The 263,280-nt window shown below is 34.6% G+C and overlaps 2 protein-coding genes, 1 long non-coding RNA gene and 1 pseudogene across 5 annotated transcripts; all 4 read left to right on the top strand.

Moving 5' to 3' along the window:
• Positions 1–47,004: 47,004 nt before the first annotated feature.
• On the top strand, positions 47,005–50,976 carry LOC138332794 (uncharacterized). Its single transcript, XR_011209875.1, has 3 exons — positions 47,005–47,175; positions 48,722–48,860; positions 50,520–50,976. It is a non-coding gene; the product is annotated as an uncharacterized lncRNA (long non-coding RNA).
• Positions 50,977–51,377: 401 nt separating this feature from the next.
• On the top strand, positions 51,378–55,629 carry LOC138333585 (uncharacterized). Of its 2 annotated transcripts, none has more exons than XM_069282049.1 (5): positions 51,378–51,581; positions 52,166–52,330; positions 52,635–52,848; positions 53,290–53,393; positions 54,579–55,629. In XM_069282049.1, exons 1-3 carry the CDS (start codon positions 51,474–51,476, stop codon positions 52,806–52,808), a joined length of 447 nt encoding a protein of 148 aa, XP_069138150.1. In that variant the 5' UTR covers positions 51,378–51,473; the 3' UTR covers positions 52,809–52,848; positions 53,290–53,393; positions 54,579–55,629. The 2 variants fall into 2 exon arrangements, with proteins under 2 accessions (XP_069138150.1, XP_069138151.1); XM_069282050.1 differs by having other exon boundaries at positions 53,290–53,397.
• Positions 55,630–58,288: 2,659 nt separating this feature from the next.
• LOC138332645 (uncharacterized) lies at positions 58,289–60,011 on the top strand (annotated as a pseudogene).
• A 78,827-nt stretch (positions 60,012–138,838) lies between these two features.
• LOC138333584 (zwei Ig domain protein zig-8-like) lies at positions 138,839–256,374 on the top strand. Of its 2 annotated transcripts, none has more exons than XM_069282047.1 (7): positions 138,839–140,167; positions 234,638–234,753; positions 240,803–241,016; positions 241,597–241,614; positions 242,700–242,984; positions 246,907–246,930; positions 254,041–256,374. In XM_069282047.1, exons 1-7 carry the CDS (start codon positions 140,038–140,040, stop codon positions 254,184–254,186), a joined length of 933 nt encoding a protein of 310 aa, XP_069138148.1. In that variant the 5' UTR covers positions 138,839–140,037; the 3' UTR covers positions 254,187–256,374. The 2 variants fall into 2 exon arrangements, with proteins under 2 accessions (XP_069138148.1, XP_069138149.1); XM_069282048.1 differs by having other exon boundaries at positions 242,700–243,017.
• The last annotated feature ends 6,906 nt before the right edge of the window (positions 256,375–263,280 follow it).

Below are 263,280 nucleotides of genomic sequence, written 5' to 3'. Positions count from 1 at the left end.
TTCACGGTCCGCCAAGGCTTACTAGGGATGAAAGTCTGATACCGGGATTTTTTTGAAGCAAATGAAACAATATTTATTGCCGAAAATGGTCATTTCAAACATATTTTAATTACAAAATTATATTTGGTATGAATATATAAATTATTATAGCCAAGTGTTTTTAACGCCATTTTTTTTTTCTGTAATGGTTAATCACTTAATTGTCTTTTGCAATAATAGCTTTTGTATAATTTGATGGTTTTAATGTGTTTTTATAATGACTACTTCTATTTAATAATACAAATAATCCATGAAGTAGCAAATATGTACCAGGCAATGATACTTCATCAGATATTGGTTTCAACGTAAGACCGTAATCAAGACGTAACACGACGCCGTAATCACGTCGGCCTTTCAATCGCTAAAAGCCCGTGATGTGCCTTGAGCTAGAACGTTTATCGAAACGGTTATCATCCACCTTGGCTTGCCGTCAAAGACCACTTGACAAACCTAACAAAACGGCAAAAACGTGCAGCCAATCTGCATCAACCGTGATAAATAAAACGTGGAAAAAACGCAACAGAACGTCACAAAACTTGAAATCACCGTTAGATTTTCCCGGTAAAACGTGCTTGCTGCCCGTTCCACCACGGACCGTCTGGAAGTTTTGTTAAAGGCCTCGCACCGCATTGTTACGTTTTGTTTACGTCAATCAATTTTTTTGAGATATTTTTATTTACCATTTTACATTCTTCCTTAAAGGCCCACTACCTTTCCGAAACGGCTTTTGAATGTACAACGAGGTCGATAATCTATAGAGTTGCAAAAGTTGATAACTTACTGTTAATACTACACGTATCATTACCTTTTGAACAATTTGATTAAAATAAATAAAATGTTAATTCTCATAACGCGGGCCGTCTTATGTTTCCCGCCGTCGTCCAAAATATTGCACGGTAGTAAAGTATCACGGCGCCAGACAGAAAAACAGTGAAATGACTCTCCACAGTAATCATATATTGTGCTGGGAGTCTTGCATATTATTTGTATTGTAACTTCATCTTAGGTCATCGATGTATATTTTCGGATGTAGTTAATGTTTTCAGAAACCTTTTTTATTTTGCTCCAGATAGGTGGCGGGTCTTTAAGATCGATTTTCTTTCTCTCACATTCGCTATCTATGCGATTTTTTTTATAATTTATCATGACTTATGTCTATCGTAGTTTTTTTTTAAATAGCAATAAAACTGTTCCTGTTTAGTCCTTTTAGTTACGTGTGGCGATTGGCTGCCTCACTGTTAAATAGTGTTATAGCGTATTCTGCTCGGCGTCTATCGAAGTTGGTTCAAATGAGGCAATATGTATGACTTATCCAAGTTCACTAATACATGTATAAACGCTGGTCTTCTAAAACACAGACGTTCCAACCTCACGTATACACGTCGCTTATGATTTAAAGCTAAAAAGCTAAATCAAACATCCATAAAGATCAATAGTTGTCCCCTTGACGGCCATCTGACAAATATTTCCGAAATCTAGCTAGTTTTTTTAGAAATACATTAAATGTACTTTGTGGAAGATTTGCTCAACCTAGCTTAAGTACACATTCTAAACTGGGAAAATCGACATTTGTCTAATCCGGATCATATTTATTCCGAAGTAAATTGTATGGTAGTTTCCTTTTTAATATATAGTTCTTAAAACCTGTCTCATCCGGAACTCTGGCTATAAAGTCCAAATATTCTGGATCTGATACTATCCGGTTTAAACAAGTTACCCTGTATATGCCAACTATGAGTTGAATAAAATGAATAACACAAATAATGTATATGGCTCACGTAGTAGAACCTAGAAAATAAATGAATATTACGAATCAAAACCGTAGTAATAAACAGGACTATTCACGCCCTAGTTCACCTCATATATTTGTAAACAAGATCATACAAAAATAGTTCTCGCGAAATATTTCTTTAACATGAACAAGATGTGTTGTGTTACGTACTTATACTTACGATTTACAAACATGATTCAATTATCGCTATATACTCCACATCAAAAAACCCATTAGGTTCATCAGGGTAGCCTAGATCTTTTGACCGTTTAATGATGGTTTCAGACAAGGCTGGCTATGTTTAATAAATAAGAAAATGCCTCCCCTCAGTTTTTATATAGTTCATTTACAAAAAAATAGTGGGTTATCCTACAAAGAAGAAGTGTGTCTTACAGAAAAAAATATACCCAAGGTCATACATATCTGCAGTGGCCTCTCGACTCACTTATATCCTCCAGCATTTTGTTTTGTGCTTATCAACTTTTTTTCACTATATTTCTTTAAACTGATAATAGCTAATGATGTCGTTGGAACTATTGATGTCACCCAAAATTTGTTCACGTAAGAGTGATGATTGATGTCATACAATGTCAGATTGTCGTTTTAATATGTATATTTGCTGACAAATATTAGATGTTTTCTTATTTTTCATTACTCTCACTGGCAATAGATATAGCATATCGACTTGTAGAAACACTGAGTAGATATTGCGCTAGTAAACTTCACTGCTCAACTAATTTAATGAGTTCACCAGGGATGTGCCCTTAGGTCATCAGTCTTCCTATAATTATAATTGATATGCATACTAAATAATCCTATTGAAAAAAAACCCTCCATATATAATATAACAAATACATCATTATGTACCTTTGGTTCAATCGGTCAAAAATAGTGTGACACAACCCCGGTAGAATTTTCATATACGAGTCAGTAATTGACAATTCTGCATACTCAATTTCACAAAAGTTAAAAATATATGATATGTAGTTTTAGCTGTGAGGAAGACCTGATATTTGACTGGTGAAATATATTGGCATCGTTCAAAATTGTTTAATAAATGGTTTTTTTCTCCTGATGTTTATTCTATGCGAAAAAGGCCTACCTTACTTAACTTTCTGATTTCCAGGGGATGAGATATTGAAACAAGGTCGATATCTAGGGTACAAACCTCTTAAATATTCACACAAAAGGTTTCTTTACGCGTGTTTTGAGAGCGGCAATGAATCCTTCAAGCGCGTGCTCCTATTTCAGTAATGGAAATACGTTATGAATCCATTATGTCAAAATTTAGGATCAATACTACAATTTCTCTCAGTTCTATACAGATATAAATCCGATATACATATACTCTACCTGTAGCTTTTTAACATTACAGAATACTTAAAAGCTTTTCCTTTATCGAGGCAGGCAAAGCTAAATTAAATCGCGTTTTACCATTTGAAGTGAATGGCATCTCCTTTTTTATCAGACAGAAAACTGGAGTGGTGTTCTGAACATCAACGAGCTGCATTTAGTAGATTTCGATGTCCAAAGTGCATATTATTTAATGAAATGAGAAGCTCTGACGTAAATGTATCTTGTAGAACCATGATTAAAATCGACTATAAACAATATTACAGGAAGTCACGCTTCTTTATCATTCATTCATAAGGGCTTGTTGTTTTTAAATCAATTTTTTATCCTCGATATAGAACATTTTGTATATGAATCAATATAAGAACATGCATTTGCGCTGGATGTCTCACTCGACGTGGAGCTATATACGAACCAACATCCTAGGGTTGTATCGCAATGATTTGTGTGGCATTTTTTTTTAATTATAATATATCGAAAGCAGAAGCAAACATATCTAAACAACCTTATACAAATGCATTATCCACAATTTAAAAATGTATGTCGTCGTGTTTTATAAACAATGTAAAATATCTTTCAGGAAACACCCTTATAAACTCTACTTCGACTAATACTAACAAAACTAAAAAACTTGTGTTGTCGACAAATGCATGCTGTCGACAAATGCAGTTAATTAATGTCAAAATTAAATGTCATATTATTTAGCATCAAAGTTGGGTAGATATCAAATGACTCATTAAATGAGCTTTTCAATCATGTAGAAAATGCAATAATGATATGGTATTTACAACAATAAAAACAAATAGGTAAACAATAATAATGCGAAAACAAGGTTCACATTTCTCTGTTTTGTTTCCCGTGTGTTATCATGACGTAAACTTTAGCTGTTATTGTTAAAGAGGTCGAACAATGTCTACCCTGTGGCAAGCCTAAGTGCATTCAAGTCAGTAACTACATAATCGTATATCAGATAGTTTAAGTATTCTTTTATTTGCCCATGATTATTCACATTGAATTAAATTAGCCGAGAAATACAAATAGATCTAAAGACTAAATACTGCTTTATAAATAATTTAATTTCTGATTTAGGGTTTGTTTTTTATCATGGAGTATTTATCACAAATATAATCCCCCAAAGGAACATCTAAAGCACAATTATAAAGATTTTAACAAAACGAGTTGACTGCTGGGAAATGATTCCACGGTTCATCAAGATAAGTGTCAAATATTAGCTATTAGAACTTTTGGCCTGAAGGTTTTTTTTTCAAACTCTATGCTGCTTTAACTATATCAAAAGATATAACATAAATCATTTTTCATGTTATCCGGATATTTTTTATCTACAAAAAAACCCACTAGCCTATTGAAAACTTAATTTTGAAAGCATGACTACGGGTGACTCTTTTCCCTGAAAATTGATCTTTATGACATAATACGCATTTTATCTTAATGTGGTTGACATGGAAAATGGTGTCTAGGTCAGACAATATTTTATGGTTGAAATCTATTTGTCGACATGTTATGTTGTTTGGTAAGGAAGTATCCATCGCCATCACAGCAACAGCTTGTACAATAGTGTATATAGCTTTGACAAAGTGTTGCAGGAGAGACGATGTGTCTACGACATGTATACATAATATTAACAATGTACCACGTCTTATTATACACTATAATTCCCATTCCATTTATTATTTTCACATGGAAAAAATGGGAATGCTACTTTTTCTATCCGTGACACTTTAAAACATATGAAAAGCAACGAAGTTCACAATATGTGTTTCCGAAAATCGGTGTAGGTGTTTTGTTGTTGGTTATTAAAATATCTGATAAGTAAATCAGTTTGTATTTATGGCGTCAAGAAGGGATGGGCCAAACACAAAAGAAGAAATCATATGGTAATAATAAAGATATCAGGTGTAAAAAGTGTCTTCTGGTAATGTAGATTCGAGATAGTATTCAATTGAATTGGTATTCTTATTTGAATGATTCAAATTGCAAAGATATTTAGGGCATTAGATTCAAAACGCTAACCTTTTGAGGGCATTCTAATAATTTCATAAGAGCTTTTAGAATAAAGTGGATTGGAATTTTAGTTTTCGATTGATCAAAATGTATACTGCAACTTGTACTTTTGATTTGTAATACATTTTCTGTTCAAAACAAATTATATTGTAAAAGTGTCATAGTGTAAAGGACGACTTCGGTTGATTCAGTTTCGATAGTATTCAATTGAATATATATATGAAAGCATATATGAAGGCATTCTCATTGTTTATAAACACAGGTTAAAGTAAGTAGATTGACCTATTAGTTTTTAATGTACAACCAGTATTAATTCCCTTGCACGGGATATATTTTCTTAAAATGATAGACAACAAGTTTGTTGAACAGTCATAGTTTACCCTCACAAAGTTCGTCTGGCTAATATGAACCTCTTGATTGTTCATGGTTCTTAAAAAATCCTTCGTAGTACTTGTATAGAGAGTCAAACCATTTGCATTTGATATGTCCGATATTAGGACGAACATTCATTCAAACATTATTAAGCAAATTTTACACTTTTACTTGAAACTGTAAATAAGAAATACACCTTTTTATACTGTAATGCATCACATAACATTTGTAATAAAAAGGTTGAGCAAGTTTTGCAATTTAACGAGAAACGTTAATTAGGAAATACATATTTCCTTCTATATTGTATCATAAAACATCTGTTAAAAGGTTGCAATTGTGTGAGAAACTGTAAATAAGAAATACACCTTAGAATTGTATTGAATCACAGAACATTTATTAAAATGTTCAGCTATAATTGCCCCCTAACGGGAAACTGTAAATAAGAAATACACCTTATCATACTATATTGTACCTGGCCTTAGTGTACGGTGATTTTAGGATGATGAACGATGCTATCACTCGCTCAGTGCTCCCTCCTGATGTTACGATAATGATGATGAGGGTGGAAAACGAGGCGTTCCTGTGAAGTCTACTATGATAACAAAATTCATTCAGCCACACACAGACGCTGAAGACTCGGTGTTATCTTTGGTGATAGCAAAGTGCATTGTTATAGAGAATTACAGGAAATTAGATGATGTGCACTTTTCATCTCAAAATCTAACGCCTGTAGATCTTAAAGTCTCATTTATTACCGATATATCATCCTAGGTAGAGCTAGCTTTATAGTCGGTGTTTAGTATGGAATAATGGCTTTTAGCAACATAAGCACTTAAATATCTTTCATCAGAATTGTTTTCTATTACAAGAACTGCATAATAGTTAAACATTTAAGTTATCGTATTATAATTTCATCACACGAAAACACAATAACTTTATCCATTAGGAATTTTCTATGATAGAGTAGACAATTTTAATATACAAAATATTGAAAATATCTTAAGTTTTTGAAAATATTTTTCTATCACTATTCAAGATCATAATATATTGGTCTAATTATTACATCACTGAAATTGAATTAATTGCCAGGAACCTTGTATGCATTGGTCAATATAAACTAAACTGAACTGACATAGTAAACATCTCTTACATCTCAACATCTCTTACATCTCAACAATTTGTTGGTCCATAGTCGATGATTAATGCCAGAGAGCAAATTCGGTTAAAGAACAAAAAGGCGTTTCATTAGAAAACATATATCACATGAATGATACAAAGTGACGTAGTTATCAGCAATGGCCTTAGATGGACCGTATTATATGTGTACATTCATTTCTAGAAACTCACACACCATCTAGGAGCCCTGGCTTTGTGGGTTTGGATCTTACACCATGTCAACAACTAGTACCAATGGCTGGTAATAGGGCATTCAACAAATGTTACCAACAGTATTAAATAACAGACACTTTATCAAAGATTCTATTTTGTTTAAGATCCATTGAGTGGGAAATAAATTCGTGGTACATATTAATTTCGAAACTATTATCAATCACTTAAGTAATGTTTTATCATGTATAATACAATACTTATATAGTTGTATCGCAGAATGCCAATCCTTTTAATTAAAATTTGTTGTCGTTCTTAGGCATATCGCATTTTGAAGTTTCTAATAACCGGCTATGTGCGGTAATCAAGTATTAACCAACGGCATTTTTTATATCGCTGTTGATACGAAAACACGATGGAATCGTTAACACTAGTCTCATCAGTTCGTGATCTACACGTAACATAATTACTATCATTTATTGACAACACTTTGAAAAAAAAAATCATCAAAAATGTTTTCCTCTGAAAAAGTATACTTAGATTTTTAATTAATGCATATTTGTATACAAAGTATAATTTCCATTTATTTACTACACTTTAAGAAGAAAATAATCATCAATAATTTTCCCTCTGAAATAGTATACTGTACACCAACTTTTTTTTTTCGCGTGCGATTTATTTTCGGAAATTCGCGATCAAGGTAAATTGAATTTCGCAGAAATATCTGAGAATCGACATTTTCCACATTTTTTTCACAATTAAATTCAAAAGTTTTTTCCATTTAATTTCAAATCCGCGATAGTTATGCTCCACGAAAATGTTTTTAAATGGAAGATTGAATTGCTGTATTTACAGCATTTAATATCTTATTTAATATATTATTGTATACTTTACAAACGATCATTTCCAGTAGAGTGGTCTTATAATTCGCATATATCATCACTTAACAATATCATAAATTTTGGTCAATAACTTTTTATGCTTTTAATTATAATGCCTTTGAAATCATATACTTAGAATTCCTATAAGAAACACGCATCCATCGTTACAGTGAAGATGGTGAAGATAAAGAGTATGTCTGCTAAAGCCTGAATACAAGAGAAGGGAATCATTGCGCTGGTGTATAAGTGTAATAGTGATGAGAGAGAGCCGTTTATAAACCATAAGGCACCAGTGATGTTGGTTTAGGATTATAGAGCAGGTGCCACTGGTTGTGTATTTATTATACCTTCATCTATTAGGGTATGAATCTCATAAAAATCGCCCTCTTTCGTCACTTTTGTATATGAAATTGTATCTTATTATGTCAAAATATCGGTCGATCATAATTAACTTCGTCATTGAAATGTTCTTGTTAGGAAGTGGATGTGGCTCAGCGGTATAAACCATACTGTATATATGTTTGTCTAGGTGTGTGGGTGCCGTAAATCGTTAAGTTAAGGCCTACATAGGGTTCGGGTCGTAACTTTATCTCCCTTCTTCACTCGTGTTTCTAATATATCATCTGGTCATTAAGACAAAATACATCATTTACAATATGCATGGTATGTAATCAAAGATTACATTTGAATTTCATGTCACAATTAATATTGTTCTTAGAAATAATATCCATGCAGTCTAATAAAGGATACATTACGTAACAATATAACACATGATACATGTACAGTGGCCTAGGGTTTTTTTGACAAAAATCGTAATGGTCAAAAATCTGTCAAACTGTCATATCACAACAATGTGGCGATAGAGGATAATGTAGACGTATTAGGAGGTACATATACTGAAAGAGTCTAATATCACATCGCAACTGAAAAAAACAACATTTTTAGTCGCAACTGAAAAAAACAACATTTTTAGTTCAAATTTTATATTGGTTATAGAAATGGTTGCTAATATCACTATTAACTGCCAGCTGTACGCACGGTCTTTGGCGACATTTTGGTTGATAAGATAAGAATTTCATCACATCTAACCGTTCGATAGTGTACAATAATTTAACCAGAAATAAAATACCATAATGAAATTCACATCACAAAGCAGAAAATCTTAATAAACCTTCAGACTGATAAAAAGATATTCATAAAGTATCTAACCGCTTAGATATTTTAAATATAAAAACAATGTCTACATATGTATGCTGGATTCATGAAATGACAGGTCTGATGTGATTTTGATTTAAGTACGTCTGTATATGAAAGATCATGCTTCATGTTTCCTGATCACAGATATGAAATACCCTCATTGGTCGGCGTGTTCGTATGGCGCTCAGACATTTCTGATAGATTGGAGCACATCATCTGCATTAGAAGTAAAAGAGATAGACATTATCATTTATGTGGCAGATAAGCTTACGACCCTGATGAAAGGACAAATGGCAATGATATAAACTGTCGCCTAAGCTTCCTCTCTACTGCCATTCATACCGTTCTTTGATAGTGTCAGTCGGATAACTCATTCGCTTGATTTATTTTTTTTTCTTTTGTCGACCTCTACGCACGTAATTCCCCGCACTACGCATCAAAATAAGTGACCAAAGCTGAGCCGGTCGTACAAAAAAAAACATATTACATAAATACGACTTCCAAACAACAAATCTATGTACACGTATTTATTTAGAGGGCGTTTTGAGTTGAGCTTATGCATTGTTTGCATATTGTTTCTGTTGTGTAATAGTTGACCTATTTACAATTTCGTACAGGAAAAGCACACATGAGATTCAGCAACCTTCTGATTTGAGAGTACATGTATATTCGATGAAGCGAAATAGACCATATTCTATAAAATTTTGCTCCGGCTTAGCGCTAAGCATAAAGAGAGTGGCACGACTGCTTACCCCGTAGTCAGTATAGGTATATTGTGGCCGGGCTGGGTGTGTTGTTTTGTGTCTTTATCAGCATGTTTCAGTGAAATAGCACTATAAAAAGGGGCGAGAGTTCCGCCATCAGTAGGAGAAACAATACGAATGCTCAACTGTACCGATATCCACACATACCGGTATACAGCTCAGAGATCGGCCTTAATGGTATTAGCTCTTTTAAAACAAGACATTTTAAAGATTAATAAACAAAGAACGCTTTCTTTTCTGAAGCCCCTGGTTCAGATCCAATTGAGTTTTTTTTTTATTATCCTTACAATTGAAATGAAATTCATGATTTATATGTAATTGTTGTAATGAATACGTCCTATCAACAGCAGGGGTCATTTAAGGACGACCTCCCATTTATATGGTGTGTTGCGTGTGTGGAATGCGAGGTGTGTGTTTTGGGAGACTGCGGTTTATTCGTATTGTGTCTTCTTGTATAATGATATTCTAGCCCTTTATATAGTTTTATATCACTGAAGCTTGCTGCCGAAAACACCACGCAACACACGCCACCAATCCATTAAGTTTATGACGAGTTTGTTGTATGTTTTCAATATCATTCAACATCATTGCCATTATTTTGACAATTGCCATTATTTTCACAATCGTTAAATTGAATGGAATTTCGTGAACCCTGTCTCTTTTGCTACGGTCAGTGACCTTAAAGTCACGTGCATTGATGTGACCTTTTCTCCGATACAATAATTCTACTAAACTCGCCATATATAGGTAATTAAATCAAATCACCTTTCCGCTTCCTTCGTTGATATTATGGTGTCCAGCGGTAAAGCGATCGGTCTTAATTATATACCAACCAGATTATATAGAATCAAACTTTGCTGAAGCCTTGTACAATTGTAGGTACCCGACTGTCATTTCCAGTGTGGTGTTTAGTTCAATCTGACATATTAAGATAAGTACATAACGCATGTATACTCATGAATCCACATAGTGTAGACGTCAATAAACCCCATCACCTAAGGCGAAACCCTCTGTGGAATGTATACATCAACGGTCAACAAAAACGGATCGAGCAAACTATCTCATCCCAAAACGCAATGTTTTAATCCTGTGAATCCCAACGTCGGCGCCTTAAGCAGGCACTTGTATTTCTTCTGGTAGGAACTGTATGATTGGAAATGACTATACTGACCTATTGACAAAGGTACATTTTGTTTACGCATTAAGCAGAAAGGACAAGTACGTTTGCAAGCTATGACACACATTAGCATAATCCAACGCCAGACACACAAAAAAAAATATTTAAATACATTTTCTACGTTATATAGAATAAACAAAATATATATTCGTTTTTATTGTCTACTTATTGTCACTTCGTCTATAAAATTTCCTTTTTAAGACATGGATATGACGCATTGGTATAAGCCATAGGTATATTGGCTAGGCGTTTGGGTGCCGTAAATGGGCTAGATCGAGTACGAATCATAACAGTGTCTACTTTTGTTTCTTGTTTTCCTAAGATATTACCTTATTACTAAAATAACGCATCATATTCCGTACACATTCTTTTATTCTTCTATCAGAAATGATTTATTGATCTGTGTATCTGTGTACAGCGGGTTTTTGATTTATGGAACCATGCTATGTTACACTATACCACACATGTAATACCTACAATACACAATATACAGAAAAACAATAGGTCCATTCCTATAGTTTCTCCGAAACTTTCGCGCAAAAAAAAAACCCCAAAAAACACCCGTATTTTTATAGATAATTTTCAATATGTCAGTGTGATTTAGGATTAATGCCGAAAAATTCTATGATTTTTAGGGCGTTGTAGTATATTTTACCGGTATTGTCATTTTACAAAACGTTAAATCATTCGTCATCGCTAGTTTTCAAGATTTCTCTTTTAGTATAGCATTAAAACACATTAAACCATTATATCCATAAGTATAATAAATTTTGCAATTCCACCACTCCATTTTACGGAAACTGTATATACGTCTAATATTCATGACATGGTCTTGTGTATTTTTGTTTTAAATTTTGTTTGCTTTTGTCTTTGTTTGTTTGTTGTTTCAATGCTACATGCTGTGCATGCATGTTAAGCTTATTTACGATTCTGCTGATTCATTAATTTTAACGCTTCTTGAACTTGTATTTGGAATTCATGTGTTGATCCAAGTTTATGGTTCCGCCATAATACATGTAACGTGAATAAAAACCACACGACTGTGTAATTTCGTTTATATACCAAGAAAGATAACTCCTATAAAATCCGACTGTTTAACAGATACTACATGCAATTTGTTTTATTATAATTATTACATATAGTCATAAAAGTGTGAAATAGAAAAACTGGCTCAGATTGCTTTTTTATGAATATAATGATTAAAAATCACATTATTTTTATTTAATGAAAGTATTTGTAGCAGGCGTTTACATCAATATCAGAAAGTAAAATTTCCAAAAAATATCTTTTACTAGACTAATAAATCTATATGCACATGTTGAAAACAATTGTATTTTGTTCTCTGAAAGCCCAGGACTTCGAAATAAGAGCAATTGTAAAATGCTGAAATAAAGTTCCTCTTAATTATAAATAAACACACAAGTCTCTGAGTTTCAAATTGTTCATATACTAGTTCGTACAGTTTGACCAAAATAAAAACTATTCTAAGAACAGTTAATACATATTAAGGCATTAGTTAATTATTTGATCTGCGATTCATATTACGTTTAACTTTAATTTTCATACTGTTTCAACGGCAGAACTTCTTTCTACGTATACAATGATTTTGCATGTTCCACATTGAGATGTATTGTATTTAGAAACACAGACGATATTAGATACATTTGAACCTCCGGATCACACCCTGGTTAACTAACACAACAATCCGATACCTTTTCTATTTGTTCATTTCTATCTTTCCATGCCATCACCTTTATTTTGGTAACAGGAAGTATATTATAATTGCGATTAAATGTAGAAACAAATGTCACCGTGGTCTATTTATTTGCTTCTTCTGTGTCCAATATAAATGGTCCCTTTCTATGGCCATATGTATATGCCATTTTACTACTTTTCGTCTGTAAGAATCATTATATTTACCTACACCTATTATTAATGAGTTATTAGTAAACTAGATACGTTTGTCCGGATTGTCCTAGTGCTTAATGTCACGTCATAGTAGATCTAGATCTGTTGTTTCATTGGTTGCTCCCGGTTTGACCCAAGGTACGTACATGTAGCTATATATAGGTTCTTTGTGTCATGGACGGACCCGTTAGAGAGATCGATATCATGTAAGTTGTTTCTTCATTTGTTTTATTATAAGTGATTTTAAAGATATATGTATTGTTAAGATTTATGAAGTGTATGTGCGTTTCTGATTAGTTGTACGGTTGATTGGAATAAGAAGTTAGATTGAATTACATCAAAATGGACCATACCTGTACATTTAATTACATGTCTCTAGCGCTAGTCTATTAATGGTCAGACATACACAACGTACATATGTACATGTATCAAATGTATAACAGAACATCTCTTCCACGGTATTTGATATATACTGTACATCTGTATCAATGTTACTAAAATTTCGAATCACCTGTTACTAAGTACATATATGTATGTACTCGAGTACGATCGCGATGAACTCACGATTGCGTTATGCATGGACGATTTTTGAGCCGAACATCCACTCCTTGAAAATGAATGACCACGGTAAATACCACAGGGGCCTGAGATTTATTTGCAGTTTAGAAATATTTGGTGAGCCCAAAACTGTATCAAATTCTCAGATCCCTATCGTACATTTAACAGTACATGTATATATAAAGGATGTCCATATAAATTATGATGCTCAATCCAAATTTTATATTTTGTTAAAGCTAGAGTTTGGCAAAATGTGGTCCTGACTACGATTTCTGAATCGTCAGAAAACATGTAACTGATTTGGTATCAATTTGCTCTAAAGGACTAAAGGTATCGCTGTATCAATTTCATCCGATGGACTTACGACAAAATATGTAAATGATAATTAGAAATATATCATTTAAACCTAAGTTACATGTAATAGTACATTATTTAATAATACCATTGTATCAGATTCAGTAAAAGATCAATGTAGGCACGGCCTGTTAGCCAGCCCTTTCAATGCTCAATAAAATAGATCCCTTACTCTTTGTACAAATGTACCTCATTGTAATCTAGATTTTGTCAATGTCTGAAAATGAGCTGTGAGCATGTTGGTTCAAATGTATGTAGACCCGATCTCTTTATCAAACATTTGTCTACACATTTTATTTTCAAAACAGAGGATTTTGTACAAAAAATAGAATAAATTATTATTGATATGTTACATATGTATGACAACATAAGATGGGCGTCTAATCAAATGGTATTATTGGCAAAAAAAACCCCATTAAGTTTACAAATCAATTGAGCTATTAATTTTACATACTATCAACGGTTATTCTAGGTAAATGTTTGAAACTAATAAGATAAGTTCTATATATCCAACCTGTACTTCCTGACGTCAACCTATACCGTTGACTCCCATACTCCCGTACAGTCACATACTTGCCCCGTGAATACTGATACTTGCTAAATATCAAAATACTTTTTCTCTCATTACAGAATTGATAATATTCAATATATAGATACCATAGCAATTAAAAATAATATGTAATGTAAATATAAGATATGATACGAACAAATACGTATAAGAATGTGGCAGTGTTACAAATAAAATACATGTACAGTACTTGAAATGCATTTTGACATAATCAATGCAGGGTAAAAGGGATCTGTCTAAAACATGTTCTTTTCATACATGATTTTAAAAAAATCGAATGAACCATTGAAACAACTGTCAGGATATACAACCAATATTTGCCTGTACTTTGTTTAAAACACTTTTCTAACTTCCGTACATTAATAAACATTTTTTCAGGATAAAACATTTTAAGTGGTGAAAATCGATGAGAGTCTATAAAAAGTTTTTTTTTCCCCTGTTTGAGTATTGCAATAAAATAAGACAATGGCATTTGAATAAACATGGCGTTATATAACTCCTACATTCCAGGCTGACCATGGGAAAGTCAAAATGATGACACATTTGTACACATTGACATGTTTTTGTTATCTGATTTGGATTAAAACACAAGGTCAGAACTCTGCACAGTCTTAATTTAATAAATAAGAGAATTTTTATAAGGTTTCTTAGTTTAACCTCCGGTACACAAAATTTACGCACGGACGAATATTCTTATACTTATAAATTCTTGTTATCTATATATGATACATATATATGATATGTGTAATATAACATAACAATTTATCATAAAACATAGTGATACAGAATGAATAACAGACCAATTCATATTTGAAATGGGAATTCTTAAAGAAGTTAAATTTGCTCTTTTAGATATGGAATACTGTCCGGTTTTAAACCAAAATTACGGAAACTGTCGAAAATGGTCAGATAACCACTCACGGCCTTAGGCCTGTTGTTGGAGGATAACAAAATGGATCCGTTAAAGACTCCGGTCCCGTTACCGTATCGATGGACGTTAACACCTATACCCAGTCTAGAGGTTTGTCTCGCTTGATCGGTTCCGAACACTGTCATTGTAGCACTGAGTTACCGAACGGGGGTCGTCGTCATCGGAGTTCCATGCAATATCTGGTAAGTTAAAATCGCCGAATATCAGAACGTCAGAACTTCCATTTACTGTATCAGTAGCTTGTGATATTACCGTTTCGAATTCTTCCTTTTTACACAATGAACAGTCATGTGGTAGATTAATATCATCCTTCATCCCCTTTTGGGTGAGACGGGGGAATCCCAATCCGAGGGGTATGATTTTTTAAAGGTGCCAACCTCGAGGCTTTCCGGAGTGTTTGACAGATTAAGAATATTATCCCAAGGGTTGAGATCTCCTACTTCACCCCTAAGAGGGTGAATGTTTTTTTTTTCTCTTACCATGTGCACCACATTGAGTATTACGTGCACAGATCTCGTGTAACATTCTTTACCCTAGGGTGTTATTATAAGACTCTTTTATATGTGGATATGAAGGATAGGGATATTCTACCCGAGGGTCAACATTTTGTGATCCCGAGGGTAGAATATCCTTATACTTCATATTCACGAATGGAAGATTTTTTTCTCTCTGACACCTCGACGTTTTATTGCAATTCTAATACTATGATTTTCTACCATTTTGGAATAGATTCGAAAAAACTGCAACTGTCAATTCTCCATAATGAAAATTGAGTGATATTTTCAACGCAAATCCTGTTGTTTGTATCTTTTAAAATAAATCCAGCACAGTTTCTGAAAAATATTGTTAAAATTTTACCCAAAACATAATAATTTTGTTAACGCTGTGACGTCACGAGGCTTTATTGCATGGGTAAGCCATGCAAATCAGCCTCAGGCGATAGGAGTGTATTGCCCTAAACAAGCTAGTATTACATGTGTAGGTATGAGAGAAAGAGCAATGTAACAATTGAGGATATACCTCTCCAGAGTAAGAAAACATATCTAACAAGTAACAGAAATTGTATATAGTAGTGCATAAACATTGAGTGACTCAGCATACATCTTAGATTATTTCAATAAATGTATTGTTTAATCAATACAATTATGTGATGGTCAGTTTTCTATGATAAAGAGTAGTTTAAATTTAGAACTTAACTTACAAAAACGAATGTGTTTGTTTTCAATGAGAGGTATAAAGATACACGAAACACCTTAAATTAGAATAATATATTAAATTTCACAGCATTCCTAGAATAAGTGCTCAATAAGTTCTCTTTCAAAATTACAAACATTACAGATATAATTATTGGCAAGTTTTTCTTTGAAAAGAAACGAGTTTGTTGTTAGCATATGATGAGATATTCTAAACTGTAAACACTGAAGTCTGAAATTGTTGGTGCATTAGAAAGGCAATGTATATATGTCCGCCCAGCCAACCTCACTAAAGTTAAAAAAATCGCCCCACCTTTCCTTACCCTTGAGTTGTAAAATATTTTGGATCATTTAGACTTTTATAAAGAATATATCATTATGTACTAGTAAAACGTGGAGGTCAATAAGCTTTCTTCAGTCTCAATAGGATTATTTTGGAAAGATTTTTAAAAGTTAAGATTGAATATACAATACATGTATAAAGTAAACAAATAGTTTCTACATTATATCTATGGACAAATCCACATATTAGAATAATGTTTTTGAATCAAAATTTTTAATAAAATATCAAATCACTTAGATTCCCGTACCACTGTGGATAAAATACTATTTCCACACCTATGTTTATATTGCTGTTGTACCGGACGGATGTTTGCATGAGTGATCTCCCTTTAAGTGAAATAAAATAATATTTATTTTCTAGTCTGTACCAAGCCCCTAATACATATTTCCAAAACTTATAATTATATTTTCCTGGCTTAGTTTTATGTAGTTTCCTTCAGTATTTATCTTTTTACATAAATTCAATATTTTAGTTACAAAAACAAGTTCAACGAAACCATTTCTTTCTCAACATCTCTGTTTCTGTTGGCGATTCAGATTTAAGGAGTTTCATGAAATATCGGATTATGGAATAACAGAAATGTTTAACTCTCTTCATCTGTGTTTCTGATAGCGATTGGGCATAGCCAGTTCAACAAAGTAATCTCACTCTCAGTATCTCTGTTTCTGTTGGCAATATGGTCTTAATATAGTTCCTGAAAATATCGGCTTATCAATTTCCAAGGAAATGTATTATTCACAACATTGTCATTTCTCCTGTGAATGCGGCCTTAACAAGTTAAAAAATCATTTATTTTCAGCATCTTTGTTCCGTTTACGGAAAAATCATTACAACATTTTTTGTATCCATTAGAATAATAGATTTAACATTTTTTCCATTAATCAATTTTTAATTTATGTTAACACTTTTTTAAATGAAGTCAATAAAAAGGACTCATTTTACATAAGTATTTTCAGTAAAGAAAATTTATAAGGATATGTTAAAAAATTTTAAAAAATCTGGGGGGCTTTTCTAGTGAAAAATTTTTCTCATTTTATTCAGAATATGGATGCATTCAGTCAACGAAAATATATCTCCTCGCAACGTTTTTTTTTTGGTGTTTTTTTTCAATGAAACTTTTTTAACTTTGGGATTTTCAAGACTATCTCATTCACCCCCAAATTTTCTTTTTGAGTGATTCGAGTAAAATGTTCATTTTCAGCATTCTGAATTAATTTTCAAAAATCTCACTTCTCATCCTTAATGTTTCTGTTTCTAACCGCTGTTGACGTGCTTTATAATTCGAAAGTTTTTCACAGTTCACATGTTTTGTGTTCTCCTGTACAGTTTTGTTTCAATTTGAATCTTCAATTGTCAAATTACATTGCTGATGATTTTAACTAGCAAAACGCGGTTGAAAATTAATCTTTTTTATTTCAAATTCTAGGAACTTAAAATTTCTGTTGGTTGATGTGGCCTTGATGGATTTTCAAAGATTTCCAAATCGGCCATAGAATTTTTTTCTGTCCAATGTGATTCGTTTTGTTTCAAAACATTTAAATGCCATTTTTACGATTTTCTGTTTAATTATGGTTCATTCACTTACTTTTAAAGCATTCACTGATTACTTACATTTACTTTCGGTTTTAGAGTTCAGAAAATATATGGATTATGGAATTCAGAAATTTCACTTAACTCTCATCATCATGTTTTGTTTGATGCGTTTGGGTTTATAGCTTTTCATTTCAAGCATTATTTTTCCAAATCTTTTTTTGTTTCACTGTTGTAAAAATTGCGGTTTGAATTGACTTAAGGACATTATCTGATCATTCATCTAGCAAATGTCTTCCTACACGGATATGTTACAGATCATTCTAGTTTTAGCCTTTTCCCTAATTCTATTTCGATTTGGACTTATTTGTGCGATTTAAATATCATTTTTCATCATCTTATTTCTTTTAAAGATCAGATTTAAAACTTCAAGAAAAAATGGTTCCCAATATTGATCACTTTTTCATAATTTGTTTTGAAACTTTCTGTCGATGTGGGCATTTTTTACAAATCAACGAAATTCATCTCCCTCGCATCATCACCTCTGTTGTGATCAATGTTTAATGGTGTTAACAGAAAAATTTTGGTTAGGTATCATTGAAGACCTAATATTCACGTTTACATCTGTTCCTGTTGATGCGGATGACGTTTATTTCACAAATTTATCATCTTATTTGTCTCTCTGATTTTGTCTTTTTATTCATTATTTCTTTAGTTTTTTTTTTTCAGTTTTCCTCATTGTTTCCATCAGACCTTCATTCTAGAAGTAAAAATGTTTCGAAGGTATGTTTTCATGTTCCAGGGTTTCTATCGAATTCAAATTATTAATTAGTTAAATGTTTTATGCATTTAAATATTTAAATGTTGCTAAAACTTATATATGTTTGTTACCAAAAATCTTGTTTTTCTAATGTTTTTGACATTTATTAATTCTCTATTAACTCTATTTTTTCTGAGGAAATCAAATCACTTTACTCTCAACGTCTGTTTCTGTTGGCGATGTAGACCTTAAGGATTTCCATGAAAATATCGGTTTATAGTTCAAAGATTTCAGGTTTATTTAAACATGGCAAATGCGAAACAATTTGGTACGAAATTATCTCATTTTCAGCATATCTGTTTTCTTTTGGGCACATTTAACAATTTGGAGCTCTTTTTAAAAATATTGGATTTGTTGAATTTCAGAAATGTTTCACTCAATCATCTTTTTCTTTGGCGATACGGGCCTAAAAATCATTTCACTCTCAGCATCTTTTTTCTTGTTATATGGATTCCTAAGGAACTTCCAGGACAAATCTCATTCACATTAGCGCTGTTTCGTTCTTTAGTGATGCAGGTTGAAATCATCTCAGAAATCTTTTAGCCTCCCTAATTCTTATTTTTTGGACTTATAATAACATTTCATTTTGAAATTTATCTCACTTTTCAGCATCTCTGTTTCTGTTTGAAGATCAGATTTTGCTCACTCAAAAAAATGGTTCCCAAAATGTTTCACTTTCATCATATATGTGTGTCTTTTCTGCTGCTGGCGATGCGGGCATAATCAGTTCAACGAAATCATCTCCCTCGCAGCACCTCTGTTGTGATGATGTCTTCTTAAGGTGTGTTACAGAAAATTTTGGCTTTTGGGGTTTTCAAGACATATCTATTCACAACATCCCAATTTCCTTTTTTGATGGCGGACTTTATTGTCTCACATTTAGCATCTCTACGAATTTTTGTTTTCTCATCCTCTATGTTTCTCTTTCACCGCTGTTTTCCCCTTGGCTCACCGAGTTCAACGAAGGCATCTAAGTTTACAGTTCTTATGTGTTTCTCCTGACGGTTTAAGCACTTCATATGCTATTGTGAAGAGTGCTTGTTGAAATGTGACCTTTTGACAGACGATCATTTTTCTTGTCTGTTATTTCTTATAATACTTCGCTAGGTTGTCTCCTGATGGTAGCATTACCCGACTGTACGTGTCGAAGGAGGTTATAAACATGTGCGGATGTTGCAACCTAGTAGCCTCGTGACCTGATCATTTGGAATGTTTAAGGCCATAAGCTCCTTGCTATGAACTGGATGCGGCCTTTTTATCCACAAAGTTCATGGTTTAGAAGTAGTTAAGCTGCCTCTGCTACTTTTGGGTGGTCACACTCATTCCTTATGGTCAGTAAAGTAAAAAATGTTCAGTAAAAACACATCAATTTAATGGTCACAATTTGATAAATATTCTTCAATCTGTGTTCAAAACATTTATCTGTGTACTTAAAATTATACTAACAAATATCTGTTTCTGTTGGCGAAGCGGTTTAATGGAGTTCAGAAAATTTTAAGGAGTTTTCTGGAAAAAAATCATTCATTTCACATCATCGTTTTTCCCGTCATGCAGGGTCAACGGAGTTTTAAAAAATCTTTTTTTAGCATTTAAAAAGTAATATCAGAATTAGCGGTATCTGATCCAATTGTTTCATTCACATCATCGATTTTTTCCCGTTCAATGCGGTCAACATGGTTTAACGAAAATTATCTTATTTTCAGCATCTGTTTTTTGTTTTGATGCAGGATGTCTTAGAAAATATCGGTTTATGGAGTTCAGAAAATATCGGGTTAGGGAGTTCCAAGAAATGCCTCACTTCATCATCATATGTTTCATCTTGTTTGCAATTCGGTCGGGCGTAGCCAATTCATCGAAAAATCTCTTTCATTCTCATCTCTGTTTCTGTTGGCGATGTGGTCTTTGAAATTTCCAGAAAATATCGGTTTATCGAGTTCCAAAAATATGTCTTATTAAAAACATGTAAATGCGGCCTAAAAAGTTAAACGAAAATCTCATCTCATTTTCAGCATCTTTGTTTGTTTGGCATTGCAGATTTAAGGTTTAAGAGAGTTTCAGAAAATATCGGATTATGGAATTTCAAAATTGTTTCACTCACATATCTGTTTTTCTGTTGGCAAAATTGGCATGGCTAATTCAACAAAATCATCTCACTCTCTCATCATCTCTGTTGCGATCGGGTTTTTACGGTGGTTTTTTCAAAAATTTTTTGACTTTGGGATTTTCAGGAATTATCATTCACGATATCCCCTTTTCCTCTTTCGATGCGGAGTAAACAAATTCAACAAAAAATGTGTCTCACTTTCAGCATCTCTATGAATTTTTTGCTTTCTCGGCCTCTATGTTTCTCTTTCCTAAACCGCTGTTTCCCCGTTGCCAAAATCGAGTTCTAAGAAATCATCAAAGTTCAGTTTATATGTTTCCTGCTGGCGGTTTAAAATATTTCACATCATCGATGTTTTCCATAAGTATTGACAATGTTCACAATAAAATACATGTACTTGAATCACATTTTGACATAATCAATGTCTGAAATGATTCTGTCTAAAACATGTTCTTTTTATATACATGATTTAAAAAAAAAATCTATGTTTCTGCTGCGAATTCGATTCGGACATAGCACAATTCATCGAAATTCTTTCATCTCAACATCTCTGTTTCTGTTGGCGATGTGGCCTTGATGAGTTCCAGAAAATATATCGGTTTATCGATTTCCAAAGATATGTCTTATTTAAAACATGCAAATGCGGCCTTAACAAGTTCAACGAAATTAATCTCATCTTTTCAGCATCTTTGCTTTTTTGCATTGCGGATTGCGGATTTAAAGAGTTTCAGAAAATATTGGATTATTGAATTTACAGAAATGTTTCACTCACATCATCTGTGTTTCTGTTGGCGATACGGGCCTAGCTATCATTTCACTCTAATCATCATCTTTGTTTCTGCTGTTGATGCGGTCCTAAGGACTTCCAGGACAAATCTCATTCACAATAGCGCTGTTTCCCTTGGTGATGCAGGTTGAAATCATCTCAGTTTTAGCCCCCCTAATTCTAATATCGATTTTGACTTAATTTGTGCCATGAATTTATCTCATTTTCAGCATCTCTATTTCTGTTTGAAGATCAGATTTATGGACTCTCAAAAAATGGTTCCCAAATATGTTTCACTTTCATCATATATGTGTTTCTGCTGCTGGCGATGTGGGCATAAATAGTTCAACGAAATCATCTCCCTCGCAGCACCTCTGTTGTGATGTGGTCTTAATGGTGTTACAGAAAAAATTTTGGCTTTGGGGTTTTCAAGACATATCTCATTCACAACATCCCATTTCCTTTTTTGATGGAGACTTTATTGTCTCACATTTCAGCATCTCTACGAATTTTTGTTTTCTCATCCTCTATGTTTCTCTTTCCTTACCGCTGTTTCCCCGCTATTTCACCGATTCTCTCGAATCATCTAAGTTACAGTTCTTATGTGTTTCTCCTGACGGTTTAAGCACTATGCTGTTGCTATGGTGAAGAGTGCTTGTTGAAATGTGACCTTTTGACAGACGATTAATTTCTTGTCTGTTATTTCTTATATAATACTTCGCTAGGTTGTCTTCTGATGGTAGCATTACCCGACTGTACGTGTCGAAGGAGGTTATAAACATGTGCGGATGTTGCAACCTAGTAGCCTCGTGACCTGATCATTTGGAATGTTTAAGGGCCATCCTTGCTATGAACTGGATGCGGCCTTTTATATCCACAAAGTTCATGGTTTAGAAGTAGTTAAGCTGCCTCTGCTACTTTTGGGTGGTCACACTCATTCCTTATGGTCAGTAAAGTTAAAAATGTTGTTCAAAAACAACATCAATTTAATGGTCACAATTTGATAAACATTCTTCAACTGTGTTTCAAAGCATTTTCTGTTACTTAAATTATGTATACAAATATCTGTTTCTGTTGGCGAAGCGGTGTTAATGGAGTTCCAAAAAAATATTGGCTTAAGGAGTTCTAGGAAAACATTTCATTCACATCATCGATGTTTTCCCGGTGCATGCGGGTCAACAGGTTTAAACGAAATCCTCTCTTTTTTTTAAAAGCATTTAAAAATGTATCAAGGAATAGCGGCATTGGAGTTCCAGAAAACATTTCATTCACATCATCGATGTTTTTTTCCCGGTGCATGCGGGTTCAACAGGTTTAACGAAATCAAAATCATCTTATTTTCAGCATCTCTGTTTCTGTTGCTATGAGGATACAAGGGTCTTAGAAAATATCGGTTTTGGAGTTACAAAAATATCGGGTTAGGGAGTTCCAAAAATGCCTCACTTTCATCATCTATTTGTTTTGTTTGCAATTCGGGTTTAACAATTCATCGAAATCCTTTCATTCTCAGCATCTCTGTTTCTGTTGGCGATGTGGCCTTGAGGAGTTTCAGAAAATATTGGCTTAAATTTCCAGAAATTTCATTCCATCGAATGTTTTGGTTATGCGACGGTTCAACAAAATCATTGCATGTTTTTGCGATGCAAGGTCTTAGAAAATTGATTACATCGAGTTCCAAAAATGCCTCACATTTCATGTTTCTGTTTGCAATTCGTATTTTCATCGAAAGCTTTCATGCATCTCTGTTTCTGTTCATGTGGCCTTTGGATTTCAGAAAATATCGGTTTTCAAGTTCCAAAAATTTGTCTTTTTAAAAATTGTTAAATGCGGAGTTCATCTGAAATTATCTCATTTTGAGCATCTCTGTTTCGTTTGGCTGATTGGATTTAAGGTTTAAGGAGTTTCAAAAAATATCGGATTATGGAATTTACAGAAATGTTTCAACTCATTCACATCACCTGTGTTTCTGTTGGCAAAACGGGCATGGCTAATTCAACAAAAATCATTCACTTCTCATCATCTCTGTTCGTTGCGTTTTTTTACGGTGTTTCAGAAAATTTTGACTTTGGGATTTTCAGGACCTATCTCTCATTCACGATATCCCCGTTTCTGTTTTCGATGCGGAGTAAACAAATTCAACAAAATGTCTCATTTTCAGCATCTCTATGAATTTTTTTTGCTTTCTCATCTCTGTTTTCTTTTTAATGCTGAAAAAAATCCCATTTGCCATCGAGTTCTACGAAATCATTATCAAAGTTACAGTTCTATGTGTTGTTCTGCTGGCGGTTTAAACAATTTGTTTCATCGATGTTATTCCATGTATGTGACAATGTCACAATATTTTCATGTACTTGAAATACATTTTGACATTCAATCTGAGTAAAAGGCATCTGTCTAAAACATGTTTTTTTTACATCATGATTTAAAAAAAATCTATCTATGTTTCTGACTCGCAATTCGGACATAGCCAATTTCATCGAAATTCTTTCATTCTCAACATCTCTGTTTTCTGTTGGCGATGTGGCCTTAAATTGGAGTTCCAGAAAATATCGGTTTATCGAGTTCCAAAAAATATCTTATATTACAAAATGCAAATAAATTAAACAAGTTCAACGAAATCATCTCATTTTCAGCATCTTTGCTTCTTTTGGCATTGCGGATTTAAAGAGTTTCAGAAAATATTGGATTATGAATTTCACAAAATGTTTCACTCACATCATCTGTGTTTCTGTTGGCGATACGGGCCTAGCTATCATTTCACTCTAAATCATCTTTGTTTCTGAAATGTTGATGCGGTCCTAAGGACTTTCCAGGACAAATCTCATTCACATTCACAATAGCGATGTTTCCCTTGGTGATGCAGGTTGAAATCATCTCAGTTTTAGCCTCCCTAATTCTAATATCGATTTGGACTTAATTGTGCCATGAAATTATCTCATTTTTCAGCATTCTGTTTCTGTTTGAAGATCAGATTTAAGGACTAGAAAAAAAAAAATGGTTCCCAAATATGTTTCACTTTCATCAATATGTGTTTCTCTGCTGCTGGCGATGCGGGCATAATCAGTTCAAAAATCATCCTTCGCAGCACCTCTGTTTGTGATGTGGTCTTAATGGTGTTCCAGAAAATTTTGGCTTTGGGGTTTTCAAGACATATCTCTCATTCACAATCCCATTTCTTTTTTGATGGAGACTTTATTGTCTCACATTTAGCATCTCTACGAATTTTTTGTTTCTCTCATCCTCTATGTTTCTCTTTCCTTACCGCTGTTTTGGCTCACCGTTTTTCTACGAAGGCATCTAAGTTACAGTTCTTATGTGTTTCTCCTGACGGTTTAAGCACTATGCTATGGTGAAGAGTGCTTGTTAAAATGTGACCTTTTGACAGACGATTCAAATTAATTTTGTCTGTTATTTCTTATAATACTTCGCTAGGTTGTCTTCTGATGGTAGCATTACCCGACTGTACATGTCGAAGGAGGTTATAAACATGTGCGGATGTTGCAACCTAGTAGCCTCGTGACCTGATCATTTGGAATGTTTAGGGCCATAAGCTCCTTGCTATGAACTGGATGCGGCCCTTTTATATCCACAAAGTTCATGGTTTAGAAGTAGTTAAGCTGCCTCTGCTACTTTTGGGTGGTCACACTCATTCCTTATGGTCAGTAAAGTAAAAATGTTCAGTAAAAACAACATCAATTTAATGGTCACAATTTGATAAACATTCTTCAACTGTGTTTCAAAGCATTTTCTGTGTCCTTAAATTATCTATTATACAAAATATCTGTTTCTGTTGGCGAAGCGGTGTTAATGGAGTTCCAAAAAATATTGGCTTAAGGAGTTTCTAGGAAAATTCTCATTCACATCATCGATGTTTTCCCGGTGCATGCGGTTCAACAGGTTCAACGAAATCATCTCTCCTTTTTAGCATCTCATTTTCTGTATCAAGGAATAGCGGCATTGGAGTTCCAGAAAACATTTCATTTCACATCATCGATTTTTTTTCCCGTTGCGAATGCGGTTCAACAGGTTTTAACGAAATCATCTTATTTTCATCATCTGTGTTTCTGTTTCTATGAGGATACAGAAGGGCTTAGAAAATATGTTTAAATGGAGTTACAGAAAATATCGGGTTTAGGAGTTTCCAAGAAATGCCTCTCTTTCATCATCTTTTTTTTTGTTTGCAATTCGGGCATAGCCAATTCATCGAAATCTTTCATTTCAGCATCTCTGTTTCTGTTGGCGATGCATGGCCTTTATGGAGTTCCAGAAAATATCGGTCATATTTATCGTAGTTTCAAAATATATGTCTTATTAAAACATCAATATGTCTAAAGAAGTTTAAAGAAGTTCAAAAAATCATCTCTCAAGCACTCTTTTTTTTTGGCATTGCAGATTTTTTTTGGAGTTTCAGAAAAAATATGACGGATTATGGAATTTACAGAAATGTTTCAATCACATCTCTGTGTTTCTGTTGGCAAATACGGGCATAATGGCTAATTCAACAAAATCATCACCCTTTCATCATTTCTGTTGCGATGCGGTTTTTACGGTGTTTCAGAAAAACTTTGGGATTTTCAGGATCTCATCTCATTCACTCATATCAATTTTGTTTTCTCTTTCGATGCGGAGTAAACAAATTCAACAAAAGTTTCTCACTTTCAGCATCTCTATGAATTTTTTTTTTCTCATCTCTATTTTTGTTTTTTAAAAACTGTTTTCCCGTTAATCGATTATTTTCATCTCAACATTCTGTTTTTCATGTGTTCTGATGCGAACATTTAAAAATTCGATATGCGAAATCGAAGTTTATTCATAATGAGTTTATTTGACAATGTTCACATATAAATTGGACATGTACTATGAATCATCATAATCATAAAAATTGTTTGTTGGCATCTCTAAATTCATGATTTATTTATAATGATTTTAAAAATCTATTTTTCTGCTATGCAATCTCGGACATAGCCAAATTCATCAAAAAATCATTCTCATCTCACATTCTCTGTTTCTGTTGATTGGCCTTGAATGGAGTTCCAGAAAATATCGTTTATCTAGTTTCCAAAGAATGTCTTATTTAAAACATGCGAATGCGGCCTTAACAAGTTCAACGAAATCATCTCATTTTTTCAGCATCTTTTTCTTTTTGGCATTGCGGATTTAAAGAGTTTCAGAAAATATTGGATTATTGAATTTCAGTTAAAATGTTTCACTAACATCATCTGTGTTTCTGTTGGCGATACGGGCCTAGCTATCATTTCATTCTCAGCATCTTTGTTTTCTGCTGTTGATGCGGTCCTAAGGACTTCCAGGACAAATCTCATTCACAATAGCGCTGTTTCCCTTGGTGATGCAGGTTGAAATCATCTCAGTTTTAGCCTCCCTATCTATATGTTCAAATTTCGATTCGGACTTAATTTGTATCCATGAAATCATCTCATTTTCAGCATCTCTGTTTCTGTTTGAAGATCAGATTTTAAGGACTCTCAAAAAATGGATTTGGTTCCCAAATATGTTTCACTTTCATCATATATGTGTTTCTGCTGCTGGCGATGCGGGCATAATCAGTTCAACGAAATCATCTCCCTCAGCATCTCTGTTTGATGTGGTCTCGATTGGTGTTTTCAGAAAATTTTTGGCTTTTGGGGTTTTCAAGAAATCTCATTCACAACAGAACGTATTTTTTTTTGATGGAGACTTTATTGTCTTTCACATTCAAGAAAGCATCTCTACGAAATTTTTCTCTCCTCTATCTTTCTCTTTCCTACCGCTGTTTCCCCGTGGCTCACCGAGTTCTACGAAGGCATCTAAGTTACAGTTCTTATGTGTTTCTCCTGACGGTTTAAGCACTATGCTATGGTGAAGATACTTGTTGAAAATGTGACCTTTTTGACAGACGATTAAATTTCTTGTCTGTGATTTTTTTATAATACTTCGCTAGGTTGTCTCCTGATGGTAGCATTACCCGACTGTACGTGTCGAAGGAGGTTATAAACATGTGCGGATGCTGCAACCTAGTAGCCTCGTGACCTGATCATTTGGAATGTTTAAGGCCATAAGCTCCTTGCTATGAACTGGATGCGGCCTTTTATATCCACAAAGTTCATGGTTTAGAAGTAGTTAAGCTGCCTCTGCTACTTTTGGGTGGTCACACTCATTCCTTATGGTCAGTAAAGTTGAAAAAAATGTTCAGTAAAACAATATCAATTTAATGGTCACAATTTGATGAAACATTCTTCTTCAACTGTGTTTCAAAACATTTTCTGTGTTCTTAAATAAATTATCTATACAAATATCTGTTTCTGTTGGCGAAGCGGTGTTAATGGAGTTCCAAAAATATTGGCTTAAGGAGTTTTCAGGAAACATTTCATTCACATCATCGATGTTTTGATGATGCGGGTCAACAGTTTAACGAAATCTCTCATTTTTTTAGCATTTAAAAAAGTATCTGTTGGAATAGCGGCATAATGGAGTTCCAGAAATCATTTCATTCACATCATCGATTTTTTTTCTGTTGCATGCGGTTCAACAGGTTTAACGAAATCATTTAATTTTTCAGCATCTCTGTTTCTGTTGCTATGAGGATACAAGGCGTAATTAGAAAATATCGGTTTATGGAGTCAGAAAATATCGGGTTTAGGGAGTTCCAAGAAATGCCTCACTTTCATCATCTATGTTTCTGTTTGCAATTCGGGCATAGCCAATTCAACGAAAATCATTTCATTCCCAGCATCTCTGTTTCTGTTGGCGATTTGCCTTGATGATTTCCAGAAAATATCGGTCTTTTATCAAGTTTCAAAATATATCTTATCTAAAACGTCTGAAAATGAAATGCTCTAAAAAGTTCAACGAAATTCATCTCATTTTCAGCATCTTTTTTTCGTTTGGCATTGCAGGTTCAGGTTTAAGGAGTTTCAGAAAATATCGGATTATGGAATTTCAGAAATGTTTCACTCACATCACCTGTGTTTCTGTTGGCAAAACGGGCATGGCTAATTCAACAACGAAATCTCCCATCAAAAATTCTGTTGCGATGCGGTTTTTACGGTGTTTTCAAAATTTTGACTTTGGATATCAGGACCTAGAAATTCATCACGATATCTATGTGTTTTAAAATCGATGCGGAGTAAACAAATTCAACATCAGTGTTCATCATTTTCAGCATCTCTATGAATTTTTTGCTTTTTCAATCATGTTTCTCTTTCTAACCATTTTTTCCCCGTTGCCATCGAGTTCTAACGAAATCATCAAAGTTTCATTTCTATGTGTTCTGCTGCGGTTTTCAATTTGCAAACATCATCGATGTTTATTCCATAAGTATATCAATGTCACAAAAAATCATTTTTTGAAATCATATTTTACATAATCAATGCTGAGTATGCATCTGTCTTCATGTTCAAAAGTTATTTGTTTCATCATGACATTTTAAAAAAAATTATTTTTCTGCTCGCTGAATTCATGGACACAGCCAATTTCAAAAAATTCTTTCATTTCTCTCATCTCTGTTTCTGTTGGCGATGTGGCCTTGATGGAGTTCCAGAAAAAATCGGTTATCGAGTTCCAGAAAATCATCTATCACTATGTTTCTTTAAAACAAAAATTCAACATGTTAACAAGTTTCAACGAAATCATCTCATTTTCAGCATCTTTGCTTCTTTTGGCATTGCGGATTTAAAGAGTTTCAGAAAATATTCATTATTGAATTTCAGAAATTTCTTCATCACATCATCTGTGTTTCTGTTGGCGATAATAGCTATCATTTCACTCTAAGCATCTTTGTTTCTGCTGTTGATGCGGTCCTAAGGACTTCCAGGACAAATCTCATTCACAATATCGCTGTTTCCCTTGTGATGCAGGTTGAAATCATCTCAGTTTTAGCCTCCCTAATTCTAATATCGATTTGGACTTAATTTGTGCCATGAAATTATCTCATTTTCAGCATCTCTATTTCTGTTTGAAGATCAGATTTAAAGGACTCTCAAAAAAAGTTCCCAAATATGTTTCATTCCTTTCATCATATATGTGTTTCTGCTGCTGGCGATGCGGGCATAATCAGTTCAACAAAAATCATCTCCCTTTCAGCACCTCTGTTTTGTTGCAATGTGGTCTTAATGGTGTTTCCAGAAAAATTGGCTTTCAAAAATTTTCAGAAACATATCTCATTGTTCAACGTTCCCATTTCCTTTTTTTTGATGGAACTTTATTGTCTCACATTTCAGATATCTCTAAATTTTTGTTTTCTCATCTCTATGTTTCTCTTTCCTTACCGCTGTTTAACGTGGCTCACCGAGTTCTACGAAATCATCTAATTTACAGTTCTTATGTGTTTTCTCCTGACGGTTTTAAACAATATGCTATGGTGAAGAATACTTGTTAAAATGTGACCTTTTGACAGACGATTAATTTCTTGTCTGTGATTTCTTATAATACTTCGCTAGGTTGTCTCCTGATGGTAGCATTACCCGACTGTACGTGTCGAAGGAGGTTATAAACATGTGCGGATGCTGCAACCTAGTAGCCTCGTGACCTGATCATTTGGAATGTTTAGGGCCATAAGCTCCTTGCTATGAACTGGATGCGGTCCTTTTATATCCACAAAGTTCATGGTTTAGAAGTAGTTAAGCCGCCTCTGCTACTTTTGGGTGGTCACACTCATTCCTTATGGTCAGTAAAGTTGAAAAATGTTCAAAAAACAACATCAATTTAAATGGTCACAATTTGATGAACATTCTTCAACTGTGTTTCAAAACATTATCTGTGTCTTAAATTATCTATACAAATATCTTCTTTTCTGTTGGCGAAGCGGTGTTAATGGAGTTCCAGAAAATATTGGCTTAAGGAGTTCTAGAAAAATATCTCATTCACATCATCGATCGTTGTTTTCCCGGTGCATGCGGGTCAACAGGTTTAACGAAATCATCTCTTTTTTAAGCATCTCTGTTTTATTGCGAATCGGATCATTGGAGTTCCAAAAAATCATTTCATTCACATCATCGATGTTTTTTCCTGTGAATGCGCGTATCGGGTTCAACAGGTTTTAACGAAATCATCTTATTTTCAGCATTTCTGTTTCTGTTTCTATGAGGATACAAGCGTCTTAGAAAATATCGGTTTATGGAGTTACAGAAAATATCGGGTTAGGAGTTCCAAAAAATGCACTCACTCTCATCATCTCTATGTTTCTTCTGTTTGCAATTCGGGCGTAACCAATTCAACGAAATCATCTTTCATTTCAGCATCTCTGTTTCTGTTGGCGATTGGCCTTGATAGAGTTCCAGAAAAATCTTATCGAGTTCAAATATATGTCTTATCTAAACATCATCTCTATATAGCATGCAGCCTAAAGAAGTTCAACGAAATCATCTCTCATTTTCAGCATTCTTTTTTCGTTTTTGGCATTGCAGATTTAAGGTTTAAGGAGTTTCAGAAAAATATCGGATTATGGAATTTACAGAAATGTTTTTCACTCAACATCCTGTGTTTCTGTTGGCGAAACGGGCATTAAGCTAATTCAACAAAATCATCTCCTTTCCTCATCATTCTGTTGCGATGCGGTTTTTTACGGTGTTTCAGAAAAATTTTTGACTTAAGGGTTTTCAGAAATATCTTTTTCAAATCATAATCTCCGTTTTCCTTTTCGATGCGGAGTTTAAACAAATTCAACAAAATGTTCACTTTCAGCATCTCATGATTTTTTTCTTTTTTCATCCTCTATGTTTCTGATTTGCATAAACTCTGTTTTCCCGTTGCCATCGAGTTCTAAACGAAATTCATCAAAGTTACAGTTTCTATGTTTCTGTTGACATTTTTAAAAAATTTTCACATCATCGATTAATTATTCTAATAAGTATTCTTTCTGTTTCACAATAAAATACATGTTTGAAATCTTTTGCATAATCAATGCTAAGTTTCAAAAATGCATTTTCTAAAAAATTTTTTCATCCATTTAAAAAAAAATCTATGTTTCTCTGCGATTCGGACATAGCAAATTCAATCGAAATTCATTCATCTCAACATCTCTGTTTCTGTTGGCGATGGCCTTAAAAGGAGTTCCAGAAAAATCATCTTTATCGAGTTCCAAAGATTATATCTTATTTCAAATCATGCAATGCGGCCTTAACAATAGTTCAACGAAATTATCTCATTTTCAGCATCATTTGCTTCTTTTTGCATTGCGGATTTAAAGAGTTTCAGAAAAAATGGATTATTGAGTTTCAGAAAATATTTCACTCACATCATTGTGTTTTCTCTGATTGGCGATTTACAACGAAATCATCTCACTCTCAGCATCTTTGTTTCTGTTGTTGATGCGGTCCTAAGGACTTCCAGGAAAAATCTCATTCACAATAGCGCTGTTTTCCCTTGTGATTTTAATGGTTGAAATCTCTCAGTTTTAGCCTCCCTAATTCTAAATCGGATTTAACAGAATTTAATTTGTGCCATGAAATTCATCTCATTTTCAGCATCTCTCATTTCTGTTTGAAGATCGGATTTTAAGGACTCTCAAAAAAAAAAAATGAGTTTCCCAAATATGTTTCATTTCTTTCATCATATGTGTGTTTCTCTGCTGGCGATGCGGGCATAAATCAGTTCAACGAAATCATCTCCCTCAGCACCTCTGTTGTGATGTGGTCTTAATGGTGTTCAGAAAATTTTTTTGGGTTTTCAAGACATATCTCATTCACAACATTTTGAGATTTCATTTCCTTTTTTGACCAGACTTTCAACAAATTGTCTCACATTTCAGCATCTCTACGAATTTTTGTTTTCTCAAATCTCTCTATGTTTTCTTTAACCGCTATTTTCCCCGTGGCTCACCGATTTCTACGAAGACATCTAAGTTACAGTTCTTATGTGTTTCTCCTGACGTTTTTAAACAATATGCTATGGTGTGAAGAATACTTGTTAAAATGTGACCTTTTGACAGACGATTAATTTCTTGTCTGTGATTTTTCTTATAATACTTCGCTAGGTTGTCTCCTGATGGTAGCATTACCCGACTGTACGTGTCGAAGGAGGTTATAAACATGTGCGGATGCTGCAACCTAGTAGCCTCGTGACCTGATCATTTGGAATGTTTAAGGCCATAAGCTCCTTGCTATGAACTGGATGCGGCCTTTTATATCCACAAAGTTCATGGTTTAGAAGTAGTTTAAGCTGCCTCTGCTACTTTTGGGTGGTCACACTCATTCCTTATGGTCAGTAAAGTTAAAAAAATGTTCAGTAAAACAACATCAATTTAATGGTCACAATTTGATAAACATTCTTCAAACTGTGTTTCAAAACATTATCTGTGTCCTTAAATTATCTATACAAATATCTATATCTTTTCTGTTGGCGAAGCGGTGTTAATGGAGTTCCAAAAAATATTGGCTTAAGGAGTTCCAGGAAAACATCTCATTCACATCATCATCGATGTTTTCCCGGTGCATGCGGGTCAAAACAGATTTAACAACGAAATCTCTCATTTTTTAGCATTTAAAAAGTATCAAAATAGCGGCATTGGAGTTCCTCATTTCATTCATCATCATCATGTTTTTTTCCGGTGATGCGGTTCAAACAGGTTTAACGAAAATCATTTTTTCAGCATCTGTTTTCTGGCGATTTCTATGAGGATACGAGTCTTTAGAAAATATCGGTTTATGGAGTTCAGAAAAATATCGGGTTAGGAATTTCCAAGAAATGCCTCACTTTCATCATCTATGTTTCTGTTTGCAATTCGGGCGTAACCAATTCATCGAAATCTTTCATTTTCAGCATCTCTGTTTCTGTTGGCGATTTGGCCTTGATGGAGTTTCCAGAAAATATCGGTTATCGAGTTCCAAATATATGTCTTATTCAAAAACATGAAAAGGCCTAAAGAAGTTCGAAAACGAAATCATCTCATTTTCAGCACATTTTTGTTTGGCATTGAGATTTCAGTTAGTTTAAGGAGTTTCAGAAAATTCGGATTATGGAATTTACAGAAAATATTTCATCAGTTCATAATCTGTGTTTCTGTTGGCAAAACATTGCAATGGCTAATTCATCAAAATCATCTTTCATCATTTCTGTTCGATGCTGGTTTTTTAAACGGTTTTTCAGAAAATTTTTGACTTTGGAATTTTCAGGAAATCATCTATTCACATATCTGTTTCTCTCGATGCGGAGTAAACAAAGTTTCAACGAAATATCTAATTCTCATCTCTCTCATTTTTTGTTGGTCATCTCTCTATCGAAATTCATCTGAGTTTTCTTCATCATCTACGAAATCATTTCAGTTCTATGTGCATTCCTTTTTAAACAATTTTTCAACGATCACGATATTTTATTCCAATAATTCATCAATGTCACAATAAATTTCAATGTAAAATTACGTTTTGGCAAATCAATCAACAAATTCATCAAATCTGTTCTAAATTCATTCTTTTCATACATGATTAAAAATCAATCATCTGTGTTTCTGTTCGCGATTAAGGACATAGCCAAATTCATCAAAATTCATTTCATTCTCACATCTCTGTGTTTCTGTTGGCGATTGGCCTTAATGGAGTTCCAGAAAAAATATCTCATTTCTATGAGTTCCAAGATATGTTTTTCCAATTTCATGTAAATGCGGCCTTAACCATTTCAACGAAATCATCTCATTTTCAGCATCTCTGTTTTGTTGGCATGCGGTTTTAAGGAGTTTTCCAGAATTATTGGATTGAATTATATGAATTCAGAAATTATTTCATTTCACAACATCATCTGTGTTTCTGTTGGCGATACGGGCCTAAGTATCATTTCATCATTCTCAGCATCTTTGTTTCTGCTGTTGATGCGGTATTAAGGAAGTTCAGGAAAAATCTTTCACAATCGCTGTTTCCCTGGTCGATGCAGGTTTAATCATCTCAGTTTTAGCCTCCCTAATTCTAATATCTAATTTGGACTTAATTTGTTCAACGAAATTTATCTCATTTTCAGCAAATTCTGTTTCTGTTTGAAGATCAGATTTAAGGACTTCAAAAAATTTCCCAAATATGTTTCACTTTCATTTATATGTGTTTCTTTGGCGATGCGGGCATAATCAGTTCAACGAAAGAATCTCATCTTTCAGCATCTCTCTTTTTCTGTGGTCTTAATGTGTTTCAGAAAATTTTTGGCTTTGGGGTTTTCAGAAATCTCATTCTCTTTTCATCAACCTTTTTCCTTTTGGAGACTTTATTGTCTCACATTTAGAATTTCTAACGAAATTTTTGTCTTTTCTCATCCTCTAAATTTTCTCTTTCCTAACCGCTATTTCCCTTTGCTCAACCGAGTTCTATCGAAGGCATCTAAGTTCAGTTTCTTATGTGTTTCTCCTGACGGTTTAAACAATATGCTATGGTGAAGAATACTTGTTTAAAATGTGACCTTTTGACAGACGATCAATTTCTTGTCTGTGATTTCTTATAAAACTTCGCTAGGTTGTCTCCTGATGGTAGCATTACCCGACTGTACGTGTCGAAGGAGGTTATAAACATGTGCGGATGCTGCAACCTAGTAGCCTCGTGACCTGATCCATTTGGAATGTTTTGAGGCCATAAGCTCCTTGCTATGAACTGGATGCGGTCCTTTTATATCCACAAAGTTCATGGTTTAGAAGTAGTTAAGCCGCCTCTGCTACTTTTGGGTGGTCACACTTCATTCCTTATGGTCAGTAAAGTTGAAAAATGTTCAGTAAAAGCAAAACATCAATTTCAATGTTCACAATTGGATGAATTATTCTTCAACTGTATTTCCAAAACATTGATCTGTTTCCTTAAATTATCTATACAAATATCTGTTTATGTTGGCGAAGTGTTGTTAATGGAGTTCCAAAAAAATATTGGCTTAAGGAGTTTCAGGAAAAATCTCATTCACATCATCATCGATGTTTTCCCGGTGATGGGTCAACATTTTCAACGAAATCTCATTTTTTCAGCATTTAAAATGTATCAAGGAATAGCGGCATTGGATTCAAATCATTTCAGAAACATCATCATGTTTTTTCCGGTGAATGCACTAAACAGGTTTAACGAAATCATCTTATTTTCAGCATCTGTGTTTCTGTTTCATGTTGATACAAGGCGGTCTTAAAAATATCGGTTTATGGAGTTACAGAAAATATCGGTAAAAGGGAGTTCCAGAAAATGCCTCACTTTATCATCATTATGTTTCTGTTTGCGAATTCGGGGTAGCCAATTCATCAAAAATCATTCATTCCAGCATCTCTGTTTCTGTTGGCGATTTGGCCTTAATGGAGTTCCAGAAAATTATGTTCTATCGAAGTTTCCAAAATATGTCCTTTCTAAAACATGGCAAATTGCTTAAGCCTAAAAAGTTCAACGAAATCATCTCATTTTCAGCATCTTTGTTTCGTTTTTGGCATGGCAGATTTAAGGAGTTTCAGAAAATATCGGATTGGAATTTTACAAAAATGTTTTCTCTCAACATCTGTTTTGTTTCTGTTGGCGAAAACGGGCATTAATATTTCAACAAAATCATCTCCCTTTCATCTCTTTTTCTGTTGCGATGCGGTTTTTACTGGAAGTTTCAGAAAATATTGAACAGGTTTTCAGAAATATTTTCACATATCATCTGTTTCCCGTTGGCTTTCGATGTGGAGTTTCAAATTCAAAGAAATCCAATCACTTTCAGCATCTCTATGAAATATTTTTTGCTTTCTCATCTCTATGTTTTTCAACACTGTTGAATCGTTCATCATTTCATCATTTGTGTTTCTGTTCGTTGATTTCATTATAATTTGACTGAATCGAAATTTCATCATATGTTTCATCAGATCAACGATCTTATTTCATGTTGAAAATTTTGCATAATCAATTGGAGTTTAAAAGGCAGGAAAAATTATTTTTTTTTAAAAAATAAATTATTTTTCTGCTTATTTGGCAATATTCATACAGTTCTTTTCATCGAAATCATTCATTTCAACATCATCTCTGTTTCTTTGCGATGTGGCCTTATGGAGTTCCAGAAAATATCGGTTTATTTTCCAAAATAATCTTATTCAGCAAACTTTTCTGTTTGCAAATGCGGCCTATAACAAGTTCAACGAAATCATCTCATTTTCAGCATCTCTGTTTCTTCATTGCGGATGTTTAAAGGAGTTTCAGAAAATTCAATTATGGATTTTCAGAAAAATCTTTCACTCACATCATCTGTGTTTCTGTTGGCGATTACGGGATAGCTATCATTTCACTTCAGCATCTTTGTTTCTGCTGTTGATGCGGTCTTAAGGAGTTCAGGAAATATCTCATTCACAATCATCGCTGTGTTTTCCCTGGTGATGCAGGTTTGAAAAAAATTCATTTTCAGTTTTAGCCTCCCTAATTCTTATCGATTCGGAAATGTGTTCCAAGAAATCATTTTCTCATTTTCAGCAAATTAATTTCTGTTTGCAAAAATCATGGATTTATGGAATTCAAAAAATTTCCCAAATATGTTTCACTTTCATAATTGTGTTTTCTGCTGGCGATCAAGTTCATCAAAAAATCATCTCATTTTCAGCATCTCTGTTTTGATGTCCTCTTAATGGTGTTCTGGTTAGAAAATTTTGGCTTAATGTTTTTCAAAAAATCTCATTTTTCTCATTCAATTTTTCCTTTTTGATGGAACTTTTCAACAACATCTTAACTTTCAGCATCTCTACGAATTTTTGTTTTCATCTCAATCATTTCTATGTTTCTCATGGATTTCTGTTTCCGTATTATGCGAGTTTTCTACGAAATCATCTAAATCAGTTCTTATGTGTTTCTCCTGCGGTTTAAGCACTATGCTATGGTGAAGAATACTTGAAAATGTGACCTTTTGACAGACGATTAATTTCTTGTCTGTGATTTCTTATAATACTTCGCTAGGTTGTCTCCTGATGGTAGCATTACCCGACTGTACGTGTCGAAGGAGGTTATAAACATGTGCGGATGCTGCAACCTAGTAGCCTCGTGACCTGATCATTTGGAATGTTTAAGGCCATAAGCTCCTTGCTATGAACTGGATGCGGTCTTTTATATCCACAAAGTTCACAAAGTTCATGGTTTAGAAGTAGTTAAGCCGCCTCTGCTACTTTTGGGCGGTCACACTCATTCCTTATGGTCAGTAAAGTTAAAAATGTTCAGAAAAAAAACAACATCAATTCAATGGTCACAATTTGATAAAAACATTCTTCAAACTGTGTTTCAAAACATTATCTGTGTCCTTAAATTATGTATACAAATATCTGTTTCTGTTGGCGAAGCGGTGTTAATGGAGTTCCAGAAAAATATTGGCTTAAGGAGTTTCAGGAAAATTCTCATTCACATCATCATTAATTTTTCCCGTTGATGCGGGTCTTAAACAGATTTAACGAAATCATCTCATTTTCAGCATCTCTTTAAAAAGTATCAAAAAATGTTTGGAAATGGAGTTCCAGAAACTCATTTTTCATTCACATCATCGATGTTTTTTGGTCATGCATTTCACACAGGTTTTAACGAAATCATCTTATTTTCATCATCTCTGTTTCTGTGTATAAAAATTCAAGTTTGACATATCGAATCGATTTAATGGAGTTTACAGAAAATATCGTTTAAAAGGGAGTTCCAGAAAAATGCCTCACTTTCCATCATCATCTATGTTTCTGTTCGCAATTCGGGCATAGCTCAATTCATCGAAAATCTTTCATTCTAATTCAGCATCTCTGTTTCTGTTGGCGAATGTGGCCTTAATGGAGTTCCAGAAAAATATCGGTCTATCGAGTTCCAAAAAATGTCTTATTAAAAATTCATCAAACATTACCTCATGTTAACGAAATCAGTTCGAAATCATCTCACTTTTCAGTCATCAGCATCTCTGTTTCTGTTTGGCATTGCGGATTTAAGGTTTAAGGAGTTTCAAAAATATCGGATTATGGAATTTCAGAAATGTTCACTTCATCATCTGTGTTTCTGTTGGCAAATGCGGGCATGGCTAATTCAACAAAAATCATTCACTTTCATCATCATCTGTTGTTTCTGCGGTTTTTGTGTTTCAAAAATTTTGGTCTTTGGAGATTTTCAGGAATACCATCATTCACGATAATCGTTGTTTCCTCTTTCGATGCGGAGTTCAAATTCAAATCAAAAAATGTTTTCAGCATCATCATCATGAAATTTTTTTTTCTGAATTTTTCTTTCCTTAACACATGTTTCCCGAATCTTTCTCATAACATCATCATCATCTGTTTCTGTTGGCGATGTGTTTCTGCTTGGACGGATTTTAAACGGATGAGTTGACATCTCAATTTTCAAAAAAGTCAATTCATCTGTTTTCATGTTGAACGGATGGCATTTCCAGAAATTATGAGTAAATCATCAATTCCAAAAATTTCTTTTTCATGATTTAAAAAAATCTCTGTTTTCGATTTTGCAATCGGTTCAAAGCCAAGTTAATCGAAATTCATCTTCTCATCTCAACATCTCTGTTTCTGTTGGCGATGTGGCCTTAAATGGAGTTTCCAGAAAATATCGGCTTATCGAAGTTTCCAAAATATGTCTTATTTAACACATGCAAATTGTTTGTATCATGTGCTAAACAGTTCAACGAAATCATCTCATTTTCAGCATCTCTCTGTTTTTTTGGCGATTGCGGATTTAAGGGAGTTTTCAGAAAATATTGGATTATGGAATTTTCAGAAATGTCTCAACTTCATTCATCATCTGTGTTTCTGTTGGCGATATGGGATAGTTATATTCAACGAAATCATCTCACTCTCAGCATCTCTGTTTCTCTGTTAATGCGGTTTTAAGGATTCCAGGACAAATCTCATTCACAATATCGCTGTTTCCTTGGTGATGCAGGTTTTGAATTTCATCTCAGTTTTAGCCTCCCTAATTTCTAATATCGATTTCGGACTTAATAGTTCAACGAAAAAAATCATCTCATTTTCAGCATCTCTTTTCTGTTCATGATCAGAGTTTTAAGGACTTTCAGGAAAAAAATTTATGGAGTTCCCAAAAATGTTTCATCTTTCATCATGTATGTTTCTGCTGCGATGCGGGCATAATCAGTTCAACGAAAAATATCTCCCTTTCAGCACCTCTGTTGTGACGATGTGGTCTTAAATGGTTAGAAAATTTTTTTGGCTTTTTTCAGAAATATCTCATTCACAACAACTTTCCCATTTCCTTTTTTGATGGAGACTTTATTTACATAGATTCAACAAAATCTCTAACGAATTTTTGTTTTCGAAATCTTTATTTTGGAAATCTCTTTCCTTACCGTCTTTTTCGGTTGGCTCACCGATTTCTACGAATCATCTAAGTTCCAGTTTTATGTTTTTTCTGACGGTTTAAGCAATATGCTATGGTGAAGAATACTTGTTAAAATGTGACCTTTTGACAGACGATCAACTTCTTGTCTGTGATTTCTTATAATACTTCGCTAGGTTGTCTCCTGATGGTAGCATTACCCGACTGTACGTGTCGAAGGAGGTTATAAACATGTGCGGATGCTGCAACCTAGTAGCCTCGTGACCTGATCATTTGGAATGTTTAAGGCCATAAGCTCCTTGCTATGAACTGGATGCGGTCTTTTATATCCACGAAGTTCATGGTTTAGAAGTACATGTTAAGCCGCCTCTGCTACTTTTGGGTGGTCACACTCATTCCTTATGGTCAGTAAAGTTGAAAATGTTCAAAAAAACAACATCAATTCAATGGTCACAATTTGATGAACATTCTTCAACTGTGTTTCAAAACATTATCTGTGTCTTAAATTATCTATACAAATATCTGTTTCTGTTGGCGAAGCGGTGTTAATGGAGTTTCCAAAAATATTGCTTAAGGAGTTCGAAGAAATCTCACTTCATTCACATCATCGATGTTTTCCCCGATGCATGCGGTCAACAGTTTAACGAAATCATCTCAATTTTCAGCATCTCTGTTTTTGTTGGCGAATGCGGATTGGGAGTTCAAGAAAATTGGAGTTCCAGAAAACATTTCATTCACATCATGGTTTTTCCTGGTGATGTGTTGCGGTCAACAGGTTTAACGAAATCATCTTATTTTCAGCATCTGTGTTTCTGTTTCTATGAGGATGTTGGCAGTTTAGAAAATATATCTGTTTTATATGGAGTTACAGAAAATATCGGTTAGGAAGTTCCAAGAAATGCCTCACTCTCATCATCTATGTGTTTCTGTTTGGCAATTCGGGCATAGCCAGTTTCATCGAAATCATCTCATTTTTCATCAGCATCTCTGTTTCTGTTGGGCGATTGCGCCTAATGGAGTTCCAGAAAATATCGGTCTTTCGAGTTCCAAAATATGTCTTATCTAAAACATGCAAATGTCATGCCTAAGAAGTTCAACGAAAATCATCTCATTTTCAGCACCTCTGTTTCGTTTGGCATTGCAGATTTCAGGTTTAAGGAGTTTCAGAAAATATCGGATTATGGAATTTCAAAATGTTTCAATCTCATCACTCTGTGTTTCTGTTGGCAAAACGGGCATGGCTAATTTTCAATCGAAATCATCTCATTTTCATCATGTTTCTGTTGCAATTGCGGATTTTTACGGTGTTTTCAGAAAATTTTGACTTTGGGATTTTTATCTATTTCACGATATCCGTTTTTCATGCGATATGGAGTAAACAAATTCAACATTTCAAAAAATTCTCACTTTCAGCATCTCAATGAAATTTTTGCTTTTCATCCTCTATGTTTTCTTTCTAAAAAGTTTCCATGTCCATTTGGAGTTTTCCAAGAAATCATCAAATTTACAGTTTTTCTATGTGTTTTGCTGGCGGTTTAAACAATTTCACATCATCGATGTTTCCATTCATGTTTGACAATGTCCATAAAATACATGTACTTGAAATAATTTTGATGCATAAATCAATCTGATTTCAAAAAGGCATCTGTCTAAAATTTCTTTTTATACATTTAAAAAAATCATATTTTCACTCGCGAATCGTAAGACATAATCAATCGAAATTTTTCATTCTCAACATCTCTGTTTCTGTTGGCGATGCGGCCTTGATGGAGTTCCAGAAAAAAGTTATCGGTTTATCGAGTTCCAAAAATCTTATTTAAAAATGCAAAATTCCCTTAACAAATTTCAACGAAATTATCTCATTTTTTCAGCATCTTGTTTTTTGGCATTGCGGATTTAAAGAGTTTCAGAAAATATTGGAATTGGGTTTCAAAATTCTTCACTCACATCATCTGTTTCTGTTGGCCGTTATAATCAGCTATCTCTCATTTCACTCATAAGCATCTTTGTTTCTTTCTGCTGTTTAATGCGGTCCTAAGGATTTCCAGGAAAAATCTCATTCACAATATCGCTGTTTCCCTTGGTGATGCAGGTTTTGAAAATCATCTCAGTTTTAGCCTCCCTAATTCTAATATCGATTCGGACTTAAATTTTCATGAAATTATCTCATTTTCAGCAGGTCTCTGTTTCTGTTTGAATATCAGATTTAATGGACTCTCAAAAAAATTCAAATATGTTTCACTTTCATCATATATGTGTTTCTGCTGCTGGCGATGCGGGCATAATCAGTTCAACGAAATCATCTCCCTCGCAGCATCTCAAATGTGGTCTTAATGGTGTTCCAGAAAATTTTGGCTTTGGAGTTTTCAAGACATATCTCATTTTCACAACAATCCCATTTCCTTTTTTGATAAGCTCGACTTTATTGTCTCACATTCAGCATTTTACGAATTTTTGTTTTCTCTTTCCTCTATGTTTCTCTTTCAAAATGCTATGTTTCACGTGGCTCACCGAGTTCTACGTTTCATCTAATTTTCAGTTCTTATGTGTTTCTCCTGACGGTTTAAGCACTATGCTATGGTGAAGAATACTTGTTAAAATGTGACCTTTTGACAGACGATTAACTTCTTGTCTGTTGATTTTTTATAATACTTCGCTAGGTTGTCTCCTGATGGTAGCATTACCCGACTGTACGTGTCGAAGGAGGTTATAAACATGTGCGGATGCTGCAACCTAGTAGCCTCGTGACCTGATCATTTGGAATGTTTTTAAGGCCATAAGCTCCTTGCTATGAACTGGATGCGGTCTTTTATATCCACAAAGTTCATGGTTTAGAAGTAGTTAAGCTGCCTCTGCTACTTTTGGGTGGTCACACTCATTCCTTATGGTCAGTAAAGTGAAAAAAATGTTCAGAAAAAACAACATCAATTTAATGGTCACAATTTGATAAACATTCTTCAACTGTTTTTCAAAGCATTATCTGTGTCCTTAAATTATGTATACAAATATCTGTTTCTGTTGGCGAAGCGGTGTTAATGGAGTTTCCAGAAAATATTGGCTTAAGGAGTTTCAGGAAACATTTTTCACATCATCGATGTTTCCATTTGCATGCAACGATCAACAGATTTAACGAAATCGAAATCATCTATTTTTAGCATTTTTCTGTTGGCGTATCAAGGAATTAGCGGCATTGGAGTTCCAGAAAAATTTTTCATTCACATCATCGAAATTCATTCCCGGTCATGCGGTTCAACAGTTTAACGAAATCATCTTATTTTCAGCATCTCTGTGTTTCTGTTTGATGAGGATTAAAGGTAGTCTTAGAAAATATCGGTTTATGGAGTTACAGAAAATATTATAGGAGTTCCAAGAAATGCCTCACTTTCATCATCTATGTTTTTTTTGCAATCGGCATCAGTTTCAACGAAATCATCTTTTTTTCAGCATCTCTGTTTCTGTTTTTGGCCTTATGAGTTCCAGAAAATATCGGTTAGAGTTCAGAAATATATGTTCTTATCTAAAACAAATGACAAATGCCACTAAAGAAGTTTCAATCGAAATTATCTCATTTGAAAGCATCTTTGTTTCGTTTGGCATTGCAGATTTCAGGTTTAAGGAGTTTTCAGAAAATATCGGATTATGGAATTTACAGAAACGGTAGAATTCACTCTCACATCACCTGTGTTTCTGTTGGCAAAACGGGCATGGATTCAACAAAAATAATCTTCTCATCATCTGAAAATCATGTTGGTGATGCGGTTTTTAAGGAAAAATTTGTTTCAAAAAATCTTTCTTATGTTATTTTCAGGATCATCTTCATTATATCCCAGGCACAAAACTTCTGTTTTTATGGGGTTTTAAAAGCGAATCATCTCACTATTCCATCTAAATTTTTTCTGGATCAAAACAACTTATGTTTCGATGCGGTTTTATGGTCATCTCTGTTTTAAAGTTGAATATGTTCGTCAAAAAGTTCTGTCATTGGAAATTCATCAATTTTCATCTAAGTCCTTTCTATCTGTTGGCGATGTTTTCATGGCGGTTTAAACAATTTTATCAGAAAAATCATTCATCTATTTCATGACATCAAAAAAAAATTACTTGCCGTTTCATTTTGCGATGCGGTCCTGAGTTTAAAAAATCGGCAATCATTTCAAGAATTTCATTTTAATCATTGCTCATTCATCATCTCTGTTTCTTGCTTTACCATCAAACTCAACGAAATCAAATTCACTCTCAGCATCTCAGTTTCTGTGGCGATATGACCGTAATGGAGTTCCAGAAAATATCAAGTTCCAAAGAAATGTTTTATTCAAAACATGGTTGTTTCTCTTATCTAAATGCGGCATAAACCAGTTCAATGAAATCATCAAATTTTCAGCAGCATCTGTGTTTTCTCTTGACAATGCGGATTTTAGTGAGTTTCAGGAAATATCGGATTATGGAGTTCTGATCAGAAATGTCAAACTTTCATCTTCTGTGTTTTCTGCAGGCGATTCGAGTTTAGCTATTTCAACGAAATCATCTAACTCTCAGCATCTCTGTTTCTGCTGTTAATGCGGTGTTAAGAAGTTCCAGGAGTTATCTCATTCACAATATCGCTGCTTCCCTAGGCGATGCAGGTTTGATAAGTTTGTGATGGAATCATCTCAGTTTACGCCTCCCTAATTCTCATGTCGATTCGCACGAAGGAGTTGAAACGTAATCAATCTCATTTTCATCATTATCTGGTTCCGTTGGCATATGCGTTTTTTTACGAGTTTCGGAAATATCTGATTATGGAGTTCCAAGAAATCTCAAACTCTCATCACCCTGTGTTTCTGATGGACGATACGGATATTATCTCCCTTTCAGCACTCTGTTGGTATGTGGTCTTAAAGGTGGTTCGGAAAATATTGGCTTTAGGATTTTTAGGAAATCTCTCACCCACATATTCCTTGTTTCCTATTTCGATATGGGTGTAACAGATTCAACAAAATCTTCTCCCCTTCTGCATCTCTAGGAAATAATTGTTCTTGGACATGCTTTCTAGAAAAAATCATAGCCTCTTTCTCAATCTTTCTGTTTTAGATTGATATTCTGTTTTAACGAAATCATCTTAATCTATTTGTTTCTCCTGGCGGGTTAATCAATAAACGATATACTTTGACGAAGAATACTTGTTTAAATGTGACCTTTTCACAGACAATCAACTTCTTGTCTGTGATTTCTCATAACACTTCGCTAGGTTGTCTCCTGATGGTAGCATTACCCGACTGCACGTGTCGAAGGAGGTTATAAACATGTGCGGATGCTGCAACCTAGTAGCCTCGTGACCTGATCATTTGGAATGTTTAAGGCCATAAGCTCCTTGCTATGATCTGGATGCGGTCCTTTATATCCACGAAGTTCATGGTTTAGAAAGTAGTTAAGCCACAAACATAAGTTTGTTTTGCAGTAAAATTAATTGACTGCAGTGGTAGACTGACTTTGATAAGAGTGGTACGATTTAAAAGTATTTTAGGCTAACCCCCTTTTTTTATATAGATAAGATATTGACACAACACCCGTCAACACAAAAATAGCCGTGCTATCATGGGATTGATCCGCAATTATTTTTAGAATATTATGTCACAATATATGCGTAACAATTTGAAAGAGCGAAAAAAATAGAGGTTGTTTCAAGGCAACAAGAAATAGGTAATATAAAAGAAGCCTTTGTATTTATTGCACGTTTTTGTATAGAAAATCATAAATTGAAATAAAATTGTGTGGTATAAAAATATCCATATTATAAGTAGACATTTGCTAACATTGGAATGTGTTCAACGTTAAGCCATCTGAGCCAAAATCTCATTTGACATGTTGTTAATGGTGTCGTGCATCATTTATAGGGAGTCGAACGTAATTGACAGTGCTACCATAACAATGAAGTCCAGCTTATGTAAATGTGCTATACACCTGAAAAACCGTGGCGCAGTAAAGCAAGATATTTTATTGGATACATATCTTCAATGTTGAAATAATTAAAACTTTCTTATTGACAGGTCAACGGAATATAAAACGTTTTAACAGATCCAAATACCTGCCGTTTGCCTTGTAACAGACTGCAATAAAGTTCAACATATTTTTGTGCAGGGAATAGCATATTGAGCTTCTTCAAGTTTAAAGGAACAAAACTGGATTTCGATATCAAAAGGTCTTCAAGAAAAACATTATGCTACGAGAAATGATTTGTAGAATGAAAGAAAACATAATCGTTTCAAATGAATGATCTTGACTTCTCGTAAGATCACACAGGAAAAAAGGCTAATGATTTGAAACTACTTCTCATCCGAAGCCAAAAATAATTAACTGAATGTCTGTTAGACGAAAAGGTTTTTTTTAGTTATTTAAACATATTTCGACCTTAATTCAATATCAAAGGGCTGTAATATATGTATTGCGTTTTACTACTAGTTGCATTAGGACAATCATCAGTAAGTAACATCGCGTTTTGCTGAGATAAGGCACGATCAAACATGCAAAGTATAGTTTCAAGGACGTTTTCGCACTTCACACACTCAAGACACCACATACACGGGACGTGGAGGCCATCTTTAAATGACCCTGACTGTTAATAGGACGTTAACACAATCAACCAAACCTAACTGTTTTAAGTAAATTAGCAACAACGGAATGGGCAATATATCATGTCACAAACGGGTACAATGTACATTTTAATTCGATCAATAACTAGTATATCAAATGTACGTCCTGCAGGTAGGGAATTATAAGCGTACTATATGATATTGATCTTTAAGTACACACAAGTTAAATAGATTTGTTTCAGGTTGTTGAATACAAATTCGTCGAAAAGATTACCCCGGTATTTATAGCAATATCTAGCATGACGCGTTATTTATCGCCTCAGATAACGGCTTATGTCACACTTGAAACAGGAAGTAAGTTAGTCAGCATGACCAGTGTGAAAAGTATCCTCAAGTGAAGCATGTACTGTAAGTAATCTTTCTATTCATAAAACACTCAGTACAGTTTTTAGTGTCATAAACTGATGTTTTAAAACGTGGTCAGAAGTGTACATGTATTCGACAAAGTCTAGTTCACGTTAAACGGCTTCATTCTATATAACTTATGTTTTAGGCTAACCCATTATATTTCACGGTCGTCATTGTTAAAAAAAATAAATACTTTTTTATCGAAATTTATTTTCACCACATTTGTTGATATGAGAACATTGTATGGACAGTATTTAAGATAAACGTGTATTTGAACGCAATCTTCAGGGACATCAGGGCTATCAACTAGGTGTGACATGACCTTATTCGAGTGATAATGTTTTGAACGAATTAAATTCCTCGACATTTTGCCTTCCCTGGTCCCCTCTACCTCGTCTGGGGAGGTACTATAATTGACACTATATAATGACAGAATATGCCATCTTTTTTGTACTAAATACGCTATCCAAACATAATCATTTTTAGAAATTGAAATTCACGTAACAATGAGTATGCAAAAAATACTACTGTTTTTTAATGACGCAATATATTGTTCTAGACAGATAGATAAAGGTAATTATAATCAGCATATACAAAGGTATACCGGAGAGAAACAGCTCTACATAAATGTACTACTGTGAAAGTATAATTATCACTACGCCGTATTGAATTTCAGTTGTGATATAGATCGTACAATTGTCAATAGTTAGATCGAACACTGTATTATATGAAAACGACATGTTTATCAAGAATGACGTAAGTGTCAATATAAAAGCTATATTGAAACTAGACTTTTTCGTGATATGACAGGTTCGAATATTCATTCTGTGTTTTTGTGTAATGGACATCCCATCATCAATGTCGGTTTCATATGAAATGGCTTTATTACCATTATATACCAGTTTCTGTCTGCTTTTTGGAAAGTTTTGCGTAAGCTAAATTATACAATTGTATATAGATGACCATGTTTAACATTTTATTAATAGCAGTTGTATAGAGCAATTATCGTAAATTGGAATATTTTGGATGTGATCATATATTGACTTATTTGGCGTTTTGCATGGAAGCACAAAATATGGCAAATATTTATATATATGAATTTTAGTTTTGATATTTATTTGTTTGTATATAACTCGATACATCAACATGTCGTTTATTAGGTATGTGAACCGCTACTCTCGGCTAAATTACTTGATCACGTTACATAAACATACATTTTAGGTATGTGCTGTTAAACGGAGAAAAGGTTACCTGTGCGAGTTTTTCTTTTTTGCAAATATAGTTAGATCTGTCACTATTAATCACTTTTATTGAAAAAACCAATATTTCAGAGCGTTGTGTTTACATTGTTGCGGGATCTATTGTGTATATACAAAGTAAATATTCGGAACTATTTTTCCTTTGATCAAATCAAGTTATGCACCAAACATTTTTATGACATAAGGAAACGCCCTATTTTGATACAAAAAACGCCAACATATGCCAATTTACGGTGAATGTATATAAAGTGCTAAGATGTAAGATTGCGGTTAATATTTTATTGTAGTTAACCATGGAGATTACATCCCTCTTGTTCCAGTCGTTTGACTCCGTGCTGACCTTGCTAATACACGGACGGTAGTACAAACCACCACTATATCAGTGATGTATACCGTGAAACACAAGGATGCCCGCACTGGCACTGGGTAAAAATATGATTTTTACTTAAAACAATTGCAGTCAGTAATTACCGCCAAACGTGTTTAACAGGATATTATCTATATCTTGTTTTATCAAACAAGTTGAATTCCGTCACATTCCATATCATTTCAACTAAATGTTCGTATCAATATTTACAATTGTTGCCTTCGTTAACAAACAAGCGGTAATTACGGTTCCCAGCTGATATCGGTAATCAACTGACTCCGAGTAAATTAAGATGTTGGGAAAATGTATGATCGCATGAGTTTATTCTGTTAAGATGGTAGTTTCTTCATGTAGGCGCTTAAATCAATACAGTCGTAGCTAGATCTTCAAGCATTTAAAAGTCCTTGATTCAAGTAACTGTATTATGTAGAAAAGTGTGTCTAATTTTAAGTTATGTACAAATTGACCATTTTTTGTTCAAATAAAACCCCCATTTTCTGAATAATGTTTTTTTTTTATGTTAGATATATAGCGTTGAAACTTTGTTATTTAATCTAAGATTAATGATATTGACATTTAGGCTATTTAATACGCAGGACACATTTTGACAAACCGACAAAATAAAGGGATCAATCATCCATCATTATACAATTTGATTAATGATAAATAGAGGATTTTTTGGTGCTTAAATTGGTATATCTTGGAAAATTATGGTTCAGTTTTATTTTGAATATTGACTTAATAAAGGAAAACATTATATATTTATTATCTTAGTTTGCTGAAACAATCGATTTTTTTTATTTTGATTGTTTGTTATGATTTTTATGCATTTTAGATCATTGTTTTTACCTTAAGAACAACAAAAAATCACTAAATATATTATTAAGAGAAAGCAATTGTTTTTCTTGAAAAAGCATAAATATACATATCTATTTAGGTATTGCATAAATAATGGAATATTTTCTGATAGATTTTAGTTTACAGAACAAATTAAACTCAGACAAATATTGTTTTTTCATTTACAGGAATTTACAGGAAAGCTTTACAGATGCTCCACCGCCGACAGAGCATAAATGATATTCATCATATAAACAATAAATAGTGTTTAATCGTGTATATATATGTCTAATTAACACAAAAAATAATATAAAATAATTTATTTTGCCTTTGATGCATGCACAGTTAGTACTTCATTCAATATAATATATAGTGCCACGGATTTTTTTCGGGATGCAATTAATTATTTTGCATATTTTTAACTTGAAGTAAAATTAGAATCTCAAACTTTTCAATGGTGGTAATGGTGTAAAGTAAGTAACTTTTGTAACTGAAGAAAAATACTTAATCGTCTGCTCCTGTTTTTGATAATGAAAAAATATCATTTGTCAGCGGTGGAGCATCTTTAAAAATGACACAAAAAAAAAAAAAAAAAAAAAAATATGGAAAAAAATTGCATGTGCAATATCTTCGAAAATCTGACAGAAGATGCATAACGCTATGGTTTCTTGATAAAACCAGTGTAAAGAACATTGAAAGACGGGGACTTTTTGAGCAATTTTGTTTCCCCTGAATATGGATAAAGTCAAACTCTAAAGGTTTTGTTTGACTTTGCTCGAAATGTTATACTTTAATACCTATTTATATATGATTGTAGTATCAGATCAATTTCTGAATGGATAATACATTAGTTAAATCATTTTTTTTTAATTTTATTTCAGCAATCCCCTTTTCTGTGATCTGCATGCTCTTTATAACAGCTATATGTCTGTGGACAACAAGACTTAGCCGACATCTATTAAGAATCGTTCGGAAAAAAGACAAGTATGTAGTCAATCATATATGTCGTGAATCGTTGGCAACAAATAACCAGGGCAAAGATGTGGCAGTTGAATCCTCATTCATAATGACCGATAGGATACAAACAAATAAGTATACACCATTCATATTATCATCAGATATTGGAATACCTGAACGGGAGCAAAGGGAGCTGGACCATATTCAGGTATCACAGCAACCAACTACAAATGCTGATCAGAAGACCTCTGACGAAAAATACATTCAAATATGAAGCGAAAAATGAAGAAACCGAACTGTACCTACATGATGTAGTGGAATATCAGCAAATTTTTACTGAGGAGGATAATATGGAAAACGACAAAATCCCAAAAACAAATTTTCTAAATGGTCTTTGGAAAATGATGATGAACAAATCGGATTGGACAATTTGGAAATCTCTATCGATAGATCAGCTGTCAGGCTTTTTTTTTGTAAGGAGTGTTTCAATGACGCAGCTGAAACATTTGCTTTATATGGTTCTGTTCACACCGACCGAGAGACGTTATCGCAGTGTATAGATATAGACAATAACCGAACACTGGTGTCTCCGGTACCAGAGTTCAATGTTGGACATGTGATGCTCAGCGATTATGCAAGAATTGAAATCCCATTATGTGTTCCAGTCACGACTTGTTCTTTGAAAGTACATTGGATGGAGACATGTGAATCCAATCCAAAGAAAGTGGAAGATGTACCTTTTCTGGAATCCCTGCATCAGACTGATTTAGATATATTTCTATATCCTCCCTGAGGGACGAAATACTTGCGTACATGTATATACTAAACATTTCTCCGTGATATTTTGCACGGTATGTAAGGAAGATGTACGTTTTCAAATGGAAGCTGAAGTGTTTGTTAGAGAAGGAAGCCAGGCGGGTTGTCCAAATCTACACATAAAGATGCCGTTATTGGGACCGTACGAAATGCTAGAAGATTGTCGTGAAGTAAGTACAGTAGTCTATTCAAAATAAAGTCCTTAGGAATCAGGTTCAATGCTTTATTAGTAATTTTGATATATTTAAACACGAAGCCCATGGGCCATAACAGTCACCTGAGTTCGGTTACAGAATGAAACAAAGATAGAAAAATACTATATATTGACTCATCAGGCCCTTAAAGAAGTCGGTGATTTTATAAATTTGACTTTTTAATCCATGGAGAGTATTTGGTTCTATTCAATCTGTGACTTTAGAAGAAGATTTTTAATATTCTAGCCATTTTGACCCCTTTTTGCCCCGTCCCTCTGGCCCCTGGAGGTCTGTCAGGACCAAAATAGATATGCCTTTAAAATGCTATCTCAGACTAATAATTATAATCAAGTCTGACTCATTTCCTATGAAAATTGATCAAATAATGCTCAAAATTCATTTTCCCTATATAAACCATAGTAAACATGACCACCTCCCCAGAGCGAAACGTGTGAACCCAGGGTCATAAAATTCACAATTTTGGTTAAGAACCTTAAGACCTTTCTATCTATGAAGAGTATCGGATTCTACCGTTTCTAATTTAACGTTATCTTCTTCAGGAGCGCTATAGAAGAATGGAGGAAGTCAACTTTAAAAGAATCGACAGAGGGAAAATTAACATTCTGAAATCTGAACAGGAAACAGCAATGGAATTCCAGCTGAAACCCCCATCCAACTGGGGTCACCAGATGGATGATGAGGGACCTATTTTCCAAGAGGAGCAAGTAAGGATATGTAACTCAGGCAGATTCAAAAATGAAATAAATTTTCAAAATTAAAAAATAAAAATTATGTCTACAAATGCATTTCAGATGGTTGCAAGATCGTTTATCATGCAAAAGCTGACATTCATGTTCTTTGGCGCAAATAGTGCTGTTTTAAAAGAAAGTATTTATTCAAGCTGATTTCACAGAATGACCATTGCACTTAACGATGGTAAAGTGAGTAAAAACATTTTCTTATACTTCCAGGTTCAAAGAGCTGTAAACAATAACCCCTGCAGTCTTTTATTGCTTATTATTTTTTCAGTATATGGACGAGTCTCCTACGATTGAATGCATATCTAAAAGACACAATCTTCAAGATGATGGCGACATTCAATGGAAAATTAGATGTGAGAAACCCTTCCGGGGCAAAGTAGCTGTTACAATCAATATCACTAACGTCAGCAGACGTGACCCAACAAGGAGTAAGAAAAAGTAGATTTCATACAGAATGTACCATACAAAATCGTTCTAGTACAGTAAGTATAAGCTAGTCGTACTCGTTATGATTGAAAAGTCACTATTTTAGGGGAAATGGTAATACAGAATATCATTCGAAGACAATTTAATTGCAAATGAAGTGAAAGACTAGATAGAGATGGTTAGGCACGCTACACGCCTCAAACACTAAAGATAAGACCCAACTTAATCACACACATCAGTTTCAAAACTAACAAAGGCATTGCTATAGCGAGTTGATATACATGTGAATAACTAACATCTTAAATTATATGGATAATTCCATTTTCATACATCAGCTACAAGGAGTTGAAGTATTTAAAATGTTGCCCATCAAGTATTAACGATTTATCTACTATTCATTGTTGTTATAACTAATATTTTCAAAACACACTTATATACTCTGTCATTCTTATCTAGTTCCTCATTCAATCAATCATGTTTACTGCCATTTTTTCCAGCCCGGCTCAGGGATAGCGTATGATGAACCATTAAAGCGTCTTATAAAAGGTCTTGGAGGACGAGAGAATAGAATTAACCTTGTGAAAAGGCTAGGTGGCGCACCGTAGGTACAATATATAGACACTATCTAACCTCGACTTTGTCTTAAAAATTACATTTAAGTTACGTTGCATGTTAACTTCATTGTAATAATATGCCAATTAAACATTTGATAGATGAACATTGGCATGAAACTTGATGGTTAAGCTTCCAAAAAGCATATGTCGGCCTATGAAAGAGCCGAAATCTAGGGATCATATATTCCTGGTTTTGAATAAAACGATTTCAATCAATGCCATGTTCAGTGACTTCGGGTTTTATCGGATTTCGAAGCGTATCACGTGACTGACGTTCGACACGGTAACTAGCGTAAGCGCACATGTGTTTGTTTACGTTATCCTTCTGGCCAATATGAGCAAATCATGCTGGTATATGTCCACAGAATGAGTATTTAAAACATCCAATTCACACATTGCCGTGAAATATTGTGTGTATCAAATATTGTATTGTACGATCATTATTTTCGTTGTAGATCCAGTCTGCTGAGGTCGACCACATGTTTTGTTTATGAAAAAAATGTTGACGTTTTTTCTTGGTTTCACAACTCTCGTGTTACTTCGAGAATGTGTTTGGAATGAATCGGCATCTTTCAAGCCTAATTTTCACGTGTACATGTTAAAAAGAGTTTTTACTTTTACAATTAAAAGTACATCCAGTGCTGCAACTTTATTAAAAGTGGTAAACTTAGAAAGAATGTATTAAGTTAAAACTCAGACAGACGGAGAAAAATATGTATAACATTTAAACAGTTTTCACTATGACAAAAAAGAGAAGAGCGAAAATTATTGACCATACAACTTTAAGTTGTAATAGATCTAGTCTATGATAAAGGATCATCACACAACATATTTTGTTACTGTATCAAGGTTTATGATTTTCAACGTACGGTCGAGTATTCTTAATAATTTGGTTAACGTGTAGTTTGAATTAAAAAAATGCAATAAGAGTTTTGTGAATATAGTGTAATACCGTTGATCTTTCATAAATGTAATTTTTCAGTGAAAGTGGTGCGTTAAGATAGTTGACAATTGCAGATATCAAAAAAAAGCATTTATCAAAATTTGACTTCCCGCCATCATCAGAACTTCTGAATTTATTGGCTGACGTGTTTCTGACTGTCTTGAAATTTAGTTGCTTTATCTCGTTCATCTTTTTATGATCAATTGCAATTTATTTTTATTTCTTGTAGAACCAACTCGTCACCTGATAAAGATGAATCCCATGTCGACACTCTATCCGACATCCTACGCCAAGATCCTCAGTCCTTTTTGACGAAAGTCTCTAAGGCTTTATCATATATGAGAATACCATGCAATGAAGATGTCAGTTACTTTTTCTACAATTTTCCCAAGGTAGAACCACCAACTCAGAGATTGACAGCAACCCACACAAACGAACAAAAATCATCTCGTAAAACCCTCGATGAGACTCGTCCGAAATCTATAGATTCAGGACCAAAGTCTGATTGTTATGAAAGCTCTCCAGTCGAACATGATGAAAACGGAGCCGTAGGAGGGGGTTTGCAATGGGTCGACCCGTTAAGTGGCAATTATGATGTACATGAAATAGGCAATGGCTACATTCCAGGGAGCGAGAGTGGAATAGGTATATCTGCAATAAAACAGCATTCGTAAGATAAAATTACCTGTCGAATACAGGATTTTTCCGTCCTATAGTACTTCTTACAATACAGATTTCAGATGACTTCTGATCACAATGATATGTTTAGTAAAATTGTATGACAATACCGTTATTACCTCATCTCTATAATTTAGAATATGGCTATCCATGTTTTAGTAACTATTGAAATAAAACAATATCTCTCTATCGTGATATAATATAAATTATAATGGTGGTGCCGTGCATCATACTAAAACCTCTTTATTTCTTAGTTTGGCAATTACTGCATATATATGTAAAACTTTGATGTGTGACTTCCCCGTCATGTCCATGTAAGTTACAATTATATGAAACACCATTTCGGCAATTGTCCTTTAGTTCTAACCCTGTGACAACGGCGTCACTTCTGAGGTTAACGATTGTTTCTGCTACTTAAAATGCTTAATTTATTATAACATATTGGTTTATCGTTATCAACATCATGTGATCGGTTTGGTTAAGTTTGGTTATTTATTATGTTTAGCTCCTATTAACAGCCAGGTCATGTAAGGACGGTCTCTCATATATTGGGGTGTGTGGCGTGTACGGCGTGCGTGGTGCGTGGTGCGTGTTTTGCGAGACTGCGGTTATGGTCATGCGATCGGTTGAGGTGTGCTAATTGAACACTTTTGCAGGATACTGGAATAAGATAGTACTATACTAAATATCCAAGCGTTCCCGCTATCCAAAGGTGACGCATCAAAACCATGTGTATCACACCACTTGCTTTCATCGAGCTAAAACACAATCGATTCAAGGGCAAAATAAAACAACCATTAACGCGTTTACAGAGTAAAATGTTAACTTAGGCCATTGGAAAATAAAACCAGATCAGTTCATTATATAGTTGCATTTGCCATTGTATTTCATAAAGCCGACAACTGACATTTCAATAAAGGTTGGAGATCCCAAAACGACGTGGTAATGTACAAATTACCGTCGATTAGTCCCACCTTCCGGTGATTGCGACATCACAAAAGAAGGTGGGACTAGTCGACGGTTAATTGTACTTTACCCAAGTCGTTCTGGGATCTCGAAACCGCAGTTTTTCAAAGGTAACTTCTTGGAGCAACGTGATTTGTATCTATTAACATAATTTTGTCGATAAAGCCACAAGCGATAGTTTATATGTATATACTTGTTCCAATAACATATGTTGTACTTGAACTCTGATCATCAATGTACACCTATTGAACCGAAGTTTTCAATTAACATTGTACGCACATGATCGCGATCAAGGGAGATAACCGCTGGAGTTTAACATTTATTAATGGTAGATACTGTTTTGCGTAAAAGATAACGTCATACGGACACACTGATCATGGTCCGCACTGATGGAACCTAGATCTGTACTGAATAAAGGGATCGATTTGTAAGCCCAACTTGCCTCTCTAATTCACTGCATAACGGTAATTGGAATTGTAGTTTACGACCGTAAGAACCCACCAATGAGGCACCCCGTTTATGTTCAAACTAGCGTGTCAATTGTATGTTCCATACCCCTAACGTTCTTATCGGGGCTGCCCTCCAATGTTGTGAGCTATCGCAGTCATCTTAAACACAAGATATTGGAAAATAATAGCCACACTATAATGACAGTGGACAAACCAGTCGCCCAACTTCCTTTATGCTCAGCGTTAGGCAGGAGTAGAAACTACCATTTTTTTTTTTACTTTGTTGTGTCTCGGGCAGAGGACAGAACATACCCCAAAGGGGCGAGCGTCGAACAGAAGGCCAAAAGTGAGGCGGTGTCAAGGGAAACGTTATGAAGAAAAAGTTATTTAAGAAAAAGAAAAAAGAAAGGATCCTAACTTTAGTCGCCTTTTACAATCATACAATAAGAGCAGTAGGTACCTGACTGAAATACTATGACATCTTAGCAGATATACAGAAATAATAACATTATTTTATCTGGACAAACCTTACTGTACCAGATGACCATGGTCAGAATCTCGAGTGAAAACGTATATTTTATTCACCTTGTTTTTACGGCTAAATTAAGCACTTTTCAAAAAGAAGCTTTAATCCAGTAGAATATTGTAGCCAATGTCTTAAGAGGCTAAAAAACGGAAATATGAATGACTAAGTACATACATATTAACTATTCTTTCAAAACATCGCAATGTAATTAATTTTCATATCCTATTAAGGCACGTTTGAAAGCTAGATTGAAAATAAATTATTTTTATAAAGTACACTGAAGCATGTTTTCGTTATATTGGCATAGCTACCTTGAGCCTGGAAAATATAGTGTTTCCATAGTCCCCGTATTATTGTGTCGGCCCATATCCCAGACAGCAAGTTCGTCTCCCCGATGTTCGATTGTCTCCACATTAAAGCCAAGAGTCTGTGTGGTGGTGAAGAAGTTCCGGTGTAGTAGCTGGTACAAAATAGTCGTCTTTCCTGTTAACCAAGCAAAGAGTGATAACTCCCACTACTTGCTGGTTTTGTTTATTATATTTACATCCTTATAACAGTTAGAAATGACAATAATTCATAAAAACAAAAAGAATTTCCTATGGTAGAATTACATATTTGAATACTTTAAAATGAAAAAAAAATCTTTTAAATGAGACAAATTTTATCGATGCTTTCTCAAATTCATCGATATTTTTTAACAATTTAGCTATTTTTGCCTATTTATACTTTTTATAATGTGAGTACACACACATATATATAGTGTGCTTTAACCAATACCAATTTACTAGGGTAATGTGGTTTAAGATGATTGACGGTTGTAGTGGTTTACCTGCGTCGTCCAGGTCCGCCATTATAAGTCTGATGGAGCGATCCCCATGCAGAATGCAGCACTCTTGTTACAACCCATGTCACGTGATTCAAATGGATACTGGTGACGTAATCGCTAATGTCTTAAGCTTTCTTTCCCAGCACCTCCCCTTCAGACCACATTTTTTAAATGGTAAGGTGGCTGTTAAGATAATGTTTTGTTTTCCATAATTGTATTCACTTAATCATTAGTAATGATACTGTTTTGCTACTGTCGTCTTTTGTACGCACATCTTTGACTTGTTTAATAGTTTTGCACAAAACTTTGAAAAATTAAGTTTTGTATTACGTAATTTCACACGTAAAATGAAACATCATAGAGAGGTTAAGAATCTAAACTTGTACTTGTGCGTGTACGTGTAGCTACACGTACACGTACACGTATATTTAAGCGAAGAAAAATGACGTTAAATATATAACAACGTGTACGAGTACGTGTAAAGAAAATCGAAAATGGCGGACATTTGTTCTCTAGCTGCTATCACTGAAGATGACGAGCTACTACTTCTATCAACGATTCGAAAAGCAGAAGATGTGAGCATGCCGAAATTTAGTCTCGAAGACCTCACAGACGAGCAATGTTTGATTTTTTTTAGATTTTCAAAGAACGATCTTTACATCATAACATGCAGTAATGGTACAGTGTGTACCGGTCTTGAAGGCTTTTGCATCCTTCTAAGACGTCTTTCATATCCGTGTCGTCTTGAAGATCTTCGGCCGGCCACTTTTTGGAAAGTCAGCTGCTGAACTATCTTACATATTTAACGAGGTTCTTGACTATGTTCATAACGTCCATGGACATTTATTAGAAAATTTTAACAGACCTTGGCTATCCATTCAGTATCAAGAACAGTTTGCAGCATCAATACAGCGCCGGGATACACCTTTACATAACTGTAGGTGGTTTATTGACGGAACGGTACGGCCAATTTGTAGACCACAGAAGTAACAAAAGCTAGTCTTCAATGGCCATAAGAGAGTTCACTCATTGAAATTTCAAAAGCATCGTTACCCCAAACGGTATGGTAGTTTATATTATTTGTTTGGACCAATGGGCGGGGTCACGATGCTGCGTTATTTAGGGAAAGCAACGTGGAAATGCAAATGCGTCGACACATGACCACCTGTCAAGGTAAACACCTTTGTGGTTTATGGGGACCCAGCTTACCCTCTAATACCACACATAATCACGCCATATAGAAGTGGTGTCTTGTCAGCAAACCAAATGCTTTTCTATAGAAAGCCATAGCTGCCTTGTTTTTATAAATGTCCATTATATGATACGATTTCATAATTATATGATACAAAATCATCATTATATGATACGACTTTATCATAATATGATACGATATTGTCATTATACATGTATGATATGACTTATCGTTATATGATACGATATTGTCATTATATGATATGACTTATCATTATATGATACGATATTGTCATTATATGATATGACTTATCATTATATGATACAAAATCATCATTATATGATACAAAATCATCATTATATGATACGACTTTATCATAATATGATACGATATTGTCAATATATTATATAGCTTATCATTATATGATACGAGTTGTAATTACATGATACGAATTCACCATTACATGATACGAATTACCATTATATAACGCTTCTCATTAGCATAATTTGCTAGCATATAATGGTGAAATGGTATCATATAATGATGAAATCCCGCCATATAATGTCAGTGTATCAGAATGACGAAATCCCGTCATATAATGATGATATCGTATCATATAACGCTAATTTCGCATCATATAATGATGATATCACATCATATAATGGTGAATTCGTATCATATATTGGCAATATCGTATCATATAATGAAGATTTTGTATCATATAATGGACATTTATAATATAAGGCAGGCAATTTTTAGGCAGCTATGACTTTCCATACTTTTCAACAAGAAAATGTCTGCTGTCCGGATCTGTGTGGAATGGAATTTCGGGAAAGTACTCTCGTTGTTTGCAATTCTTGACTATAAGAGAAATAAAAAAAAACTGTATCTCCAGCCTGTCGGAAAGTACTAAAAAGTAGCCACGCTGCTCACAAATTGCCATACAGGTCTGTCTCTATGGAAGCGAGACTAGATCTTTCTTCGGACTTAACCCAACATCTCTTGTATCATATTTGAAAGAATAAGTACATGTACATTTCATCCAAAACATGATCATTCAATTTCGATCTTCTATGTGTATGTCAGAGTATACATATCAGTATGATGCTTCTGATCAGATAAACTAGTGTGCGCTGACAAATTTTAACGAGGTAGTTGAATGATCACCTACATTATAAAGTCTAACATTCTTTTGATGAAGTTCATAGTCTTTGGGGTCTAATAGAACGCATGATAATCTATTTATGGGTGATCTTGAGGTGAAGTGGTTAAAACCACTCGCCTTTCACCTAGTCGGCCGCGGTTCGATCCCTGACACGGACGTGAAAAGGTCAGAGCTTACCTATGTACACGATCAGCTCGGTTTTCTCCGGATACTCCGGTTTCCTCAAACGCTAAGACCTTTTGCTTGAAACTTGCTATAAAGACAATCTCCATGTCAAGATCCCTTGTCTATAAAGGACAGACTCATAAACCCAAACTGGTGTAAATTGCTATTTAATTGGCCTCTGTAGAAAGGGCATCAGTCTATAAAGGACAAGTTGCTGTGCCCCTTTAACCGATTAAAGACAGCTTTGACTGTATCAAAATCAAAACTCATCGTTTGACATTGATACAGACACATACAAAATGTACTTTTTGTCCATACCCAGGTATTATATTGGTTTATTGTTATATTTTCTAAATCACGCCGTCGGAGTAGGCCTAGGCTTTACATTCCTGAGCTGGGACAGTCGTTCATTCTGAGTAAGAACTGTAGTGAAGAATCACAGTATTCAATGAACACCATTACAGAAAAAAATCTAACGTATGAAAAGTAGCATGGTTCTAAAAAAAGTTTTCACTGAACAATAAACATACTGAATATAAACAGTACACAGAACTGTAGTACAATTTATGTATTCGTTACTGTACAGTAGGTCTACGGTATGTTACATTGTAACTGTGGGCGGATAACCTTTTAAACCCCTACGAATCTACTAAAACAACGGTCAATCTCAAAAATTATCTTAAAATGTATCAGCCGCAATATTTAAAAAATCATATTTAATCTTTATTTCATAGAAAAATATCTTTAATATTGCGAGAAACGCTACAAGTTTGTATTTACGTGTAGATCCAGCCGTACAAGTTGATGGCTACGTGTACGTGTAGCAATCAGCAGGAAGTGATGACGTAATTCACGTAAAAAGTAGGGGAATTCCCTATACACGTACACGTACACTTACACGTATGAATATCTTAACCTCTCTATTGTTTTATACATAGTGATATGTATCCGTCGTTTTAATAAAACGGCAATTTTCAATCTAATTAACGTGTCTGTCAATTATATTAAATAAGTCACACGAGCTTGCCATGGAAGAGACATATAAAGTTTCAACTGAAATTCATTTATAAAGCGCCTTATCGGGTTACTGACGTGTAACGTATACTTATCTTCCAACTGTGATTGGGTAGTATCATTATTGAGATGTTATGAGAGAGATTATAACATAGTACATGCGTTACGTTTTTAGATGTTATACATAGAGGAAACATGCCGTAAAGGTGTCGTACGCCAGTTAGCTTAACAAAGTATGACATAATTTCGTAAGTTACTTTACATTTCATTTATAATTCGGCTGAAATATATATATAGAAACACATTACATGTATGCTTGTCCCCTAAATATGATGTATGGGACCTGCGGTAATGTACATTATTGTGGCTAGGGATGGTACTAAATACATTGTACTAAACAGTAACAGTTTCGACTGTCAACGTAATGTGGCATTGTTATTGATATTAACTCCAGTTCCTATTTAATCAAAGCAATTTATTATCATGGTGAATGCAACCTTTATTAGTTATATGCAGCAAAATATTAAAACATAACAAGCACTGATGAACGCTGTACAAAACACTAACGCTAATTAGTCTTACGTATACCATTGATGTGTCATTTAATTGAAATATTTTGTCAAGATCACTGACATGAGGAACAAATTTCGGTGTTTTGTTTGTTTTTTTCCAGAGAAGTCTTTGTCTCGAGTTGTCTTTGTTTTTTTCCAGAGAAGTCTTTGTCACGAGTTGTCTTTCTTCCTTCGTGTAGGTTGTGCTTTACCACTGTACTATGATAAATGATTTATATACAATATGAGATCGATTCTGTTTGCTCATCTAACACTACCTATACACGACATCGTATGAGTTAAAAGTCCATTAGTGTATCAGCGATAGAAAATTTAATGTGTACAGACAGAATCAGGAAATACAACATTATTGATAAAGATATTGATCATGAAAGTTGCTCCATATGTTTCTGTGGGTCGGCGACATCAGTAAAAAATTTTCCATTACACTAGTTCAAATCAGCTACACCTAAGTGGAATTCGTTAAAATCTGAGAGATCCTATTGTGAACACTGTCTTATGTGCATGTCTTACACTGTGTGGCAGCCACGTGGTCAGAAACCATCGTAATGATCGGAAGGCCCATCTAGCGGAAAAAACGCCATTTCAGTAAAACATACATATATTTATAACGTGTAAATTTCCCGGTCGAGTTGCATATTTCAGCAATCGCCAACTAAATGTAATATATAAGGGGTTCGGTTCCAGCCTAGCACTGGTCCACTAGAATAGATACGATCCTAAATTTAGTCGCCTCATGCGATGATGCAATGGATAGCAGGTACAATTATAAAGCCATATCTGCAGGGCCAAATTGTGTGACCCGAGTGTTGAATAGAGAGCAACCAACTAAATGATTTTACATAGACCACAGTGTTAAACTTTGTTAAAGTTTTGTACTGTATTATTAAAACAAAGAAATATTAGTTAGGTATTGTGTTCTATAATTAAAGTCTAGGTTCTCATATAACACTAGATAGAAAAAAAAGTTTGGGTCCTTCTGCTCAAACTCCAACCAGGGTAGCTTTATTGAAATCAGGCGCATTTTGCACTAAAATATCCGGAAATTCTAATGTTTTTACCTATTCATTATCAAAATTGATATTTTGAACCTAAATCTCAATATGAATTTCCAAATTGATATTATGGTTATCTAGGAATAATTACCTGTCAGAAAACATTTTTACTTTTGAAATTCATAATTAGCCAGCCAATCAGCGGCCGGGTTAAAAATTCTATCCTGGGCTCAATCTTGTATACACAGGGGCCATTTCGAAGGTCTTTTTTTTATTTAGTTGGTTGATCCCTATAGCAGAAATTAAAATTCTAATACTCACCTATGATGTAAAGTGTATTTCGGCTGTGTGTCAAATCTGTAATATGAATTTAATCGGTCAAGTGGTTTGTCCAGGACAGGGCTTCACCTTCGGACAGTCACCCGCGGAGTAATTCTGAAAACATGAAATGTTGAACTTACACACTGTGTTGATTAATTGCAAATTATGTATTAAATATTGAAATAGTATTAATGTTGTTTAAGTTAATTATTAGTTACATCATTAAACTTTCTGAATATAATGAAAAAATAGGAAAAGTCCCCAGCCAAGGGGAGATAATCCATTACATAATCAGGTACCCCTATAATATAGAAAATGTCAAGATTTTGGAAGAAAACCAGATATACCAAACCTTTTACATATTCAAATTTACCAGGAACATGGTTCCAGAGCCTTTCTGTTTAAAATAAACAAATTAAACAAAGATCAAACCTGTAATGAGCACAAAAGATGCATGTCTTTGTCCATGACTGGAATCTGTGCAACCAACACATATTTCCGGAAATCTTGAATGACCCTGAAACACCATTAATATGTTTCATTAAAGGAAAAAAATATTCACAAAATGGTATTTTACATCATTATAACATAAAATGCATACTTTTAATAAACTAATTAGCCCTAATATTACTAATTAATCAGTACAAGTTTAGTTAAATATTTTGCTTACCTGAGATGACTCCCCCGCCTACCACCACCACCTATGCACCCCCCCTCCCCACCTATGATACCTGGCAGGTCTAAATACCAACAACCCAAACATTAGACATTATGTATACAATATAATTTCTCCACTTAATGTTTACCAATTTTCAAATGTATAAGCTGTAACTTATGGTTTTATACCTTTATGGCTCTCGGCACTCCTCAATTATGGCAGAGATGACTGACCCCACAATTTCTTGATTTGACCGCTAATTCCCTGGATTCACCTAAACTGGAAACATGCATTACAGTTTTCTGTGAACTAAATTCTGACAACTGTGGAGACCCTGGCACCGAGCACCCATGTCAATCGTCCCATCTGATGTTAACCACATACTGATACTTGCTAAATATCAAAATATTTTTTCTCTCATTACAGAATTGATAATATTCAATATATTTAAAACAAGGTAGATACCATAGCAATTAAAAATAATATGTAATGTAAATATAAGATATGATACGAACAAATACGTATAAGAATGTGGCAGTGTTACAAATAAAATACATGTACAGTACTTGAAATGCATTTTGACATAATCAATGCAGGGTAAAAGGGATCTGTCTAAAACATGTTCTTTTCATACATGATTTTAAAAAAATCGAATGAACCATTGAAACAACTGTCAGGACATACAATCAATATTTGCCTGTACTTTGTTTAAAACACTTTTCTACGAACCGTACATTAATAAGACATTTTTCAGGATGAAATATTTTAGTGGTGAAAATCGATGAGAGTCTAAAAAGTTCCTTTTCCCCCTGTTTGAGTATTGCAATAAAACATGGCGTCCATATAACTCCTACATTCCAGGCTGACCATGGGAAAGTCAAAATGATGACACATTTGTACACATTGACATGTTTTTGTTATCTGATTTGGATTAAAACACAAGTTCAGAACTCTGCACAGTCTCAATTTAATAAATAAGATAATTTTTATAAGGTTTCTTAGTTTAACCTCCGGTACACAAAATTTACGCACGGACGAATATTCTTATACTTATAAATTCTTGTTATCTATATATGATACATATATATGATATGTGTAATATAACATAACAATTTATCATAAAACATAGTGATACAGAATGAATAACAGACCAATTCATATTTGAAATGGGAATTCTTAAAGAAGTTAAATTTGCTCTTTTAGATATGGAATACTGTCCGGTTTTAAACCAAAATTACGGAAACTGTCGAAAATGGTCAGATAACCACTCACGGCCTTAGGCCTGTTGTCGGAGGATAACAAAAGGAATCCGTTAACGACTCCGGTCCCGTTACCGTATCGATGGACGCTAACACCTATACCCAGTCTAGGGGTTTGTCACGCTTGGTCGGTTCTGAACACTGTACATGTCATTGTACGTAGCACTGAGTTACCGAACGGGGGTCGTCGTCATCGGAGTTCCATGCAATATCTGGTAAGTTAAAATCGCCGAATATCAGAACGTCAGAACTTCCGTTTACTGTATCAGTTGCTTGTGATATTGACGTTTCGAATTCTTCCTTTTTACACTATGGACAGTCATGTGGTAGATTAATATCATCCTTCATCCCCTTTTGGGTGAGACGGGGGAATCCCAATCCGAGGGGTATGATTTTTTAAAGGTGCCAACCTCGAGGCTTTCCGGAGTGTTTGACAGATTAAGAATCTTATCCCAAGGGTTGAGATCTCCTACTTCACCCCTAAGAGGGTGAATGCTTTTTTTTCTCTTACTATGTGCACCACATTGTGTATTACGTGCACAGATCTCGTGTAACATTCTTTACCCTAGGGTGTTATTATAAGACTCTTTTATATGTGGATATGAAGGATAGGGATATTCTACCCGAGGGTCAACATTTTGTGATCCCGAGGGTAGAATATCCTTATACTTCATATTCACGAATGGAAGATTTTTTTCTCTCTGATACCTCAACGTTTTATTGCAATTCTAATACTATGATTTTCTACCATTTTGAAATAGATTCGAAAAACTGCATCTGTCAATTCTCCATAATGAAAATTGAGTGATATTTTCAACGCAAATCCTGCTGTTTGTATCTTTTAAAGTAAATCCAGCACATTTTCTGAAAAATGTTGTTAAAATTTTACCCAAAACATAATAATTTTGTTAATGCTGTGACGTCACGAGGCTTTATTGCATGGGTAAGCCATGCAATTCAGCCTCAGGCGATAGGAGTGTATTGCCCTAAACAAGCTAGTATTACATGTGTAGGTATGAGAGAAAGAGCAATGTAACAATTGAGGATATACCTCTCCAGAGTAAGAAAACATATCTAACAAGTAACAGAAATTGTATATAGTAGTGCATAAACATTGAGTGACTCAACATACATCTTAGATTATTTCAATAAATGTATTGTTTAATCAATACAATTATGTGATGGTCAGTTTTCTATGATAAAGAGTAGTTTAAATTTAGAACTTAACTTACAAAAACGAATGTGTTTGTTTTCAATGAGAGGTATAAAGATACACGAAACACCTTAAATTAGAATAATATATTAAATTTCACAGCATTCCTAGAATAAGTGCTCAATAAGTTCTCTTTCAAAATTACAAACGTTACAGATATAATTATTGGCGAGTTTTTCTTTGAAAAGAAACGAGTTCGTTGTTAGCATATGATGAGATATTCTAAACTGTAAACACTGAAGTCTGAAATTGTTGGTGCATTAGAAAGGCAATGTATATATGTCCGCCAGTCATGCTCACTTAAGTTTAAAAAATCAAAGTACTGAAAGTACTGCTGCGGTAAAACTTCTGGATGATAGGAGTTGATTCGAGTGTTTAAAAAGATTGATAAGTCAATGGTTATATTATCAGTATAACTGCAAATTGGAAAACGATCCAAAGGAAACAGGACTCAAACTAAGGCTGAAAAACTAATACAAATAATTGTTTTTTTTATTTGGTCGTAATAATTTATCACATTGATTTATTTTCTCACATTTTGTACAGGTCAAGTTATTCTAAATACACATAATGCATTTCAGTGCAGAACCTTCAATCAAAGAGGAAGTATTTATGTTGTCAAGTTTATATAAAGAAAAGTTTCAGCATTATGGTGACTTGTAATGTCAAATTAAATTGATTTTTTTTGTTAAAAACTAAACAGGCATTCTTCAGATATCAAGAAAAAACTTACTGGTTATATTATATAAAATCTCATATAATGTTTAAGCAATACCATACACGTATTTGACCTTTAATGACTAATATGAATGACATCAAGGATTTCCTGTTTAACAAAAATGTATCTAGCAAGTTTAAGAACACCATACTATCTATAACTACAAAAATTAATGGTTGTCAGACCGTGTAACATATATAACTAACGTATATTGTCATAAAGGATGACTTTCATGCTTCATAACTTCACTAATACTACTTTGGCAACATATCAGGGAGAAAGAGGGGAAAGAGAGGGAAAGAGAAAAAAAAAAATCTCTGTCAGCTATCAGCTGTTTACCGGTATATGCTTTATCAAGTTTCAAGTACATCAATGTATATATATTAACTATAAAACTAAATAACCTGAGTTAACTAAACGACATGTAAATGGCAGGAAGGATGTTTTTTGTCAAAACATGTTAATATTTTTTCTCTATGTCTATCAAGTTTGTAGTACATTACAACATATATTCTAACAAACGGTAACGGCACGAGTTACCTAAATGACAGATATTGTCATCAGTGTCCTTTTCTAACTACAATTTGTAAATATCTTCTTATTAAACATTATGGAAAGTTGTTCAGCAAAATTTGGAGCAAGGATAGGTCCAACATTCGGATCGCAAATTCACTCAGAAATTTTACTTTGACATGATAATTTACTTTGAAATTTGACTATTGGTTCCAAAACTGTTTTCATAAGGCTTGAACATGATAATTTACTTTGAAATATGAATATTGGTAGAAAAACAGTTCTTATAAGGCTTGGTTCAAGAAAAACATAATTGTAGTATATGATTTAATGAAGGATAGTGACACGCTTACTTTTTACTGTTTTGATGAATTGATACAAATCTATCAGATTAGTACTAATTTTGTGGAATATCACGGTTTTATTATCTGCTATCAGAGAATACCTGAATTCGACTGACTCTGAAATATGTCAAATTTGTTTCCTACTTACAATAAATATTTCATATTGATCTGTACAATGTAATGAAAAAATAACATACTCCTACCGGGAGGAGAAGATGGGAAGACTTAATTAGTTCAGTCGAATCATTTGAAATGGGTTGATATTTCTAAAATTTCCTTTACAGTAACGAAAATTATAAGCTTCAGTGGTTTCAATATATATTATAGCAGATTCACTCAGCAATTTTACTTTGACATGATAATCTACTCTGAAAAAAACAACATTGTGTTACAAATTATATTAGTACATTTGCCTAGTACAGAATAGTACGTACATGTATTACAATTTCATTTATATTTTAAACACCTCCGAATTTTTTCATTTAATTTGCATAAACAACCAAACGATAAGATTTCGTTATAAAATGACACTTAACCTTGTGAGTGTGTATATCCAGAGTTAGATGTAGATTTTAGTATCGAGGAAATAGCTGAAGTAATTAAGGCTCTGCCTAAGGGCAAAGCTGCTGGCATCGATATGGTTCTTAACGAATACTTCATTGAATATAAAAATATGTTTTTACCAGTTTTTGTTAAAATTATTTAATACCATGTTACAAATTGGTTATTTTCCAGAGTCATGGGCCCAAGGTGTCATAATTCCTCTGCATAAAAAGGGGGATATTAATAATGTTAACAATTATAGAGGTATAACGTTAATTAGTCATTTAGCTAAATTATTTACGTCCTTGTTAAATAAGCGCTTGTTAAAGTGGAGTGCTCGTGAAGATATTGTCACCGATGCACAATTTGGTTTTAAGCCTGGGTTTGGTACTAGTGATGCTATCTTTGCGTTGCAAAGTTTAATTATTAATTCTATAGAGCAAAACAAACGACTATATTGTGCTTTTATTGATTACAGTAAGGCTTTTGATAGTATTAATCATCGATATTTATGGCATAAACTTTGGAAAAGTGGTAGTAGAGGGCGATTACTTAATGTAATTTCATCAATTTATGATAATGTACGTTCATGCGTGAAACTAAATGGTAAACTATCCGCCATGTTCGATTTGCATGTCGGTTTATTACAAGGGGAATCTTTGTCTCCCATGCTATATTCTTTATTTGTAAATGATATGGAAAGTGAATTTATAAACTCGGATTGTCAAAGTTACCCCTTACAGTTACTTAACCTTTTTATGCTAATGTATGCAGATGATACAGTCTTATTTTCCGAAGACGCTACTGACCTCTAGCATATGCTCAACTGTCTACAGACTTATACGGTTAAATGGAATTTAAAAGTAAACACAGATAAAACAAAAATTGTTATATTTAGGAAAAGGAGAAGAATATTACCTGGTGAAAAATGGACTTTCAATGATAAATCTATAGAAATTGTTGATAAGTTTTGTTACCTGGGTTTGGTTTTTAATTTTAATGGAAGATTTGCTGTAGCACAAGATACATTAGCGTCTCAAGGCAGGAAAGCATACTTTCAATTAAAAAGAAAAATGAAAAACTTTAGCCTTAACACAGAAACAAAATTATCCTTATTTGTTACATATGTTACATGCATATTAAATTATGGTTGTGAAGTGTGGGGGCTAGATGTTTCGCCCCAAGTTGAAAAAATTCACCTCCTTTTCCTTAAAGACATACTTAATGTTAGAAAAACAGTCAATACATCTATGGTGTTTTTCGAAACGGGTAGATATTCATTGTATGTTCAACGTAAGACAGCTGTTATGAAATATTGGTTAAAACTATTGAAAACAAACAATTGCATTCTGAAATCTTGTTATGATGCACTAGTCGAATTGAATAGCAGAAAACCTAATTGTAAAACGAATTGGGTCTATCATATTAAGCACGAACTTTGTAGTTTGGGATTTGGATATGTTTGGAAAAATCAATGTGTTTTAAATGAAAATCATTTTTTTGCAAATATACCACCAACGTATTAATGATGTTCTTGTTCAAGAATTATATAGTGCGTTTGATGTATCTCCTAAATGTTATTTGTATAAACATATTGTTCATAATTTTTGTACACAGTTCTATTTAATTAAGCCTGTAAATCATAAATTCAAGAAGTTTTTAAGCCAATTCCGTATGCAATGTCATAGTCTTAATATCGAATCCGGACGTTATAATAATATTCCTAGAAATCAAAGGACTTGTTCATTATGTGATAAAAATGACGTCGAAGATGAAGTACATTTTGTTCTTCTCTGTCCGGCATATTCTGAATTAAGAGAAAAATACATTAACAGATATTTTTATCATAGACCAAGCGTGCATAAGTTTATAGAATTATTCTCTAGTAAAGATGTTAAAATTTTGAATATGTTGGGTAACTTTTTGTTTCGTGCAACAGAGAAAAGAAAAACTCTGCTCACAATTAATTAAATGATAAAATTGCTTTGTATTTGCCGTCAGCATCAACGTAGGTTCTGTTGTGATCACGTCTTTTATACATATGTAGCTTATTAGTATATTGAAATACTGAAATATTGTCCTCCGCCATCTTATACTTGTATACATTGTATGTCATATTATAATGATAATAATTGTACTGTTCCCTATATGCTTGTTATGCATTTGGATGAAATAAAAACTTGAAACACTTGAATCCTCTAAACAATAGAACAGCCATCTCTAGATCACTGCTTATTGTTTTGATGTGGTCATGATCAATGTATCACACCTTCACGCTTGGCTGCGCACTGCTACAGATACGAAGAGATGTATATATGGGGTGGTTATCTATCCTTTAATCTTTGAAAATATTTTTCTCGAAAACCCAGCTCCCTACCGCTCCGAACCGCTGTAAATGAAAATTAATGTGTATGAGCAAGGGACGTCAGAAACATTATATAACATGTGTTGAGAATATGTATAACAGTATTTACATTAAAACCTATCTTTTAAAACCACCCAGTGGTCTGAGTAAAAGTGGTCTTAATAGCGAGGTGGTCTTAATTCTGAGGTGGACCAGGTTTCTTCTATGATCATGACGATCAAGAACAGAAACTCTGTATCCTAGCTGACCGGTACATTATACATGTACTGTATTTTTGTTTCAAAATTGAAATTTTATGAAAAATGCAATATACATGTATATATAAATGTATAATTATATATATATATATTTTTTTTTAATTTTTTTTTTGTTCATTTTTTTGCATTTAACACATTTACAAATACATGGGACATCAACATAAACTTGACATGACATATACATTACATTTATATAAAAAAAAAACATAAGAAACATAACATAGCATGCTGAGTATGTACATGTACGTGTGGGGAAAAAACAGTTTGATATATTTTGGTTAAGATAAATTTGCAAAATACTATATTTGATCAATTAGTTTTGTCGGCCCATTAGAATCTTAATCATATCATATTTTAATGCATGCGTATCTAATCAAAACCAATAATTTACAAATATTTTTTAAAGTTTGATGAATTATGGACATATAATGACTATACCATTTATTTCTAGAGCATAGACATAATTTTTTCATTAAATAAAGTTAATGGTGTGTGCTTTATTTAAATCTTAAACTGAATTTTCACTGAAGTAATTGTTGACAATCTAAAATGAAAATACTTTTCTAGACATTACTTTCTATTATGTTTTAATTATAATTCAAATACATATCGTTAGTTTAATCAGAGATTTAGATAGTAATTAACTACAAAACTGCTAATAGGATTGATATACAGATCGGAATCGGGAACCATGGACAACAACAAAAAATTACAAGATTTGATTGAAGAAGCCGCTCAGAAAAAACACAACAAACTTTTGATAATGGGAGACTTTAATTATCCAAATATAAACTGGGAAACATGGAATACAAAGAGCGAGAATACAGATTCTCAAGAATACAAGTTCATTCAAAAACTCCAAGACAACTTTCTTTTCCAACATGTCCAAGAACCAACAAGATGGCGAGGTCAAGACAATCCGAATGTCCTAGATCTTATCATAAGCAAAGACGAGCATTCACTATCAGATATTGAATATCAAAGCGCTTTAGGTAAAAGTGATCACTGTGTACTACTGTTTAAGGTCATTTGTAAAGTAAAGATAGCTCTACAAAGCAAGAAGAAAAAGAGTTATAAAAATGCCAATTATGAAAGGATAAACGAGGAGATAAGTGATACCAACTGGGACGAAATAATTATGAACTCTAACAACATCAACGAGAATTGGAACACTTTCAAAAAGGTGGTCAAAGAAATAGAAGAAAGCCATGTCCCTACAAAAATCATTAATAATAGGTCGGAACAACAAGCATAGTTTCCCAGCAGATACAACAACACTTGAAGCCATAAAAAAGAAGCATTCGTTATCAAGGAAGGCTGCAACTACAAAGGATATGAATGTGAGAAAGGAATACAATAGGGTCAGAAATAAAGTAAGGAAATTAACACGCAGATTGAGGAAAGAATATGAGCACAATATAGCGATAAAGGCAAAGTCGGATCCAAAAGCAATTTGGAATTATATAAAATCTAAATCTACGTCGAAATCAGAGATTGGAGAACTATATGCAAAACCAGCGGACAAAACTTCAACTAAAGTTACATCAAATAAGGGAAAAGCTGAAGTGTTATGTCGGTTTTTTTAGCAGTGTATTCATACAGGAATCGGACACGACCCCTCATCTGTACATAAGAGAAGTCGCCGAAGAGATGTCACAAATGAATATAGAACAAGAAGCTGTATCAAAGATCCTAAAAAATCTCAAACCGGATAAATCCCCCGGACTAGACGAACTCCACCGATGTTCCTGAAAAACACCTCTGGTACAATATCATATCCAATAACGAAGTTATTCAACCAATCAATTTCAACAGGAACTCTCCCGGATGATTGGAAAAGGGCTCGAGTGTGTGCCATTTTCAAAAAAGGAGATAAGTGTGAACCGGGAAACTTTAGGCCTGTAAGTCTCACGTCAGTTGTTTGTAAAACACTAGAAAACTCTAATAAGGGATCATTATAGTAACATTTATGAGGAAAAACAAGTACTTCTCCAACAAACAATACGGTTTCTTATCAGGTAGATCAACAACATTACAACTTTTAGAAGTTTTTGGATAAATGGACAACTGCTTTAGATAAAGGTGACGTAGTCGATTGTATATACATGGATTATCAGAAAGCTTTTGATACAGTTCCGCACAACCGTTTACTGAATAAATTAAACTCATATAATTTCAACCAGCAGATGAAAAATTGGATTTCATCTTTTTGAAAGGAAGACATCAAATGGTAAACAGTGAATGGCAAAAATTCCGAATGGTCAAGTGTAACATCAGGAATTCCACAAGGATCGGTTCTTGGACCCTATTATTTGTGATATTTGTTAATGATCTTCCAGATATAGTGCAGTCAGACGTATACTTATTTGCGGATGATACTAAAATATTCAAGGCTATCCGTGGCAAAGATGATGCTTTAGATCTGCAAAGTGATTTAGATACAATGTCGAAATGGAGTGAAACGTGGCTTCTAAAAATGCACCCAGATAAATGCAAACACATGAGGATACACAAACAGAGAACAAGAAACCAACGTGAGGAAATTATACAATACCAGCTCAATGGAAAAACACTGCAACATATAGACCAAGAAAAAGATATAGGAGTAGTTGTAGATTCCACGTTAAGCTTCGACACCCATATATCAGAGAAAGTAAAAAAAAGCCAATTCCATGTTTGGACTTTTGAGAAGAACTTTTCAGTTTTTTAGACATCAAATCATTTATTCCGCTATATAAATGCTTAGTTCGGTCTCATTTGGACTATGCTTGCCCCGTATGGGCGCCTTACCTACAGAAGCATATAGAAATGATAGAAAGTGTCCAAAGAAGAGCGACAAAATGTCTACCAGGAATGTCACATCTAGCATACAGTCAAAGGCTGGAGAAACTGAAATTACCAACATTGGCATATAGAAGAATACGAGGAGACATGATAGAACTCTTCAAAATTTAGATGGAATATATGGACTCCGAATGTTGTAACATTTTATCTTTATGGAAAGATGCAACGGACCGCGAGAGCAGCAGGGGGCATAGGAGGAAGCTATTCCATACAAGATCAAACTATGAGATTAGGAGAGAAACTTTTTTTCACTAAGAGCTACTAAGATATGGAACGATCTACCAGAGAATGTAGTGATGGCGCCAAATATAAACTCCTTCAAAAATGCGTTAGACAAACATTGGAAAGAACAAGAACTCTTATACAACTACAAAGCCTTTATACATCATTAATTTATTATTATTACCGGATAAAATGTATTAACTGTAAACTCTATATTTTGTCTGAGTCTGGTATAGAGGACTTTACATATAAGTCCTGAACCAGAAATAAACTTATCTTATCTTATCTTATCTTATTAAATTATCATATGTCTCTGGTTTAATTATCACATAGTATCACCTGAGGTAAATGAGAATCTATGTGTTTTAAAATTGGTATTGATCTGTGTAAATTATTATTAATATTTACGGAAATCGATTTTAATTATCCCGCATGTGCAATGATTGGTCAAATAATAACTTACGATCACAATCGGTAAAGTGTTTGAAAGACTACTGTGCAATAGTCAAGCGTACTTTTAACTAATGCAAAACACCGATTGTTTACCGCAACAAAATAGATGACACATCTATTGAAATAAGATGATTGACGTACGGTACTTCATAAATATCTGAAATAAGATCAATATATCTCATACATTAAAGAATTTTAATTCCATTGGCGTTACAACGTATGAGAAAGAACTGCCTAAATCGTTACGATCTCGCCACCAGAGGCTATCGAAAGAACGTTGCATTACTTGTGGTTTCGATCACGTCAAAATGCCAGCTCCAGGGTCCACAAGTATGCTAATGATGGCGATTAACACTCTCCTAGTACAGGTAGATAATCTGATAATTAGGTCGACGGAAACAAAAGGGACTTGGACTGATGTACCTGCGGGTAATTGGTCTAGGGTTGCTGCGTGCGGGAAGGTGAGGCACTGCGAGGGGTGGAGTCACATGTGCCTGTTGGTTCATAATCAAAGGGTCAATTAGTGTTAATTTAGTGGTCGTTGGGACTATGAAAATTGGTCGTAAAAACGGAAATAGCGGTGTGATTGTATTTCTGAAGAGAAAAAAAATCGGAACTGAAAATAAGTGGCCGTAATAGTGGGATGTTCGTAATTTTAGTGTATATGCTATACAGTACATGTCTATGTTTGGAATAAACTTTTGGAAAATAAAAATAAAATAAAACAAAAATAAATATAAAAGACAAAATAAAGAATATTTTCAAGCATGGTGAATTAACAACAAATAAAAATATGAAATAAAAAAAATAAAAGTAAGCTGCCGACGACAAGGGTTGAACCCCGGACGTCAGCATAGAAAGCCCAGGACTTACCACGACACCACTTGTATATATTGAATTAACTTGTGAATATTATTAACTTGATAATGAAATGCAGTTCACTAAATTTTCTTATTTTCTTCGCAATCCACTTAAATTGATATTGATGCTGCTGAATAAGTTTACAGAATGATTCTAAACTAGTTTATATTGTATCTGGGTGCAAATTACAACTACATATACCACAAATGTGTGGTTATTCAGTTTATTCTTCACGACACTAGCCGGAGGGTAAAAAGCTAGTTCCGGAATTGCGATCCCAATTACTGGTAAAACCAAGTTTTTACCGTAAAAATCGCCCCACCTTTCCTTACCCTTGAGTTGTAAAATATTTCGGATCATTTAGAATTTTATAAAGAATATATTATTATGTACTAGTAGAACGTGGAGGTCAATACGTTTTCTTCAGTCTCAATAGGATTATTTTTAATTGATTGATCATACCAAGGATTTATAATGTGAGAAGGATTCGTGCTCTGTCTCTTTACATTACTAAACACCACGCGAGACGCCTATGAACCGGGAATAAAAACCGTTTTTCTCAACAAATACTTGTCTTATCGAATCAAACGAAACACCATTGTAAAGTTTTTTAAATTCCACGACGTTTATAACTTGCTTTAAAGACGAATGTTTAGGGGATATGTCTTAAATTTTCGTTAAAAAAAAATCGACAGCTCATGAAATGACAGCACCACTTCAGAAAGTAAGACGGTAACCCTCGCACCCGCAAGCTACATCAAAGGCTGCGCCAGCGGATATCAAAGGAAAATCAGTCGTCGCCCAACGTCACGGTCAGTGCACAAACACAAAAGCGCCTACCTTGGACTTCCCCAAAACCCAGTGTGACTTATCCTTCTCATATAAATCCTTGATGATCATACATAATTAGCCGACCGTACACTGGTAAATCTGTCTATTACAGCGGGTGTCTAAGACAGCGGGAGGCTGAAGAGTGTGTCGTCTGTGAATGAGGCATGCATATATTTAGGTTAAAATAAAGGCCATCTTCATTAGACAATGAGTATGGAACTCATATTGAGAAACCGATAAAGTTCCTTTTTTAAACATGAATTCCTGGAAGTATATTGGTAAAGCTATATAGCGGTCGTTAGCTAAATTAGAGACGATACACTATACGCACACAAGACCACCGGTTTTATGAATACGCAAGTCATAACAAATTAGTTATTGACCACGGACAATTTTATTTAGTCCTGGCTATAGTTTTAGACATGTCACGATGAAAAAGACTAGTGATGGTAAGTTTAGATAAGGTCGTCATAATTCGGACGGTCAATATATATTTAAGACTGGACATGGGTAATCAGTGATGTTTTTCGAAATTGTGTCAAAATTCAAATTAGTAGAGAAAACTTTAAGACGCGGGATAAGGGAATTTGGAGTCCATTGAATCATAGTTGTTCGTCTCGTCGAGATCTAGTATTAGAGTCTACACGTGGTCCTTCAATATTTGACTCTGACTCGGTCGCTTCCATTTGACCGTCTCTATAATATTAGACTGATGTCACCAACATTAGATCCGTTGCTGAAAATTATACCACCACTATAAAATTAACTAAAAGAATCATCTATTGTTTAGCAGCTATATTTCGTACGAGTACATTTGAGGACCCGGATGTAAACATTCTTTGACCTCACGCTATCTTTTCTGAGGAACAGTGCCTGTCCGGGCTGGTGATTGACAGCTCAGCTGAGCAGTAGCAGACGAGGTGTGATGCCCCCCGTGGCTAGGTAGGACATGACCCGGGGTCCCCGCTCTGCGCAAGTTTGATTGACACAAAACTCTGAATTTAACAGAACACGCTGAATATAATCGGGACACTCTGAGTTTAACCGGACAACTCTGAATTTAACAGAACACGCTGAATATAATCGGACACGCTGGAGTTTAACCCGACAACCTCTGAATTTAACGCGAACCCCCCCACACGCTGAATATAAGCGGACACGCCGAGTTTACGATTTTCACACACATGAATATAACCGAACATGCTTAGTTTAATCTGACACGCTGAATTTAATCTTCCACTCTGAGTTTTCGGTCTTCACTCTGAATATAACCGAACATGCTGAGTTTAATCTGACACGCTGAATGTAACCGAACATGCTGAGTTTAAAATGAGACGCTGAATTTAATCTTACAATCTGAGTTTTCGGTCTTTCACTCTGAATATAATGTAACACGCTGAGTTTTCGGTCTTCACTCTGAATATAATATAACACGCTGAGTTTTCGGTCTTCACTCTGAATATAATATAACACGCTGAGTTTTCGGTCTTCACTCTGAATATAATGTAACACGCTGAGTTTTCGGTCTTCACTCTGAATATAATGTAACACACTGAGTTTTCGGTTACAATTCTGAATATAACCTGACCACACTGAATATAACCTGACCACTCTGAATATAATGGTGACACGCTGAAAAACTCAGAGTTGTTGGTTAAAACTACCCAAAAACGAGGAAATTCAGAGTTTTATATCCACCAGTGACAATGCATGTACAAAGTAAACAAATAGTTTTCTACATTATATCTATGGACAAATTCCACATATTAGAATAATGTTTTTGAATCAAATTTTTTAATAAAATATCAAATCACTTCGATTCCCGTACCACTGTGGATAAAATACTATTTCCACACCTATGTTTATATTGCTGTTGTACCGGACGTTTGCATGAGTGATCTCCCTTTAAGTGAAATAAAATAATATTTATTTTCTATTCTGTACCAAGCCCCTAATACATATTTCCAATACTTATAATTATATTTTCCTGGCTTAGTTTTATGTAGTTTCCTTCAGTATTTATCTTTTTACATAAATTCAATATTTAAGTTACAAAAACAAGTTCAACGAAACCATTTCTTTCTCAACATCTCTGTTTCTGTTGACGATTCAAATTTAAGGAGTTTCATGAAATATCGGATTATAGAATAACAGAAATGTTTAACTCTCTTCATCTGTGTTTCTGATAGCGCTTGGGCATAGCCAATTCAACAAAGTAATCTCACTCTCAGTATCTCTGTTTCTGTTGGCAATATGGTCTTAAAAAGTTCCTGAAAATATCGGCTTATCAATTTCCAAGGAAATGTATTATTCACAACATTGTCATTTCTCCTGTGAATACGGCCTTAACAAGTTAAAAAAATCATTTATTTTCAGCATCTTTGTTTCCGTATCTGTTGGTAATGGTTTAACGAAATGATCGTATTTTCAGCATCTCTGTTTCTGTTTGCGATGCGGATTGAAGGAGTCTTAGAAAATTATCGGGTTAGGGAGTTCCAGGAAATTTCTCAACTTCATGTGTTTCTGTTGACGATGTGGCTTTGATGGACTTCCAGAAAATATCGGCTTATCGAGTTCCAAAAATATGTCTTATTCAAAACATGTTAATGCGGCCTAAACACGTTCAACGAATTCATCTCATTTTTAGCATCTTTGCTTCTTTTGGCATTGCGGATTTAAAGAGTTTCAGGAAATATTGGATTATTGAATTTACAGAAATGTTTCACTCACATCATCTGTGTTTCTGTTGGCGATACGGGCCTAGCTATCATTTCACTCTCAGCATCTTTGTTTCTGCTGTTGATGCGGTCCTAAGGACTTCCAGGACAAATCTCATTCACAATAGCGCTGTTTTCCTTGATGATGCAGGTTGAAATCATCTCAGTTTTAGCCTCCCTAATTCTTATATCGATTTGGACTTAATTTGTGCCATGAATTTATCTCATTTTCAGCATCTCTATTTCTGTTTGAAGATCAGATTTATGGACTCTCAAAAAATGGTTCCCAAATATGTTTCACTTTCATCATATATGTGTTTCTGCTGCTGGCGATGTGGGCATAAATAGTTCAACGAAATCATCTCCCTCGCAGCACCTCTGTTGTGATGTGGTCTTAATGGTGTTACAGAAAATTTTGGTTTTGGGGTTTTCAAGACATATCTCATTCACAACATCCCAATTTCCTTTTGATGGAGACTTTATTGTCTCACATTTAGCATCTCTACGAATTTTTGTTTTCTCATCCTCTATGTTTCTCTTTCCTAACCGCTATTTCCCCGTGGCTCACCGAGTTCTACGAAGGCATCTAAGTTACAGTTCTTATGAGTTTCTCCTGACGGTTTAAGCACTATGCTATGGTGAAGAGTGCTTGTTGAAATGTGACCTTTTGTCAGACGATACATTTCTCGTTTGTGATCTTTTAAATACTTCGCTAGGTTGTCTCCTGATGGTAGCATTACCCGACTGTACGTGTCGAAGGAGGTTATAAACATGTGCGGATGTTGCAACCTAGTAGCCTCGTGACCTGATCATTTGGAATGTTTAAGGCCATAAGCTCCTTGCTATGAACTGGATGCGGCCTTTTATATCCACAAAGTTCATGGTTTAGAAGTAGTTAAGCTGCCTCTGCTACTTTTGGGTGGTCACACTCATTCCTTATGGTCAGTAAAGTTAAAAATGTTCAGTAAAACAATAACAATTTAATGGTCACAATTTGATAAACATTCTTCAACTGTGTTTCAAAGCATTTTCTGTGTACTTAAATTATGTATACAAATATCTGTTTCTGCTGGCGAAGCGGTGTTAATGGAGTTCCAAAAAAATATTGGCTTAAGGAGTTCTAGGAAACATTTCATTCACATCATCGATGTTTTCCCGGTGCATGCGGGTCAACAGGTTCAACAAAATCCTCTCTTTTTAGCATTTAAAAAGTATCAAGGAATAGCGGCATTGGAGTTCCAGAAAACATTTCATTCACATCATCGATGTTTTTCCCGGTGCATGCGGTTCAACAGGTTTAACGAAATCATCTTATTTTCAGCATCTGTGTTTCTGTGTTCTATGAGGATACAAGGCGTCTTAGAAAATATCGGTTTATGGAGTTACAGAAAATATCGGGTTAGGGAGTTCCAAGAAATGCCTCACTTTCATCATCTATGTTTTTGTTTGCAATTCGGGCGTAGCCAATTCATCGAAATCCTTTCATTCCCAGCATCTCTGTTTCTGTTGGCGATTTGGCCTTGATAGAGTTCCAGAAAATATCGGTCTATCGAGTTCAAAATATATGTCTTATCTAAAACATGCAAATGCAGCCTAAAGAAGTTCAACGAAATTATCTCATTTGGAGCACCTTTGTTTCATTTGGCATTGCAGATTTCAGGTTTAAGGAGTTTCAGAAAATATCGGATTATGGAATTTACAGAAATGTTTCACTCACATCACCTGTGTTTCTGTTGGCAAAACGGACATGGCTAATTCAACAAAATGTCTTCCCTTTCATCATTTCTGTTGCGATGCGGTTTTTACGGTGTTTCAGAAAATTTTGACTTTGGGATTTTCAGGACCTATCTCATTCACGATATCCCCGTTTCCTCTTTCGATGCGGAGTAAACAAATTCAACAAAATTGTCTCACTTTCAGCATCTCTATGAATTTTTTGCTTTCTCATCCTCTATGTTTCTCTTTCCTAACCGCTGTTTCCCCGTTGCCATCGAGTTCTACGAAATCATCAAAGTTACAGTTCCTATGTGTTCCTGCTGGCGGTTTAAACAATTTGCACATCATCGATGTTATTCCATAAGTATGTGACAATGTCACAATAAAATACATGTACTTGAAATACTTTTGACATAATCAATACTGAGTAAAAGGCAATCTGTCTAAAACATGTTCTTTTTATACATGATTTAAAAAAAATCTATGTTTCTGCTCGCAATTCGGACATAGCCAATTCATCGAAATTCTTTCATTCTCAACATCTCTGTTTCTGTTGGCGATAGTGGCCTTGATGGAGTTCCAGAAAATATCGGTCTATCGAGTTCCAAAGATATGTCTTATTTAAAACATGCAAATGCGGCCTGAACAAGTTCAACGAAATTAACTCATTTTCAGCATATTTGCTTCTTTTGGCATTGCGGATTTAAAGAGTTTCAGGAAATATTGGATTATTGAATTGTCAGAAATGTTTCACTCACATCATCTGTGTTTCTGTTGGCGATACGGGCCTAGCTATCATTTCACTCTAAGCATCTTTGCTTCCGCTGTTGATGCGGTCCTAAGGACTTCAAGGACAAATCTCATTCACAATAGCGCTGTTTCTCTTGGTGATGCAGGTTGAAATCATCTCAGTTTTAGCCTCCCTAATTCTAATATCGATTTGGACTTAATTTGTGCCATGAAATTATCTCATTTTCAGCATCTCCATTTCTGTTTGAAGATCAGATTTAAGGGCTCTCAAAAATGGTTCCCAAATATGTTTCACTTTCATCATATATGTGTTTCTGCTGCTGGCGATGCGGGCATAATCAGTTCAACGAAATCATCTCCCTCGCAGCACCTCTGTTGTGATGTGGTCTTAATGGTGTTCCAGAAAATTTTGGCTTTGGGGTTTTCAAGACATATCTCGTTCACAACGTTCCCATTTCCTTTTTTGATGGAGACTTTATTGTCTCACATTTAGCATCTCTACGAATTTTTGTTTTCTCATCCTCTATGTTTCTCTTTCCTAACCGCTATTTCCCCGTGGCTCACCGAGTTCTACGAAGGCATCTAAGTTACAGTTCTTATGAGTTTCTCCTGACGGTTTAAGCACTATGCTATGGTGAAGAGTGCTTGTTGAAATGTGACCTTTTGACAGACGATTAATTTCTTGTCTGTTATTTCTTATAATACTTCGCTAGGTTGTCTCCTGATGGTAGCATTACCCGACTGTACGTGTCGAAGGAGGTTATAAACATGTGCGGATGTTGCAACCTAGTAGCCTCGTGACCTGATCATTTGGAATGTTTAAGGCCATAAGCTCCTTGCTATGAACTGGATGCGGCCTTTTATATCCACAAAGTTCATGGTTTAGAAGTAGTTAAGCTGCCTCTGCTACTTTTGGGTGGTCACACTCATTCCTTATGGTCAGTAAAGTTAAAAATGTTCAGTAAAACAACATCAATTTAATGGTCACAATTTGATAAACATTCTTCAACTGTGTTTCAAAGCATTTTCTGTGTACTTAAATTATGTATACAAATATCTGTTTCTGCTGGCGAAGCGGTGTTAATGGAGTTCCAAAAAGATATTGGCTTAAGGAGTTCTAGGAAACATTTCATTCACATCATCGATGTTTTCCCGGTGCATGCGGGTCAACAGGTTCAACAAAATCCTCTTTTTTTAGCACTTAAAAAGTATCAAGGAATAGCGGCATTGGAGTTCCAGAAAACATTTCATTCACATCATCGATGTTTTTCCCGGTGCATGCGGTTCAACAGGTTTAACGAAATCATCTTATTTTCAGCATCTGTGTTTCTGTGTTCTATGAGGATACAAGGCGTCTTAGAAAATATCGGTTTATGGAGTTACAGAAAATATCGGGTTAGGGAGTTCCAAGAAATGCCTCACTTTCATCATCTATGTTTTTGTTTGCAATTCGGGCGTAGCCAATTCATCGAAATCCTTTCATTCCCAGCATCTCTGTTTCTGTTGGCGATTTGGCCTTGATAGAGTTCCAGAAAATATCGGTTTATCAAGTTCCAAATATATGTCTTATTAAAAACATGTAAATGCGGCCTAAAGAAGTTCAACGAAATTATCTCATTTGAAGCACCTTTCTTTCGTTTGGCATTGCAGATTTCAGGTTTAAGGAGTTTCAGAAAATATCGGATTATGGAATTTACAGAAATGTTTCAATCACATCACCTGTGTTTCTGTTGGCAAAACGGGCATGGCTAATTCAACAAAATCATCTCCCTTTCATCATTTCTGTTGCGATGCGGTTTTTACGGTGTTTCAGAAAATTTTGACTTTGGGATTTTCAGGACCTATCTTATTCACGATATCCCCGTTTCCTCTTTCGATGCGGAGTAAACAAATTCAACAAAAGTGTGTCACTTTCAGCATCTCTATGAATTTTTTGCTTTCTCATCCTCTATGTTTCTCTTTCCTAACCACTGTTTTCCCGTTGCCATCGAGTTCTACGAAATCATCAAAGTTACAGTTCCTATGTGTTCCTGCTGGCGGTTTAAACAATTTGCACATCATCGATGTTATTCCATAAGTATGTGACAATGTCACAATAAAATACATCTACTTGAAAAACATTTTGACATAATCAATGCTGAGTAAAAGGCATCTGTCTAAAACATGTTCTTTTTATACATGATTTAAAAAAAATCTATGTTTCTGCTCGCAGTTCGGACATAGCCAATTCATCGAAATTCTTTCATTCTCAACATCTCTGTTTCTGTTGGCGATGTGGCCTTGGTAGAAGTCCAGAAAATATCGGTCTATCGAGTTCCAAAGATATGTCTTATTTAAAACATGCAAATGCGGCCTGAACAAGTTCAACGAAATTAACTCATTTTCAGCATATTTGCTTCTTTTGGCATTGCGGATTTAAAGAGTTTCAGGAAATATTGGATTATTGAATTGTCAGAAATGTTTCACTCACATCATCTGTGTTTCTGTTGGCGATACGGGCCTAGCTATCATTTCACTCTAAGCATCTTTGCTTCTGCTGTTGATGCGGTCCTAAGGACTTCCAGGACAAATCTCATTCACAATAGCGCTGTTTCCCTTGGTGATGCAGGTTGAAATCATCTCAGTTTTAGCCCCCCTAATTCTAATATCGATTTTGACTTAATTTGTGCCATGAATTTATCTCATTTTCAGCATCTCTATTTCTGTTTGAAGATCAGATTTATGGACTCTCAAAAAAATGGTTCCCAAATATGTTTCACTTTCATCATATATGTGTTTCTGCTGCTGGCGATGTGGGCATAAATAGTTCAACGAAATCATCTCCCTCGCAGCACCTCTGTTGTGATGTGGTCTTAATGGTGTTACAGAAAATTTTGGCTTTGGGGTTTTCAAGACATATCTCGTTCACAACGTTCCCATTTCCTTTTTTGATGGAGACTTTATTGTCTCACATTTAGCATCTCTACGAATTTTTGTTTTCTCATCCTCTATGTTTCTCTTTCCTTACCGCTGTTTCCCCGTGGCTCACCGAGTTCTACGAAGGCATCTAAGTTACAGTTCTTATGTGTTTCTCCTGACGGTTTAAGCACTATGCTATGGTGAAGAGTGCTTGTTGAAATGTGACCTTTTGACAGACGATTAATTTCTTGTCTGTTATTTCTTATAATACTTCGCTAGGTTGTCTTCTGATGGTAGCATTACCCGACTGTACGTGTCGAAGGAGGTTATAAACATGTGCGGATGTTGCAACCTAGTAGCCTCGTGACCTGATCATTTGGAATGTTTAAGGCCATAAGCTCCTTGCTATGAACTGGATGCGGCCTTTTATATCCACAAAGTTCATGGTTTAGAAGTAGTTAAGCTGCCTCTGCTACTTTTGGGTGGTCACACTCATTCCTTATGGTCAGTAAAGTTAAAAATGTTCAGTAAAACAACATCAATTTAATGGTCACAATTTGATAAACATTCTTCAACTGTGTTTCAAAGCATTTTCTGTGTACTTAAATTATGTATACAAATATCTGTTTCTGTTGGCGAAGCGGTGTTAATGGAGTTCCAAAAAAATATTGGCTTAAGGAGTTCTAGGAAACATTTCATTCACATCATCGATGTTTTCCCGGTGCATGCGGGTCAACAGGTTCAACAAAATCCTCTTTTTTTTAGCACTTAAAAAGTATCAAGGAATAGCGGCATTGGAGTTCCAGAAAACATTTCATTCACATCATCGATGTTTTTCCCGGTGCATGCGGTTCAACAGGTTTAACGAAATCATCTTATTTTCAGCATCTGTGTTTCTGTGTTCTATGAGGATACAAGGGGTCTTAGAAAATATCGGTTTATGGAGTTACAGAAAATATCGGGTTAGGGAGTTCCAAGAAATGCCTCACTTTCATCATCTATGTTTTTGTTTGCAATTCGGGCGTAGCCAATTCATCGAAATCCTTTCATTCCCAGCATCTCTGTTTCTGTTGGCGATTTGGCCTTGATAGAGTTCCAGAAAATATCGGTCTATCGAGTTCCAAATATATGTCTTATCTAAAACATGTAAATGCGGCCTAAAGAAGTTCAACGAAATTATCTCATTTTGAGCACCTTTGTTTCGTTTGGCATTGCGTTTAGGGAGTTTCAGAAAATATGGATTATGGAATTTACAGAAATGTTCACTCACATCACTGTGTTTCTGTTGCAAAACGGAGTTTTTCAGAATGAGGATACAAGGGGTATCGGGTTATTCCAAAAATGCCTCACTCTATCATTTATGTTTCTGTTTGCAGGCTAGCCAATTTATCGAAATTTTCATTCAGCATCTCTGTTTCATTGGCACCTGATGGATTTCGGAAAATGGTTTATCAAGTTCCAAATGTGTAAATGCAGCCTAAATAGTTCAACGAAATTATCTCATTTTGGCATCTTTGTTTCGTTTGGCATTGCGATGGTTTAAGGAGTTTCAGAAAATTCAGAATGTTTCACTCACATCACCTGTGTTTCTGTTGGCAAAATGGCATGGCTAATTCAACAAAATCATCTATCTCATTCTCTGTTGCGATGCGGTTTTTACGGTGTTTCAGAAAATTTTGACTTTTGGATTTTAAGGACCTATATCATTCACGATATCCCCGTTTCCTCTTTCGATGCGGAGTAAACAAATTCAACAAAAGTGTGTCACTTTCAGCATCTCTATGAATTTTTTGCTTTCTCATCCTCTATGTTTCTCTTTCCTAACCACTGTTTTCCCGTTGCCATCGAGTTCTACGAAATCATCAAAGTTACAGTTCCTATGTGTTCCTGCTGGCGGTTTAAACAATTTGCACATCATCGATGTTATTCCATAAGTATATGACAATGTCACAATAAAATACATGTACTTGAAATACGTTTTGGCATAATCAATGCTGAGTAAAAGGCATCTGTCTAAAACATGTTCTTTTTATACATGATTTAAAAAAAATCTATGTTTCTGCTCGCAATTCGGACATAGCCAATTCATCGAAATTCTTTCATTCTCAACATCTCTGTTTCTGTTGGCGATGTGGCCTTGATAGAGTTCCAGAAAATATCGGTCTATCGAGTTCCAAAGATATGTCTTATTTAAAACATGCAAATGCGGCCTGAACAAGTTCAACGAAATTAACTCATTTTCAGCATATTTGCTTCTTTTGGCATTGCGGATTTAAAGAGTTTCAGGAAATATTGGATTATTGAATTGTCAGAAATGTTTCACTCACATCATCTGTGTTTCTGTTGGCGATACGGGCCTAGCTATCATTTCACTCTCAGCATCTTTGTTTCTGCTGTTGATGCGGTCCTAAGGACTTCCAGGACAAATCTCATTCACAATAGCGCTGTTTCCCTTGGTGATGCAGGTTGAAATCATCTCAGTTTTAGCCTCCCTAATTCTAATATCGATTTGGACTTAATTTGTGCCATGAAATTATCTCATTTTCAGCATCTCCATTTCTGTTTGAAGATCAGATTTATGGACTCTCAAAAAATGGTTCCCAAATATGTTTCACTTTCATCATATATGTGTTTCTGCTGCTGGCGATGCGGGCATAATCAGTTCAACGAAATCATCTCCCTCGCAGCACCTCTGTTGTGATGTGGTCTTCATGGTGTTCCAGAAAATTTTGGCTTTGGGTTTTCAAGACATATCTCGTTCACAACGTTCCCATTTCCTTTTTTGATGGAGACTTTATTGTCTCACATTTAGCATCTCTACGAATTTTTGTTTTCTCATCCTCTATGTTTCTCTTTCCTAACCGCTGTTTCCCCGTGGCTCACCGAGTTCTACGAAGGCATCTAAGTTACAGTTCTTATGTGTTTCTCCTGACGGTTTAAGCACTATGCTATGGTGAAGAGTGCTTGTTGAAATGTGACCTTTTGACAGACGATTAATTTCTTGTCTGTTATTTCTTATAATACTTCGCTAGGTTGTCTCCTGATGGTAGCATTACCCGACTGTACGTGTCGAAGGAGGTTATAAACATGTGCGGATGTTGCAACCTAGTAGCCTCGTGACCTGATCATTTGGAATGTTTAAGGCCATAAGCTCCTTGCTATGAACTGGATGCGGCCTTTTATATCCACAAAGTTCATGGTTTAGAAGTAGTTAAGCTGCCTCTGCTACTTTTGGGTGGTCACACTCATTCCTTATGGTCAGTAAAGTTAAAAATGTTCAGTAAAACAACATCAATTTAATGGTCACAATTTGATAAACATTCTTCAACTGTGTTTCAAAGCATTTTCTGTGTACTTAAATTATGTATACAAATATCTGTTTCTGCTGGCGAAGCGGTGTTAATGGAGTTCCAAAAAGATATTGGCTTAAGGAGTTCTAGGAAACATTTCATTCACATCATCGATGTTTTCCCGGTGCATGCGGGTCAACAGGTTCAACAAAATCCTCTCTTTTTAGCATTTAAAAAGTATCAAGGAATAGCGGCATTGGAGTTCCAGAAAACATTTCATTCACATCATCGATGTTTTTCCCGGTGAATGCGGTTCAACAGGTTTAACGAAATCATCTTATTTTCAGCATCTGTGTTTCTGTGTTCTATGAGGATACAAGGCGTCTTAGAAAATATCGGTTTATGGAGTTACAGAAAATATCGGGTTAGGGAGTTCCAAGAAATGCCTCACTTTCATCATCTATGTTTTTGTTTGCAATTCGGGCGTAGCCAATTCATCGAAATCCTTTCATTCCCAGCATCTCTGTTTCTGTTGGCGATTTGGCCTTGATAGAGTTCCAGAAAATATCGGTCTATCGAGTTCAAAATATATGTCTTATCTAAAACATGCAAATGCAGCCTAAAGAAGTTCAACGAAATTATCTCATTTGAAGCACCTTTCTTTCGTTTGGCATTGCAGATTTCAGGTTTAAGGAGTTTCAGAAAATATCGGATTATGGAATTTACAGAAATGTTTCAATCACATCACCTGTGTTTCTGTTGGCAAAACGGACATGGCTAATTCAACAAAATGTCTTCCCTTTCATCATTTCTGTTGCGATGCGGTTTTTACGGTGTTTCAGAAAATTTTGACTTTGGGATTTTCAGGACCTATCTTATTCACGATATCCCCGTTTCCTCTTTCGATGCGGAGTAAACAAATTCAACAAAAGTGTGTCACTTTCAGCATCTCTATGAATTTTTTGCTTTCTCATCCTCTATGTTTCTCTTTCCTAACCACTGTTTTCCCGTTGCCATCGAGTTCTACGAAATCATCAAAGTTACAGTTCCTATGTGTTCCTGCTGGCGGTTTAAACAATTTGCACATCATCGATGTTATTCCATAAGTATATGACAATGTCACAATAAAATACATGTACTTGAAATACGTTTTGGCATAATCAATACTGAGTAAAAGGCATCTGTCTAAAACATGATCTTTTTATACATGATTTTAAAAAAAATCTATGTTTCTGCTCGCAATTCGGACATAGCCAAATCATCGAAATTATTTCATTCTCAACATCTCTGTTTCTGTTGGCGATGTGGCCTTGATGGAGTTCCAGAAAATATCGGTTTATCGAGTTCCAAAGATATGTCTTATTTAAAACATGCAAATGCGGCCTTAACAATTTCAACGAAATTACCTCATTTTCAGCATCTTTGCTTCTTTTGGCATTGCGGATTTAAAGAGTTTCAGAAATGCTTCACTCACATCATCTGTGTTTCTGTTGGCGATACGGGCCTAGCTATCATTTCACTCTCATCATCTTTGTTTCTGCTGTTGATGCGGTCCTAAGGACTTCCAGGACAAATCTCATTCACAATAGCGCTGTTTCCCTTGGTGATGCAGGTTGAAATCATCTCAGTTTTAGCCCCCCTAATTCTAATATCGATTTTGACTTAATTTGTGCCATGAATTTATCTCATTTTCAGCATCTCTATTTCTGTTTGAAGATCAGATTTATGGACTCTCAAAAAATGGTTCCCAAATATGTTTCACTTTCATCATATATGTGTTTCTGCTGCTGGCGATGCGGGCATAATCAGTTCAACGAAATCATCTCCCTCGCAGCACCTATGTTGTGTTTGGTCTTCATGGTGTTCCAGAAAATTTTGGCTTTGGGGTTTTCAAGACATATCTCATTCACAACGTTCCCATTTCCATTTTTGATGGAGACTTTATTGTCTCACATTCAGCATCTCTACGAATTTTTGTTTTCTCATCCTCTATGTTTCTCTTTCCTTACCGCTGTTTCCACGTGGCTCACCGAGTTCTACGAAGACATCTAATTTACAGTTCTTATGTGTTTCTCCTGACGGTTTAAGCACTATGTTATGGTGAAGAGTGCTTGTTGAAATGTGACCTTTTGACAGACTATTAATTTCTTGTCTGTTATTTCTTATAATTCTTCGCTAGGTTGTCTTCTGATGGTAGCATTACCCGACTGTACGTGTCGAAGGAGGTTATAAACATGTGCGGATGTTGCAACCTAGTAGCCTCGTGACCTGATTATTTGGAATGTTTAAGGCCATAAGCTCCTTGCTATGAACTGGATGCGGCCTTTTATATCCACAAAGTTCATGGTTTAGAAGTAGTTAAGCTGCCTCTGCTACTTTTGGGTGGTCACACTCATTCCTTATGGTCAGTAAAGTTAAAAATGTTCAGTAAAACAACATTAATTTAATGGTCACAATTTGATAAACATTCTTCAACTGTGTTTCAAAGCATTTTCTGTGTACTTAAATTATGTATACAAATATCTGTTTCTGTTGGCGAAGCGGTGTTAATGGAGTTCCAGAAAATATTGGCTTAAGGAGTTCTAGGAAACGTTTCATTCACATCATCGATGTTTTCCCGGTGCATGCGGGTCAACAGGTTTAACGAAATCATCTCTTTTTTAGCATTTAAAAAGTATCAAAGAATAGCGGCATTGGAGTTCCAGAAAACATTTCATTCACATCATCGATGTTTTTGCCGGTCCATGCGGGTCAACAGGTTTAACGAAATCATCTTATTTTCAGCATCTGTGTTTCTGTGTGCTATGAGGATACAAGGGGTCTTAGAAAATATCGGTTTATGGAGTTACAGAAAATATCGGGTTAGGGAGTTCCAAGAAATGCCTCACTCTCATCATCTATGTTTTTGTTTGCAATTCGGACATAGCCAATTCATCGAAATCCTTTCATTCCCAGCATCTCTGTTTCTGTTGGCGATGTGGCCTTGATGGAGTTCCAGAAAATATCGGTTTATCAAGTTCCAAATATATGTCTTATTAAAAACATGTAAATGCGGCCTAAAGAAGTTCAACGAAATTTTTCATTTTGAGCATCTTTGTTTCGTTTGGCATTGCAGATTTAAGGTTTAAGGAGTTTCAGAAAATATCGGACTATGGAATTTACAGAAATGTTTCACTCACATCACCTGTGTTTCTGTTGGCAAAACGATTCATCATAACGAAGCATCTGTGTTTCTGTGTGCTATGAGGATACAAGGGGTCTTAGAAAATATCGGTTTATGGAGTTACAGAAAATATCGGGTTAGGGAGTTCCAAAAATGCCTCACCCTCATCATCTTCTGTTTGCAATTCGGGCATAGCCAATTCATCGAAATCCTTTCATTGCCAGCATCTCTGTTTCTGTTGGCGATGTGGCCCTGATGGATTTCCGGAAAATATCGGTTTATCAAGTTCCAAATATATTAAAAACATGTAAATGCAGCCTAAATAAGTTCAACGAAATTATCTCATTTTGAGCATCTTTGTTTCGTTTGGCATTGCGGATATAAGGTTTAAGGAGTTTCAGAAAATGTCGGATTATGGAATTTACAGAATTGTTTCACTCACATCACCTGTGTTTCTGTTGGCAAAATTGGCATGGCTAATTCAACAAAATCATCTACGTCTCATCATCTCTGTTGCGTTGCGGTTTTTACGGTATTTCAGAAAATTTTGACTTTGGGATTTTCAGGACCTATCTCGTTCACGATATCCCCGTTTCCTCTTTCGATGCGGAGTAAACAAATTCAACAAAAGTTTCTCACTTTCAGCATCTCTATGAATTTTTTGCTTTCTCATCCTCTATGTTTTCTCTTTCCTAACCGCTGTATCCCCGTTGCCATCGAGTTCTGCGAAATCATCTAAGTTACAGTTCCTATGTGTTCCTGCTGGCGGTTTAAACAATTTGCACATCATCAATGTTATTCCTATGATTTATCAGACGACGTTAGTATCGAACGGAAACTGTTACCGAACACGTCGTCATGTTTATCTTGTAAGTGAGAGTTTTGTGAAAAATGCAATGAGGTCAGAGGATAATACCTTTTATATGTACATTTGTTATGTATATTAACGTATCGGAATTTCAACAATACTTTTATATAAATTTAGTATTATGTCTAGTGGTATAAATGTTGAAATATTGAGAAATCATAGCGGATTCAAATTTTAACCTGCATTTTGAATAGAAGAGCCAAAACAAAACGGACATGAAATCACAATTATTATCTCGGAATAATTTGTATGTTTGAAGATAAGATTACGTAGATCGATTACAATGTAAAATTCCATCAATCTCGAATGACCATTGCCGTACGCGACAGGATATAGTGTATAAGAGAAATATATTTTTAGTCTAATCATAGCTTTTGTATGTATCGGTAAATTAAAACAGTTAAAGTATGGGATTGAGTGATATATCAAGTTTCCGGTTTCCCTCGAACTTGCCTATTTCCCGAGGGTGAGAAACTTGCTATATCCCTCAACCCCATACTTTAACTGTATAATATCATAGGTATTGATTTGTTTATATAATTTTTACGCTAATGTTAATATTAACATTGATATTAAACCAGGTGCTTGTCGGGTACGTTATATTTCATAAAAAATATGTGTTAAATACGATTTGGCAAAACAACACAACTATCTAGTTGATGTATAGTTAGTATGCTCAATCAAGCTATTAAATAATGCAAATTAAATGTAGATTTGTTTATTATATAAGAGCCTGATTCTAATGTTACGTGTAATATATCCATATTTTATAATAAATATTTCCATAATCAATATATTAGATTTTAATATGCATCATAATAATAAGTTCCAATACATAATACTGTTCCATTTCTAACAAAATATTAATTTAAAAATGTAATTAATCTAAAATACACTCGATGTCAATGACATCTGATGCAAAACATCTGCTCTCTCTCATTTATTACATTATTATTCTCTTGGTCATGAAATGTTCTTGGATTACAATGAAGACCGTACCAAGGCACGACATAATGTAATTTTTAACGCATTTTCAAAATCGATTTTGTATAATTACATATTTAGTCAAAAGCACAGTTCAGATTTATATGACTCGGCCTCTTTGTAATGAGTATTAGTTATGTGGATTTAGTTTACTTTTCTTTTATTATGATGTTTCAAAAATGAAAGTTTCAGAATACGGGCAATGTGAACAATCAGTTCACCTGATGCATCAATGTCATTCAGATGACAGATACTGTGTTACTGGACTACTAATGTCAAAATCCTCTAAAGGGTAAACATCAATGTTAATTTTCTTGCTTGATAACAAAATATAAGTGTATACATTTGCGAGATATCTTTCTACTTGGCCTAAAAGCACAATATGGTCAAAATATATAACACAAGAAAGAAAATAATTCTGTGACCTCTATTGAAAAACAATCCTTGACCGAGCGATATATTATATGTTATATGGTGATAAAACGGATACCAGAATCATCAAATATAATGAAAACTAATATATAGGAGCATAGTTTGTATGTGTTTTTTTTTTTTTTTTTTTGCTCATGTTGTCAAAATTGATAATAAATGGATATTCATCATCCTACGTTTTTAAAAACTTTAAAAACAGTTTCAGTAAACATAAATTGATTAATTCTGCTTTCGTCCCATTAACAGACTCTCCATATAAGCAAGGTGTTGTGTGTGTGGCTATAAAGGTTTTTGAAAGCTGTGGTATATTTGTGTTGTGTCTCTATGTAATACTGGAACGCTTTCCATTGTTATAGCAATGTCCCTGTGAAGCTTGCCGATAAACAACATCCCATATGGTAAGATGGTATTGATAACGGGCAAACCAGTCGTCGCACATGTCTCGACCAGGAGGCAGAACCCATAGCCTTCCCAAAGAGGCGAACGCTGAACTCCAGTAAAATGTTGCGCCAGTGTCAAGGGAGAGATTATGAAAAAATAAGATCCCAAATTATTTTTCTGTTACGATCAAGCAATCTGGACAGTAGGTGCACCTTCACACGTCCTATATACAGTGCAAACATTTATTAATACTATATTTATTAGATTTTGCGATAAAATTTAAGCGCACTTGTAATAAGATATCTGTCATTTTTTTTCCTTTTTGCTTTTGTTTAACTTCTCTCTTTAAAAACGCTAATTATATTGATGAAATTAATATAACAATCTACTCTACATATTGTAGAATTATGTTGTACATATCTTGTGAAGCAGCTTGTTTCTTCCTTCTGTTATTACCATGTAATACTATGTTTACTTATAATCGAAGCTAGTTTACACATTAATTTTCTTCGCTTGGAAATGATTTCATAAGAAAGTTTACACTGCTTTGACGAACTAAAGTTTCCTACCATATGTTCCAACAGGTCGCGATTCCTTCGACAAACAGGACCCATATATAACTATGATGTTCCAGTCCCTCATACTAATCGGGAGAGAGGCCAGTCTTAACTTCGTCATGAAAGGTACTGTCCTGCAGGTAGTGTATTAATACGATACCAATTGCCTTCATCAAATGGTTGTAAAATGCGAATAAATTTTAGATTTTACGCGGTTTTTTCTTCCCAACGTCTGCCTTGACATCGTCTTACTTGGTTCTGAGCTGAGGAAGTGTGGAGGGTCCTTAATTTGGTTTTGTTACACTGGCCGAGACACATTATAGTGTATTAATGTGGTAATTTCTGCTCTTGCTTAACATTTAGCATAAATAAAGCGAAACTGCTGCTTGGCTTTTGTCAGTATGTGTTCGGGTTAGGTATGCTATTCTGTCTTTTGGTTAAATGCTCCAATTTTCCAACGCAAAAAAAAACAAAAAACAAAAGCAGACAAAAAAAGAAGAAAAATACCTCAGTTTCCCAAAACATACAGATGTTCACACACCAGGTTGCATATATTACATACAGTAACTATATATTAAATAAATGCATAGGCACAAAATGTGTATTCTATATCCATTAGTTTTCAAAACTTTACACTTTTAAAATTTCTACGGCGACTATTTTGGACAAAAATTAAAATGGCTGATATTTTTACCAATTATTAAAATTCATATTTGCATTCGTAAACCTTGAAAATATTGCGAAAACAAAAAGCTATTTTTGCCATTTTGAAAACCAAGATGGCCTACAATTGATACTAGTTGCCCTCTGGTAATATATTTTATAAATGATCGTCATAACCTTCAGCAGCAAGATCCGATTGGGGTCCTACTCTCAAATAGCTTACATTAGGTCATATTAACGATCTGTCAATTTTATACTTATGCTTAACTCTCCGGACTATTAGCAATGACATTATCTTGAGACAATAACAACAATCAAAGTCTTTCATTTGAATGAAAACATTTATTACAATACACTGGCTATAGTTTTGAATATGTAGGATCCCTTATCACAGCATTGCACTATTGTTCTAAACAGGCTTTTATTGTATTGCATATTTAAAGGAACAATTCTGTTACATAACCACAAAGCAAATATGACATACAACTATTGTTCTGTAGTTTTTATTAAAAAGAAAACAAACAAATAATGACAAATACAGCGATGTTAATAAACGTAATTTTTCATTTTTTTTGTAATCAGAAACTTTTACAAGAAAACGACTACGTTCTCTCTGCATAAAATATTGACTAAATCCAGCGGAGGTAATTTGTTACTGAGACCATCTGTGAAGTTTTAAAAACAAAATCAAAACAAACAGAAACGATACGAAGAAGTTTCGATTTCCAGAAATTATCACGTGGCCCGATCGACCTCGCACGGAAAAAAACAAGAAACTAATGTTATCGGTCGTAGAGAATGTGTAGGCCTATTTAAGACACGCTTCGGTTATTTCGGTTTTTGCAATGACGACTGTTTCAAGATGGCAGGTATGTTAACAGACGACTTTGACCGTTCGATATCATAGGTTTATCTGCACGGAATATTGTCACAATACATGTTGTTTTCTCCTTTTTTTAAATTTTCATTCTCGGTCATTGGTACCAGGTTCGATCATTTATATATGTTTGTGATAACAAAAAGAGAAAGAAAAGTTGGTCCTTAGACTATTTCAATCGATACCGGTGAAATTAAAATTGTAAAGCTATACGATAAAGCAGGTACAATATGCATGTTATACCCATACCCGAGCCGGTGTCAGGTAAGTGAAACAAACACTATACATAGCCAATAAAAGATTGATAAAACTGTTCTTCAGATAATAACTTGCAGCTAATCACGTATACATTATTACACGCTACTGTACGAGCGATTTGAATTTTTTCTAAATAAAAGTTTTGCTCCACTGGCGCATGCCAGGATTCGGCAAACACGACGTCGAACCACAATGTGTAAATACGTACAGCGAGTGAGTCCGAACATTTCACACAGTGTAACCACAGTGGACCTTGCTGGCCATATCACAGTGATGCCATCTACTCCAACTTCCATTATAACTGATTTCTTTCCGATACGTATGCACATTCTAATGCAATCTTAGACTGAATGGTTCCTTGATAGGGATTAACTTGAATTGTTTTTGGTATGAATATATAACGCCAAAATAGGACTATATTGTGTTATATCTTCATAACATTTTCTTTTTTTTATGAAATCATTGTCTCGTTGGCTCAGCCAATCAGAGACGGCGTTACAAACGACGGCGTCATATTTTATGTTGGGAAGATAAGCCGAAAACTGTACTCTCATACACAAAGTACAGTTTGAGTCTATACTCTAACTTAAAACACAGTTCCTTTTGGCTTCTATACAAAGCATTCATCGCTTATAAACCAGGTAGGTAGCATATGCTGAAAATAACAATGTGCGTTCATCCATATCATTCTATTTATCACGTGTCATGCCAGTAACAGGTACAACATCCAGATTTTCACTCACATATCTATGAGTGCAGTCAACCATAACAATGCATTAATCAGATATAAATATGGTAAAGGTGAAATACCTTAGTGCATCCTTCAATAAAGATTTTTTTTTATTTCTAAAATGTGTACCGAGGATGGACATAACCTTGCTCTACAAGGACAACGTCTTTACTGGTTATTACATGAATAGAGATAAATTGTATCTAGAGACTAAAAAAAAGATTTGTAATATCTGATTTATTTTCTCGCATATATGACAAAACAAAAATGAAAAAAAATATTCAAGAAATTGATAGAGTAAAACAAACATCAGCTCTGCTTCATCTGAAAGAAACTAATTTGTTTAAATGTGCATGTTGTTCAAGATTCATATCTCTTATAAAAATGTTTTGAAACTCTTCTGAAATTGTTTATGCCTTGACACTTCGAACTGTGTTCACTGGTTTATAAGTGACTGTTCAAAAATGATCATATACTCGTATACACCAGAGGCGTGTTTTCAGGATGGCTAGTGCTCACGCGACAAGAAATTGCCTGAACGGCTGCGGGTGCTCGGACACGCATTCGATATGATGGTCTCTCATGCACTTGCTCTGGCACTATTATCAGAATAAATATTTATTTCAAAAATCCATATACAGGGCTCCGTTCATGTCTGTTCAGAAGCGAGCGCCCGCTAACGCTTGCGAGCGCTCGCCATCCTGAAGACGCCTCCTTCAATAAAATACAACATACAAAAGATAAAAAATGATTTATGCTAGCTGTGTTTTAAGTTATGAGATAACATCATTTTAAGCCAGAGTACATTCTAGGTACCAGCAAGATTGAATTATATAGATTAATACAAATGCTTTCATAATATTACAATTGATATACGAAAGTATTCAATTAATATCAGAACGACACTAAATTATCGAACGGTTTCGATTTTAACATAAAAGACACAGTATAGCACAATTGACAAGACTTCTTTAAACCGCTTTGTTTTTTTTCTCGAACCCAAACTAGTCTCTGATATACACTTTATATTTTAAAACAATGACAACCGTGCAACATTAATTACAGCGTATTGATAACTATTATAACGAAGTTCTGAGGACCAATGAAATATTTATAATCAGTATTATGACCCATCGACTCCTTAATTTCTTTTCCAGATACAAAAATGAGTAGATAAGTATGTTGTAGTTCAGCTTTCAGAATTCAGTACTTGTTATCACATCAAGTGAGATACATTTTTTCTCAACCAGATACAACATAAAATGAGAACAAAACAAATGCAACTTTTTGTCAACAGTATGTACCCGAAAAACATATTTTAAACATGTTCCATACAATAACTAAATGAAAAGGGGCGATAAGCGCAGAACATAGACATGACAAAGTCACAATGAAAGATGCAATTCTACTAATTAGTCCTTTAACAATAACACATATTAATATCCACAATACAGAGTGTCTAAAACCAGTCAGGGTACAGCTAATCCACATGCCAGCATGGTGGTTATAAATATCCACGACTAAGAACAACCGCACAAAAACTTCGTTTTTCTTCTACGTTTCTCGTTGTAGACTTGCACAAACCTCAGATCTGAGAGACTCGATTTTTTTAATAAATAGAATATCAATAAAATTACTCACATACTAATTGTCTTATGGATTGGTCAATTCCAGGGTGAAGAAACAAATTCTCAACATTGAACAGTAGAGTTCTCCAATTTGTTTCATATCCAATGAATCGACCACAGCAAGATCAATCCTAAATGATGGGGAGATTTCCTGCTTTTGTCAAATAATCTCAGAAGGTATTATACAACTCCCATGTCGAACTGAGTTTGATGGCCATGATTTTTATGTTAAACTATCGGAACCAAACGTATATATCCAACTTAAGATCAGTCCAACAAAAACTTCTAACTATCTTATTAATTGATTTATGAAAATTAAGAACAGACAGAATCGTCTTAGATGCAACACTCAGATCGATACATAAGTCGATATATAATCTATGAGTAACATAACATTAATTCTTCAATAGTTTCATGTTGTGCTGTACATTTTCTTTCTGATGGATTGCTTGCAATATTCTTAAAAAGATATTTCTTTTTTTTCTTTTACCTGTACACCGATGATACAGTTTCTATTCTCAGAAATTTCAATCTGGCATTAAGACAAGAATATTAGATTCTCTCTCAAAAATTACAGTGCATATCTGGCAACTTTATAAATGTTTATCTCAGAAAATATGGCGGTAGAATTGTGAAATATTGAGAAAAATTTTACAAGTTTGAGGAATTGTTGAAAATGATATTGTTGATAGATTCACATATCGAGGTGTACTACTTTATTTCAATGGTAAGTTTTACAAAAACGCAACATAATAGATGCTGAAACATGGTCGAAAAAGATATGTATAGTATGCATTAAGAATGTGTAATAGTTTGTGCTTCAATATAGATGTTTTAGCTTAATGGGTTTTTTTAAAGTTAATGTATCCTCAGTTCTTAACTATGACTGTGAAACATTGGATTTTCTTCATACTGCTCAGACGGTGGACAAGATACATGTTATCTTTTTTAAAGCGTACTTCGAATGTTTAGAAGAAGACGCCATCCTTTATGGTCTACCCTGACTTAGGGTCGCCTGCTTTCTTCATATCACCGAAAAAAAAAACAGAATCACCAAGTACTGGTTTAAAAGTAATCAAATCCGATAATTGTGTTTTAAGTCCATTTATGACAAAATGTATTATCGTAACTACATGTACGCATTAACTGGGCAATTGGCGTTTGCCAACATAAGAAACCTGTAGTTATCATCAGGGTTTGGGGCAGTTTGGTTTTAGTTTGAAAATGCAAAAAAAAATATTTATTATATTTAGAATAATACAATACAACTCAGTTTCTTTTACGTGACTCAGACACGTGAAAGCCGAGATGACGAGGCAAACAACGAGGGTTTGCCTAAGTCTTCGCACTCAAAATAAACTTTTGTATTGTACGATACTAACGGTGTATACTCTGTTTACATCAATATTTGTTCTTGCATCTCCCATCATAGGACTATATCATAGTGAAACTGAGGGGCATTTCAGGAAAAAAACCCGGGCAAGCGGCGCAAACAACTTCAAAATTTATGCAGCGTGATGTTGTTTGACCCTTTTGATCAAATAATCAAACTACTGTTTTTATATGTTGTTACAAACACAGCAGCTTTCAATTTGTTTTTTTACCTTTATATAGTCCAGTCAACGACACTGTGATGATAACCTGTGTGTTGTGTCAAGCGCACGGGACCGTCAACCGTGACGTCAGGAGGTCTCTATTGCTAAATATGATGGCACATATTCCCGAGCTAGCATTCTTTATACATGGCATGTTGCCAAGTATTCCGCCATTGAGAGAAAACAAGATCGAACGAAAATTTAACTATTCCAGTTGAAAATGCTTTCTGACCTATATGTCGACTGTCAATACAGCTCTAGACACAAAAGACCCATCAATAGTGTTGAAGAATAGCATTTTTAAAAAAATCAATGGTCATCGGACTACAAGTAGTTAAACAATCTCGTTCTGAAGTTAGTATAACTTACTACATTGTACTGTACGGGTAGCTGAGCTCTTCTTGGGCTTTGCCTTAAATATTCATATTATTCAGTTTACAATTACTTTAACTGCAGTGTATATCTCTACCTGGAAACGCGATTCGCTACTCTAATTCAAATACATTCTAATTCACAGTGTCTGTTTAGAATACCTTACCAGGAAAGCAAATAACTGAGAGGGAGACATTACTACTTAGAAGTCACCAGTGCGCATGTTAACTATTTCATACATGTTACAACCGTATAGACCATAATCGTTATTAATGTTATTCTCTCATTTTACTCCCTATCAGTACCAAAACACCAAAATGTTACCGAAAAGAAACCAATATATTTGTAATGCTATAATGCAAAACAAGGAAGTAAAATTAATAATAGTCGAAGGTAACTGCTTACATACAAAATATTTACTACCATCAGTAACATTGTTTTTGATAATACATGTACTTACGTTCAGATCTGACTGCAGAGAATATCAGAATCAACACCATATAAACTACTCTGTAGAATGTACCTCTCCTATTTTCGCCATTTTTACAGTTTAACGTCGACTAGCTGAGATAAGGAAGAATTGAACCCCTAGTTAGGTCTGAGTGTGTTAACGTTATGCATGCGTGATATGTAATGAAAAAACCCCAGACCTGTTCTGGACCAGTTGAAAGTCATTGTACCCAAAATTGTTATTGTGTACCTAAACTTAATACTTGATACCTCCCATAAGAATAAATAGCTTACACATTTGTTTATGATAAAGTTTTTACCTGTATTTTTTCCAGGTGATTACACCACGACTATTGGCATCAACTTTAGTGAGAATTTTGCGCTGTTGTTTTTATGCACATATTTCTGTTATTCACATCTCTGTAAACGCAACGCTTTATCTACATTTAGAATTAACTTTGTATGAAACGTGTTAGAATCCCCTAGCATGGGCCGTGCGACAAATACGGAGGTGTACTTATTTAGTAATTACAAATCGGTATTGTTTTTTTTTCAAAGTTAGAGGAGCGCTCAAGACCTCTTCAAAAGAAAAACTTTCTCATTTGAAAGCGAGTCGCGACTATAAAACACTAAACAGCAAATTGAAAAAATGTAGTTTGCCTCACATTTTATTTTACAATATCAACGTGCAAATTGCTAACTTGTATAGGTGTATTTTTTCCATCTTGAGTTTTACTAAAAATTGTTATTAGTATCTTTGTAATTTTATTGATCCATTATGCTGCTAATTATATTTGTAATAATTTTACATTTGAATTGTTTATTATAGGTATTCAAATAATGTGATAGTGTTCTAATGACATTTATAACATATTGGACACTAATATAGGCTTAGGTGAATAACACAGAAAAAATGAATTCAAATCATTTAAATATGACAAGTCATTACGTGGTCTTCCGGGGCTCCCGAATTACCACAGGTACTTTTGAGAAAACACTTGTACATTTTTACAGTAAAGTATCATATACAGTATAACTCAGTATGATAATCCCAGCTAACATCCCCTTAGATAAGACTTCTTCTTTCATATGTTTACATGGATTCACTAGACATCCTTACAATGGGTCCTAGTCAAATGTGGAAACTGACAGTTCTATCTCAACCCCAGTGAAAGCTTTTGGCGTGGTCACTCACCACATCCGAGGCCTTGACCCGAAGGTTGACGGCCAAAATCTTCCACAAGGTACGTTTTGGAACAACATTCAATGTTTGATTCGTTATCATCCCCATACTAATTAAAAAAATAAGAGATTCACGTTGCTTTCCCAGCTTTTTCTCATTGCGGGCAATTATGAACAACAAGAGCGTCGTTTTGCGTTCAAATGGATGTCATCACGACAATGTATGCCCCGCGATTACGCCGCATGTATTGATGACGTCACACAGATATTGTCTAGGCGGTGTAAGCTGTCGAAGCCATCGCTTCGAGCCAAAGCAAGTTAATGACGGGCAATTTGCTTTCGTTTTGAATATCATAATGGTTGCAGGATAAACAGAATACATGGTTAGTATCTTACAATACAAGGTTTATTTTGGTGCTCGACACGGAAAGCCGGGATAACTCCAAGATAAACCATTTGATTTTTGTTTGTTTTTTAATTTAACAGCCAACGACAGCAAGTGTCGTTTAAGGTTTAAAGCACTGTTTAAACCAGTGATTTTTTGTATGCCTATTGACACTTTTAAGGTGTACTTGAACATAAAAAAAGTTTATATGCAACCGTCCGAACCTTAGATATTACTGTTGACTCGTAGATTGCTGTGTTATTTGTAAATCTACATTTGTAACAACACAACGATTTCACTCAATATGAAATTCAATTACGTTTTGGTAGTCCCTTTAGACCAGATGGGGCGTGCTGTCTGTTTTCTTCGACTGCATACTTCAGTGAGGTAACGCTTTAAAAAAACAAGAGTTCCCATTTTACAAGGCGACAAAACCAAGTTATAACGCAGCCTCCCACAACTTACAGATATTCATACACCCCAAAATATTGTACACATAGGAGATCATACTTAAATCACAATGATGGCTATTAATAAGAGGTCAATATATTCAACCAATCAATTCTTAGTAAATTAAATGTAAACGGCATTTATACATGCAATATGCATTCATCATCCACTTTTTCAAAAATACACAGTAGTCTTAAAAATGCGAAATACATTAGTATTATTCATTTGGTTGCTATTCCACATCACAACGCTTTGTCTGTAATGTTGGGTATCTCTGAGGGTAGTTGATCATATGATGTCAATAGTAGGATAGTATCAGTTTAGTACCTTTCATCACGTTTCCATTATGTTAAAATTTAACTTCATTTTGATAAGCATAGTAAGGTATACGATTTTTTTTTTCAAACAAGATAAAGTGATGTAATTGAGCCTATATTACCTACAAATTGCTCTGTTGAAACAGGATACTGATATAAACCGAATGGGGATTATTTTCACTGGGATAAAATGACTAAAATGGTTTCATTTTTTATCTTAATGGGTTTAATGACTAATTTCTGTGTGGCTCACGCTTTCTCGAACTGGTCTTATCAATGTCGAACTATATCCTCGATTATCATAAGCCTGTCTAATTATTTATCGATCAGCTAGATTAGTCATTTAACCATTATTTTAAAAAAGGCAAAGTTATACATCCATAAATTGGGAATCATGATGATCTTCCGTCTTGCAAATCTTTTACGTGGGGCTTTGTATATAATTCCACACACACACACACAATCAGTAAATATTGGACTCTCGATTATCTACCCCTGAGAAAAAAAAACTCGAAATGATGCCGCTCCGAGATATTAAACTATCTATGAAACATTCTTTCCAAAATGAATTAAGAAACAATTGAGGGGTTTGGTTCTGCTGGGTGTGTTGCTGGGTATTTTTGGTGGCATACGTCTGTGATATCGAAATATAAACAAGACACGAATTCCACTATACAAGAAGGCACAGCACGAATATACCACAGCCTCCCAAAACACGCACCAAAGACTTCGAACACGCAACACATTGGAAAGCCGTTCTGACCCCGACTGTTAATAGGACGTCAATTTAACCAGCCAAACAAACCAAGCTATATCTGTGAAGTATTGTTTCTATCATTTTTGAAAGGTGTTTTACTTCTAGACGTCGGAATATTTAATTTCATAAACATTTAGATTTCTAACTAAAAGTCATCGTAAACAACATATTGAATACACATTATATTAGTATTTATAATGAATGGTTAACCGTTTTCATATGCTTTGTTTATACCTGATTGATCTGGTATTTAGGAAATACAAATGTCTCTATTCTCTTAACGTTGTAAGAGAGATAACTCTCGCAACATTGATATAACTTTACTTTGAATCAATATTGTCACCCTCGATACCCCAAAGTGTGCTATCTCTGTTGCCATACAACTACAGCAATACGTAGTAACCCTGGTGGTATCGAGGACGTATTATTGTTGATTTAGAAGATAGCATAGAAAAATAACATTATTAAAACACATTTTAGAACTTGGCCATATTTCCATATTTCCTTGAATAAATATGGCTTTTGTGGAAACTGCGACAGTGTTGGTCATCGACACAGGGACTTGTAACGTAGATTGTGAGAAAGTCTGTTGTGTATACATGTGTACTATATACTATATAAAAGGACAAGGGAACCAACGACTCGCTTGGAAGAGGTACACCTGTCTCTACAAAAGTCGCCGGTATTCCGTCAAACATGGATAAATATGTATATATTTAATACTAATATATTCTTAAATAAATTTTCGATACGGAAAACACAACTTCAGACACGAAATAATATATTAACATACCTTTATTTCATCATGAACGTGGAAAATGCAGTCAGATATCCTCACTGTCGTTATGCCTGTCCAGTGAAATCTAGGTCAAATGCACTCATATTCCCTTGTAACAAATTTTGTATGCATTCATTTCACTTTCTGGTGATAATTTCCCATTGCAAATACAAATAGGCTATCTCCGATAACGCTTTCATTAATCCAATCCAACAATTAAGCGAGGAATCACACTTTTTTTATCCAGCACTCGACTCTTGTTCGTATAATCCGCCATATTGTAATTGATGATGGGTACCATTTTAGTGTACTCGCCCTTACCCGCTACTGCACTGAAATTCTGTACCCAGACTCTGTATAAATCAAGTTTCATGGTTAAGGTTCTTAGAAGTACCTTTATTTGAAATACACGTATCATTAATTGAAGAATCTAACTTAAGTCGAGACTCTAATCTTTACTTTACCGTTACCACATTAATATTGTAGCTTTTAGTATACAGGCACTGTGTATATGGGGTTTCCAGTTCGGGTCCGGGTATGGGGTACACAATATCCACTCAAACGTGTTTAACCTAGATTTCAAGTGGACAAGCAAAACGACAGCGAGGAAATCTGACTGCATTTTCCACGTTCATAGTGAAATAAAGGTATGTTAATATATTATTTCGTGTCTGAAGTTGTGTTTTCCATGTCGAAAATTTATTTAAGAATATATTGGTATTATATATGTACATATTTATCCATGTTTGACGGAATACGGGCGACTTTTGTAGAGGCAGGTGTACCTCTTCCAAGCGAGTCGTTGGTTCCCTTGTCCTTTTATATAGTAAATAGTACACATGTATACACAACAGATTTTCTCACAACCTACGTTACAAGTCCCTGTGGTCATCGACTGCTATGAAATATGAAAACGTCTACAAGGACATTGCGCATAACTGCATATATACCTAACTGTGTGAAATTTTATGGTATTAATGCATGTTGTCGATCGTAGTACTTAAATACTCTAACTATATTCAATCTGCTTCGATGATTCTGACCGAAGTTTGAAAAATGAAACTCCTGTAAAATAACGCACTTTGAAAAAACCAATCAAAGTGCGTTAAATATGGTGCAAACTCACGCACCTTAAATTTTTTTTTCAGAGTGGGTTGTAACACCGCCATTTTAAAGGAAGTCCGTGATTGTAACTCACAAAATAAATATCTAGATCGGCTTTCTATGGGAACTTTAATGTCAAATGGAATCAATAATGACATATGGCAAGCATTGATTCTATAATAAAATTTTCAATAATATTACTTTACAATAGAGATCGAGAAGGAACAATTATCGTTAATAGGTAATAACTTAACAATAGATTTGGGAGCATGCACACTGCATGTTTTTTGTCACTTACGTCCCTTTTTTTTTGCTACTAGGACGGGTTTTATGTCCCAAAGTCAGCATTTCTACACAATTATATAGAAAATACATGGTTAGTGACTTAAAATGTACACTGTGTTTTTTGGCTCGGGAGAGATAATAAAAGTGGCTCGCCTTTCATATTTTTTTTATCCTGCAACATTACAAAAACGCATAATATGATTTTTGTAATTAGTTGTGTTACATTAATTAACAAATTTCCTATCAGTCCGACATTCAAAACAATTCAACCAAACATGAGGTCCGATGCCGAATCAATCAATAAGAGGTCGATTCCGGATATATATTGTTAGTTCGTTATATAATAGGCTAACTATTTATAATAACCTTACACAAATCAATCGATTTCTTGATCATTAATGCTGTGTGCATCCGTGTATAGGAATATTAGTGATATGTCAAGAAGAGGTTTAAATTCTCTTAACCTTCCAGCAGGACTAATACAGCGTCATGTAGAGGTTTCCTCCCTTCTATCGCATCTTGTGTGTTTGGAATATATAGAAGACAAATCCTCGATCAATACTGGTATGTGCGATAACCTTATATAAATACCCTAAGGATGCCGTCGGTTGACTTAATTGCCATTTAAATGATGTAAAAATATATTTACGTCTGCCAAGCTTCCATTTGGAATTAAGTAGTAATTCTAATGCTGTAATACGTGGAAATAACTGGTATCTTATGGTAAAGTTGTCTGCTATTTACTTCTGAAATTTAAAATTAAATGCCAATGTGAATGTTTCTAATAATTTTGTAGAAAACTGCATCAAGGTTACTTGTTCGTACTATACACTAAAAATGTCAAATCAAGTCGTAGCATTCCTGAAATATTACCCAGTAAATACTAGACACCAACCAAAGTTTAATTAAAATCCATCTCGCATAAGAAATCATAAAAGTTATACATGTAGGCGAAAGGCGAAAAGAAATATCACATACAAGGAAAAAAAGATTTTTTTTTTCAAATTTAGTCGCATTTCACTATCATGCAATGCATACAGTAGGTTTAACAGTCTAAGCCTTACCGGAAGGAACGCCGGTCTATAGGTATGGCTACAAACAAAACATTAGATAAGGTCATGGATATTAATTAAATTCGTGTACATTAACGGTATCTTATATATATGTGAAGCTAGGTAACTAAGTTTGTTTACATAAACGTTTGTCACGGAGCAAATAATAGTCACGTGAAAACCGTGGCACATATGTGACGTCATAACTCAAGGACCACAGTTCGGCATTTAGCCAGACCCACTTCTATTCGGAATGCAATGGATTTGTCGTTGCGCATGATTTGCATGCACTGTCTGTATACAGAGTAAGAAAATATTTGGAACGTTCGTCGCATGAATGTCTAGAAAGCAATTACAATGTAGAGATAATCACAATATTATATAATGTGCGGAAACTGGCTGTTTATACGTAAAAAAAAAATTAGAGATGTTAAATAAAGTATAATTTGTCATCAAAAATAATTAATTTCATTATCAATTATAAGGAAGAGGACAAAATGTAATAAATATGTCATCTTTTTAGAAAAATACCAATAATTTCAACAATAACAACATCCAATTCCCTAAAAATATCTTGAACAAAAACAATGAACAAAAATTGTATACAACATACCAGCGATATGAATACCATGTTCCGTATGAGCAATACATTTTGAATAACTATTTTCAGTTAGTTATTTACACACAGTCACAACAAGTCGATAAATTCTGTGACCTTCTTTACGTTTGATAAGATTATAAATCTAGGACTAGTTATATCCAGCAATGTGAAGATGATCTTAAGATATTTATCATCTACAGCGACATCAATTATTCATCCCCTGATACATCCACACATTCCCATCTAAGGCAATCAGCCCGTCTATGTGATATAGTGCTGCTTCCTAAGGTACGGTCATCAGACACTTTTATAATTTAGGAAAACCAGACCCGGTTACAAAGACATAGATACGTAGCAGAATAATTGAGTAGGACATCTATCTATTTCAAGGGATTCATTTGCCAGTTTCTTTGCCTACTAATGCTCTTTATACTAACCGCAGTCAGTTCTGACACGACGGAAAAAATGTAACCTGAGGCTCAAGTCGAATAACCACTAGTAAAACACAAAGACAATATTTTATGTCTACAGAGATTATTGCAAAAAAAAAAAAAAAAAAAAAAAAAATGAGCGTTAAAATGTATATTAACACCATTACTACTCCGGTATTGCACATTACAGTTATTTGCTCCTGAGTGTAAATATCGATAGTTACAGTGTACGTCAGCAGTTTATGAGCGAAAAATCAAAAATAAAATATCCTAGTCCTTAGACTCTCGCCGCTGAACGAGACCAGCGGTCGAGAGTCTGAGAAATAGAAGAAACTATGTCGTTTTCAATGAACGATGTGACGACACTCTCACAAAAGCATGTATTTCATTTTACTCTCTAACATACCCTAAGGGCAGATAACTCTGTAGTATGCAAACATGAAATACGGATCTAGGTTATCGTTATTATAATATCAAAACTACAGAATGTTTCTTTCACGTTTTTGTGATGGTCGTCGTATGACCAACGTTGATGTGTGAGAAGTTGAGGATATCCAACTACACGGCAGAGACCAGTATCAGACAGCTTTGATGTGTTAGTAGTTAAGGATATCCTCCTACCAGGTAGAGACTAGTATCAGACAACTTTGATGTGTGAGTAGTTGAGGATATCCCACTACCCGGCAGAGACTAGTATCAGACAACTTTGATGTGTGAGTAGTTAAGGATATCCCACCACTATGCAGGACTATATCAGACAACTTTGATGTGTGAGTAGTTAAGGATATCCCACCACTATGCAGGGACCAGTATCAAACAACTTTGATGTGTGAGTAGTTAAGGGTATCCCACTTCTATGCAGAGACTAGTATCAGACAACTTTGATGTGTTAGTAATTGAGAATATCCTACTACCAGGCAGAGACCAGAATCAAACAACTTTGATGTGTTAGTAGTTGAGGATATTCCACTCCCAGACAGAGACCAGTATCAGACAACTTTGATATATTAGTAGTTGAGGATATCCTACTACCAGGGAGAGACCAGTATCAGACAACTTTGATGTGTGAGTAGTTGAATATATCCGACTAGCAGGCAGAGACCAGTGTTAGTAGTTGAGGATTTCCAACTATTCGGAAGAGACCGGTATCAGACAACTTTGATGTGTGAGTAGATGAAGATACAGTATCAGACAATTTTGATGTGTGAGTATTTGAGGATATCTAACTACAAGGCAGAGACCAGTATCAGACAACTTTGAAGTGTTAGTAGTTGAGGATATCCCACAACCAGGCAGAGACCAGAATTAGACAACTTTGATGAGTGAGTCTTTGAGGATATCCAACTATCCGGCAGAGACCAGTATCAAACAACTTTGATGTGTGAGTAGTTGAGGATATCCAACTACCAGACGGATACCAGTATCAGACAACTTTGATGTGTTAGTAGTTGTGGATACTCCACTACAAGGCAGAGACCAGTATCAGACAACTTTGATGTGTTAGTAGTTGAGGATATCCAACTACCGGGCAGAGACCAGTATCAGACAACTTTGATGTGTTAGTAGTTGAGGATATCCCACTACCGGGCAGAGACTAGTATCAGACAACTTTGATGTGTTATAGGTTGAGGATATCCCACTACCAGAAAGAGACCAGTATAAAAAAACTTTGAGGTGTTAGTAGTTAAGGATATCCTCCTACCAGACAGAGACCAGTATCAGACAACTTTAATGTGTGAGTAATTGAGGATATCAAACTACCGGGCAGAGACCAGTATCAGACAACTTTGATGTGTTAGTAGTTGAGGATATCCCACTACCAGACAGAGACTAGTATCAGACAACTTTGATGTGTTAGTAGTTGAGGATATCCCACTACCAGGCTGAGACTAGTATCAGACAACTTTGATGTGTGAGTAGTTGAGGATATCCCACTACCGGGCAGAGACCAGTATCAGACAACTTTGATGTGTAAGTAGTTGAGGATATTCCACTCGCAGACAGAGATCAGTATCAGACAATTTTGATGTGTTAGTAGTTGAGGACATCCAACTATCCGGCAGAGACCAGTATCAGACAACTTTGATGTGTGAGTAAATGAAGATACAGTATCAGACAACTTTAAGTGTGAGTAGTTGAGGATATCCTACCACCCGGCAGAGACCAGTATCAGACAACTTTGATGTGTGAGTAGATGAAGATACAGTATCAGACAACTTTGATGTGTGAGTAGTTGAAGATACAGTATCAGACAACTTTAACTGTGAGTAGTTGAGGATATCCTACCACCCGGCAGAGACCAGTATTAGACAACTTTGATGTGTGAGTAGATGGAGATACAGTATCCGACAACTTTGATTGTGAGTAGTTGAGGATATCCAACTATCCGGAAGAAACCGGTAGCAGACAACTTTGATGTGTGAGTAGATGAAGATACAGTATCAGACAACTTTGATGTGTGAGAAGTTGAGGATATCCCACTTCCAGGCAGAGACCAGTATCAGACAACTTTGATGTGTTAGTAGTTGAGGATATCCAACTATCCGGCAGAGACCAGTATCAGACCACTTTGATGTGTGAGTAGATGAAGATACAGTATCAGACAACTTTGATGTGTGAGTAGTTGAGGATATCCTACTACCTGGCAGAGACCAGTATCAGACAACTTTGTTGTATTAGTAGATGAAGATACAGTATCAGACAACTTTGATGTGTGAGTAGTTGAGTATATCCAACTACCAGACGGATACCAGTATCAGACAACTTTGATGTGTTAGTAGTTGAGGATACTCCACTACCAGGCAGAGACCAGTATCAGACAACTTTGATGTGTTAGTAGTTGAGGATATCCAACTACCGGGCAGAGACCAGTATCAGACAACTTTGATGTGTTAGTAGTTGAGGATATCCCACTACCGGGCAGAGAATAGTATCAGACAATTTTGATGTGTTATAGGTTGATGATATCCCACTACCAGACAGAGACCAGTATAAAAAAACTTTGATGTGTTAGTAGTTGAGGATATCCCAATTCCAGGCAGAGACCAGTATCAGACAACTTTGATGTGTTAGTAGTTGAGGATATCCCACTACCAGGCTGAGATTAGTATCAGACAACTTTGATGTGTGAGTAGTTGAGGATATCAGACTACCGGGCAGAGACCAGTATCAGACAACTTTGATGTGTAAGTAGTTGAGGATATTCCACTCGCAGACAGAGATCAGTATCAGACAACTTTGATGTGTTAGTAGTTGAGGACATCCAACTATCCGGCAGAGACCAGTATCAGACAACTTTGATGTGTGAGTAGATGAAGATACAGTATCAGACAACTTTAAGTGTGAGTAGTTGAGGATATCCTACCACCCGGCAGAGACAGGTATCAGACAACTTTGATGTGTGAATAGTTGAAGATAAAGTATCAGACAACTTTAAGTGTGAGTAGTTGAGGATATCCTACCACCCGGCAGAGACCAGTATTAGACAACTTTGATGTGTGAGTAGATTGAGATAAGTATCAGACAACTTTGATTGTGAGTAGTTGAGGATATTCAACTATCCGGAAGAAACCAGTATCAGACAACTTTGATGTGTGAGTAGATGAAGATACAGTATCAGACAACTTTAAGTGTGAGTAGTTGAGGATATCCCACTTCTAGGCAGAGACCAGTATCAGACAACTTTGATATGTAAGTAGATTAAGATACAGTATCAGACAACTTTGATGTGTGAGTAGTTGAGGATATCCCACTTCCAGGCAGAGACCAGTATCAGACAACTTTGATGTGTTTGTAGTTGAGGATATCCAACTATCCGTCAGAGACCAGTATCAGACAACTTTGATGTGTGAGTAGTTGAAGATACAGTATCAGACAACATTAACTGTGAGTAGTTGAGGATATCCTACCACCCGGCAGAGACCAGTATTAGACAACTTTGATGTGTGAGTAGATGGAGATACAGTATCCGACAACTTTGATTGTGAGTAGTTGAGGATATCCAACTATCCGGAAGAAACCAGTATGAGACAACTTTGATGTGTTAGTAGTTAAATGATACTCCACTACCAGGCAGAGACCAGTATCAGACAACTTTGATGTGTTAGTAGTTGAGGATATCCAACTACCGGGCAGAGACCAGTATCAGACAACTTTGAAATGTTAGTAGTTAAATGATACTCCACTACCAGGCAGAGACCAGTATCAGACAACTTTGATGTGTTAGTAGTTGAGGATATCCAACTACCGGGCAGAGACCAGTATCAGACAACTTTGATGTGTTAGTAGTTGAGGATATCCCACTACCGGGCAGAGACTAGTATCAGACAATTTTGATGTGTTATAGGTTGAGGATATCCCACTACCAGACAGAGACCAGTATAAAAAAACTTTGATGTGTTAGTAGTTAAGGATATCCTCCTACCAGACAGAGACCAGTATCAGACAACTTTGATGTGTGAGTAATTGAGGATATCAAACTACCGGGCAGAGACCAGTATCAGACAACTTTGATGTGTTAGTAGTTGAGGATATCCCACTACCAGACGGAGACTAGTATCAGGTCACTTTGATGTCTTAGTAGTTGAGGATATCCCACTACCAACCTGAGACTAGTATCAGACAACTTTGATGTGTGAGTAGTTGAGGATATCAAACTACCGGGCAGAGACCAGTATCAGACAACTTTGATGTGTAAGTAGTTGAGGATATTCCACTCGCAGACAGAGATCAGTATCAGACAACTTTGATGTGTTAGTAGTTGAGGACATCCAAATATCCGGCAGAGACCAGTATCAGACAACTTTGATGTGTGAGTAGATGAAGATACAGTATCAGACAACTTTAAGTGTGAGTAGTTGAGGATATCCTACCACCCGGCAGAGACCAGTATCAGACAACTTTGATGTGTGAGTAGATGAAGATACAGTATCAGACAACTTTGATGTGTGAGTAGTTGAGGTTATCCTACCACCCGGCAGAGACCAGTATTAGACAACTTTGATGTGTGAGTAGATTGAGATATAGTATCAGACAACTTTGATTGTGAGTAGTTGAGGATATCCTACCACCCGACAGAGACCAGTATCAGACAACTTTGATGTGTGAGTAGTTGAAGATACAGTATCAGACAACATTAACTGTGAGTAGTTGAGGATATCCTACCACCCGGCAGAGACCAGTATTAGACAACTTTGATGTGTGAGTAGATGGAGATACAGTATCAGACAACTTTGATTGTGAGTAGTTGAGGATATCCAACTATCCGGAAGAAACCAGTATGAGACAACTTTGATGTGTGAGTAGATGAAGATACAGTATCAGACAACTTTGATGTGTGAGTAGTTGAGGATATCCCTCTTCCAGGCAGAGACCAGTATCAGACAACTTTGATGTGTTAGTAGTTGAGGATATCCAACTATCCGGCAGAGACCAGTATCAGACAACTTTGATGTGTGAGTAGATGAAGATACAGTATCAGTCAACTTTGATGTGTGAGTAGTTGAGGATATCCTACTACCTGGCAGAGACCAGTATCAGACAATTTTGTTGTATGAGTAGATGAAGATACAGTATCAGACAACTTTGATGAGTGAGTAGTTGAGGATATCCAACTACCAGACAGATACCAGTATCAGACATCTTTGATGTGTTAGTAGTTAAATGATACTCCACTACCAGGCAGAGACCAGTATCAGACAACTTTGATGTGTTAGTAGTTGAGGATATCCAACTACCGGGCAGAGACCAGTATCAGACAACTTTGATGTGTTATAGGTTGAGGATATCCCACTACCAGACAGAGACCAGTATAAAAAAACTTTGATGTGTTAGTAGTTAAGGATATCCTCCTACCAGACAGAGACCAGTATCAGACAACTTTGATGTGTGAGTAATTGAGGATATCAAACTACCGGGCAGAGACCAGTATCAGACAACTTTGATGTGTTAGTAGTTGAGGATATCCCACTACCAGACAGAGACTAGTATCAGGCAACTTTGATGTGTTAGTAGTTGAGGATATCCCACTACCAACCTGAGACTAGTATCAGACAACTTTGATGTGTGAGTAGTTGAGGATATCAAACTACCGGGCAGAGACCAGTATCAGACAACTTTGATGTGTAAGTAGTTGAGGATATTCCACTCGCAGACAGAGATCAGTATCAGACAACTTTGATGTGTTAGTAGTTGAGGACATCCAAATATCCGGCAGAGACCAGTATCAGACAACTTTGATGTGTGAGTAGATGAAGATACAGTATCAGACAACTTTAAGTGTGAGTAGTTGAGGATATCCTACCACCCGGCAGAGACCAGTATCAGACAACTTTGATGTGTGAGTAGATGAAGATACAGTATCAGACAACTTTGATGTGTGAGTAGTTGAGGTTATCCTACCACCCGGCAGAGACCAGTATTAGACAACTTTGATGTGTGAGTAGATTGAGATATAGTATCAGACAACTTTGATTGTGAGTAGTTGAGGATATCCTACCACCCGACAGAGACCAGTATCAGACAACTTTGATGTGTGAGTAGTTGAGGATATCCTACCACCCGGCAGAGACCAGTATTAGACAACTTTGATGTGTGAGCAGATGGAGATACAATATCAGACAACTTTGATTGTGAGTAGTTGAGGATATCCAACTATCCGGAAGAAACCAGTATTAAACAACTTTGATGTGTGAGTAGATGAAGATACAGTATCAGACAACTTTGATATGTGAGTAGTTGAGGATATCCCACTTCCAGGCAGAGACCAGTATCAGACAACTTTGTTGTGTTAGTAGTTGAGGATATCCAACTATCCGGCAGATACCAGTATCAGACAACTTTGATGTGTGAGTAGATGAAGATACAGTCTCAGACAACTTTGATGTGTGAGTAGTTGAGGATATCCTGCTACCTGGCAGAGACCAGTATCAGACAACTTTGTTGTATGAGTAGATGAAGATACAGTATCAGACAACTTTGATGTGTGAGTAGTTGAGGATATCCAACTATCCATCAGAGACCAGTATTAGACAACTTTGATGTGTGAGTAGATGAAGATACAGTATCAGACAACTTTGATGTGTGAGTAGTTGAGGATATCCTACTACCTGGCAGAGACCAGTATCAGACAACATTGATGTGTGAGTAGTTGAGGATATCCCACTACCAGGCAGAGACTATTATCAGACAACTTTGATGTTTGAGTAAATGAGGATATCCAACTACAATACAGAGACTAGTATCAGACAACTTTGATGTGTTAGTAGATGAAGATACAGTATCAGTCAACTTTGATGTGTGAGTAGTTGAGGATATCCCACTACAATGCAGAGACTAGTATCAGACAACTTTGATGTGTGAGTAGTTGAGGATATCCCACTACAATACAGAGACTAGTATCAAACAACTTTGATGTGTTAGTAGTTAAGGATATCCTCCTACCAGGCAGATACCAGTATCAGACATCTTTGATGTGTGAGTAGTTGAGGAAATCCAAATACCAGGCAGAGACCAGAATCAGACAACTTTGATGTGTTAGTAGTTGAGGATATCCAACTATCTGCCAGAGACCAGTATCAGACAACCTTGATGTGTGTGTGTAATTGCAGATACAATATCAGACATCTTTGATGTGCGGGTAGTTGAGGATATCTAACTACCAGGCAGAGACCAGTATCAGACAAATTTGATGTATGAGTAGTTGATGATATCCTACTACCCGGCAGAGACCAGTATCAGACAACTTTGATGTGTGAGTAGTTGAGGATATCCTACCACCCGGCAGAGACCAGTATTAGACAACTTTGATGTGTGAGCAGATGGAGATACAGTATCAGACAACTTTATTTGTGAGTAGTTGAGGATATCCAACTATCCGGAAGAAACCAGTATCAAACAACTTTGATGTGTGAGTAGATGAAGATACAGTATCAGACAACTTTGATATGTGAGTAGTTGAGGATATCCCACTTCCAGGCAGAGACCAGTATCAGACAACTTTGTTGTGTTTGTAGTTGAGGATATCCAACTATCCGGCAGATACCAGTATCAGACAACTTTGATGTGTGAGTAGTTGAGGATATCCCTCTTCCAGGCAGAGACCAGTATCAGACAACTTTGATGTGTTAGTAGTTGAGGATATCCAACTATCCGGCAGAGACCAGTATCAGACAACTTTGATGTGTGAGTAGATGAAGATACAGTATCAGACAACTTTGATGTGTGAGTAGTTGAGGATATCCTACTACCTGGCAGAGACCAGTATCAGACAACTTTGTTGTATGAGTAGATGAAGATACAGTATCAGACAACTTTGATGAGTGAGTAGTTGAGGATATCCAACTACCAGACGGATACCAGTATCAGACAACTTTGATGTGTTAGTAGTTAAATGATACTCCACTACCAGGCAGAGACCAGTATCAGACAACTTTGATGTGTTAGTAGTTGAGGATATCCAACTACCGGGCAGAGACCAGTATCAGACAACTTTGATGTGTTAGTAGTTGAGGATATCCCACTACCGGACAGAGACTAGTATCAGACAACTTTGATGTGTTATAGGTTGAGGATATCCCACTACCAAACAGAGACCAGTATAAAAAAACTTTGATGTGTTAGTAGTTAAGGATATCCTCCTACCAGACAGAGACCAGTATCAGACAACTTTGATGTGTGAGTAATTGAGGATATCAAACTACCGGGCAGAGACCAGTATCAGACAACTTTGATGTGTTAGTAGTTGAGGATATCCCACTACCAGACAGAGACTAGTATCAGGCAACTTTGATGTGTTAGTAGTTGAGGATATCCCACTACCAACCTGAGACTAGTATCAGACAACTTTGATGTGTGAGTAGTTGAGGATATCAAACTACCGGGCAGAGACCAGTATCAGACAACTTTGATGTGTAAGTAGTTGAGGATATTCCACTCGCAGACAGAGATCAGTATCAGACAACTTTGATGTGTTAGTAGTTGAGGACATCCAAATATCCGGCAGAGACCAGTATCAGACAACTTTGATGTGTGAGTAGATGAAGATACAGTATCAGACAACTTTAAGTGTGAGTAGTTGAGGATATCCTACCACCCGGCAGAGACCAGTATCAGACAACTTTGATGTGTGAGTAGATGAAGATACAGTATCAGACAACTTTGATGTGTGAGTAGTTGAGGTTATCCTACCACCCGGCAGAGACCAGTATTAGACAACTTTGATGTGTGAGTAGATTGAGATATAGTATCAGACAACTTTGATTGTGAGTAGTTGAGGATATCCTACCACCCGACAGAGACCAGTATCAGACAACTTTTATGTGTGAGTAGTTGAGGATATCCTACCACCCGGCAGAGACCAGTATTAGACAACTTTGATGTGTGAGCAGATGGAGATACAGTATCAGACAACTTTGATTGTGAGTAGTTGAGGATATCCAACTATCCGGAAGAAACCAGTATCAAACAACTTTGATGTGTGAGTAGATGAAGATACAGTATCAGACAACTTTGATATGTGAGTAGTTGAGGATATCCCACTTCCAGGCAGAGACCAGTATCAGACAACTTTGTTGTGTTAGTAGTTGAGGATATCCAACTATCCGGCAGATACCAGTATCAGACAACTTTGATGTGTGAGTAGATGAAGATACAGTCTCAGACAACTTTGATGTGTGAGTAGTTGAGGATATCCTGCTACCTGGCAGAGACCAGTATCAGACAACTTTGTTGTATGAGTAGATGAAGATACAGTATCAGACAACTTTGATGTGTGAGTAGTTGAGGATATCCAACTATCCATCAGAGACCAGTATTAGACAACTTTGATGTGTGAGTAGATGAAGATACAGTATCAGACAACTTTGATGTGTGAGTAGTTGAGGATATCCTACTACCTGGCAGAGACCAGTATCAGACAACATTGATGTGTGAGTAGTTGAGGATATCCCACTACCAGGCAGAGACTATTATCAGACAACTTTGATGTTTGAGTAAATGAGGATATCCAACTACAATGCAGAGACTAGTATCAGACTACTTTGATGTGTTAGTAGATGAAGATACAGTATCAGTCAATTTTGATGTGTGAGTAGTTGAGGATATCCCACTACAATGCAGAGACTAGTATCAGACAACTTTTATGTGTTAGTAGTTGAAGATATCCCACTACCAGGCAGAGACCAGTTTCAGACAACTTTGATGTGTGAGTAGTTGAGGATATCCCACTACAATACAGAGACTAGTATCAAACAACTTTGATGTGTTAGTAGTTAAGGATATCCTCCTACCAGGCAGATACCAGTATCAGACAACTTTGATGTGTGAGTAGTTGAGGATATCCAAATACCAGGCAGAGACCAGAATCAGACAACTTTGATGTGTTAGTAGTTGAGGATATCCAACTATCTGCCAGAGACCAGTATCAGACAACCTTGATGTGTGTGTAATTGCAGATACAATATCAGACATCTTTGATGTGCGGGTAGTTGAGGATATCTAACTACCAGGCAGAGACCAGTATCAGACAAATTTGATGTATGAGTAGTTGAGGATATCCTACTACCCGGCAGAGACCAGTATCAGACAACTTTGATGTGTGAGTAGTTGAGGATATCCTACCACCCGGCAGAGACCAGTATTAGACAACTTTGATGTGTGAGCAGATGGAGATACAGTATCAGACAACTTTATTTGTGAGTAGTTGAGGATATCCAACTATCCGGAAGAAACCAGTATCAAACAACTTTGATGTGTGAGTAGATGAAGATACAGTATCAGACAACTTTGATATGTGAGTAGTTGAGGATATCCCACTTCCAGGCAGAGACCAGTATCAGACAACTTTGTTGTGTTAGTAGTTGAGGATATCCAACTATCCGGCAGATACCAGTATCAGACAACTTTGATGTGTGAGTAGATGAAGATACAGTCTCAGACAACTTTGATGTGTGAGTAGTTGAGGATATCCTGCTACCTGGCAGAGACCAGTATCAGACAACTTTGTTGTATGAGTAGATGAAGATACAGTATCAGACAACTTTGGTGTGTGAGTAGTTGAGGATATCCAACTATCCATCAGAGACCAGTATTAGACAACTTTGATGTGTGAGTAGATGAAGATACAGTATCAGACAACTTTGATGTGTGAGTAGTTGAGGATATCCTACTACCTGGCAGAGACCAGGATCAGACAACATTGATGTGTGAGTAGTTGAGGATATCCCACTACCAGGCAGAGACTATTATCAGACAACTTTGATGTTTGAGTAAATGAGGATATCCAACTACAATGCAGAGACTAGTATCAGACAACTTTGATGTGTTAGTAGATGAAGATACAGTATCAGTCAACTTTGATGTGTGAGTAGTTGAGGATATCCCACTACAATGCAGAGACTAGTATCAGACAACTTTTATGTGTTAGTAGTTGAAGATATCCCACTACCAGGCAGAGACCAGTTTCAGACAACTTTGATGTGTGAGTAGTTGAGGATATCCCACTACAATACAGAGACTAGTATCAAACAACTTTGATGTGTTAGTAGTTAAGGATATCCTCCTACCAGGCAGATACCAGTATCAGACAACTTTGATGTGTGAGTAGTTGAGGATATCCAAATACCAGGCAGAGACCAGAATCAGACAACTTTGATGTGTTAGTAGTTGAGGATATCCAACTATCTGCCAGAGACCAGTATCAGACAACCTTGATGTGTGTGTAATTGCAGATACATTATCAGACATCTTTGATGTGCGGGTAGTTGAGGATATCTAACTACCAGGCAGAGACCAGTATCAGACAAATTTGATGTATGAGTAGTTGTTGATATCCTACTACCCGGCAGAGACCAATATCAGACAACTTTGATGAGTGAGTCTTTGGGGATATCCCACTACCAGGCAGAGAGACCAGTATCAGACAACATTGATGGGTAAGTAGTTGAACATTCCGTATCAGACAACTTTGATGTGTGAGTAGTTGAGGATATCCAACTGCCCGACAGAGACCAGTATCAGGCAACATTGATGTGTGAGTAGTTGAGGATATCTAACTACCAGACAGAGACCAGTATCAGACAACTTGTGAGTAGTTGAGGATATCCTACTACCCGGCAGAGACCAGTATCAGACAACTTTGATGTGTGAGTAGTTGAGGATATCCAACTGCCCGACAGAGACCAGTATCAGGCAACATTGATGTGTGAGTAGTTGAGGATATCTAACTACCAGACAGAGACCAGTATCAGACAACTTTGATGTGTGAGTAGTTGAGGATATCCTACTACCCGGCAGAGACCAGTATCTGACAACTTTGATGTGTGAGTAGTTGAGAATATCCAACTGCCCGACAGAGACTAGTATCTTACAACTTTGATGTGTGAGTAGTTGAGGATATCAAACTACCGGGCAGAGACCAGTATCAGACAAATTTGATGTGTGAGTAGTTGAGGATATCCTACTACCAGACAGAGACCAGTATCAGACAACTTTGATGTGTGAGTAGTTTAAGATACAGTATCAGACAACTTTGATGCGTGAGTAGTTGAGGATATCCTACTACCAGGCAGAGACCAATATCAGACAACTTTGATATGTTAGTAGTTAAGGATATTCTACTACCAGGCAGAGACCAGTATCAGACAACTTTGATGTGTTAGTAGTTGAGGATACCCCACTACCAGGCGGAGACCGGTATCAGACAACTTTGATGTGTTAGTAGTTGAGGATATCCCACTTCCAGGCAGAGACCATTATCAGACAACTTTGATGTGTTAGTAGTTGAGGATATCCTTATACCGAAGATAAACTAGTTTCAGACAACTGCTCACTCTATTTGAGTATTCGAACAATTGTTGTCTTTTATTCCAGTATACTATAGGGCAAAACTCAGTGCCTTGGTCCTTTTGGTTGTCAAGATGAAGCCGTTTGGAAGATAAAAGTTACGCATGGCGGATGACGACTGACGTCGAGCTCATGAGACACTTCAAACTCGATTCTGTCGTATGGAATGTAATCTTATTTATTATATTAATTAACACAATTAATTATAATATAACGAGTTATTTTAACTCGGTCATGGACTATTATCTCCATTAATATAACGATTTCTTGTGATCCATTATACCTGAATTATTAATTATCATATTTCAGCAATTAATGGAATCTAGTGAACTAGTGTAATTATGCAATGCGATATTGTGCAACATCATTAACAAGGCTTCGTCATAGCCAATCACTTTAAACCGAATCTCAAAATGACTCTAAAAAGTTAGACGATATTCAATGTCAACACGGCGATAAAGATAGTTCAGTGACGACAGTTAAATTGATACTTTTAACATGGTAGATATATAAATGTTTAAAGTTGTATGGTCTATAACTTTCGCTCTTTTGGTCATAGTGAAAACTGTTTAAGTGTTATACATATTTTTCTCCGCCTGCCTGAGGTTTAAACTTTCTAATTTTACCACTTTTTATAAATATAAAGTTGCAGCACTGGGAGTATCTTTAATTATAAAAGTAAAAAATCTTTTTAATGTGTACACGTGAAAAATAGGCTCGAAAGATGCCGAATCATTCCGAAATCTTCCGAACATCGTCGCGACAATCTCGAAGTAAAACGAGAGTTGTTAAACCAATATAAAAAATATCAACAATTTTTCATAAACAAAACATATGGTCGATCTCATCAGACTCTATCTACAAAGAAAATATCGCTCGCACATTACAATATTTGATACACACAACATTTTGCGGTAATGTGTAAATTGGATGTTTCAAATACTCAATCTATGGACATATACCAGCATGATTTGCTCATAGGCCAGAAGGAAAACGTAAACAAACACATGTGTGCTTACGCTTGTTACCTGGCTCACCACGTGCAGGTCGTGTCGAACGTCAGTCACGTGATACGATTAGGAATATGACAAAACCCGAAGTCACTGAACATGGCGGTGATTGAAAGCGCTTTATTCAAAACCAGGAATATATGATTCCTAGATTTCGGCTCTCTTATAGGCCGACATATGCTTTTGGAGAGCTAAATCATCAAGTTACATGTCAATGTTTAAATATCAAATGTTTAAGTTAGATATCGTTACAGTGAAATTAGCAGCAATACAACTTTAACAATTTAGTTTCCCGTTTCGATGACGTATAAGAATGTTTCACGACGATAAATGTTCGCTTTTAAAACGTCCATGGTTCTTTTTACCTATACTTACAATATAAATATTTAAGTTGTGGTTTATTTTCACGCTTTTTTTCTCACCACGAAAACATGTTGGTTTTCAGTAAGTAGCATGAACATACAGTATGGAACAACCAACCACAACAAATGCATCTGAAATGTGTAATCCCCAAACAGGAAAATTCATAAGGAAGATAAACCGCCGACATATCGCTGATTGTTTCCAATTCCGGCATTTCTGTCTGTACGGCCTCCTTTGGGATAGACGTGTATTATGATGGAACGATTGACCTTGATTTCTTTATAGGAATTGAGATTGTTATTGACCAGAGATATGACCGGGGATTAAAGTCAATCAAGTCATTGTTAAGTATTGGTATGATTGATTTCCTGTTTATGACATAGACTAGAATATTGATGGTTTTGTTTATTTTTTTCACTTCAAACAACATTCACGATACTGTTAAGCGTAGCAAGCTTTGGTAGCGGAGGGAAGAATGGTTTTCTGCTACCCATCTACGTTCAGCACTTGGCTGCGGTCTTGTGTTTTCCATACTCACAACCAAGTGGTAATGGTTAGTGGTATAATATCGGGATACATTTACTACTCTGCCAAAATTACTTATGCAGTCAAATGGAAACGATGACATACGAAATGCGTCATTAAATAAAAACGCTTTTGGACCATTTTTACAATGTTTTAATACATGCTTTTTAAAAGTATTAGATAGTCCCCTTATCAAGTCAATGCTGTGAAGATTTCTAAGGCAGACAATTTACAAACGCTACACTAGGTCATATTACGTTCTGAACGGACATCGTGCCATTTGTCTGAATAATCAGGTTTAATGTCATAATGCCAGTCAACAAGGTCTCCCGTGTGTGCAATATGTTGCGGTGTGTAGATGTCTGTATGTTTTGGGAAACTGCGCTAAAGTCGTGTTGTGTCTTCTTGTACAATGTAATAGTAATCTTTCTATTGTGTTATCTCGCTGAAACAGACACACCCCTTCAGGTCTTACATACACTGACAACGGACGAACCAGTCGTCTCACTTCCTACATGCTGAGCGCTAAGCAATAACATATATTACCATGTATGTCAGCCAGGGGCTAAAAACGAAAGCCTACCTCGCAGGGGTGAGCGCTAAACCGCAGACCAAAAGTGAGGCGATGTCTATGAAGACACCAGAAGAAAGCAGAAAAAAAAGTCAGTTAGGAAGAAAAGAAAAGAGAAAATCATAGATATGCAATATGGGAAGCAGGTGCAAGTCTAACACCCTACTGACAGCTTGGCATTTATCTAACAAATCAAACGAAGTGATCAACCTAAGAGCATCCATTTCTTTGACACAAAAAATTCAACCTTTCAATGTTACTGCCGGTGTTTCAGACAGAATGGCCTTTGCACTGTCCACTAATGGAGATCCGACGGCATTTTACAAGTTATTTTTGTCAAGGTCACCAGACAAGACAAATTCGTGTAATAGGTACTTTGTTCGAAATCGTTCTTTAATCTGCGTTTGCGTGCATGATGACAAACCCTAAATATCTTCCCACTGTCTATACAGCTTTGTATGGTGATAAGCAACTTTAACTAAAATTGAAATATTTCTGCAGTTGTGACATAATTTTGTTATAGAAGATATGATTATATTTCCGCTCATTGCACCCTTAAGAACAACAGAGAGCGTCTGGTAAATGATGCAAAGGTAATATTTATTCAGGGAGGAAGATGAATAAGTCTTACGTATTGTAGTGTATCCCAGACAGGTCAATATGAACGGTGCCCCTTGGTGTCTTTGCTGTGGCCAATTCCAGCTCTGTCACGACAATGTCGCGCTAGATGTATATCTACTACTTTTGAATGTGTAATAAATAGATAAGATTTGGCACTACAATTATCATTATGCCATTTGTCTAGTCAAAACATCTTTCGCAACACTGAAAACGTCGTTTTCAATATATTTCCAGAAAGCTGCAAATAATTACGATCTAACGAAATCTCACATGCTACTGTATGTTTTATTGTGTTTATTCTATAAGTATATCTAAAGACGATTTACCAGTTGTAAAACTCAAGGTTAATTCCAAACTGTGCATGTAACTTCTAGACATATTCACAGCGTCACATACACTATATGTCAAGCAATTTCTCCCGAAAAAAACTAAACGTTGATCTGGGTGATACAAGGCAAAACAAGCATATACCTGTCGATAACATTGACCGGATACGCATGAGTCAACATTGTGCTAACTGTTTCATGCGGAAGTATACAACATTAAGCTACTCAATATGAATAAGAAACCGTAACTTGTTTTAATAAAACAAAATAATGGTTTCCTACACAATAAGATACAACTTAAACTCAAAATCAATCTCTAACTAGATTTTCACAGAAATTTTTGCAAAGGCACAATTTTTTTCTGGACACTGGAGAATATTATTAAATGTCGAGTTGCAAGTTTTCATTTATAGGTAGTTACCGGGTTTTTTTTTGTCTCGTATTCGCTCTCAATTTTCATTCTCCGCAAAGACGCTTTTTGAATTTTCCCTCCACTGTATCGTAAAATGCTACTGAATTCAGAATCTTATTTTTTCACTTCATACTAACTAACTTTATTCTTCCTAATGTCTCTCTTGACACTGTCTCACTTTTGGCCTTATGTTGAACGCTCTCCGCTGTGTGGTGGGTTTTGGGAATTGTTCCTGGCTCAGACACACCATAGTCTAATAAAGTGTTCTTTTCTGCTAATGCGTAGAATTCAGCGTAAGTAAGTGGGACAACTGATTCGCTCGTTGTCAGTATAATGTGACCGGGCGGGTGTGTGTTGCTCGGTGTCTTCGGCAGTTTTCTTAGTGATATAGCACTATAAAAAGGGCAGGGGTTCCCTATACAAGAAGACACAACACGAATACAACACAGTCTTCCAAAACACCTCGTACTTCACAAACGCAAAAGACCACTTCCATGGGAGGCCGTCCTTAAATTTCTCTGGTTACTAATAGGACGTAAATGATAGAAACAAAACCAAACTTCAAATCTATAGTTTGATGAGTTTTAAACTCAACGAATAGGTTACTAAAAATATAAATACATTATTCGAGTATATACTGTATATGTTTCAGATTGAAAACCCATGGTAAAAACCAAAAATAAATCAATTGTTAGTTAGTTGATAACTCATATTTTTAAAAAAAACCTTTACAAATTTGATATTACAACAAAGATGATATGTGTTCGTGTAGTACGAATCTCTAGAACATGTGTTTGTTGATGTCGTTTTATCATACATGCATAATATTCAAACATTGAAAGGCGTGATATGTTGCATGTGTATTGAATGTGTATGTTCGGATGCATGCTGTTTCTATTTCATTAAATCGTACTATCACTAAATGGCATGTAACATTAGATCATATAACACGTACATGTATATTGACTAGGAGCAAAACAGTCGTTCCATTCCATTACTTTAGCATTAAAGACATACCAAACAAATATGTTCAATTACTTAAGTTTCTTGCGACTTTGGGGACAAAACAAATCGCATACTTCACATAGACAAATGCGCAACACCAAACAAAACTGATGTAATTGAATGTGAACGTTAGAAAAAAGAGAGACCTTTATAGAGAGTAAAGAGCATTGCATACAAATAATCCAGCCATCAACAATGAGGCAGTAGGCATAATCCTGATACCCTACCTGTAGAGCTAAGCCGTTATGTAAAAATGAAAAAAGAGTTTAGCTGTGAATGCAGTGAATGATAGTCACAATGAATGAATGAAAATAACGAGTATTTATCTATTAAGCATATGTATCCTTGAACCGTTTTTATCAACCACCTGGGCGTCCCTATACAGTTCATGTGATCATTTAAAACAGTAAAGTTCAAATTCTAAACAATCGAACAACTCATCACATGTATAAAATATTCCTTGGCATTTCATTTCACCAGTAACACCTTGGGCTCATAACATTATATAACAGACAATGAATTTCCTTCATAGAGACACAGCACGCTCAGACTTCAAAACACATGAACAATCACAGAGGGTTCACATTGTACAGAGGGCAGGTCATCCTTAATTGACCGTATCTGATTTAGGACGTTGACCACAATTAACCAACCAATCAAGCAATATTTAACCATACGAACATACAGAGAATAGGTACAGATACAAACATAGTAGCGATGATAACTTATAAGTGAAAAAATCACAATCCCGATATTTTTGCAATATCGTAGACCTACTTTTGGAAGTTTGTGGTTGATACCAATGCTTCAAAGAAAGTGGATTTGCCATAAGATAGATAGATTAGGGAGAAATATCTTATTCAAACAAAACAAATCGGTTACAAATTGACCTCAAATCACAGTCAGCGTTGGGTTACCAACAATGTCCTTGATTAGAACTCTCTGATACAACAATCCTTGGCAGCTTGCTGTGGGTCTCCCGTATGAAATCGGCAATTCGCACAAAAACGACACTGCATATCAAAATAATACTAATTGTCAGGTTCTCTTTCAGAAGACTACTAATCTGCCGAGTAATCGCCTTAGAGTTAGGGTCATCGAGTGTGAATAATAATTGAACATTGTCCGAATGGTCTTGACGAGAGGTGATTATAAACCCAAATTCTCGATAGCCATTAAAGATACTAACGATTAATAAGAAAAAACATGGTGCTATATATAGGGTTGTTCAAGAATATTGCGAATATAGATACCTACGGCACATTCGAACAAATTATCTCAGAGGTGTATTTGCTATAGGGCATTGCCATGGGCTTGTTTGGACCTTTTACTAACGGAATGTCCTCGTCAAAATTGGATGTAAATGTGATTGTCAGGTAATTCTCTCTGTACTGAGAGGCCCTAACAGAATACAATAACAGGACACACATCATCAGTGTTCGCTGATAGAAGTGTCAAGATTAAGTATAAAGCTATTTGTAGAAGTATCCACATGACAAATAGATGGAATTGTTTTTGACCAGTATGTATCTAACATTCGAGCTGTTTGTGTCTTTGAACGATATAGAAGAAATTTAGTGTTTTCTTTAAAGCTTCACTGTACGTAACTATCAGCAAAAATTCAAGTTAAATTCGACACTGATATTGTTATTATTTGTAGATGTAATCGAAATTAAGATATATTTATCTATTATGGCCTAGTTGAGAGGGCACTATTGCCTCATAGTATTGTCGAGGGATGGAATAGTGTCCGAGCCGAAGGCGAGGGCACTATCCCATCATGAGACAATACTATGAGGCAATAGTGCCCTCGCAACCAGGCCATAATGGGTTTAGTACATCACCCTGACATGAGACCGTTTTTCATGTCATCGTAACAGAAGCACGTCAAGCGATCACTCGCAACGCTATCTCCATTTCCGCATCACGTTGTTACATTAAAACTATAACATATGAATTGTCGCAGAAATATAGGATTCTATAAAAACTGGATTCAGCTTCATGGAAATTAAAAGTAGATCAATTTAGAACATTGTCTTCGGTAGAAAAGCAACATTTGCTTCCATCCCCGTACACAACAGCCTGTCCGTCATCTTGACGTCTTGGTCAAAGCGCAACGTTATAATGACTTCATGTAAAGGTGACGCCACACTACATTCACGTTCAATTTCGCGCCACGTCAATAGTGCAAATAGTACCCATGTGTGTAGCCAATCAGAATCCAGTATTCTGTCACATGATGTACTAATAAAGAATATTTATAATGTTTTTTCTAATAACTTTGGTACAGCAGTTGTTTAAAGTCGATACATGTAAACATGCCTTCATTTTAAACTGGTCGCCATAGAAGTTACGATTATTGCCGAACAGAAGTTGGAAAGTTCATTACCCGTTTTCGGAAGAGTTCGGACAGACGTTACGTAGTTACGGTAGTCACATGACGTTCTCGGCAACGACGTTACAATGTCGGCTAACTTCGGCTTGTTTGACTAAGTTGGACCTACCTAGCGATGTTAAATATTTATTTGATTTAAAAAAAAATATTCTGAATCATAATCGCTAATCTTGATTTTTTTCAACATTCTTCTAAATCATGAAAAAATAAGAAAGATACGGATAAGGAAAAAATGGCGTCGCCGTTTGTAACAAATGAGTCCCAAAATAAATTTTGAATATTGAAGAGATTATCTTTTAATTAGTAAATTGAATTATAAGAATAAATTTGAATATATTTTAACACAAAGATCTGAGTGTACTCTCATCATAAACCACTTCGCGGTTTAATTTGAGTACACTCAGATTTTTATGTTATATCTCCAAAACATACAAATATATTAAAGGTAATCCTTAAATACCGCTGGAATTGGTTAATTTGATGATAAAAATAAGCATATTACAAGAGAGTAAGCGACCAAAAATATCGCAGTCTCCCGAAACACGCATGCACATCACATACCGCATACACATAAAGCCCCGGCCTTAAATGACCCTGGCTGTTGATTATGACATTAATCCAGTCAGTCAACCAACAAATAGTACATAAATATATACAGTATAGTATCTGGTCATTCGATACCAAATGCACAATAAAAATGTTTAACCGAACATAGGTAAGCAAACTCACATTTTACTCTAGACTCATACTTGACAGGGATATCATGTGGTTGCTACGTAAAGATTAATATAATTGTTCACCCCCTTTGGGCTGAGATAGGACAAAATCAACCAGAGGGGCTTTACCTTTGCCTCGTGTTTAACATCTCAAAGGTCTTAACCCGAGGGTTGAGATCTCCTGTCTTACCCTAAAGAGGATGAATGATTCATTTTCTTTCACCCTACGTAAGCACGTGCAAAGGTATCGTGTAGCTTGTATTTAACCTAGAGATAGATAAAATAAAATCATACATCGGTAAATTGCGGATATACCTGTCCGGGGTAAGCGAAAAGGTAAGCAGGGGGTGTGAGACAGCTCACACGCGCAAGACGTCATCATTTCTATTAATCTTTAAGGAACTGCCAATTGTATTCAAGGTGAAACGGAGCTTCCTGTGGTCTAACACAAAGTAATAATTACCAATAGTAGGAACATTTATAAATAGCAAATAATATTATCTTACCGAAAATGAAATAATGGCTGATAAAACATTCAGGAAGTAGATTTGTAGAATAGCTTTAATTGACACCTCTTTGTGGTAATGGGAATAAAATAAAGCAGAACATTCTATGTACGAAGATATTTCCTGAAATATGACTAATGCTATACTAAAATGGCCCCTTTGAGGAGACGCAAAAAGAAGTGTACGGTTGTTGAATACAAACTATCAACATAATTACGTATCCATTCGCTAGGTACCGAAGCACTTGCGGCAGGAACCGCTTTTCAATGGGACCCTTGCAAATAGGAGAATCGAGTTTGTAGCGTCCGTAACACTATAAAAAGTTCAACGATGGCGATAGGGATTTCGAACGGCACCTCGACTTGTCCAAGGACAAATCGTGTCAGTGCGTTCAGCAATTACCCATGTATTAGTGCCATCATTCTAACTACTACAAGTGTGACAATTCTCTATGGCGTTATGAAATTGTGATTTATTTTCTTTGTAAATAAAATATGGCGACAAGGCCATTTGTATGACTCAAATAATACACTCCAAGGCTTTATTTTGTATGCCGACGTGGTAAGTTTTCCTGTGAGAGTTCTCTCACGTGTAGCGCTGTTAATTGTTATGTCACGGCGTAAAATGCCGGAGTTTAAATATCTTCATTAATGATCGTATCATCAGCATATGTCGATACTGATTCGTGAGGTATGTTTGTTATATTTCTCTCCGCTCATGACCAATCCATTTTGTTGTTAATAAAACGTAATTTCTAGGGATTTACAATTAAAGTTATGAATAATTAATACTCAGTTACCGTGCAAAGCAAGCGAAGCATAAAACCGATCGCTAATTCCCCTTATAATTGCATTTTTATCTATTGATTATACGCCGCCCTTGTGATATTTAATGGAAATTCCAATCAAGCATTTCATATATGTATTAAGATAGCATGTTTTGTACGTATAATCATTTTGTAAAGAAACTTTTCATTCGTATTTTATAGAGTTATTGTCATTTAAGATATTATACTAGTGGTCTCGTTACAGTTATTACTTATATAAATTGAATGGAATGTAGTTTGTGAAAATAATTGAAAACTCTTTTCGACTTCAATTAAAGCTAAATGTTGACTTTCCAAATGAATCATGATGGCAATGTATAGGGTTTTAAGCAATATCAATTTATGTGCTCACTTGAGTTGTTCCTACAAATGATTTTATCAATCTCGGAACTTAACAACGATATAATCATTGTTATTAATTTAGTAATTATCAAAAATAATCAAGCAATCAATAAAATATTGTTTACTAGTAATCAACAGTACATGCATTAATAACAATTGAAACATGTCTAGCAGAGCCGGCTTACGAGACACTGAAAACACATATTATAGTGATATCTATGGTAGAGTTAAACAAATGCACTGAAACCAACCCAATAATAATTAGATGAAAATAAGATAAAAAAAACATGTCCTAGTAACGCATAAAGATAAATGTCACATTAAAAGATAATTTTGCAATAAATACGACTAAAATTGTAGCTCTTAAACAAATACTGTTAATTGCCATAACTTCTTACAGGCGTCGATTTTTGAAGAAATGTCAGAACTAGAGGATGAAGATTGTGTCCTTTATAACCCGTTACGCCATCAATGTAACATGAAAGTATTTTTGTTTCTCATCAAGATGATTATCGGGTATAATCAATTTTAATTATTCACTATCATGGCTAATATCATGTGCGAAGACAGCATATTATGCGGTTGTATATTAATTGAACCAGCTACAAATGCATGTTTTATTTGAGTATGTTCACGCATTGAGTTGTACATGTAATGAAATCAACATTAAAGGATGATATATTAGGAATTCCGTCAAAATATAAAGCAATTTGTAGGAAATGTCCTTCTTTGTAGACGTTAATAAGATATAGAATGTTTCCACGTAATCAATTATTACTCGACGCGCACGATTCACACGCAACCGCTAGATGGCATAGTAGCTTCCGAGGTGTCAACACTCCTTACTCAGCTTAAAGAAATATATACAATGCATCGTCGACTACTGAATAGATTACATATTATTTATCTTATGAAATAGTTACAGCCGATATGTGTATTATATCTACAAAGAATCCCAGGTACAATATATCATTTACCGTTTATAGCTAAACGTAAGCTTTATAAAGGTGGTTCGTGTTCACCGCTGCTAGAAACATACATGAAAACAACCAACTTCAATATGTCTATTTTGACCATATTCTTTCAGTTTTGTGTTCCAGACAACTTTTATAAATGTTATAAGGCCATACTAAGGTTTTTGTTTGTTTTTATGCCATGTACTGGCAGGTTTTAGGTCGCGAGAGTGAAAAAGACATGCGTAAAATGGAAAGTAATGCTTTTTACCACCTTCAAAGATGTAAGGTCTATAAAAACAAAATTCGTTTAAATTATTTATTAGTATTCCACTTTTTAAATTATTTAATTCAATCACATTGAAATGTTGTTTTTTTCTGAACGAGCTCAGCATAATTTGGACTACTTAACGGATGATAAGTTAGTATTTTTGGAAACATTTGTGTTTTTCTTTTTTTATTTGTTTAGCCATGTTGGCTTCATAAAATCAAAATGAAGCAAAACAGAAAAATAACAACTATGACCTAATACATTGTATATTGAAGTTGCTACCCTAAAAAGTAAGCAAATTATTTGATTATTTCATTTTTCTTCCGAGTAAATTTATTCATATTCTGTCTTGGTCTCGTCGAACTCGGTCCAGTTTAATCAACCCTCTTTAGTTTTCAAGAATTTCTTAATTCTCCATAAAATATTATAGAAGTTATTGGGAATCTTTAGTTAGGAATTCCTAACGATAAGAAATGTTAATACAATAGGGGCCTGTCAGTGTTGGGAATGACACGTAACCATATCCAGAACTCATTTAAAAATAGTTTGTATCACATACAAAATTAAAATGAAGTCTTAACGTGCGATTGACGACTAATATATGTTGCGTCTACTTTCAACAGTGGTGCTCTTACAGATGAACGATTCCATAGAATGCATAGAGATCAATGAATAGTATTTTACGACAAATGGTGAAGTGGATATGTGTACAATTGATGGTCATTGATAAAGTTTTCTCTCATACTTGACAGGGTTATCCCGCGGTTGCTAGGGAAAAGATAACTCTATCTTTTACCTGGGTATGGAAAAGACAGCTCAAACGCGCTAGACAGTGACGTCATCAATATATGGGTCGACCATTTTTACGCACAGCGACTTTCTTCACCATTTCTCGTTAAAGCTTGGGAGAAAAAGAATCAACCATGGGCCTGTCAGGTGGACAGGTATATATTAAGCCTCGTGAAAGACTTTGACCATCGACCTTCGGCAATCCTTGGGTTGACCAGCCACAATCTTTCATTCGGGTTGAAATATTCCTATCCACCATGCAGGCCCATGTAAGATTATATTAGTCATATTGAAAATCAACTTGACAACGCTTAAGGTAATCCTCGGTTATGCTTGTAGAGAAAACATACGGAAAAGCTTGGTTGTGCAGGTGAAGATCTAGATCTCTATCATAGCATCTTTTTAAGTTTACTTATATCATAGTTTTCACATTTAAAACCGTTCAACTTTTAACTGTTTATTCTACTTGTTTAGTTGAAAATGTGACTTAAATCGACGTTTTTGTATGCTTAATTCCTTCTATCTTACATTTTTTTTGCTATAAGGTGAAATCTTAGATATATTGGGCTATAAAATTATTTAATTTCCTTCAAATCGATGTTTCAAGTAACAAAACCTGGTTGTTATTTTTAAATCCATGATGTACAACTGCGCTGATATCATTTAGACTCACACAAATGCCAAATTACATCACTAGGCATGGGTTATTTCGAAATGTACATTGTATAAAAGCCTTTTCAGCACACTAAAGGGGATAGTAAGTCTTATATGTCTCAATTACATACAGCAGGTAAGTAAAATACCGACCCAGGTGTTGTTAAAACGATAGACAAATGAAAGCATCGTTCTTATTAGGTTGCGTTTGGGGATAATTTAAGAATAATTCAATACACATAACGAGAGCATTTGGCTTCAATCTAAATGTGGTATCGTTTTATCACACTTAAAGTGAGTGTTAACCTCTTCGTAAGATTAGATTTTCAGACATATGCAATTAATACTACACGTTACAAAGCATTATTCTAGTAACTAACAAAGCAATTTTCGAGTTACATGGATTTAAGGACAAATTATATATCTATTTTAAAAGCACATCATAGTGCAGTAAAAATGTTGGCGACCCCTTCTCCGTGTAGCACTTAAGGTAAGAAATAAAGTATTTCTGCATAAAAAGGTTAACCGGTATAACATTATTGGATGTATTTTGACAAGTGTCGCTTACAAATATTCGCCATTTGTACAGTTATATTATATTGTAAGTAATTAAACGTTTATCATTTAATTGATCAATATGATTTATGTGACACAGCTGTATGATACAAACGAAAATACAGGTGAATCAAATGTACTAATGTCAAGTTAATTAATTGGTGATTTTATCATAAGGATTATTGACCTAAATTACTTTTTTTCACAGCTGGACGTAATGACCAGGGCCCAGTTTTTCAACGGGTTATAACGTTAATCACAGTTAATCGACAAGTTTAAGATCAAGATCAAACAAAATCTGTTTGTGTTAACTTAAAAAAAAATTGTGATGAACACTATGTCATGGGGATGAACAGACTGGTTTATTGACAAATATTTTATGGCAAGTCCTTTTTTAAATTTTGAACGAAGACACTTGCTCTTTGTTAGTATTACAACCCCTGATACGGGCTGATTACTCTACGGGTGTAATATAATTGTGGGAGAATAAAACAAACCAAATTCAGTTATTCTACAATCTGTATAAATGATTCTGTGTAAGATCTTGACGCTAACATTCAAATGTAAGGACATAAATTCAAAGTTAAAGAAACTATGCAAATACGATGAAAAAGAGGTATACACGACACATACTTCATATGCGGTTACAATTACAATATTTTCTCGCGAGTAATATTAGCAAGGATTCATCAAATGTACATGTACCGCAAAGAAAATTGTAAAGTACTTCTAAAATCAGGCTAACTGAGAAACTTAGAAAGGGTTGTTTGATTCGATTAACGTTCTATTAACAGCTGGGGTCATGTAAGGACGGCTTCTCATGTATGCGGTGTATTATGTGTATGTAGTGCGAGGTGCTTGTTTTGGGAGACTGCGGTATATTCGTGTTGTGTCTTCTTGTATAGTGGAACTTTTGTCCTTTTTATAGTGTTATATCACTGAAGCATACCGCCGAAGACACCAAGCGACACACCTCACCCGGTCACATTATACTGACAACGGGCGAACCAGTCGTTCCGCTCCCGGTATGCTGAGCGCTAAGCAGGAGTAGAAACTACCATATTTATAGACTTTGGTGTGTCTGGGCCAGGGAACAGCACCCAGAGCATACCCAACAGGGGCGAGCGCTCAACAAAAGGATAAAAGTGAGGCGGTGCCAAGGGAGACGTTATGAAGTACAAAGTCAGTTAGGCAGAAGAGTTAAGATAAGATCCTAGATTAAGTCGCCTTTCACGACCATGCAATAGGGGCAGCAGGTACAATGCTAAAGCCCTACCTGCAGGGCCAAAAATAATATCAAAGTACTATACATGCAAAAACGGAGAAGTCACCAGGGCCCAGTTCCGTGACCGTTCCTTTTCTCTCAGGAATTCATTAACTACAAATTCCCCATAGAAAAACATTGCTTTCCTTTTTGTGGATTTTAAGTGAAGGGATTCCTCAAATTTAAGAAATGATGATGAAAATGGTTCTACGGGTTTCGTTTAGTTGCAGTGCTATTCAAATACAGTCACAGTGTTATCATTGACGTGGTTTAACTGTGTTTTTATACATTGTTAAACAGATAGTCTCTTCTCCTACATACAGCTCATTCAGATTATAAAGCAAATTGCTAAAATGAACTTTTGTACCAAATAAAAAAGTTATTGAAGTATCAGAGATGTTCTATAATAATAGCTGTTGTTTCTAATTAAGAGAAGACATACGTATCGTAGTATGTTCGAGTTACCTTAAAATCCGTCTTTGTAACTTCTCTCCTAAGCGTATAAATCGTTTTATAAAAAAAAAAAAAACATTATATGATAAACTGTTCAATTGAAAATGGAAAGTAGCCACACCAACTCTATTTACCGTAGTTGATATATCCAACTGCAAGTAATCTTTGTTTGATTCTGAACATTCCATAGTCATTTTCTGACTACAGTTTCTTATTTACTAGTATCTTTATGGTAGGATGTTTATACTCTTTAAAAAAACCTCTCTTAACTCTTAAAAATCATTGTCGTGTTTATATATTAAATGACCATAGGCATTATAATCAGTGCCCAGCAGTTCAAAAGGTGATTAGACGGACTAATCAAACTTTAACGTATATCCTAAAGTCAAGGTAAAAAATGTTCTTGTAACGCAACAACAAAATTTTGTTATATTATTAAAAATTGCATGCTGATTTTAGTGAAGATAATGTAACAATGACATCAATTAAAAAATTACGTTTTCACCAACAAAGTAAGTTTAACACTTCTGTAAACCTTTTTTTCACTTCAAATCAAAATCGCAGACATGGATTTTAGCGGAATAATGATTGAACTTTAAAAGTTTTTCAATGCGGTATTACTGAGAGGCGATGATAAATTTTAGCTTATTTACATTGATCACGAAATTTGCAAAATTAAAGCATGCCCGAAAATGTTGGCTGTTTACAGTATGGTATCCTCAAGTTATTAAACAGTCTGGTTTTCAACCACTGAACAGTACTGTAACCTGTATTAACAGTCACCTCTATATAGAGACCACTGTCTTTCTTCGAGTAAGAAATTGTGAATTTCAACACAATTAGGCCTGTGCATGTAAGTAATTTAACACAGAATGCACATGCATAGATTTACTTGTCTCCCATGCCTCACAGGGTTATCCCGCGTTTGCCAGGGAACAGATAACTCTGTCTTTTACCGGGGTCAGGAAAAGACAGCTCACACGCGCTTGACAATGACGTCATCGATACATGCTGAGATAATTGTCGAGGACGCCATCAATTGTCAACAATACAAAAATAATACATAATTTGATTATTTTTAGATATGAGAGAAAAATAATGTTACATCTGTATGTCAAGTGGACAGGGATATCTCAACCCGAGTGAAAGATTTTGGCTTGACAAACCGAGGCTTGCCGAGGGTTGGCGACCAAAATCCTTCACGAGATTCTATTAGACTTAAATGGCCTTTTCACTTGTCTTTTGAGTAGTATATTTTAATTTCATTGCATGTAGCATTTAATTTTGAATTACATTATTTGAATACGTTACTTGTTTACTGTGTTAATGCTACCCCTAAGGGGAGTTGTGCAATAAAATGTTTTGTTTAAAAGACTTAATTGCTAAGTAATTACCACTAATAACATCTTTACCGGCAATACAATAATTTGTACATCTAGTGTAGTACGCCTTTATCGACCTTAAAGATAAAGCTGGTACTAATGTGTTTCACGAGTATTTAAATATGGCATAACAAACGGGACTACGGTATATTACAGGCAGAATAATGAGCAGGCACATTATGTCAGGACAATATAAAATATTTAAACAGCTACCATACAGGAGTTAAAGTAGGAACAAAAAGTACCAAACTTGTCACCGTCACACATGATACAAAAATTACTGTTAAGGCAGACGTGTTTGTAAGAAACGAGAGTATATAATGTTTGTTCTTCCTTACAAAATAAGCTAGCTAGTTAGTTTCTGAATAAATGACTGACTGGAAAACATTAATACTCCTCAATTGAAGTGATATGCCTTAACAGAAATGATTTTCAATTTTCAAAATGTAACTGTTGAACGAGATTTTAAGAGACCCAAACGTTATTAGCTTAAAGTAATTATTTCACTTATTAAATTTTTTTAACAATTCTAAATACATCAATTAAATAGTGAATTGAGTCCTCAATGTTACTAAGGTTTACACAAAAATCATTGCAGGCCATGATTATCGATGTTCTGTTTGTTTCGAAAACGTAGTGGGTCTTTAAGATTGACTAAACCCATAAATAATGCGGTACCACAGCGAATGAGCTATGACCGATTGGCCGGGTAAACAAGTCCTATACTACACCTATATGATAACTGGATCTTCCAAGACACGTTACACGTTGGTAGTTCTAGACAAAATCTGTACGTGGAATATCAAGAACTGACCGTTGATTCATGGAAAAAGCATTTCCAAAAGTGCTAGGTAGGATTCAAGATTAGTTATTGTATCTACCATTGTGGGGAAAAGTGCCAGTTTGTTTTTTAAGCATGGAAAAAAAGTTATACATTACCTAATATTGGAATGATACGATGGAAGAAGATAAGAAAATGACTGTATTGCACAATCACATCAGACACGTGTTATATAAGTATATTTTGGGGGTACTGGAAAAACATTTATATATCGGTATTCCTGTAGTAGACGTTTGTTATTGTCCCACCACCTAGTTTATAAAATGACCATCATACAAATAGTATAGGTATATTCTGAATTTGCATATTACAGAGTTATCTGCACTTGCGGGTAGGTATTGATTGTGGTGTCATGTGTTTACAAGCGTAACGTCATACGTTTCGGAGAAAACGACGTGAATTGCGCTCTCAAAATAATGACGTTACAATTGATACCTACCCGCAATGGAGCTAACTCTGAATTGTGCAAAGACGGAATATAGTATGTATACTTTTTTGTATATCTGTTGTACAAACGGTCAACTTAGGAAGAGGTCACAATGCGCGATGAACTATCGGCTGGAGAAAACTGAAAAAGTAAAGAAAACACGTCAACCATTCCACAACACTAGCTTGTATGATTTATTTTCTTAACAATAACACTTGTATCGCCGTGGTATCTTCGATGATATGATATATTTACCATCTTCGCTAGTTATCTCTAGTCATGAAGTTTAAACTTCAACCATTCCACACCACTTTTGTGAAAGATGGGAATTTTCATAAATAAAAAACCTTTTTGAAAATTTACATTTGATTGCATCATTAATGGTATTACATATCTACCATCCTAGCTATGGTAGTCTCGCATCTGTCCGTGACAGTCTAATCAGCGTAGATGTTTGACTAACACAAGCCATAAACCATCCTATCGTCCGAACTAATGACCACACCTATAATTCGTATAATAGGCATCATCATCGAGTGGACATGATGCTCCTGTCGTTATTATAACAACCACTGTTAATTAGCCGATAGGTAGAACGTACATACGCGCGTGCCGCCAGTCCGTCGGTCTACAAACTCCGTACGGTCCTAGACCTATCACAAACAAGTTCTTATTAACTTATATACACCGAGACATTCCTTAGTATCGGTCTCGCACCATTTCAGACTGACCCACCTTCTGTTAACGTGGGGTATTATTGAAATAGCGGTATGATGGTAGTATTGGTATCAGGATCCTTATTCCTTGGTCATAAAGGCCCGTGCAATGCACCGCTCTAGGGCCTGCGGTTACAGACATTGCAAACCGTGTTACACTCACAGCAAGCAGCGTTTGTGGAGTGAGAATTGGAACCGATCGCATTGTCGTCGCTAGAATACACTTGAGCTACACAGAGAGCACTAAAGACAATCGTACGTACGGACCCGAGGAGCTCTGTGTCCTATACCTTAGTGGTTGAACGCTCTGAGCGATTGGATCATTCTTTTTCAGGATAGCCAAAAACACGGGTTATCTTAGTGACTTTTTTACGATCATCGACTATATTTTAACGTATTGCAAGTGCTATCAAGTGATGATTTATACTTATCTGTGACAGCCGGATGTACTTTTTTCTCAATACCATTGGAATTATAACAAGTTGGAAGTGTGTGTAATCTAATGTTTCCATTATTTAGGCACGTCTGTATTGAGATTTTAGGAAAAGTGATGAAATTTTAACACGATATTGTTGTCTCTTTCTACAAACATATTTCAATTGTTATTACAACATGATGAATATTATTTTTAAATGTTATTGATTCTCAAACTTGTCATCCTTTGATGAGAAAATAAGTGTCCTATATAGCAGTTCGTGTAGACAAGGTGATCGAGTTGGAAACCGTGCAGATACAATATGGATATTAATTATGTAGAACATCAACATCTATATGAAATATAATATAATATTCTAACTAGGGTCGAAAGGATTCCATAGCATACGTTCACGGTTGACAGGGTGGATTATTAGCAATATCGAGAAAGTTAATTAAATTCGCATTAATTATTCATAATTGAATCAATGGAGAAAATTATAAGAGGATTAGTGAGATAGACATTGTGTCCGTTGTCATATGAAACAGAGTCACAATGTCACTAATCTACAGGGATACAACCATCCTACATTCCCGAAATCCCTGAAGTGAAAGTGGCAGATTACATCTGATGTTAATTCAGACGAAATTAGAAAAATAATGGAAATATCACAACTACAATAATGGAATATATTCACGATATTGGTTGCTGAACCCTTCACACCTGCGTGACCGGCATATATTATAAGTGTTTACATTTCAGAGTTGTCGATTTTAATGTTGCGCAGTTTTTATAGGTATAAATAATCAACAGTGGGCATTTCGCCTGTGTCACAAGGCCTACAACTTTTGTCGCGATGTAGTGAAATTGACCACCTACTACAAGTGAAATGTATATCTCAATTCGAGTGTTTGGTGTAGAAGTACGGACCATGGATATTGTGGGACCTCGCGTGTGTTTTTCCTATTGCAGGAGGATTTTATACCTGTGTCTTACCATTTTTATAGCCGTAGTAACAGGTAAGTCATTTTATTTACGTCAATATTAGTCAGTTTTTATTTCAGTAGTAGGACCCACGTTGAACTATTCTATACACTTCTATTTAGAAATGATTAAAGCGTTTAGTCTTAAATTTAAACTAGTGCTTGATAATAAAGAATAACAAACAAATTTAAGAAAAAATATCTCCGAATTTGTCGTTGTCGGCGTATATGGATTTATTAAATGAGTTCCACATGTGGTATTAAATTAGGCAAAAACTAGTTGGTTCTCATGTGATGGTTATCAAACAGAATATCGTCATAAAAACCACATTTGTAGATAGAATATCTACGTTTTTTATCATTTTTTTTGTGTAAAATTGAAGCTATCAGATATAAAACTGATATGCTGACAAATATAATTGTGGTATTTAAAGATTTTTGGTTTGACAATATTTATTTTACAGTACAGAATGGTACTATACAATAAGGCATTTTCTATGCAGTTTTATCACTCCGGTTATCTACGTTAGATAATTTATCATTTGAAAATCCAAATTCTTACTAATATTACTGTTTCCTTATTTGCTTTGAATCCTTAAATATTTTTTATCCTAAAAGATAATGATCAATTACCATTATTATTCTTAATTATTTCAAAGTATGATGAGGAGGGAAAATGTTTGAAATGTCATTACATATATATATAGCAAACAGATAATATCACCTTTAACCACGCCTGTTTGTGACGTCACGGAGCCGTGTCTGTACTCCAGGATCCATGATTACACAATGTGACGATATTGTATTGTATTATCGTTATATAACACACGAAGGTCAATGACGAAAACAATGTGATCCCAACCGTATAGACGATACATTAGTTGATGCGACAATTCTGACTCGTTGGTAACATATGAACTTTTATTTCAACTGTGTTTAAATGTGACATTGATGTTAACTGATGCATGTTTATGAAAAACACGTAATATATTTCTTCATATTTTATTCGTGAAAATAATGATAAATAACGGATTTTTGATAACTGAATAGCATTGATAAACTGACACTAAAGCCGGACGACATTCCGAAATCAAAATTCTGGGGATTTTATGATTTTGTGTTAGAAAAAAACCTTTTCGCTATTTATATTATATATACCTTTCTATACAATTTTACATCATCATTTAGGACACATTGCGCTTTATTCTAAGATTCACTTCACAAGACCTTTTCGATCTTAGCAGTTTTTAAGGAAAACTACCCTTAAAGTCTAAATATGATCTATTTTTAATGTTAGCATTATTAATAAGTACTCTTTGAAATTAAGTTATTGTTATGATATGTGTTACCTTAACATATATATTAACGTTCACGGACTTCGATCATAGGTGTTTGACTTCATATGCAACCACTTGAACAATACGTAATCACATTTACGCATGCGTTTGCAATACACGCCAGGGTCATGACCTTGACCTACATAAATGGATATTTTCACGGCTAGTGAAAACATTCAAAAGGATAATTTTAAGATGGCTCTTTTTACATGAAGAGTTATATCGCAATCGACCGTGACAGGGCGATGGTTCGTTTCACACCACTAGACTCTCGACAGACCCTCCCGAACTCTCCCCATGTAAGCGTCCCACCCCCTTGATCTGATAATGGCGACCATATGTTGTACACATAACGCAGACTTTCGCTGCTGAAATGGGGCATGTTTCAAATAGATCTTATCTTAAATGCTATATATTACCCGCCCCCTATTCAAAATATTTGGCATAGATTATAAATATACTTATACATATTGTTCAAGGTTTCCTCAGGCTATTCGCTTCTTCTATGCCTTTACGATTTATTGGAAAGTATTTATGCAAGTCATTACTTGTGATAAAACATAGACGCTTTAAAGGTTAAGCATTATGATATATGCTTACTTATCGTAGTATATCCTTACCATGGAAATTGTTTTTATATTTTCTTTTGAACATAAATCTCAAGCAAATTGCATCGATACCGTAACAGGCGAATCGCGAATCAGAAAGCATTGCATTTCAACTTGTTTGAAATGGAATCTATTTGATCATAATTAGGCTTCATTGTGATCCGGATCAGTCACTTTTGCGTTTGACACCAATACATAACTATGTTTAAGTCTGACGCTGAATGGTATGATCTAATTTACGGAGCGGTTCATTGCCGTGATCCGGAGTGTTAGATAGGATTTTGATTCAGTTACTGTTGATTACCTCGATGTATCATTTCTAATCTAATGTCACATGACATCAAATTTGATATCACTGACAGGAATCGTCAAAGGAATTGACTCGCCTCATCAGGGCAGTGTTTATGTGCAAGAGTTTTACAGCTTTTTGTCGTAGATTTAGTGATAATTAGGCGATCTTTCATATATATTTTCATTTCTCATAAGCTATTTCTGTACGTAATTGGTTGTGATAAATGCGTATTCTTTTGTATAAATCTTTTATATGACCGACATAAACACATTTATTTCGCCTGATTTAAAAAAAGCAATTGAGTATTATTGTTATAGATATATTGCATTTTGCAATAGCAATGCTGTATATCGTGGGAAGGTCAAAACTGCACAACAGCTACACGTACATGGGGATGGAATCTTGTAGCCCCATATAGTTATTTATAGTCCAATCTGTATGATACATGTATGTTAGTTATCAAATGTGGCTTAACACTATACAAAGTTGAGATTTAAGATATAATCGTGTAAACGTGTCGATCTCAATGAAATTCATAAGATGTAAAAGTAGCTTAAAAGGTTTATGTCAAAATACAAAATGAGGAAATGTATCCATTTAAGTTTTTCTCACTTAATTGCTAATTTAGGTGTACGTGTAAATATAACAAACAATTTGTTCAAGTCACTTAAATTGTACATTTGTAATACAAATGATTTTGGCCTCGTTCAGTTTAGTATACACTACTACTAGTCGTAAAAAACATAAATTGTCCATTTCATGAAAGTTTCCATTAACACAATTTTATGTAGATCACAATAAAAAAACATGTTTGGATTGCTAACTGACGGTAAATAACATTGAATTGCTTCAGATATAACACACTTATATTCGTTTTTATTACTTAGCGACTATAATAGGGATATAAATATTTCATGAAGTTACATAACCTTGATATCCACGGAATGGTGTAAATATGTTTATAATAAATAGCACGCCTCCAAACAAATGACGGGTTATTAGCACTGTAGATCCCGCTGTGCTAACAGGCGGCGACATCTTGAGTACTTCGCATGTGTTTTCTCCCGTCGCTGAGCCAAAGTCAAACATATTTATATATTTGTTCGTCCTTGGTGTTTCCCAAAAGATTGGATCCCTTCAATAAGGTCTTTAGCTGTAAATACAAGTTAACCCTTAAGAGACAACTAATCATCAATGCATTTTTATATTTCTTTAACACTTATGCTCACGTTGGAATTATTTAACGCAATTTCAATTTGACAAATTAACTCAATGTCAGCAGTAAATATTACGGAGACGGAAATAAGATTATATTTTTAATGACATTTCAGTAACGCTTACGTATACTTTTTTTATATTTAACCTTCTAATTATTCTAGTAACGCATTCGTGAAATTCAATCATAACCTTCAGCTTTATAATTTCGCCTGATCTATGCTGTTTCTTGGTGAACTATCATTTACATCTGTGTCGTTGGTATTATTGTCGAGATATGGAAGGTAACTATTATATGTGTACGGTAATATAACGAGTATTAATGTACCGAGACATGCAAAACATATTTATGACGAAATAAAATTAAGTCACATGTCATTATCAGATAAAACCTTTGCATTATAGCTCAGTATCTTACTTGACTGGTCCTAAATGACTTGATAATGTTATCTTCTATATCTTTACCTCAATACTCCTAGAGGCTGACAAGTAATAATGCAGTCGTATTTATCAATCGTATGCCCTAGAGTAACGAAACCGTATTTTTAGCCATCTTATTTTCTTGGCGAATTAACTCCGCGTACTTACCCCTAACAACATGTTAAGTGCAATTTGATTTCGTGATTAACACTAAAAATTGATTTAATTTCCAGTTTTTTGCGGTGAGTTATCTCCGCCGTTACTTATCGCCCGCGAAAATATGTTGATGCACAGTATATATCCTATAATGTAGTGGTAGCACGGACTTACTCCTTAGCTACATTTGTATAACTGAGGTTCCACCGCGTCCAATTTCCAACCATAGTATGCTGATATCTTCTGTTGCGTTTGTGTAACTCTCCAACTGATTACATACAATCAGTGAACTTGAGAAATAATCATTCAGGATTTAGGAATGAAATAATGACTTAATTGTTTTCACAATGCACGTAATTACTGGGTCCTGTTGTCGCTATTCGAAACAGGAAATAGTACAAAGTTATTCATATCATTAGGTTATAAATGAGTCTTAAATTCGCATCTTCAATCAATGTGATTGCTCTACTGTTTTGAATAATTTCTTTAGGACGGCAACTATGCACTGTAGTGGTCATTATTTTAACACAATATATCAGGACTTGTTGCAATATTATGATCTGTTAAAAAGACTGCGCCAGTTTGATCACACTATTTTCTACAACATACATAATGTACATGCAATTGACTGTAGATCTATTTCAAAATCATTTATAGCTATGTTTATGACAGAAATATATGCTCATTATTAAAAAATATCGAAATTAAGGTCATTGCTATAGAACTGAATAATAAATATGACCTATGGAACGCTTTAGACGCCTCGCACGGAGCTTGATTTAATTGTTTTTAATTAACAAACCTATTAAGAACCAATGTCATTAAATTGAAGTTCAATACACTCGTTAGAGACAATAATAATAATAATTACATATTTTTGATGTGTTTGGTTTGCCAACTTTTGCAGTAAGCGACGTATTACGACAGAGAAAATGCAATATAAATATAGACATTACAAGCGATAAGATCGCACTACTAACACACGGCTTCCTACAGAATAGCGCGTATCCAAGCGTTCGGTCTACTTACTGAAGATCAAGTAAATATTCACGCAGAGAAACAACAATTAATGTTCAACTCTGTCGTATAATAGAATATCTGAGGGTTACATGAACACGTGTTGTAGATGGCGAACGGGACCTTTTACATTATGTATTAATGTGTGTATGTTTTATACGGTTAAGTGACGGCACCAGGTGGGCTAACGTACCGTAAACATCCATGTAACAGAGTTTATATTTATGAACGATGAGTTTATATACCGTAAACATCTAAATAATATTTTTTGTATTTACTACATATGGGCTTTTATACCTATCAAATCTAAATAACAAAGTCTAGATTTATTTATATACCTTAAATATCCATACAGCAGTAATTTTATTTATAAACGGTGGGCTAATATACCGAAAACATCCAAAAATAAAGGCAGAGTTTTGTGCTAACATCGGGCATATAAACCGTAACAATCATGCTAATATCAAATGGGAGAGAGGTTTTGTACCGTTAATATCCAAATAATTGAGTTTATGTCTAATAACGCTGGGTTTGTATACCTTATATATCCATAAATCAGAGTTCATATTTACTAACGATGTGCTTATTTACCGTAAACATCCAACTAACTTAGTTTGTATTTACAAACGATGTGTTTATTTACCATAAACAGCCATAAGTTTTATGTTTACTAACAGTAGACATAAGATGTCATCATCTTTATGAGATGGCCTTTTCCAATTCACACATTTATGTCGAATTTTATGCGGAGCATGCATAAATATTACATAAAAATCATGGTATTGTCAAATGAAAGTATATCCAAACAACATGTTACTATGATACATTGTATTTTACGGTAGCAGATTGACTAACATGCCGTAAATAACCATGTAACGGAGGTTGTGTTTTACAGTGCCAAGTCGGCTTTATGCCGTATTTTTTAAGTCTTATTTTACTTCAGAACATAGGAAGCTGTCTTATAAATTGGCTTTTTTTTTTAAATTATACACAGTGATGTCATCGTATATTATAACACATGTGTAGGCCAGGCATTAAATTGTAATTATTTTTTTTTCAAATTGCAGATTGAGTATAACGTACCTGCCCTTGATTTAGGACACTGTTAGCTTGTTGATCAGTTTATAACATTTGGAGCGTGATGTGCTCCTGTCTATTATTTCCAAATACATGTAGGTGGTGAAATCGTGATTATTTTGTTGTCGGATTTTCTTCTTCTTGTAAGTTTGATTTATATCATTGTTATTCTGAAATTGGAAAATTAATTTTACGTTAAATAAAAATAAGCTGATTAAACCTATCCGTAAGTAAATATATAAATTGTAACCAGTACGAATACAATACATCAACTTCAATTAAGACCGATCCCTCTCTCCCACCGATCGGCCTGGTCCATATTTAACACGAAGCACAATCCAAATGAATCTATTCATACATAATGCATTCTCTGACGATATACACTCAGTTACAGGTCATGCCTCGCCGGTATGGTCAATTCACAATACAGTGATAAACTCGTTCCTTTCATTCATAAATTCACACCCCGTTGGAGCAGGACTATAAATATAAAAGCGTTTGAATGAGCAGATTAAATTGTCTCAATGAAGGCATTACTAGCTCCATATCTTATTTTTCTTCATTAAGGTGGTCAGCAAGCCTTATATCGCGAGCAAACAATTTCTATTCAAGTGGTCTAACAAGGTAACAATTGTAATTGGGCAGCTTAATGCATAGCTTTTCTACATTACATCCCATATTCGTTGTCAAAATGTCACATATAAGAATGTTTGCTCAGTATTGTACTGCAAAAATACATTCTAGTGAACACTGTCTTAACCGACACCATGGGGGAGCAGCTGTTTTGGTCGGATTTGACAGGATGTTAGAAAAGCTAGGTGGAGGATTAGAACTGAAATTGCATTGTGATCCCTTGAACGAATTCATGGGAACCCGCAACACATCAGATTTAACTACCCTTTCATGAAACCACATCCATGACATTCTGTTCTCTCTTACATTATAATCACTTCACTAGAGAAAATTGCATCGAAATCGAAGAAGTGGATCTCAACTGGAAATAAGTAAGGTGACTAACTGAGTCGCCCTCTTAAAATAGTAATTGTCTGCATATTGATTTTGCTGCCTTTTCTTTTCTCTCTTTTAGGATTTCCCTTTAAATCAAAAGAATTCGATTCGTGATGTTCGTATTAGATCTTTGCAGTTGAACTTTTCTTGAACTCAAGCTCCTGGAAGTCGAGACCTCTGCTTAATTCGAAGTGGTTTGCTGGTCGTGATCAAAATTTTCATCAAATAAAACTTTCAATGTATCGCTGACTTATTGTCAAACCTCTCAAAAAGTCCACTTAAAGGACCAACAAAATAGTCTTTATCATCATGTGCTCGTATTAAGCAGATGGTCGTTATATACATAAATGGCTGCTAAGGCAGGTTTGACTGTTTTAGATGTTGTATTGCCTAAATCATTATGGTGATTGAATATATTGACATAAGACAATTGTTTGCCTCAGAAAACCTGCATGTATATTCCTTAGAGAAGGCTTAGATAAATCGTTCCTAGGAAAACTACACTATTTACGTACCTATATTTCCGACATCCCATCTCTTAACTGCTACGTAATACCGATAAGCGCCGAAAACCAATGCTTCATGGTAAGAAGCCGAAGTATCGTTGACTCTTACAGAAGTTGTGCATGGACATGTAGGGAATAAAACATACACAGATTAGAGCTAGGTCTTGAAAACTACTAATTAGCATGGTGGTATATGTGTATTTACAAAGGTTTGAGTTGTTAACGTTTAGATATGAGAAGAGTGTATGGAAGATAGCTTTATCAAATTCGATAGGTAAAAAGTAGATTACTTTAAACGTACTTATTTCTCTCCAAATTATTTTAAGATAAAACTGTTTTTAGAGAAACAGTAACAATACCTGCATTCTATGATAGCCTTATACTTTATTACTGTGAACCATTTTATTTTTTATGAGAAACCAAATTTTTACGTAATTCTGCGAGAAAGTTCGAACTCAAATTAAAATATTTCGCTAATAATTATATCAAACACATGAAATCACGATTGTAAGTAAGAATCCTTGGTCACGAATTTATGCATTTTTGAATAAATAAAGACAAAAAAATATCATTAACGCAAAACTAAGGTGGTTTACATTATATAAAAGCAAGATTCGTCTGTGAATCCACAAAATCTTTACTAAATTTTAACATAAATATACTGCATATAGGACGTATTTATAACGACATTGCTAGCACTGGCAATGCCAGATATTGTCCTTGCTTACGGATGTATGTCATTTGATGTGATAGAAGCATGTCAGTCATGATAAATATTCCTTCAAAAAACGAAAAGCGCATTTAATCATCGTTCGAAGAGTGCTACTTATGGAATAAGATTGCCAGCTCGACCGTTCAATATTTTTGTACTCAACTTGCTTTAAGTGCCTAAGTTTCCCCATTACAACATCAAATGGTTCATTGGTTTATAGAGGCAACCGACATGATCAGCTGGTAGTGTGAATTTTACCCCGATCAAAATGTATTATTCCAGATTAATGCATAATTGTAATGTTGCTTTTACGTTGTATTTACAGTAGAAGTAGATGTACTGTATTTGTATTGGACATGAGAGTACATTGTGTACATTGTAGATGTATTCACACGAATCCCGGCATATGGCTTAGGTTGTGTTTATGACAAAAAGGCTTTCCTCTCCAATATATTGTTGTCAAATGTGCCCCTCTTAAATCGCGATGGATGGTTTTTTTTCCGTCGGCTCTAGTGCGCATTTTCGGCTGCTCTGTATATCGAACGATAACCCTTGCGCTTCGAATAAGAACATTCAAGATTGTCCATTTTTCAGAAAGATAATGATTATAATCACTAAAAGAGTGTGAGTTGAAATCATTTAAATAACTACGCTTATTTCATTCTATCAGAGAAGAGTTTAAATGTGTGATGATTTCACAGACTCTCTACCAATATCTAGTTATATATTTCACTTCTTATGAAGATCGAAGCATATACGAGCACCTGATATAAATGGTTTGGTACTTAAACTTCATTTTATAAATGACATTTATGGCCCACTGTAAATTACAATGACATTATGATTGATAAAGGGAGTACATGGAATCCATTAAGGAAACGAGGGCGTTCTAGTTTGCATTGAGCCACGAGCAGTATCTGGTGAGCAATGACTCCCCGTTGATGATACAGTAGGACTCCGGGGACAGTCTGGTACATTTGGTTTCCATCGTGTGCCTATAGGTACAGCATAACTACAGTCTACTGTGACACGGTAATAGTATCGGCTTACTAAACACAGACGGGGAAAATTGGGACAGATACAGTTGATATATTATTTATTGCGTTCCGTAAAAATAAATTTGATTCAATACACTATATAAGTATATCGATATATCTGAACTCTACTAAATCATTCATGTTAAAAACGCGACATGATTTATACAATGGACGAATGAGCATGGGAACGACCTTTATGTCAATCAATTTCGTTTAAATGTCATTCACAGAATAATGCAATCATTCCTACCAAGTAATATAAACCTATACCTATTTTAGCGAAATAAATTGCAACATAAAATTGATTTCGAACAGGATAATGCAATGATGATTTCGCGCATTTTCAATAATTGCCACACAGTGCTATTTCAGCGATAAAGGTCTTTGCGAAAAGCTTAAGTATGACTACTGCGATTTTATGCATGTTTACCTTAAGACTTTTTAGCTATGGATAATAAAAACAATTCACAAACTTAGTAATAGCTATAAATATGTAAAAAGGCATGATACTGTTTGTTGTTTTAGAATTTTATCAAAGCTATAACAGTTGATTTTACATTTGAATTTTCGATAATAATCACTTGTTGTTGATATTAGTAATTTCTTCAGTTTATATAGGGTTTTTTTCTTCTAAATTTATGAGAGGCAAAACTCTCCAAACAATATTCATTGGATACGTTTACCTTCATGACAGATTATCATTATTATATTATCCTTAGACAATAAAGATTTGTTGATATTGTAAACGGGAAATTTGAGGACACATAGGTTAAAGTGAAGAACATTTGACAATATCATTATATATTATGTTAAAAGATAATGAGGTGAACAGAGCCTCCTGTAATAACCACTAAACAAACAAAACGTCTTTATTAGAACTTATTTAACAGATATGTTTTAATGGCACAATGGGAGGTCTAGGTATAGCCATCTTGGAATTGTTAATCTGAACACTTTGCCTGATTTCATATGAAGGATGAAACTTGTGTCAGAAAACCACTTATGAACATGTTCTTAGGTGAGGTTAAGAGCAGTTATCCAAAATTTTCTGCGGTTTGAAGTGCAAACTCCTTGTGATGGTTTCTCTGGAACGCTGGTATGTCTCTTTGTTGTTTAGTGTTCTAAGAGGCACAATTGATGTGTTCCAACATTTTCCCTTAATGTATATTAATATTGGCGTGTGATGAGTGTAAAAATCAGAAGGTGTTTCGTCAAACTGTGATGAATTACGCTGCTCTCTAAAATATAAAACAGTAATTATTTAGTTTTCTCAATCGAATTTAGATTAATTCTATAAGCAATTTCGGAATTTGTGTAATATTTACCAAGTTCTTTGCCGACATATCAATACAAGTAAACCTACTAGCATGATATGTATATTATACCTGATGTCTTATCAAAGTAAGCTACAGGTCGAATGTACTATTTAGAAATATATGATATCAAACGGTACAGAGGAGAAAAATTATCAGTGTGATCGTGTAATTGAAATCGTGGTTTCAGTGGATGTGATGTCATGATTTGAAAAACGTTTTAATGTAAGTAGTATAAAGATGATTCGTGTAAGAAAACAGTCATAACTACATATATGTTGAATGTCCCAAGAAGGTAGATGTAGCATAGTTCAATAATATACAAGTACATTCTATTCCCGTGTATAAGAATCACTCAGGGGACCAAGCAAAATGGTCCCATAGCCATATTCATTAAACGCAATTGTGTTGCAGTTGGTTGACCATTTGGAACCATAGGGAAATGGTCTTATTACACAGGCGGTATTTTTTTATACAAAAGTAGACGCTAAGGCATGTTTGACTGAATTTTGAAATGAGGTTCTATATGTGATAAATGGTTGGAGATGGAGTGTATCCGTAACGGTCCATGATAGATGAAAGTTGTATAATAAAAAAAAGTTCATGATAATTGTGTAGATATGTTAGCAGTTGTACTAGAGGCGAGAAGGCTACATCTATGTAATCAAGCAGATGGTTATTATAGACCTAACCATGTATGTAAGAAGGATAAGAACAAATCTATTCCCTTATAGTATAACTCTCAATTATGTCTCACCACAGTAGGTATGGCAAATAGCTATTAACCAACTTCAGGCAAGGAAAAAAAGTAAAAGAAAGTGCGTTTTGGCTACTAAAGATGGATGGGGTTCAAATATTCAAATATGCACGTTTAATTCCCAAGTTTCTGAGACTGATACTTTTGCTGTTTTGCTGTTAGAGTTTAATGTATCATGCACCAAACCGGGATAATATTGATTCATTCACTCACGTTTATATATATATATATACATATAAAGGTTCCAGCTAGTCAAGGTACTAGCAATATAACCTGTGTTTCGACGATAATAATAAAAATACACTTAAGTAGACACAAATGATGTATTAGGTGTGCTATTTCTACAATGTTGCATTCAATAGATGTAGTTTCACAATGGAATTACCGGGAAGGATTTTTTATGTATTAGGGACGATTCGGAGGAGAGCGCTCGTATAAATTCCTCTATCATACAACTAAGTATAGCCAAGGGGTTAGGGAAACTTATCACTTTGAAATATCAGAAACATACTTTTTTTCAAAAATGAATTATCAGATCTAAATGGATTCCAGTTTAACACCATTTTAATCAGCGAATAATCAGAATTCATTATCGGTGAAAATTACAGCATACTTAAACCCAGCGTATTTTTGTTTGTTAGACACTATCAGGGGAGGTGGAACTGGGATGAAATAGATTATTTATTTTTACCACAACAATCTTAACGACAGATCGGTTTCGTCACTACTTATATATTAAATGATTGTATCTGTATTTCAGGATTCAAATTTCTACTTGTCGTTATTCGAAATCTCAAAATGTATGTTAGAATACGAATGAAATGAGGAACATACGAAGAACTCAGGTATATAAACAAGAATGGTGATGATGAATACCAACAGCATTGTAACATTAATATTATACAACTTTAACATTATAATCTATGTTATGTGCTTGATTTACATAATATGCAATTGCGAAAACCATGTCGAATTAATGAGGATTTATAAAGAAAATTATAAAAAAGGCATGCCAAACTGAAACACGAACTATCAAATTTGATTGGGAAATATATCGGCAAATAGATTCAAGTTCAATGTATTTAATATGCAGGGTATATGGACACTCAAGTTAACATTGCATGTTTATATACGGGTATAGAAATTTCAGTTAACAATGCATGTTTATAAGCGGAGTATAGTTATCTTAGTTAACAAAGCATGTTAATATACGGAATAAAGAGATGCAATTAAACAATGTATGATAATATGCGGAGTATAGCGAATCAAGTTAACAATGCATGTTAATATACGGAGTATAGCGATTCAAGTAAATAAAGCCTGTTAATATACGGAGTATAGAAATTCAAGTTAACAATGCATGTTAATATGTACACTATATCTGTCGTACATCATTGGCATATGCCCCGATGAGGCTTTCTGTTTCCTGCTACATTGACGACGCTTGAGATGGTCCCGATACCCCATGATGCTAGTGATCTATCCTGAGATAGACGATATTTCACAAGATTTTGAAAGCATGTTTTCTGTCGTCGAACAAGGGAGATATTTACTTGATACGAGCGGGATTTTGTACTAATTAGTTTTGGAATTCTGTCCATGTGTTTCTCTCTTGGCTTCAAAGTGTCGTAGTTATTCCGGTAAAACGCCCTCCTTTGGGTTTCGCTAATACGTTATTTTTGTTTTTTATCTTCATGCAAGTAAACAGTTTTTAAAACACAAATAAACCGTTATCTTTTCATTAATATGGTAGAATGGTTAATAAATTAGCAATTTATATTTTATCAATATAAAGATCAATTGACATTTTACCCATTCTTGTATCTTGTATGATATTTTCATGTCCTATATGTATCATAAGCAGACTATATTATTTTGTTTAGATCTGATAATCAAGTTCAGTATCGGCAGCGATTATACAATGCTCTAAAATTAAAAGAACTATGTAACAGTATCAGATAATTTCAAATTTTAGTCTGAATACTAATATCAGTTATACCCTGATTCTCACTACCTCTAAGAATGATAGCAATAATTTTGAAGTCAAGCATCGGATACAAAAAAGCATAGAGAAATGTCAAACGGAAAGAAAAGCCCGCCTTTCATATTATATATCATATGTCGTGTCATATCTAAACGGCACTGAACACGACACATCTAGGAAAATAACGGGACAGGACAGGGATTAGTATCACTATATGTCGAACTGTAAAACCTCAAAGGTGAAACATTCCCAATGAAAAGATAACAGAATAAATAGACTTTTAAGACCATGTATAGGTTGCCTGGTACTCTTTGTACACACTACCTGTACGACAAATCAAATAAATGATATTTGCGAATTACGAGACAATGTCAATTTTGACCTACGTGGCGTTGAGGGAAATGTCGAAATAGCCTTGTGGGTATAAGGAGAGTTCGACATCACAGAGACACATACTGGCGAGAGAGTATGACTTTACAGTATCGCGAGGATGGGGATTCGGACGCCTCCAGCGTGGACGATCGATCGGCTGAGCAAATAGACAGATAGACTACATTCACATACAAACAGTAAGAGCACTGATCCCCCTTTTAACGGATATTCTATTTGAAGACCACATGGGTAATTAGTTGGAATTAAAAAGTGAATGATTTAGAAGCATTACGTCCCAGCGGACATTTTCATTTGATTTTACTACTTCAAATCTTTGCTGATTATTAGCACGTGTATTGTATCATTAGATGAGTCAGGACAACCGAAGTATTTGTTTTAGTTGACGGAGTAGCGGGCTTATAGATATGTCTACCAAACATAAACTGCAGATAATCAGATATCTGTAGATAATTAAATACCGATAAGTGATAAGGATAACATGAATATAGTGTGTTTGTCTATATGATCATACAGATGAAGCGTCCCGTTGGGTTGAATATATTTTAATAATGGTTCATTCATTTTGGGCCGTATCCATGATGTTTCAATACATATGTTGAAAGATCTGCAGTCGGTAATTCTTTAATTTCATTTATTCATTGCTTTTTTAAAATACAATAAATTTATTTCTAAAATTCAATTGACGATTTATGGATACCATTAAAGAAATAATATGTAAAGTTATTGAAAGAATGCAGCCTTAAATGGATTTCAAAATTATTCTTACCATACCACAAACAATGAACGGAGCCAAGGAATGGCCTGCGGACAGCGCTAATATGATTTGGGGTTAAGACATTACTATGAAATAATGTTAAAGACAAAGATGGAGCCTAGGGGAAGAATGATCAATATCCTTTGTCTCGTTAACGCTCCTTTACACCTGGGAATTCAACACGGTTCTCATAAATTTCCCGTCTACCATCTGTAAGTGTAGACCCGTTTCCCTAGATAATTCTATCATTTACCTCCCTCATTTACCTTCCGGACAATTTAGAGGCCAAAGTTAGTGCCGCCGCGCTAACATGGGCTTAGAAAAATTACATCAGCTATTGCCGGCATTGCTGGTATCGTAACTGAATGCAAGTCTATATCATTCATATTGCGTACTTCTCTTTCAGTAATTTACATGTTATTGATATTTTTCCCTACATTTGTCAATTCGCGTTCGAAAAGGGTTTGTTGGCTGATCAAAATCGTTAATCAAAACCATTTTCATTTCTTTTACAAGTCACTTAAATGAAAAAATAATTCACAAGTTCAAAAAAAACCTAACGTTATTGCTCAAACTTTGTACTCAAAATATAAACATCAAGAGGAGCGTTGCACCATGGACATATAAATCATTTGATATTACTTCCTTGTTTCAAGCAGACGTCGCCAAACGTACGACTATAATCCTTAGCCTTTGTTTGCAGAACAGTACAGAGCGCTATGGAAATCGCATGATGTACGTAGTGCGGACCACCGGGCGATGTCAGGATCATGTATTTCTTGGTCCCGACACGGAATTCTTTTCAAGAAAGAGAATCGCTGTGACGGTAGGTGACCGACTTGGCTGTTCTGGGAATAAAACATGAACCAATGCAAAAATAATGTTTAAAAAACAGAGAATGGAATACGTACAAAAAACTCTGAGGCAATATAGTTTAAATCGATTATCAGAATTGTTTATTTCCAACAGGTGGTTATTCCATAACATTTTAGATCGATAGAGTTTGGCCAAGAAAATATTGCATATTGTCTGAGAGTATTCGTTTTTACAACGAAGGGTTCAATCCCCCCCTCGCCGAGACACACTATAATCTATAAAAATCAATTTTAAAAAATATCGTCTCACTAAATAATCCCGGTATAAAATCAAAAATATCAAAATAATATCTCATGTTGTATTTTAAACATACTTGTCGTATGTTGGAATGCATTGCCCAAGGTAAAAATCATATTTGTGAGATGTTTTCTTACTGTGACAATACAACAACATCGGTATCATTGCAATGTATTAAAAGACCGTAAGCAAAATCCTGATACTAATAAACCAATTTCTGACAGTTCATAGAACTGACAAAATTAATATTGATAGGACAGCAAATGAGATCTGAGACTGTTCTTGCATATTTTGAAATTGAAATTGATATTTCATCTCCCCATGACTCGTTCTTTAGACCCGGCAAGCTGTGGCTGCAAGACATGTTAGCTCAAAAGAAAACCGAAGTCATCAAGCTCAAAGCATCAATTTCTCAGCAATTATTTAAAACGAAAATTAAGAACATTTCCTATCATGATAACTCATTGATTTCAAGAAATAACATTTTTATACTACAATTGAAAATACACAAATATTTATAATAGATTTTATAAAGCCCTGACCGTTATTTTGTTTTCCAATTTCCTGAAGCTGACAAAGATTCGAAAAGAGAAGAAAAATGGAAACCAATCGCAAGTTCTTCTTCTACCAAAGATTTACGATTTACAATACAAGCGTTATCGACCGTTACAGAATAAGCATGCCGTCAGTCAGCTGTTGGGGTAGACATCGCGGTCTACACAGATTGCCGAGGTTAACCGAGTTCAGCTATTCGGAACTCGCTGCCAAAAAATAGTGCCTTCCGATCTTTTTTTTTATATCCAAGTGTAATTGATTGAATTTGATTGTTCCGATTTTGTGGAAGATGTCCAAATATCCACAAATTCTTCTTATATACAAGATCACGAATCTAAAATATCCAATGTGCTGATATTGTAGAAATATGGCATCGTTGAAAATAGGAACTCGATATTTTTCTCATTTTATTAACTTCAAATGAAAATGGTTCCTAAAACTCTTATATAAGGAACGTTACTATTTACTGTTTACGTGTTCGTGTCCGCGTTGCTGAAATCAAAATATACGCCATTAACACGAATGCTAGTGCAGTAGATCCTGTCCTAGCGAACACCTCTGTATAAAGACCGTCTGCTAATAAAACCATTGCCGTGTGGTCCTGAATGGTACTTTTTGACCTGTACATAAAAATAGTTGACTCTGAAGCCTATATCAATGTAATATGTATCTTACAATTCAATATTGACCTTCTTACACTTGAATGACCACTTTTGACACATGACTTGTGAATGAAGCAATTTGAAGCCAAATATACTTCATCATTATTCTCTATTATTTCCATACTAGTGAAAGCGAATGCGATTTAGATATACTAAAAATACATTATCTAAATCGAAGCCGTCATAATTGAATAAATTGTTGACGTGGTGACGTCAAAAAGACCATTCCAGCGATTATGTGCTCCCCTTGGATTTCAAGACGCTTAACTTCTCAACACGATATGATTAACACACACGTAATCTGCCTGTAATCAAAATGCTTGTTGACGACCCTCATCTCCAACAGGATTCTTTGAAACTAGGGGATTTGTCAATTTTAATGCGTTTTCGCGTTTTTATGTTTCGGCTCCGGTTTAAATTGACCTTTTAATCTTGGGTTCTTGTTCTAGCTACCATAAATCACAGTATTTATCACACCCTCTGTAATTTGCATGCTGTGAAACTCTTCTGGGTTTGGCAATGAGTCAAAATTCAATTTTGAATTGCACATATAAACTGGTGCATTATATAGCAATGGCACTTCAAAATCAGACTACTGGTTTTTTCCGTAGCTACTGTTGAATGCAAGTTCCAAGACGTTTGTCCACAATTCACTCGTCTGTATTTTTTTCATTAATATTCTTATTACATGTTTTTAATTATAATCGTGCTTCTTTATTGCAGTTTGTATTCATATCACTGTCTTAAAGGTTACTATTTGCTTCCTTAAACACATGTTTTAATAATTCAGTAGATTTTTTCAATCTGTGTGTAGTTTAGCATCGAATTGATATTTGTTCAATTAATCATTGAGGCATATTTTCTGTATTCGCCAAAGTCTATCTGTATGAAAGATTTCCAACCTTAAGACTTCCGTTTTGATTCCAACGCATCGAGGTATCGACATGTTACTGTCTTGACGTTGCTTGTAAACAGTTAACCAATAGCTTTGATCTTAATTACAAGTCGCTCGTAGTTCAATTGAAGCATCCGATGAAACAAGACAAAAATATTTGCTACCAAATAGACAAGACAGTTCCTTATTTGCGCCTACGAACAAATACCTAATTACCTCTACCTCCCGACTGACTTCCGACAGATTTCGTAATGATATCAAATTTACAACTGAATTGAATGTTTGCTGGAACAACAGCAATTCTCGTACAGATATGTCGCTTGTAAGTAGACTTATGTCTTTCCTGTATGTGGTAGAATACATCGTAGTTCAATCGTCTGTTATTGCCAGGACAATAATAAAGACAATATAAAAGAAAATAGTGACTGTAAGCCATGTTATATCTTGTCATGTTAATACAACATACAAATGATGTGTCTGGTTAACTAATTGCTTCCCACAATTCATACATAAATCAAAACAGGAAATTATACATAATTGTCGCTATTTTGTATGGAAATGATATAGGATATAATTACATAAGAATTACTCCATATTTCCCAGGAAACAAAGACACGACATAAACAAATGTTCAACAGTATTTATTTTTTGTTGTTTTCTTTACAAATAAAGAGGTACATTTTATTATTATCACTATGTTCTTTCTGTTAACAGCACAAACTGTGTTTTTTTTAATTCCTGCCAATGTTATTTAAACAAAAAGGGCTCGAATGATTTTACGCAAGGACAGCCAAGTACATGTCATTTGTCTTTTAATGAAAGACACAGTTCGATGGAGAGCTCCAATATTGCACTGTAATTTAGGTTACGGTAATAAAGACTGAATTGATAAGGCTCTCATGACCGTAATTGGTTTACGATGATGGAACACTATGATCACATTGATGGTCGAGTTCTAGAAAGCAAATAACTCATTGGCTTGTTGGTCACAAAACACCCCGGTCTTCATGTCATTGCAGATAATTCGACAACATGAAAAACTGTTCTAAGTAGCCTTATTTAAATGGGTCTCAGCGCACTGAGGAGACACTTTATGGGGTACGATGTCATTTCTACAGCAAGAACTAATTAGTCATTTTGTCTTTTTTTCGGGTTTTCAATTAGCAAAGAGGGCGATGATAATACGCGGGATGAAATTAGAAAAAAAATCGATGCAAAATATCGCCTGTTAAATTTTCAAATTGAAATGGACATCTCCTCTTGAGACAATTAAATCTCCTTTGGCTTTCATTCCTTGTGCGTGTTAGATTTTTCAATATATAATGATTATATTGTAAAGTATAGGTGTTACGACTATAATCCTCTTCTGGCATTGTTGCAATGCAGCAAACTCAAATATATCATTAGTTTGTTTTTCCACGCACCAACATTACTAAATTCATTTATAGAAAATGTAAAATGCGTCATAAATCCGGATCAGATAAACTCTTTTTAAAACGCATTGTAGACGATATGCAATCCAGTGATTAATATTATGATTCTTTTAGTGTGCTTCAGAAAACCAAAACATATTACTGTGTTTCAGAACTCTCTCTTAAATTAAACTAAATTTAATTAAAAGACAATTTCCATTAATTTATTCCGTTCTTCGAACAAGTGGTGAATATATTTCAATATAAAGAAATATTTCATCATACCTAGTAATTATCTATATAATACGATTACATTTATAGAAAACACAATTGAATATATTATAATTTGCCCACTAATTGAAGCTCTAGATAATAATACGAGGATTCCCCGGAACGCTCCTTGTTAACGTCCACCCACACACGTAAAGGATCATTCTTGGTAGCTCTTATGAATAGATACTCACACATCCACGACAGGATGAAAGCGGTGACATATGCTTTGTGGTGGTCTTGCCCTCTTCAATGAATCCCCTATGACCTCTTGGGTGAATTAACAGCATATCCTCCCACCTTCCTGCCTGCCCATCAGGTTAGTTATGTCTAATGTGAATTCCCGAAACATCACCTTCCCTGAATGATTACGAAAAGGTGTTAGCTGTCAGGCGGAGATCACCTATCCTCAGCTAATCATTTATGTGCCAGATTTATCTTCCAGTAGACCATAAGATGTCATTACATACAATATACAGACATGGCCATAACACCCAAACTCCTAAATGTTCTCATGGTTCGAATTTCCTACAATAGCACTTTTTGATGAATTGACGGGCTAGGATAAGGTCAGTCGCTTCAAAGCATAAGATACATACCCACTGTGTACATCTCTTAGGCCGATACATATAAATAGGACTAATACAAAAGTAACGATGGTCATACATTCTGTGTATTGGGTTGTATTTGTGGAGAAATGGCGAATGAACAAGGAATCCAAGGTTTGGCATTTTGACTGTGACGTTGACCGAGAGTTCAGATAAGCACCGTATGCTCTTGTTGAGACAAATAGAAAGTGTCTGGCCTTTTCATCTTCATTAGCCATGCCGGCCCAAGAAACAAAATACCAATGAGAACGTCATCTTTCATCGAAGACGAGATATTGGTCATTCTGATCACTACAGTTGTACAGCGATTCTCGGACTCAGAATGCCAGAAACTGTCTGTAGATTGATCACTAAAGTTTTAACAAGGATTCGATAGACTAGACTGGAATTGGAGGGCGCGACTGTCTGGATATAGGCAATGGGGTATTTTAATTTGATGCAGTAAAGTGCAACTACATCAATTCGTGTGCCTACTGGGGATCTCGCAAGACATTAGTATAATCTTATACATTGAGCACTTTTGTTTCACGCGAACTCGTTACACAACACAGTTCTTTTCAAGCAAAAAAACATTTCAAAGCTGAATGTATATTTTAGGTCCCTTATGGTTTGAAAAGTATAAAAATTAATTATAAAAAGTCATGGAATAGCCGGTATGAACTGGGTGAATACTGGTCTTCTGAGTATATTTCATTAGTCGTAAGGTTTTGTAATGCTCTGATATAACATGATTGAAGTATAATGTTGCATTACTGTAGCCCAAAAAATATGAGCTCACTTTTTGATCTCTCAAATCCATTCACGTGAAAAAATCCTTATCAGTTTTAATTATTTCAACTTTGTTGTAAATATAAAAAACATGAAGTAATTTTGAAAATGCGAATGCAACGTATTTCCCTTTGACTTTCCATGATTTTCATAAATTTGTCTTCTGTTTCGTCATTTGTTTTCTTGACATGTCTTACGACGGAATTAAACTACGAAACTAGGAATACATGAATACAATATAAACAGACACAGCATTACGTCGCAAGCAGCTAAAACGATAGATTTGTTCGCCTTTCATGCTCATTTTGCCGAATGCAGGCTATTTTACTGCCATATTCACTATTGTTTTATTCTCGGAATTATTTATAAGTTTCCGTTACATCTTTATATTCCTGATGGTATTGGAGATACCTTATCGTATCAATCACCGCTGAACATTGACAATTCTGGGTTGCTTTTTGAGGGTTTCGAGAGAATGTAAAAACTGGATCGTATCGTGTTATTTTGACATGTGTGCATGCTCCGAAAGCCAATTGGACTGTTGAATGAAGCGATGTGTTATGAGTTAACACAGTTAGGCACTGAGATAATGATAACACCCCTTCATGTTTAAGCTAACGACAAGGTCGAGACTCCTGGATTGTTGCTCTCCGAATTTCGCTGATTGCCCCGTTAACCACATGCAGTATAAAACTGCTCTGACAAATAACGTTTTTAGAATGTATTTAGCGTGAATGCATCTTGAGAAGCAATTGTTTTTGTGCATGTGCCTGCTGTTGATGCTGCCGCCCTAAGCCAACCTGCGATGTCGATTTCATTGTTGTATCTTTGTAGACTGAGTCTCTGTATCGGCGTGAGTTCCGTGTACGAAATATTACGTCAGTTAAGTATTATAAAAGATGATATGATAATTCAATCTGTTATATCTTACACATTTTAAAAACAAATGTTATTTTCCTGACAGGATGCATTTCTTCTGAATATATTTACATTAATTGTTTATCCTGAAAACGTCAAGTAGAAATTATCCTAAGAGAAGCTGACAAAGTCATTGTTTCTTTTAGCGACATGGAAAAGACATCTATTGAACATATGGTCTGGCTATTTACATTCTCTTATACATGTGGTCTTCATAAAAAATGGAAACAAAGTAGCTGATTTTTTTCATGAATCGTCTGGAACGCTGATGTAGGGAACAATCACGCGGGGTTTTGGTTGCCCGAGCGAAAGGTGATTAGATAAGATTTGTTGTGTTTTAACATAACTCGTCTTCGTTTTCTGCATTCTACGTATAAATGCACAACAATACTAACAGCATCTGTGACTGAGGAATAGTTTACGTCTGTCGCGACGATTCGGTAATTTCCGTCAAATTAATGTACACACTCGGTAATTTCCGTATTATTTATAGGGTCGCGCTGCTACATGTGTATCATCGTGTACTAGCTCTGCAATCTGTTTCATAGAAGAGGAATTCGGAAACAACATGATGCATACTGACCGAAACCATTAGAAAAAATCGAGATATGAGTTTTGGAATTCGTACCAGGTAGTTGCATGATTACCGATTTGGCGACATGATCTTTACATAATTATACACCAAGCACGATATAATCTCAATAAGTGCGAGTCACATACACGCGCATTGCCAATTATTTGGGCGGACCGTAGGAATTCGTATTTATTAATATTATTATCATCAAATGTCATTATTCATACAAGGAATGGAAGCATGCAGTATTTAATATCCGTCTTAAGGAAAACCGGGATATGCATTGACAATGATTTTTTTTTTCTAATTCCTTAAAACTACCACGCGTTGTTAGGTCATTTGTATATGCAAAAAAGTGCTTTATTTCATGTTAGATTATATTTTGTGTGGCTAAAGCTTACGTAGAAAAATTGGTTCATGCGAGTTGACTGTAGCTCCCCTACCTCGGAGTAGCCAAATTGTTTGAAAATAATTACAATGAATGTTCGGCGAACAGTCTGTAAATCTAAGATAGTAATAGCTCTTTTTAATCATGTTCATGAAACAGCATTTGCCTGCGCATGTCTGCAAAGCTGACTACTGTAAACCAATGATATGATTTTACATAACCTTGTTGACAAATCCTATTCACTGGATTATGGTAATGTATTTGGCTCATTTATTTCAATGAATAAAATATTTGTTTAAACTAAGTTCCTCGTGCTGTTAAAGTATAAATGGGCAATTAAATATCTTCGAGAAGTAATCAGACATAGGTAAAGTAGAAGTTAATGACCTTTTAAGGTGAAATTAAATCACCGCGACACTGTAGTTACAGTTTTCTGTATTTGCACATTACAAAGTTATCTTCCCTTGCGGATAATAATTGATTGTGACGTCATGTTTCCAAGCGTAACGTCATACCTTTTGGAGAAAACGACGTGAAATGCGCTCACAAAATAATGACGTTACAAGCGATACCTACCCACAAGGGAGCTAACTCTGTAATATACAAAGACGGAATAACTATAACCGGGTTTAACAACTGACTGTAATGGTGTTTTCTAAATACAGAGAAGACGTTAGAGGCTTCGATTTCTCTTATCCCAGACAGGGGTATCCACAGCTTTACCAGCGTGATATTTTTCTATCTTACCCTAGGGAAGAGACAAGCTACACGAGATGTTCGCACGTGCTCAACAATGGTATGACGTGATGACAACAGTATCATGACGTCACGGTAATAGTATTATAACGTCACAACAACAATAAAATGACGTAACAAAGACGGTGAAGACGGCGACTCATTGAGGTCACGTCATCCTCGCTTGCCTAAATGACACGTTTATTAGAGACACAAAAAGGTGCACGGGGTAAGAGAAAAAGAAGCATTCACCCTCTTTGGGCTGAGGCAGGGGATCTTAACCCTCGGGTTGAGATTCTTCTTTCTCCCATACTTCACAGGGATAAAGACATCAAATTTGGGTCCGTGAAAGATATTGGCCGTAAACCCTCGGCAAACCTTGTTGTCCGGCCAAAATCTTTCACTCGGGTTGAGATATCCCTGTCCACTTCAAAGACCCGTGTAAAATTCTATTAATCCGTGTTAGACGAATGCAACATCTCTAGAAAGAAAGAAAATATATCTAGTTCATTTCTTCATTTTCAGGAAAACGTTTATGATGATATGGATATCGGTCATGCAAAAGAACTAAAGAATTAAAGCAGATTTGAAAAAAAAATAACTTTGGCATGGGGAAAATTAGCCACGCAGATTTAAATGTCACTATATCAGATTTTCCTATAGGAACGCTATTTGTAATGTTACGTCACGCAGAGTATTAATTTGTCCTTGACAAGCTGTCATCACAGGCATGTGAAGATTAATATTTTTTTTCCAAAATGTTGTCAATCAAATAGCGGATGGAACGCTGTGCCTTAGTGTTGTGAAAATGTGTTGGAGTTTTGAGAGATATCCATGTTGAGAGAACAATATTAGATGTGAATTGATTACACACGAAATATTTTATCAGATTCCATATAGTGGACTCTTGGTGGATATGATTGCTTTATTCTTTATTACTTTCCTCTGGACACTTCCGACACGATCATACGTTTGCTGTGAGTAAATAATAACAATATTGAATGCGACAAGATGCGCAGAGGTGGTGATGTAATACGATCGGATTATTTTAGAATGAATCATGTTTACCAGACCAACTCGTCTCTGTATCATTCAGTGCTATGAAATTTCTCGAAGATCTGTATCAGATGTATTTTGGAACAAAATATGTCGTCACATTAACAAAAAAGACAACTATGTGTCTGTGAATCTATAGTGGAATTAACTGTGTAGGTGCTTTATTTTGCGCGGGGGGGGGGGGGGAGGGGGGTAATTTCGCGATGTTCTCTTATTTCGCGAGAAGAAATTTCCGCGCGTTTGTCAATCTAACATTGGTCTGCTATACAGGTTATTTTCCTTGTCAATGTTTCTCTATTGTTCGCGGGAAATAACTTGATTGCTAATATATCGAAATAAAAATCCCGCAAATAAAAACAGATATTTGCTATTCTTACTAGTCACGTAGATGTAGACGAGTGCTTTCTTAAATAGGACAATTTGAACATTTTGATATTTTATTGTTCATGTTGAAGTGTCTGAATTTATGCCAGGAGACATGACATAAACATACCGCCGTCACTAAAAATCGTCCTTACTCACCGAAACACATCGGGCGGACGACATATCGTTCTGCATCAAAGTCAGTTGTTCATCAGACGTCTAGCTTTATTACTCAACCAACACACAAACCTCTAATTACATAATAATCGCACTGCGTGAAAATATAGACAGTACAAAGATGAACAGTTTCTAACTTTTAAACATTTTGATAGCACGTATATCAGAATTTACCTAGATGATTCGTTATAGTCAATATGAAATAACAATAAAACAACGCGAACACATATATCAAATTGTCATGTTCATTTTGTTTGCGCTTCAAACAGGAAATAATGAAATAGCCCATCATGCGATTTATGAATTCAAAATCATTAATGTGCGCATGCATTTTGTATAGGAAGTAGCCATCGTCTGCCATCCTTAAATCTCTGGCGACGTCAGTTGCAGTTCCGTTCCATCTTATTTGGAAAATCAAAAATCCGAAAGATGCATAGACAAAAAAACCGCCATAATGTCGTAAAGTTTAATAACTGTTTGATTTGAGACTCGTATTGCGTTTGGTTAGACCAAAGCCGCGATGAAATTAATGCACAAGCTGATTTGAACATAAAGCAGTTGCCTACTAAACTCCTGAAATATGTGTCTGCTCTTGGTTCCTTGGTTGGCTACTATGGGTGTTTAAAGCAATCCGGTATACGGAAAGCGTTAACATGTAGGCATGTGATGGATGTAAGTGTCTTAGTATGGAAACTACAAGTATGTGTTGATGGTTCATAAGGTTTTCGACGTTTTGTATAAGCTACATGATATTATGTTGGTTTGTGAAGCAAATCTCCCCGTATATGCCAGTGTGCTACTGACGTAAGAATGATCTCTTTCATCCACTCCGAGTTCCCATAATAAACGATTAGCCAATTCTGCTGAAACTGTTTTGTTTAACTCGATAGAATAATCTGTTTACCGTCCATTTAAACTGCTCCACTGGAGGAACATCTTTTCTGCTCTATGCTAATACTCGGTGTATGCTATGCGTAAAATGTCTCGCTGAATGTTCAATCACTACTGGGAATTACGGAACTACTGTGTGTTAAGATAAAAAAATGATTTTTAGAAAACAATTAATATACAGTTTTTTTATGTCAGGTTGACTTGCTAATACACTTCTGTCAGAAGTTAACCAGGGTTAATTGAATGAAGAATGACGTCAGGATTTGAGGACGTTGTGACAAAAGGTGGCCCGATATATAGGTTATTGTAGTAATGAGTTGAGGCTGAGAAATAAAAACTTCTTGAACTCGTTTCATAAAATATCATGAAATTAGCACTCCTTTATGGTCCCATGTATAATACATTTGAAAATAAATATTCTCATCTTGTTGGAGTAGAAAAAGGATTTTTATGAAGCTTCACTTCTACTTTACCTTGAAAAATATATGAGTTTTTGTTCATTAAAGCGTTATCCATATTGTGGTTAACGCACTACTGGGCTAAAATGAGATTATGAACCATAATAACAAAGTCATTATTGTTCTATGTCAAAAGAAATTCATATTGGTCATATAGAGCGTTCATATTGAAATGAAATCCATATTGAAAATACGTCCTTATCGTAAATGATTGAATCTTGATTTATTTCGTAATCGTTTTCATCGTCGTGCCATAAGTCATGTATTGTTTGTTGCTGAAAAATCGGCATTTGATATGTTTGTTAAGTAAAGGACAGGTCAGTGAATCTTGATTATACGATATAATATGATATAACATTTATTACAAACACCACTTCTTTGCCCAATGGTAAATAAAAATGTCTATCGTCATATGATTTTGTTTGTGTTGCTAGATTTGGTTTTAAATGTAAACCAATTTGATTTGTGGTTTCGGGGAATTAAGTATTATCCTTTATGCGTAATTAAAAGTCGTGTATCTTTTTCAATAAATTAAAAGGATATAAAAACGCTAATATGTTGTTTGAATACCGGCATGACCTTGGTAAATGTTTACACTGCAGATTATACATCGATCACTAGCATACGGGTTCTGCATTGTATACATATACCAGGTTTTCATAATGTCACTTATGCAATTGTTTAAATAAATTGATAGGGGTAAGATAGAATTGGAAATAAGCCGTTCAAATGATGTAAAACACTGCGTATTAAACATGTCTGTTACATATACTGTTAGATTCACAGCTTCGATATAGGTTATATATATCCTGTTAGGAAACCCTGGTGGTGGCATTATATCGTATCCAAGGTCTCCAAAGCCTGTCTTTATAAACCCCATCATTGCTTCAAGATAATTTACTTTCTTGTTTGACCTAAATCTAAGACAGTTTATCTGCAATGATAGATATGCCTTTTTTTAGTCTTATTTGCAGGGATGGCATAACACAACCCCCCAACATCCGCCCCTCCCCCTTTTTTTGATAGTATGTAATCTAATAAAATATAGAATTTAATTTACGCATTCTTTGAATATCAAAATATAACTCGGCGGTCGTAAACAAAGAATTTAGAATATTTTATCTAGCCAATCGCGTAAAACAGAGCAATGACCATATTGCCATTTTGGAGTTTTATCCGCTTAACAGAAGACCATGTTTGAAGAGAAATGCATGTTTCTTGTGTATTGCTAAACAGCACATCTTCTATTGCGTTCTGCGCTAATAGATCAGTCTGATGCAGCACAGTATATGCTGCCCTTCACTTGGAAATTGATTTTACAATCGGGATGAAATATACACGTCTTTGCACATGGGGACTCGATGTTTAGGTGTATAATTGCAAAACTTACAAAGGAAATGAGATTCTATCAAAAGCGTGGGTTTTATAGAATTGTTCAATTCCCATCGCTCAATCTTCGCTCATGTATGTCTATAACGCCGCACGATTAAATTGGAGTATTAAATATAGATGCATCAGACCTATCGATTTCCGTAGTATGTATCTAATATTCCACGGCTGAAAGATGTTAGTGTAGCCGTGAAACTAACAACAAATAATTCACGGTTTGTCGCCTATTCATCATTGGATTAATTAGATCTTAAATGCTATCTGGCTAATCTACTGGCGACACGGGTTCGTTCAGTATATGTTTCATGGGTATATAAATGCGATAAAATTGTATCAGCAATGAGAACCAAATCAATTATTGGTGACTCATTTGATTGCACGCGCTACATAACAACAAAGAATTGCGATTTATTAATTACGAGACCATAGCCCGAGGTTATCGAGAGCAAACGTATACAATAAGCGAAAACTATCGCAAAATATAGACATGGCACCAAACGCAATGAGTTTAGCTCTTAAGTGGACGTTCAGCCCGATCAACCAACCGATCAACCAAGCAGTAAATTTTTGGTAAATAATAATATCGTTCAATACAATGCAGGAGATTATTATGGAAATGTTTCGATATAGTTTATATTGCATGAAATTTATATAAATGCCAAATTAAATAATTAAAGAGGCAATTGCTGAATTTATATTAACAAAATACAAAATATCTACTTTGAATATCCACATTTGAATTATAAAAGGTTGAGAAAAAATCTACTTTACTTTTTAAGAACATTAAAATATAAAATGAAGATCGATCTTATCGTAATTTATATGAAATCATGACTCTATGTTGTTTGATTCATATCAGCGCGTGCCATCCGCGCCAGACTTTTGCCACTTGGGTACAATATGGACATAGTGCCAGTTGTACCATCAATACTATAATTACGAAAGTTCAAAGGCCTTTGTTTGATATCCATGTAAAACCATTACCACGTGGCATTCTTCATTGACACACGACGACATCGAACTGGGTGAAGTAGGCATCAAAACAGTTGTAAAACATTATAATAGCACGGAGGAATTAATTGATTAATTTACACCATGACAGACACGTGCTTACCATATGGCGTAATGGTACCGATTGCGTGACGAGTCCTTTGTAGAGCTAACGCTATGGTCCAGACACAAAACAATCGGCAATGTGGTATCACAGAGATGTTAATGGCGAGGTAGAAAATAAACATCTTAAAATGTAGGCCGGTAGCATAACATAACAGAAAAATGACAAAGAACATAGATACACGTTAACTTTGTAAGGATCCAAAATTTTGGACATGCATTGGGCCAAATGCTTGTGCTGTAGAAACTAGGCAAATGCTTATGTTTGAAGAAGAAAGTTGCTGGTATCCGTGTAAGCGCATTAGATATAGTTTGAGCCTGTGACTCGGGACAAAAGCAGCACTTATACACATAGGAAATTGCTGAAGCGTTTGCGTTCATTGGGGACATATCATGAACCTACAACTGGAGACATGGAGGTTTTGGCGTACACATCATAACGCCATGTGATCTGTTGACATAGCTTCCCGACAACAGATCTGCCGATATAAGATCGTATTTTGCCTTTAGAAGATAGGATAATAACATCTTCATAGAAAATTTGATTTTGCGAAACAAATGAAGTTAAAAGCAATATTTAAGCTACAAACCTGTATAAAATGCCATCCCTTGATGTTTATTGTCAAATTCGATTTTTAGTACAGCCGTATTTTGTTTGGTGATACCAAAAAACATACCTTTTGAAATTTCTTTGATGTAGCGTCAGTATCGAGCATCGTGGTTGAATAACATGAAATTATACGTCTTTGATATCTACAGATAAATGTATCCAACCAACGTTCGACATAAAATTTGCGTGGCGAGTACGTTTAAAAAACACGTGACATCATCCTTTCCCAAGAGCCTCGTTTTAATTCCACATTTTTTCAGACAATGTTTGTGTTTACTAGATCACTGATCACATTGGTGATTTTATTTTCTTTTTTAATTGAAAATAATGGTTTTATCAATTGCACAGAATTACTCAAAAATACTGTTTTCAATATTTAATGAAATGGGAGTGTTTTACATTGATGGTGATACATGCGCGTCCCAAGACAGCAGTAAATATTTGTTATGGTTGGACAAACCGAGCAATTTATACACGAATAACAAAATGGTTCTTCAATACATTTATGAACAGGATATCTAACCTGAGTTCACCAGAACAACGACGATGTACAGCTAGCGATGACCAAGTTAGCCTTGACGTTCTGATCTTGATAAAATGTTTGCGTACTTACTATTTATATGATATCATAATAATCATGGATAGCGTAAATGGGGGTTCTGTTCTCTGTTAACCTACCGAGAGCTCGCCAATGTATGCCGCCAATGATTCAGGGCATTGCCAACCCATTCATTCATTGTCATCACAATGTACCGCTGATACTTTATTACCTTCTGGACAAGTGGTCTGACCTTTTGTTTACAGATGAAGCCGTGTACAATCGACGCTGGCTCTTAATGAATTACAATTGTGAATGTAAGACTCTGTTTATTATCTGATATAAGTTGTCTTTAATAGTAAAAAAAAATTCTCGAACAGCTTAAGTCAATAGCGTAGAATGCGAAGGTGTTGCTGTTAGTGGTACTGCTTTGATAAAAGCTCTGTTACTATTGCAATAGTGTTTTAATGTTTTTATAAAAGAAGTCAGATTTCAAGTGTAGCGACAAAATAACAAAATATTTTAGTCTGGGTCTACAGTACTGCAGGGATTGTCAAGTTTTTGTTTTGTTTTTTTTCTCTGAAGAGATAACATTTCTTGACTTTTGTAATGCTTTTCTATGCTATCCCATGGTAGAATGAGGTTTCGTAGAAATTATATGATCACTCAGCTTATAAAGCCTTGACTATTTGCGCTGTTGAATATTTTACGCTTGTACATTGTAACATGTATAAAATGCTCAATTATTGGCATATTTTTTAAGAAAACAAACAACATAACAAAATCTCGGCTCGAATAATAAGTAGAATTATAAAGATAAGTTTGCTGTGTTTTGTCACTCAACAGGAAAGTAAATCGATAATTTAAATGATAGGATTAATCGAGAAGAAAACGTATCAATCTTCATATAAGAAACATAAAATGACTGTTTTATTTTTCTTATTTAAACTGATTTATCTGCGTATCTATCCTTGTTGCTAAAATAATACCAAGGTCTACATAATTATTTACAAAACATCGTTTTTATGACATATAGTATGTTCTCCTTCTGCTTAGTTTCAGCATAATGGCAGTGGAACGACTGGTTTGCCTGTTTTCAGTATGATGAAACCCATTGCAGTGTGTTTGCGCTATAAAAAGGCATGAGCTTCATTATCACAAGGAGACACAACACAAGTATACTGCAGACTCCCAAAATACGTAGACATCCACACACCGCAACACATTGCATGCATAGAAGGTCGGCCTTAAATGGCCCTAACATATACTATGACATAAATCTAATTAACCAAGCCAAACCTCAGTCGTTTCATTAAATTGAGTTTAAATACATCGTGCAATTACATATTTAAAAAGTCAAAACTGTATCTGTATACGAAGATTTATGTTAAGTTTTACCATCAGACGTGATGAAACTTCAATATGGGTAACTTAACGCCCCGCGGTAATAGCATTCGATTCCATAAAGCGCCTGCTCACCAATTAGAAGGATTAATATATGTGCGACATCTATCAATGGTTGCAATTCGGTGTTATTTGATTTTCGATCCTCCAGAGTCATTTTACCGTCTTTGTTTTGTAATTTATCATATGATTAAACACATTAGGTAACACAATTGGCAAGCATTTCGATTAATCTCGGAGCATATTCATAGCAAATCGATATCTATCGAAGCAAGTTGATGAAAATACGCATCGCTTGCATAATCGCTCGGTGTCTTTTTTAGATCTCCGTCGGCCACTTGTACTTTAGCGTCTCGTGAATTCCCGAAAACGCAATTTAATGGCCATCAAATCACCATACACTGGTACGTAATCTCCGAAGACTAGTTCAAGACTATACGCTTCAACAATTCATAGTTGTTATGCTGGTCATATGTATAAATTGGCCTTTGGCTTACCTACGTCAGCCGGTGGTTTTTATTATCAAGTTACAGTTGAAATGCCACCTGAACAAATATGTAACATTTGTATTCACGGTTACGCATGTCATATACTTCAATGCTTGGTTGATTGATTCGCTATGCTAACGTCCTCATTCTATGTCGATATTGCGTGGCGTGTGGTGCTTGCTCAAGTTTTGGGGGACTGTACTTTTTGTGATGTGTATCCTTGTGATAGCGGAATAACTTAAATATTTGAAGTGTTAACTCAAATCAGCAAACTACTCAAGACAAGACACCAAGAAGCATACCCTGCCGGGTCTTACAACATGTATATTGAAACATGTACCAAACAAACCAGTCGCCTTGTTCCATTTAGTGCTCCATGTTAAACGGTAGCAGAACAAAAGTCGTCCAAACCTTGACAAAGACTGATAATGACGTATATAACTCGTAGAAAATATATCGAACAGTTTCGTGAACACAAAGATATATCAAAATATATATGGCAATCCAATAATTTTCGATAGTAATTTCCAGGATCATAAAACTGTTTGACATACAAATAATGGCTGTCTAAGGATAAATTCCAAATACGCTGTCTTCCGTTTTAAACGAGTTAGTTTAAAATGCTATCTCTATGTCTAAGTTATAGTTGAATAACATGCAATTTATAAACCAAACACTATATTAAAACATATCTATAAAAATCGGTCAGTGTTACCCATTCGGAATACATCATTGAATGGTGTTGTACATATTTGTTGGGAATTGAAGCGCTCTAAATAGCGTTGCGCTTTAAATATAAATTACATGTCTAAGAGAATAACTTGAAAATCACTGCGTAGGAGGATTCGTGTACTTAATGCTGACACGCATCCATGGAATGAAATGTAATGATGTGCCAGGTGTACCAGGCATGAAATTGCTTTATGGGATTTTAGAATTATTTCTTAAGCTGACAAGGTTGTATAATATATCATAATCGCTATCCTGCAAAGAATGTAAGGAGTAATGTTATATCAGAGTCTGTCATTATATTTTTAATATATAAGTATATGATTGAACTTCGCATTAACAATTCCTATGTCTCTGGCAGATAGTCATGTTGGTATGCATAGCTAATATTGTTGCGGATTAAACTTGTATTTTCAGCACTGATAATATATACTTATTCAATAAACAAATATATCTTTCTTAGTCTAATATACATACACATCCTTATTAACATGTGTGCAACATTTCGGTTCTCCTTTCGATTAGAAAACTTTAATTGTGCAAAACATGGACATGAGACACATACGTTAGCCACATTACTATTGATTGCATTTGTCATTTCTAAAACGTTAACTGTCAACATGCTAAGATGTCTAGCGAAATTTGATCAGATCCTCAAATCGAAAGGAATAATTGTTTATTGCAAGGGTCAACTGCCGTTACAGAGAGCATGCCTACGAGATGCAAATACTAAAGACTTGGAAAGGATTGGGAATCAGAAACGAGGGCAAACGTTGACGGATTGCTTTAATGAGCTACTTGAATTTTAATGAATACTGATGGCATGTTTTGGGATTTCATTTGTGGGGATAAGATGCCAGGCCCTTAATCCTTAGTGGCATTTTCACCGAAGTCGTTTGTCTTATTTCAGTTTTAAAGAATAGAAGTCTCAGGAGATGGCATGATGTAGCTATTCTGGCAAAAAGTCTGTTTTTCTGTTGTGTTATGCCTGTCAAACCCAATTAACATTTCAACAAGTAAACAAGTGAATCTAAAACATTATAAATGTGTATCGTGATACAAGTTCGTTGTTAACTATTATAAATGGTAATGCATTTTTAAAAACTTAATCTTAAAACAATGATTAAATTACTGATGAATTCGTCTTTGAATGAAAATATTACGGCTTGGTTTTCTTGTCATTCAATCATAATAATAGATTATGATTGAATACAATGGGTATCAGGAAAAAAAATCATATTCACGCCGTTATGAAGAGAACAACATATGCTAGAAAATCAACCTGTTTAGGAATATCAGTTACAATTTGTCATCACTTAGGTTTACCTCATAACATAATATACTCCGTACTACTAATGTACTCAAGCTGATTTTTGATAGGGGAACACTGGAAATTTGTCAGTTAAAATTCGCAAGGGAACAATGTAGACGGTTTGTAAAGGAGCAAAGGGTGGGATTCCTGTTCGTCTATGAATAAAATGTCGAAGTAATACCATCAAACAATGATGGCTTTATAAAACTAATAAAAGTTATGCGGGATCTGTTTGATGAAAACCTCTTCTAGTGATATGGGTAAAAGAATTTAAAGTAAAACAGCGCCAAAAGTAAGTTTGTTTTATATACATGTACCATCATGAACATTCATTTATATTATGTTATGACACCTTGGCGAGGAGATCAAGGTTTGAAAACGTAAATTTTCTATCGTAAAAACATTAAAGGAGTTTCTCTCATGAAGAAACGCATCTGTATAAGATATATGGCTTCAGTATATGTCTGAATTATATTACGTTTATAGGACATTAACTTAATACCATTTCTAAAATATTTATTCAAATATAATACCATTATATTGTGTTTTGTATTTAAAAAAAAATTATTAAAACAGAACTCTGACCTAAAATATCGTAAAAAGTGGTTGTAATATTGTTGGCAAGATCAACAGAATGATGTTTGCATTTCATTTAAATTCCTTTGTGATTTGTTTTAGTAGCATGTTAAAAGCTTACAAAGTAACTTGTAAAATGTTTTATCAGCGTTAATGTACTTTGTTTCTATAACTAATTGTCTTAATGTGAATCAGTGAAAACGTTTATTTTGTTGTGGACAACTGGTGTTTGAGATTCTGTATTTAGAGCTACCCATTGAGAATAAGGTCGCTTACGATCAAGGTAAAGGTGATATCAAACATAACTATGCCGCTTTGATCATTATCGACTATCAAGTTCCCCGTTGCTGTGTTATGGATTTCCAAAAACGTGATCTCAACTTTTCTTTCCATTCAGTTTAGAGACAACAGTGTAAGGTTGCCGTGTGATCTGTAGATTCGTTTGTGGTAACCTTATTTTAATTCGAATTTTGCTCTTTGCTTGACCCGATTTAGCATAGTCCTACATAGTTGGTACGTCGTTGAAATAAAGAACGCTTGCGCTCCCGGAGCGCACAGTCACCATACCATTCCCCTGGTTCAGGTTACTGTATAACGCGTAAATATCGCAATTGGTTTACTTTTCCATATTCGCAGCTTCACTGTAGTTCACAAATTCTAAACATCGGAGTATTGTCAGAAATTCATTGATATGAAAACATATGTATCTAAATTACTTTCTTTTAAGTTTCTACTTATCATGTTGATCTAACGATGCTTTAACCCTCAAATATCAAACGCGTACGTACAGTGAAAACCCCAAACTTACATCGTCTAATTCGGATATATACGATCGAGGAAGCAAAGATATTCACACGATCGATCGATAATCATGGATTACAACTAAGAATATGATAGTTTAGATAGATTTCTATCGCTAGAACGACCGGAATTCCATTTGATTACCAAACAACATAAATCTAAGTTGTGAATGTAATCCCTTTAAAAGTGTAACCTTCAACAACTTGATGGAAATCTGGTGCGCCTAACAAATGTCAATATTCCCAGTTCACAGCAGAAATCTAATCACTGTACACGGCCTTCGCCAAATAAAATATATCTGTTACCTTACCAAAGTCCCTGTTGTATACTTCTAACTTGGTTTTCCCCTCCCATCGCCCAGGGTGATGGCTTTACGGACGTCAGATATTCCAGTCGACAAATTACATGCCTTAATTGTTTGACATTTATCATTAGAATTGCGGTTTTATTGATTTTCCAGCAGGGTTGAAGCAATGATTTCAAATTATCCTCTGTTTACCGAAGGATTTACAACATACAAACGGATTTCCCTGTCTAATCTTCAAAGCGCATACTCCCTTGTAAATCAAAGAGTTGAGAGATTAATAATACTAAACATATCTAGGCTTTTTTATTTTTAAAATTAAAATGCGGTTTAATGTTGCGTATTCACGCGAACAATTAGAAGATGAAGTTTAAATTGTTTAAATTCAGCATGTTTCTTTTCTCTATAGGATAGAGACGTGAGAACATGTTGGTAATGATTTATAATGGATGTCTAGTAAACAAAATAAAAAAACAACTATAGGTGATTATATTTACACAAAGATAAACGGACGGGCCTGTACTTACACAGGACGGAAATGTTTTAGGAAACACTCACAGATGAACCCAATTCCAGTAGTCAAAATGAACGATACAACGGCTAATCCACAGGGCCACATACACTTGCCATTTATCAGAGCTCATCTCTTGATCTTCCTTTCAGCTGGACGAATGCAATATCAAATAAAATCATTTATCTTGATGTTTTCAGGGCATTGAGTTTATTTCCAAGGACATGGCCGTTATGTATAGCACATATATATAATTATTAACACTTACATGTACTATAAATGTATTTATTTTGTATACAATCGTGTAGTTATAGTAAAAACTGCCCACGGTTCATGACCATTACTGTATACAGATCACCCCAACGGCCATTTTTACTAACAGACAACCTGTGTATCATATGAGGACCATGCTTTCTTTGTTCATTGTATTGTCTTTATACAATTTGTTTGACTGTATATATATCAAATGCAAAAGACTATCAAACCGTAATTGATATTAAGTCAGTGTATGTTGTACTTCCAGTACATTGTATACAACTATATATTAATGCAGTGTTTGTGTCTATGCATTGTAAAGTTCCATTGTATGATACATCCAACATATTTGTAATACCTACGATCATTTGGTTTGTTTTCATAGGACAATAGGCCTATGTATCTGGTGTTTGGTATGATGGAGACTAAACAATGTTTAAAGATGCTCCACCGCCGACAGAGCATAAATGATTTTCATCATTTGAACAATAATTGGTGTTTAATCGTGCATATATATGCCTAATTAACACAAAAACTAACATAAATAATTTATTTCGCCTTTGGTGCATGCGCAATCATTACTTCATTCTATATAAGATATAGTGCCAAAGAAATTTTTCGTGATGCAATTAATTATATTTCTATTTTTAACTTAGTAAAATTAGAAGCTCAAACTTTTCGATGGTGGTTATGGTGTAAAGTAAGTAACTTTTGTTACTGAAGAATAATACTAAATTGTCTGCTCCTGTTTTTTATAGTGAAAAAATACCATTTGTCAGCGGTGGAGCATCTTTAACCCACTTGTTTTATCAGCTGTAATTATACCTATGATTTTCGTGTTTTCGAAGTGAAGACTCTTATACGCAAGAGTAAAAATTAAAATGAATTCATTTTGAAAGATACAATATCTCTGACAGTTTGATCAGAATGCCAAGAGACAATTGCCTATTGCCGTTGCATGTTACGTAAACGCTCAAGGGAATCCGAATACAATCAGCTCAGTACATCCGAATGTGTGAAGGACGTTTTGAACATTCATTATCTAAGACTATTAACGTGTTATAATTCTATTTTTATAGGTCAATTACCCATATACGAATGGCGAAACGCTTATGTTTATACGTTTTTGTAATATAATGCCATTGAGCGTACAATTAGGAAATTGAACATTCGCGAATGCGTGGTTCCATTTGTCCTATTCTGAGTTTGGCATTTGGGAAATAACAAATTCAACGAACTGAAGTTTCTAGACCATTTAAGTGAGTCAACAATCATAATAAAGATGTATTGACGTCGGTGAGATGTGAAATGCAGTTTTGTCCATGTGGTCATGTATAGAACGGAATATCGAAGACAATTATAAAGATTCTCCGCCAATGAGAATACACATAATAGTTATCGTTTGGATAACAGACGATAGTTTAACTGTGTTTATTTATATGAACATGTAATTAACAGAGTATAAAATAATTTGTTTTGCTTTTCTTGTCCGCGCATTCAGTACTTCAATGACATTGGGGGCATAGTGTCAAATGACAATGGAGCAAAGTTAGTATAACTTGAATACAAATTTGTCTGCTCCTGTTTTCAATATATAAAAAGAACCGTCTTTTATCTTTCGGACTGACTGAAACAACCCCAACCTTTAAAAAAAAGCAAAACAAAACAACAATCCTAAGACAAATAGTCAAAAGGAAATGATGGCAAATGATTGGCTTTTATAAGAAAGACTGAAAACAATTTTAAATAAAGTTTTCACATAATTCATTACATCTTCGTACCCGTTTAAAATGTTTTATAAAAGAACGACATTATAATTCTATATATTGCTCTCAAAAGTGATAGGATCCTACAAATGCATAACATAATAAAATGTTGAAACGATAATTGTTATTGAAAAAAAAATTAAACATTAACTATTAAGCTTTCTTTTCCTCCCTACACTTTTGTATATAATTCATATTCACGTTAATATTATACCATTAAAAACTTGACAATTCTTCAAAATAAGATATATCCAAGTTCATATAATTCGCATTTTTGTGCAAATATCGGTGTGTTTAATGTTTTATAAATGTCCGTTCACAACAAGTCTCGGTAATTGGAGATGCCAAGATGAATTGTGTGCTAATGTAACATCCGCCAGATATTGTTGGACTACGAACAGATTCGCGCTGTGTTAAAGTACAGTTCCTTTGTCACTATTTCGTTTATATTACCAAGAGCGGATGGCATTTCGCGATCAGCTTCCTTCACGTAGAAATGTATTTTTCGTTTCCTTAATTTGATTCCGATTCATTCTGTGAATGATTTAGAAAAAAAAGTTAAAGGTATCAACTTTTAAGAAAATAGTTGAAAGTGGACGACCCAAAATTACATTGAACATTATCAAATCTCGCTTTCGTGTAATTGCACTCTTTTCAAGTTTTGAATATCATGCGTTATATAATATCACACAGATATACAAGAATTTAAGCTTTACCGCGTTTTAAGTGTACTTCAAAATAAGAAAACTTTAAAATCCAGAAGAGAATCAATTAAGATACGCATACACAAAATCCCCTTATCAGAAACACACGTATATAATGCGAACATTCAAAGTACTTCTGAAATAAGAAATATACTTTCTGTCATGTCAACCAATCTAGATTACTGAATCTCAACATGGATGTTGAGTACCCCTAATACCGAACAGCAAAGTACATAACATATACCTTCTGATAAATACTTGATTTAGAGGTCATCGGATACTTCTGCTAACGACATGCACGTGGTAATGTGTTTTGACTGCACCGTGCAGACTCGGACACTTTGTCCAAATGAACAACAGACCTATATCACGGACAATGGTCATCTTATCTTGACCCAATGCCCCCTAGAGTGTGCTACGATACCACTAATGAACGCAGCCACGTTTGTTTATCTCTTTACCTTTAGTGTTTATGAAGAACGCATTACCGCTGTGTATGGATTTAATTATACTCGATATAAAACTAAATGGTGCCCGTCCGAACTGAATGTGACCCCCGGTTTTTGTTTCAGCACTGACCATCTGAGGTGGTGTTTATTGATATCTAACATTGAACAGGAAACAGACTTGTCGAATGTTATTATAGCTGACGAAAGTGACCACCAATGTAGACTATACAAAATAACCTTATCAAAATAACATCATGGTAATCACCATTAATTCTCACCCTTTACACTTCACAGGGTTATCACGTGATTGTTGGGGAAAATATAACCCTATCCTTTACCTTGGAATGGGAAATTACCTTGGCCAGTTTACACGCGCTTGCCAATGGTGTGACGTCATCAATACATGCAGCTACAATTGTTGACTACGTCATTCATTTTGACATGTTACGACGTCCATGTGATGACGTTGAATGAATATGTTTGTAAACAACTAATTTTTTCATCATTTTTATATGGGTCTGACATGTGGAAATCTATTTAAACAGAAAACGAGAACACATGCTAAGCGTAAAATGTAATGTTCACTTGTACGACGCGCTGGCAATCAGTCAACAATCGATTTAATCAATGTTGAATCAATATTGATGTAATAGTGGAACAAACATTAAATGAATTATTTACGTGGCGATGAACATCACTGAAGCACAGATGCAAAATTTTATTTTAAACCTAATGATAAGAACTTCCAACAACTTTAAAAAATGACCCTAAGGAGCATGATGATTGCTAAAGTGGAATTATTATCTGTGTCGGTACATCGCAGAGGTTTTTTTTTTTTATTTTTTTTTTCATTATGTGATTGAATTATCAAAAAGTAAATATAGACCAAAGGCATCATCTTGGCGTACACCTAAGAATGTTGAAAATTCTTGTTGGAATTTGACCTATAATTAGGTATTGTATCATTGTTTATGTTTGACTTATATAGCAATTCATGATTGATTCAGTCGTGCACCAAAACTATAATTCATAAAGTTTACTATTCTGAGAACAAGAAAAGAGAAAATATAGCAAATCCAGGAAAAAAATGTCAAAATATATATCGGGTACTTTCTGACTTGAATGGCGTCTGATAAGAAAACAAATGAAAATTTAAAGGAGTATGGAACATGAATAATATCAAGTACATGTACATGTAAGATGATTTATATGATTTGTTCGTCAGGTTATAAAAATCAATACAGAACTTGGTGACCATCTTAACTTCCCCCAAAATGTACTCAAACAACCAAAAAGCTGTAGTAGATACCATAGTTCTATATTTTTATAGACGTTAGCCTATGCTAATCAGCTGAGCAATTTATGCTTGGGTCAAAATATCACAAAAATGTTGCGAAGTGTGGAAAATCTACAATTTAAATTCATAGAATATGCATTATATACGCGCTCGACAACGTTCCTCTCGTAATAACAACGGTTTTGATTGGAGCGGCAATAAATATTCTACAGGGAATTTCTGTTCCTAGGACTAAAGGGCAGCTCCTGGTGTACACCAAACGATTGAGTACACCAATTCGGGGAAAACAAAGCTCATGCAATATTCAGATAAATGTATGTATTTGTATCAAAGACGAACAGTTATTTCCCTTGGGCACTGCCCTGGATGTTCCCGTTTTAGCGCCTTCTGGCGGACAAGAGCGGAAAATCCCCAGTCACAACCTCCGGTTACGGTAAGGAACCGTCGCATCAAACAGAGATTGGTCCTTCAATAGAGAAATAAAAGTACGTTTCTAATTGTAAATAATGTATTGAAATTCTTCAGTGTTTGAAAAAGTGCAGACTCGTAAATCATGAGGCATGGTATTTCTGCGGTACTAGAATGCCATTGAAGTTCAATAAGGGAACAAATGTGTATTGTTTTTCCTACCGACCAAAATACTCTATATTAACCTTCTGTTTTCAGACAGATTTACAGAAGGAATATTGCTCGAACTATAACATTGAAACACAGAACCGTTACGTGTTGAAGGAATATTGTATTCTAGATTTCAGTTTCAAAAGGATTTAAATAAATCATATTGGCACAACATTCAAACACAGAACCGTTTTGTGTTGAAGAAGAACCGTACTTTAGGCTTCAGTTTTGTAGGATTTGAATAAAGCTTTTTGCTGTAATATTCAAACACAGAACCGCTGTGTGCTGAAGGAATACTGTATTTTTGACTTCGGTTTCAGAAAGCTTTAAATAAAACATATTGCTATAGCACCCAAACACAAAACCGTTTTACATTGATAGATCTATCGTGTATCATTCGTTTGTAGTCCGACTTTATTACATTTTATTTCATTATGCGATATTGAATGACTGTAGTTATTACAATATTTGACCTGGGGCAAAACCTTTTATTTCTGTTTTTATTTTTTCTGATTGCACATTAAATCCCACACACCACTGAAGTCAAAGTATCACATGTAAGAACAAATAGCGACGGCTTCGATATCAAAAGAGGTGATTCATTTTTTTTTTCGAAAGGGTTAACTTTGAGACCAAAGTCTATTGCGTTTCAAACGATTTCTCTTACCCTTCGGTGTTGAGCAGAACACTCGGCAAACGGCTTATAATCATACAGAACCAATCAAAAATTTCATTCGAATTACTGGCCGTTAAAATGGATATTTCCAAGAATGGAGGCAAAACATAGAAGTAAAAACTTTCGATTCATGTTGTCATTTCCATTGGTGATATTACCAGCGTCATCCCCTTTTCCGTCCACAGTTTTCCTATTTAAGGACTTTTTTATTGGCTGTCTTTCTCGACACGCATAGTCTAACATGGTAACAAGCAGAATAAGTTTATTTTAAACAACATGTCTAGTTTTGGTTTTAGTCATTCAGAGATACTTTCAAATAAACCCACAAAAATATTTAATTACATTGTTGAAAAACAAGCTTGTATACCCTCGCGTAAGAGAGGAAAACAAAGGAACTTATATTGTTAAGTCAGAATGCAAGTGACCTCTTCGATAGCAACTTCCTTGAGTGATATTTCTGTTATAGCCGTGCTCTGTCATAATCCAAAAAGGAGTTCATTCTTAGTTTTGTTATAGTGATATCGTAGGTTGCTGATGTTCTTTGTTCGTGCTGAAGTTAAAACAACGCACATGATGGTACCAAAATGACACTTATGTTATGTACTATTGTGTAGTTATATCATAAAGAATGTTCAGCACTTTACACCTTGAAATTTTATTTTGTATATTACGTAGAAGGGATCACGAAGTCTAGAAAACACTCACCAATTTATTGCTTTTGAATTTTAGTATTCATATAACAAAAATCTCATGTTTTCTTCCTTAAATTTGCTGGTATTAAAAAAAAAACTTAATTTGTGATTCAAAGCCATTTTGAAAACAGATTTGGAAATTTACAAACAATAAAATTTTAAATCTAAAGAATCTTTAATTGCTTTTACAATATATCTGCAAGTTTTATATACATTACGATGATCAAATCTAGTTTGGAAGCTTGTGACGTTTTCTATACCTTAGCAGTAACATCATGCAAAATACTTTTCATAAATAAAATCTTACGTTTGATGCCGTCCCGAGTATCGTATCAATAATAGGCCTTAGAACAAAAACATGTCTGCCTTTTTAACTACCCTCATCCTGTATCCACATTACGCTACAGTGAATCATAAATATTAAAGGCGTAAAATGGCGAAAGTATCACTGAGAAATTAACCACACCTTGACATATTAAACCGTTCATACTTCTAAGGTTTTGCCATTTTATAGTGAAGCCACAAGGGTGAATGAACTATTTGGGAACAACAGAAAATATGTTACCGGAAATTATCTATATTTAACGTCTTCGTTTCATGCCTGTATTTAATGTCAGCGATCCCGTGTTATCGTTGGACAAATTACACATTGTATGAGCTTTTACAAATAAAGAAACTTTTTTCTGCTTACACCTCATTTAACCTAGAAGCAGATTACTGACTACGATTAATCAAATTTATTTCGCGGCTACTAGATTTCACGATTTCCTTTTCAAAACATTTTCGCTGAGATTAAGGTTCGCGGATTTAAGATTAAATGTAAATACCTTTGAAATTTAATTATTCAAGAATTGCTGAAGACATTTATTAGCGGAGAAAAACTTTCGCGAATTTTCCTTGATCGCAAAATTCACGAAAATAAATCGCACGCGAAAGAAAGTTGGTTACAGTTTATATTACCAGCTGCATAGTTGTTCTCTAAAAAGATGGTCTGCCTTGAAGGTAGACCACAACCACCAAGATAATGAAAATAGACATTGGTGTTGTTCAGTTGTTCATCGCCATTGGTATCAATCATCTATTAGACAATATGTACGAAAACAAAGTAATGGTTTTTATTCTAGAAAAGAACTTTAAAGAAACATATAGTTTATCAAGTAATTAAATAAATGTAAATTTACATAAGACATACTGTATATTTGCTGCTGCAATCTGTCTTTATATAACCTGAGGACAGCCAGTCTCCAATCCGAGTTAACCCAAATGTATTTCCGGGGTTTGTATCCTAAAACGGGATCATTCCGAGGCTTCATATTTCCCCGACCCCCCGGGATTCGACATGTCCATATTGTTTCGTGACATCATTACATCATCTCTATGGTTATCGATAATATTGTAACTACCATAGGGATCAAGAGTCTCCGTGACCATGAAAATAAGCGGATATCGTCCCGGAGTTTTGATTGGCCTTTTGAATGTGTCTTCCGCGCAATGATGCATTGTCTCAGATGGCGAGGCAATATTAAGGTTGTAAGAGAAGGCTTAGTGCAAAACGAAAATGGATTCCGCCCATGTAAAGCAATAAAGGTGGTAGTCCTGTCTTTGAAGGTCATAGTTTAAAAGGTCAAACGGAAGTGTGTAGGTGTACCGTGGGATTTATCAGTAATTTCAAGAAAACTTTTAATGACAAGCATCCGACGCATTTAGGGACAGTTGTTCTTAAACGACCTTAGAAATCGATTAAAATTGTAAAGCTTAAAGCAATATATTTAAAACGAACATTGGAAGATGGTGGCAGCAAATATATAAAGACAGTAAATTACCAGCAGAGTGTGATAGGCAAAGAGCAATGACCGACTCAATCATTGTATATAAATGTATCTCTATTTGGCTTAGTGTACAGAGGAAACCCAGTGGTCAACAGTAACAGGACTTGCGTGATAGATACTCTATGACCTTACAATGTATGCCTGGTTTTGCTTTATTTATGAGGCCGATACGAGTACAACTAATTAGGGCGGTCAAACAAGAGACCGGGAGGCAACTTAGAGTATCAACTGGACATTACAAATCGATACAGTTTAACTTGTATTAGGCATCCAATCAATCAATGCTTTCCACGAATACCGACAAAAAGTGTTCACGTTTGGTTAGAAATTGCAGGAAAGGTTATTGATAAGTACTTTTTGACAATTCCATATAGAATAAAGAGACGTCAGTCTATTACAACAAGAATCTCAATGTGTTTGAGTTGTTCGAGCCACGCAGTATCATATAGGGAACAAGCTGATTATATAGCTGATATAACCGAATTATAAAGAAAGTTGGTACGACATCGGGAACTGACAAACGTCCCATTTCCTCGTAATATAATAGTAAAACTATTTGTAGATTGAATATAGGTTATATATACTTTTCTTCGCTCCTGTATAATTTCTAGATGCTATCTTGTCCCTCAGACAACAAGTTAGTTTCCAGAAAAGTGCTTTGATGAAGCACACATCCCCATCTTTTACCCGTTTAATTAAGATGTTCAGCCTTTCTGTCTGTATCGTGATCTGATGATGGCTATCGTTGATTTCCCAGAAGTCATTTGTCCCGGATATCGGCCGACGAGGGAACAAAGTGACCACCTGCATAACCCCTAGAATTTCATAGTATTCCACTCTCTATACAATTTGATATACCTTGTAATAACTGTTTTTTCCCTAGACACAGACGCAGACAAAATTGCACCCAACTCAACCAATTTGATAATTCTTAGCTTATAACGTGTTTGGATTCTTGATAACCTTCACACTTTGCCATAAGTTATCAGCAAGGTGACATATTGGAAGACAATATATATATAAACATGTGCAAAATAGTGACTTTCAAGGTATCTAAACGGAATATAGCAACACAAAATATCAAGAACTCGTAACTGACCATATGGGACAAGCAAATGGAAATTAAACAAAACCACAATCATAATTTCAAAGCAAAACGCATTGCCAGTTTGATTGCTAGGAACAGAGTCATCTATATTATTTTTATAAATAATTATCTCTAACACGAACTGATGGGTGCTGGATGCTTCTATATTTCAGTTATGACACTATATTTACAGTTTGCACTGACATGGGCTCAATAACCATGCTTTCTAGTATTATCATTATCAGTGTATAATGATAGCACAACACGCGCGGCGATTCTATTGTTACGGGAATATTTGATGGCGGGAACATATGAATGACTCTATTCCGATGAGCTGTTCAGTCGAATTCGTTGACAATGACGTGAGAGAAAAATATGGATATTTGATAAAAAAGATATGCAACTGCCGCGAGAATGAAGAATATTCATTTACGTGAAAAACTGTAAATATAAGGAATAGATTTTTATTTTGTTGAGGTTATGAGGTTATAATATTAATGGAGCCCGTGTAAATTTTATGTAACCCGGCTTCGTCGGTACTACATAATTTACAAGTGCTCCATTATCATCTTACCCTCATAACCTCAACAAAATATAAATATGTTCCTTAAATAATGCTAACATTATATTTACATTTTGTTCACTTCGTTTACTGCAATGTCAATATGTAACCTTCTGAAGGGCAGTTTGCGTTGTACACTGTAGAACTGTAAGTCGCTTTTGGCGTCGTTATCATGATGACGTCTTAATCATCGTACCGGCGTTCATGGGAGGTGACTATTGAAATCCTTACATTGACGATTATGTTATGTCGTTTCATTATGGAAACAATTTTATATTTGTTTATACGGTCTTAAAAGGCCGTTGTCAAATGTAAATATAAGCATTATACTGTTCATATTTAACATTAGTCCTTCCATAACTGCGAACTGAAAGCAGTTCAATGCTTAAATGTGACCAATAAAACATTGGGACAGATTGGAAAATGTATAAATGCGTAAAGCAGATTTCATATGACTAATAATGTAGTTAGAATTTGTGCCGTGAGTTTTGAAAGACGTATAATAATGCTTGCTTTGCATTTCCTAGTGGGTACAGAAAATAGCCGGAAAGGGACATTTTAAACTGTCTAGCAGCCAAACCAAGTCCGACAGTCATATTGATTTGCTAGTTAAGCTAATAATTCAGTTTTCATTTTCTCCATCTATCCAATATAGATGCTCTAATCAGCGAACAAATGGCCTTCAACCCTCCTAGGCATAAATATACAATGTCCAAGTGCAGTCATGGATCGTCAAAATGCAAACATCTATATGAAGAAACACCACAGCTAATGGTACAACCAAAGCCTAAGGCGCCGTGAGAAGAAAATCGTTACAATTATATGTTGAATGCCGAAGTTAGTTTAAGCACTTAATGACTGGCATTATACTTGGAGATAATTTATATGTGCGGGCAATGATAACCGACCATTATTGCGAGTTCCATTTCTAATGTTTCGTTTAACGTTTTGACCAATTCAAATTTTGTTGCACCGTACAACTACATGTACCAAGGACACGTGGTTATCCAGTGACCAAGGCTCCAAGTGTTTGGCTTTTGTTAGCTTACTTTCTTCAAGGTCATATCAGTACTGTCTCCCCTGTACTTGACAATCGTATTTGTATGCCCGTTGCGGAGCATCTGACATTGTCAGGTGTCTTTTCTCATAATTCGACCTTTGACCTACTGTATTGTCATACTAAAGGGGATAATGCCCGAAACAAGTTACCATGGACATTAAAGTAGGAAGTAGGCGGCACATTGAGATGTATGTGCTTGTTAGCCTTACACTTAAAGTCAATTGCTGATTTTGGATGGATTTTTTTCTACTTAGCGTTATATTTGGTAATTAACTCTGGGATCTTCTGGTTGACCGCTTTGTCATATGTGTGAAGAACGTATGTTTGATCTTCAAGGTTAGTTTATATATATTGAATAATGGAATGTCTCCTAGCGGCATTTTTTTCAAATGCTATCTCATTGAAGCATATATACTACCAAAGATACACAGCAGCAAACTATGTCAAGCCACATTATGCTTTCTAGCATCAGCAGCGTGCAATTACATGTATATAGACTGTGTCTTGGCATCAGCACAGGTCCTGTACTTTTTCACAACATCGGGGAATGATTAGCACTCAATATATACCAAAATATTCGTCTTTTCAAATCATACGGTCATTTAGACAAAAAGTTATAAGATCCTTATAAGGCACCTTTTTATCTTTCTGTTTCTTTGGCTAAGCTTAATAGTTTATACCCTCCACAGATAAGAGTAAATCGTCGCTTGCATGTGTTGAAGTACATGTCACCAACTAAGACTCTTCTCAGACTTTTAATACCTTAATGCCAGTGTTGATGTTGGCCAATGTTGATATATAGACACGAACAACCACACTCCTTTTTACCCCCTGGATAATACTTGCACGTTTGCGCAGCCTTACGTCACGATGAATAACCCTTAAAATGGTGGATTGGAATCGTATAAATAAAGCGTTGTCTCTGGGGCTGGATGGCGGGGAATCGCATATACCAAGGATTAACGTCACAAACAAAGTCAATGTCCCATAGTATATGGTCAAACTGTATCAAAGTGCTTGTCTTACAAATTTCAATAGTTTTTCCGGGCACATTTATACGAATTGCGACATATAGTGCATAATAAATCCTTGCACTGCTGCTGGTTAACCAAGTTTCATTATGTTTCTATAACACGACATAATGCACTTCAGATATTGGGACATGGAATTTTATATTTTATATTCATGAAAAAAATATAATGTATTTCCTTATTCCTAATCAATGTATGCATTGTATTCTATTTTTTTTACATTTACGTTAAATAGATTTAGCGTCTATGGTCATTAAAGGATTGTGTTCCTTGTGTGCATTGTGTGGCGGTGTGTGAACGTCTGCATTTTGGAAGGCTGTGGTATTCTTATGTAATTCATACCTGTTTATCTGATAACTAGGAATTCATGACCATGAACAATAGTAGGCAACGTTGACACCTTATGGATATAACGACAATGATAGTAACCCATGGAATATCGAGGATGGAAGTTCATATGCGATATAGGTTTTTTGGGTTTGTTTTTTTTGTTTTTTTTTACAGTCATGACCTGTATTTCACACGAATACAGCTTGTTTAAACCCTCCTGAGTTTGCATCAAACCAGATCACTGCATCGAGAAAGAGAGTGTATACACAATAAAACATGATAACTTATGTCAAACAGTTAATCAGCTGGCTTCGGCGTACAATGTGTTACATTCATAAATTTTGCAATCGAAGAAAATTTGTTGATTTGATATGAAATAGCAAATTAGTAGCCAAAAAGTATGGTTTATAGTTCATACGATTGATTATCTCTCCTGAGTCGATACTTAAATATTTTAGTCGTAAGAAACTACAATGATATATGCCTTTAAAGAAATTGGTAAAACTGAATTTGCTGATTTTTACCTTAAATTTGGGGTTGATTCGATATAAAACACATGAATGTACGTTTACGCGGTGTAAATGCACGGTCTTATATAATTATCGATGTTTCGTGACAGATGTAAACGTTTCCACGCCGCAATAGTATAACTCAATAAAGTTTCGCTTAAATACGCAACACATCTTAATACCAGCCAAGGCCAACCAGTCATGTCATTGCCCATCTTCTCCGCAACATCATTTAACACAGGCCGGTTTCTAAACAGCGTTATCGTGGAACGGCAGGATAGATAAACAATAATTATTATGTTTAAAGAACTACATATCTCCGTTAAGTAGAGGAAAATTAGCTGTTTGGTCAGATCGACTCAGCATCATGTGTGTGGCTCAGCATTCCCATTAATTACAAAGTAACATTTACGTATTTGTCGGGGAAATTTGTAGTTATGAGTAATGTACAAGAATATCTCTGCCTTTGTCGACATCAATGTTCAGCATGCGTGTCCATTACATGGTGGGCCGGTGTTATTATAGAATTGCGTGTGCTTTACATGTCTTTTCATTTCAATAGATGTATTGCGTGTGTATCATTTTACTTGTAAGATGGTAGAAATCGAAATAGTCTCATTTTCATGGTTGATTGATTATCACAGCAGTAAGGACAAGATAAATCAGACTTTTAAGACCGGCATTTTTCTTATACATGTATAAAATGCAAGATAAAGCATGTAATAAGGGACTTTGTTCTCGAGAGAATACTAGTATTGCCTGCTTCACTTAAAAATATGTCTTCAGTTTACGCGTTGGTTACTTTATTTGGCTGTTTTCCTATGGGACTAGTTATCATTTTATGGCTGCTCAGAATTCAAAATACTAAACTTTAGTACCGTTTGCAAACCTTAATCGGTTTTGACATACTTATATAAGTTAGTACTGTCCTATTTGATTTAAAAATAAAATAAAATTCCAAACCGTATCTTTCGAATGTTAATCAAATCGTACTCAAATGTTTTTGTATTATCATCATACATGTAACTTTGAATTTAGTAGAGAAATCGCATGACTTGATGTTGGGTATTCAATCATTTTTAATCTTATAGGGTAACAAAATTTAAATGAAATTTCTGTTCTTTCTCTATGCTATTCAATATTACAGCAAACCATTATAATTTATTAGGAAGTCTTATATGCTAAATCTTCCCAGAACAACTACCAATATTTCTCTTGTAGGCGATTGATAAAGTTATTTAGTGTGTAACCATGTTAAAACAATACTTTGATATTTTTCTATGAATAGAATATCAAACATCGTTTCGGATATCTGTTTTATCGCTGGCCAGCATTTAAAGTCATAGTTTTCTTTCACCAAAAAACAAAAGAAACAAAAGCTACGTAACGTCTACAAACTTTTGTCAATGGTATTAAAACGTTTTGAATCATGTGTTCAACTGATATATATTATGCTTATACTCTTTAAAATGGTTACAGACAAGGGAATACACATCTCTTTAAATAAATATTTAAGATTTGCTATAGGTACTAATACATTTCTTTATTAAGTAATATTACATATGAGTGTTTACTTTCCTAAAATATGCGTTTGACATGTGTATAATCAGTTGCTTTTCAATATATCAAAGGTCCTGAATTTGTTGCATCGGTGATGCTAAAGCAAACATTATATACTGTAAAAAAGATCGTTAGAGTTACACAGGGTGAAAATATAAAAGTGATTATAATCTCAGTCCATTCATCTTTATTTCAGTTTCTGGAGTTGTTTGCAAGTAGTTAATAATACATACAATGTAAAAAAAAGTTTGAACTTACATAGACGACGGAGGTTATATGATTTGTAATGGTAATAGTTTTCCATATCGGTAAATGTCGCAACAATTGAAGATAAATCCATACATTTTAGGCGTCAAGGAATCATATTAGTATCTTTCTCACCAACCTTCAATTCCTAATTTTATGTGTCCTGGTGTAGTTTAACGCATTCACCCCTGAAAATGCATGATTGACTATTCCAGTCTTAGAAACAGAAGAGTTCAAATGTATATTTAGGGGTGAATAGGTTATGTAAAGCATTAGAAGGAAAGCTTGCGACCTTTATATTGTTTAAAGATACATGCGTTGGTTTATAATTGATTTATGCTTGTTAGATAGGAAGCATGTGTATATATAACCTGTGCTATAGTCGAACAATGTCTCGTTACCAAACCATAAGATTGATGACATAGATGTTTGAGTGGTATTCGATAATAATTAAGACCCATAATTTCATTTGAACACTCGGATGTAAATTAGGGATACCGGGCTTACTCTTTTGATTCCTGCGCCAGATCATTACATAAAATTTTAAATAGAACCTTCCTCTGACAAAATCAACGAAACATAATATTGTGTTAATTTTTACCTGTTTACATAAGAATTGCATTACTGAATTTTCGCCGAAAAGTTAAACTCATAAACAGATTTGAAACAAACGATAACTGGTCCGCAAATACGAATTAGCTGCAAAAGAAACTACGAATAGGTGAAGATTTACTCATTTACATATAACATTAGCATCCGTCGACGTATATCTTTGGTGTGTATAATCAAATTAACAAACCAAGACTCTGTACCTATTGATCTAATAGATCTAAGTATTTAATTTCCATGACGTAACAACGACAATCGATAAATTAAGAAAGAGTAATGGAACCAAACTGTTACCGATTGACACCGACAGGTGCATCTATTTTCCTGTTGTGAAGATAATTCGCTTTGGCGCCCTTTTGGTCCTCAAACTCCATCAATATTTTAAATCAAGAAATCAAGTTGTTCCATTTCTGATTCAATTGCAATTCAAGACAATTTAGTATATCTAATTTTGCAGCTTTAGTTGCCATGGTTACCACCAAAATATGCATAAATTACGCGATTGTTATTGTCATTGTTTTGGGCTATGTTTTGTATTTCTTGTCTAAGAAACAATAGATCGCAGTCTTGAACTAACTTTACACTTACCGGGAATATGTAGATACATCGTTATGGAGAAACATAATGTTTTGTTCAAGGATGCGCTCCTTGGTACAGTATCTCGATGGCAAACTGCGCGAATGTTACACTACTATCATACATATTGTATCAAGTTGAAGGGTATATTTACCCAAAAAATAATGGTTTGAATATTAGACAGATTCGGAAACCAAAAAGGGGGCACAACTACATGGTCATTTCTAAACAAACAAAAAAACAACAGTTGGCCTTGATAAGCTACCTACCAAAGACATGACTGAAGATGTTTTACTTACACTAATAACAAACCACACACAGGTATGACTCACACAGTGAGTCTATCCCAATACGATAAACAAATCAATATTGTATTAACGTTGTTTTAACGTTGTTTTAACGTTGTTCAGGTATGTTCTAATAGCACGTTAATGTAACAATGCAAAGCTAAATGTGCTTAAAGATGCTCCACCGACAGAGCATAAATGATATTCATCATTTGAACAATAATTGTTGTTTAATTATGTATATATACATGTATGTCTATTTGATTTTTTATATATGTGTCTAATTAACACAAAAAATATATAAAATAATTCATTTCGCCTTTGGTGCATGCATAATCAGTACTTCATTCCATATAGGATATATTGCCATGGAATTTTTTTCGGGATGCAAATAATTGTTTTTAATATTTTTAACTTGAAGTCAAATTAAAAGCTCAGTCTTTTCAGTAGTGGTAACGATGAAAAGTAAATAACTTTTGTAACTTAAGAAAAATACTTAATCGTCTGTTCCTGTTTTTGATAGTGAAAAAATACCATTTGTCAGCAGTGCAGCATCTTTAAACGACAAATTGTCTACAGCTGTGTTACATTGCGATTGTTCGGTTAAGATGTTGATTTTATTACTAGATGCTTGTCTTTATATCTATTAATGTATTGCTTAAAATGATTTTACTAATGTGATAGCAAACGCGTTAAAAAGTGAAATTATTTCAATACCGTTTTGATACAAATTCTAAAGCAGGTTTGTAAACTCAAAGATGATGAAACATGATTAAAAGACATTATTTCAATGTATCTGCTATTATCTCCGCTAATTGAGAAAGATAACTTTATTTTGTTGTGAAATTAATGCTCATCGACGGCATGCGTTTGATCTACACGGTATAAACTGAATCCCCTCGACATGGCAATAATATTCATATTTAGACGTACTTAACGTCTATAACTACACAATAAAGCGTAAGCAACAGGCTAATGTATAAAGCTTTCTTTCGGTTCTCGGGCAGAAAATGTTCATCGTGATGCAATGTATGGTTTATGTAACGACAGAGTAACACAACCAGGGAAACACTTTGTATGTGACGTTGCGTTGACTCTTACAATGGAAGTGGACATTGCCACCTTCAACATCAATGGTCACCATTCTGCTGAATCTATCATAAATGGGACATCGTGGCGATGAAGTTAAAATACCCCAACGTTATATCACTACAACTCCACACACGCAGTTTACACGTTTCAATAGTACAATTATTGGTCGGTTAGCTACTCTCCGGGTCCTCTGGATTATTTCATTTCCTAAACCCGAAAGTTGACAATCGAGCGTAAGAGACGTCAAACTAAGACAATAAGTCGTGTAACACTTAACTGATCATACAAGAACTTCCATCGATCTGATTTGAAATTTAAGATGACAAGTGCTAAGTAGATTTCAACGGAAAGAAACTGCATAGCTCATGTTTAACTGTTTGGAAATTGACTTGTCTCGTAAACAAATATTATCAGACGGGATAGTTTGTCACAACATATATTTAAATATTCTTACTGAAACAATATGTTTTACAATTTATAGTCTGCAATAAACATTTTTTTCCAGAATATGATTTATGAAAATGATGTTCGTTTTAATTATACATGTAGATGCATTGTTAACTTTAAAGTTAGATGTGCCGTATTTTTCATAGTCACGAATCAAGAAGAGCTTTTAATATGTTATTCAACTCCAAAAGTTACCAACATTTTGAGAATTACTATACTTTTAATGTATAGGTTTTAATTTTACAAGTACAAAAGAGAGCTGAAAATGATTTTTGGCAGTACTGCCAAAAATCATTATATCAACATCTTTAGTGTAGTGAAATGAGATCATACGGTCAGACCATGAAGCCATATTATTGTGCACCATTTCATTGCACATTTTCACAGTATAATTAATAATTGTAAAGTGATTTCTGAAGGTATGTTTCCATCTAAACGTGTATAAGGCATAAAAACAAGAATTTTACAGTGCATAACCTATGTGTTCCAACTAACGTTTATAAGGCATTATATATGTTTGTCTGTCCATTTGAATGATTTTCACAGCTTTATTCATTAAAACTTATGGTTTTAAATAGATAATTGAAGAAAAAAATAACATGTCCAAATTTTCGGCCAGTTACGGCACATATAACTTTAAAGTACGTCAGATATTTAAGTTAATATGCTTATTTGGGTCAACTCCTTAAACCAATGTGTTTGTCTTTTGTTTACTACATCACTATTAACTTAGTTTATCAAACTACATAAGTAATAACGTGTGATTTTAGAGAATTGTATATCCATGCTTTTGACATATCTTGGGAAATTTGACAGTTTGGTTTTAGGCTATGTAAGTTTCTGTGGTAAGTGCATGTTAAACAACTACTTTTTTTACATGTTGTGTCTCCTTTTGATAAACTGATTACCGTCTACATTAAAGTGCTAGCACACTGAACCATTTTGCCTGAAATCGATCACTCCTTTCTATCCGAAGAAACAGCATTAGCAACGGGCAAACTTGTCGCCCGACATCCCTTATACTGGGCGTGGTACACATGTAGTGACAAACTATCACTTTTATGAACACTGATATATCTCCGCCAGTTGACAGTCTTTAGATTCCCACAGGGGGATATTGTAAGCGATTTGATTTGAATGAGTCGGATTAGACGAGCCAAAATATGATTATGAATATTAAGGCACAGTCGATATGGAAGAGGAATAGTGGCCTATGTCCAACAAAATCACACTGTCAGATTGACAAATGTCAATTTTAAACCAAAATCACAAATATTGATCCGTTGTGGTGTCATGTGTGTCAACGTGGATGCATTATTGATATAAAAACACCTTAGAAAGCGTCTTTAAGTCTGAAGTCTGATCGGGTTATTTGGAACATTCCGTGTAACATTGTTAAATAAGATTTTGGAATCAGTTCGAATGCCTTTGTACATATCTGGCATGTTTGTGTTTTAGACATGCAAGCCGTCATTTTTCATCTTGTTGGACGGACCTTACTATTGGACTTATCCATATGTTCATATTCATTTTGCTCAGCATGGACCTAAAATTTAAAATTTTAAAACGCCTTTTCAACTTTTTTTTTTAAATTATTTGTGTAGGCCCCAAGCTTATTTTGCATTCTTTCAATGCGGTTGTTGTATTTGAAATTCGCTGGCCTTCGTGGTTAACCAACACAAACCTATTTAATGTACATTGTATGTTATATTGTGATGATAACAATAGGGACTACAACTTCAACATACTTAGTAATGACAACAAGTTGTGTAAGACAATGTCCAAAAACATATTCATGAATCAAGTGTATTATTTCTGGCCTTATTCCTAAATGCTGTACAAGATTTGAGAAGATCTTACTAACGGCACTAACTCTACGATACGACCTATCCTAATCTGATGAATTATGTATGGCGACCTCGTAAACAAACAAGTGTTAATAACGATCTACTACCCATTCTCTAAGATTAATTACCAGGCTCGGGGGGTCAGAAGTGTTTGTAAGAAGAATAACACACGATATAGGTCTCTCATTCAAGGACAAAGAGAATACGGTAATTCCAGATACCTTGATTATCGTTAATCTAAGTTTTGCATTACATATCCATTTTAATGAAATATATAAATCAAAAGAAAGACTTTGAAATACATTTCATCTGCATTAATTACAAAAACAAATTAATATGCATCAATCTCATGCAGTTAAACATCATCACATTGATTGTCCTAATTGCAGCATGTTGAATCGGTCATCTTAGCTGCTATCATTAGCTTTGTACTTTAAACATTCTGCTCTCTGTATGTACTTCTATTCTGTATGGATAATACGTTATTGTAACTATCTATAAGACAATGCAAATACTATAACGGTCATTCAAGAATCCGGAAAATAATTAGATTGAACGTGTTCGCTGCTGCCAGATGTGAGATTTTTTCTTTCAGCATTTCTGACTGTATTTATTAGTCAAACATGTCAAATTGTTATTGCATTAGTGTATAATCCATATAGATATTGCTAGAAATATTGTACAATGAAAAAGACAGATAAATGAGCATCGAGATCACTAGATCAACATTCTATTTAATATAATTAATTTTATCTCCGACTCATATAGTGCTTAACAGACAATATTGGCGCTAATTGAATAGCTTTATAATTGAGGATGCAGAGCCGTTTACGGAACAACCAATCATCATTCATTAATCCCCTCAAGTTGGCCGATATGGTCTGGAATGCGTTATTGACACTACGCATGTCTCAACAATAGAATCTGCTCGATCAATATCCGGTCAGGATTGGAATGTATTCTCAGTCTCTAAATTGGTTTAAAAACTGTGCTTTTTATCTAACTTTTATTGGAAGTAACCCTAACGTACGCTTATTGTGCAATCTTTTTTTAGACATTGAGGTTTTTTTCTTCCATTTCGTCTATAGAAATCTACGATAACACAAATAGTACTGAGTCCCTAGAGAAAAATCAATGCCATTACATAGATTTCTATAGGTATCCGACTAATCAGGTTTGGTGTTTGATCTAAGTCAAATCATGGCTAATTCGAGGGCCTGAATCAATATTTGAACATGTTTTGTATATATAGCCTTTTAAGGGAATGTTTTCTTTTTTTAGTTGAACTTTCAATAATTAAGTGTTTGCAATCAGTGCATTCGTCTATTTTCTAGTATGGCACTTTTTAATCAATCTGGTTTTAAAAACCATCACCTATAATATTAAATAGAAGTTTAAAACAATGTTTGTTTGTTGGTGAAAGTACAGGATGGCGTGATCTTTGATCATCTAAACGCCCTTGCTGTTATTTTTTTTGCTATAAATTTGCTCCTAATCGATATATATTCATTGATGTTTTTTTTCAAACGCTGTTGCTTATATAATGCATTAAATGTGTGGTACATGAATACATTGGTTATCACATGAACAGCTAAAAATCCATTTGTATTGGTGTCCTTACGTCAGAACAAAGATCATCATATAGAAACGGTTACCAAGGAGATGTTAAAAATGATAGGTTTGAGAAAAGATCAGTTTTTGCTTGTTATTCGATTTCAATCACACGAAAATATCATACATTTTTATTTTGGAATTAAAGTCCGAAAATGGAACTCGATCAAAACAATTGTTTATGGCGTATGTATGGGATGCGGCGAAGCGAAAAGGGGCTGTCATAGGATACAATGTGTCCTTGTATTTCTTTGGGGAATATGAAAATCATTGTTTCGTTGATTTTTTTTTAAATTTCAAATCACCAATACGCTGGTTAAGTTCTTGAGCATGTATTGTGAAAAAAATGAATTTCAGAGCATCATGTATTGACTGTGAAATAAGATTATATGAAATATTATATTTTGCGATTCAATGCACATGAATTCCGTATCTTTAGCATTATTGATGTTCCCAAAATGTTTCTAATGTATAAATATACATATGTATTTAGTGCGAATTTCATATTTCCAATTTTGGAAGAGTATGCTTTCAACATAATTACACTACTATCTAAACTGTGATCTTGTAATAGAACTTTGGAATGACACAGAACATGAAATATTTACAGAGCATAACATCTTGGGGATCATATAATGTAGTTTACTGGCGTTCCTGACGGTGCCGCTGACGATGACCCGGTGAGAAGCCTCTTTTCTTCATATTTATAGCACTGGCACCGTATGTTTAGTAGGAGCAAATCACTAAAATCATCGTAACCAGCAGTCCAATGATCTTTGATCGTGCATTGGTGATCTATTAGGCCTAATATAGACTTGTGTTGGTATATCAATGCCTATGTCAATAATGATATGGCATCATGTTTGTGTCAGCGTGACGCTGAAGCTCATGGTTTTGGATTCAGAAGCTTGGAATTAATCAAATTATACACGTTGTTAACGGGGATGTCGAAAGGCTTAATTCATCATATCCTGTCTGATGGAGAACAGACACATCATACTCTCAGGGCATACTCTAAACCGAAACCTCAAATACTTTAGTTATGTTCCATTCACTCGTTAGCGTGGAATAGTGTCAAGTATTCATTACTTTGGAGCCAGATATGCGATATGAATGACTTGATCGTTAACTCAACTCGATACCACTACAAACTTCGTTATGAAAATTCAGTGGGGATCATCATTATTATTATAGAATATATTGTCACAACTTTTAACGATGACACGATAATATACAATGATTAGGCGAATGATTTTGAGATAAAATGAAAGAAAACTTTGAATATCAAAAAGGCGAAAGCTACAATAAAGAACACTACTGATAGGTTGGCAGTGCTTTGTATGACATTATTATTTCAGAATTGTCTTCTCGGTATGAAATATGTTGATTGTGGTATGTGTTAGTATATTTTGTAGGCTGCGGTATGATTGTGCTGTGTAGCATTGGATCTCTTGTATGTGTACACTGCACATCGTTGAAACTAAATAACCAAATTTCACGCTCGGAATAACATTCTAATAATTATGATCCTTTGACAGTTGATAAAATCTGTGGAATAATAGAAGATTTTTTTTTAACAAAACAATAATATGATTGCAATTCGCGGACAGTAAAATACCATTAAACGTGTTAGCAATGTTCTCGATCACGCCATTATTGAACCCAAACGCCCAGGGGAAACATGGAAGTTATTCTGATTAAATTGTCACTTAACGGAAAAAATAACAGTGTGAATTATGTTTTTGCAATGAAAGCATTTGTTAAATTTCTCCAAGATGATACAAGTAAGCATTTTTTCGAGAATTATTACATCATACAAATAAAATAGAAACAATGATTGTAAAGATAGTATGTAGATATGTATAGCTTATTACTGTTAAAATTTGACGAATGTGCGAACATTTCCCCTGCTAATTAGAACCAAAGTGGAGACAAAATATCCAGTACTATGCAGTATTTGAAGAAATACATGATGAAGCACTACATAAAGGTCAGTTTAGTAATTCACATGCATACAAGATGTGTGAGAAATGCAACGCATTTTATTTCACAATTTATGCAACCCAAAATTTCTGTAGCAGATTTAAGTATATATAGAATATGCATGTTATGATTTAGCGTCGGAATATCAAAGCTGCTTAAGGTTGTTTAAGAAGCTATTCATTTTATCTTGAGTCTTTGTTTCAATTGTAACAGCACTGTTTAATCATTTGTATTGCCAGACGCTTTGGAGATATTATCTTGATATCAGACTATGCAAGCTAAAATACATCTCTCCTTTACGATGGGCTATTCCTGCAAATAGTCTTCAAATATGAAGGCAATGTCACTAACGGAACGTGCTGTACGCTGTATCGCAAGACAAACGACTCAAAATTATTGCAAAAATCCAAACCATCCCTCTTGTACTTTGTCTTTATCTGTCTGTTAAAATCTCTGCACTTCTGACTTCCGTTAGCAATCGATGACCTCGGCTTCCTTGAAGGCCTTAATGGAACTCTGTCATGCGAAAAATCTGTCTCAGAAACCGTTCTCCCCGATTCCCAATGCATTTTGTAGCACACCCGTTATTTAAACTGGTAATCATATTCGCCGATTTTAGCGACAGTGAAATAGTTTGTTTTGCTTTGTTTATGATATAATCTGCATGGAATTGCAAACCAAACCCCAGTCTGATTTGTTTGTCTTAACTCTGTATCAATTTTTGGTAAAATAACTAACCCGAACTCCGATTCGTCAAGTTGTTGTTGTAAAACAACTTAAAGCGATGTATGTTCTACGATAATGCTAAAACACAGACAATTGCGAAATTACTTCAAGTGAGTTCGGTTACGTGAAAAATGTTCTTCTACATTTACTATTGAAGAATATCTCTGGATATATTTCATAATATTTTTCTTCTTGGAGACCCTTGAATGAAGGCGGAAAATTAGGATTAACATTAAAAAATCTTAGGCAGAATGTTGAGGTTTTGTTTATAGAAAAACAAATGAATTCACCCAGACATTATGTTTTGTTTATTCTATATCCCGGTATTCAATTGTATAACAGCCATTAGGTCTTTCGTTTGTGAAACCATATAAAGTGTCCATTCATATAGTAGAATAATATATACAATTCAGATGTTTTCCCCCAATAATGCCTTTACAAATGTATGTCCATCAATTCTTTTCCAAATGTATATTACTTAGAAATATTCACCGGGACAGGAAAATGTTTAAAAATGGATGCTGAATTTTCACGATTGTATATATTAATGGTTCTTTTGAGTTCGCATGTGCTTCGAAACAAAACGCCTCATAAACACCAGTTTTAATTGTTAAATATTTCGTCTCACTTCCGCAATGCCACAATAGAACATAATACATGCCCTCACATCGTATACAAATACATACACACGCTAAGCACGCATCAAGCTGATATGACTACTTATGTAATAAACAATTGCATCACGAATATAGAAGCTAAAGGTCTTTTATTGATTATGCATGAAGCCATAACGGCGTAACCGTCGTATATCTAACAATTTAGCATTTTGTACGTCTCATCTGGCAGCCATCCAACACTTATTCCCGATTGCACAATATCAAGTCCACATTGACTAGATCTCGTGAGGAAATAGATGATATGCAGTAGGAAGGAATGGCCACCACAGCTGTTACTTCAACAAATGAATGTCCATTGCAATCATGTATGAATGGGCATTGTTAGTGCGTCTTAGCGTATATGCTTCTTTACTTCAATGTCATTGTACAATATGCACGATTTCAGTTTACCATCAATATGAATATTAACTCAGGAATATATCTTCATGTAGTTTTGTATGTTTATAAATAATGAATAATACTTAAAACGAATAGATAAATATTTTATATTACCTTATAGTTCTGAATCAAATTTTATAGTTTTTGAATTATTTAAAAAGCTTAAAAGTCGTATGACAGAGAGTTCAAATAACCCATTTAACACAAATACCATGGTGATCAAAATTATCCAACATAGTCATGACGAACGCTGGTAGAAGGTAATTGAAATTATTCAAAATGTAGAATTGAACATCGCTATCAAAGTGTGCCTTGCATGTCTGGGTTGCAAGCTCGACTTCCTTCTCACACATGTATCTCCGGATACTCCATTATTTCTCCATAGGAAAGCATTGCAAATTTAAAGGAAGACTCCTTAACTTAAGAGTTTTCCTTAACTTTTGTAATGTTTTTTTTTCTTTTGGGCTATTTAAGTTAAGGAATTCCTTAAGGTTAAGGAATGTTCATGAAACTGGACCATGGAGTGTCATTAATTTGAGCCAGTGACGAGCACCTGACGTAATTTAACAACAAGAACTGATATGAATCCAACATATCGCAAAATAGCTTATGTATTGTATAGCCCGTAGATTGCAGACTCATAATTTTGGACTGTTACGTCAATAGTTATAACAGGCAGGTCACGGGACTAAACTCTAAATTGGATCGTTATTATTTATTTGTCATTGATATGGGTTCATATAAGATGGATATATATTATTCGTACCATAAATTTTGTTTTTATATTGCTCAGCGTACAAAGACACAGTTTACAAATACATATATAGCGTCATAATAAACCGATTGCCGATATTTGATTGCTGTGGTATTATTGGTACTGCTTCGATAGACCAAATATACTTGATCTCATCAGATCGAGTTGTCTGGTTTTGCCAGACAAGAAAGGCCAGGATTACCCGAATAGTCAGGAAGATGGAAGTGCCATAGCAAGTTTGTAAGTAGGGTATTAATGTTTGATTTAAGAACATAGTATATCTATATTGACATGAAAATCCGTGTATGTCGCCAGCTGGCCATCTCCTTCTTCAAGTCATTACAGCATCACAGCTATATTGATTAGACGTTAATGTCCGCCTGTACCGATCTAAGTAGACATTCTATGGCTCGGTATAACCAAACCTTTTAGACCGTGGTGTCCGTATGAAATATAGATATGATATATACTATATATAAAATATGATATCAACGTTGAAATGCCAAGTCGGATGTATTTTTATTAGTGCCAAATGGCGACTTTTCAAAGATAAAGCAAGATATGTGATTGTGTATTACTATTTTGTTCTGTGTTCTTTGTTCGTAAGCTTTTTCAACCGCTTTTCACAACTTATGCCAAGTGCCGAGAGGATATCAGGAAGTGATATGCATACGACTTTATGGAATAGCCTTAATCTCACTTCTAAAAATCATCTCATAACTGTTTTCTTCTGTATTTACGACCGATTGGGTTTTCAAGATTAATCAACTATATTCTTCGATAACTCAGCCAAAGCAAAGATAATCTGGGAAAAAAATCCAAGAAAGAATGCCTTTCGCTTTTATGTAGCAATCGCCTCGTTCTTTTAAATCGAGTCAATTTTTTTCATATATTACATTCCAATAATTCTGCTTTCACAGTTACTTGGTGAAGGCGGAATAAGGCGAGAACTAACCATTTACTAGGCTCTCTTTAATTGAATAGCTGTGTTGAGTTAAATGCGTTGTAGTTGTGTCCAACACGTATTTCGACACCTTCTGACTTGTACACTACAATTGCGTTTAGTCGTGTTTTCCTACCGATAGAAATAAATGATCCCTATTAGCGAACACAGTGATGTATCGCTGGTGTTGTCGTCTCTTCGGGCAAGCTTATTTAGGAATTTTGTGTTACCACTTTCACTGCTGTAAACACGTGGAATAAGACAATATTTAATTGAGCAGTCTTATAGAATTCCGGTTCTCATTGCTGTTATTGCCGAGATGCCTTTAAGTCGGCTCGCAGTTTAGAACGACAACACCTAGACCGGTATCATCCAGACATGATAATATTTCTTTGCAGAATCAATCATGGTGAAATGATATAACAATCAGAAGAATTTACCCGTGATTTATCATTGTGGCACGGACTACATTAGGCTAGATCACGTGGATATTGATTGAACGGGCCAAGGATATAGCAAAAAGGAAACGCTTTAAGTCAGATCGTCTGAGCTTCATCTATGGCCGTTTAAATGAGATTTCGAAACATTCTGGATGATGCTTACTATTGCGATCAACCGTTATCTTATAGTATCGGTATGTAATCTTAAACGTTCCGTGTGTAGGGAAGTTGTCAATTTACTGATCATGCCAATTGTTAGTGAATTAGATCTCTCTGGCGAAAATGAAAAGACTAGACAGAAGTAGTACTAGCAATTATATGCTCTATTAAACCTAGATAGCCTAATTACATTCGTTCTATTCTTAAGTGATTTATTGAACAAGTAGATAACATACAATGAATTGCAGACTGAGTTTGGGAAGCATGCCAGTGAAGTTTCTAGGCCAAACAGTTACGTGTATAAATAAATATCAAATGTCAAGAAACCGAGTATTTGTGTCCGGGCAGAATTTCTGGCTTTCGTTTGCACAATAAGGATGACAATTCCCCCTTGCCTTTCGTTTATACTAGAATGATCGGTTGGTTGGTTGATCAGGCTTAAACGTCCTTTTAACAGCTAATGTTGTATAAGGACGATCACAACTGTACGCGATGTGCTCTGTATGATGAGTGAAGGAAGTTTTTGGAGGCTGTGGTATGTTCGTGTTGCATTTCCTGGTGTCTTATTTGTTTGCATAACAATTTTTGGTGATTATTAAGATCTTCGAGACAGCCAGGGATAATAATTCTATAAAAATAACCAATTACAATGCATGTTTATAGTCTGTACTGTCAATAAAATAAAATTACTAGTTTGTATTATCACAGAAGAGAAAGGAAGAATTACTGCTGGTACAGATGTCATAGAAGAATTGGACTGAGACCTTCCGTTTGGGAACAATATGTTGGTAGATGATTGGCTGGAAACAAGTAAAATGAACGTTAATTTGGCCATATGCTGGTACATTGTATGAGGAAACTCTCAAATGATCAATGCATTAGCATGGCAAACATTGAGGACCGTTTCCTTCTTCAACAACTTAATCGTTATGCGGGCTCAACTTGTTATTTTTGACGTAACGTGATAATCCTACATGTAAGTACTCGTCAACTCGATTAACAGTTAATGAGACTCTTAGAAAAAGGTGACTTCACTTTCTCTAAGAAACTATTCAAATATTTCCCCTAATGTATTACCATTTCAGAGAGGACATTGATATATCTGAAAAAATCCCGGTATGATAGCCATGCGAATATGAAACTTTATGAAAAACAGCTTTATTTAGTAATCTTCTTCCAAGTTCAAAGTTCTATTTCTGTCAGTACTTATTTATATAAAAAATATATAAATATGCCAAATATGGCGTTATTCAGGAAGTTGTGTATATGATAATAGTGTAGTTTGTGGAGGATTATTTACTAAACTTAAAGCATAATCCAATAGACATGTACTTCTTCGTAAGAAAAAAAGGTATATTGTGTACTGCGTATACTCCTGTGCTCAAAGCGCAAATTTTCTATCCGGATGTCATAAAGTCGTGTCTCAACGATATAAGACGAATAAGAATATAGAAATGCTGCTTACTTTGGGGTTGCACAATGCAGAAATAATAGGTTTTCTTCTAGTTGCGTTTGTTTATCATCATTCATGTACACGTATCATCTAGAACATCTAGAGTATATCATATATATGCATATGCCTTAATTTACAGGCAACCAATTATCATACAAATCTGTATGAACCAGACAGATAACCGTTAGCCCAATAGCCCCAGTTGTTACTTGGCTCATTCGGAAGTCTCGCGAGATTTCCCGACGAGATTACGCTCAATTGTGTCTGCAATATGACTAGCAGCATTTTGGAGATTCGCTTAGGGCGAGTCTTTGATATGAATGGTACTTAGGTACATAGACAATAACCCTCTCCTGCATGTGATGATTGATTACAATTCTTCTATGTTACCCAGTCAACATGGCTTCTCGAGACAGGATAGAAGTGGACCATAAATTGTTTTATGTATCTATAATGGCAGTCGCCGTTCGGAACCTTTTTTCGTCCAGACAGTATTATATGTATAATTTACAGTAAACATGATAGTATATATGTATAATTTACAATAAACAATTTCTTTCTGTTATACTAAAGTATACTATTGATGTATATTAATGCTATGCTTTTCGGTAAATTCGTTCTGCACTGCCTCTTCAAGCTACATGCATGTCCAATATGCAACTCTGCCCATACAAGACAGCGCTAGTGTAAAGTACAAACTTTCCCAGAATTCCTTTCTAAATTTCCGGTTAAGTCGCCAACCGTTGATAGACTATGTAAAACAATTCAAGTGGCTTATATAAAAGTGCATGGTATAAAATGCAGTTATTGATTGAGTTTTAATAAGATTACATATAAATAGGTTCTAATAAAAGCAAAAGATAAGAAATGGGTTTGTTAGAGAAAAGTATTCACAAATTAGGTTATATCCCTTTACCTGAAGCCATATATCTTCAGGTTTCTGGTAACATTTCCGTAATCGCATCATATTGAATGATGCTATCTTCAATGTTTACAAGTACATGGGGGTAAATTTGATTTTGTAATGAACTTGTGTCCTGGAGCTCCATTATATTCTTCTCACGCTTTACCGTTTCCTCTTCTTTGAGCTATTTAACAATGTTCCGGGCAATCGCCTCGTGCAGCAACGTCATATTATGTCTTAGGCGCGTTTTACGGATTCCCTTGTGATAGCATTAAACTGATTAGTAAGGCAGTGTGGTGTTTGTAGGAAAATATATTATACTTTGAATTGAACACGAGCTGTTTTCTTTCGTCTCACTACAATAAATAGTAAATTCAGTTTTAGCAAACACGAATTTTAATTATTTAGGTGTACCATTGGGAAGTGGATGTGTTAAATTTAACTTGCACAATGTAGGTTCACATAGGTCTTCAGAGCAAGTTTATTCAGAGTTCAGATGCACTCTTGTGTTTCGACTCCGAAAAAACATTTTGCGCAGCTGCCAGGAACTGTAGTAGATTTTTTCTTTGTACTCTGGCTTTACTCCTAACTACAAAATATGATAGTCCTTAACTGATGTAAATCATTGATCCATTAACTGTACAGGTCATACATATTGCCCCATGCCAAACCTGTCAAGGGCGTCTAAATGTATGATACTACATTGAAGTGACTTCATTTCTTCATATCGTCACCGTTGATTTTGCTTCCATTTTTGACCTTGAAGGCACAGCCACACATATTTCATTAAAAAAGTCCCTGCTTAACGTTCAGTATATAGAATGTTGTCATTCTGTTGTGAAATTTGTGTAATCGTGTTGACGGTCGTTGGTAAAATCTAAGATATAGCTCTCTCCCAAACGGCCCATGCATTCACCACAAGCAATAGATCGTATACCGATTAGCTCTGTCTTTAAGTTACATTGGCTATTGCTTATAGCAAAAATCAGTTGTATAAAGAACATAACAAATCTGTATTTTATTTCATATTTGGCTTTGAATTATCATAAACATTAATGTAATTGTTTTACCTATTTCATGCACTACATTATTATGGAAGTGTTCACATATTACACATGATACATTATCATTCAATGTAAAAGAATCAATTACCAACAGACGCGTTGACCTGTTAAAACTAAACTAAGGCATATTTTCGTCAAAGTTTCTGAATACAAATAATTATGGATTTTTGTCAAGTCATTATGGATCCCTATCTGAAGAATTCTCTATCTTACAACCCTGATGATCACACAGACCGGCAATACGAGATGACTCTAAGCTCGTCATTAAGAGCTTATCACAGATTCCTTCTTCTCACATCTGATAGAATAGGGTTTAAACATTCTGAGGAGGGATCTTGAAAATATTTACCCTTCTTGGAGAAATGTTGATCCCCCTACAGGAGCGTTACTGAATGTCGAATTGATTCCATTTTATATATTATTTGTATTACTATATATATCAGGTCTTACTATGTCGATGTTACTTTATACTTACGTATCATATAAGAACACTACAACGGGTTGTATAAAAAGAGAAAGTGGATAAAATCGCCTCGTCAAAAATGTTGTTTTAATTTATACACTGTTTTTCTTTTTTTAATATTCATAGTTTAATAGTAAACGAAATGCATCTTTACGTCAACGCATTTTGTACAAGAAGGCGTATGGAATTGTTTATAAAGATTGGCTGACTGAGTGGCAGATATCATGATAGTACGAAACGAACGTTATGGAAATATCGGTAATGGAGAGACATTTTCCGATAGATTTCCCTTTTTCCTATTTGTTTATAACATATCTATATTATTCAACCCAATATGAAAAGTCTTTCATCCTTATTTTATAGGATATATATATGAAATCTTCCATTTACTTCCCATTTCTGGTTAAAACCAATTTGTCTATCATATAAATCTAACGGTCACATTCCCTTGTATATCCGAAATATATTTATAATACTAGTTTTTTTCTTTTGTCGCTGCAGTTTAAGCAACGTTAAGTGCATTACTATTAGCCATAGAGCTTATTTATTGTCGGAATTACATCGGAATGAGATATGTGTTTCTGACATGCCAGTATGTACTTTAGGTAGACCAGGTTTGTTGTGATTCTGTATAGATTTTATTGTAGCCGTTAAACGTGTACACATGTATACAACCCTTTACGATCTGTACTGTAAAATGAACGCAGTGAGCAGTAAAGTTCGTATGTTATTGCAGACCTGGATATATTACCACCGGCTTTAAATAGCTGAATTGCTTTGAAAAAGGCGCGAAATTTCGGATTATCAATTTCAAATAACTTCTGTAATGATAGCATGATTAAGCGATAGCTTTTCAAATCCGCACTAGATGAAAATATTGACATAAAATTTAAAAACGTCTAGCCGGTGATTTTCGGGGGTCATATATTTCAAGATTTGAATAAAAAAATGGGGAAAAAATAAGCGAGTTTGAAATCACGCGATTTTCCTATAAGGTACATGATTCACCAATTTCTCAATCTCTCATCGATCACATCTTCGCGACCATAGCAATACTCAGTCACATCCGTAACAAAAATGAATAAGCACATAGCCGGAGTCATGTAATTGTGCTTATTATGTATCCATAAAAATATCCTCAGTATTCCTTATAACAAAATCCGCATCAAAGACAAGAAAGTCACACGGAATTGTTAAATACACAGACCCCTGACTACACTGACCAGCAGACACTAAGTTCTTGATACGACTTCTCAGCAGAGTTTTGTACTAGATTATCTCCCCCCTAGATTGAAACTCTAGAACTCTAGGCATGTAGTAGAGACAACAATAATCAAGCCAATGTTTATTGACGTTTTCCATATTCTAGAGACTGGTGACCAATGTAATCCATGACTATGGATGCAAATGCTGTAACCGTTCTCCGTTCTCGGTTTATGATGTAAGTTTGGTAGGTACGTTGCTAGTTTATGTATAAGAGAAGGATTCTAAATCGTTCATCTTTGAGAACATACTTGCTTCTTAGTATATATTTTACGACATAACATAAAAAAACTGTACATGCTATGTGGCTGTTTTACTACCTTTTGTCAATTAATTTATGACACCTCCCTCTGTTGGTGGCGTTCAAAGATAATATGAACAGTCTTGATTCTGATATTACCAAGCCTCACACCTCAATTACAACGCTCGGAGCCTGTTACAATGTTTTACGACGGCCAACACGGCTACATGTGATGACGTTCTACGCAGGTACAATTTCTTTATAATTCTTCACTACGACCCGTAATTAGTTCCGAAGGAGTCTTGGTACCGCATCAACGTTGTTACAACGTGTTATTTTTTTGGCCTTCTTGATAACGTACTGATAATGGCATTCGATAGGAGTGCTATCACTTCTATCAAAGATTATCCGACTTAAATTAATATTTTGACCAGGCACTTATCACAATAGTACAACGTTAATGGGCATTATAGTTTTAATTAATTAAAAAATAACGACAACATAATGTGATTAAAAGCTAAAATTTTATTAAAAAATCGGATTTTCAATTTAATATTTCAATTTTTAGGCTAAGGTTCTTAGATTAATATCTTTCAAACTTAAGAAAATGCAATAAATCCCCAACGGCGCTTTTAAAGAGGATTTTAATATAGTGCTAGATTAAGTTTCAAATCGAAAAGGTCATGATCAGCACCGCTTATTCGCCAATACCTGCTTCATTTCGTAATACAGCATTAAAAATATCATGTTATCAGTTCATTCTGGTTGGATTGGTGTTTATATTTTAGAACGTTGACTTCATGAAAAGGTACAAAATAAATCCGGTATGCCTTAAATATGGCGCACGAGCAATGTATTACGATGAGTAATAGTCTTACTAACTTCTGTTTGAAACAACGGGAAGATGCGATGTGGTACTTGTTTATTCTTCAGTTTTTAGATTGCTATAAAATACATGATCCAAAACTTTAATATACATATGAACGACGATTTTGACGTTCACAAAACTTTATAAACCTGAAATCGAATCTTGAAAACTAATTACAATCAATGTAAAATCGAATGAAAATCAAATCTTAGACTATTTGTTGATTAAGCAGTAGTCCAAAACTAGTCGCTACTTAAGAAAATGTCATCAATAGTCTTAAATGCCTACTATGTTTTCTGAAAAAAAATGAAGTTTTCTCAACTGTTACAATATTTAAAGGATTAGAGGATACATGTCCATAGCACGAGATGAAGTTACAAAACCATAGTGAAAAATTCCCTTTGTTAATCTGCGCCAATGAAGCTTCATTTTGCTGTTTTGCCGCGTGGCGTTGTGATCGTTAACTCGAACCGCGCGGTAATTAGTACGACGCCGTGAAACATAAGACGACCCGCGTTATGAAAATGAGCATAAGCATTTTCGGTTAAGCCATGTACTTTTCATTAGAGTAATATATAGCATTACAGTAAACGTGTCGCCAACTGTTCGAAAAGTGTGTTCGTTTTTTGAAGTAAATTTCAATTATCAGCTAAAGGTTGAATTGTAATTGAATTTCTGTCCAAAATACTGATTCGACCTCTAACTACGTATAACTCAAACACAGTACTCAAAAGTGCAATCTACAGCGTCCCAGGTGTGATTAAAATGGTAAGGCGGTAATTCAATTTTGTCGATAAGACACAAAATGATCCAGCTAGCCTTTTGGGTCCAGCGTTGGCTAAGACTACTATGGTCTCATTTTTCACATTCAGTACAGTTTTATATTTCTTCGTAATAACTTCATACGTAGCGTCGACTCACATCGATATTAATGTCATATAATCGAATAAGCCTTGGTAACAAGTACAGAAAATATCTAACTTAATCAAAAATTCCAACGCATATTTATCCCACCGGCACAGGAGACCAATGATTTCGGTCTTAATTGTTTAGTGACGTGGCGGACGGTGATAAAGTACAAAATCTATACGTTATTAAGACAGAGAGAGAACTGATTATATCTCTATTTGTCAATCGACATGTGGTACTTATTTTCGCAGGACGGGGTAAATATGTCAGTAATTTGTAATTCAGAGAGAAAAGATATATAATGATATGGATTCTGTTCACGATGAAGACTTTGCTGGACAGTGTCATTCATTGTTATGGAACACTCAGTGTGGAGAGGGCGTGTACGGGCTCTGTTTGCTGCCCGATCAAGAATTACATCTCTTCGATTTAATAAAATATTTTGAAATTAAAAATGAAAAATTTTATGGAAGTTATAGCCTTATCACAAGAACGTCTTACAAAGGAATTCTGGTTGGATGCTAAGATCAAGGTCATATTAACAGTAGTCGGGGTGATTTATCGACGGCATCTCGTTTGTGCAATATGTGAAGTACGTGTGTGTGATTTGGGAGACTGCCGTATGTTCGTGTTCTGATTATCTGTAACCGTGGGATTATCGACCTTTTTATTACTAGTATCTCACTGCAGCATACCCCAAAAATAGATCCCGGAGCTTTTTACACAGCGGCGAGCGCTCAACTCCAGACCAAACTCAGTGCGGTATTAAGCAAGGGAAACGTTAGACAAAAGTTAGTTAAGAAAAAGTGAAAAAACTAAATCCTTAATTTAGCTGGCTTAATGATCATGCAGTATGTAAAAGAGGTACAATTATAACGCCCTACCTGCAGGGCGCAAATAATGACATTGTTATTCCAGGCACAATATGACACTATTTACATGAAATTATATCATCTCACAATTGCCATCAGTATAGGCAAGGAATAATTCAAAAGTCAAATGTAAAGGTTATAAAAATACTAGCTATAAAAAATCCCTCGTAATTTAAGTATATCTGGATCTAAATTGGTAGCATCTTTCGACGGGGGACTTGTTTTAGTCGTTGACCCGTTGATACTGCTTAGATCTGATTTCGTTTAACTGTACCTCTCTGAATTACATCAACGCAATAAACCTGGCGTCCTTGAGCATCCATGTATACAAAAGTAACGTTAAGCAAATTAGGTTTGGTATTTAAACTCAAGGTAAGACCCCATAAGTGATCGTGAAAAAGCTAAAATGGAAAAGTCGTAACCTTGACATCCAAATACCAACAACTTGGAAGGCACGGGTGCATGCTTTTCTGTTACATTGGAATTTTACGAAAAACGTTTAATTCTTCATTGAGAAAAGGTGAACGTTAAGTGGGAAAATCCAAGAATACAATTGCTTTATTCTGTGGATTACTTTGGATGAATTTTACGCTATTATTTTCCATGATCAATGACCGTTTCTATATAATTACCCGGACTTTCTATATACATAACCCACACATAACCCCTTACACCAACCAACACTCTCACCGCAAACATCACTACTCTACCCTTTGGTCCCCTTACCGCACTCGACCAACACAATTTACATCTACTCCGCCCAACCAGATATTGATGTGCTGCAGGCGAATAATTGGTATCGATGCCAGTCTATGCTATCCTCATCACCTTATCCAATTTTGCCAATAAACACCTTGTATATTGAATTTGACAGGTTTTTCCCCGATAGTAGCCGGTCTACGTCTCGTCTGTGTTAGAGGAGGTGGTAAAGCCCATGACATGATCGTCCAGCCCAGACTTCACCTGATACTGTAACAGCTTTTTTAGCAATATCGTGGAGTACTTGTTTAAGTACCAAATGACAATATTTATCAGCGCGATTAGAGGTATATAAATCTTCGTAGAATGAAGGGGGAAGTGCCCTTCTGATTCCAGCGTTCGGTTTTGATTCTGCTAACATGTATTGATTTTGTTACTCGCGTATGAAGCATGCGCAACTTAATATTTCAAAGCTTAATATTTATTTCAGGCTTATTTTTATTTTGGAGAAGTAAGAACAAAAAGCTTAAAGTTTTCGGTTAAAATTGATCAGCGCCACAGTCGTAAAACGTTGAAATGATACTCAGCTTTAAAGATTTAAGGCAAAAAATAACAAGCTTTCAAAAAATATTGTGAAGCTCTTCAATCTCTCAGTTAGGAAATTTTATACTCCTATCCGTAGCACGCAACGGCCAACACGTTTGATGCAGGCGATTTATTAGGTGCGCCGTTTCTGGCCCGTTTTGGTTGCAATCTTGAGAAAGAGTTTTACAAAATATTATCACTGACAATAAACGTGTCAATTACTCTTGCGTTATACGGTTGTAGTGATACCATTCGAATCGATCCTGCAGAAGCTGGCTTTACTTGACACGGTCTGTTTAAGAATAGACAGTGAAGATTGGTGAAAGGGATTGGAATTGTTGAGAGCATTAGTCCCATATTTTCTCTCCAGGTACGCCTACATTCTCTTGTCGTTAATAGTAACGCGTCAATCTTTTCATCAAACTCTCTGAATCAAAAGCACTGTTAGGGTTACCATATAGCCAAATATTTTCGTGAGTCAGACATTTCGTCATTTTTACTTCAAGTTTTTAGCTATTAAATTACGGGAATTTCGGATTTGACCAAATAAGAGTATTATATAATTCCTAATTTTCCCATTTTTTGCAAATTAAATTTTCGCGAGAATAACAATGTTCAATGAAATCGCGATAATACCCCGATAAGTAGCATTTTTACGAACCTTTATATATATATCCAGAGCTTGACTAAATGATTGAATACAATAAAAAAGTAAAGTCAGGTTAGGTTAAGCTCATCATATTTAGATAATAATCCAATGTAAATACTTTCTGTAAACAAGTATGATATAAATATGTTGGTTAATTGTAAATCGCGATATCAATGTAAGTCACCGTGGAAATCGCTGAAAATGAAGACGGCCCGACATTTAGCTGGCTTTCCCGACGTTAACAGTTATATTTAATTGGTACTGCATCTGTTTTATTTGTTTATTTAGAAATTTATTTTAGCTGTAAATCGCAAAATCAAATTGCCGTGAAAATGTCAATAGACATAAAAAATGCGAATTGAATACGCTTCAAACAAAAATGGTTTACCTTAGTTTGTGTATATTTTATATAAGTTCATTTTCCTCGAATGCAATGACACAAAACTTTAGCTTGAATGCGACTCTGCGATCTTGTATTGACAACAAATAAACAAATATCATGTACTTATATGTAATATGTACTTTAGAGCAGGTTAATCAGGCAGTGAATGCTCTCATAATGGTGATGCGACGTGCTGGTTAGATTAAAATTGATGATCCGTTTCCGGCGATCAATCAAATTGTCGGTGTGACACTGACCTGTTTCAAAGGTCATCACAACTTGGACCATTTATTTTATTTTGCCCTCAGCATGACATCACATCACTTCATGTATAAAATATTTACATTTAAGCATTGATGTAACTTTTTTTTTAATTTTATCGGGGTATGGAAAAAAATTGTTTGCAAACAATTTTTTTTCATAACCCGATAAAATTTCAAAAATAGTGACATCAATACTTATAATTAATTTTATACTCTATTTGATAAAATGAAATATGTTAAATTGTAACATTATAGTGGTTTTTCAAGGGATTCTTTTTTCCGAATCAATACGCAACGTCAATGTCTCTATCGTGATGTCACGCTAACGTCGGGATTTCGCGCCATTCTCGGATTTTTTTTTTCATAGTGGTATGCAAAAAAATATTGGCCAATCAGATAGCCAGATTTGGTATGAAAACATAGAAAAATTAATTATATGGTTTTGCATATTAAAACAGATAACACCAATATATTGATTACAAGCTAATTACAAATCTACGTAAGTTTTTTGGATTGCATTTTAAACTGTTTAAAGACATGAAGCTCCTAAACTGGAGCATCCTCGATACTCCATGGATTACATTCACTGTCGTTATATCCACACCTGGACTATCTCATAGTAAAACTGAAGGCAGTTCAGGGGAAAATCTGACCAATCACAGAGTTTGGTTTGGTTTGTTTAGTTTTACGTCCTATTAACAACCAGGGTCATGTAAGGACGTGCCAGGTTTGTTGGTGGAGGAAAGATGGAGTACCCGGAGAAAAGCCACCGGTCAGCGGTCAGTACCTGGCAACTGCCCCACATGGGATTCGAACCCGCGTCCCAGAGATGGAGGGCTTGTGGTAATACACAGAGACTTTCTTTGAAGAGTGCGACACTTAACCTAAAAGCGACATAATGAGGCGTTATTCGACTCTTGTAATGAACATCAAACGTGGATATAATGATATTGTTGTGTAGTAACCCCTGGAATGCCAAGGATGACGTTGGAGATACTCAAAAATTGTAAATATTTACCATGCAATCTAGGGTATAAACCCATGACAAGCAGTCCCTTAAAATGACGTCGAGTATGTACAACATACTTAACCATCACATGATTTAAGCTGAATGTTACCTGTCGTTAAGGTCTTTATATATTCCGTAGACATCTCTGATCCATTTTCTAGATGTAACTGCTAATATATGCGTCAAAACTACATAAACGTTAAATGCCGACTGTCTGCAGGTCAAAGTGTCATCTGCATTATCATGCATTAATACCTTAATGCAGTACACGTAACGAAATTAACAAAACATGATCAAAAAGACCTGAATGTGAAGTCACCTCGGGGAAGCTACGCAGTCATATTTTATTATCAACAAGGGATAGTTTCGTATCCTAGTGTCATGAAGCATCAGGACCAACTAACCTAGAAGGCACCTCGGGATAGCACTGCGTCATACTGTATCAAACAAAGCTGGCTAAGTTGTCACGTTCGGTTAGTTTCGTATCCCAATGTCATTGGATGTATGTCTCTGGTTCTGTCAGAACTCAATAGATGCTGAGGGACCTGGAGTAATCCTCGCTGATCCCAATTAAGAATGTGACGGTTGTAAGTGGAAAGGAAGCGCCCCCGACCACACCGACCGAACCCCCTAGCGGTCACTAGAACTAGTTGTGAAATGTTCCGTTTGATATAATAGTATTTGCGGATAGGAATACAATTGGGGATATTCTCCGCTGGAATATTTTCGACAAAGCGAGGGGTTTATTACTTGGTCAGGCGGTATCAATCAGTCATGACATCTCTTTTGTTGTAGCTAATGTCATCGATACATATAACACTATCGTATTATCTGAGGGGGTTCGTCGTCCCCACTCAGTACAAATTGAAGTACGTAAACCGCCTACTCATTTAACAAACCAACACTTCATGAACACAGTAATAAGATGTTGCTATTTGATAAGATTGTTTCCCGATAGGGCTATTAGAAAGAAATTCATTTTATATACAAGATAGAAAGGTCAGTATGATATATCTAGATACTGACTATATGAACAGTGTATCATAAGGATCACCCTCTAAAATGCACATGTTCCTTGTAAACACCTGACGCTTCCAATCAATTAATTTTAAATCAAACGCACGAGGTAATATCAGACCTGATTTCGTCATCATGATAATCTGATATACATGTAAGAACAACCTGTCAAGATGTCTTTTACTATGAAGTATGCAAAAACGTACATGAATTGAATCTTACAGAAGAAAGTTATACAATTGTTAAACTCCACCATTCACAAAGTAGTCTATTTATGTTAGTATTTCTCGTAGTTGCAGATGAATATACGAACAATACAAAAGTACTAAAATTTCAAAATCAAAACAAACTATTTAGTTACTTTATTCAGTTAATTACATACCCAACAACACAAAAATGTATTTCATTCTAACAATGTGCTATTAGAATATGATTTTATATTAAAAACGTAAAAAAAAATAATATTTGCTAAAATAAAAATATAATAATATTTCCGGACGTAGATAAATAGTTTAACAATTGTATTTGATATGTATGACACATATTTTGAAAAAAAAATCCGGACTAGTTTACCAATACAAAGTATTTATATGCTTAGACCAACATGTTATAAAATTATCAGCGTCATTTTCTACCTAGACACTGTAAATGCATGCTCCAGTTGAACGTACACCATTACGTCAGCATTCCGTTGATTCTCATTGTTTCCGCTGTGTGTGGCACATATTTGTATAATGGTATGTCTTTGTCCAGTGTATTACTTCAGGAAGGTTCCGACACTACCGACGATATGGAATATAACTCATTGTCTACACTGTCATATTTACTGCTAATCTAGCCCCTTTGTTATGTAAGCTGCTTGGTTTATATCGTCTGGCATTGTTAGCTTTTGATGCCACTAATAAAACTAAAAAAATATTCAAGCCCCTCTAACTCTATTAGTTTACCAAAATTGTTATACCTAAAATTCATGCTACTTTCCTGTTTATTCAAAATGTTGATTTGACATTTGATACTAGGCCAATGTAATGAACTATCTACGTTCCTAAGCAACTCTCTCTACTGTCTTTGACAAGAAGAAAGTACGACCTCAATTTTGCTTTGACCTATTTTCGCAATTTCCAGACTCAAAGATATGCAAGTGTTGGTGGGGAAGGTGTTGTAAAAACTAGATTAGCGACAAAGAAGCGCTTGGTATTTGCAGTTAAAATGACTATTGCGATACCTCAGAGCATAAATTGCATGGACAATATATGCATATGCCGCCCGTGCATGCATATTACAAGCATATCGTGAAGCAGGATGCTGTACTTCTGATGATACGGATAATATATATGTGATAAAAATGACATGATCTGATGACAAGCAAGGAAACAAGTCGACAGACCATTTAAATTGTAAAGAATATACATTTCTACTTCTCTTTAAGTCGAGGTTTCCTAAATAGCATCGGGGTGAAATTGTTTAGACTCCAACAATTATTTTGTAGTCAAAGTACAAACGACCATCCCTACGTGTCCAATTATATCATTCATTGTTTACGTTACTTTATTTCTTTTATTGAAATTTCAGTCAACTCCTTGCACCACTCATTTGCATCCGCATGGATACAGTGATCTGTAAATATTATCTTCACCAATTTTGAATATCTTACCAGTATCTCTTTAGTTTTAATAAGGTAAACCATTTGATGGAAGAAAAACACCATTAAGGATCGTCCATCTCGTTTGTCATATACATGGTACCACTCACATACAAAAACGACTCCAATGTACTGTTCGTACAATCTAATGACATAACATCGAGTGTCGTTATCTACTACTAAGGTATATTTACAATTTACCTGGCAGTTGTTTCATCAGAATCCAATTTGGACAGCTGGGTGGGCAAAGGAGTTAGCATATGAATTTCATCAAGATCGCCTTCACATCAAGTGTCGCAGTACTTTGGGCGGAGATTCTTAAGAACGCGAGCTATACTATTTAGACATTTCACACACGTTGGAGCAAACAATATGTGTCAACAATGCATTATATTATGACTAATGTTATGTGTACATTATGTATTAGTGTTTTTTTCATGATGCACGTTTTCCACGTTGGTATGCGCCTGATATACTGGAATGTCCTGCTGCTTTTTTTCTACTCAATTCATATATTACCCCTATCAAAATTAATGCTCTTTTAGATTTTCCAAGAATAAAAAAAATTAAGATAAAAATAACACATCGTAACGGTAATTTTTTTCCCGTTAATAACACGGAAGTTAACCGTAAAATCCCGAAACGTTAATGAGTGATATTGGTAGATTTAAAAATTACTTAGTGCCATCGATAAGTTTTCCACCTTACTATCTATTAAATTTGCTACTATCGACCGACTAAGTCGTTTGACTTTCTAACTTTTGCCCCGTAAATGTTATTATTCATTTTATTTTTCTTTCCTTTTTTGTGATTTACGTCTATGCTAAATTTCATTTATTTTCGGTTGTTTTGGTGTTTATTCCGTAACATAGTGCTGCGGATTCTAGGACATTCTAACTTCAGTTGTTCCGACAATGTGATAATGTATTCTTCTTTTCTCTATTCTTTTTCACTTATACAGCAACTTCCGTGGTTAAATTACTACATTTTCATTTTTGTGACCATGCCCGTATTTCTAATATGTTTATATTCAACAACTTTCATTTCAACAACTTCCATGTATCACGGATCCTAAATTTTCATATTGAATCACATATACAGAAAGATGATAGGTGTTTGCATCACTTTCATGGTAGCATGACCTTTATTTCTCATACAAACGAAGTTTCTAATTGATACTAACGCGTTGCTATATTAGTCGTATATGTAAAGTATGATGACAGCTGCAGACGACAAACGTTTTTTCTCAGTACCTTTTAATGGTGTATGGATGCTACAAGAGCTTTTGCAACATAGACACTTGCTAGAATTGTTACCACTATGTCGATAAATGTGAGAGTCGTGATATCGTACACAAAATTAGTTGGAACTATCCATACAATGTGTGAGGTAAAAAAGGCAAATTCACAGATCAATACAGAATGTCTATACAGAATATCTATGGATACCTAAAATATATGCTACTATGTCAATACAGAATGTCTACACAGAATTGATATACAGAATGTCAATACTGAATGTCTACACATAATGTCAATACAGAATATCAATACAAAATGTCTATACAGAATGTCAATTCAGAATGTCAATACAGAATGTCTATGGATACCTAAACTACATGCTACTATGTAAATACAGAATGTCTATACAGAATGTCTATACATAATGTCAATACAGAATAACTATACATAATGTCAATACAGAATGTCTACACAGAATGTTTATACATAATGTCAATATAGAATGTCAATACAGAATAACTATACGCAATGTCAGTACAGAATGTCTACACAGAATGTCTATACAGAATGTCTATACAGAATGTCTATACAAAATGTCTATACAAAATGTTTATACAAAATGTTTATACAAAAGTCTATGGATACCTAAAATACATACTTCTATGTCAGTACAGAATGTCTACACAGAATATCTATACAAAATGTGTAGGGATAAAGTCCGTGAAATGCACGTTATAAATGCAATTGAAATATTTCAGTAGATGATGCTTATATATTGTAAAATCACTGAAGAAAATATAAAACAATTATACACACTTCTATCTCACGGTCAAAAATAAACATACGGTTGTTGACAAAATCGAGTGGGTTTTTTTTTAAAAGAATCAAGAATTACATGGCTAAATATGCTTATTGAAGAAAATAGCAATTGGTCAAATCACTAATCCTGTTATCCTATAAAATACTAAAACGACGATATACTTTAGTACAAGCGATGTTTGGGATTGTTTACCTATGGCTCACGACGGAGAAAATCCACAGTATACATCTACATTTACCATTAATGTTATCAGATGTCTTCTGTCAATTAATTTAAAATGTTTAAAAACTGATGTATAGGTAGATTTACTTTTTCATATTTCAAATCACGTATTTGATTTTTTTTTCTTTAAAGCAATATTGTGGTTATGATAATTCTGGGCTAGCGTACATGTAGATAAATGAGAAAAATGGAGTGGTCGGACGTATAAGAACAAATAACCTATAAATGTAATACACGCTCAAACAAAATTAATCCATATAATAATAAAAAAAACATATAAATATCATTAGCATTCCATTGCTGTGTCGACTGTTTCCCAAGGTCAATAGCATTTTCCTTCCTAACCATAACTCATCCTCGTATATATTCAACTAGCATACAGATGCTAGTTAGAGAAAGACGTGCAAATTAAATTACGATGCTCAAATTCGAAAATTCACAAGGGGGGATCAGAAATCGTTAACGATATAAATTGGTAATTTATATACTGACTGACCACCCATGATGGTCCTTTTGGGATGGTCAAACAGCGATGACCACATGTTGCTATTGTCCTGAGGGAGATGTCATTCGCGACTGACCGCTCAATGAGCACCACTGGTTGCTCTTTGAGCGTCGCTATTTGTGAAAATATTATCTGCGGAAGTTAATGGTTAATTCTCTGTGGACATTCATTGTGTCTAACTGTTTAGAGCCACATATCCTCTGGTCCGAGTAGTGATAGAATCAAAATTATACATTGCAATGCACCAAGTTGATATTAATATTTCATTGCCTGTCGATATTGATGTTGCTCCTAAAGTTCAAAATAATATTCAAAGTTATTGTAAACAACTAATTATCCAGTAAATTGTTTGTTTGAATGATGAACATGTAAATGTAAATTCGTTTTCGTTAATATATACAAATTGATTAAATGACTGCTGATTGGATATGTATTTCATCAATAGTTTAGGGGTATGTTATGTGTGTCAAAACAAGTTTACTAGTTCACCCGAAAGCTCGTTTGTAAATTACCATAACAAGGGTCATCCTAAGGTCATTTACGATCGGAAATAATAAGAATTGCTGTTTCGACACTATTTGAATAGAGAAACCATAGGTTATGCCTAAAGGTGATAAAGCAATTATAATATCAGTTAAATTAAAATCATTCAAAACAGTACATGTCTATCCTAGGTCTCTGTAATCTAAATCAAACTTACTAACCATATATTGTATGCATGTAATTCCATGTTTTCATGTCTAAGTATTATGTTTAATGGTAGACTCGTTTGAGGCCTCCGTTCATAGCGATATGTACGGAGTCAATAATTAACAGCTTCACAGTTTCCCCATGTGTCCGACAAGTAATTAGTTCCACAAGCTGTATCCCTGTTCGCTCAATCAGTTAGATCCTTCATAAGTACAGTTGTAAAATATTTATACTTTAATATGCTACATACCTTCACACAATTGGGTACACAAACTTATCTATCTCTATGACCGTGTATGTTGTAATGAAACGGTACACAAAAGTATATCTAAAAATAGTGCCGCGTTTTAAGAACATTCCATAAGGAATTCATAGGAAAATGTCGCATAAGTTACTGTAAAGTTGTTAATATTCGCCGGAGTTTTTATTTCGCTAAATAAGCGAAATCATCCAAAGTCGTGAAATTACCTTGTCGCAAAATTTTATAAAATTCATGATTTTAAATATCGTAGCATGGCGTGTGTTTGACCACTTCTAAGACAATAAATATAATTCGCGAAAATAAACCCCCGCCAATAAGTTCCAAACAATAAATCACGAAATTTTGCACCCGCAAAATTTAACAACTATTCTGTATTTGTATATTACAGAGTTATCTACCCTTGCGGGTAGGTATCGATTGTGACGTCAGGTGTTTTCGAGCGTAACGTCATACATTTCGGAGAAAACGACGTGAATTGCGCTCACAAAATGATGACGTAACAATCGATACCTCCCCGTAAGGGAGCTGACTCTGTAATATGCAAAGACGGAATATCGTAAGGAAAATTCCTTAACATAAAATGATTTCCTTAACTTCCGAAAATTGAGTTGAGGACTACTCGTGAAACTGGTCCTTAACTTACAACGAAGAGGCACAGGGGTTCACTTCAAGCAGGAATTATATAGATAAACAAAACGAAATGCATCGTCTTATGAAAAGTACGCATTGTACATTTTATTTTCATGTGTTTTTGTCATCTCCGTTTATTTCATTCATTTTAAAGATCGCTATGTTTGTTTCTAAATCCGGAAGAAACACCGTGCAACGGCAATAGCGTGCGTACTTTATATTCCTTTAAAGCAGCTTATTTGATTTGTATTCCACCTGTTAGTAATAAAAAAGTGTATTAACACATTGTTAGTATTAACACATTGTTATCACTAAATAGCTGATTTAGCTGACATAAAGAACTCTTTAGACTGCTATCGAAACATAATCGTTAGTTCAGGGAGTGTCACCAAATACGGGTGAGAGGATAAATGTACTTCAAATGGCGAGGAAATGTCGATTTTTTCCCTTAATCAGATTAAAGCAGTATCAACATTTCTGACTTTAAATCTTGAGAACTCAAATATTACGCATGAGAATGTTATATGATAATTCTTACATTTGTATGACGGTAAGGATTGATCTTATTTTCCATGTGGTATTTAATTTTGACCTACTTTTGCTAACCTGATGTTCCTGTTGTTTTACTGTTTTTATTAAAATTGTCGTTATAATTTCATTTTTGTATATTGATAACCACTGCTCTGTCTGCTGTCAGTAAAATGTGACTAGGCGGTTTATATGCCATTTGGTGTCTTTGCCAGTATGCAGTATAAATTTCTTTCAAGGATTTCCATCACAATTATACCATTTAAGCATTAAGCTATCTTCTCTTCTTATGAAATCTATGGTCTATATAAGATACCAGAGCTTTTCAGAAAGTCTTAATAATCCGTAGCGCGTATTACGAGATCGCTATAAAGACAATAGATTCCATAGAGATGTAGTTTAATGCTTGCGTTTCCATTATTTACTCATTTTGAGGGTCTCTGCATTAAAATTATTTACGTTAGAGCATGCAAACCGTTTATCATCTTCGATATACTCTACATTTTGACGGTAATCAATTTAGGTTACCATGTTATCTTTAATGACGTCATAATGGTCATGTTTTCGGTGTCAGTTACACCTTCATAGACTTCATTTTGGTTTATATCGTAAAAGTTGCGCGTGGATGTAAATTTAGTCTCCTAAGCACATAAAGCACACACGAACGTGTCTTTTACAACATTATCTAACACCACTGTTTCTCTTTACAAAGCTCCATTTGACAATACTACGTTTACAACCAAATAAAATTTAAAAAAAATATTCGATGGCAATATAGTGCTGGGTGTCTTTTTATGTAATAGGATTTCGAACAAGTGTTTGCAGTATATAACAAAACACTCATAATCGAGCTGCAAATACTTGTACATCTCAATAAAAATTTTGATTGACTTTGTATTGTCTTTAAAATGTCAAATGCTTGTGTCAGCAAATGCAATACGTCCTAACATCTGTGTATTGGTTTTTTTTATACAAAACACTTAGACTTTTATTCTGATTCTAAATAATTAATTTGGAACCGACTTCAACAACAAACTAGCAACTTGTCGTCGCCGTGTGACAACAGAGGACTACTTTCAATGATAACTTTGATAACCTCGCATTCGAGGACGAAGGCCCATTTTTAAATGTCACGATCACAATTTTGATTTTAATTGTAATCATTTTGTCCCTGACCTATTTTCTAACATTTGCAATCGGCCTTGGTTTGAATTATTTAACTCTTAAAGCAGATTGAAGTTAGAAATACACTATATCCTTGAAGTAATTTCTTAGATTGACACCACTGATTTTCTAATAGAGGTTTCAACGTACACCAATAAACAATTTATTTGACTGCGTTAAGAGAGAGAATTCTGCATTTTCACTCATAGAAGTATGTAACTACTTTTTAAACTGAGATAATAATACCACTCATTTATTGACTCAAATGTAAAACATGTAAGGCCAGAAAAAAAAAATATATATATGTCTGTTTAGGGTTACACTGGCAACAAAACAGGGTCTGTGGGTCGGGCTTTTGTTTTAGTGTCTTTCACTCTAAAATAATGGACGGAACCGGAGTCTGAGATCGAAATCTCGACTTTTAATTTTTGTTCGTAGAAAATTTGAAACAAAATTAGGGTCGGGGGTAAAGAATTAGAATCGGTCGAGTACCCCTAAAGAGATATTTTGACCTAATATACAAATAACACCAGAAGTTAAATGTGCCATTACCGTTTTTTCAATGATAATTTGAATTGTTTTTCTTAAATCCTTTCAAGACACGGACAGACGTGAATGAAGCTTTAAAGTCATTAGTAATGATACATAATTAATGGTAAAATCATCATTTTCATAAGTATGTTTAGATGAAAGCTTATTTAAAGATGCTCCACCGCTGACGAATAGAATTTTTTTCACTATCAAAACCATGAGCAAACGATTTAGTATTTTTCTTCAGTTACAAAAGTTATTTACTTTACACCATTACCACCATTGAAAAGTTTGAGCTTCTAATTTTACATTAAGTTAAAAATATGAAGAAAGAATTAATTGCATCCCGAAAAAATTCCGTGTCACTATACCCTATATGGAATGAAATACTGATTGCGCATGCACCAAAGGCAAATGTGATTATTTTATTATAGTTTTTGTGTTAGTTAGACATACATATTTACGATTGAGTACCAATTATTGTTCAAATGATGAATGTCATTTATGCTCTGTCGGCGATGGAGCATCTTTAAGACGTCAATATAAAATTACTTATTACACTGTAAAACTGTAAAATGATATTGTGGATAACTACCCTGCTTCTTGTTATACAGTGTAATCAAATGTATTAATATCACAGAATAGACGGTGAAATTATCATGATACCATGGTTTCTTTTGTTCTTATTTGTTCCATATATGCCTTTAAGCAATTGTATTTCGTTAGATATCTATATTTAGACCAAAACAATGTAAAGGAGCATACAATGTGTTTGTTGTTATATAACTGGATCAACACATAACACTATATAGTTCAGACAGCGTCGTGATGCAATGGTATGGAAAACAGCTAGTATTGTTTGTATATAGTGTTAATGTGTCGTCATCGCTCCTTGATAATCAGGATTACATGTACATGCATGCGAAAATCGTTTCTGTTCTTGATAGTGACATAGCATACATGAGAGGTATCTGTCAAACAGCAAAGGTTATATGTAAACACTGGCATCCAACACAAAGCCGCAGCATGTACGATGTAGCGGGGAGGTATGATGCAGTACAACTATGACAGGTTGTCGCGCATTCCCATCGGGTCTAGATATAGCCCCCGGGTTTAGAACGCTATCGTCTTTCATGTAAATGTTACAATCCGCGAATATTACACAATGTACAGATTATAGGACAACACAGGCTTCGATGATCAAACACAATGTGTTCATACAAATGTCCAATGATTATGTCTCGATCAAAGACCGTAGAAGCCGATACGTCGGTTGGTACTTGGGTTATCATATATTTATAGTGATCGCTTTGAATGTTAAACCGACACATGCAGACGGGTATGGTACACAAATGTTAGCGTATGAATATGTAACCATCCTGTCGATGCAATAGTAACATAAAATTAACTTTACATTCTGTAAACTAATTCATTTCGCGTGCGATTTACTTTTGCTAATTTCTTGATCCAAGTAAATTCGCGAAAGTTTTTCTCCGTGAATTATTACCTACATCTATTACTTATTGATAGAAATTTCGATTCTATTTTTCTATTCGCGAATTTTGATCTTCGCGAATTTGTTTTGAAATGAAAATCGCGAAATTTAATACCCTCGAAAAAGACTTGTTTACAGTATTACAGACGGAGGCTGTTATTTACGTACTATCATGCACTGTTAGATAATAAAGCACTGTTTCACTATGTTCTGAAGAAAGGTATTTGAAATCCAAAAAGGATTAGAATGCCGCAATGATTCAAACTTGTATGTGAGGTAACCTATGCTTAGGAATTATACTCCATCAAAATTACCAACAACACCGTTTCCGACATTGACAAATGAGCCACTTACGAAGCGACGCTCGGTCATCAACATGGTATCTTCAAGTGACCACGTGAACCTAATCACCCTTCTGTGTATTCATACTCGCCAGTCACGTGACCAACTAACTTGCCTGTCTTTGCTCCATCACGTCATTTGTGCCGGTTGTAATATTGTTCTTTTGTTTATTTTTGGTTTGGAAGGCATAGATAACTCTAAGAACAGTAACTATAAAGAGATCATTAGCAGTTGCTCTTTTAATTTTTTTACCTTGTCCTGTTTTTAAAGTAACATCATCATAGTATTTGGCCCCACATGCCTATGGTTATTTCTGATACAACGAGACAACAAAAGTGGTACTATTTAATACATAATAAATGTCGTTAATTATCTTACCTTCATATCACGAAATGATTTCTTTCAATATAGCCGGCATTTTATTGTTTTGATAAATTTTACTGATTTGGTAGTTTTGTTAATCATACTGTCTCTCAGCGCCTTAAGGCTTTGTAACACTGTAACTCACTGTACGCTTCTCGGTGGTGCCAGTACCGTAACATAATTTCCATGCAATCAAGAAACTTATTACTTTGTATTATTGAATCAATTCGACACTTCCAATATCATCGACAACATTCAAACTGGCATTACGCATCATAGCAGCTTTTTTATGCTACGACTACATTTAATTACCTTTGCATGAACCCGTGATTATTGTAGACTCCCGGCAGCGTGTTGAATAAGTGTTGGAAAACGTACAATTTCAGTTTAGTAGCGTTGCATTGGCATGGATTAGGATGTTATTTATTTATATAGATAGAGATCAAACACAACAAAAAATATAAACATTATTGAAACGGATTGGCACGAATAATACCATTTCACGTCATATTCCCGGCCTAAATACCATCCAAACCACCCACACTTTCATACAAGTAAGCCAATCTAATAGAATGATTTTGATCTGATAACATGCGCACGTATTACACTAAAATTCATTATATCGTGTTATATTATTTGGTTGGAATTTTTTAATATTAAGCCCTGGATATACCATATAGAGTCCCCCCTGTAGTAGTTAACATAAAACAATTATCATAATTGATATAACATTGATTTTGCGAACATTTGGTATGATAATCTCCATTTCTCTACTTAGTCGCGAGGGTCTTTGGACATATCGAAGTCGACAGAATTAACATGGTTGTACAGCATATTAAAGAGAATTTTTTAAAGAGGTCATCGATTTTTTGCCATCAAAAATATTGAATTATCTTTATGCTCAATTTATAGATATAAAGTTGAAAAACTTTGTTAAATAAAAAAAACGTATCTGGAAAATCCGTCAAAGATGTCATTTTTTTCGTAAATTCAAATTTCAGTTTCAGACATATTAATGCCCTTTCATTTACTATCATCATCACATGCAAAAAAGGTATATACCGATACTGATTTGCCGAATCAGTTCAATTGACAAGCATTAACAAAACTCAAAACAATAATTTGAAACTTAGCTTGTTTACGAAATAAACTGATAATTAACAACATCTATATAACGATATAGATCCACGATAACTCCATAGATAAACAAATAGATAAACAAATTATTTTCCAATTTAAACACTTTAGGTAGATGGAAGGACCCCGATTCGTGTGATGTTTCAGAGTATTGTGTTTACCGCCGCAGACTATAGCCGTGTGGACAGCCCTGTTGATGTTTATTACCAGTGAAAGCTAATATAACACAAGCTCGACCGTAGTGACCAGCTGGTAGCAGCCTCGTGGAACCTTCAACACACGGCCAACGTCTCGCCAAATATCTGTCTATTCTGGGATCAACTTTCTTCTAATAAAACACGTGTTGTATTAGACTTCTCAGTGCGGACGCCATATTGACATTAGTGTTGTAAAAGCAAGGTCCGAGACACAAGATGGTGCCAATTAATAAATAATGGATTGTCACGTGGCATCAGCCTCGCACAGCACTCAGATAAGATTTATAGTGGAGAGGTATGGGGGCGCTGAGAAATGGGAAATCTGCAGTTGTACATCCGGGGATATTTGATGTGGGGTTGATACTGTAAACACACATAGCTTAGAAATAACCAAATCCTAGAACTAAACCTCGCGCCCGATATTTTCGGAGAAATTTGAAGTCGTTCACATACCTAATCATGCATACATATAATATCTTAGGGGTTGTTTTTTTCTCATGATATTCTGATTGCAGCATTGCTCCAATTGTATTTTAGGTATGTCAGCAATATAACAATTACTAAGAAAAAAAGTTTTGTTGAGAAAAATAGTTGCTCGTCTGATAGCTAAGCAATTAAATACCTCACTACCACACTGCAGTATAAAAAATGCAATGTTTCGATAAGCGGCTAATCTAACGAAGAACAAAAAATAACAAGGAACAATTTACACGGATAGAATACACAGAACAAATAATAGAAAAATATGCATTGTACAGTGTATATAATAATGCTACTGAATGTGGTTTTGATTAGTCAATCCACTCTACATTGTTTGCCTGGCTCGGTCACTACCCCGACATGGCATGCATTTACCGGCACTGCTAATTATGATCACTCCTCATAACCAACATGGCCATTGGTTGTGTCGGATTAATAGAATAAATAAATAACTTTCCGAATTTCCCATGGTTGTATATTAAGGAAATGTAGCCAGTGTGTCAAAACATCTTAAAGTACAAGTCACAGCAATATGATAACTCATGGTACTATTTGTTTTGCGGTGATCTGTGCTCAGAATATATGTTTTGTTTGGGAATACTTTGTTCCGTTGAAAGAGTTCACCGAGAGGATAAGTGAATACAATATTTATATCTTTGTTTTGAAAACAATGAAAAACGTACTGAATGATATTTTTTCATTACATTGTTGCCGTATCAATAATATTCTTCTCCTTTACTTGCCCATGTAAGAGTGTCTGATTCTTGTGCCATTGATTTTTGTATTTTGCTGATTGATATTGAGAAAGATCAAATTTTGATTTTGAGATAAATACTAGGATTTCATTTATAGTTAACTTCTTTTTTAAAGAGTCTGAAAGAAAATAAGTGATAAGGCATTATTACCCTAATGATGAACGTATCTGTCAACCTAAATGTAACATAAAAACAAGTCAGTGTCTCAAAGAAAAACTGTGACATCGGCCTTCAAGGTAGCACTGTTCAACAGTAACCAGTGCTTATGGAGTCACATTTGTGAAGGTAAACAATTAAAACACTTTGTTGTCACTCACGATACAAAAGATGTTTTCTCCATACAGATAATTCATGTTATGAATTTTAAGTAACTAATATCTTGCAAAGACAATGAAATTACAATAAATCTGTTGCAATAGTGTAAATACATCGAAAAGTAAACTAATTTTCCGTTCGCTCCTTTCACGAAATTAATTGTTTCGTACAATGTAATTGATTCAGTCGTTGTTTTTACGCTAGCAGCCTTCATCATGACTTTGTGTCCTTGACATTTACTGCCGACCCTGATAAATGGGTACTAGATGTTAATATCCAGTCGGTGAATCGCTTACATAGTCTTTGGCATATCAATACGCCGCACATGTAATTAGTTTTTGTTCTCCGAGGAATGTCCATTTTCCATCCTCCATTCATAGACCACAGCCTCACTGCACATGCTAGACATGCTTTTACATGTTTAAGTACAGCTGAATCCATCCACAAACACGTGAAACCCTTTCAACGTCTTAGTTTGAGTGACGGGCCGTGCTGTTGGCCTCTGGTCCATGTCGCTGCTTTTGAGTTAAGGGGGCGTATGTTCTAAAGTGAACGCAAAGTGTGCGTTTAGCATGTAATATCTTCTATGGAAGCATCGCGAATCAAACCTTTTTCCTAAGAATTTCAAAGCATTGTTTATTTCTTATCTGTTTTATTAAATGTGCTGTTTGTCAAAAATAAGATATTATTTTCTGCTAATTTGCTTAACTGAACAGTGCTCTCTATTTTCTTTCGCGACACTTTGAAGGAATTCATTTTATATTTTCTAATTTCGATAATGGCATACGTCATGCACCTGTGTCATGCTGTCATTTGGACCACCGTCATGGTACACAAGGCTGATATTATCAACAAGCACGTTGGTCATGGTCTAATGGGATTTAATTTCATTGGCGTGTTTCATTTTTACAGCATCACTTTATGGCATTTTGGAAACACGTGTTTATAAAATCTTTCACATTTTAGTATCCTGCTGAAGGAAGAGGCGCACTAACCGATGCTCTTGATAATGTTGCCCTGCAGGGAAGGCATCATTTATGCACCTGGTAACCTTTTGAATGATCATTAACGGCTACTGAAACTGAGATTTGATCATTTTGTTTACTTTAATGACATTCAGGGTTTGAGCGTTTACTTAAAGTAGTTTAGAAAGACCATGGGTTCTGTGCCCTAGCCGCTATCTAACCGATTTTAGTACAAAGCTTCTGTACCTGCATAGCGCACAACATGAAGCTGTTTTAGACCGATGATTTGTCGGATGTTAGTATCATATGCCCCGGTGAGATATTAAGTTGGCTGTTTTAGATAGAATATATATTTTAAGAGAGAAAGCACTATACAGGGAAAAGTTTTTGCTAGAAGGATGAAATGAATGCATTACATATTCCATCAAACAATGTACATATCAGTGTAACGTTAAAATTACTCTTCACGTAAATTATATGTTGTTATTTATGATAACGAGGAATCATTCATATTTGTCTGTATTTTTGAAAGATTTTCACATGTTAATTCATCAACACTTGTAAGTTTCAGCAGATTACTGAAGATAACACAAGGAAACAAATCCCTCCGTAATTGCACATATAACTTTTAACTCTTTACAGCTTCCATAGCTAATTTGCTGATGAAAACATCTCTATCGTGTGTTTTGTCGTTGTGTAGGCGGTACACAGTTAATTAACATTAATGCAGGCATTAAGCGTGCCTTCAGGGAGGAGGGGAGATCACAGGTGTTTTCGTCATGGGGATTTTGTAACTGCGTCCGTCACCCATTCCCCAAACTCCTACCAACTTCATGCCATGCTATCAGCAGGGGTTACACATCCAAAAACTCACTACTCTTACATTGTTTTATGCTGAGTGGTGTAAATGTATATGCTAACGGACTGTGACAGCCATTCCCCTAGGGAAGCGCTTAGTGCAAAGGTACCATGAGCAAACCGGGAAGTACTATTAGATAATGAAAAAATGAAATCCACTGAATTGATTTAAACAGATTTTCATAAACTGCAATATTGTCCGATTTAAGGAATCTGCTAATTCTTCGAGTTGGCAAACTTTCAAAACCTGCAAGATTACCTGATTTAAGGAATCTGCTAATTTTTCAAGTTGACTTTTCAAAAATAAAAACTTGAGTTTCGATATTGAGCTGAATTCAACTAATATCTTTAGTCGATTCTTATTTTTATTGCTACTTTTAAGGATTGTAATTTTGAGAAATGATTATGACAAACTTTTTAACCTGGCCTTATTTCAAAATAAATGGCATTCTGGATGTCCCCAACACACTGGAGTCATCGTTTTTGTAATCGGTGGGATTTTTATAGATTTATTATAATGGGTTTAATCATATGCAAAATACCAAATGAAATGATAATGAAAAAAAAAGTACCAATAATAAAACGAAGAAAAAAGGACTTTAACTGCAATTCAACAAAATTGCAACAAGTAAAAAAGAAAAATCTTTCTTATACCTACCCTTCCTTTCCTTGTTTCCAATATTGCCAAGTTCTAATGCGAAAAGTTTGCTTTATAATAACCCGTCCTGATATTTTCAACAGATTTTCATGATTTCCCTGGTGTAAAATTAAGCTTGTCCATACATTTTGATTTCATTATCCGCCCAGTTTACCTACCCATATTCATCTCTAGTTGTAGCCGATTTATGTCCACGTAGGGTTAAATTTAAATAGGTCATGATTCTTTGGGTAAAAAAATAAGGTAGCTGTCTTCGGAGTAGAACTTTAAAAGTGATGTGAATAGATTGCAGTTCAAACGAGAAATTGTCATACTATTTCGAAAAATCAAACGCAAGACAGTATCAAAATTAGTATTTGAGGAATTGGTTTTTTACGTGCGGATTGCTTCTTGAGTCAAAACTACAAAAAAATGCAAGATATATAGAAACGGTCTCGGAGACCTGACTATAATGGTTAGCATTACTCTCATTCAACAACAAAGGTATGCCAATAAATTGTTCCGTCTTAGAAACGAAAAAAAAATATCAGATTGGTTGTTCATTAGATCTTTTTACTTGTACTTTATCCAGGGATATTTTTCTTCCTGGCTTTGCTCTCCGATCCTCTATCGTTAGGAGTACATTGTTTCTCTTTCTAGTTTGAGACTATATTTCATGACTTCCCCTATTTATTTCTAAAAATGAGTTCTATAATTCGGTAGTTGATGTACTTTTCAGAAGCTTACTCCCTTCTTTCGTTTCTTTGTACAGCAGAAACGGCAACGCCAGGGGAATTTGGCCTGGAATTGAAAAGGTTTAAATACAATGTATAGGACTTATGGCAAATATCATATAAATGTATCGAATCGAGCGTGTGTTTATGGCTAAAAGCACGCACACACCATTCAATGCATTGTACGTTAGTCTTGAGGGATCTTTTTTAATATTGATCTAAATTCATGGATTGTTTTTTCCCCTTTTTTCCTAACGTATAAGCAATGATATAATTATGCACTATCATTGATAAAGCGATATTGTACCAAACGAAATTCCCAAATCAGTTGGCTCTGTCTTTGAATATTTGTTTCAGTCCAAACAAGGATATAGTATTTCAGTAACGTCAAAACATTTCCATTATCCAAGAGAAAAGTATGGATCATATTTGATTCCATGATATTTTTGTTTAAGTCATATGTGTTGTGACAGGACATAAATATCATTAAACGAAGCTGGTAAATAAATAATGCGAATTGACGACCCTCCCCTCTGAGCGTGTTGCATCGGTTTTGTTCGACCAAAACAGCTCGCATCTAATCAAATTAGTAATAAATATAAATAGATAGTCTGATCCGTTTTGATGATTATTAATAATAGCTGAAGTTACATCATCTACACAATGCACTGTGATATGGTATTTCGTCAGGGTATAGTATGCAGCGTATCTCAATGAATTATCTTTCAATGTTCGTGTTACTAATTGTGTCATGAAAACACCTATGTCACCATGGTAGCACAAAAGACTATTTTTGTAATTATTTATAACGTTTGATATTATCCATTTCATTTTGCATTTTGGTAGACGCCATTCATATTCTGTCTCAACGTATAATCAGATATATCGTAAAAACAAGTCCAATAAAAATATCTACAACATAGCATACTGTACCGAATGATCTGAAATATTACCCCGGCGTCTGAGACACCTAAGGTGATATTAAAACCTTATCTTATGGAACTCTGGTTTTTCCTTACATATAAACGATCCATTACTTTCAGCGGTAACATAAACTCAAGAAAATATTAATATTGCCATTTAATTACTAGTAGTAGACACTTTTGTATACTCTTCAGGGGGTTGCGCGACGTGCCATATTCAATGTTGCAAAAGGTCCAAAATCATATGGAGCATATATTTTCAATCTTTCACATTTTACATTTTGGCGAAGGTTTTACAAATGTAGGAAAGTATCAGAAGAGCTTTTATGAAACTTTAACTAAATGTTTATATCCTAGGTTTGTTTCTGTGATGTGGCATTTTATCTTTCCAATGGTGCCGGTGTAAGTTGTAGGTTGAACTGTAATTTGACATTTTGATATCTGAAACTGTGCTATATATTTACATCCTAGATAATTTTCATTAGTCCCAAAATGAAAGTATATGCCCTTCCTATCATACTGTACCGTTTCAGTTGGGGATGTCTCAACGGTATTTTCGTATTATGTCTCTGGACATTAATCAAAATGAAAAAAAAAAATTCCTTTGATACGATAACGCCTCTCGGTTTATATCTCTGGATATTGATTTATTTTCAAAGAACACTTGAAGTTCGACACACCAAACTGCTTATGATGACGTATCTAACTTATTTACTAAAACATGCTTTAACGATGAGACAATTACTTAAAAATTGGTTTTACCATTTTACAATTTAAAAAAAAAAAAAAAAAAAAAAAAACTGACGAGTAATAGCAAAATGTATGCTCCTTTTTACAAGAATTTTACACAGACAAGTAGTTATTGTTTTTGTATTCAGTAGACATATACAGAATACGATCAAACGCGGACTTTTGTTCCAATGAAATATATAGTTAATGTTCCGTCGACAATGGAGCATCTTATAATCATTGGCTGTATTAATTGACATGTAAATCACTAACAAGTTTTGTTTTGTATTTTTCAGGTAACGACAGAGTGGCTACAGTGCCTCGGTTTAAATTTGTAAACACAAATTTAACATACGTGCAGGGAGAGATGGCCATACTGAAATGTGCAGTAGAAAATTTGGGCACAAAATCAGTAAGTAAAAATACAAAACAGTTTTTCATTTGCCTGTAAGATTAAATGGCGCTGCATTTAGGGCGATGGAATTCCATCTGCTACTGCTATTGCATGGTCGTTAAATGCAACTAACTTTATGATTGTATCCTTTTCTCCTTTTCATACATGTAGCTGAGTTGCTTTTGCCTCAATGTTTGACATTCCGTTAAGTGCTTAACCATGTGAAGAAGGCTCTGAGTTATATTCCTTAAAGCAATAGTTTCTACTCCTCCTAAACGCTCAGCATATAAAAAGAGACTTTAATGGCCTATTTCCTCGTTGTAAGTATCATGTAACCCAAGGATGAGATGTGCTTATTGGTCGGTGTCTCATATAGCATAATTCATCTAAACACCAAAACCCCCAAAAATATAATTTTAGAAAGAATATGTTTTACCCTTATTTCAAAGGTGACTGCAATCTCGACTGTCGTCATTAAAAAAGGTAAAAGGTATACGTGTTTCCGATTTCTATCGTCGTTTTGACTTAGTTTTTACCGGAAATGAGTGAACCACACCAATAAACCCGTTTACATTAGAAATATAATAACTTTTTTTGATATTTTTTATCGGCTATTTCAAGTCAAATTATGCAGTTAATCATACATTTAGGTATATCAAATCACACGTCGACATAGAACACATAACCCTATCGCATACCTCCTAAAAACACCTAAGTATTCCGTAATATTTTGAGTATGATTGCGGAAAAATGCAATACAACTTGAAAGATATTTAAGCAACAAACTTGATATGATTTTTCAAAACTGATAACTGAACATTAGGCGCAATCAAGTTACATCATGTTTATGAAAAACGCATGACGGTATTTGCTTTCCATCTTCTCCTTTTTATTAAATCACCCCACTTAAAATTTCCACTGGTTGTTTAATTATATCATGACATAGAATAGTTTGCTTTCACTTATGTTTTCACATTCATTCCCTAATTCATATTGCGCTTGATCTAACTCGACCTATACAGTATCATTATTTCGGAAAACAATAAAAGTCAAAGGATAACAAAAGACCCATTTTACGCACTGTGTTCATGTTTGATTAGCTTTTGTTGTTTCGCCCCTTTCTCTATCTAAACAGCGTGGTGGAAGGAATATATATATATCATGACATTTGTACATAGAACAGCTGCAGCTATGTCGATAGATCTATAATTCACCATTGACCTTCTTTCCGAATTTGCGGACGACCACGTGCTTAACAGAGGGTTAGTGAGTAGATAGGTATATGCACATATCAGAGGTAGTAGGTTTCGATTTTCCGTAGATTCACCTGCAAACGACACGGTTAGTATGTCAGTTGGAAGTGCTTTTGTTGTGGGAATAGCACGTGTTGTACTGTAAAAAGTCAATAAATGTTATTCCCCTCCATGTGGTATGTGTTATTTGATTGCATACAAGCATTCATTATGACACTTGTGAAGTGCAATTCTCCAAGCATGGGATATAACCTGTGTTCCTCTAATTCCTTCCAGGTCATACAGCCCGTGTATTTGATACAGCAGAGTTGAGAATGCACACCTGTTCTGAGTGTTCTAAGCGAAAACATCATATTGTACTTCCGATAAACTGTGAAGAGATTTATTATGAGAGTACACTAGTATTTGAGTTATACCTAAAAAAACATAAAACTCGATGTGTTCCTACTTTTAATTCCATCAAAACCCGAGAAATTCCAAATATTTTGAAGGACTATTTTTCTATGAAATCATTTCGCCGTTGTTACGGCCAATCAAAGGCGGCGCGTCATCTTTTACGCTTTGAGATGATAACATATGTTAGCAAATGAAATTCCACGTTACATACAAAATTGAATAATAATAAAATGAAGCAAAAAAGTTTCTGAATTCCTTGCATTCGGTTATAGTTTTTTTCCGCTTTTCCTCCTCAATGTCAGGTTACCGAAAAAAACAAGAGGTCCCGTAAGCCTTAGCAGTCATTCATGTTCTGAAATAGCAACGACAGTACGTAATTTCTCTCAATGTCAAATGACATTGCTGTCGGTCTCAGATGACCTACAGATGCATGGCATTGTTAAATGACTAAAAATATGTTAGAGTAATTAAGTCCCCTATAACACTGCTTGGGAAATTCAAACATGACATTACTGTAAACACAGATGTTTTCGCGTAGGAATATTTTCACTAGCTTTAAGACTGTACTGGGACTCAGTCAGTAGTCGTGACTGAACAGTAGTTGTGGTTGTGTGTATATTCTACTGTGCGTCCAGATTTTCAAATGTCTAGAGCTGTTGGCGAATGCTTTACGATGGTGTTGTTTTGTTTATTTGAAAATAATATGTTTCGTGAGATGCAAACAATGATCTTTTTTTTCTAAATCACGACTACTGTTCCTTCACGACTACTGGTACGGTCTCAGTATGCATTTGATATTTTCGTCAAGTACATTTATAGTCTAATTATTCGCATGTCGAAATTTGAAAATGGTGAATATACATGTATTCTCAAATATTTAATGAAAGTGAAGCTTTTCTCGCCGCTAATAATTGCGCATTGACTGCAGTTATTTGATTTTTATTTCTTTATAAAATATTTTGAACCATTTAGATAGTTAGTTGACTTATAACATGCATGGACTTTAGCGTAAAATATTATCATCCAATGAATTATTGACATCAATTGTAACATTTTTCAATTTCACTTACTATCGAACGTTTATTTTCATCAGCTTAAACTAGTTCTGAATACAATAATGTGTCGTAATTTATCTATTCGTCTAACAGCAATTAACAGTTCTAAAATTAATGACTGTATGACCGTGCCAGTAATTACTAAAAGTACATTTGACCTGCTTTTTTAGATTCAATTTACAAAGATCAAACAGCCAAACATGTGATAGGGTGATGTCAATTTGTGCATAATGAAGGATAATTATAAACGGTTAGCGGAATCATATATATCCAGTACATCATCTAGGAAAATAATTAGTTGAATTATGCGGTGCTCCTAATGCGCAAGAAACTTTCATATGAGCATTATTACATGAAAAGAAAAAAAACGCAGATTTTAAACCGTCTGGATATGATATTTTTGAAATATTAGTAAGCAATGTCAACACCTCCTGGAACTGTGAGGTGCAATATATGATGTGATTCTGCGAGAATGATCGTTGAATGCCAATATAACATTGACTATGATAATAAACAATAGTCGTAATGCTCGCGTCATGGTCGTTACACGTTCGACGACATTGTTAAAAATGGTATATTCATGTCTATAGTAACACATTTTGTTCCACACGATGGGACCCGTTGTCTATGTATACAAGCAAAGAGACACACCCCTATCCGTCGCAATCACAATCGACCGACAATAGCGGTTTGATATTGCGTTTCCCTTTCATGTTGTAACGAACAGACTGGTGCTGAGCCAGGGGACACTTTGTGTATCTCATCGACTTCTATTGTTATATTCTCTACGAGACAGGGTGCTTCATACTCCAAACAAAAAAATGGTCTGTACTTTCTCTCAGTCGTCCAAAGCAGCTGTTTCTACCAGAATTTACACTGGGGCCTGACTTTGTAGATAAAATGTAATGTTATATATCTCATGTTAATAGATGTTATGGTCTGCGAAGTAAGCGACGCAATTCTGACCTCCCAACACCACGTTCCTTTTATTTTCCAGCATCAAGCGACATTGCTCGTCAGTATGTGGATAAAGGTCACACAGCACTTGATATATGTCTTAATGCGGTATTCAAAGTTCCCGGCTGTAACAGCCGATAACTCCATTCATATTCCAGTTGTTGAGGATGATCATGAATAAATTGGTGTAGAATAGTGTAAGAAAAAGTGTCCGGAGTTAAACTTGAACTGCATTTTTCATGTGTTATGTTCGTTCACTTAAGGAGCGTGCTTGGAAAGTGAGTGAAGTGGTCTGATTTCGTTAACTATGAGAAATTAATGCGTTTTTTATGCTGACGCAAATGTTAATGTCTACCATACAACCATTTGATAAACGATAAATCATTTTCTTGGCAACCAGCTTCTCACGTTAAAGCAAATGCTAGAAGAGTTTCCATATTTGGACCCTAAGGTCTAATTGATAATTGTTTGTAGAAGGCTTGCTGTTGTTTTAGGCCAAATAGATTGATTGAAAAAAAATAAATTAAGACGATTTCACAATTTTAACACAAATTTTTACTATTATTTTGTTAGGATTTGTGTCACAACGTAGTAAGAGACATGTGAAATATAATTAAAGCCCGATAACGTTTTGTATAGGTCACAAATATAAGCTACTCGCTGTGACGTCACTTAAAAGAACATGAAAATAACTGTACAATATATCTTTGTTCACCAAATTTCAATTCATTTTTTCTACTAAATCAATGCGCAGTTCTTTCAACCAATCAGAGATGGCGTTACAAAAGACGACGTCAGTTTTTTAATTTTATGAGACGAGATGATTGCATAAATGTTAAAGCCTATGAAAATATTGGTTACAAGCAATATTAAACCATACGAAATCGGATGAAAAATGTTTGAGTCTAATAGATAAATCAGTTAAAAGACAATTTCAGGATAGAAACTGTAGATGATATTTAATAGAATAGATCTATCTTAGTTATAAAATGTAACTTCTTAATATACATGTAAGATATAATGATATTTTATGCATTTGATATACATATACATTAATATATTTTGTTTATCTAATAACAAAATGCATTGTTATCAACACAATGTAGAGAAAATTAAATTTCACATTTTAATGCATGATTCATGCCAGTATTATTGTCGACGCATTAAAAGTAATACAACATTAGATTGGTATATTATTGCACTGTGTCAACTCTACATAAGAGTGCCATGTTTATGACGTTATCAAAACTAACGAATCAAATAAATTATTTTTTAAACGCAAATAGACTGCTCCAAGACAACAATTTTATGTAAGTTTAGATTAAGTAATGCATCATTTTAATAACATGCCGATCGTTAACGACAACTTCTTTGAAGTGGCAGATTCATTCAATTTAAGTAAATGGTATATAGACTATATATAAATGTTATGCAATTTATTTTTTTACAAAGTAAAAACAGACTGTTTAGTGGTGAATATCGCATTACGTAATACATCCAACAGCTAATTAGTTTAATTTATGGCTGAATCAAACACCTTATCATGCACATTTATACACGTCTGATTTCATTTGCTGTGTTCTAGTGCTCTCGAGGTCAGAGGTCAACTATTAATGGTTGGTATATCTAGAATAATAACGAAAGCACTTTATGTAAATGGATTGGGTCGCCGGTTTTGATTAGCTTCTTGCTCCGCATCTTTTTACCCTAGATTGAGCACATTATAAACTACGATGCGAAGACCATGTCCATTTTTTCTGATATTACAGAAAGACGAAAATAATACTATGTACATTGGTATGTTAATGTCTGAGAGAACATTTGAACTTATTTAAAAACTTTGCGAAAAAGTTGTTCTCTATTTACTACTATTTTATTATTTATCAATGCACAACGAACTATAAAGAGGCATATTTGTGCCTTCGTTTTATTTAGGTCGTGTTTACGGTAACTTAGCTTTGTCGATATAATTATTTCGACAAGTCAAGTTACAAGTATTATACGACTTGTTGAAAATTGTATGTCGCAATGTCGAATTAATTTTTGGAAAGTAGACATATATCTTAAAAATAGACTTATTACGACGATATCCTTGAGAGCCAGTAATATAACTCGATTTTCAAAGTCAATTTAACTTAACACGACCTAAAATAACAAGATAACAGAAATATGTTACATTGAACTAGAATACTTATGCTGCTTGGTTTATCATGGTCCCGTCCGACGAATAAACAAGTGTTTTACAGTGTTACATATGTAGTCCTCTGTATCGTTGTAAAGTGACAATTAATTAATAATTACTTGTACATAATAACATCTCACATAACTTTATCGTACATAGTAGATACGAAAATGGGTTGACTTAACTTGCATCATTTTTATATTTTATCTTATTTCTATTTTTAGGTTACGTGGCGAAAGTTACCATATATCACCCCTATATTGGCAGGAGAAAGACGATTCGCTGCAGACCCACGTTATGCAGCCAACCATGTCCCATACCGGGATGAATGGAACCTCTGGATACGGAACGCGCAAACATCAGACTCGGGCATATACGAGTGTCAAGTCAGTTCAAAACATAGAACATTACGACAAAATATTTCATTATTAATAGTAGGTATGTTATCAACCGACCAGCAAAACATGTTTTCTTATTCTTTTAACTTTCACAAAATTGGTGTTCTTTTATAATTCATATTTGTAGAAGTCCAGCACTAGAATTGTATTATCGTTATTATAATTACTGAAACGTACAAATGATTCATGAATATGATTTTTTGTAAAGAGTAAATGGAACAATGAACTATAATAACTTCTATAAAAATATATATTCGAAGGTTCAATGAGGTTACTACTACATGTATGAAAAAAATCTATTATCAAATATTAATAATGTCAAACTTATTATTTCGATGAAAAAATATATCGATCTGTTTACTTTTTTTCATTTTGCACAATTTAATATTATTCTTAATGCTATTTTGTTATTCTTCGGACACTTGCTATTTTTTTTAATTGTGCAATTATCAAGTTTTCAAAGCGTAGCACCATATTCCATTTTATGTTGATGGATTTTATAGCAGTATAGGGGGCTAGTGCATGCGCAGTTCCTTTCCGCGGACCTACTAACCTACTAATGAACGGGTTCATCAAATTATTCTTCAGTTTACTATTTCCGTTATTAAATTATATTTCAGAAAGAAAATATAAGAAAGGTAAGTGTCTGGTGTGTAATTATTATTATTTTATAATTTGGGTGACAGTGTGAATTTTATCTTTACGTCTATCCATCGATATCAATTTTTCTCTCTTCTCTCACTTTCTGCTGTTCTTTCTTTCCTTGGCTGGTCCATTTTGCAATCCCAACCGCCCTGCCTCACACAAAGATATTAGGCATCTTGACCCAAATTTTAGATAATGTTTATTTGCAATAAAACAAATACACACTTACAGTACGTCACTCTGATGATATTGATGCTTATAGTGAAATGTGTATTAACGTAAACAAACTAGTACAAACAACATTCATCTAATATCAGTTTAAGATACACATAAGCATATGTTGATGATACATATTATGTTTAAATATATAATAGTAAATATAGTTTAAATGTGTTTGCACTTACTGTTTGCAGTATATACAATTAAAATATATTATGCATATCGCACTAGGCATGGTGAGTTTATACAAACACTACAATGCTAGTAATTAAAGAATGCATTTGAGTAACGACTATGCAATTATTATTGTAACCTTCATATGGTCAGATGTATATCTTTTATACATAGCCTGTTTTTATAAATATCAAGCCCGTGTCCAATCTTTGCTATATTGACACAATTATGTTGAACGTTGTGTAATGAGTCTTTGCATAGCCTTACGTGTTATATTGGTCACACTAGTTCCCTGTAAATGTATATAGCGCCACATGGTTTAGTAAATCCTTCCGCGCAGCGCGAAGCGTAGTAATCTTCAACATGTTAATCACAAGCATTTCAGTACAAAGTCCCTCTATTCAAAAGAAATACTGAAGAATTTACTTTTGACGAAATATTTTCTTCAATAATGCTATCGGTATATTATGAAATGAAAATGTTTCCCTTTGTATTTGGTACTACTGAACTTGCTGTGATACGCATGGCGCACAAATAGGTAAACATGTTGAGTTTGGTTACAGTTTTGAATTTCCCGTTAGACGTGTTCCCTTGCCTTTAGATTACATTCCGTGACTTGTGAAGTCGTTTAGCCCTTAAAACCTCGCCTTTCGTACCTAATTTTTATTTCTTTTATCTTTCATAGCAATAAATATAACAGGAGCTCGATACGTCGAGCGAGGGATGCCGCTTCGATTAGTTTGTAATGCAACAGGAGAGGACTTTCCACCGGATGAAATACAGTGGTTTTTTGGTGGTGAAAAATTACAAAGTGATTCAAGGAAACGAATAAGAGATGAAGTTAATTTAATTACACATACTTTAATAAGTACTCTCGAAATAATGTATGCTTCCATGAGTGATACCGGAAATTACGTGTGTCGATCTTCAGCGAGGCTCACAACGGGGGTCCGAGTGGAAGTGTTAAATGGTACGCCTTCAGTGCATGGCTCGAGAGGAGGAGGTAGGAAGGGGGCTGGCTCATCAGCGCACGTTCTTATTTATTTTCCCTTAATTTGCTTTAATATTCAAATAACAACTGCCGACATCAAGTTCAATATGGAAGTTATCATTATAACAAAAAAGGATTTTGAATTAAAGATAAAATAAAAATGAAAAATAAAATATGAAAAATAAAATATGAAAAAATAGAATTTAGTAAAAAAGCAATATTGGACTCTATTAATGTTTATTTTTATGTGGAATGTGGAAGGCAGTATTGGTTCTGTTGATAACGGTTAGTTGCACGAATCATTCTTTACCATTAAGTCACTTATATTTATTTTAATGCGTTGAATCAACTATATCATATCGTTTCATTTTGTTTAAAATAACAACATCATTTTTTATTTTCATTTCCATTTTGTTGAAATTGCAGTTTTAAGTCGTTTTATTTTCAATTTCTTACATTTGGGACTTGCTCTCTATTTTGAAATACTCATTTGCTTCCAGATAGGTGGTATTTTTCTAAACAAAATGACGCTGGGAAAAAATAATAGTGCATGGCCAACATAGGTTGAATTTATACAATATCAAATGCATGGTGCTAACATAAGATGATATAGGAGCTAAAACGGAACCCTTTCGTATCTCCTCCTTGACAATAATTCGTACATACATACAACGTATTATATAATAACATATATCCATACCCAAAAACCACGTGTTGTTTTGTGATTTTCACTGTCACTTTTCTTCTATTTATAACTACGGTTGTAATGTTTTAATTCTGTATGCATGAAAACCCTTATTTCAGTATGTCATTGATTTTTTCATAGTTCAAAAGTGTTACGAAAAATCTTTTTAACCCCTATTATTCTACGCAAACATTGTTTACAATATATGTTTATTTCACTTGTTTAATTTTTATACAGTTTCTCTATTTTTGTATGATATATAATTCGAAATTTATTCTGAATTTATTCTTAAATAGGTAGCATTACCCTTACATATTTCAATCGTTATTTTATTTTTATCATGCATTGAAATACTTGCGCAAGGTGTTCAAACTAACTACAGTGCTAATCTGGTCATTTTATAATTTGCTTGCTTGAATATGCTTTTTTTCAGCTTCATTATCTTGACGAAACATGTGGCAGAAAATTTGAAAATCAACGTGTCTTTGGTATTCACTTTTCCTTTGGGTATTTTAATGAAATATTTCAGTGCAATAGTTTGTCTGGTTAGCATTCGGCACAATTTATGCTGACCGATCATACTCTTTAATCTGGAACTTAAATAAGAATATATATATATATCTCAAACCTATGAAACGAGTGGAATTTCTTTTGTTTCGAATTATTTTCAACGCAAAGTAAATATTTGTGTTCAGAAGGTAAGCATAGGAAACAAAAACGCGTTGATTCAAACATGTTTTGTCAGAGGTAATGATACAATACAACAATTATATAATATGCCGCTTGCTCATTGCGCGATCCCTATCAGAGTCCTCATCATTGTAACAAATACGTACATTTTGTATAGTTCTTAATAACCACCCCTTAGTGTTGCTATATATAATTGTAGGTGAATGATTGTTTGTTATCAAGTATGTATGATAGATATATTTAACGTATGCATTTATCTAACTCTTCAGAAAATTTCAATCCATGATGCTGATAAAAATTAATTAACGTTCAAACCAGTCTTTCTTGGTTGTATGCAAAATTTGCATATATACATTCTTCTTTGGAATGTTAAACCAGAAAGCTGAGTTATCTTTTATACATTAGGTTTTGATTATTTTTTCCGAAACCTTTAACTCTTTCAAGATTGCCTATTTGAAATTATTTTTTTAAACAACGTATTGTAAGGTTCAGAATAAATGTATACCAATTTCAAAGTATTTTGAATTATCGTTGCAAACATGATATTCCAGTATTTTTTAAACACAAACTGAAAGGTTGATATTAAATTTGTAGGATGGACAATTTTTAAATCGGGATGTGAGTATACACTAATTATTTAATAAAAAGTCTTTAATTCTGATTTTATTGGGCGAAATATATGTTGTTCGTTTGAATATCATCATTGTAATTGCAGTTTATTTACCATTCTCTCAAAACCATCTGTTTTACACAAAAATGTCGTTGATTGAAATTTATCTAGTGTGTTTGACAAAAGCATTATGCATGTAATAGTTGTAGATTCGTTTTAATCTTACCCTTTCTGTCTATAATCAAGTTCTTGCATGATCAAAAGCATATTTAAGTTTGATAAAATCCTACACTATACATATATGTATACATGTTAACTCTTAATGAACGAATATATCACCGAAAATCTTATAATTATGTTTATTTTATAAATGGAGCTCATTTCGAGCGCCTCTGCATCTTGATATCAGAATTTTCTCATTTGTCTCCATTTCTCTTTCTATATTACAGGTAATACACCGTTTTTGATCCAGTACTTTATTTCAAATTGGGTTGGAGACTAAATATTTTGATGATTTCCTTTTCATAAGATGAATCTACTTCAAATAATACGCTTTCTGAGATAGTTATGTAGACCAGCACTCTAAGGGGATTTCATAAAGGAAATATTTGAAATTATATTTTTAAACGAATACGCCCACAAAACCTTGTTTATTCATAATTAAACGATAACATTGGTGACGTTATTGCGATTATTTTTTTGTCTAGGAAAACCTTAATGCAGGAAAGTATTAGAAACCTTTGGTGACGTTGCTGTGAATAGTATCAGTTTGTTTAGGGAAATCCTTATATTTTAGATAAAACATTATCGAAACGTGTTCGTTTTATATTTCACACGCAAAATCCCCGTAATTAAACAGGGCCAGCTTGCGTATTGACTTACAATCCGTCCTGCCGTGTGTGTTTCCGTTCATATAACCTCCATATTTACGATCGGCATAAAATAGACAATTTACTGCCGATAAACATTTCTTTACGACATCTACACTTGCCTGCCTTCAACAACATCGCAGGGGGTAATCAATTAGGAATGAGCAGGCTAAATACTGCCAGAATAAAAAGGAATTCCTTTCAAGTCATTGATCTCTTCAATGATTAGGAATCTGCAGGTTAAATACTGTCAATTATCATCAGAGAAGCTGAAGTAAAGTTCAAAAAATTGATATCTATTAGAAACAAAGACTATGATAACACCCTTTTCATTTAATATATAGATCTATACGCGTATGTGTTTTATCAAGAATGAGAAGGGTCATGCACTGTCTAATGATATCAGATTAAAATAAATAGCAAAGTTCAAGAAATTAATCTCTCCGTATATATGTAATATTAAGGATAAACAGGATTATGCTACAAGATGTTATCAAAATAACAAAATAAGAAATTTCTCTTCACATTATGTCTATCATTGGGAATGAATAGGTCTATAAGTAACAGAATATAAGAAGTAGTATCGCTCATTGACAGCTTATTGTTCCTACCGCATGTGTATGCGAGATCACCAGAAACTGCTAAACTTGCTAAAATTCTATATCCTATGTTCCACACGAATTGAATTGTTTAATGATAAATTTATTCTAGTTTTACTTAACTACCAATCTGCACATGTTCGCCCAATGAAGTTGCACTAACACAGTGTCAAATTTTCCCTTTCACGTTAAAGGCTGTCGCATAAATTGAAGATATCATAGACGAAGTAGGGGTTTTGAGACTTTGAATTTTGGAACCAAAAGAACTTTTTTTCTCTCGTGTCTGATGTATGAAAATTCAAAATAAAATAACAAAATGTAATGTCTTATTATCTAATTAACCTATTTTAATGGATTCCTTGTTTATTTCATTGGATGATCTAAATCCATAATGCGTTTGATAATCATATGCAATTTTACTTATTCTGAATTTTTTCCTCTGTTTCAGCTGGCACTATTCCTAAAAAACGAGGTGAGTTTCTTGATGCTCAATGTTTACATGCTTATATATGAACTATATATGTGATGTATATAGAATAAGGCCTCTATATTTAGACAATTAGTCAATATTGATGAATTATCCGTTAAATAACCAATCGCTCATTGTTCAATATAACCGCGTCGGCAGTAACAAATACATGTTGTTAAGAACAACGATGCGTATAAGAGAGAAACGTTTATGGAGAAGTATCTCAAGATGTATATCTAATGATAAATTAACTCTGAATACCTTTATTGTTGGAGTCTACAGCGCTTGGTGTAAATATTTTTCCGTGTCTTCTTTTTATTTGATATTTGAAATGCATTTGACAGTACAAAATATTGAAAGCTCGATTTGCCGATATATTGTGTTGGGATTTGAGTTGATACACATTGCTAAACTCTATTAAAGAAATACATCCTCGAAGCTTTAGAGTCGCTTTTCTGCTACTGTCTGATACCTCAAAAGAAAGACACGTAGTTTTTCTTAAGATAACTGATGACTGTAATATGATGTTAAACGCAATTTTCAATAATTTTAATTTATCAATTTATATAAAGAAGAAACATACCGTTCTGTGATGTCATGATAGAAGTTGTTAAAATACCAAATAAGTGATGAGGTACAACAATGTTGTTTTAAACGTTTTACCCTATCTTTTCTATTTTTTAAGTAATTAGACCAGTTAGAATAACACTTCAGACTAAATGGGTATCATTCTACACTGTCCGACATCATCGATGACCGGGTGTGTGTTTCAAACCCGATGCCAAAACACCAAGCGTGTATTTGTCTTGGCTCGTTGTCTATGCGAAGCCCCAATATAAGCCTTTTATTGTTCTCCAGATCACTTACGCCTGACAGGCTCCCAACATGGATCTAATATCCCATGTTATAATGCATTTGCCAATACATGTAGCTCTCATCGCGAGCACTGCTGATCTCTTCCTGTTGATAGTTGTGGGAATCATATTCCATATTGCCATGCCAATAGAGACAGTATTTTATCTATACTATTCTATCCTATTGCGCGTGATATAGCGATTCCACACTTTCTACGTAGGAGGTACGATCGCGGACGGAAGGCAGATCAAGTCGATAGAGATGCTGACAGCGTAACAGTGTAAAATACGACATCCTGCACTACTATACGAACATAGGTTTAGGTTTTTGTAGGAAATACCATACGTAACAAAATATAAACAATATTCTAATATTTAATAACTATTTAAAAATGAAAAAAAAAACATGGTTAGTATAAGTGGTTTTCTCTCCTTACCACAATCCTTTGAGGATATTGAAAATCTGCGTTGAGAATAAAAACAAATGTCAAATTTATAATATGTATTCTTAACATTACAAAAGCATGTATATAAGAAAATATATCAATCACAGTTGTTCTTTGTTTTCCTATTAATAGAAGGAAAATGTTCCATGACTATTGAATAAAATTATTTTTTTGGAAAAAAAAAAATGTTCCATATATTTTTACCTAAACATTATGTAAACGTCTTGTCTAGGATACTACTTAAAGAACAGATCCACACAACAGGTTGCTATTCAACTTTTTTCTCGTTTTTTTCACTTTAGCATACCTTTACATAAAACATATTTTATTACTCGAACAGGTGTAAGGAAGTTATATACTAAATTACTGGGACGATTTACATGAATACAGTTTGTCACGATTGAAATAACGTCGGTAGTGAGTAGAATTATCACCTGATATATAGCTTTAAACGAGATATAATCGGTGTTAAATGGATGAATCTATCACAATAATATTCAAAATTGGAACATGTACACGGGTAACCACTTGTAGTCACAGCAAGAAGAGTTTACAAGTGATGATATGGTACACAACTGGAGATTCTTCACTGTTCCAAGCTTTAGTCAACATAATATAGTTATGACATGATCAGTACTACGGGAAAGACTAGTATAGGCTTCCTATGTTGTCCTACAGCATTGTATTACATTGCTCTAATCACTTAATCCAATATTTCTTCTAAATGCATTACGACAGAGAGTCGTAAAAATAGCGAATAATTGCATTTTTAGAAAATCTGATACGGATGAATATTTTTTTTAAATGCATATATGCATTTCTAAAAGTTACAACCATTTCTACAACAAAAATATGTATGAAACAAATTGATATGTGACCATTTGTGGGTTTATTTTAAATGCTTCTTGTTTGACCATGATCAAGAAAATAATGGACGCGCTCACTCTCCAACTCTGGGTTACAACTGTGATACTCACATGGGACGGTGGCCGGGTAATCCAATACGTCTCCACCTCAAATACTTGACACGTCATCAAGTCATGTAACTGACTCTGACTCTTAGACCCATTACCTTTCCGGAGCAAAATATAAAGGTTTCTTAAAAAACATTAATAACATCAGAAAATGCATACCGATGACCTAAAATAAGGTTACGACACCAAACGTATGCAAGATTTCCTGCGTAAATATATGAAAACAGTGGAGAGTCAATTCGCTGTTTTGCCGTCTGGCGCAGTGATAGTCAACTACCGCGCGGTATTTAGGACGAAGGCGGGAAACATAATACGACCCGCGTTATGAAAATAAACATTTTATTTATTTTAATCAAATCGTTCAGAAGGTGATGATGAATGTAGTATTAACGGTAAGTTAATAATTCTTAAGACTCTACAAAATTATCGATCTTGTTTTACATTCCCATTTTAAAAATTAAAAGCCGTTTCGGAATGGTAGTGGGCCTTTAAAAAGAAATTTCAATTACACGCATAGGTACATTATAATTGCTACAGTTAAGAGAAAATGACGGAAAATAATGATTTTAAAACAGATATCATAATGAATTAGATACAATTTGGAGTGATATAATGTAGATGAAAAGGGATATTTTTAACTAAGCAAGATTGTTTAAATACCGCATAACCAGCAGTAAATAAGCCCATAAAATCTGAATGGTTAATTCATCGTGTTGTAACCGTTACTCTTGTTGATTATATGATCTATGCAGATATAAGCATTCATTATGATGACCTGGCCACGATTTCTGGAAACAAACTGAAGCCAATATCTTACTCATTTTTTTTTTATTTAAGCATTGTTTGCAAACTGCGTAGCGGATTCTTACAAAAGTTTGTTGACAAGATTTATTTCAAAACCCGATGAGGTTAAACAATATTTACAACAATACTTACAATTAGTTGTTCAGACTACAAGATTACATAGAAAAACGTGCTATGCCATTGATTTTCCCGTGGATAATTTTTTCTATATCAATACGTAATTTTGACGTCTCTATTTTGCCGAGTTTTCGCGCCTTTCTATGATTTTGTCTTCCAAGGAGTATGAAGAAAAAGTATCTGCCAATCAGAAAGTAGGATTTTGTATGAAAACAAACAAATATATTATGATATAATTTAGACCAAAAGAAATTTTGACTAAAGTCTGCACCTTTGTTTCACAAAATCGGAGTCTGGTACACACAATGTATGCGAATTATATGACCTAAAGGAAAAGTAGTTGATATGAATGATAATTAAATATAAAATACCATCACTGAATAAACCATGGTTTGATTATCTCCCTAGATTACGGTCCAGAGGGTGGAGATATCCGTGAGTTGATTATCTGTATTTTGTGTCTTCTGCGACTTAATGATTTTTGTTCCTCAGTAATTTAGTTATAGATTTCATACTAGTTTCCTTTAGTAAACGCTTTTGTCTTGCATGGTTATAATACTGAAGCATAATGAAAGAAAATGGATACAATTTTGTTAAAACTTGAAAAAAATTACGAAAGCTAATTATAACTTTTCTGATTACAAAATCACTAAACTGTTTTAAGACTGACACATATTTCACATACCATCATTGTTGTTTTTTCGCAGGTGTTGTTTTTCTTTTTTCGTTTTCCACACTGACATTAATCAACGTATTTTATTTTTACTTAGAAAACATTGGCGTTAGTGTGTTATTGAATATTAGACTTCTTACGGTTATTAAATTCCGTCTTAATCACATATTAATCAAAACCTACCTCGTAATACTATTGTTTTTATTTTAATCCCTAATTTTTTATAGAATCATTTGATGCCAGTTTGTAGATAATTGATTAACATAGAAGTAGAAGAATGTAAATTTATACATTATCTATATATCGCTATACCTAATAGACATTTTAGGTCATAACATCTGTGAATGAATATGCTAAACCAACTAACTCAAATATGTATTATGCACTACCGAATGGTATATAATATATAAGTAAATTTGTATGTTAATTTTGTTAATAAGTTAAACATTTTGTTCTAAACCATTAATGTTAAGATGTATATCATTACATGAAATAATGGCGGTAGACATGTAAAACAGTGTATCAATGTGCTATTCCCCTATCTTAAGGGAATAAGTCCAGATTGACCTGCCTGATCGTTTACGATTTTTACACGTTCTCAGTTTTCCTCCCACATTATACCCAATGCCAATAAGCGCGATAAATGCAAGCAATTGCTGTCAAAATACAATTTATTAATTACTTGTTTGTCTTATTTCTATGACTTTGGTTAAATTTCTGAATTCATATATGAATGATAAATATTACATTTTGACAGAGGAATAACTAGAATTTATTTAATTGTAAATACCGAAATATAAACTCCCTTCAGCAGTCGACACATCTAACACTTGGGAATATTACATAAATGGTAAAATGATAACGAGTTACACAGATCACTTAAGAACCTTAAGCTAAGTGTTATGTAAGCCAATCAAAACTTATGATATGTTATATGAAGTATGTTTCTTTTTTCGTTAATGTTTACTTAAATTGTTTATGCTTAAAACTGTATTTGGAAAGTTGGGGTTCCTTTTTCGTAAATTTTTACTTAATATTTTTATGCTAAAAACTGTATTTGGAAATTTGGGGTTCCTTTTTCGTAAAATTTTACTTAAGATTTTTTGCTAAAAACTGTATTTGGAAATTTAGAGGTACGAGTTTTCGACCTCCTCATTGTATAGAACCAACATATAAGTGATAATTATGACATATATAATTGCTAAACGTGTAGACTTTAATAATATTGATCGCACTACACGACTTCAGTTTTTCTTTCGTGAATGATTGCTTATTATTTTATAATGTCGTCGGTAATGATATACCAATATTAATCTTAACTCTAGTTGCTTTTATCAATCATCCCACAGACAATGCTGTAATAAATCTTAGACTTGTCATCAAATTGGGTCATATATACTGTATGTTTGAAAGTAAGACCTAAAATATAGACCTTAGAACAAAATCAATATGCAGTCATGCAATGACATAAGCTCATGTAAACGATATTATATAACACGCTTAACCGTTGAACCGATATTTGTACTCCATACATTGTCTGTATATATATTTTGCAATAATGCTGATCCGTAAAGTCTATTTTTGAAGCAATCAAAGAGATAATTTCACGCTGAATATGATGTAAATAATAAAAAATGTCCCATGTCCAAAGTCTAATTTTTTTTTTCATATTAGACGCCAAGCAGCTGGTGATTTGCATTTTAATGTTACAAACCAGTATATAGTGATATATACCTTAATAAGTTAAAATCTAATGTCTATCATCCTAAACGTGAGACTGTCGTTTGTCAATGGGAACATTTTGTAAAACGATAGGAGGAAAGTAATTTAATGTTATTTGACTTGTTAGACACAGGACAAAATGAGTATACTGTTTGATACGACTAATGATAAAGGGGGGATAGCAGACGGCTCTTTTTATTTTCTAACACATTCCCAAAATCATCAATATTTAAATCACTAAACAAAACACGGGTTTCATGTATTTTTACTCTAAAGAATGAGTTCAATTCCCAATAGAAAAGTCTGTTTTAAGTAGAATGTACATAATGGACATGTATTGTAAGGACAAAGGCATTTTGCAGGCCTTTTATATATATTGTGATCGCACTGATAGGAAGGTTATGATTCCTCGACATATACCCACAAGCCCCCACCTCTGTGGATCACGAGTTGGAACCCCTTTGGGGCAGTTGTCAGGTATTAACAGAGAGTTGGGGTTTTTTCTCCGGGTACTCCGGCTTTCCTCCACCAATAAACCCGACACGTAATTATGTGTTCATCGGCTGTTTCTACATGTAAGACGTTTATGCAACCAAAACAAATCAAAATGTGTTAGCTGTAACAGCAGCATTTAGCACCGTCTTTAGACGGTAACATACAATGGATGATAGAAATGAAGATAACAAAGCAAATTTCATTATGGTTTTTTTTAGAGTCAGAATTTATTATTACAATTGTTACGGCAAAGCAGCGTATAACAAATCAGTATTTCACATGCATTGCAAAGCAATTTAAGGCAAAAGCATCCAATAATTCTGTCATGTAATAAATAGATTCAAGAAACGCACATCTGTCATGTAACTTTTTAAATTTCTGCCCTTCTTTCCATGCCTCCTGTGACACAGAAGCCATATTGTTTATAGTGCTATTTCAACCTGGGAAATAATTGCCTCCACTGAATTGATAGGCGCCCACATTCAGGGTCGAATAGGATTAGTTAATCAAATAGGTCTGGCTGTGGAGCTAATTCTAAACCTATTGATTACTTGCTTTACTATTGTGTTTAAACGACAAAACATTAAAGTTATTCTATGTGTTAAAGCAGTGACAACACTTTTTCAGACTGTTTGTAGTTTTTATATCAAATATTGCCTGTGTCAATTATCGAGGAAAAGAAAAGACTAAGTATTTGCTTTTTTGCATTCTTCATATAGAAATATGAGCCATTTGTATGGCATTAAGACTAAAGAAAGCTCTTCTGGTGTCCGTGTTATGATATTTATATTTGCTATCCGAGTAAATAACATAATATCATCCCATAACGTCGAATTTGATTGGCTGATACGACAGCGTATAAATTTCTAAAAGAAAGGAGTCCATCAAGTTATATAGCACAAAAAACTCCATAACATGAAAAGATATTCACGTTGATCCTTAATTAAGATTATCTTTGAACATTTTATAGGGTACTCTTTTGTCTTTTTTTTTTAATTAAATAAAGATTTTTATTTCTTATTTTCCAGGAACCTTTAATCAGACAACACGGGTAGAAACCACAGTTCATCAAGGAATGCATGACGTAGGAGATATCATCCAATCAACGGCAGGAACAGTATTCTCTCTAATAATTTTACAGCAGATCATTAAAAATTGGCAGCTTATGTTATGATACAGTGGGTATAACTAACGAGTAAATTCCATACAAAAATCTCCATGGATTTTATTTGTACGGCGTCGCTGCCGTAAGAGACCAAAGAAATTTAGTTTATCTAAATAAGACGTCATCTCTTGTGACGATTTGTGATGTCATCCTAAGATAAAAACAATCGGAGATACTTCCTTAAAGATACGGTTCACCATGGGTACTGTCATGTTGCTGTAACTATGATTATCACATTAACATCGGTTATGGAGGACACATTTGACTTTGTTTAACTGCTGCAGTACGCAAATGACGCCATCTTGAAACCTGGATCAAAGGCATTTTATCGCCTATTAAAGTGTTAAGTAACACTAGAAAGAAGTTGAGTAGCACTCGATGTTTATAACATCTGCTCAAGTATCTCTATGCCGGTCTCAGCCATCTATTTAGAAGAGAGTTGATATTCGGAGTTTAATAGCTAAGGGATTTGTCGGTGGCACCGGCGACTTCTAGTGCGGGGCGATAAAAAGGCAATTTGATGGACTTTGTGATTTGCTGGAGTGGTCGTCTACGGGAATTCCTTCGAGGAAGAAGTTCGCATGATTTAGAGATATAAAAACTCATCAGAGCGAATTCCAGTGTGATTTTTTCAACATTGTAAGTGCTTCATGGTTGCGACACTGGTGTTTTAACGTGTAGTCCTGTCTGTACTCCGTCGTAAATAGTTAAAAAAAAAAGACCAATAAGTGGATCATCTGAAACCCGTTTTGACCTACGGAAGTCACATAATACAGCAGACGTATATACCATTTTTTCCCTAAAAATCTGAAGCAAGAATATGAACAAAAAAGTAAATTGACAGACAAAACGTCATTTTTAACAATGTAAATATTGGGGCTACTGATATTTTTTTTTAATATCGGAAGTAAAACTCATGTTTTCTGGAAATGAAAAATGGGCGTGGTGGAGCGTTTACGTAACTAACGTGTGTTGACTTCTTAAACGATTAATGCTCTTCTGAAAGTTCTATTTTAGGAATCTGTGATACATTGATTACTCATCCTCTTGTCCCCTTTGAACAATGTCCTGTATTCAGTGCTACTTGTTTTCGAAGATGGGGTAAGAGTTTCAGCTATGGTATAGAGTCCTTCGTATAGAGTGTTTGTTCCCCTTAAATCGATCATTTCCACATCATCAGATATATATCATATCACGGGTCATCATCAAGCCATTGCCATTTCGTTAGACATTGTATATGAGCGAAAGTGGAGCGAAATGTTAAAATCAATTTTGCTTCTTTTATGTAGATAACAGAATGTTTCCGTCGAATATATCATGTTGTAAATGGTGATTTGATGAAAATTATTCGGTAATGAATTGAAAGCTTATTTATGTTTTGTCACAAATTATGTGCTGGATTCATCATTTTTAGCATTTGAAGATATGAAACAGTCTTACTCAGAGTCATTTGTTGTGAAATCAACACTTCTAACGTATGATCAATAGCTGAGTATATTGCATGAAATCAAAGAGTCGTGAAGTAATAGCAGGTCGTCTTGTACAAAGTAATTCCGTTGTTAATGGTTTATGAGTATCGATAGGAATACGACAGGGTGTCGGCTATATATCATAAGGAAAAGCAATGTAGCGGAACTGTGCTTATTATTAAGGAAAGAATTGCAATAGAACAGCGGTACCGCTAGACACATTGGTGCCATCGGGTCCATTCAGTATAATTCATATTAGGAAGATGTATCAAATTTCAAATTTATTACAAAAAATCCAATATAGATTAGTTGCAATATTTTTACAAATTTGACACAAATTGGTTTGAGTGGTATTATAAAAGTATGTTCAATTCCATATACCATATCCAAATCAATAGGAATTATGGTAATAATTTTATAAGCGTGCTTCTATTTTGTACATGTGATACCAAAACGTACCAGCGATAGTGTAATGTGCACTGAATACTTTAACAGAAATAATGGTTAATCACAATTAGATTGTGAAACACGTCATTAGTTTTATAAAGCAGAATGATAATAATGACAATGGATTTATAATCATAAACAATTGGAAAATCAATTACTTAATCACTTTTGTTAAATTAATTAAGGAATATAATTTGATATTGAATTCTGTTTGTTAAACCATAGTGCAACTGTTTTGAATGACAGTATTTGAAGTCACAATTGAATAGGGATTCAACTGCGTGGTCCAATTTTTATATGCAATTTGAAACAAATTTCTATCTAAAATCAATGATTTCGTATATAAAAGCTTGAATTTATTCCAATAAACGTTTTTTATATTAAAAACACAAAACTAAACAGTATCATAAGTATAGTGTAAAATACTTTCAACAGGAAAACCTTCGGTTAACATAACGTCACTACAGGCCAGTTTTTGTAAAAAAAAAGTGTTTAAGAGTAACATAACTCGGTATTCTAATCTAATTCAATTCATTTTGAACATATATTGAAGTGTTTAGCTATGGTAGAAAAAATAATATTAATATACAAGTTGACAAGTGCTATATGCGTGTTTTACATTTAATGCTTTGTTTACTTTTATGCTTGCTTCATCGCTATTATATACGTACTTTAAACTTTACAAAGATGATAAGCCATCAACGAAATATAACATTCTTGAATTTAGACTTAGCCAATCAAAGATTAATTAAGAAAAAGACATTTCGATTGGCTAAGCAACATGAACTCCGATTTCGTGATCTTATAGAAATAATATAAAGAAGCTAGAAAGAAATCGTCTTTTAATTTTAAATGTGTGCATGTGTAATTTGTAAGTAATTTGTTTGTAAATACTGTAAATATAGCTTCTGCATTAGTTTTAGAAAGATAAACTTTATCATTTTGTAAGTGCTTGGTCTTTGTTAAAACTGCCTCGCAAATTTCGACATTTTTTATTTTATTAACGTATGTATGTAGACGACTGAAGAGAGAAAATAAATGTATGATATTTTAATTCACTTCACACATTCCTCTCAAATTGATGGCATCATAAATTTCTCGAAATTATGGGTATTTCCCGTCAGGCTATTTCATGTTGATAATGTTATGTTTTTGATTTTTGAACATACACAGAACCCCCATACTCATGCATAATTTCATTAAACGAATGACTCTGTGTTCCATTATTGTGTTTATAAATAACAAAGAAGTGATGTAAGCATGAAATCAACAAGGTTTATTGTGTTACCTGTACGAGCATGACAATCGTCATGTGAAAGGAACCCACGCCTATCTTTTTATGAAATAGCTGTTCCTCGTCGATGTTAATGTTGCTGTCCTAGACATGCTGTCGATGCATAATGAATTAACGACCCCAAAGACAATAGGAATACTGATTCGATTGCAGCAATTTATTATAGTATGGTAAATGACACCGCTATATTAATAATAAACGACCGCGATACTGATGACATATATATCTATCTTACATGTGTATTCAATATTCTTCTAGCCACTGTCGGGAACGCCATGGTATCATAATCTCTGAATGATCGCAGAAAGACATTAACATTTGCTCGCGATGACAAGGTAAATGAACTTCAGATGTCTAGTCCAAATTTTACATTCACACATACCCTGTCTTTGATTATTACAAATGTTTTTTTCTTGGGGGTAGGTATTGGTTGTGACGATATTATCATGTGAACGAAATTAACGTCGTTTTGTCTAAAAGGTATGATTTTACGCTCGCATACACATAACGTCACAATCAAGACCTACTCACCTATTTACCTATTACGCTGTAATACAAATATATAGTAATATTGGAAAACATTTCTATAAGTCATATGAATAAAAAAAATCAGTTCATCTACTATGCTTCTAAAATTAAATACTAAATAGTTTAAAGGGTATCCAAATCAATTATAGCTAACAAGAATACTGTTAAGCAATATTCACACAGGTATATTAAATATTTGAGTTTATGTTTATTATTTGTTTATGAGTCAAAGTGATTATGATTTATCTGTTTTGCAATCAAAAGTATTTTAACTCAAACTTTCCAACAAAAGAGGTTTTTTTCCTTATCAATATATTTTGTCAACTGTTTAGGAGAAGGGAATACAATGCGCGCATTGTAGTTATCAAAATATCTTAATTGGATATAAATTGAAAATGGAGCAAAAACTGTTTTTTTATTAATTCAGTATTATATAATTCGTCGATTTTTTGTCAATAAGTCTACGTACATTGTAGATATTGTTAGTTCACATAACAATATGACTATACAGTCTCCGGTGACGTCAACAATGTTATACAATATGACATCATTTAATTAAATCCCAATATTAGTATAGACATTGGATATCGTTCTAATTGGGATCTCAGATTTCAAATTCATGATTCTGTACGAAATTATTAATCATAAAAGCCAATGTTATACTCATAATGTTATGTGTATTTATTCTGGCAGTATTATGAATAAGAAAACAAACCACACGTCTATTTTCTATCAAGTTGGCAGTATATGAAATAATTTAAACATGTTATATTCCTCGCTTTCATTTACTGAACATTGTGTACATTATTCATCATCATTTGTCATATTGTATTTATTTCACATGTCACATGTCGTATTTTATTATGCAATAAATGTTAATTTTTCAATAAAATATTTATTGTTTATTTTTTACTATTTGACACAACATTAAACTCTTACATTATACAGAGTAATTGCAAATATGTTGGGTGTTTAATTTCGCAGATTTCAGAAAATTAACCAAATTTAATATCTCGCGTAGTTTTCCAAAGGTCAGAGAATTACATAGCCCACACTGTTACGTAAATAACAATCTCAACACTACATGGTGATTTACGAAAATAATTCCTCGTTAATATCTTCCAAACAATAAATCACGAAATTTCACACTCGCAAAATGTAACGACTTTACAGTAATTATGTGAATAGGCTAGATTTGTTAGTTGATATATTGCACCAAGGACAATGCTTTACAAACATGTGACTTTGTACCATGTTAAAACGTTCCAATCATCAAGCACAATTTTGACATTCATAACCTTCTACTCACAAAGGATGGTAATACAAGGATAAAATTATGCCAATTTATAATTTGTAAATGCGTTATGACATGTTTACACTTAAGTTCAATTACAAACAACAATAAAAGGTCACAACGGAGTATACTCATTACAAACTGTATCAATAAGTTACAATAATGCGATTTGGTTTGTAACGAGCATTTTGATTGGTTAAACTCTATCAGTCAATAAAGGGGAAAAGGGACGTTATTGTTTGTAACGTCGCTTCTGAATGGCTGGTATAATGGTTTAATTATTTCATAGAAAAACGGAATTTATTAAAAATGATTTTATATATATATTATCTTAAAGAAAGATTGAACTATGAATATAAATTTGAATATATTTTTTAAGTTTTATAATGTGGATGTAATATCAAATCTGAGTGTTCTTTTATTACAAAATGTTTTAGTTTCTTTAGAGTACACTCAGATATTTGTTGAATACCTCGGTAGCAGACAAAAATGTATTCAAGTTAATCCTAGATAATTCTATTAACTTTATTTTAAAATAAACGTTTCTCGCCAGACGATTCTGGCAGCGAGTGTCAGAATATACAGTAATAGTATTGTATTTGTTAGTTAATTCTGCATAACCTTTCAAATCTCCGTGGGAAAATAAAGCAGATATATAATGAAATGTTATAAGACTTTTATTGTCATGATTTATCGTACGAAATTGATCCCTTGTCTATTTGTGTAAACCACGTTATTGCACCCTGATAGACACTCTCCTTACATCAGGATTTTTACGACACCAACAACTCCCTCCTGATATATAAACATGTTTTTCAAAGTTCCTCCGCATTTGGTTTTTATTGGCGTACGTAGCTGTGTTCCAATGGTGCCGATCTTGACACGTTTCGTTTAAGAATACGTACATGTATATAACAATTCCTAAGTGTGAATATAGGAAGATAAAGCAGAAAGCGACAACAAAGCATATTAAGGATATTCACTGGTGTTCTTCAGTCTCATCGTTTTAAATTTGATCAAACAGTTTTTGTAATTTTCTAAAAATTGTGTTTATGATGTTTTTTACAAGGACATTTTAGGATTACTCATTTGACGGCAGTTTTGAAAATGTGTTTTTTTTTTACGCTACGACGTTTTTCACTTAAATGGCTGGCGCATCGACATTTTTAGCTATATCTGCAATAGTTAATTTCTGCTCTATATCTTTTAAAGGGTAACTATATATATGAAATAAATAGTTAGCACTTCAGTGTGAAATTAAAACCTTTTGGTATTTCAACTTCCCCTTTTAGTGTACTAAAAATTATTTTAAGAAATGCGAGAGTTATACGAGTTATCTACTCCACTGACGTATGTCAAACAGAAAGAAAAAAATGGTTTCATCAAAGTCGATCATAAGAACCATTGAGGTGTAAAGAAAGGTGGAAACTAAAATAGTAAATACCCATAATAAATAGTCTTAAATCACAAAACCTTAATAACGCTCAAATGTTTAACGTACCGAGTCTCATTAGAAAGAATTATAACCATGAAATCCTAGACTCTCTTCTCTATTATTGCATTCAATAGTCTTTGCAATTGCCATACACCTAAAAGGGCGTAATGTGTAAAATCAGGTGTTGATTTTCAGGACTTTTGTCAATTTTGTGAATTGAATGAAATTAAAACCCCGCAAATATAAGCAACTATACAGTACTTTTTACTTAGATTAGAAAAATTTGAACAATAAAATTTTGACAAATTCGACATTAAAATAAGGTACCCAAAGCTCACTCTCCAACAAAAGAAATATCATCAAGTCATAACTATATATATATATATATATTATCATATGAAAATAGGTGTTTTCATCCACATGTCCTAGAGTGGACCAGGTGATGTCGAAAAGAACTTCCCGAATATAGGTATATGCTGTGAACCAGTCTCACATCAGTCACAAAAAACAACGGATATTTCTTAACAACGAACATTTGATGTTATGATATATTTTAAGTGTTAGAATTTCTGCTATATTTCTGGTGTATTTTCATCGAAACGCAGGACACGAGAGCTGGAATCAAAGGTAACCTCGCAAATCTTTCATGAAGACTTTTCATGACTGTTTTCTTTGTGGTTGACTAAGGATATGTTCAGCGAAATAACACTGCCATACATGAATAGGAAAAATAACCCTGTTGATGAATAGGAAAGTGAAAAACTTTAACAAAGACATGAAACTCTGTTCTGGTGTGTTCATAAACCACAATCGTGAAAAATCAGGATTGTGTTAAGAGTAGGTTTGTATGTCTAATTGTAACAGGAAACATCAAAGGTGATTACACCACATTCTGGCGCCGACTGTACCATAACAAAGTTTGAAGTGAACTGAACCATTTCGAGTTGACGTGACAGCACTAAACAAATTTTCTTCAAGACATATTCGTTCTTGTTTCAATGTGCAATCAAAGAAGACTGTGGCGATATGTACCACAGAAATTCCTGGAAAACAAACCATTTACATTAAAGACAAAAAAACTGCATTCTTTTGTTTTGAAGAACAAAGTTGCAAACTATATATGATAAAATCGGATAACTGTTCAGCAAGATTGCTTTTATATTCAAATTCCGTGATTCTGTCCATTACAATGTCAACATTCCATTGATGTTAAAACTGTACCGTCATTTTGTCTCTTATTCTCAAACACATTAACTACGTAATCCTTTCTTGGTGTCATGATGCATTGCTTTCTTAGGGGCTGCGGTGGCCGAGTGGTTAAGATGTCTCGACATATTACCACAAGCCCACCACTTCTGGGTTGCGAGTTCGAATCCCATGTGGGGCAGTTGCAAGGTACTAACCGCTGGCCGGTGTTTTTTCTCTGGGTACTCCGGCTTTCCTCCACCAACAAACCTGGCACGTCCTTACATGACCCTGGCTGTAAATAGGACGTTAAACCAATAAATCCCCAATACCGCAGTGCTTTGTAAAATATATTAGCCATATCATACATCCCACATAGTTTATCGAGTTCTCCACTAAAAACCACTGTGTACATGGAAATATTCTCGAGGGGGCAATTAATTAACGCGAAGGGCGTTTTTGGGCGAAAAACAATTTCCGCGCTTATTATTGGCTTATTCTGCATTTGCATATTACAGAGTTATCTGCCCTTTGGGGAAGGTATTGATTGTGACGTCATGTGTTTGCGTAACGTAATACTTTTCGGGGAAAACGAAGTGAATTGCGCCGATAGAATAATGACGTCACAATGGATCCCTACCCACAAGGGAGCTCTCTCTGTAATATGCAAAGACGGAATACATGAAAGTATGTTGTAAAACAATAACAGGTGTATTTATTGCAAAACGAATAACATACCTAATGTTACCACGCGTTTATCCCGGCATCAAATATCAAAAGTTAACAGTATGTACTGGCTTTCTCAATGTATGTTACAATATTAATTAACATAAGATGATCATTGTTTATACACTTACGTCAAAGTCAATGTTTTATTATTTTCTTAATGTTTCATGTATTGCTATAGCAATGTATCTTTATAAGATAAAAGTCCATAGCCTTCCTTACATAAGTCGATATGTTAAATATGCATATGCAAATTACTTCCTTGCAAAAAAGATCGCGATATTACCAGATGTGTTCACGTCCTTGTAATATTGTGACCCTGTCTGGGTGTCTTTTCCTTGCAACGTTATGCAATTTCAAAGTAGGCCTCGTCAGTGACAACACTTTATTGGCATAAGGTATGCTTAACTATAATATCTGGTGTTCGAAATCCGAGACCATCAGATATATATTAACAAGTACTTGCTTAATTGCCTTTATAAATATAATGTAGATTTTGTATCACTCCCTGTAATTGTGTCCTTGGGAAACCGAGGCCAATTAAAAAAAAACAAATTATTTGGCCATTGTTATTTCATATGAACACTATAAGGCTGTACTTTTCAAAGGGTTGTTAACTTTTGTCTACTATAGCTTTGGTGTATATCACTTACTTTTAGACCTTATACATAAGATATAAGCAATAACTTCTATCTTTTCACACGGTGAGATGACAGAGGAAGATG

The sequence above is a fragment of the Argopecten irradians genome, chromosome 10 (assembly GCF_041381155.1).
Source record: "Argopecten irradians isolate NY chromosome 10, Ai_NY, whole genome shotgun sequence".
NCBI classification, from domain to species: Eukaryota; Metazoa; Mollusca; class Bivalvia; order Pectinida; family Pectinidae; genus Argopecten; species Argopecten irradians.
This window is presented reverse-complemented; position numbering and strand designations above follow the sequence as displayed.

Coding starts and splice junctions, on each gene's coding strand:
- LOC138333585 (XM_069282049.1), top strand. CDS start 51,474: ATGGAAGCTGAAGTGTTTGTTAGAGAAGGAAGCCAGGCGGGTTGTCCA. Junction 51,582..52,165: donor TGCTAGAAGATTGTCGTGAA/GTAAGTACAGTA, acceptor TATCTTCTTCAG/GAGCGCTATAGAAGAATGGA. Junction 52,331..52,634: donor CTATTTTCCAAGAGGAGCAA/GTAAGGATATGT, acceptor TTATTTTTTCAG/TATATGGACGAGTCTCCTAC.
- LOC138333584 (XM_069282048.1), top strand. CDS start 140,038: ATGTATATCTCAATTCGAGTGTTTGGTGTAGAAGTACGGACCATGGAT. Junction 140,168..234,637: donor TTTTATAGCCGTAGTAACAG/GTAAGTCATTTT, acceptor TGTATTTTTCAG/GTAACGACAGAGTGGCTACA. Junction 246,931..254,040: donor CACTATTCCTAAAAAACGAG/GTGAGTTTCTTG, acceptor CTTATTTTCCAG/GAACCTTTAATCAGACAACA.